The sequence below is a fragment of the Ornithodoros turicata genome, chromosome 4 (assembly GCF_037126465.1).
Source record: "Ornithodoros turicata isolate Travis chromosome 4, ASM3712646v1, whole genome shotgun sequence".
Taxonomy (NCBI): domain Eukaryota; kingdom Metazoa; phylum Arthropoda; class Arachnida; order Ixodida; family Argasidae; genus Ornithodoros; species Ornithodoros turicata.
Window position 1 is genome coordinate 64,598,177 of NC_088204.1, and position 288,358 is coordinate 64,886,534.

The 288,358-nt window shown below is 46.1% G+C and overlaps 2 protein-coding genes across 2 annotated transcripts; one reads left to right on the forward strand and one right to left on the reverse strand.

The window, feature by feature from the left end:
* The first annotated feature begins 9,377 nt into the window (after positions 1-9,377).
* LOC135392522 (putative nuclease HARBI1) lies at positions 9,378-10,183 on the forward strand. The gene is made up of 4 exons (XM_064623230.1): positions 9,378-9,540; positions 9,634-9,746; positions 9,908-9,968; positions 10,032-10,183. Exons 1-4 carry the CDS (start codon positions 9,378-9,380, stop codon positions 10,181-10,183), a joined length of 489 nt encoding a protein of 162 aa, XP_064479300.1.
* A 44,995-nt stretch (positions 10,184-55,178) lies between these two features.
* On the reverse strand, positions 55,179-197,372 carry LOC135393321 (uncharacterized). The gene is made up of 7 exons (XM_064623792.1): positions 197,277-197,372; positions 193,741-193,844; positions 164,985-165,192; positions 131,642-131,800; positions 105,638-105,714; positions 68,484-68,706; positions 55,179-55,342 (listed from the first exon to the last, which is right to left on the reverse strand). The coding sequence occupies exons 1-7, from the start codon at positions 197,367-197,369 to the stop codon at positions 55,298-55,300; spliced, it is 909 nt and encodes a 302-aa protein (XP_064479862.1). The 5' UTR covers positions 197,370-197,372; the 3' UTR covers positions 55,179-55,297.
* Between the last annotated feature and the right edge of the window lie 90,986 nt (positions 197,373-288,358).

The following is a 288,358-nucleotide window of genomic DNA, read 5'->3' on the forward strand; positions in this document are numbered from 1 at the left end:
GTGGACAGACACAGAGAAAAAGAAGCTAAGACCACTTAAAACCTTAAACATCGCAATATTTTTTTGCAGGCTGCATCGATGGGTCGGTCATTGGAATCCTGGCACCATCTGAGAGGAACGGGCAGTACCAAAAGAGTGCTTTCTTCTGCCGCAAACAGTACTTCGCTGTCAATGCCATGATCGTAAGTGAAGGACTGGGTATCCTCCTCCTGAATACGTATCCCAAAAAATCTGGCAGTCTCTAGAATATATGCCGACGTGTTCTAAGTGTGTGACGCGTCGATGCGGATCACGTCGATGAATTGCTCGTTTTCCGGCGGAGCACACGATGCCTACGTGTGGAGGCACAGTGAACTGAAACACGAGCTGTCCCGGAGGCACTCGGACGAACCAGGGTCGCACAGTATAATTGAGAACTACAACGGGTACGTGACATTACACATTTCCCTCAGTTGACAGTGGCTATCCATTGCAACCGTGGCTGCTGACGCCGTTGCTTGGAGACGCTCACCCCAAACACACCGGAGGCCCGATACAACAGACGCCACAAAGCGTCGCGCGGCGTAGTGGATAAATGCATCGGACTGCTGAAGTCAAGGTTTCGCTGTCTGCAGCGATACAGGACTCTCCACTACAATCCGCACAGGGCCTCAAATGTTGTTGTGGCATGTGCCGTGCTCCGCAACATATGCATCCACGCACGGGCACCACCTACCGAGGACGCAGGGGAGGGTGAAGAAGACGGCGGTGAAGATACTCCGGCTACGACGAGCAGCCCTAACGCATCCCTGGATGCTCCCCCGGAGAGGGAGATCTATGGCATCGGGGCAGCCATTCGAGCAAGAGTGATTGAGCAGCTGTCGCGACATTAAGTTACGTCGCCGTTACGCTATTACTCTGGGAATTCTTCCCGAGAACCCGACAGACAGCACAGCCTGTGGCAGGGTTCGAACCCACTGCGCAATGGCGCCGGTTTTTCATGAGGGCATGTGATTTAAGCCTCTATTGTTTCGTTTTTTGTATCGGAATTGCTTGGACGGTCGTCAAATGGACCATGGCAACGAAGCTGCCGTCGTGGCGTACCTACACGTACGTTGTTGGAAGTACGAAATATATGATTCTTGCAAAATTAGGTTTTCTCTGTCCCCTTGTTTCCGGTCTTCGCTATGGCGAGATTATCCCGGCGAAGGTGGTCCTTTAAAGAATGGAGAAATCGTAGCACGATTCGTACATGCACGCACATTTATTTGCAAAACAGGATTTCCTCTGTGCAATACACAATTACCGTGGAAAATTCGTCGGAGTTTGTACACGATATCGAGGTCCCAGGAATAGAGTGAAAGAGGTGGGTACATCTCTCTGGAGACACAGCGAACAGGTCCGTTGTCTCGTCACTGTAGGCGAGCCAGTGTCAATGAACAAAGGCAATAGATATGACAGGTGGAAATAGAGGGATAGGGACGCCTATATTGGCATCCGTAACGGTCGTCATAACTTATCCATCCAACTTATCAACTCCCAATTATTATGCTTCATCGTGAAGGGAGAGTTAAGCAACGCAGAGTTCAATACAAACACCCAACCACTTTCGAAATTAAACACGCATCATTATACGTGACAAATCAATAGAAAGAAAATAATGTAAAAAAAATCAGTCTACTGTATGGCCTTTGTGCCATTAAACACATAATCAATCAATCAATCAATCAATCAATCAATCAATCAATCAATCAATCAATCAATCAATCAATCAATCAATCAATCAATCAATCAATCAATCAATCAATCAATCAATCAATCAATCAATCAATCAATCAATCAATCAATCAATCAATCAATCAATCAATCAATCAATCAATCAATCAATCAATCAATCAATCAATCAATCAATCAATCATCAATCAATCAATCAATCAATCAATCAATCAATCAATCAATCAATCAATCAATCAATCAATCAATCAATCAATCAATCAATCAATCAATCAATCAATCAATCAATCAATCAATCAATCAATCAATCAATCAATCAATCAATCAATCAATCAATCAATCAATCAATCAATCAATCAATCAATCAATCAATCAATCAATCAATCAATCAATCAATCAATCAATCAATCAATCAATCAATCAATCAATCAATCAATCAATCAATCAATCAATCAATCAATCAATCAATCAATCAATCAATCAATCAATCAATCAATCAATCAATCAATCAATCAATCAATCAATCAATCAATCAATCAATCAATCAATCAATCAATCAATCAATCAATCAATCAATCAATCAATCAATCAATCAATCAATCAATCAATCAATCAATCAATCAATCAATCAATCAATCAATCAATCAATCAATCAATCAATCAATCAATCAATCAATCAATCAATCAATCAATCAATCAATCAATCAATCAATCAATCAATCAATCAATCTCAATCAATCAATCAATCAATCAATCAATCAATCAATCAATCAATCAATCAATCAATCAATCAATCAATCAATCAATCAATCAATCAATCAATCAATCAATCAATCAATCAATCAATCAATCAATCAATCAACTGTTCACGCGTGTGTAGACACAAGGAACACGTCTGAGGAAGTTGCACTCAGTACAAGAAAAGAAAAGAGATGAAGTAATAAAACAAAATCCCGAAGAGTCCAGTCACACGCAAGTACACTTCTATGGAAAGAGCACACCAAAGGCAGAAATGCAAACAACGGGCACGAGAAAAGCAAATGACACACACACACACAAAAAAAAAACACTGCCTAAATTAGTATACATTCAAACCCCTCCCACACACAAAAAAACACAAAAATCAAAAGACCACAAAGAAAACACACGAAAACACTCAAAAACAAAAACCAAGAACCACACAAAAATCAAAAGACCACAAAGAAAACCCGAAAACACTCAAAAACAAAAACCAAAAACCACAGAAGAAAATCAAAAGGCCACGAAGAAAGGAGACAAAAAAACAAAAACCATACGAAAACAAAACCAAGCATTACGTAAATTAATACGCACACTATATACAATTTGTACAATATTTACAACCGGATGGCGAGGATCCTCATGGCGCTGGAGCTTGGGCACGAGCTAACATAACGAGGAGGGCCCGCTCCACCATTGCCCGCGTCTAAAAGAAACATAACTCATGTAGCGCACATAACGAAACTTGGGCACGTCATGCGCACCTGTTCCATCACACGTTCGTGTGACTGTTGCTGCCGCACAAGGTCGTTAATGGCGACAGGGCGGTCAAGGGCGTTAATGGCCTGGACACCCTCCACGACGAGGTCCAGGCGGTCGACGGCCGAGCTCATGAGGGCCCTATGTTCGGCCGCTCCCGCCACCAGCTGATCCAGAGTGGCGTCCTCTTGCTCCCGGTGTGTCACGAGCCGTGGCGGAGACGTCGATCTGGGTGGCGTCGCTACAAGGAAGCGACACGTTCAAAACAAAGTGCAACAGACAAAGATTCCCCCGTTCCTCGTTGTGTCTATGTCTGACACATACGGTACGTTGCCGTGAGGCTATTACTCTATGGGAAATAAAATTTGGGCAAAATCAGTGGAATGTAAGAGGTCGTTACCAGTCTGCACGTGACGGGGAGGTGCAGCCGCAGGGCTGAACCAGTCACTGGCTCCTGAGATGCTGTTGTCGTTGCCGGCGTTGCCCGTAGCATCGCCCTCCACATCACTTTCTCCTCCACTCCCTTCGAGCGACTGGTTGCGCGGTGACGTGCGCGGACCCTACAGTTATGGCTTCCGTTGGTGTTACTTCAAATTCACGTAATGCAAGTAATGTACAATGCACAAACAGAAAAAAGTATACTTACAACACCACTCGACAGGAGCTGGTTGTAGGAGAAGTGGTCAACACGACATGCTCCAAGCAGCTGCAGGACCCGGGCGTCAATGTCCGAAAACTCCCCCACGGCGTCTTCGAACGTCCTATTGCCCGTCCTTGTGCAGGACGCCTTGCACTCGTTAAATTTCCTCTTAATGGCACGCCGCTTATTAAGCCACGTGGTGCGCCACTGAGCGGCAGTGCGCTGATACTATTGGTCTCGGTTGAGGACCTCGGCCAGCACCCGCCACTCTGCGTCGCGGCTACCACCTTGTGGATTGACCCTCAGGGCGTCCGCAGGGATGGCTAATTGGCGGTTGGTCTCCATATAGGAAACTCCATATAGGAGACCAGCGCCTCCATGCGTTCGCTAGAGAGCTGAGGGGCGCGAGATCCGCTAGTTGCCGACATCTTCGAAAATGGAATATGAGGCTGAATGGAATAAAGGCACGAGACCACATGTCGCGAGATCTTTTCGTCTATATTGATGTTGAAGCGACCTCTGTGTTTCAATATTCAACACATGCGTTTTTTGAACGCGTTTCGCTTTCGCGGCGCCGCGAAACGCGAGCCGCGGAGCGTTTGCAGACGCTTTTCGAGAACCTCTCCGTGCTGCAGCTTCGGAGGGCAGAAACGCGAACGCTTGTCATCCAGCCAATCGGAGCGCTCGGAGGGGTGGAGGTGACGTCCTTTTGGCGCCGGCGGGCAGTGGCGGGCCTCCCGATACCACGCTGGGATCTTTTGTCATTTGTGCGTGTGTACGTGTTTGGTGCTTCCGCGTGAGTAAATTCCTTGTCGCCAATAGTTGTTTGGTGTCTGAGCTGTCAACGAGGAGCTGGGAATTTGCCCAAACCACGGAATCGACGAAAATAAATACGACTTGTGTGTAACCGTGTGTTGGTCGTCGGTAGGTAAACATGTGTCTCGCTTCTTCTGCCGTTCTTTCTCTGCTGTTGTGTCACGTCTGCCTTTCCAACGATTGATGATTCCAGCAGAAATGCTTCACAAGAATTTTTAAATGGAGAACATGCTTCACAATGTAAATTTTGAGGAAGACAGCTGAATGTGTCGGTGCGATCTTGATGTAGCAACAACAACGAAGCGCGTTTTCAGGATGGCGGCTCGGCTATGTGTGCCAGGCCCCTCTCGGCGGCGCCGCGAACGCTGAGGCGGCGCCGCTTTTTGAAACGCATGTGTGAATGAGCCTTTACTCCATTAGCTGGCCTTTGTGAGCCTCCTGTCTACTTCGTTCCCTCAAGCTCAAAGTGATGCTTCCCACTTCTAGGTAACTTATCTATGGTGAGACCTTTCATCATATTGAGACACCTCCCAATTCCTTCGTCTACTTCTAGGTACTGATTGAAACACAATTAAGCACATTTATTCCATCACTACATTTTTAAAACAGTCTGTAGAAGTACCTTTTGAACCTCTTGCAAGACTCTGTCGTACTGATTCCCGCAGTCAGAGGCCTGAAATGTTTTCTTGTTTTTTAAAGGTGTTAGGAAGGGTGGAGATGGAACTTACCTTCACTGGAGGTCCCGTTTCCCATACATAATTTCTTCTATGTGAAAATCTCTCAGCAACAGCATTGAGCTGGTGAACCCACATGCCTTCACTCCAACTGCTCATTTCCTTCTGGGTTGCAGTCAGGAGCCTATTCTCGGAATAAGTGTCAGAGCCGACGAGCTCCCCCAACTGCTCATGACAAATGAGAGACCCTACACTGGCTGACCCTAACAAAGAGACACAAAGTACAGCTGGTGCCCCAACCAGGAATAAGCACCAAGGAAGAGTACATAAAAAAATTGAGCGGCGGAAAATCAAAAGGACGTAATGCACACACGAACGAATACCACGTTTCAAGGGAGCGTGATAGGACACAACCACAAGCAGGGAAGAAAACGCCTTGGAAAGGACATTGTAAAAGAGTAGAGCTCATGGAAGGGAACAAAGAGGCGTATGAGGTCACATGCATCCAATAGGGAGAGCATGTAGCCTGGAAAATAGCCACCAGATTAAGCTTTTTTTTAGGAGGAGGGGCACTTGAGGGAGGCAGAGTACAGTGAGACAAAAGAATGGAGGGGAATTATCAGTTTTCAAACGTGCAACGTGGAAGATCTAAAGCACAGTAGGGGGAGCTATACGAAAGCTTGGAAAGAAATAGCATGAGTCGGGATCATTAAAACCCATCCGTGTGGGGCACACTATGCATGGGAGGAGTTGTAGTGCTGGTACAAAATGACCTCGAAAGGACACATACATACATACATGCATACATGCATACATGCATACATACATGCATGCATACATACATACATACATACATACTTTTTTATGGTGTCTGCAAACAGCAAAAGCCTAGAATTGCAGTGCACCCTAATTACAAGTTGAGGTTACTGAGAACCTCCCGTCTGAACACAGCAGGAAAAACATATTCAGTTAAAGTCTTTCACGTGATCGAAGTTTATGATGGAGATGGAATACGTGATGGAGTTTAGCGCGTGCGGACACTTCCATTCTGTCCAAGATGGCGGTCTTCAGAACGTCGTATGCCTGATCGAGCTGAACTGCGGCGAAGACATCGTCCAGTTCTGCCGCAACTTCCGGAGGAAGACCAGCCAGAACGTGAAAATACTTTGACTGTTGGGACTGGATATGTCGAAGCTGAAATTGGACCTCGACCTGTCTGAACCAAGACCGCGGGTTCTGGCGCCAAAAAGGGGGCAACCGCAGCGTAGTGGTCGTCGAAATAGGCGGATCATCGGCGCTGGAGGAATGATTGCCTGAGGGTGATGCCATCGACAGGCAAAGGCTGCGTATGCTCGACGCGGGTCACCAAATGAGGCAGGCAACGCGGAGGGAGAAGAAAGGACTACCGCAGCCTGTGAAGGTTTGGAAACAACTGAATGTTTATTGTCGCCCCTCGCGCTCGCCTTAGCTGAGCGCTCGTCGTCATCTTTAGATAGCTGCGCTACAAGTCCTTTTAGTACCGCGTTCAGGTCGTCAATCCTGACGTAAATGACGAGATCCCACGCTCGTTTGGGTGTTATGAACATATATTTTCAAGAGTGTCCCTACAGAAGCGGGATTCGGGAGCACACTTCGCCAAAGAATTCAGTGACTACATGTGCTACACCGCGACGACACCTGTACAGCCATTAACGCTTTGGCGATGCCCATTGGAAGCATTGTGCAGTCCGCCTTCTAGCTTTCCCTATTTTTAATGTAAACGTCATTTTCGATGTCGTGAGTTGGTCAGCGGTTTCAGATCGCAATCTGGAAAAGTATGCTACGATCCATTACAATAAGCTCAGTGGTACCAAACATGTGCCTCACACGAAATGTGTTGGCAGTCTTGCGTCTTTAATATTGAAGTGATAACTGTGTTTGCTGCAGCCAATTCATTTTCTTAGTGTAACTAATTCGCATACGTCGTCGAATCGTAAACTCCGAAAAACTCCGTTTTTTACACTCGGAAAAACATCCACCGGTAACGACCTGAAATAAACACTGAAAACCCAGAACCCTAGAAACAAAAGTGCCTGACGAGACATCAGTTGAAATTATCCAACGGGAACTTATATGGAGTGAGAAATGTGATGCTAGAATGCAAAACACAAAGTGGGCTTCATATACCTCTACCATGTATTAGCATCACATGCTTCTACATGGGCAGTCATCGTTACTGTCGCCACGTGACTAGGCATGATGAAGGCCGGGGGGGTGGGTATATATAAGTTTAATAAACAGGAGGTGGCATCTACGCAAGGAGAGGTCAGCCAGACCTATGTCGGCTTGCTACACATGAAGGCCGGGTTGTACAGTTCGCACAGCGTTTTCGTTTTTAAAGTCAAAAGTCACCACATATGTAGTGAGCACACCTGTCGTCAACCAAATGTATCTGAGACTTGCCATGCACGCAGCAAACATATTGGGTTCCGGTCTCGTTTCTGCAAAGCCATACGCCACTTTGTACCACCTCAACAAGGTCCTACTGCATATGAAACACAGAAAATACAATACATGAACCTTAGACAGACAATTAAACCACCATGGAACTACCTTTAGTATAAGGTAAGGCAAGTAGGCCTCTGTAAGGGCCCCATGCTGGCCCGGCAGGTATTCCAGGGCCTTGAGTACTACGCTTGGATTTCTGTTAGTAGTATTATTCCATTACGACAACGACCAACCTTTTCTAATCCAGTAGATCCAAATTCTAATCCAGTTCTAAGCCAAAACCCAGTTCTAATCCAACACAATCCAGCTGTAATCCAACAGAAGCTAATTTTAAGCCATTTGATTGGTCGCCTTAGCTCCGCCCACTTCACGTTGTTTGGTACATGCTAAGCCTGATGATCGCTGATTGGTGAGCATAGCTCCGCCTCTTTGTGCTAATTAGTCAGCTCCGCTTCACGCTGATTGGTTCATTCTAAGCCTGCTGATGACTCTCCATATTTTACAGACTTCTAAGCCTCCATGGCCTTTGTTGCCTTTGTGCCATTAAACGCATAACCTCTCTCTCTCTCTACACCTCACACAGCCACACGTTTCTCCCCCGCATCGGACTGAACACATCAACAGATCATCCGAAGTTCTTTACGCGAGATTGAGGATTGGACACACATGGCTCACGCATCACCACCTACTCAGAGGTCAGGATCCGCCAGCCTGTGCGCACTGCGGTGACAGCTTGACTGTCTTGCACGTACTGGCATCCTGCCCTCACTTCGAACACCAACGCCAACAGCATTTCGCCGCATTCTACAGATACCATGTCCCACTCCACCCAGCCCTTCTACTGGGTGACGCTCCTCTTGTGACTTTTAATAATGTCATCCAATTTTTGACCATGTGTGTCAGATGTAGATGTTAAGTACTGCTCCGCTTTTATCCAATATCACCGAACTCCTCATGTAAATATCTCATCCTGGATCACCTGATCGCTCACACTTGTAGATAGCTTTAACTGCCATACTCACTTGTTATCGTCATCTTCCTCTCTCTCTTATCCTGGTCCATCTCATCGCTCATACTTGTAGATAGCCTTTTAACTATCTCACACACTCTCTCTCACATCATCATCATCTTTCACATATTCACCGTAGTTTTGGCGCTCTATGGCCTTTGTTGCCATTAAAACCATAATCGCTCTCTCTCTCTCTCTTTGTTTTTCTGTGTGCAGTGAACTTTTCTTTGAGTGTCTATTTCTGTAGAGTTTTTTATTCTTTTGGATTGCGAAATGGAAGTCCCACTCGCAGCGTGGGTGAGTCAACGTCCGCAGAAGATTTCGTCCCTATAGTGACGCCGTCGAGGCAACGGATGAGGAGTTTATGCGGATGTATAAACTGACGAAGCCAGTGGTTCACTGGCTATGCGACCAACTACGGTCCACCCTCCGTCCAAAAAGAAAAACTCGGACGGCGCTATCCGTGGAGGGGCGGGTTCTCATCGCCCTGCGGTTTTACGCCACAGGAAGTTTTCAGGGGGCGGTAGCTAGCGACCGGCACATGGCAGTCACGCAGAGCACCATCGGCAAGGTGCTCTTCAACGTGGCGAATACCATAGTGCTACGGCTGGCACCACTGTGGATACGATTCCCGACCGAACCCGACGAGATCCGCGAGGTCATGCGGGTGTTCAAGACCAAATGGAGATTGCCCGGCGTGATTGGTGAGCGTTTATGTGGACAGAGAGGCGACAGACACAGAGAAAAAGAAGCTAAGACCACTTAAAACCTTAAACATCGCAATATTTTTTTTGCAGGCTGCATCGACGGGTCGGCCATTGGAATCCTGGCACCATCTGAGAGGAGCGGGCAGTACCAAAAGAGTGCTTTCTTCTGCCGCAAAAAGTACTTCGCTATCAATGCCATGATCGTAAGTGAAAGAGGGTATCCTCCTCCTGAATACGTATCCCAAAAAATCTGGCAGTCTCTGGAATATATGCCGACGTGTTCTAAGTGTGTGACGCGTCGATGCGGATCACGTCGATGGATTGCTCGTTTTCCTGCGGAGCACACGATGCCTACGTGTGGAAGCACAGTGAGCTGAAACGCGAGCTGTCCTGGAGGCACTCTGACGAACCCCACTTCCTCCTAGGTAAGGGTCGCACAGTATAATTGAGAACTACAACGGGTACGTGACATTACACATTTCCCTCAGGTGACAGTGGCTATCCATTGCAACCGTGGCTGCTGACGCCGTTGCCTGGAGACCCCAACACACCGGAGGCCCGATACAACAGACGCCACAAAGGGGTGCGCGGCGTAGTGGATAAATACATCGGACTGCTGAAGTCAAGGTTTCGCAAGTGAAGTGAAGTGATCAAGTCAAGTGATCCGTACGGTGCATCGAATGCACCCTACATCTGTAGTTGTAAAGGACGAATGTCGCCTCGGTACAAATACTTTCACCCGCTGGGTCACGTCACGGAAATGTTTCCTTTCAAGGCGGGTAGCGGCAGACGTGCATTGTCATTCGGAGATGCGATAACACACCACCGAACGCTTTTCAAAATGAACCCCCAGGAAAAAGCTCATTTTCGTGTTATTTTGGTTTCGTCACTGATTTTCCTTTCCCACACTTCCCTACCCGCGGAACGCAAAATCTGACATGGGACTTCAAGCAACATCTGTTGTAATTGTCTGTTCTTGTGTTGTTGTAAATTGCCGTGTGACCTATGCACCTGCGACTATACCTACCAGTATGGGTAAACAGTATTGTAAATACACTAAAATAAAATTCACTCAGTGTTCTCTACTTCTTCACCGCCTCGTGTGTCGGTGACCTTCCGTATTCCCACCCCCTGCTGGGATTTGGGAATATACACGCCTTCGGTTCTGAATGTATTTAGTTCTGCACCAAAATCTCTGGTCCAACGAAGTCGCGTTTGACCAAATCATTGCCACTCGCAGACGCCATCACTCGCATCGCCACAGCACTCGCAGACGCCAAATTGTCCATACCTTCCATTTCATTCAGTAATAACTCTGGATATAAAAGTGACATCGAAGATGTCATCATTTAGTTACGCAGTCTGTACATCCATGCTTAATAGCTATGAGTCCGCGGCTGGCCAAATCGAAGGCCAGATTGTGTACCATGATCGGTAATTTTTCTCTCGTGGTGCACGCCACGTTACAGGGGTTGCACAGCGTCGCGATGTAATTTGTCTGGCCAGCAGTACAACGCTTGGAATGGTCGTGATGTCGGACACGGGGAAGGTCTTGCGCGAACTCCCGTTTACAGTACGCACAATGGGTGGCAGGTCTGTGCTCGGCCCGTTGCTCATCACAGCACCATTGGATTGCAGCGGGGTAGGCGTTCGCGGCGATCATCTCGTCCCACATTTCCATCAAAGCTTTCGCACACTGCCTCGCGGAATCACCGTGGTACGTCCTCATGCGCATCACTTCGAGTCGTGGGTGCGCATGAGCACGGCACAGAAGCTACAGGTGAAGTGACGCTGCGTGCCAACACCACTAGGAGCGAGTACGCTAGCCGTGTGCAATGCGACGGCGTAATTGTACTGCTGCATGAACGGTATTTTAGTAAATTCTACAAAGTTTTTGCCCGATTCGCAAAATCCCAATAGGATTTCGGTTACGTCCGCGCACAGGCGACGATGTTTCGCCATGCACTCTTCCTTCACGAAAGAGCGCGTGCAACGTTCGCATACTTAACTGTTACTTCTCCTTGTCAACAAGCATTCGAGGGTCTTGGTTCCGAAAAAATGCTGGTCTACCTCTATTAAGTTAATTTTCCTTTCACACTCGAGTTTTGGGGGTCGCGACACGTGCACTCCCTAATCGACGTACACGTATACCTTGTTTCTGTCTTCGATTTCATCCAGATGAGAGTAGGAAACGGGGAAGCAGCTATGCCGCCAGTACTCCGCTGCGAAGTTTTCATATTGTTTCCATCTATATCTTTCCTGCGCGTGCAGGAGAGCGAGTGAATTGTATTTAAAACATTCACCCTCCTATTGAAAGAAAAGTAGGACCCATCGTAATCCCCTCAAGGCCGTGGCTTTCGGGAGCGACCTTGTTCACCTCTTGCTTCAAGCGCAGTTCAAGTCTACCAAATTTGTGGCGCTGTAGAACACTATGACGTCATTTGTTTACAAACAGGGCGAGGTCTATTGTTGGACGTAAACGAAAACGATCTAAGCGTGTTGCACTCCTCCGCAGGCAACTCAAGGTCTAACTCACCTGCTCACGCGCGCTGCACGTGTACGAAGTAAGTTGAAGTAATTCGTTCTTAAGTAACTCAGTAACTGCGAGTTATATTTCAGGCGGAAGAACTTCGTTATTAACTTAGTTACATTTTTCACATGGTAACTTAACTCGTACCGATTACTTTTTGACGGATAACTTCTCAATCTATGGAAAAGGTATAGATTACTGTAAAGGCTCATGTCCCCGGACAAAATGTCCCCGGACGAAACGTCCCCGGACAAAATGTCCCCCGAAAAGGCCCCGGACAAAATGTCCCCAGCTGCCGTCACTGAAACCAGCAACCGTGGAGCTGCAAGCACGGCTGCGGAACCTTTGCAGCCACTGCCAGTACGTCAACAATGAAAAAACCATTGAAGAATTTCTACGAGGTGTTGCCCGGACGATCCGCTTCTAGATCGCAAGCTGAAGTAATCCGAGACGTTTGGTATTGTAAATAACTGTAAATAATGTAAATAATTACTAAGGTCCTACTTTTGAGAGATGCTCCATGGTATGGTTCCCTAGACCAGCATCCCCACTTTGGAGAGATTCGTTTAGCGATGTAAATAATTGTAAATAAATGCTTTGGTTAGTTCAGTTCCATACTCATTGTCGCAATAACTGGTAAGCTCCTACTTTTGACATATGCTTCATTGCTTAAGTCCCCAGACTGGCTTTAGAGGGAGCTTTAACTACATGGGCCCAACCGCACGTAGAGCAGTACGTCGTAAATAAGTCAAATTGCCCTGACGGCCTATAGGATGCGCAACCTCCACATGATCAGGGTTGTAAAAAATCGTGATTAAAAAATCAAATTATTCAGATTTTTTTCATTTAAATATGATGAATATTGATTAAGTCACTGAGTTGATTTTTGTCTTCTAAGACAGATCTTCACCTCATGGCTTCCGTGTGCCACCTCGTAGTAGCGAAATCACTTTTTGAGCACATGCAAAGAAAAGTGTCTAGACTTCTAACAGTGCGGCTAACAGTTACTAGCTAATGCAAATGGAGATCTATTTGAAAACTATATATTATGAATTACACCGAATAGTAATAGGAAAAAGAAATAACTGGAAAAGTTCTACGCTCGTGGAATGACCACCCGCTATGTGTAACCAAATTGTTTGCCAGTGTGCCGGAGAGCCACAGAAGGGGTCACGTGACGCTGTTTGCACTAAAAGTCACTGAAGTCTAATATATTTCAGGCTGTGGTTCATTTCCAGGCTCAGTCTCATATTCCCCAGCGTCTCCAGTTTTATGTTACTATTCGAATTCAAACATAACATAAGGGAGGTGATTTAAATCTTGATTAATATTCATAACTTAAATCGCTATTAAAATCGGTGATTTAAATCTGGCTGATTTAAATCAATCAACCCTGCACATGATAGCATGAAAAACATTTGTCACTTTTGAGCCCGATTGAAAAAATCACCAGCATTATTCTGGTGTTTCCTGATGTTCCTGGCGTTCACGCTAGACTCTTTTGGTGTTTGTAATGTGCACATCAAAAATTTCTGGCGTGACACCAAGGTGATTCTGGTGCTGTCGAGTTCTCCTGATGTCAACACCAGAGTGGACTACTACGACACCAGAATGATTCTGGTGCCTTCTAGAATGCCTGGTGTGCGCACTAGACAGACGTAGTGTTTTAATGTGACCGTTAGAGCGGTCTGGTGTGGTTCACAGACACCAGACATACAGGCGCCAAAGTACGAGCACTACACGTTGTTACCATGAAAACCGCTATTTACAATGATCATGAGTTCCTTAGCGCAATTTCTTTTACAAAGGAATGATAATTCGCATCGCAAATAATTCCCCCGAGTGTCGAAATTGACACGCTTTGCGGCTTTCATTCGAGTTTGAAAACGAAACTTTACGCTCTCATTGTCACATAAGACAGCGACAGCGCCATCGGCATTAGTGTGTTTTGAACTCAACGGGCTGGTCGAGGTGGTTGAGGCAGGGGCGCGAAGCTGTAGCAGGCCCCCACAGCTCCCCCTCTTCGCGGCTCTAAAAAAATGTTTGCACGTCATAAACACGTGGTATTACTCCGTCAGGCATCATAGTTGATACCCATTGGCCGAAGGACATTGCGCGCTCCGCTATTGGTTGGCAAAGTTTCAAAGGAGCATTCTTTCGCGGGCTGCCTGTCTGGCGGGCAGTTACGAGAAGAGAAGGGAGAGAAGTGGCAGCGGCGTCTCGCGTCTCGACGATGTCAGTTGACACCACACCACGGTATGATGGCATTGTTCAAAGAGAAGTCCCAGATTTGTTCGTGTGTCAAAGTGACTCAGCGCATGTTGTGATGTTTCCCAACACAAGTATCCTACGTACGAACAGTCTTTCGAGTTCAGAACTGGAATGCAGCTCACGCCTGAGGAACACTTGTGAGCGCCGTCGCATTTTCAAATGCAGTCACAACGGAGACAGGATTCGGTGTCCGTGCGACAAGCATTGCCCGCATCGTTGAAACCTTCGCACTGCAGCCAACGAAAGGAGATGCTAACCGTGAAATCGCGTGCACTCCTGTGATCGTCGCTTACTTCTGGGAGTAGTGTGTGTTTTCGTGTTCGAACTTGGTCAACGAACGCAACGATTTGGACTCTGTAGGCACGGTGAATATTTGTGTCAGATTATTGAATCAGTACGATGTTTCAAATAAATGTGTATTTTGTCAAAAATTTGCCTAGTTGTTCTGTAATACGGAATAACAAGCGTCGGGCATGAAAACCAGTAAAAGTAAAAGCCGATGGTAGCCAGTACTGGCCAGTACCGGGCCGAAAGGCGAGCCAAACTGAGAGACTCCTGATTGGCCGAAATGTAGGCATCATAGTTCATTTTCATTGGTTGCATGTCCAGTGTTGCCTGAATTATCTCAAACTATGGGCTCTATGGGGAGCTGTGGGAGCCTGGCTGTAGTAGAAATCTATTGTAGCAGAAAACTCACGTGACCTCCGGAGCTCGACCAATGACTGAGGACTAGCCACCCTATTTTTTTTTCTTTTTTGATTATGTCGCGAATGACGTACATGACGTGTCATCCGTTTCTCTCTTACTACTTTCCTCCTCTGTGCTCTGCTTCCCGTCCTCTTTTGTTGTTCCTTTTTTTCTTCCATGCACTGTTTTTTTTTTTGTTCGCGTTTGTCGGAATGCAGTGGGAGTTACAGGAATACGACTGAGCCTTGGTTGTTTTTGTCACATTAAATATTTTATTGTGCGACATACGGTTATGCAAGCAAGACATACACAGGATGACATTAATATTGCTCCAGAATTTGCTTGAAGAAGCCTGATGTCGGACTGCTACTGGGAACTGGAGCTCAGTGGCTGCAAGATGAAAACAATTGGTATCAGATATACGGTTATGCATGTGAAAGTTGCAATGTAAATAGAAAGAATAAAGGTGCTATTGAACGCGAAAAATAAGAACGGTGGTAGGGTTGCGAGAAGCTCGCAGTCATGGGGTGTGATGAGCGACCTTAGTACGAAAAATACCTTTTATTGCGCTACTTCACAATTATATATTCAGACCGATTAGCCTGACAATCTTGGCTTTGGCGCTACGTACAGAACAGCTACTAAGTCAACGCGTCTGACGAAACTTGTCGAGCGAAATCACCAAGAATCAGACTTACAGTAGCGTCATACCTTTATACAGTACGACGTGAACGGGTATTTAATCATGACACTTAGATGATATTGTTTCACGAAAAGAAATATAGTCTACCATCGTACCTGCAAAGCTACGCTGTCTGTCTCGGTCACCGCGTATTCCGGTAACTGTTAAGCAACTTATTCACAATACACGATGTGAATGCGGTGTTGTAAGGCAACAAGCAACGACAAATGACTTACCTCTCGGCAGTCGTTGACCAGGTATCGGGTACGAGGCGTTCGGACGCTCGAATAGTTTCTACACCAAGAAGCAGAGCACAAATGTTGCGCAGGCATCTTCCCTGGCAGCTGTGACTGTTCGAGGACGCTCACATGATGCAGCTTGCGTTTTTAAACAGGAAAAATCAGAACTCATAGTCCAACACAACGAACAAATTCGAAAACAGCCAATCACCGCTCAGAAAACGAATTCATCCTCATGGGAACCAATCAGTAATCACTAGCCACCGGATGTCCCCATGACGTTCAATTTGTGACGTTTTCTGACGTCCGATGACGTGAAACGCATGAAGCGCCTCACTTTATCCCGCAAGGGAACTGGCGAGTTTCGGGCCCTTGGTTGAGGTAGCGTTTCGTCCTGGTTTTCAATATGAAAACTTCGCACGAATGTGAAGAACTTTGAATATGTGTTTCTGAAGTTCTGCATTATATGTCGTAGTTTGCTTTCCAACCTGTGCACAAGTGGAATTATGAGAAAATACAAGAGATGCATTCGGGGTAGATGTGACGACTGGTCATTGGTGTGACGTCTTTGAATGTGCGTTTTGTCCGGCATCATATGAACTCATTATTCATGGGATATGGACTACAAGAAGAGAGGACGGAAAATGACTGAAGAGTTGATCGAGTATGCTTTTCTAAATTATAACTGTGTCGCATGTGATGTATTCACACTCGTAGAAGGAATAACATTGCTGCTTTTTGTACTTTTGTATTGTGGAGTGCATACTAACTGTGTCTCATCAGTGGTAGCAGTAATACAGACAGTTTTGTTACACGTGCTTGTCTGTTTCTATTTCTGATTCTCAGTATACTATATGCAAATAATTAGTTTAGGCTGCTAACAGCTGGGACACCTTTGCAGTAGAAAGAAACCTGTGATATCTTGTTGTATTGTTGACTGGTTTGATGAGTCGCTAACATTAATGAGTACATCCCAAGCCAGTGGCGTATCTAGAGCTACCTGCGCCCATGGCAACATGGTTAACATGATGTCCTTAGGGATGCGTTTTCGTGTTGTCCGCACTAGGTTTCACACTATAACCTCTCTAATGGCCAGGTGCCAGGTTGAGTACCCGACCTGGCACATTCACATCCGACCACATAATAGCGCCCCTGTTCAACTGGCGCCCATGGCACCTGTCCACACCTGCCACACCCTAGATACGCCACTGTCCCAAGCAGCCTTAGTACCGGAATAACGAGCAGACCGTGTTGGTTGAATGTTGCACATTCATGTATGCATGTCAGGATCCCTTCGTGGTGTTTTATGATGCTCGACTATTGAACATTATGCTGTTTCACGCATTCGATACCGTGAGGTACTTGGCTCCTCAGCGTCCTCACGAGGCTCTGAAAGCTGTGCATAATTTTGAACGCTTAGAGAAAAACAAACAGGACAGCAAACACCGTGTTCGTGCTGTGGTACCGCGCTTGCACTATCCTGCTTTCGCTGTCTCTCTCACACACACACGTCGACAGCTATGCACAGCTTTTAGTCCATTGTGAGGTTCCTAACGGACCAAGTACATCACGGGATTTAACGCATGAGACATCATAATGTTCAACAGTGGAGCATCACAGAACACCAGGGATCCTGGTGTGCAACACCAGAGCGCACACATCAGAGGTCCTGGTGTGGAACATCAGAGAGCAGGCACTAGGAACACCAGGGAATTCTGATGCTAACATCAGAGAAGAAAGCACCAGGAATGTCCCAAATCACAGCCACCAAAAACACCAGAATGATTCTAGTGCTTTTTTCAATAGGGAGGTACCAACGGCTGTGCAACCGGGCGGCATCTGGGGACATTTTCGGGGACGTTTTGTCCGGGGACATTTTGTCCGGATCCCCTGCGCCGCCATCTTGAAAACGCGCTTCGTTCTTGTTGCTACGTCAAGATCGTACCGATACTTCCAGGTCTCTTCCTCAAAATTTACATTGTCAAGCATGTTCTGCATTTTATAATTATTGTGAAGCATTTCTGCTGGAATCCTCAATCGTTGGAACGACAAACGCGACACCATAGCAGAGAAAGAACGGCAGAAGTGAGACACATGTTTACCTACCGACAACCAACACACGGTTACACACAAGTCGTATTTACTTTCGTCGATTCGATGGTTTGCGCAAATTCCCAGCTCATCGTTGACATCTCAGACACCAAACAGCTATTGGTGACACGGAATTTACTCACGCGGTAGCACCAAACACATACACACGCACAAATGACAAAAGATCCCAGCGCGGTATCGCGAGGCCCGCCATTGCCACCTCACCCCTCCGAGCGCTCCGATTGGCTGGATGAAAATTGTTCGCGTGTCTGCTCTCCTAAGCTGCAGCACGGAGCGGTTCTCGAAAAGCGCCTGGAAACGCTCCGCGGCTCGCGTTTCGCGGCGCCGCGAACGCGAAACGCGTTCAAAAAACGCATGTGTGAATCAAGCTTAACGGCGTTACGTAAAACACTGGCTAAACTTCCCCTTCCTCTGTGACCTCCTTACTCCATTAACTGGCCTTTGTGAGCCTCCTGTCTACTTCGTTCCTTCAAACTCACCTTCTAGGTAACTTATCTATGGTGAGACCTTTCATCACATTGAGACACCTCCTAATTCCTTCGTCTACTTCTAGGTACTGATTGAAACACAATTAAGTACCTTTTGAACCTCTTGATTCCCGCAGTCGGAGGCCTGAAATGTTTTATTTCCTTCTGGGTTGCAGTCAGGAGAATACGTGTCAGAGCCGACGAGCTCCCCCAACTGCTCATGACAAATGAGAGACCCTACACTGGCTGACCCTAACAAAGAGACACAAAGTACAGCTGGTGCCCCAACCAGGAATAAGCACCAAGGAAGAGTACATAAAAAAACTGAGCGGCGGAAAATCGAAAGGACGTAATGCACACACGAACGAATACCACGTTTCAAGGGAGCGTGATAGGACACAACCACAAGCAGGGAAGAAAACGCCTTGGAAAGGACATTGTAAAAGAGTAGAGCTCATGGAAGGGAACAAAGAGGAGGAGGGGCACTTGAGGGAGCCAGTGTACAGTGAAACAAAAGAACGGAGGGGGGAATTATCATTTTTCAAACATGCAACGTGGAAGATCTAAAGTACAGTAGGGAGAGCTATACGAAAGCTTGGCTTGGCTTAAAACGCATCCGTGTAGGGCACACTATGTATGGGAGGAGTTGTAGTGCTGGTACAAAATGACCTCGAAAGGACACAGCAGGAAAAACATTCAGTTAAAGTCTGTCACGTGATCGAAACACCAAAGTGGAGCATAGGTCATAGGAAGTTGTCATTTTAAAAGCACATCTAGCAGTTGCGGTGCTGACGACAAGATGGGACGCAAGCGAAAGCTGTGTTGAGGACGATGGTCTTCCTCTACATGAGCCCCGACCGGCGATGATGGTATGCCACGGAGAGGCGATGACGGTGGCCTATCGCCATGGCCGCGCCGGTGGAACTGAGAAGCGGGTGCTCCATGCGCGTGGCCATCGTTGTCGTCGTCCGCTACAGGGGTCCCCCGGCCGTCAGGTGCGTTGCGGACGCATCGCAAGAGCTGGAGTCCAGGTAACGCGTCTGGGAAAAGCTACAGTTGGGGGCGACCGTGGTAGACGTGCAGACGTGGTGACGTGTGGTCGAACAGGGGCACGGCACACGTTGGCGGCATTTCACAGAGGATGAAGACGGGAACAGCGATCCGTGTCTAGGTAGTCATCCTTGTGCTAGGTGAGGACGGGAACAGCGATCCGTCAGGTAGAGACGAGCGAGAGAGAGTGAGGCGCTCGGTGTCGTGGTCCTGGGGTGCCGCGACCGGCACGGGAGCCGAAGCTCGAGAGTCCCAGGTGGAGTGAGTGAGGGGCCGAGACGGGCTGAAGCGTGCCAAGGCGTCGGCTGCCGCGACTGCCGCAACCGGCAGATGAGCGCAAGGCTCGAGTGTCGCGGCCGGCACTGAGAAGCGTGAGAAGAGGAGCGAAGAGTACCGAGATGCGGTAGGAGTGAAGGCGGGCCGTGTGTGCCGGAGGCAGTGCTGCTCGATGGTGTCGTCACAAATTTGGGATGGTGAAGGGCCGAATTGCTCCGGACGTGATGTTCTTCGTCCGGGTCACCAAATGTTCTTCGTTCGGGTCACCAAATGTAGAGGACGATGGTCTTCCTCTACATGAGCCCCGACCGGCGATGATGGTATGGCACGGAGAGGCGATGACGGTGGCCTATCTCCATGGCCGCGCCGGTGGAACTTCTTCTTCTTCTTCTACCAATGGAACTGAGAAGCGGGTGCTCCATGCGCGTGGCCATCGTTGTCGTCGTCCGCAACAAGCTGCCCTCCGACTACTTCAAGGAATACCCCAAGTTCGAGGTGTCCACTTTGGCGAATCCTTTTAGTACCGCGTTCAGGTCGTCAACCCTGACGTAAAGGACGAGATCCCTCGCTCATTTGGGTGTTATGAACATATATTTTCAAGAGTGTCCCGACGGATGCGGGATTCGGGAGCACACTTCGCCAAAGAATTCAGTGACTACATGTGCTACACCGCGACAACACCTGTACAGCCATTAGCGCTTTGGCGATGCCCATTGGACGCATTGTGCAGTCTAGCTTTCCCTATTTTTAGTGTAAACGTCATTTTCGGTGTCGTGAGTTGGTCAGCGGTTTCAGATCGCATTCTGGAAAAGTATGCTACGATCCATTACAATAAGCTCAGTGGTACCAAACATGTGCCTCGCACGAAATGTGTTGTCAGTCTTGCGTCTTTAATTTTGAAGTGATAACTGTGTTGTTGCTGCGGTCAATTCATTTTCTTAGTGTATCACTAATTCGCATACGTCGTCGAATGATAAACTCCGAAAAACGGAGTTTTTCACACTCTGAAAAACATCCACCGGTAACGACCTGAAATAAACACTGAAAACCCAGAACCCTAGAAACAAAAGTGCCTGACGAGACATCAGTTGAAATTATCCAACGGGAACTTATATGGAGTGAAAAATGTGATGCTAGAATGCAAAACACAGTGAGCTTCATATACCTCTACCATGTATTAGCATCACATGCTTCTATATGGGCAGTATAGGTCGACGAATTCATTCATGATGGCCTTCACCGACTTCATTCATCATCACCTCATAGAAAATGATGTGATGTTGAATGAAGGGCATGATGTGATGTGAAGTTGAAGTTGAATGAAGGGCTATGATGTGATGTGAAGTTGAAGTTGAATGAAGGGCTATAATGGGATTTGAAGTTGAAGTCCGCGTGATGGGTTTTGAAGTACAAGTCCGCGTTATGGGTTTTGAAGTTGAAATCCGCGTGATGGGTTTTGAAGTTGAAGTCAGCGTGTGTGGGTTTGGGAGTCGAAGTCCGTGTATTGGGTTTGGAAGTCAGCGCAATGGTTTTGAAGGGGAAGTCAGCGTGATGGGTTTTGAAGATGACGGATATGTTTCGGAGTCCTCATAATAGGTTTTGAAGCCAATAATGTTTAGTCGATGGCTGACGTTCACGTGTCGTGACTGTTACTTGTGCGAACGCGTGCGGAGTGAATGGCAAATGTGTACTGGAGTGCACCGAGCGAACATAAACGCTTCGCGTTTCGTGTCTGGTGTGGGCGTATGCGCCTGACACAGCAGATGCCTGCGGACTCCCCCACTACCCCCCCTCGTCGTTGTGTATCGGCGGACGAAGAGAGGGAAAGTGTTTGGAACGCGTTGCTCTTTCGCGTAATGGGGCGCGGGGGGCAATGTCATGTAGCCGGAGGCAACTGTATGTTGCAAGTGTAAGCGGTAGATTAGACCGAGAGGCGATTTGGCGTTCTGCGGTCGCGCGGTCTGCACGTTGCGGGTGTTCTGTTTGACTTATTTGCTCGCCTACAGCTATGGTGTGCGTATATATGTATATTGGATGGGTTTGGATTTCAGCCTTCGCCTTCGGTCGCGCATGCGCGTGTTACTAGAGGACAGTAGATTGCTGTCGTGCTGACGACGTGTGTTTTACTAGACTTATTTTGTGTTTTCTGAGATTTTTTTTCTTTGTGTGATTGGGATCCAAATAGGACAAGATCGGACTCGCACTGTTTTTGTGGACGTCTTTTATTTTAAATGTAATACACAGAGGTCCCCATAGGTCTTTTATATATCTGAGGTGCATAGGTCATGTTTTGGGGAATTATCTGTTGGGAGTAATCTATCCCCATGCGTGTAGCATCCATCGGACAGAAGTGTTCCATCATATAGGACGCAGCTGCTATTTCTTAGATATTCATCACCAATAAAGTACATTTCAGCAGAGATGGGGAGGTTAATTACCACCCAAAAGTTGCTAGTTACGAGTTACGTCATTTACCTAAATATGTAATGAAGTTACAGCCTTCAAGTTCTGAAAATGAAATTAAGTGAGAAATGAAAGTTCTCGCTACTGTGCCGAAATGAAGTTGGGAGCGGAGGTCCGAATATACCTTGTCAATTGGGCACAAAGTGAGAATTGGAATTCCAAGTTCTGCGACTTCCCATTTTCCGCGCACATTTCATAGAACCTTGCCAAGTCACCTTATCACCTTCCCCGTTAAAAAATGCACTCCACGAACTTCAAACGCTCTGCTGCTACGTAACTCAGAAGCACGTCGGAATTGTGGTAGCATACATCCAGTACATCGCGCTGCAACAAGGCGGAGCAGACAGGGTGCTGGCTCTGCGCACTTGCAAGGGGCGGGGTCACTGTCGTAGGATTTTTCAGCAGCAAAATAAAAAGAAAGGAGCCCGCGTCGTGCGTTCTGTCTGTTTGGACGTGAAGCGGAACAGAAATTTCTAGCTTTGCTCATAATACTTTGGCGAAGTTACCTCAAAAAGTGACTAACACTACAGTCAAGTGATTATCAAGAGAAGTTGTTTCAAACATCAGATAAAAACAGGCAAGAGTGGGAATTGTTGTAAACTGTGTTGACACATATTCATTCACAGATTGTGAGTGAGGAAACTATTTGGAGGTCTTCCGGGCTCCTTGCACTCTTCACTTCAATTGGCGCCTCACATTCTCTATGTATTACATGAGTCCAAATGTCTCGGTCGTTAAGAATTCACTTAGTGTTCGTCCGTTTATACCCTCCTCGGAGGAAAAAGAATACAATGGGTTACACTTTTCCGAGGGCGGATTCTCAGTTTTTGGTGTCAGTGATTTATCCAGACCCTCCTACATCCCTGTGACACCGCCCACCCCAAAGAAAAAAAGGTTTGGCAACTACCCCTGCAAAAAAGGGGGCTTGCTATTTCAGCTGTAATGACATGTCGGTAATTATACCTGTAAAGCTGTTATCACGTAGCTGTAATAATGACCACGCCCCCTGCTTGGAATTCCGGATAAACCACTGTAGTGGTGTATTGCATGAAAGAATGAGAGTAAAAACATATGTCCAGCGAAGGTGATCACAGGTCGCTGAATTCTTCATGACGGCTATTTCCGGTGTCAATATGCATCATGTCGCAAGAACCCATTTAATACTGAGTGACAGGTCACGATGTATTGCGATGTCGAAGCGAATACCCCTGCGTCACGAGTGAAAAATGGCACGGCGGAAAAGTCAGTCGTACGAAGCCACATGAACGTGCAATGTACCGGCAGACACGGCGGTCGTACGAAGTCACATGAACGTGCAATGTGCCGGCAGGCAAGGATGTCGTACGAAGCCGCATGAACCTGCAATGTGCTATGCGCTCACTTAGCTGTCAACAACGGGCGCAACATTCTGCACCAACGCTACCGCGTAAGCAACATACCTCCTACCGCCGTTCACATGCGACAGCGGAGGTCAAACGTTGCATCCCTCCCTTTCTTCCTTTCTTAGTGCACCCTGCTTCCAAGCCCAACCGAGAGCAAGGCGACCGCACCTTCCAAACAGCATACCCCTCCTCCGCTTACGCTTTCGCCGCCATTACCGGGGAATCCACGCTAACAGGGGCGAGGACGACGCCAACGTCGTAATCCTCCAGCAGCGGGCAGCCGGGCACACCAACGTAGGCCTTCGTTGGTATTCAACTTCAAAACCCAATCAGCAGTCTCCTGAAGCCACATGAACGCGCAATGTGCTATGCGCTCACTTATCTGTCAACAACGAGCGCAACATTGTGCAACAACCCTGTACCGCGCAAGCAACACACCTTCCGCCGTTCACATGCGACAGCGGAGGTCAAACGTGGCATCCCTCCCTTTCTTCCTTCATTGATACGCCCTGCTTCCAAGTCCAACCGAGTGCAGACTGACCGCACCCTCCAGACAGAATACCCCCCTTCGCTTACGCTTTTGCCGCCACTACCAGGAAACCCACGCAAACACAGGCGAGCAGGACGCTAGCGTCGTAATCCTGCAGCCGGGCACACCCAACGTAGGCATTTGTTGGAGTTCACCTTCAAAACCACATCACCGACTTCAGAACCCATCATAAGAATTCACCTTCCAAACCCCATCACACCAACTTCAAAATCCATCACCGACTTCAGAACCCATCATAGGAATTCAACTTCAAAGCCCCATCACAAATTTCAACTTCAAAATCCATCACCGACTTCAGGACCCATCATAGGAATTCAACTTCAAAACCGCGATGGGATCTGAAGTTGAATTCTGGTGATGGGCTCTGAAGTCGGTGATGGTTTCTGAAGTTGGAAGTCAATGATGGGTTCTGAAGTTGAATGATGGGTTATGATGTGATGGATTCTGAATTTGAAGTTGAATGAGGTGATGTGATGTGATGGGTTCTGAATTCGAAGTTGAATGATGGGTTATGACGTGATGAATTCTGAAGTTGAAGTTCAGTGATGGGCCCGTGATGTGATGGTTTATGACGGTGATGTGATATGATGGGCTTAGCATAAAAATGATCATGATGTGATGTTGAATGAACTTCTTAGGAAAATGCCGACCTATGCTCTACGCCGGTCATAACCGTAGATGACGTCCTTGGCGGACCACATTTTGACCTGCGCCCAAAACCTGCCAGCAGGAAGACCACTATGACAAACCAACCAGTCATAAAAGGTTAGGGTGCTAGGTCTAACCCAGGATTTTTCGGAGGAGGGGCTTCAGCCATGGACAGAATGCTAGACACGCGGTCTAGGGTCAATTAAACACAATGTGAAGACAGGTATATACAGGGTGTCCCCGCTAAATGCGAACGTATTTTAATTTTTTTTAATTTTAATAATTTTTATTTATTTATTTGCTTCCGCAAGTTAAAGCTCATCTTCGACGCATGAGGCGGCACTGTGCTCCTTCTCCCTCTCCCGTTGCGGATGAAGGAAATACGCGTCTTCTGAGAACCGCAATGAACAAAGTAAAGAAAAAATGGCGTTCCTTCACGAATTTTTTGCGGGCGATCTATCGAACGGATTTTTGTTCTGAAAACGGCTACGATATCAGGTGTCCGAAAGGAACAGATGTTCTCATTGGGACAACTTTGTAGCTTTTATAATTAAAAAGTTAATTAAAAAGTAAATCAATCAATCAATCAAAAAGTTAATTAATGAAAGTTAATTAAGACATTGCCTTTGGATTTTGCTAATGCCCTGCTAGGGAGTGCCCTTCAGCATATGCTGTATTGCAATTGATTTCATCTTGGAAAAAGTGTTATATATATTTTTAAAAAATCTGTTCACACTTAGCGTGGACACCCTGTATATATGTAACATGGGAAAACAGAACAATTTATTGTCGTCGTCGTCGCTCTCGTCACACTCCCCCCCTCCGAGATTGGCGCGGAAGGGTGGATGGTAGAGACGGAGCTTCCTAATGTGGACAATATCCGTAGTGCGGCCAAGAGGTTGTATTGGGCGGTCTATTTCGTAGGTCACAGGTGAAATCTTCCTGGTAACAGTGTAGGGACCCTCCATGACAGCCGCTAGCTTGCGTGTGTTTGCCTGGAAAGGTGTTTCGTAGAGGACAAGGTCACCAGGATTGAGTTCCGTTGGAATAAACCGTTTGTCGCAGATTAACTTGTTCTTCTGGTGGTAAGCGAGTGAGTGATAAACGGCCTTTCGTCGTGCTTCGTCTAAGGATGGTAGGGAGTCAGAAAGAGGAGGCTGATACGGAAGAATCCCAAAGAGAAGAAAGCTAGTTGCGAACTGTGTAACCTCGTGGGGAGTTCGGTTGTACTCGTCGATGACGTCCTTAAGCAGCTGAGGCCATGGTGCGCGAGGTGATTCGTTTATCTTGCATTTGAGTCGAGTGATTATTTATTTATTATTTATTTTGGTACCTCCAGGGCATAAGCTTTACAGAGGGGAATGGGACAAGAAACTAAAGGGGAAGCGACAGCCACATACAAGGCAATTTCAATCATAACATAAGATTTCCAGATTTCCTACACAGCATCAAGTCTTTCGACAGCTGAGAGACAGGTGCAGCTCACGATCAACCGCCTTTCTAAGTGGGCTGATGAAAACGGCTTCAGGTTTTCCGCGCAAAAGACAGCGTGTGTTGTCTTTACTAGGAAGCGAGGCACATTTGCTGAGCCCTCGCTGCTCCTCGGTGGCAACACACTACCAGTTTCTGATGAGCAAAAATTTCTGGGGGTGGTGTTTGACAAGAAGCTGTCTTTTGTGCCACACATAAACTATATAAAACAGAAGTGCCTGAAATCCTCCAACATACTCAAAGTTTTATCCCATCGATCGTGGGGAGCCGACACAGTCACACTGTTGCGGGTCTATGACTCGGTTGTGCGATCAGTAATTGAGTACGGGAGTGTCGTGTATGGCTCGGCGCGGCCTTCGGCATTGAAGGTGTTGGACCCCATCCACCATGAAGGCATCCGACTGGCCACCGGTGCCTTCCGGACGTCCCCTGTGAAGAGTTTGTATGTTGAGGGCAACGAATGGTCGCTCGAGAGACGGAGGCAATTTGAACATGTGAAGGCTGCGCTAAAGTACAGATGCCAGTGCGATGACCCAGTTGTACACTGTAGTGTGAACCCCGCTCTGGAGCGACTCTTCCTTGCAAAGCCCTCTGTTGTACCCTCGTTTCCGCTTCGCGTGCAGGCGGCGAGTTCCCGTCTGGGATTCAGTCCCTTTGGCGTTCCCCTGCAGCAAGCAGTCCTCGATGCTGCGCCTTGGCAGAGACATCTCATACAATCCAATTTAAAAATGACACAGTTTGACAAACAATCCACTGCACACACTGTCATTCTCCAGGAATTCCTGGAGATTCACCGTAACTTCGGGAACCACCATGCAATCTACACTGATGGGACCAAAGTAAGCAATGGTGTGGCGGCCGTTGCCCTTGAAGGTGATTCTATTATGACGGCACGCCTGAACACGAACGCCACAGTTTTCACCGCAGAGCTTTACGCGATTCTCCTGGCTCTGCGGCACATTCAACAAAACGACCTTCAAAATTCAGTAATTTATTCCGATTCGCTAAGCTCTGTGCGTGCGCTGCTTTCATGCTATGACAGCAAGAATCACCTCGTCAAGCGAGTACGAGTGCTTGCGACCCAACTTTGTTCCCGAGGCTTTTCAATCTGTCTCTGCTGGGTCCCCAGCCACACTGGGATCCCGGGGAATGAACGAGCCGACCGTGAGGCTCGGCGAGCGTTGGCACAAGAGGAGTCAGCTCTAGGACTACCCTACCAAGACATCCTGCCAGTGTTAAAGAGAGCTGTCTGCACACAGTGGCAGCAGGAGTGGGACATGGAAGAAAATAACAAGCTACACCTCACACAGCCACACGTTTCCCCCCCCGCATCGGACTGAACACATCAACAGATCATCCGAAGTTCTTTACGCGAGATTGAGGATTGGACATACATGGCTTACGCATCACCACCTACTCAGAGGTCAGGATCCGCCAGCTTGTGCGCACTGCGGTGACAGCTTGACTGTCTTGCACGTACTGGCATCCTGCCCTCACTTCGAACACCAACGCCAACAGTATTTCACCGCATTCTACAGATACCATGTCCCACTCCACCCAGCCCTTCTACTGGGTGACACTCCTCTTGTGCCGTTTGATAACGTCATTAAATTTCTGACCACATGTGGGTTTCTTAGTCAGATGTAGATGATAAGCATTGCTCCGCTTTTATCCAATATCACTGAACTCATGTAAATATCTCATTGTCACACTTTTGTCACACATTGTCACACTAGCTTGCTTGTTGTCGTCATCCTCTTCTCTCTCTTATCCTCGTCAATCTCATCGCTCATACCTGTAGATAGATTTTAACTACCACACACTCTCTCTCACATCATCTTTCCCATAATCATCTCCGACACGCTCACCATGGTTTTGGCGCTCTATGGCCTTTGTTGCCTTTGTGCCGTTAAACACATCAATCAATCAATCAATAACATAAAAATGCAAAAAAAAAACACGCAGACAAGGTGGCCTAACAAAACTAATCGCTGACAGAGTAATGAATTTCTGCTGATTTCTTGAAGAGTGTCAGTCATTGATGATAATGATGATGGCAGTTGGTTCCACTGAAGCGATGTTCTAGGTATGAAGGACTCAGAAAACGTTGTGGTTGCACAGCGATGAATACCCACTTTCTGGCTATTATCGACGCGACGCGATATGTAATGAAGTGGGAGAATGAGCGATTCCTTCAACGAAGGGGTGATAGACTTTATGAAAGAGGTCTATGGTGTATTATGTTATTATGGTATGGTATGAGGTATTATGGTTTCATTTGTTCGCTCATTAAGACCATTGCACTGGAGATGTTGAGATGATGTGAAGAGCTAATGGATACCATGATTCTTGAGAAATCTCTTGAAGTTGTTCGCGGAAAATCCGGTTCCCCGATCCGAGAGGAACTTCTTCGGAGTGCCGGCGGTGAATATTTCTCGTATGGATGAGATGTATGCGTCAGCAGTTTCGTTCGTATGAGGAAATGCTCATGCATACCTTGTTGCATGATCGACTACAAGATGAATATTTTTTTTTTTACCCATAGACGCAAGCCCTTGCTATCAGGTCTATTGCTGTCCATTGCTATCAGGTCGAAAGGCTGTTCTGCAGGTGGTAGAGATTCCTGGCTGCCAAACTTCTTGGTTTTTAACTTTTTATATGGGCCCTTGGGTCTATCAGTAGAATTATCTCGCAGTTCTTGCAGCGTTAGTAGCTGTACAATGGGCAATCGACAAAGCACTGGCTTCCACATTTGCGGATCCTTTCTGATATTTGAAAGTAACATTTTATAACCAGCGGGAAAGTTTTCCAGTTGGGTTCTTGACAGTTTTGATCCATTGTAACGCAGCGTGATCTGTTACAACCGTGAAAGGATATCCACGGAGGTAGCAGTGCCACTTCTGAAGTGGGTCAACAATAGCAATAGCCTTTGTGCCATTAAACACATAATCAATCAATCAATCAACAATAGCAAGGCACTCTAGCTCAGTAACGGCGTAGTTTTTCTCATGTTTCAGTAGTTTCCTAGAATGGTATGCCAAGGTGTGTTCTGCTCCGAGGTCGTGAGTTTGTTTAAGTACTGCGCCAACACCCGTTGAGGAAGCATCGCAATAGAGCGTACACGGTAGGTCCGGGTCGTAGATCCGAAGAACAGGTGCCTCTGTTAGATGATTCTGAAGCGCTGTGAACGCAGCTTGACAAGTTGATGACCATTCCCAAGTGAACGTTCTTTTGTAGAAGTGCCGTAAGGGGGGGGGGCGGAAATGTCGCGGAAGTGCGGAATGTATTGTCGGTAGACATTAACTGTTCCTAAGAAACGTTGCAAGTCTTTAACACAACGGGGAGCAGGAAAATCTTTAATGGCTTGCACGTTGCCCCTCTTATCTTAGGCGACATTTGTCTGTGGGAAATCGTATGTCCGAGGTAGTCAATGCTGATGTAAGCAAATTGACACTTTTTCAGTTTTAGCTTAATGTTTTCCGCACTCAGGGCTGTGAGCAATGCATACAAACTCTCCAGATGTTCCTTAAAGGTTTCAGTATGGACGACAATGTCCTCAAAGTAGTTTACAACGTTCTATACAGACGATGTTTGTCAATAACGGACTTGATTCTTCTTTGAAAGTTGTTGGTGCATTTTTAAGGCCGAACGGCATGACCAACCATTCGTAATGGCTGTTGTGAGTGACAAAAGCAGTCTTCGGGATGTCGTCGGGATTCATTGGCACATGCCAGTATCCAAAAGTAATGTCGAGAGTAGTGAAATACCGAGAAGGTCCCAGTGAATCCAGAACGTCGTCTATACGTGGTATGGGCTGGTAGTCAGGCACGGTAGCAGCATTTGGTTTGCGGTAATCTATGCACATCTGTGTTCTTCCTTCGCCCTATTTCTCAGCGAGAATAACCGGAGACGCATAAGGGGAGAGAGAGGGTCTGATGAAGCCCTGGTTAAGCAGTGAGCCGACTTGCTTCTGAATCTCTTTCCTATCTGCTTGTGACGTCCTGTATGGGCCTCTGTGAATTGGTACGTTATTGGAGAGTGTAATGCCGTGTCGCTCGATGCTTACGGTTCCGATATCCGTTTGCGACATAAGAGAAAATCTGGGAATGGCTCCGGATAAGGTCACCGAGTGCTTCCTGTTCCGTTGCAGACAGGTGGGAATATGTAGGAGAGTCAGCCGGTTCGAGTAGTGCAGCGGGATCAAAGACGGTGGCACTGACATGGGTATGTGCAGAAAGTGACTGCTTATTCAGGCGCAAGGTGCCTTGCGAAAGTGTTGGTGAATGCGAATACTGGAGTTCCGAATCAGCTGGAGTTGAAGTCATTGTAGACGTCTTCGTTGATGCAGGTTATTGTTGCTCCTGTATCAAGAAATGCGAGTACGGGATGATTGTTGATGAATGCTTCCAATCTGATTACCTTGGGTCGCCTTCCTCGTTTCCCTGGTCCTCACTGACGGAAGAGAGACAGTGCGGCCGGTAGGGGCACGCATTCTGCCAGTAAAGCTGTCCAGTGAGACCAATGTTGGCACAGTGCCTGCATTCAGTCTTTGGGAAAACAGGTTGCGAAGCTGGTGTGTGGGGGATATGAGCATGAGAAGTCGCTGGAGTATTGAACGGCCGGGACGACGGCCGCCTTACTGTTGCAGCTAGCGTCTTTGTAAGTGTCGACGCAAGCTTCTGAACAGCGCTTAACCACTCCAGCGGTGTCTTGAATTCCGTCCAGCCAAGCAGACGTTCAAGTTCAGGAAGCAAACCATCGGTTAGTCCGGAGGTCAAGTGGGCAGTTTTCAAATCAGCTTGTTCGCCCAACCGTCGCTTGTGCTCGTATTAATCCCGAACCGATTGTCCCGGATTTTGTCGGCAGTGAATGAATGAGCGGAATGGATCCAGCTCAGAAGAACCAAAGCGTGTAGTCATGGAATCTTTCACTTCCTCCCACCTGGTGCAAAGTTCAAATATTTCGCTGAGATACCAACGGATGCTTCGCCTTCCACATAGTCGCAGAAATTGCCTATTTTGTCGTCATCTGTCCAATCCAGGGCATCTGCTTTCCTTTCAAACAGTCGCAACCACTTGTCGATTGGCACATCATCTGGTTCGCCACTGTACTTAATAATGGCCAGATGAGATTGAGTAGGTTGATGTTGAGGTTGTGGGCTGGTTGGTAGGCCGGTAGGTTGTCGTTGAGTTTTTTTAGGCATGGATTCAGAGCGAGGTTCTATCCTGTCGCCTCTTCTTCTTCCTCCTCCAGCTCAGGCCAGAGCAATGGCCGTTAGCCACTAAGGGCGATTGGCCAGGGCTAGTCGTGACGTAATACGCGGAACGCGCTCAGACCAACACCCTTACGAATCCTACCTAAAACGAACTGATCCTACTGTCTACCCTAGCTCGGAGGGCATGATGGGAAGCTGAGTGCACGGCAGCCAGTGTCACACAAAACTATAAGCGATCAGATAGAGTGAGAAAAGCAGTCACATTAGACGCTACGGCCCAGCTCCACCTCCACAAGTGAGAAACCCAAATGATAGAATGGAGGTCAGGCAAAAGGGGGGCACCTGCTCTGGCCAGAGGGCGAACCAGGTAGTCTTGACGAAGGCGATCGAAGCGGTGGCAGTGAAGAAGTGCTCCACAGTCTCGTCCTGACCACAGTGCGAGCACGCCGGCGAATTGGATACTCCAGCTCGGTGTAGTTAAAAGTCGAGAGGGAGGGCGAGGCACCGGAGGCGTGTAAGGAACACCTCGATGTGACGAGAAGCGCAGCAGTGGGGCTGCCATGAGTGGGAGAGGTGGGCGTATCTGGGGGAAACAAGGCGGAACACAGTGAGCTGCAGGAACCTCCGATACCTGGCTTTAGTAACGACTACCAGAGGGGGGAGAAGTCGGGCCAGAGAGTGACGCCTTGGCTAGGCTGTCTGCCGCCTCGTTGGGCGAGAGACCACGGCGCCCCGGTATCCAGGTGAGCACAATCTCTGAGACGTGAGGCGGAGCAAGAGAGGCCAACAGCTGCTGCAGCGGGCTTGACGGGCTAGAGAGAGAAGAGACAAACAGTCAGACAGGACTAGGACTTTGCAGAAGGGGCCAGGGACCATCCTTACCGCAAGGACAATGGCGAGAAACTCACTTTCGAGGGCTGGGGTGTAGTTAGGCAGGCGGACAGGGAAATTCGCGTCAAGGCGATGGCAGACTATGCCTACGCCAGCCCGCTCCTCCGAAACTGACGCATCGGTTGCAACCGCTAGGTGGTGAGGAAAACGGTGGATATGGCCGGAAAGGAGAGATTCCAACCTGTCCGGATTGGCGGAGGTGACGCCGGGTTGGAAGGCGTCAGCGGACAGCACCAAAGGGCTCGGCCGGGGGGAACCATGTAAGGACATACCAGTCAGCGATACCCCTAACGGCGCCAGTAAGCGCTGGGTGAACACGAGCTGCGGGGTGTTTGACTTGCGCCACCGCCTAGTCAGCCACTGTGGCATGTTCCTGAGGGCGGCGTTGTGTCTCAGAGAGAGAGAGGGCTTTGGCATAGTGAAAGAAAGGTATTTACTGTGAGCAGGCGAAAGCGCGACTTTAGAGGAGGAACTTGAGCTTCGGAGTACAGCGCCAGGTTCGAGGCATACTTAGGGAGACCCAGGCAAATGCGTAGCATCCGCTTCTCGATGGTGAAGAGCCTAGCCAAGCGGTAGTCTGGAAGATGGGAAAAGAGGACGCAGCCAAACTCCAGTATCGGGCGGACGTAACACTGGTACAGGAACAGCAAAGCGTTTCCACGCATCCCGATGCGGGCGCCGGAGCAACGATGAACAATGCTGCCGGCCTTCGCAGCTTTCAGGCTCAGGGCTTCAAGGTGGTGGGTCCAATCAAGCTCGCTGTCGTACCACGCTCTGGAGCGACTCTTCCTTGCAAAGCCCTCTGTTGTACCCTCGTTCCCGCTTCGTGTGGAGGCGGCTAGTTCCCGTGTGGGAATCAGCCCCTCTGGCGTTCCCTTGCAGCAGGCAGTCCTCGATGCTGCGCCTTGGCAGAGACATCTAATACAATCCAATTTAAAAATGACACAGTTTGACAAACAATCCACTGCACACACTGTCATTCTCCAGGAATTCCTGGAGATTCACCGTAACTTCGGGAACCACCATGCAATCTACACTGATGGGACCAAAGTAAGCAATGGTGTGGCGGCCGTTGCCCTTGAAGGTGATTCTATTATGACGGCACGCCTGAACACGAACGCCACAGTTTTCACCGCAGAGCTTTACGCGATTCTCCTGGCTCTGCGGCACATTCAACAAAACGACCTTCAAAATTCAGTGATTTATTCCGATTCGCTAAGCTCTGTGCGTGCGCTGCTTTCATGCTATGACAGCAAGAATCACCTCGTCAAGCGAGTACGAGTGCTTGCGACCCAACTTTGTTCCCGAGGCTTTTCAATCTGTCTCTGCTGGGTCCCCAGCCACACTGGGATCCCGGGGAATGAACGAGCCGACCGTGAGGCTCGGCGAGCGTTGGCACAAGAGGAGTCAGCTGTAGGACTACCCTACCAAGACATCCTGCCAGTGTTAAAGAGAGCTGTCTGCACACAGTGGCAGCAGGAGTGGGACATGGAAGAAAATAACAAGCTACACCTCACACAGCCACACGTTTCTCCCCCGCATCGGACTGAACACATCAACAGATCATCCGAAGTTCTTTACGCGAGATTGAGGATTGGACACACATGGCTCACGCATCACCACCTACTCAGAGGTCAGGATCCGCCAGCTTGTGCGCACTGCGGTGACAGCTTGACTGTCTTGCACGTACTGGCATCCTGCCCTCACTTCGAACACCAACGCCAACAGTATTTCACCGCATTCTACAGATACCATGTCCCACTCCACCCAGCCCTTCTACTGGGTGACACCCCTCTTGTGCCGTTTGATAACGTAATCAAATTTTTGACCACGTGTGGGTTTCTTAGTCAGATGTAGATGATAAGCATTGCTCCGCTTTTATCCATTATCACCGAACTCCTCATGTAAATATCTCATTGTCACACTTGTAGATAGCTTTTAACTGCCATGCTCGCTTGCTATCGTCATCCCCCTCTCTCTTATCCTGGCCAATCAATCATCGCTCATCGCTCATACCTGTAGATAGGTTTTAACTACCACACACTCTCTCACATCATCTTTCCCATAATCGTCTCCGACACACTCAGCATAGTTTTGGCGCTCTATGGCCTTTGTTGCCTTTGTGCCATTAAACACATAATCAATCAATCAATCAATCTTAAACTTTTGTCCCAAGCTGTACTTGAGTCGAGTGTGCTTGCCTGGCGGATGGACTCCGTCGAGATCTTCAGGTCGAGGGTCATGACGCCCGTTGAGCGTCCGGTATGGGGAAGAGGAGCACGGCAGATTTCTGCACGTTCAGCGAGAGGTGAACGGATCGCATCCGGGCAGACAGGGTGACAAGATACGCTTGCAGCTTCTCGTACAACGAGTGCAATGAAGTCGAGGAGGCGAAGAAGGCTATGTCGTCGGCATAGGTGATTGTGATGATGTCCTGGTCCAGGGGCAGAGAGCTCATAAGGATGTTGAAGAGCAGGGGTGACAAGACAGATCCTTGGGGCACTCCCCGAAGCTGCTCGTGCGGCGATGAAGTGAAGCGGCCGTCAGAGCAGTAAAACGATCTTCCAGTGAGGAAATTGTCGACCCACGAGAGGATGTACGGTGGGATATTTTAGGAAGCCATTCTTTGCAGGAGGACACTGTGCTCCACGCTATCGTAGGCCTTGGCGACGTCCAGCGTAACGAGAGCAGAAAGCTTCCCATTTTCACGGGCAAGACGGATCTGGCTTTCGAGATTGACATGAGCCATCCAAATGGAGCAGCGAGGACGAAACCCAATCTGGCTATCATTTAGAGTAGATGCGGCCTCCATGTGAGAAGCAAGGCGACGATGCAGGATGCGCTCGTCCGTCTTGCAGAGGACGGAGGTCGGAGCAATTGGGCGGATGTTATCCATGTCAAGGCCCCTGGAGGCGTTTTTTTTTTATGACCACCACTTTTGCCACCTTCCATTCGTCGGGAATCCATGAGTGCTCTAGGGACACGTTCACGATGTTGAGAAGTTCTTGGGGGTGGGAGGACCAGAGGGACTTTACTATCCTGCCAGTGATGCCGTCCGGGCCAGGAGCTGATTTTGGGAGGGCGTGCACGGCAGAATCCAGTTCCTCTTCAGTAACTTTGAAGAAGCATGACGGTGACACGTGGGGTACGGCGTTGGAGTGGGGAACAGTATTCCTGAAGCGGAGCGAAAGACCTCTGGCAATGTCTTCGAGCTTGGCTTTGGCGACATCGTCGGCAGCAACGAAGAACTCGGAGGAGGCGGCACCCGAGTAACTCACGACGACTCATGTAACGTGGGAAAAGTGAACACTTTATTGTCGTCGTCGTCGCTCTCGTCATATATATATATATACCGTATATCACTTTTTCTGAGATGAGATCAATTACAATATACAGGGTGTTCAAAATTAAGCTTTCACGAGCGCTACGCAAACACAGCGATGACAGGAAACCGGATGATAACTTTACGCTACTTGTGTAAGGAACAGGTGCTGCTAATTATGTAGCACCTGTTTCTTACTCAAGGAACAGAAAAATAGCACCAGTTTTGCTTTTGCTCGCCTATTTATAAAGTGCTAGTGAAAACTTAATTTTGAACACCCTGTAGCATGTGATGAAGGGTACACCTTAGGAGGGCGTTAGCAAACTCCTAAGGCAATGTCTTAATTCACTTTCAATAATTTACTTTTTAATTATAGAAGCTACGAAGTTGTCCCAATGAGAACATCTCGTGTCTTCGGTCACCTGACACCGGAGCCGTTTTCAGAACGAAAATCCGTTCGATAGATCGCCCGCAAAAAATTCGTGAGGGAAGACCATTTTTCTCTTGTATTCATTCCGCGTCTCTAGAGACGCGTCTTTTCTTCACCCCAATGCGAGAGGGTGAAAGAGCATACTATCGCCTCTTGCGTACCGGAAAAAGATTAAAAGAAAACAGAAAATGCAACCCAAGATAAGGGCAGCTCCGATAGAGTCACCCGATACATTTGTTTTTGTGTTGTTTCCGCAAGTTGGAGCTCATCTTCGACGCATGAGGCGGCACTGTGCTCTTCACCATCTCACATTGAGGGTGAAGGAAAGACGCGTCTCCGAAGATGAGCAATGAACGAAATAAAGAAAAAAATGGCGTTCACGAATTTTTTGCAGACGATCTATCGAACGGTGTTTTGTTCTGAAAACGGATCTGGTATCAGGTGACCGAAGGAATCAGATGTTCTCATTGGGACAACTTCGTAGCTTTTATAATTAACAAGTTGATTATTTAAATTTAATTAGGACATTGCCTTAGGAGTTTGCTAACGCCCTCCTAAGGAGTGCCCTTCAGCATATGCAACATTGTAATTGATTTCATCTCGGAAAAAGCGATCTATATATATATAGGGTGTTTGCTGTAACTTATCCAGAAATTTTATATAAAGCGAGCGACAAAAGAGAAACGAGCGCTACTTTTCAGTTACTTGACTAAGAAACAGGTGCTACTAGTGAAGCGGTACCTGTTTCTTACTCAAGTAGCACAGAAGTATCACTTGCTTTTCTTTTATCGCTCGCTTTAAATATAATTTCTGGACACGTTAGAGCAAACGCCCTGTGTATTTTTAAAAGATATGTTCGCATTTAGAAGGGATACCCTGTACAGACAGGTAACGAAACTTCCATAGGCCCCTGCGTCTTCAGAATGACGCCACGATAGAGACCGTCAGCGCTATTTATCCTATACGCGGACTGCTACGACTGTAAATAAATGACGTCAGATATGACGTCAGCAGTATGAATAATAAGCAGGGCATAATTAACTGTGGCGCGTTTGCATTCGCGTACTTCGTTTGCGTTATGTTCCATTCCCTTCTCCTGACCGAACTATATACTAATCACCCAGGGCAGCAATACTAGACGAGAATAAATCATATGAGGTTTAATGACACATATCAGTTGGCGATACATACAGTTGTCACAGGTTTTGGCGAAGAGTACGTGATAACCACAAATAAACAGGAAGGTTCATGTCCATTTCTCACATAGAGCTAAACGTACACGTAGTGATTAGGTGTTTGTTGTTCAATGAGTGATCGCAATGGGTTCGTTCAAAAAAAAAAAAAAAAAAAACATGGCATCGTTGGTGCACAGCTGATTCGCTAACGCTCACGCTATCATGGCCGGCTCCATGACAAAACCTTTTCTTTTTTTTTTCTTTTGCGGGCCTAGCAACAGGGGTTGCATTGCACTCACCTGTCCACACGTGTTAATCTTGGTCTATACACCTTCGAGATGTGAACGTCGCTTCCTTTTTAATCCAAATAGTGTACGAACTCCGCATTGCAATGCACGGACACACCGAACGGATATCAGGATGCACGGACAAACGAGCCTACTGTTAGGGCCAACTCTCACTTCATGACGCGACGTCGTGAGCGGGCGGCGGAAATAGACGCGCATTTCCGGAGTCAGGAGAGGAGAGACGTCGAGCCAAAAAAATTGCCATGCCTAACTTCTTTCACGACGTCGGCGAAAGCTGCCGAGAACGAAATACTGGCGACCAATCAGGTGACACAGAGAGGCCACGCCTCCTAATTTTTCGTCTGCTTTGGACTACGGAATGCCACTGTGGTGGGGACATAAAAATCGCGCGCTCTGACGGGGCGGCGCAAATGCGCATCTACTTCCGCCGCCTGCTCACGACGTCGCGTCGGCCGTCGCCAAGTGAGATTTGGCCCTTACACATGCGCAGTAGAGCAGGATACGGAAACGCACTCGGGTCGAATAGTTCATTTCGTATACAGGGTGTTTCAAAAAACGTGTCATTCGGACTTTATAAAAAAACGGAGCGACGGAAAAACGCGGGGTAAACGGCACTTGTGTGGCAACTGAATTTGCCATCTTGCAAAAATATTTTCATTTGATTTCAATTAAAAGAAATTTAATTTCTTTAATTGAACTTCAAGATACCCCAAGTCAATCTCACGTTTTTTTTCTACAAACTTAGAGAGCCTGTAGCGAACTTAGTCAGATCCACCAAGAAATCCGCTCCATATTGCAAAGGGAACTGCCCAAAAAAAGTCCCGAATTGAGGCTTCAGAGTTTCGGGTATTCAACAGCGCTCCAAATCAGTCGCAAAGATGCGTGGAGGGCAGGACATGCTCCTGCCCCCATGAAGCTTGAACAGCTTATCGCCGGACCGGCGTGCAGCACAAAACGCGCCGATAACAAGGCGGGTAACATTCCACCTTACGTTGATAAGCGGCAAACAAAAATGATTCCGCCTCTTTTTTCCCGCCCTGTTTTTTTTTTCGACCTTCTATCTTTCATGGGGGCAGGAGCATGTCTTCCTCTCCACTAATCTTTGCGTCTGATTTGGTGCGCCGTTAAATACTCGAAACTCTGAAGCCTCAATTTCGGGACTTTTTGGGGCAGTTCCATTTGCAATATCGAGCGTATTTCTTGGTGGATCTGACTAAGTTCGCTACGGGCTCTCTAATTCTGCAAAAAAAAGAAAAAGAAAGAAACGTCAGGTTGACGGGAAATTTTGGACTTCAATTAAATAAATTCAATTTATTTTAATTAAAATCAAATGAAAATATTTTTGCAAAATGACAATTTCAGTTGCCACACAAGTGCTGTTTACTCCGTATTTTTCCGTCGCCCCGTTTTTTTATAAAGCCCGAATGACACGTTTTTTGAAACACCCTGTATATATGATACGACAAAATATATTCCTGTCAGTTGGAGATTTATTTCATGTGCCACTGTTATATGCTGCATATGACCTTGGCCATGCCTTTGGCCATGTGTTTTGGGGTTTCCCACAGATCGCGAGCAGATGAACTCTACTGACTTTACTTTGGTATCCATGTTGTTGTGCTTGTGGAGATTTTGCCCTCCGGGTATCAGCAAGATATGGTAAGTGCAATGTTACACAGCTATATGCATTAATCGGTCCGCTCTTTCGCCTCGGAGATGCCAATGTCCATGCGGTCCGGAGCCCATAGTGTTGACCACAACACGGAGAAGTCATGATGGTCGACGACCTCTTCAAATGAAAACACTGGTCCCTGCGCCGCGTCTTCATGACTATGCATTTGTAACCAAGAAGAAGCACTATATTTCAATCCTAATGTTTGTTCACACTTAGCAGCTTCACTTACCAGTCCCTGGGACATTCGTGCGGCGAAATCGAAGCTGGCGGAGCTTAGGCTCCAACTCCATAAGTTTTGTCAAGAAGAGCAGACGTGTCGCCTGTAGAGAGTTCAGTTCATCACCTGTCCTTTCCACGACGTCCGATGAACAACAACGCTTCCTTCTCGGTCGGCTTGCCGGCGCCGCGACGCCGAATAGATCGCGAAAAATAAAGAAAAAGACGGCGCAACCACATAACGTCAGGGGCTGGCAACCGAGAGAGGGGGCAATTCTGCCGCGAGATTCAAAGATCCCTCGCGCGCCAGGGTTGCGCGCTACGCGCAAGCTTTTTGTGCAGATATGTATCACAGGGCTCGGAATCGTAATTTCTACTTCTCCTGGCATATTTTATTCCGATAGTACATACAAGACCCATGCGCGCATCGTAATATTTTTTTTTTTTTTTTACGATCGTACCTGTGCTACCAACACCCAGGATCGCTCGAGTCACGAAGTCGCCGGGAGTCACGGCGTTGCCGGGTCAGATTTGTTTTTTTTTTCGTCGCTTTCGCTACCTGGCTAAATCTACCTTGCCTCCCCCTCCCCCCTCTAGATCAGCCCCTGGTCTAACCAAGCACGGCAACTTTGGGTGCCAACACGAGTGCGCGTGAACTGAACCTTTCTTTTCCGTTTTTTACTGAATCTCGAGCTAGTCAAGCGGGCGATCCTTGCAGCCATTGTTCCAGAACCAGAGGAAGATGTTGAAAGAGGCCCTGCGACTTCTGACCTCCGGTGGGTACCAGAGTGAGAGGGAAACGCACAGCGTGCCGCAGTACCTGCTCACCATCTCCGCGTCCGTCCTGGTGGGACTCGTCGTTGCCGTCTTCGTCATCAGTTTTCGGTCGGAGTCAAGGGACGACGTGGACTTCCTGGAGGATGAAGGACGCTTGCCCGGTGTTCTCTTCGAAGCGTCCGCGAATCCTGTTCAAAATATAAATTCGACGACGTCGTCCTCGGCGTCGACGTCCATGTCGCCTGTTTCAGAAGACGGCAGGACAGAAACGGTGCCAACAAGCGCGCTATAAGTCATTGACGAATATTTTCAGCTTTCAGTGTAGCACAATTAATATGAAGCCTGATGATTGCTCCATGACTGAACGTTAATTGTTTGACTGATAGAAAGTTGAGCGTTTATAATGGAGGGTGTTTCAACATCGAGTGACCATGAATGAATTCGTTACTGCTGAAATACAGGGTGTATTTTATCCGTTCCAGACTTTATTTTTCATCCTCCAGTACGCCGCGTTAGCCGACCGCTAAATGGCATCTTTGCTACCCTCTATAATATTGTAAGTTTGTTGTTACAGACATCGGCATTGTGCCTGTTGAGTATTTCCTCGCCCTGCGTAAACGAAGACGACGACATTCCAGCCCTTCCACGCGGCCCCGTATTCTCGGTTGATTTCCTTAATTTCTCTTCACCAGTAAACAGTTCATCCCCTCTCACTGTCCTGTCGTGTCTACAACAAATGGTGCCGTGACCAGGATTCATCGAACGGACCGGATCGGAAAAGAAGATTGCAGTACGTTGGGCAACAGACGACCGAAGCTGTTCACTGACATGGAGAGACTTCGACGGCTAATCAAGAGAGAGGTTCTGCGCGCACAAGTATCATCCGTCCTAAATGACGTCGAACGGCGCATGCACGGCGCATGCACGGCGATGAACAGGAGCTGAACGAATTTGAAGAGCGACTAGAACGTCTCAGAAGTCTTAGCGACATGCTAACAGAAGTTGACAAGCAGATCGAGCTCCTACGAAACGAAGAAGAATGTGAAAACGAATACACGCAGCAACTGGAATATCAATGTCGATTTGAAACTACCACGTTCCAAGCAATGATATTCGGGAAGTCAGATGCGGCGACTACAGGAACGAATTAGAGCGTACTCCGCAGCTATGACCGTGTGACGTCAGCGTATTTCCACACCGACTGCCGTGATCGAACATCCAGAGACACAAGTTACTCAGCCTCCAAAACCACCGAATGATGCGACGGTCACATCGATCGACGCTAAAATACTAGTACAACGCCCCTACTCCACCGGGATCAGCATGCACAAAGCCTACTGCGACCACATCGAAGCACTGCATGTAAGTCAAACATCAAAGGATAATGCAAACGACTCGATGGATTATGATGTGAATTTCAACAACACTGACATCTGTACTGAAAAGCAGACCGCGAACACTACCGCACGTCGGATGATGATAGAGGATCGCATAACCTCAAACCCAATAGTCCACCAAGGCTTAAGGAATTCTCGAACCACACGAACACCGATGGCTTCCCAATAGCTTCGGCAGGCCTCAACATACCATGGAACCAAGACACCGACATCCCAACCTCGAACGACAGGGGTCAAGAGAACCTGCATAACCTGGCAACAAAATGTCCATCCTTCCGATCTACTGCACGCTGGACAGCGTCCACGTTCTATAGAGTGATTGGACTTGAACAGAACGTTGGCGTAGGCACAGAATATCTGCGTAACGTATCTACTGACACGTACATCAACCAGCAAATTGGTGTGGCACCAAGGCTTTAAACCACGACCGCCATCGAACGTCTGCTTAGCAGCGATCAATCACGCCACAGGCGAAAGGTTATTGCCAAATCACACTGCGCTGACCGTCATCAACACTGGACGAAGAGAGTTTATCCACATTTGCCTCTTCATGTAGTCGCGCCTCGTGTACTCCGCGGAGAACGCAAGGCGAACGACGAGGCGTGCAGAGCGGCTCTCGGTAAATAATGAGGCAGTGGGGAATTCTTGGACCAGGCATGTCCGAAGCGCTGATCACAAAGAAGGAATCAACCTACCCGCGGGGCGTCTAACTTACAGGGTACTTCTTTCTCTGGAACATATTTTGTTAGACTGAATGCAACATTGAGCACTATGCACCAGTAAACAGCTCATCCCCTACAACAGTCCCAGCATCCTATACGATGTTTATGACTCGTTTTTCAGCGAGATATATGGAGGAATACCGGGGAAAGGGGACACGCAGAAATCAGATAGAGAGCGGGTCCGGGTGAAAGCAACTAATAGGCGGAAGAAGCACCCGGAGGGAGAAGTGGCCGGTCGCCCCTTCAGCGTAACGCCAGGGAGAAAAGCAGAGGGGTCAAGCCATCTGCGGTCGGTAAGAAACTCGGAGTCCAGACAAGTCCACTGCTTATTCCCTCGACGTAGAGGGACGAGGAAGGGTGCCTTTTATAGCCCTATAGCCACGCCGAAGTCGGTCAACCGATGATTCATATAATCCCGCTTTGTGACACGTTCCCTCTCCGGGGCGGCCATTTTCGGAACCCTTTTATTGTTGGTTTCTGTTCCCTCTACAACGGGTATGTGCAACGCCGATTACATTCGCACTGCAACACACGATCTGGATCAGCAGTCGGTCGTGATCGCGGCAACCCGGTTCGACATACCCACGCTGTCCGCACTTGACGTTTCGGATCCAGGTTTTCGCATGATACCATCTGACGGAAGCTGAGTATGCGGTCGCCACTCAAGTTAGCCTGGCAGAAAATTAATTCGACAGGCGCGTCGAGGCGCTTTTGCTAAGTAGGCGCGTGTGCAAATTTTGCTTGCCTACTATCTTTTCAAGCAGGTCGCCATCTTGCAAGTACGGCCCCGCAGGGTGAGGGAGAAAGGAAGTCACTGCGCCGGTCACCACATAGCGCACCAATGCAGCGCTCCAAAGGTTGCTGCCCATAAGACGGCGGAAGCGGTTGTAATGCAAGGTTATGTTTAGCGTTGCACTTTGGAAGCATGAAAGGAAACTGGTAAACTGCTGGGCAACCTGTCACGAAGAAAGCAGGCACGCTTACATACATGCCTCGTTGGCAGACGCGTTTCAGAGATCGGAGGCTGTCTGAGCCTAAGGAAGGAGGATGAAGAGGACATTTAGCTACCTTTGAACATGCTAAATATATTTTTCGTGTCCAGCTCTAACCTGATGTCCTCTTGTAGGCCAGTCGGGTAAATAAACGATCACGCTATTGTAGATGCAAATGTACCGTATTACGAGTCGTAGTAGGCAACCTGAAGCAAAAAGTTATTTTGTTGGAAAAAATATATTTATTTATTTCAACAAACCCCAAGGGTCCGGAGGACATAACATGGGGGTGGGAACATCAGCAAGGCGTGGATCATTGACAAGGAAAATACAAGGAAATAAGGAAACAAAACAACATCATCTTGGAATAACAGGATAAGAAAAATGCAAGTATACAAAGCGATAACTGAGCAACACAACAAGACTAACACTGGTATTGAAGATGAAGAAAGCGAAAGAGGGAGCTACGGAAAACTGTATGGTCGTCAATGGTTGCGATTGATGATGGGACGTTGTTCCACTCAATGGTAGTGATGCAAAAAAAAAAAATCTAATGAAAAATATTTAGAGAAAGCGTTAGTAATACAGTGGAACCGAGTGACCTTATTGGCGAAGCGAGGGAAAATGACACTCGAGTGTATGATGGGTGATTGTTGAGAAGGCAAATTAAAAAAAAATATATATGAAAGAGAGTTAACTTGGCAAACCGACGACGATGTTCGAGTGGCTCGAGGTTGAGACTTAGTTTTAACGCGGAAAACGGAGTTAGCGAATGAGTAGTCGTTGTCAATGAAGCGACAAGAAGCGAAGTTGACAATGTATTGGTTCAGCCATTGGAGTGAAAGAAGAGTCCAGTAGTCCACGCTGCTACAATGACAACGACAAGGAAGGCGATGTGGTGACCAGTGCAGACGTTGTTTGCATGATGACGATCTGTTGATGGTCTGAGTTGTTGGCCGAACTGTTCTTCTGTTGTCACGTGCCTTATTACGTCGCGTCTACCGGAATGGATGGCATCCATAGCTTCGTGGTCCTCTGTTATGCTATCATAGTACGTGTCTGGCGATATCGGACTGATTCCTATGCTGTCTGGGAACTCCTAAGCAATCAGCTAGCCTTTTTATTAGTTACAGAATTTTTATTAAAAACTAGCAGGGCAAAATAGATGCAGTTTTTGTGGTTGAGTTATATTATGTTGAGGTACTTGTGAGCCACAGACCGTATCAAGTTAAAATAGAGATTTTCTAGGGCATTTTGCCCTGGCATGGGGTGCTAACGCACATAACTGAAGGGTTTGGTATGCAGTGTTAGCCTCTGTACGTCCAGGAGCACCCTTTGCAACAGTGTGCTCGATGATAAGCCCTCTTCAAGAAGAGCCCGACCTAATGCTTTTTCTGCTATTCTGCAGATTTGCAGATTCACATCTCTCGATGGATGCAGGAGTTGATGCCTTTCCTGTATCAGAGAGTGGTGGAAGGAACGGCCTTGAATCTCCGAGCTGTGAAACAAGGTCTCACACTTGAAATACTCTTCGAGGTGACCTGTTCTCGCCAAAATGGATGGCTCTGTGGGGTCCGCAAAGTAGTCGTGGTCACAAAGGCCAATCTGTGAATGATCTTCTGGTGATATACGCTTCGTCCTCTGGAAGTCGAGTCCATTACATCTTCCGAGCGAGGCTGCACTGCGCTGGTTACATGCAATCGTTATGTTTTCAAATGGAAGGCTGTTGTCTCGTAGTCATCCCTCTACTTCTGTGTCGATTATCAACCTTTCATATGCTGTTGGAAATTGCCTTGCAGTCTGATTTTTGTTGTGCCCTCGGTGCGAACATATGGCACCGAAGAATATAGCTCTAGGTGGTCCAGACTCACACTGTGTGGGAAAGTAATATGCAAGAAGAAGCCAGGGAAGCCAGTCTTCCGATTTGTTTGCAGGAGTAGCCCAGCGTACTTCTGCGGCACACGAGGAAGCCAAGGAAGTCAGTCTTTCGATTTGTTTGCAGGAGTAGTAGTCCCAGCGCAATTCTGCGGCACACGAGGAAGCCAGGGAAGCCAGTCTTTCGATTTGTTTGCAGGAGGAGTAGTCCCAGCGCACTTCTGTGGCACACGAGGAAGCCAGGGAAGCCAGTCTTTGATTTATTTGCAGGAGTAGGCCCAGTTCACTTCTGCGGCACACGAGGAAGCAAAGGAAGCCAGTCTTCCGATTCGTTTGCAGGAGTAGTAGTCCCAGCGCACTTCTGCGGCACACGAGGAAGCCAAGGAAGCCAGTTTTCGATTTGTTTGCCGAAGTAGTAGTCCCAACGCACTTCTGCGGCACACAAGGAAGGCAAGGAAGCCAGTCTTCGATTTATTTGCAGGAGTAGGTCCCAGCTCACTTCAGTGGCACACGAGGAAGCCAAGGAAGCCAGTCTTCCGATTCGTTTGCAGGAGTAGTAGTCCCAGCGCACTTCTGCGGCACACGAGGAAGGCAAGGAAGCCAGTCTTTGATTTATTTGCAGGAGTAGGCCCAGTTCACTTCTGCGGCACACGAGGAAGCAAAGGAAGCCAGTCTTCCGATTCGTTTGCAGGAGTAGTAGTCCCAGCGCACTTCTGCGGCACACGAGGAAGCCAAGGAAGCCAGTTTTCGATTTGTTTGCCGAAGTAGTAGTCCCAACGCACTTCTGCGGCACACAAGGAAGGCAAGGAAGCCAGTCTTCGATTTATTTGCAGGAGTAGGTCCCAGCTCACTTCAGTGGCACACGAGGAAGCCAAGGAAGCCAGTCTTTCGATTTGTTTGCAGTAGTAGTAGTCCCAGCGCACTTCTGCAGCACACGAGGAAGCCAGGGAAGCCAGTCTTCCGATTTGTTTGCAGGAGTAGCCCAGCGTACTTCTGCGGCACACGAGGAAGCCAGCGAAGCCAGTCTTTCGATTTGTTTGCAGGAGGAGTAGTCCCAGCGCACTTCTGCGGCACACGAGGAAGCCAGGCAAGCTATTCTTCCGATTTATTTGCAGGAGCAGGTCGCAGCTCACTTCTGCGGCACACGAGGAAGCCAAGGAAGCCAGTCTTCTGATTTGTTTGCAGGAGTAGTAGTCCCAGTGCAATTCTGCGGCACGCGAGGAAGCCAGGGAAGCCAGTCTTCCAATTTGTGTGCAGGAGTAGTAGTCCCAGTGCACTTCTGTGGCATACGAGGAAGCCAAGGAAGCCAGTCTTCGGATTTGCTTGCAGGAGTAGTAGACCAGATTTGCTTTTTCATAGGATTGTTATGGTCGCGGTGATGCGAAACATTGCACTCAAGTCGTCAGTCCTTTCTGGGCACAGTGGTTTTCCCATGACGTCTGCTCTATATTTGCAGAGTTAACACCATCAAATTATTGTTGAACAAGATTATTTTATTGACAGACCTGCTTCTTAAATAACCTGAGCCAGCAATGCCCTCTTCTGCAAGGTTACCCTTTTACACCATCAAGCCTGCCTAGTAACTATACAGGGTGTCCACGCTAAGTGTGAACAGATTTTTTAAAATTATACCAATCACTTTTTCCGTGATGAAATCAATTGCAATATAGCATATGCTGAAGGGCACTCCCTAGGGGTCATTAACAGACTCCTAAGGCAATGTCTTAATTAACTTTCAATAATTATCTTTTTAATTATTAAAGCTACGAAGTTGCTCCAATGAGAACATCTGATCTCTTCGGTCACCAGATACCAAAACCGTTTTCAGAACAAAAATCCGTTCGGTAGATCGTCCGCAAAAAATTCGTGAAGGAACGCCATTTTTTTCTTTATTTGGTTCATTGCGCATCTTCAAAGAAGCGGCTTTCCTTTACCCTCAGTGTGAGAGAGTGAAGGAGCACAGTGCCGCCTCATGCGTCGAAGATTAGCTTTAACTTGCCGAAACAAAACAAAAACACAAATCTATCGGGTGACTCTATTGCGACTGCCCTTATCTTGGGCTGCATTTTCTGTTTTCTTTTAATCTTTTTCCAGGACCCAAGAGGCGATAGTGGGCTCTTTCATCCTCTCGTATTGGGGGCGAAGGAAAGACGCGTCTCTAGAGATGCGCAATGAATAAAATAAAGAAAAAAATGGCGTTCCTTCACGAAATTTTTTGCGGACGATCTATCGAACGGATTTTTGTTCTGAAAACGGCTTTGGTATCTGGTGACCGGTGAGATCAGATGTTCTCATTGGAGCAACTTCGTAGCTTTCATAATTAAAAGGTTAATTATTGAAAGTTAATTAAGACATTGCCTTAGAAGTCTGTTAATACCCCCCTAGGGAGTGCCCTTCAGCATATGCTATATTGCAATTGATTTCATCTCGGAAAAAGTGATTGATATATTTTTAAAAAATCTGTTCACACTTAGCGTGGACACCCTGTATGTTTTTGAAAGCGGAGTACTTATCAAGAGGCCCTCCTGTTGGCAACTCTTTAAGTCCTGTACTTTCGAAAAGATAAAGGCACTAGGCAGGCTTGAGGGTGCAAAAGGGTAACCTTGCAGAAGAGGGCGTTGCTGGCTTAGGTTATTTTAGAGGCAGGCCTGTCAATAAAAATCTTGTTCGTCAGTCTGTGCTGTGAGTTGTGTCGTCCTTTCGCTTGTTTCCCGGCACGGGGGTTTTTATCGCTTTTATAGTATGAAATATCGAACAGCCCAATCTTTAACCATTTCCTATAAAAGGCCACATGCCATGCGCGAGTACCATAATTGGCCAGCTCTCACTTGGCGACGGCCGACGCGACGTCGTGAGCTGGCGGCGGAAATGGACGCGCATTTCCGGCGTTGGGAGAGGAGAGACGTCGAACCAAAAAAATTGGCATGCCGGTCTCTTTCACGACATCGGCGAGATGTGGGGAGAACGATACACTGGCGACCAAAAAGGTGACAGAAAAAGGCCACGCCTCTTGAGTGTTCGTCTGCTTTGGACGACGGAATGCCACTGTGGTGGCGACATGAAAATCATGCGCCTTGGCGGGGCACTCTACTTCCGCCGCCCGTTCGCGACGTCGCGTGGGGCGTCGCCAAGTGAGAATTGGCCCTAAGCATCCCTAAAACTATACTGGGAGCTTCATAGGTGGACGTCACTTTTCGTATATCCATCGGAGGTTGCGTGTCGGCAGTTTAAAAATTTTCCTAGTCTTGACAGAATTCTCTGATGGAATGGAGTGTTGCGAGAGAGAAAAAACGCGCTATTGCACTGCAGAAGATCGGCTCTCGAGGGATCTACAGAATATCTAAACCAAAATGAGTAAGAAACACAGACATTGTAGTAGTCTTGAGTTAATACCCCAAGCCATTCCTCACTTCAATGCAGAGTTGGAGGTAACTCATTACTATTAGAAGTCGACATGCTAACCTCGTTGCGTGCGCACCCATTCTGGCGCACCTGCCCCACTTTCGGAATAAACCCGTCCCGTGCACACGCACTGTTGCTGGCTCCTAGGTTTACTGCTTTCTCACAGGTTATGGGCCCAGAACACTAGAACTGTGGATATCGGAGACAGCAGCAAGTTTACGGTTGTAAAGCTTACGGACGGCAATTATCAGGTCTGGAAGTTCAAAATGAAGATGTTGCTGACCCGGGAAGGAACGTGGACGTACGTGGACGGACCTACTCCATAGCACCTTCTGCAGGCTGGAAGGCTGGCGATGAGAAAGCGCAGAGCACGATTTGCCTCAGCGTTGAGGACAATCAGATTATGTGCATCTGTAATTGCGGCTCAGCGAAGGCGATGTGGCAAGAGCTACGCAAGGTTCATGTGTTGCCCTTACTGCTCAGTACTCAGTACTGCTAAGATCAGCTTCACACCAATGGATCCAGACTATCTGAAGTTTACAGGGGAAGATCTACTGCCCAGCAACGATCTGTATCGGAAAGCAGTCGGAGAGCTGCTGTATCTGAGCACGACAACACGGCCTGATATTGTCTGTGCAACTGGCATACTTTGTCGTCGAGTGAGCAATCCGCGTCAGCGAGATTGGGGGGCCGGGAAGAAGCTGTTCAGGTACCTGATGCATACTCGGGACTTTAAGCTGACCCTTACAGGTCGACAAAGCTTGGATTTGACAGGATATGTCGACGCAGGCTGGGCCGGCAACGTCAGTGACCGCAACTCAACAAGTGGCTACATCATCCTGCTTGGAGGCAGCCCGGTCACTTGGTCCAGCAGAAAACAGTCATCTGTGTCTCTGTCAAGCACCGAAGCAGAGTACATTTCCGCGGCTTATGCTTCACAGGAAGTTTTGTGGCTGCGTCCATTGTTGGAAGATTTCGGACTAGTCATTGATCAATCGACACCTATGTTCGAGGATAATCAGGGCTGCATTAAGCTTGCCCTTAGTGAAGGGATCAACGCCAGGACAAAGCACATCGATGTCCGTCACCATCACTTACGTGATCTAGTAGCACGCAACATCATCAGCTTTCAGTACCGCGAGTCCGCTGACAACATCGCGGACGCGTTGACGAAACCTTTATCACGACCGAGACTGGAAGCGTTAAGGCAACGGATGGGGCTCATCAGGGATAACCTGTCGAGGGGGGGTGTTAGAAGAACTCGACATGCTAACCTCGTGTCGTGCGCACCCATTCTGGCGCACCTGCCCCACTTTCGGAATAAACCCGTCCCGTGCACACGCACTGTTGCTGGCTCCCAGGTTTACTGCTTTCTCACAGTTACAAGTAACTCGTTACTGCAACTAAGTTCCTTTTTTTGGTAACTTGTAACTTAACTCGGTACTTTTGCGCCGTGGTAACTTTCAGAGGAACTCGTTCCTTTTTCAGGTAACTTTGCCAAAATAACTTAAGTTAAGTTCCAAGTTACTTTTAACTTGCTTTTCATTCACGTCCACATATTTTCTTGCTTTCTCTCTCACATACTCACCGTAGTTTTGGCGCTCTATGGCCTTTGTTGCCTTTGTGCCATTAAACCCATAATCTCTCTCTCTCTCTCTCGCTTTCTCTCCAGTTCTTTCATGGCATTTTTTGCCATAAAACGTGTTATTCAATCAATTACAGTATTTTATTCAGGAAGTAAGAACCGTTGCCATTGAAATGAAGCTGAACCATTGTGCGCTCACAGGAAGTAAGATGCAAAGCGTTCAAATAGACCTCTACCAGAGAAACGTCATCATGACATTGGTAGACCAACTGAAACCGAAACAAATCGGAAGGAGAGGGCTGGGTTCCACGAACGGGCACTTGTTCGCTGCCTCCCATTGAAAGAAAAGTAGGACTGAGGGTCGCGTCCCTTTAAGGGACCATATTGTAATCCCCTCAAGACAGTGGCATTCGGGCGCTACCTTGTTCACCTCTAGCTTCGAGCGTAGTTCACTTCTACCAAATTTTGGCGCTGTCGGACACTATGACGTCATTTGTTTACAAACAGGGAGGGGTCTATTGTTGAACACGAACGAAAACGATCTAAGCGTGTTGCACTCCTCCGCAGGCAACTCAAGGTCTAACTCAACTGCTCACGCACGCTGCACCTGCGTAATGCTATTTTGTGTCCGAAGTAACTGGGAAATAACTCGTTCTTTTTTTTAAGTAACTCAGTAACTGCGAGTTACATTTCAGGCTGAAGAACTTTATTGAAGAACGTTATTAAGTTAGTTACATTTTGCACAGGGTAACTTAACTTGTAATGAGTTCTTTTTGATGGGTAACTTCTCAATCTATGCTTCAATGTCGCATGTGTGAGTAAATTAAGTAGATTGAGACACCTCACCCCTTCTGTTTAACCGCGGCAGCAAACAGGGCTATCGGATTCGCCAAAGCACAGAAGACGAAATTAAGCTATAAGTATAGTATATGTGCTCTCTGCATCCACTTCCACTTTGAATCCAATGCATAAAAGGAAATAGACATTGAGGTTTTCATCCTTTACAACTGGAGAGCGTTTATATTATTTTATTTTTTTACTTTTTTCTGTTCACTTCTTGAAATGCTACATGCATTGCATATTTTGAAAAGTCTTGGAAACAAAAGAAAGAATTGAAGCAAGAGAAATTAAATTCTGTCATGACAGGAGTCGGAAGAAAGACTCAGAAACAAATTTTATTTCTTTTTTACTTTTTGTGGAGCTTTCATTAGACGCTTACGTCCTAATGGTCCCATCAAACCGCTAAACCCTTAGTCCTATTGGAGATGTCCAACATTACGATAGGCCTATTGGCCTAATGGTTTGATTAGGATTGGCTGTGATGGACTTTTTGATAGGGTTTCGTCAACCAGAAAGTATCCAAGGGAAAGCTTCCACTGTTCGTTCGGGGCAACAAGTAGCATAACAAAGGCCTGCTTGGCCACAGCACAAGCATCATCTGAGCTTGGTCGTACGCTTACGTAGCCGTAGGTTCTCCACCCATCTACACAGAAACCTCTGCGTGTTAAACGACGGCTCGCCTTTCGGAACTTTCAGAACTTTCATCCATGCAACCTAGTTCTCTTCCTGCCACGACTTAACCGTCGCGTCGGCGTTCCTAGCCCACCGTCTCCTCTGGTTTGTCGATGCGGACACTCTTGGCAGCGATCGCTTACCTGTCCTAGTTGATATCCCGTACTCCCGACGCTCGCCTATCTCAAACTTCGTCAGGCGAACCGATTGGCACCATTTCGCAGGGGCACTCGAGTCAACCCTTCCAAGTGATGTACGAGGGGTGTTCAAGTAAAACCGTGACTTTTCATTTTTCGCAAAAGTAAAATGAACATACAGGCGAGAAATTAGTTTTATTTTGCAACGTAATCTCCAGCTGCACTAATGCACTTGTCTACCGCTTGCCTTCTGATAGTTCGGCGTTATGATTTTCGGCCTTTTGATACTTACACTCAATCAGCCTAAATAAATGCATTGCATTTAGCAACAACTATTCAAACAAAAAGAAAAGGAGAAGAAGGAAGCTCCTAAAACTCCTTGAATTTCGTCTTTATGTACGAGGGGTGTTCAAGTCAAACCGGGACTATTCCTTTTTCGCAAAAGTAAAATGAACTTACGGGCGAGAAATTAGTTTTATTTTTCAAAGTAATCTCCAGCTGCACTAATGCACTTGTCCCAGAGTTTCACGAAGGCTTGGATGCCAGCAGCGTAGAAATCCTTACCAGCGCGTAGCAGCCATGGTTGGACCGCATTCTTGAGCTCATCGTCGCAGCTGAAGTGGCGGCCCCCCAAGGAACGCCTTCAGTGGCCCGAAGAGATGGAAATTGCTGGGTGCGAGGTCTCGACTGTAAGGGGGATGTGGCAGCAACTCCCAGCTAAGTTACTGCAAGGTGCGTATCGTAAGATGCGCGGTATGCGGGCGTGCATTGTCCTGTAGGAGGAGGACCTTGGTGATGAGGCCCAGCCGCTTTTGCTTCAGCGCCTTATGCACACCCCTGAGAACCTGGCAGTAATATGCACTATTGATGGTGGAACCACTGGGCAGAAAATCAACATGAACAATGCCAGCCTTGTCCCAGAAAACCGTGGCCATGACCTTACCCGCAGACGGGGTGCTTCGGAACATCTTGGGAGCTAGCGAGCCCGGATGCTTCCACTGTTTTGATGCGCGTTTAGACTCGGGAGTGAAATGGTGCACCCATGTTTCATCGCACGTGATGATCTGATCAAAGAACGGCTATCCTTCGGTGTCGAAACGGTACCTTGGCTCTTGGGAGATTTCCAGTCTTCCTTGCCGGTCAAACACGGAGAGCTGCCTCGGGACCCAACGGGCACTAACTTTCCGAAACTGGAGGTGTTCAGGAATGATAGTGTTCAACGTTCCCACAGAAAGGTCCGTCTTTCGAGCCAGTTCGAGACATGTTATCCGTCGGTTCTTGAGGATCAGGCGCTCCACAAGTTGGATGTTCTGAGGAACTCCGACACTGAGCTCTGAGCCGCTCAGGCCGGGATCGTCCTGCACTGATGTACGGCCGTCTCGTAAGCGTTTGCACCACTCAAACGCTTTGCTGTGGCTAAGTGTATCGTGGCCATACTGAGCCTGAAGTCTTCTGTGAATTACAGATGACTTTACACACGAGAAACTTCATGACAATTCGCTGTTCGATGTGCGTGCTCACCTCGTTGTCGGCTATCTTGTCCAGCACGTGTCTTCTGTTTCGCACAAACTTTGGACCGCCACGTGGTGAACGTGGAGGCCTGTCGCGTGTGAAAATGACGAAAAAGAAGTAGCGCGAGCCATTTGTACACTCAGGAGGCAGTAAGTCCAGGTTTGACTTGAACACCTCTCGTACATGGCAGTGTTCTGGATTTCTGCCACGTTGTGTTCAACGCGACCCGAGAAGCTACCAGGACATACTGTGCCCCACGTCAATTCTCTGTTATTGATGCGGAATATGAAGGTCTAAGTTATGACTCTTGCCACCGTGCATCTGCCCCTTACCGTTTCGTCTGTCTATCCACCGCCGGTGTGCTGCTCGTACCCAAGCGTTCAGAGCAGAGGCTGCCTCCTACAATAGTCACTGCCACCGATCGATCCCTCGGTGGACTTCTTTATTACGTGTCGCTGCACTCGTCATGAGGAATCGCCGCTTCACCACCTCCGCCTGAACGTCGCCCACACACTGCTGCTTCTATTCAAAATGGGTCAATCCAGCAGCCCCCTCTGCACTAGCTGTGAGTGGTGGCTGATATTTCCACTGCATTCTACACTGCCGGCAACACTCTCTACACCGTGACGCCCTCTGTCGTTGTGTATTCCACATTGGCTACAACACTCTGACATTGGCTACCTTACTGGGTTCCATTCCTCAACCAACCCAGTGGACCGTCACCACTGCGCTACTCCACTTTCAACACGTTTCGGACCGCATCAACGCCTTGTGATCGTGTGTGATTTTTCAGTTTGCTTCTCTTCTTTCCTTCCTTGTTTCTATTTTGGAATAGCAAGACGACTTCTGTCTGACTGATGTTTCCTTTTTTCTTTAATAGATCTTCATATCCCCCTGGAGTGTGAGCGGCGGACTAAGAATAGAGAAAGAAGGGGCGTCAGGATGGAGAAAGGGACGGGGGGAGGGGGTTGGTGTGCGTCCTGGGCTGACTTCAAGGGAACTGTGCCGACATTTTCTGAAAAGTGTGCTGCACCAAACACAGGGGAAAACCGGTGGTGGGACTCGCACCCACCACCACCTTGTCTTCTGCACGACCTTGGTTACTAGCAACGTGACGCTTTTACCCACTCAGCCATGCCACTGTCGTTTTATGCTCAGTGTCTGCCCAGCACGTCTCAGGTGATCCCCTCCGCGCCCTCTGGCGACAGGAACGTTGCGGAGGAACAGTACGTAGACTGTGTGCTCCAGAGCATTCGCGCAAGTATAGGGTTCGTAGACGGGAAGGAGATGCACGCAGACGCACGGATACCGAAAGTAGTATATGGTCCATAATGCCAGGAAGCGTGGGCGTTTCACTCAACCCGATGTTCATAAATGCGCAACAAAGAGTACAGTGACTATAACGCGAAGTGAACGCGTTTGCAGCAGCAACCCGTCTGGCTCATGGCCCATGGAAGCGCGTGGTCGGGTTTGTCGTTGCGCCGCACGCAAATCACGTACGGTCACAAAGCAGGCAATGTGTGCTTCGTCTGCTCCAGCGCTGTCGCATTTCGCACGCTGTAGTGCGCCAAAGAATATGTGATTTTCCTTTATCCAATTCCAATCGGTGGCGAACGCATTGCTGATCTACTCTCGCACATTGAATGCGGGGAACACAATTTATTCGCTGTCACTGTCGCGAAAATAGCAAAACAACACGCGCTGTTTTGAAAACCACTGCACTCTGGGTCGGCAAGCAGGCGGAGCTTTCCATCTGGTGAACTTCAACACCATATCCACGGTACTGGGCATGCCATCCCCCCTGCGTCCTGCAACATTACCAGAGTATAATTTATACGAGTTCACATTTTGCAATCGCACACACACACACCAAACATGTACAAGATACTCAAAAATGTATTGAAGATAAGATAATAAATACTGACGTCAGAATGTAATTAAAATAGAGTATAAATACATGAAAATTAAAGTAATTAAGATAGAGTACGAAATACAATTAAGTTAAGATACTATTTATCCTTGAACGCAAAAAGTCACCGTTCACTGGTCACTGTGGCAAGTCGTCGCTATGTGATATGAATCACCTAAACCCCGCGTACTACGCAAGCCCTCCCTGTGTGATTGTGATAGGAGTCATCTAAACACAAGTCCCAAAAAGATGACAAAGGGATACCACATAACTCCACTAAGTATGCGACCCATAATAAAGCAAACGTCTAGCAGGTCCCTGTTCGGCGAGGTCAGAATTCGGCGTTACCGCATCAGGGCACACATAATAGAACCCTCACTCGCCAAGGATTAGTACACGCGGGGCAAGATCTATAAATGGAGACTTCCAAGAAGGGCCAATGTCCGGGTCAAGTCCGAGGAAATCAGGAAATATCCACTGAACAAGCAACACAATGGAAAGACGAGACACAGAAAGTTTGAGAGGGAGATCCAAAATATGTAATTAGAGTATTGAGTAGAAAATACCATAAAATGTATTTTAAATAGAGTACAAATACACAAAACAAAAAGTATTGAGTAGAGTACCAAAATACCGCAAATTGTATTTAAAGTACAGTATTTTAAATACAATACTCCAAATAGTACAAGTCTGACAAACGCACACACACAAATAACACATTAAGAAATGATAATGAGATGAGGCTCATGTCGGGGCCAGCAGGCTGGGCGCTACCACAGTGCCAATTGTAGATAATTAAAGTTGACGGTCGAAATGGCAGTTCAGGTGATCACATCATGGAGGAGAGGCCGGTTGATGACAGAAACTCCCAAAAGTGCACTCGTGTTCGTGTAGTGACGGTAGGATAGCATAAATAGGATATGGTGGGATGAAATCTAATGAATGTATTTTTCTATGGGGGTGTACAAACTTTGAGATAGAAACGACGATGCTTACGTGAAAATGTTGGACGTACTTTTATTTTATTACCCATCAAGAGTTCATTCTTTTTCCTTTTTCAACGTTACAATGACGACTGTTGTTACATGCTAAGAACTTCCTTTTCGTTTGTACAGTAGACATCACAAAGAGAATATGAAGACAGATACGGTTTAGATTATGTAACGGGGGAGGAGGTGAGGCTGCATGGTCCATAGTCTATTCTTTTATGTTTTCCTTCCTGAACAAGCACTTATTGTGACATCTATTTTTAGACAATCAGGGGTGCTCCTGTCTTGACAACGGGGACAGACTGTCTCCGACGCCGCCGATGCCTTCCGGAAGCGCAAAGTGCGTGGAGTCATCGCGCGTTTGTCACAGACGTCAACGAATGTCACGGTACTGCACAAGGTATGAAATCTGCGTATACAACTATAGGACATTGAGAGGCGGCTCCAAAAAAGAACTACAGGTAATTCAAACCGTACCATAGATTAGATGACTCGTAAGTGTTTCCAAGTTCCGCGTAGAGCGCCAAGAGTAGGTTCGCAGTGTTCCCCTCTGGTCCCGAACGGTACCAGGATGTGAAAAACAGGGGATCTCAAATTCCAACGGGAGACAACTCCGAGATGGCCACCGAGATCCAGGCACAACAGATGCATCTCCGCAAGTGGAGAAAACCGAACATTAAGCGTGGGTCATATACCAGGACGGCTCAAGGTCATGAATGAAGGGGGCAAAACCGATCGATACGTTTAGCCAGCGCGAATATTTTGCATGTTAGCTTTAAAAGCTCGCGAATATGCACCAATTACTTCATATCCGACGGGATCTCGCTACATGATCAGCGTACGAGCAACAGTTTCAAGCCCACAAGCACGCCATATGCTGCGACTTGGAGGCGTTGTGCGTCCTCCTAAGCCAATCAAAACGGCTTGAGATTAGCAGGAGTTAACCTCTCACGAAGTGTGGCTGGGAGCGAAATTCCGCACGAGGCTACATTGGAAAACCTACTCGTTTGGCCACAAGGAATATGTGATATAAACACACGACGCACTCAGGGAGCAACCACCGCGGAGAGTGATAAGCTATATGTAGAGGGCGTGGTCTTTCTGACAAAGAAATTTCAAGCTACTCTCATTCCATTCTGTGAGGATGTACACTTTTGTGTCTACACTCTTAGAAATGAACTTCACCACATAGCACGCTCCTAGCCAACCATCACCCCGAACGACAACGTTCTCGCCCCTGATTTGTTGAAAACGTGAGGAGGAGCTTCTTTTGTGCCATTATGCATGGCACAAAATAGGCTCCTCCTCCCGTTTTCGACAAATCAGGGGCGAGAACGTTGTCATTCGGGGTGATGGTTGGCTAGGAGCGTGCTATGTGGTGTAGTTCATTTTTAAGAGTCTACACTCTAAAAACAGAACTTAACGGCATAGCACGCAGTGCGCCAACCATTGCCGAGAGTGATAGGGTTATCGCTTCTGATTCGAAGAGAGAGGTCGGCGTACACCTTTTTGTGGCAATTTGGATATATGAAAATTGCCACAAAAAGGCGTACGCCCCCCTCTCTCTTCGAATCAGAAGCGATAACCCTATCACTCTCGGCAATGGTTGGCCCACAGAGTGCTATGTGGTGAAGATCTGTTTTTAGAGCGTATGTGCAAAAACGGTTTCAACATTCGTTCCGCCATCATTACTTACGCGAAAAGGATATTTTTTTGTGGCTAAGGTTAGACCTTGTAGAGACAGCAATCCGAAGAAAATAACAAGAAAGACGCCACTGGTGCGTAAGATTTTGCATTATATATCATTGACTACTTGTACTTCAAACTACTTGCATTGTATCATTGACTATCCATCTACTTACGTAACGCGACTAAAAGCTCATACCAGCAGCCATCTGTTACAAAGAAGCGATTCTGCCGCTCTCTGCAACCATTTCTGCTAGACATCTGCCATTTCTGCACTTCCGATGGTTCGAAGCGGTTCCGATCCTTACCGACATACATCTCTCAATGCAGATGACATTGATAAAAGCAAGCGCAAAATCCGTCGTTTTGGTCTGTCACCAGTGATATCTGTTTTAATGCAAAACAATCCAGTTTCACCAACGTGGTGGCATCTAGTAAACATGGGCCAGGTATAACTACTGGATGGCCTGTAATAATAGGACACTGGACTTGTGAATGGCTAGATACATGAAAAAGTGGGTGCAGCATCAGGTATATGCAGGTCCCATTAATGGTGAGACTCTCCTTTCATACGCGGCACTGGTGTGAGCGAAGCAACCGCATTGGCTTATTGGCAACAAGTGGCATTCAGCGGCGCAGAGACGTGGACAGATGGATAGAGGACATCGAGGACATCAAGGGAAGAGTGGGGGATATCCAGCGGACGTCCGCCCGTTGGACATCCGTCCAAGACCCGTTGGACGCCGGGTGTTTAGCGGTAGTCCATATTCGTATGGAGCCGAGGACAGCGGCTAGGGCCGCAGAGGGAGAGAACTCGAACTGGCGGCCTCTGTAAGTTGTTATGGTGTAGTGCACGCCAAAATGGGTAGCATAGGTGGACATGAATGTGGCGGCAATGTGGCAGGAACGGTGTGCGCTGTGGTATCGGGCATCGAGGCGGCCTCGGGCCGGCGATAACGGTCGACCACAGTGAGTGAAAGCGGTGCCCTTGAGAGACGAGCAATGAGCCGACGAGGATCAAGGTGAATTTTGTCAAACCGAGCGTACGTACAACAATTTTGTGAACCTCTCGGGGCATATAAAGGCTTCCGGATGACATGAGCGCAAAGGTCAGTGGCTTTGGTCCGTAAAAATCGTGAATCTTCGGCGCTCAAGGAAATGTCGGAAATGTTTCATTGCGAGGAATACCCCAAGAAGCTCGCGTGATAAGGTTGTGTAGCGCTGATTCCTATCTTTGAGCTTGCGGGAAATGAATGAGAGGGGCTGCCAGCCGGTGGAACGCTGCTGCTGTCGCGCTGCTCAGACAGACGTCGACGAAGCGTCGACCATTAAGCTGATACATGCGTCGTGTACGGGGTGATCAAGCATCCACGCAGCGGAAAGTGCGGACTTGGCGTTTTCGAAGGCGTCCACGTCGGACGGTGTCCAGGAGGGAGAGGGTCAGCACGACGTGTACAGGACGTCAACAAGGCCTCCAAGGGAAGGAGTACAGAGGCACAGCCGGGGACGAAACGCCGGTAAAAGTTAATAAGTCCCAAGAACTCGCGTAGCTTCCGGGCGGAAGATGGTCGGGGAAGATCATTGATGGCTTGGACTTTTGAGGGCAGGGGGAGACGCCGCTGCTGGTGATACGAATGCAACGCAATACAATGCAATGTGGCCTGCCTCGGCCAAATCTCGTTGTTTACTGCTGGTGATACTTTGCAACGCCCAGATCACTATTGGCCGCGTTGATGACCACGCCAAAGTCTGAGAGGCGAGTGAAGGGGGCGCGGAGGGCGTGACATGCTCTTCAGGTGTCGCACTGGCAATCAGCATATTAAACTGACATAGCACTGGCAAGCATATTAAAGGCTCGTATTTTGAATTCTGTTTCACCTCATTCTGCTTCCTGAGTGATGGAAAGGGAGGCGTTCGCCTATCCCAGAGTGTTAATCGTGCTTAATGGCGCTACAGTAGCGCCGCTGTCGTACTCTCAGTTTTTCTTTTTATTCTGTAGCGGGACAGCTATTCCACTGCTTTTCCAACTGGCAGCGGAAAACGTATTTCCTTAACAAATAACTGGGTAGTGGCGTACTCCTTCTCCGCTACCGCTACTTTAAGTGAAGCGGAAAATGTGCGACACAGAGGATAAAACGCGATACACCGACAAACCACTTCTAATGCGATAGCATGACAGGCCTCACCCCTCACAAGTTCCTGTGCGTCTTCTTCGTAAACTCAGCTCCGACGACGGGGATAGCGCTACGGGTACGGGAACCATGGGCGCAGCAATGGGCGCAGAAAGGAAAAAGGGAAGGGGCCGAAGGGAACTCTTCCTTCCTCAGTATCCCATGCTCAGCCGCCACTGTTTTATCGTTTACACCAATCAAGTTTAAGGTTGACACCGGAGCAGATGTCACTGCTGTGCCAGAGTCAGCCTTGTACCCAGAGACGCGATGTTCTGTGACACGTCCTACAAAGAGGCTCTATGGCCTGGCAGGTCCCTGATAAACACTCATAGACACTCTGGGTCAAGTACACGTCGACACGAGCTGGAACGGCCACACGATCAAGCAGGAAGTCTTCATCGTCGACGGCCACGCTCTGCTAGGTCGATCAGCCATCAAGGCCTTGGAGGTTCTCCCTTAACTTCTCGAAATCGGAGACGATCACGGACACGACTGCATCGTCAAGGTACTCAGAGCTCTTTGGAGGCCTAGGACAGATGAAGGCAACATACAACATTTACCTTGTCCAGAGACCAAGGCCATACGCAGTAACTTATCCAAGACGTGCAGCACTTCCATTGCTACCAAGTGTACAAACTTGGCGTAATTCAAAAGGTAGAGCATGCCACGGAATGGTGCGCGCCGGTGGTAGTTGTAAGGAAAAAGAACACCAAGCTACGCATCTGTGTTGATTTCCGCGAACTCAACAAGCAAGTCGTCCGTGAGCGCGTGATCATGCCGACGGTAGAAGAGAACATCAGCAAAATCACGGAAGCTAAGGTGTTCAGCAAGCTCGACGCCAATGGTGGGTATTGGCAAGCCCCCCTATCACGAGAAAGTCGCGAACTGACCACCTTCATCACCCCGTTCGGAAGATACCCATTTCTTCGTCTGCCCTTTGGTATAGCGACAGCCCCGAAATTTTTCCAACGACAGATATCACGGATCCTTCAAGACCTCGACGGCACTGTGTGCCACAATAATGATATCTTGATTTGCGGGAAAAATCAAGAACAACATGACAGGCGTCTCCATGCAGCGTTGCGTAGACTCTCAGACGCGGGCATCACCCTTAACGAGGAGAAATGCCAGTTCAGTAGGACCAGGATCCACTTTCTGGGTCACATTCTCGACGGACGGGGAATCTATGTGGACCCTGAAAAGACCGAAGCCATACGCAAGACGCGGGCACCTGAGTCTGCTAGTGGGATGCTTACGCACTTGATGAAGTTCCTGCCGGGGTTGGCCGAAAAGACAAAAGTACTTCGTGAACCCCTTTCTTCGTATGCCGCCTGGTACTGGGGTCCACAGCACGAGCAATCGTTCCAACAGATCAAGAAGGAACTCACAACCACTCCCGTTCTGGCGTACTACTCTCCGTTGCGACCACACACCTTGTCCGTGGACGCGTCGTCCTACGGCCTCGAAGCGGTGCTGCTCCAGGAGGAAACTGACGGTCAACGTCATCCAGTTGCGTATGCGTCGAGGCTCCTGCCTCAGACCGAGCAACGGTATGCACAGGTAGAGAAAGAAGCTCTAGTGGTGACATGGGCATGTGAAAAGTTTCGTATGTATGTCCTGGGCCTTCGCTTTCAAGTGGAGTCTGACCACAAACCCCTCGTGCAAATCTTTAACACCGAGAGGCTCGACGACCTCACTCCGCGTCTACAACGGTTGCGTATGCGGACACTGGAATACGACTTTTCCGTGACGTTCGTACCGGGGAAGCAGCTATACACAGCGGATGTCCTGTCAAGAAATCCACCTTCACGCCCCGACGACGTCGATGGCAGCTTGGAGTCTGTGGTGGCGGACTACGAAATCCTCACCGTCGAGTTTTTACCTGCTTCTCACACCATGCTGTCACGCATAAGGGACGCCCTGAAGAAAGATGCGACCCTTCATCAAGTCATGGAGTACTGTGAGGCACAGTGGCCAGAGGCCAGCACTCTTCCAGAAGACATACGGAAATACGTCAGCGTAGCTGACGAACTTTCGGTGGTACGGGGACTTCTGCTTCGAGGCTCCCGCTTAGTCGTACCAGCGGTCCTCAGAAACGAAGTTCTTGAGGGTTTGCACACGGGTCACCAGGGAATAACCAGATGCAGAGCAAGGGCCCGTGAATCGACGTGGTGGCCTGGCATTAGCAATCACCTGCAGGACTACATCCAGAGGTGTCCAACCTGCCAGTCACACAGGGTACCTGGGACGGAGCCGCTGCTGCAGACCCCTCTCCCAGAGCGTCCGTGCCAAGTGATAGGGATGGACATTTTCTACGCCAACCGTAAAAACTACTTGGTAGTAGTAGACTATTTCTTCTAGACTAGTTTTTTGAGGTTGTCAGGCTGAAGACTACCACGACAGCCGACGTCATCTCTGAATCGGCGCCCATGTTCGCACGCTATGGAATTCCAGATATCGTCCGTTCGGACAACGGCCCGCAGTTTATTTCGGCGGAATTCCTACGGTTCTTGGTCATCCAGGAAGCCAAACTTGTGACGTCAAGTCCACACTTTCCGCAAAGTAACGCACAGGCGGAACGCACAGTACAAGCGGCTAAGGCTCTCCTGTCCAAAGCTCGGCGCATCGGAGTACACCAGGGGCATGTGGCTACTCTCCGGCAGAGCTCCTCATCAGTCGACGTCTCAAGACCAACGTTCCAGTCAATCCAGCGTCACTGGTTCCACCATGGGCCCAGGTTCCAACGCTCCCAGGCGCAGACGTACGACATCCGACATCGCGCAACGGAGCGACCTCAACTAAAACCAGGAACAGCGGTTCGCATCCTAGCCGGCTCTGCTACACATGGCACCGTGATCGGACATGCAGATACACCAAAATCGTACATGGTCAGGACCGAAACTGGTCTCGCAAGACCGACCCGAACACACCTGCAGGAGACAACTCCCACGAGAGATGCCTCCATACATGCCCAACGAACGCTAGGCCAACCGGCAGTGACAAGGGGACAAAACGGCGGACAGTCAGTGACCCAGACCAGATCAGGGCGAGTGGTGAAAAAACCAGAACGTTACGGTTATGGGGACTGTTCGTAAGTTCGTGTAAATATGCTTTGTGGTGTGCTGTTTAAAAAGGGGAGGTGTAATATAAAGACGACGACAAGGTTGGGACATGGCCGTCGCTTGTATATGCGATCTGATCGCGTGGCTTCGATCATTAAACGTTCTTTCGTTCTTGGAGACGGTCGCCTCTCTACCCGCTCGGCTACGACACAAATTCCTGTGCGTCTTCTTCGTAAGCTCAGCTTCCAACGATAGAGATAGCGCTACGGGAACCATGGGCGCAGGAATAGGCGCAGGAAGGAAAGCAAAGGTTATAGCAGCCACAGTGAAACAAAACATGACTCTTGTTGTCGTAAGGGGGGAAAACATTAGACGCATAGCGTTCGTTTATGTCATCCGCAAAGCATGTGTAGGGTTCACTAAAAGGATATGCAGGTGGAAGGTACCCTCAACAAGCTATCTAATCCACTCCCCCCAGTCGACATTCAGGCGAAGAAGACGAACATCTCCTCAGCTAAAAGAAAAAATGGAGCAACGGACGGAAATGGAGCAATTCGGTTTGCTGCAACTGGACCTGTATTCTTGACTGCCGCGTTGTGCGGTCCTCAAACTCAGTGAGGGACCAACCGCGATCCTCAAAATCTGTGTATGGTTCATTAAAAGGATATGCAGGTAGAAGGTAGACAATATGCCGTGTTGTGCGATCCTCAAACTCATTGAGGGACCAACTGCGAGCTCACGGTTGTTTCACTTTCAGATCAGGCAACAACGTTCAAGTTGCGGTTAATGTGTGCTACTTGAGGTACTCATGGTGCAGCCTTTTTTTTAGAAAAATACTACAAAAACAAAAAAGGAAGACACTGAAATGCAACTTTCTGGTTTTCTTCGGTTGCCATTCGGTTGGCGATTTTTCACTCATACTTTCCTCCTCACCCTGTTGTTCCCTTCTTAGTATAAGTTTCAGTGATGATTTGACTCTTGTGTTGTCCTCTTTGTCTTGTGCGTCCCTCAAACTCAAGGAAACGGTACCTGTGTAATATATTTCAGCTTGCATCTCTCCCCATCTATGCTGCATAAAAATCATAAGGAGAGAGGCTAGAAGAAAATCTGGGAGAGAGAGCAACGGGGGAGAGCAAATGAGTTATACGAAAGCGAGACCGTTTCTATGTTCAAGTTCGGCGATGCCATGATCGAGATTCTGGATTCGGACAGATTCGGCCACAACCTTTCCACGCGTGAAAACTGGGCGCGTTCGGCGCCATGGCGTCCACTCCAATGCAAGTCGTGCTTGCTTCCGCTGAGCTCCGTGTACCATGCATGTGCGAAGTCTTTGTTTTGTCTGGTCTCACGTGTGCGCTTGGATTGTGTCTTATCCTGCAGGGAACGAGTATCGAACGGTTTACGCGTTGTGCTGCGATATGATAAAAAAAAAAAGAAGAAGAAAAAAACGGCGCACGGAACTCGTAGGAGACACCGTTCGTGACACGCTAGACATAACGCAGTGATCATGGCGGCTCCCATGTTATGAGAGTTCTATGCTATGCTGAGAAGAGTTGGTTCAACGGTCGCTCTCCGCATGCCACGAAACCTATCTCGTCAAGACGCTTCGTTAACTCATCGAATGCGACTCAATGTGGCTTTTACAGCTCAGTGGCTTTATCGCTTGAGACAAATTGGCCCTCCCAGTTGCTGTCTATGTGGTGCTCTAGAAGACCAAGAGGACATTCTTCTTCGTTACCCACGCTACCAACCTTCCTGAACCGCACTCTCTGGGTCGCTTAACCAGCTGGACTCTCGCCCCCTCTCTCCCTTAAAATTGATTCGTCCCAGCCAAATCCAGCCTGCCTCTGCCCTCAAAGCTGCTTTAACCTTTTTGGACACCATAGGACTTCGCTCCTTATTGTGGTGGGACTTATTGTTTCATTACCCGCATCAACACCAGTAATGGAGTAGAGTATCGCTCCTGGCGAAGAAACTCCCCATTTATCATGTCACAATATAGTTGTTGCTTTCTTTTCAACTTGCATTTTTCGCCGCAGGTAAACAGAATAAGAACTCACAGAAGTACTGGAGACACAATGAGGTCATATTACGAGACAAAGGTTAACTTCGAGTGTGATACCGTTAGGGAATATTCATACGCTGGACGGATCCCCGGGATCGATCAGCGAACTGCGTAAACGTCAGAGGTTACGTCATGGAAATGTGTGCACTGCGGTCCGCGAGGGACCAGATCAGAGAGCGCGGACCGTTCGCCTCCGTCACACAAATTGTTTGCGTGACGTCATCCGCCTCACGAGATTTTCTCCTTGCTCCGTTCCTTCGTGTGAACCCACCCTTAGTGGCATCAGTCTCATAATAAATTCCTGGTCGCGCCAAAAGCTCAGCACGGACGATAGATGATGCCACGCGAACGGTTGTTTTGGCTCTTTCCCCGTATACAGCTAGCTCGTGGCCAGGAGTGTGTAGTAACAGCAACGGACCTGTCTGCCAGGTGAAGTTTCACCAGCGGCGTGACATTGAAATGCTGCGTTATATTATATCTTGCAAGCGGTATTGCCAAGGGGGGACCGCAACGGCATGCTTTGTCGAGGCGTGGGCCTGCCGACATGCACAAACGGTGGCTCGCGGACATCCCATGTTGGTGGCCTTCGTCTACGCCTCGCAGTAGCCTAAAGTGATTTAGGCCTGCCCTTATAAGCACAGATTTCATGGGAATGCTTCAGATCATTAAAATCATTGGCTCTCGATATACGCTGAAAAAAAAAAAAAGTGTTCACCATTCACTAGATGTGCTCGCCACCAGCAGCGCGGGACTTTCGACTTTGAGGTTGATCGTAAACTTAAAGGAGTACAGAAGGCCATCCAAAAAAATTCAGATTAAGATGTCTGATGAAAGTGTGTGTTTCATTTTACCGAGTAGCGCGAAATGTTTTGTTGTGTGCAATTTGTTTCCCAGAAAAAGCTCACATAAACATGGCTCCGCGCGTTCACCCTTAACTCGCCACTCCAGGTATAACGAGGATGAGAAGGTATGTGGCCACGTCACCGATGACGGTATAAGGGTTCTGGTTCGCCGGTCAGTGGGGGTCAGCGCCGTCCCTTTGCCGCCGTAAACCAGTTTTGCCACTTCTCCCGGAGAATTGGGGATAGAAGGAGCGACCGAATCATTACCGAACCAGGTGAAAGGCTTTTTCAGAACCTCGAACAGCCGAGTAGCAGACGACAGCGGAGTAGCAGACAACATATCTCTAGACCAACCAGCGAGCATTCTCCTTATAGCGTCAGCGCGAGGTTCCAGGCAGATCACAGGCTGGTACTGCTCTTCACCACCGTTGCGCACGGTCGCGTTTTGCGGCTACTTCAGTTTCTGAGATAATTATGACTCTGTTGTGTGAATTTCTTCCCATGGTGCATCTTATTGGCCTACTTAACAGTTTTATAGGAAGAACACAGGGTGTTAAAAATGACTTCTGTGCTACTTTAACACGCTCAAGCGTAACGACAATGCAAAGCACATCAGAAATATTATGCAATAGTATTACTCTGGTACGAACAGAGGTCCTCCTGGAAACTAAGGAATAAAAATTTAGTATTCGTATAGCGTCACCGGTGTCACGCGCAGAAAGCTTGTTAACGGCCTCTTAAAGGACATGTAGATGGAAGGTTGCCTAGTTGCCGTGTTGTGCGACCATCAAAGCCTTTGAGGGACATGAAACCCATGTAAAACTTCCTTCCAGGCAAACGGACCATGCTCCATAGGCTACGCTGTGGCTATGCGTTCACCAACTCTCAACTATTCAAGATCGGCTCTAGCGGTGACACCGGCTGTGGCAACTGTCGACAACCTGAAACAATCGAGCACATCCTGCGAGAATGCTGAGCATACCATTCTGCGCGCGAAGTCCTCCTTCCTCACTTCAGCTCTGGCACGCTAGCGGACATCCTCTACCCCGGTTGTTCTTATGCCGAACGTCCCGCTAAAGCAAGAAACCTTGTTCTCTTTCTGAAGGAGGCGCGTCCTGCCCTACGAACACTCTAGCCCGTTGCACTCTCCGACGGACTCACGCACTCTCTACGCATCCATCCGTTTTCTTTTTTTTTTTTTTTTTGCTATGTAACCGTGACGATGCCCATTTCTGCGTGGCCAACAACGGCGAGCCGATTCTGTCGTTACCCCCACCATAGAGGGACAAACTGCGGTTTCTTCACTTTCGCATCGAGTAACTATACGTTGCGAAATTGTTATGTGTGCTACTTAAGGTACGCATGGTGCGGGTCTTTCTTCACGCTAATCCTGACAGCGCGTTATCCTCCCTCCTCCTATATATCCTATATAAGATTAATTTATATAATATATAAATAATAAAATAAATAATTTATATAATATATATATAATAATTAAAGGCTCCTATATAAGATTAATAATAGCGCAAAAAGAAACAGAGGAAAGGAAGACTAGACGAGACAAGCGCTGACTGCCAACTGAATGAACTGCTCATCGGGCGTCCTGCGCCGACTTCACAGGGAACTGTGGCGTTTTCATCGCCACCTGCATCTTTTATAAATGAAGAGAAATGCCTTCGTCACGCTGGTTGACTGCTGCCGACCTCACAAATGACCACGCCTCGCTCGCAATGGGACTTTTCGTACTGGCTGTGCTAAGACCTGAGCCCTAGAGGACAAATGGTGCCTCATGAACGATGCATCACTTGAAATACAACAGATTTTCGCATATTCTTGCGATGCGGGGCCTCGTCACAGGAGCCGCATGCACTGCGGAAGGCACTTGGATCTGTGGGAGTCACCCAAACCCTCATTAGTAGACAAGATCTGTCCCATGGGCAGCTCACACCACTGAAGGATCGTTCATGCGGCTATCTAATGTGAATGTTTTATGCCCTGCTGTAGTGCACTGCTTCGACGGTCGTCTGCGTACTCGCTCTTCTCTGCTACTCCACGTGCTAAAATAAAGACATACCTGATTCTGCGCCTCAGCCTTTCATATATTGAGAAACTGGGACAGTACGGTTATAGACCTATACGTTTTTTAGGGGGGGGGGAGGTGGTGTCGACACGTGAGCCACATCACGCAGTGTCGCTCTACTCTGATCAGTTCTAAAGTCACTTACCAGATTAAAGTTATACACTGTCAGGCCTTGAATTTTGACGGTTCCGCCAGACACGTCCTTTTTATTGTCGTACACCACAGCCTCTGGCTTGAAGCTTGCGAAGATGGTTGCGGTCGTGGTAAAATACTTTATCACAACTGTGATCAAAGTATAGGAGTGAGGTGGATTGGTAAACTCAGCCGCCTTGACGCTCTTCTTGTCGTACATCAAGCAAACCTGCAGCCTGCGCATGTAACCTACATGTTAACTTGCACGTGTCACTTACCATTACCACAAATATTTGAAGATAGGTACGACCAAACATCCGGAGTCAGGTTAGAGACGATGAGGGCTGTTCACAGCATAGGTCAGCACTTTTCCACTAATTCGTTCACCGTCACACTATGGCGGGCACATATATGTTTCACCCCGTCTGTCGGCGTCAGAACGGCAGTATCAACGTCATGCGTAGCCCACTTATTCAGAACAGACAAATGCTGCGCAGCCTCCTTCCAGATTCCTCTTTGCTTCATCACCTACCATTGCCTATTGCAAAATTTCGGACTCTGTATAGTGTTCACAAGTTTTCTTTTTTTTATTTATTTGATATCAGTTTACTTAAACATGCGCAAGTGTGGTACTGAGGAGGGCATTTTCTTGTTGACATCTGAATAAGCTAGGTTGGTTTTAAAGTGACAGTCGCATCCGTTTCTGCGATTTCGAAACTTTAGTGTCATTTTATTCCTTATAAACTGCCGAACACGCCATCGAAAACCCCACACGAAATAGTGGCGTTATTCGGCTGTTATTCGATGGAATACACGACAAGAGCAGACGGCGGATGCTGTGTGTATCCCGCTAAACCCTCTCTCAAAAAGCGTGGAAACGTATTTATCTAAGAACCAATCAGGGCGCGGCCTCCAGGATCTGGACCGAGAAGCTTTTCATCCGCCGCCGTCTGCAATTGCTCTGCAAAGCATCTGGATGTCAACATGTCCGACGCGAGCGGATGTTACCTGTCGTCGCTATCCAGAGATTTCCTCGAGGACAGTGCTGATTAAGTAAGAGAGGACAATGATCCTTAACGGGAAAAAAAGTAGAGAACTCCGACTTAAAATAACAAAGTTATGATAACAAATAACAAGGTTTACTCAGACGTTTCGTCCGTCATGCGACGGACATCATCAGTGCCAAACTGAATGAGAGATTCCACAACCCGTCGCTGTTTCAGGAAATGGGAGTATTGTCCGAGAATGGGGGCACGGTTTTCGTTACAAACCACGCATGTGCCAAGACTCTGGAAGCTTTCTGGGTCCCCATCTTTGTTCTCGAGCCAAGGTCACCGCGTTGTCGAAGTCAGAACAATGTCCCCTGTCCCAACAACGTTCAGTAAGCTCCGTCTTAAACCGTGTGGCGTGCGTCGCGTTGTTTATGTCCCGCTTATGTGCTTTGAAACGAGTGTTCCGTTTCCTGCCTGTATCGCCAATGTATAGCACGTGTCACAGTCTTGGCATTGTAGTTTGTAGACTACTCCAGCCTGCTCTTCCGGGGAGACGGGGTTCTTTGGTTTTGATATGAGACTTCGGAGTTTAACATGTGGTTTGAACGTAGTCCTGATATCCAACGGGAGCAAAGCCCGGCGGATAGATTCAGAAACGCCTTTGACATAGGGGATTACAACCCGTGTCTGGCGGGTGCGGTTCCCGTCCTGCGGTCCCCGTCCTGCGGTCCAGATGCTTGCTTGTGTTTGCGAGTGTCCTCATGCAGGGGGAGTTTGTACTGAGCGAGCATCCTCCAACAGGAAGAAACAGGGACATGAACACGCACAACAAGACAATCTGCTTTACTAGCAAATATATATAAGTACAAGATTACTAGAAGAAGTTGCTCACAGTTTTTCCAGAACAGTGTGCTGATCTTGCGCACGTGTTTTTAAATTTTCCTTCATGTAAAAGAAATGCCTTTGTTGTATTCTGTCATGCAGTTTCTATAGTTGATGATGATTGGATTTTTTTTGGCGCAGCGACAACGAAGGTCATAATGCGCCAAGCTTGGTGATGTAATGTAACTTAAGTTAAAACTGTAATGATGTACTTAAAACCACAAGGTAGCATAGATAAAATAACAGAATTAGAATCAGAACAAACGAGATTAAAAATTTACAACTTGTCGAGAATACCTACGTCTCTAAAAAACTTAAAAACGTTCTCAAATTGAACAAGAGGTTCATCACCCAGTAAAAGAGCTGGGTGAAAAGGAATAAAGTTCTTATAGAAGTGTTGAAAGTACCGTTGGCGATGAATGTTGTACAATGGGCATTCTATGAGAATGTGTATGATGGAAAGTTGTGTGTCGCAGTTCATACAATGTGGTGGCTCCTCTCCCTGAAGTAGGAACCCATGTGTAATATGTGTGTGTCCTATCCTTAGCTGGCAGCGTGTTCTCTCTTGAAGCCGGTTTTCAAGAGGATAAATACACCTCTCAATTTTACCTTTTATGAGACGGAGTTTATTATTGTCTTGAGTTCCCCAAAATTGCTGCCAGTTTGCCTTCATTTTGTATTTTAGCACGCGAACTAAATCCTCAAGCGGCACATCAAAAGGAGTAACATCATCGGACTGCAGGATGGCAGCTGCAGCCTGGTCAGCACATTCATTTCCTGCAATGTCCACATGGCTGGGCACCCAGCAAATGGTTAGCTTGTACCCTTTGCTAGTGATCAATGATGCTAAGTGTCTCGCACGTTGAATAAGGAAGTTTTTTTTTTGTTTTGTGGAAGCTACATGTCGCTTGCAAGGCACTAAGAGAGTCAATGTAGATGACTGATGATGTGATATGGTTCTGCAAGATAAAGTTAAGCGCCAAAATAATAGCATAAACTTCAGCGCTGAATATCGACATCACCAGATTTAGACGATGTGCCCTTGTCGATGTCGTCGTTACCATTGCGCACGATACGCCTGTGCTTGTTTTTGATCCGTCTGTGTAAAGATCCACATGATCACCAAAACTGTTCCTGAGGTGTTGAAGTTCTTGTTGCAGCACAACTGAGGAAGTATCGGTTTTCCTATACTTGGTTAATGAGCAGTTGGACTGTGTTGGTGCTGACCATGGAGGAAGATCTTTGCCAGATTCGGATACCAAGGAATTGTATTCAGTGAAATCATAGCATTGAACCTGGTGTGCAATACGCATGGACAAGGGACATGTAACAGAGGGTCTGTTAAGAAACAGCTGTCTAAGACGTGTACTTTTGACACATGGAAGCGCCGCATGTTGAGGGTAACTTTTCGTCCTCAACGCATAACGGATAGCGAGATAAGTACGTCGCCTCTCGAGGGACATCTCATCACATTCAAGATATAGGCTTTGTACTGGTGATGTCCGGAAGGCCTCTAGGACTAGTCGTAGCCCTTGGTGGTGCATGGGGTTCAATGTGGAGGGCCGTGCCGATCCGTAGATGATGCTTCCATAGTCTAGCCTTGACCGGACAACAGAGGTGAAAATACGGTGAAGAGTGTGTTGATCTGCTCCCCAAGATTGGTGTGAGAGGACTTTAGCCAAAGATTTTGTACATTTCACTTTCAGGCTACTTATATGTGGCAAGAACGTTAGTTTCCTATCAAAAATCAGGACCAAGAATTTGTGTTCTGGCCTGATGGCAAGATATATCCCGTTCATATAAAGAGATGGGTCTGGAAGCACCCCTCTCCGCCTTGAAACAGGCACACACACAGTTTTGTCTGCTGAAAACTTGAAACCGTTCTCAGTGGACCATTTACTCAGTTTGTTAATGGCTAGCTGCAACTGTCTTTCGCATGTGGCCAAGTTCGAGGATGAACATGAAATCTGTAAATCGTCGACATAGAGTGAGTATGTGATAGTCGCGGATATCGCTTTGGCAACAGAGTTCATTTTGAGAAGAAACAGGGTGACACTCAGCACGCATCCCTGCGGAACACCATTTTCTTGCACAAACGGGTGGGAAAGGGCTGTGCCGAGTCGCACCCTAAACATTCTTCCACTGAGGAAGTCTGAAATGCACTGGAAGAGGCGGCCGCGTATTCCGCACGATTTGAGATCAAGCATTATACCGTATCGCCAAGTTGTGTCATATGCCTTTTCTAGGTCAAAAAAGATTGATACACAGAGTTGTCTTTTAACGAAGGCTTCGCGAATAGTGGTTTCCAGGCGAACAAGATGATCAGTGGTAGAACAGCCAGCCCGGAATCCACACTGGTATCTGTCAAGCAGGTTATGTTGTTCTAGGTAATAAACAAGGCGGCTGTTGACCATTCGTTCGAATGTCTTTCCTAAGCAAGTCGTGAGTGCTACAGGCCTGTAGCTTGTCACATTCCTGGTCTTCTGAAGAAAAACTCTCTACCTCCCGTTGTTGCTCACCAACTTACACTGGAGCACCTTAACTCAGCGTACTCTCAACGACTCCCTGTGTACACTGACGGATCAGTGTCTCAAGGCGGATCTACTGCAGCCTTTTATATGCCAAATGAAAACCTTGAAGTGGCGCACAAGCATAGGTGGGCATTTTGGTGAAACCTCACTCGCCCTCACCCTCACCGCCCTCACGAGCACATGCGCTCACTCGCCCTCACCTTCACCGCCCTCACGAGCACATGCGCTCACTCGCCCTCACCCTCACCGCCCTCACGAGCACAGGCCCTCACTCGCCCTCACCCTCACCGCCCTCATGAGCACATGCGCTCACTTGCCCTCACCCTCACCGCCCTCAGAGGCACAGGCCCTCGCCCGCCCTCACCCTCACGGCCCTGACGGGCACATGCCCTCACTCGCCCTCACGGCACTCACAAACGAAAGCCCTCACCCATGAGGTTCTTACCCTCATAAGGACTCCTGTGAGTACACTCATGCGGTTGTGCCGCTCATGAGACCTCCTGTAAGTGCACTCATGAGGTCTGAGGGGCGCCAGGTCTGTGTGAGTGAAGTCACTGGTGAGGCCCGAGGTGTGTGAGGTCAATATGAGGGCATTCAGAAATGAGGTCAAATGACGCGTACCAGACGTGCGCAAATTAAATTATGAAGGCATTGATGATATGGTTCCAGCGACACAACTACCGGCTGTGTGCACTTTAAAGGGCTGGTGTGCCCGTTTTTAGCAATTTCGTCTACGTCGTGCTGAGAACACAGAAAATCGTCCTGAGCTGACTGATTACTCGGCGATATGGTTCCATCGACCCATATACAGGAAGGGTGCACTTTAAAGGTCTGGTGTGCACGTTTTTACATTTAGTCTGTGTCGCGCTGGGAACACAGCAAAGCGTCCTGAGCTTACTGATTAATTGGCGATATGGTTCCAGTGACGCAACTACCGGCAGGGCGCACTTTAAAGGGCTGGTGTGCCCGTTTTTAGTAATTTCGTCTACGTCGCGCTGGGAACACAGCAAAGCCTCCTGAGCTGACTGATTACTTCGTGGTATGGTTCCAGCGACCCAACTACCGGCAGGGTGTACTTTAAAGGGCAGGTGTGCCAGTTTTTAGAATTTTCGTCTATGTCGCACTGGGAACACAGCAAAGCCCAGGACACTTGGCTGTGTTCCCAGCGCGACATAGACGAAATTGCTAAAAACGTGCACATCAGCCCTTTAAAGTGCACCCTACCGGTAGATGGATCACTAGAACCTTATCACCAACTAAGCCGCCAGTTCAGGGCGCTTGGCTGTGTTCCCAGCGCGACGTAGACGAAATTGCTAAAAACGGGCACACCAGCCCTTTAAAGTGCACCCTACCGGTAGATGGATCACTAGAACCATATCACCAACTAAGCCGCCAGTTCAGGACGCTTGGCTGTGTTCCCAGCGCGACGTAGACGAAATTGCTAAAAACGGGCACACCAGCCCTTTAAAGTGCACCCTACCGGTAGATGGATCACTAGAACCATATCACCAACTAAGCCGCCAGTTCAGGACGCTTGGCTGTGTTCCCAGCGCGACGTAGACGAAATTGCTAAAAACGGGCACACCAGCCCTTTAAAGTGCACCCTACCGGTAGATGGATCACTAGAACCATATCACCAACTAAGCCGCCAGTTCAGGACGCTTGGCTGTGTTCCCAGCGCGACGTAGACGAAATTGCTAAAAACGTGCACATCAGCCCTTTAAAGTGCACCCTACCGGTAGATGGATCACTAGAACCTTATCACCAACTAAGCCGCCAGTTCAGGACGCTTGGCTGTGTTCCCAGCGCGACGTAGACGAAATTGCTAAAAACGGGCACACCAGCCCTTTAAAGTGCACCCTACCGGTAGATGGATCACTAGAACCATATCACCAACTAAGCCGCCAGTTCAGGACGCTTGGCTGTGTTCCCAGCGCGACGTAGACGAAATTGCTAAAAACGGGCACACCAGCCCTTTAAAGTGCACCCTACCGGTAGATGGATCACTAGAACCATATCACCAACTAAGCCGCCAGTTCAGGACGCTTGGCTGTGTTCCCAGCGCGACGTAGACGAAATTGCTAAAAACGGGCACACCAGCCCTTTAAAGTGCACACTGCGTGTAGTCGGGCCGCTGGGACCATATCACAAACTAATCCGTCATCTCAGGACGCTTGGCTGTGTTCCCAGCGCGACGTAGACGGAATTGCTAAAAACGGGAACTTCAGCCCTTTAAAGTGCACCCTGCCAGTAGCTGGATCGCTGGAACCATATCACTAGTGTCTTCATAATTTGCCCACGTCTCGTAAGCGTCCTTTGACCTCATTTCTGAATGTACTCATACTGACCTCACACCCCTCAGGCCTCACCACTGACTTCACTCACACAGACCTGGCGCCCCTCAGACCTCATAAGTGCACTCACAGGAGGTCTCATGAGGGGCAAAACCTCATGAGTGCACTCACAGGAGACTTCGTGAGGGTAAGACCTCATGAGTGCACTCAGAGGAGACGTCATTAGGGTTAAGAACCTCACGAGTGCACTCACGGATGGCCTGATCGCGGGCTTGCCCTCACTCACCCTCACCTCAAAGGCGTGAGGTGAGGGTGAGGGGCACTCATGAGGGCCCTCATGAGTGAGTTCGCCCAGCTATGCGCACAAGCTCCCCTACGAAACGTCATCTACAGAGTCCGAGCTCTTCGCCATACTGACCGCGTTCAACCACATAGAGGTATCACCGCCTGGCGCTTGGGTTGTGTTCACGGACAGTAAGGTGGCGCTAGAAGTTTTAGCAAATTATTGTTCCAGAACAATCGGCGGCCTAGACACCATGATAGTCGCAATATACAACCGACTTCTATCCTTTGTTCATAGCTGTGTTTCCAATGGGTACCCAGTCACACCGGCCTGCACGGAAACGCCCGCGCAGACGCCTTAGCACGTCGGGCACATGGGGACGGCACCTCCAATAACTGTCTCCTACCACTTTCAGCCTCATCGTGTCGGTTACAGACACAGCGACTCCGTCATAACGGCACTCGGCAGTTTCAAGAGGACGCTGTCCGACTGAACGACCATCTCCGGTCTATCGACCCGTCGATGGATTTCGTTGCCACACACCACTGCTCGCGTCAAGAAACGTCCATTCTACACCGACTACGCCTTAATGCCGCCAGGACACCTCTACTTCTCTGTAAAATGGTTCTTCTCCAGTGTCCCAAATGCCCCACTTGCGCTGTTGAAGCTGATGTGTCACACCTTCTCCTCGACTGTCACAAATTCGACACCCCTCGAGCCACGCTGAGACGACGCCTACTCAAGCTGCGGTGCACGAACTTTTCTCTGGCCACTCTGCTTGGCCCTGTACGAGATCACACACAGCGGTCTGTGACCAAAGCAGTTCTGACTTTCTTGAGAGATTCAGGTCTGATGAACAGCCTGTGAACTCAGACGTGCAATCTCATTCTTCTGTGCCCCACTCTCACCCTCAACGCATTAACCTCATGCTTTCCTTTTAAAGTCATCTTCTGTGATTCATCTCATCATTCTTTCACCGTTTGTTAGTCATCTTTTTTTGTCATCTTTGTCTTTAAACTACCTCATCCTTCTTTCATCATTTGTTAGTTTTTCGGTATTTCCCCCTAATTCTTTTTCTTTTTCTTTATTTCTTTTTATTTATTTATTATTATTTCTTTCTTTCTTTCTTTCTTTCTTTAATTCTGATCTTTTCTTTTTATTTATTTATTATTATTTCTTTCTTTCTTTAATTCTTACCTTTTCTTTTTATTTATTTATTATTATTTCTTATTTCTGGAATAGCAAGCCGACGTCCCGTTTGGCTGACCTTTCCCCGGTTTTTTTTTTCCTTTTCGTCTAATAAATATATCCCCCCCCCCCTGTAGCTTGTTGGGTTTGAAGCTTCTTTCCCTGGCTTCAAAAGCGGTATGATTGTTGCAATCTTCCAATTGGAAGGAAGGTGCCCTTCTTGCCAAATCGAATTGCAGAAATATAGTAGTGCTTCTTGGGAAGTTTTAGACAAATGCTGGAGCATGGAATATGTTATGCGATCTGGTCCAGGTGATGTTTGCTTTGTTATTGACAGAGCTTTCAAGAGTTCAATCGTTGTGAAAGGCATATTGTAGAGGCACCTATCACCTCCACTGCTTTGAATTGTTACTTTTTCAGCACTTTGCTTAATTTTTATGAAGTCTCTATTGTAATGTGACGAACTGGAGACGTTTTGGAAGTGCTCGCCAAGGACATCGGCCTGTTGACTCATGTTTTTGCCCCGGCGTCGGGAACTTGGCGCCCCCATCGCACGGCAGCAGCCGCAGTAGCCCCCTCCTGCACTCACGGTTGGGTCGCCGCAGGAGGGAGACCCCCACGTATAGCTGTGCGTGGCTTTCCCGTGTCTGGGGAAAGGGGGATCCTGGCGGTTGAGTAGACCAGGAGGTTGTTTAGGACCCTTCGGGGCCCCTCCGGGAAAGCAACACACCGCTTTGGCCCCTGCTTCCCATAGACGGGTGGTCCTGGAAGGCCCGGCCAGGACTATTCAGCTAGTCGCCATCTCCCTTTTCATCACTTTCTTCTTACTTGGTCTCCTTCTTTCTCTCCTTTTCTCTTTTCACCTTCTTTGGCGGCAAGGGTCAACCTTGGGCAGTCTTTCACTCCCCAGAAGCTGCGCTTGGGTATAGTGTAGGCGTACCTGCTACTGCGTCAAACGCGGTCCCCTGGTTGGGCTCCGTGGTGGGCGGCAGGACCCTTGCATCGAATTGTATTGTCACCTTTATGGCATCCTCTTCTTTAAAACCCCGAGATCAGAATCGGAAACGGTTCCGCACCGAGTACCAGCAAATTGATTTAAATACCTCAACACCCGAACCATGGTTTGCAAAGTTTCTCGTTGTCCACTCGAATGATGACACAAGACCACTGTCAGAGGTGTATCCTTTTGTAATAGCGAAAGCACTTGAACAGCTGATAGGTAAAGAATACAATGCCAAGAAACTGGGCTCTGGAGATATCCAGGTCCATGTTGAAAAGCGAGAGCAAAGCAGTGCGCTTCTTTCACTGACAAGCATCAATGGGACATCTGTCACAGTAAGTTCTCACCGGAGTCTCAACATTGTTAAAGGAGTAATTTCTGAGAGCGACCTTCTTGACTGTTCGGAATCGGAACTTCAAGAAGGCCCACAACAGCACGGTGTGGTAGCCGTAAAGCGAATAGTCATGCGTAGGGATGGGAAAGAAATCCCAACAAAGCACATAATCCTTTCTTTCAAGCTCCACAAGCTGCCAGACACAATCAAAGCCGGTTACCTCAGTTGCAATGTGAGGGCTTACATCCCAAATCCGAGTCGCTGTTACAAGTGCCAGCGGTTTGGCCACGGTTCTCAGGTATGCCGTGGGCAGCCCGTCTGTGCTAAGTGCTCCGGCAAAGACCATTCGTCAGAGTCGTGCAGCAATGACTTTCAGTGTGCCAATTGCAAGGGTAACCACCCTGTTTACTCCAGATCATGTCCTTGTTGGAAGGAGGAGAAACAGATCCTCAAGCTGAAAACGGAGCAAAATATCACATACAGTGCAGCAAAGGCACAATTGGCGTTCCAGAAGAAAGGAACCTTCTCTGATGTGGTGCGCAGGGGAGTGGCACCACTCAGAGTATCGGTGGAGACCCAGACCTCTGGGGCTCCCCTCCACACTCCCCAACACAAAGAGAGGGACACTGAGGGTTCTCCTCCAGTGGCCTCTCAGACGAACAGCCAGGGAGATGCAATGTTAACCTCAGAGGAGGTTGTTGCATCCCCTTCCGTTTTGGGACGGGATTGCCATGGGCCTGTCTCAAAACACGAGTCAGAGCATGGATCTCGATGACGACGACTGCTGCTCTCAGAAGTCGTCTTCGAGTCTACCAAGTCTTTCCATGGGCAAGGAACAGAGAGGGAAAAAGCTGGCCGAGGACGAGGAGGACAAGCCAAGGAACAACAACAAAGGGTTCCTCCGCCGAGAATACAAGCTCCTTAATCCCTCCGCATTCATGGACAGTTGTTCCACAAGGTCTTTACGCCTTAGAGTAGTCGTTCAGTCGATATTCTTTTTCCTCTTCTGTGCATTTCTTATGGGGTCCCAGAGCATTATTCAGTAGAACTGCCGGGTTTTCTGAAAAATCTTGATGATGTCCATGATTTGGCAGACAAACATCATGCTGTCTGTTTCTGTCTCCAAGAAACAAATTTGATTCCAGACACCCATTTCCACCTCCGACGGTGGAACGTTTATCGTAAGGACCGAACAGACACGGCACGTGCTTCCGGAGGTGTGGCCATTCTCACGGCCAGAACACTTCCCACGAGAGACGTTCCACTTTCCACAAATCTTGAGGCCATTGCTGTACAGATCTGCACTGACCGTGTAGTGACGGTATGCTCTTTATACCTACCGCCATCAGTCAGGGTCGAACAGAGACAGCTTGAGGATCTTATTAATCAGCTCCCATCGCCTTTTCTACTACTGGGAGATTTCAATGCGCATCATTTGCTCTGGGGTTGTTCCAGAGTTGACACCCGAGGCAAAATGTTTGAGAAATTATTAGCATCCTTTCCAATCTGCCTGCTCAATGCAGGAAACGCTACCCATGTTAATGCTGCTTCGCAGTCCTTTTCAGCCATAGATATTTCGCTGTGCAGTCCATCTGTATTTCAGGACATTTCATGGACAGTGGACGAAAACCCCTATGGTAGCGATCACTTCCCTGTCCTTTTAGAGATCAATCGACCATCAGGTGCTATTAGAACCCGCCCACCTCGTTGGAAGATACAGTTAGCAGACTGGAACCTCTTTAAACAAGAAGCCACACTTTCTATAGAGTCCCTCCTTGGGCTGAACATTAATGACGCAAATAACTATGTAACAGACACTCATGTAAAAGCAGCAACCAAGTCCATTCCACAGTCATCAGGTCAACTGCCCAGGCGTTGCAAGCCTTGGTGGTCAGAGGACTGTGGAAATACACGAAAAGAGCAGAACCGTGCTTGGGGCAAGTTCCGGCGGTATCCAACCCCAGCAAATCTACTGGCGTTTAAGAAAGCTCGAGCAAAAGCTAGGTGGGCACGCCGACAAGCAAAGAGTGAATCGTGGAAGGGTTTTGTCTCCTCCTTGAATAGCAATACCCCAACTAAGGTTGTGTGGGACCGATTAAAGAAAATAAAGGGCAGTTACACAAGTTTCTCTATTCCTCTGTTGGAGAGGAATGGTACGGTGTGCCAAACTTTAGAAGAACAAGCAGATGTGTTGGGAGAACACTTCCAGAGCGTTTCGTCCTCCTCTCACTACACCAGGGATTTCTTAAGAGTCAAAGATGATGCTGAGAAATTCAAAATTACATATGGCACCAATGACAGACATGCTTTTAATACACCATTTTGTTTGATGGAGCTGCTGCGTGCTCTGTCGTCTCCAAAACAAACAGCACCAGGGCCAGATCGAATCACGTACAGCATGTTGCAGCACTTATCAAAAACATCACTAGAAGTTCTTTTGCACTTTTTCAATTCAGTTTGGAATCAGGGTGAACTCCCATCTCGTTGGAAAGTGGCGACAGTCGTTCCACTTTTGAAGCCAGGGAAAGATCCTTCCAACACATGTAGCTATAGGCCTATAGCCCTTACATGCTGTTTAGGCAAAACCTTCGAGCGCATGGTTAACTACCGCCTGATGTACTTCCTCGAAGAAAATGGATGTCTCGACAGGTATCAGTGCGGATTTAGAGCCGCCCACTCAACCACTGATCATCTGCTGCGGCTGGAAACTGTCATCAGGGAAGCGTTTGTCAGAAAATATTTCCATATTTTTCGATCTTCAAAAAGCGTACGATACAGCATGGCGATATGGTATCGTTCGCGACTTGTACAATTTCGGTGTACGCGATCGTATGCTCCGCTGCATCGCAAATTTTCTACAGGACAGAACTTTTAGGGTCCAGTTGGGCACATCACTCTCACGTTCTTTTATTCAGGAGAACGGTGTGCCACAGGGTTCCGTTCTGAGTGTCACACTCTTCATAGTCAAAATGAACTCTATTGTGCACGCTATTCCGCCATCCGTCATGTACTCACTATACGTTGACGATGTTCAAATATTTTGTTCGTCTACAAGCATTTCAAGATGTGAGAGACAACTCCAGCTCTGTGTGAACAAATTAGCAAAATGGTTATCTGAGAATGGGTTTAATTTTTCACCTGAGAAAACGGTTTGCGTACCCTTCTCAAGAGTAAGGGGTATGTTTCCTGAGCCAGAATTTAAATTGAATGGCCAAGATATTACGGTCAAATCTGAGCATAAATTCCTGGGTATACTTCTTGACCTCAAGCTCACTTTCAACCCTCACATAAGGAACCTAAAAAATAAATGTGGGAAATCGCTGAACATTCTCAAAATCTTGTCGCATAGATCCTGGGGTGCAGACCGTGAGGTTCTGCGTCGCATCTACACATCTTGCATCCGTTCCAAGCTTGACTATGGATCTGTCGTGTACGGCTCTGCACGAAAGTCCGTCTTGAAAGCTCTAGACCCTGTCCACCACCAGGGACTGCGACTGGTCTTGGGAGCGTTTTGCACATCGCCGGTCGAGAGCCTCTATGTGGAGTGCAACGAGTGGTCATTAGAAAGGCGGAGATTTTACCTTGCCTCCACATATGCACTAAAAGTACGAAGTTATCCACAGCACCCAGCTTTCGCTTGTGTTACTCAGACACGCTGCAAACAGTTATTTCTTAACAAACCGTCATGTACACCTCCTTTCAACTTGCGAATCCTGCAGGAAATTGAAACACACAGTTTTTCAGAGTACGATTCTACGCCTGTAGGAACTAGTGGGAGGATTGCTCCGTGGCAACCACCGCTGGAACACAATACATCTTTATTGCAGTACAAGAAAATGAAACCCCCACAGCCGTACTCCTGCAAGAGTTTCTGTCTATAAAAGAAGGTTTTGGGGACCATGTCGCATTTTACACAGATGGTTCCAGAACGGACACCGGCGTCTCATGTGCAATGGTTACAGACACATCTTGTAGATCGCATCGATTGCCAAACACAGCTTCCATTTTCACCGCAGAAGTCTATGGCATAATCTTGGCACTTAATCATATACTACGACTTTCCATCAGGTCATCAGTTGTGTATACTGATTCACTTAGTTGCCTGCAGGCTATATGTAGCCTGCAGCCACCAAAAAACCTGCTCGTTCTGCGAGCAAAACACCTGTCTAGCCGCATAATAAACAGAGGTCTTTCCTTGGCACTTTGCTGGGTGCCCAGCCACGTCGGGATACCCGGTAACGAGCTCGCGGACACAGCGGCTATCAACGCACTCTCAGGTGACATAACCCCCTTTGACGTACCAGCACAGGATCTGAGGTCTGCCTTGCGTAGAGCAATTAACTTAAAATGGCAACACGACTGGGACACACAGACAAATAATAAATTACATTTGATCAAGTGCAACGTAGGTAAGCCTGCAGGAGTTTTCAAAGAGAGGCTTTATGAAGTAGTCATGTCTCGTTTGCGTATCGGCCACACATTTCTCACACATGGGTTTTTAATTCTCCAGAGGGACCCACCTCAGTGTGTGCACTGTGCTGAGCAGTTGTCTATTCTTCACATTCTCATCAGCTGCCCTCTCCAGGAACATCATCGCCAAACTCATTTTTCTGAGTTCTACTGGTATAGAATTCCTCTTCACCCAGCCCTTTTGCTGGGCGATGAGCCGCTTGTAAGTTTTAGCAGAGTTTACAAGTTTTTTAGGGACACTGGATACCTAAGATATATCTGAATTCACATAAATTTTTTATGTATATATCAGTTTTAAATTGATCGTTATCTTTTAACTGGTAAAGAGATCATATATCACAGTATTGGCGCATTATAGCCTTAGTTGCTCATGCGCCATAAAAACCCGAATCATCATCATCATCATGTTTTTGCAAGGTACTCTGTTAACTTCTAAGAGTGGTATTGTGAATCCTGTGTAGTCTCCCTTAATTTTTCTATCTCTGTCCCAAACAACTTTAGAAGAAGTGTTGCTGTTTAAAAATGACAAGAAGCTCTTCCACGATGCACGTTTAGCTTCGTTTCTTGTCCACTTAGCTTTCACTCGAGCTCTCTTAAATTGGATCAGGTTGTCTGGAGTCGGGTACCTACGAAAGATACCCGACGCTCGATTTTGATCTTTCCGCGTTTTCCCGCATTCATCTGTCCACCAAGGTTTGGGACGTCTGGGGAGACGGCCAGATGTCTGCGGGATAGATCGCTCAGCATCATTTATAATTATTCCGGTGACAAAACGGTTTGCATCTTCAACAGACCTACCAGCTAAGGATGATGCCACAAGACTGGCTTCCTTTTGAAACAAGTTCCAGTCAGCCTTGGACAGTTTCCATCGTGGTGGTCGTGTAAGAAACGTGTTTGTGGAACCACGAATTGTCAGGACTACGAGGAAGTGGTCACTCCCACAAGGGTTCTGTTCAACGGTCCAGTCAATACAATTATAAATGGAAGGACTACTAAGAGATATGTCTAAGGATGAAAAGCTCTGTGTTGAGGAGTTTATATATGTATGTAATCCTGTGTTTAGTAGACAAACTGGTCATGAAAGGAGTAGCCTTTCTACCGTTTTTCCCCGGCTATCTACCTTTGAACTGCCCCACAGGGGTTGTGGGCATTCAGGTCACCTAGAATTAGGTATGGCTGAGGAAGTTGGTCACAGAGCTGTTCCAAATCTCTCTGTTGTATTACCACTGAAGGGGGCAGGTACAGTGAACATATCGTAAGGACCCTGTCCATGCATACCTGGACAGCTACCGCTTCCAAATGTGTAACCAGTGGGATCTGTTTTGCAGGTGTGGATAATGGAAGGACCACAGCCACACCTCCAGATGTACATGTAGTGTTAATACGATCCTTTCTGAAAACATTGTGTCTGCGAAATGGGTTTACACTTTGTTCATTCAGATATGTCTCTTGTAAGTAGAAACAGACTGCATTGTATTTTTCAAAAATGTCGTGAATGTCATTTATATTTGAAAAGAGGCCTCGACAATTCCACTGGAGGATTACCTGTCCCATAATGAATGTAGTGGTAAATAAAAGCAAAAGGATCAAAGACATTTCGTGTATTTATGGGGGTTGTACCCTAGGTAGGGGATGCTTACGCTTTCCCCTGCCTCGGCCTCCTGTACTTCGTTGTTCCTTCCCCTGGGAAGGAGTGCACGGAAGGCTCGACGATGACTTCTGCGACGCGCAGTCGTCATCGTCGAGATCGATGTCTTGCGTGGCAGGCTGGGATGGGCTTTTTGTGCACACATCCCATATTGAAGGTGTGCCATCAACCTCAGTGGAGGCGGTGGCCATCTCTCCCTGACCAGTTGGCACGTTGGTCAGGGAGGAGGAACGCGACACTTGCGCATCCTCATGTTTTTTGGGGGGAGTGTGGGGTTGAGGCCCCAGAGTCTGGGTCCCCACGGATACACTGAGCGGTGCCACTCCCCTTTGCACCGACTCAGCGAAACTTTTTCCTTTTTTTTCGGAAGTCCAACTGTGCCCTAGCTGCCTTATAACTCACGTTTTGTTCTGTCTTAATTTTCAAGATTTCTTTTTCGTCCTGGAATTTTGGGCAACTTCTTAAGTAGACAGGGTGATTGCCGTGGCAGTTAGAACAACAAAAACTATTTTTGCAAGATTCTGGTGTGTGTTCCTTCCCGTCGCCGGCACACTTTGGGCAGAATAGGCGCCCACAACCAGTGATGGCCAGTAGTTAACTACATGTAGTTAAACTACTAGTTAAATTACCTGATTGTAGTTAAAAAGTAGTTATGAACTACTTTCAGAAATGTACTGTGCAACTACTAGTTAAACTACTATTTCGAGTAGTTAACTACAGTAGTTAGGTTACTGCAAGCGCCAACTACGTCCGACCTTGCCGCAAGCTCTACAGCACGATTGTGCTTCCGACTTTTGCCTTGAGCTACTTGTTTGGTGAGAACGGAGGTGCAGAGCAACTGTGCCATGGATGTGTACTAAATCTTCACTTTCACCACTGCTCGGGATTCATACTGAGGTGTCCAAGGACACTATAGAATGGGATTGGTGTTGATGGACAACGTGTCGTGATGGACAAGTAGTTACAGATGTAGTTAAGATACATTGCAGTAGTTAAAGAAGTAGTTTTAACTGCCTCCCCTGAAAAGTAGTTGAACTAGTAGTTAAACTACTCCATTGCAAAGTAGTTAGTAGTTATAGTTAAACTACTGTAGAAGTAGTTAGTGGCCATCACTGCCCACGACCCACTTGCGAATGGTGCCCAAAACGCTGGCACTTGAAACATCTGCGCGGGTTGGGTATGTAGTGGCGCACAGGACAGTTCACATAGCCTGCTTTCAACTCGGAGGGAAGACTGTGAAGTTGGAATGAAAGAACAAGATGTCTGGTGGGGATCTCTTTGTTGTCCCTTCGAATAACAATCCGCTTTGCGCTCACGACACCCTGATCTCTCAATCCCTCTTCGATCTCTGATTCGGAGCACAAAAGTAGCTCATCACAGGAGATTACAGCCTTTACTGTATTCAAAGTGCGGTGTGCTGTCACTGAGATCGGGATCTCACCAACCAGCCTCATCGACAGCAAACCCGAACTCTGCTGACTGGTCTCAACCTCGATCTGGATCTCTCCACTTCTAAACTTTTTGGCCTTGTATGTTTTTCCAATCACGTGTTCAAGGGATTTAGCGACGATGAACGGGGATACCTTATCAAGTGACTTTGTTTCATCATCAGACTTCGTTATCAGGATTTTTGGATACCATGGTTCTTTCTTTTTCTCAAAGAGATGCATGGATTGAACCTCGTTGCGGCCCCTCTTTCGAGGCCGATCATGTCTTAAGGGGGGGACTGATTAGAATCCATGAAGGTTGTTGTACATTCAGTGCAGATGGTATGCCAGCCACCATCGACCCCAAGAAGGGAACATGCTACGCATGCTAGCACTTGCCACTGCACGATACCCAAGTGCAGTTTCTAGGAGATAGAACTGCCCAAGGTTGACCCTAGCCGCCAAAGAAGGTGAAGCGAGGAAATGGAAAGCCAGAAGGAGAGAAAGGGAAGGTGATGAAAAGAGAGATGGCGACTAGCTGAATAATCCTGGCCGGGCCTTCCAGGACCACCCGACTATGGGAAGCAGGGGCCAAAGCGGTGTGTTGCTTTCCCGGAGGGGCCCCGAAGGGTCCTAAACAACCTCCGGGTCCACTGAACCGCCAGGATCCCCCTTTCCCCAGACACGAGAAAGCCATGCACAGCTATACGTGGGGGTCTCCCTCCTGCGGCGACCCAACCGTGAGTGCAGGAGGGGGCTACTGCGGCTGCTGCCGGGCGATGGGGGCGCCAAGTTCCCGATGCCGGGAGTTTCTATAGTGAAATAGATAGTCTTGTTGTACCTGTTTGTGTCCCTGTCTCTTGCTATAAACTATAATTGCCCTATTACTTGGATCGCTATTAATGAAGCGCTCCAATTTTTTCTCTCTTCCTATTTCAGCCTTGTCATGCAGTGAAGCAGACTCACATCCAAAATAATTAATTTACACTGAGGCTGCCGTGCTTCAGGAATTCCTATCCTGCGCTCAGATGCAAGCATTTCTCCACGGATATCTATAACAGCTTACTTCTTCAACATACCGAGCTACTAACAACATCTAACCAACAAGCAGAGAAACCCACTTCTCAGCTTTACCATGCGACTTTCTGGTGCACAAAAGCAGTGATTTGAGGAAAGAGCAGCAAAAATTGCGCGCACTTGTGCTTGACTTAAAAAAACAAGCATATGCTAATAAACTACGTAAAAGACACTCATGTCTGGTATCAGATAATGCTACATACACAGCCGCATTGTCCCTTCGTAAAGAAAGCACAGGACAAGGGCACACAAATTCCTTTAAGCGAGAAGGGAAAAGGCTTAAGAGGGAGCGCTCAGGAATAATAGCAGAGTCACCGGACATCGCTACGCGGCTAACACAAGATAACAACAAGAAAATAGCGGCGGGTAAAATTGCAACACTGCTAAACAAGCCCCAACATGCCATGATGACGTCGCAAACCAGGAAAAAAAGCACGCGCGCACACACAGCAGCTCAGGAATGCACAAGGAGAGGTGCTTTATTGGAATGTCTCCTCCACGCATACCAGTATTTCTGCACAAATACTTATAACTGCATACAGCTTACTCCATCAACATATCGAGCAAAGTGAATCCTGACACTCAACAACAAATAACAAAAAACAAACAAATTCCATTATCATGAACTCTCCTCTGCCGAGCGGCTTTCTCCTGCTCTACCTGGATGCTGACTTTTCCCCCCTCACCTACATTCTGAGTAAAAGCAGTGAAAGAAGAAAAGAACCGCGAAAAATTACACGCATTTGTGTCACAGGACAGGGATACACAAATTTCCTTAAGTGAGAAGGGAAAAGGCTTAAGTCCGTACCGCTCAGGAATAATCGGAGAATCACCGCTTATCGCTACGCGGCTAGCACAACATGACAGCAACAACCCAAGCAGCACAATGTACCGAAAGTCGAGTGCAATAGGGGTGGACGGTACGTGTCTTATCAATGTTCTTTAGTTTCAACAGTTCGTTCAAGGTCTTCCACCTACCCGTCCACCCCTATTGCACTCGACTTTCAGTACATTGTGCTGCTTGGGAAGATATTAGCGAAGGGTAAAAATTGCAAAAAAAAAAGGTAAAAAAAAAGTGCAGCAAGAGAGACACTACTGAACAAGTCTACACATGTGCCATCGAATGCGAAAACACTGGTGATCGGGGAAAAAGGCTAAGCCTGCGGCGGGTCGTCATAGAGCATACACAAGTTCATTTTTCTATTTCGCGTAAACTAAACTCGGTCTGCTTGGAAAACGGCGCACAAATTTTCTTAGGGAGCAGAGAAATGTAGGAATTTCTACTCCGTGCTCAGATATCAGCATTTCTGCGCAAAAACCTGCAAGATTAAGCACTGCTTACTTCATCAACATGTCGAACACCCAACAAAATTAAACAAACAACCCCGCTTCCACAGATAGAACACTCTTCAGCTTTTACCAGGAGTCTTTCTTCTGCGTAAAAGTAGAGAAAATAAAAAAGAGCAGCGAGAAATTACACGCACTTTTGCTCGCATAGCAATAAGAGACAAGAAATGAAAATAAAATAACGAGGCACACGCTAATAAGCTGTGACAAAGACACCCATTTCTGCTATCAGATAATTATTGCATAATGCTAAATACCCAATTGCATTGTCCCTGCGTGAAGAAAGCGCAGAAAAAGGACACTCAATTTATCTTAAGCGAGCAGGAAAAGTCAATTCTACTCGGACAGCTCAAAACCATAAAGTCTGAATTTTTGCAAAGAAAACAAAGCTTGAACAGCGCTACGAACGTGACAGATACATACTAACAAACAAACAAACAACAGCAGGACCTGCGTCGGGCACTCATAAAATACCCTGCCCAAAAACAAAGACTTCACCAGGTTCGCGAGGCAATTCCATTAAAAACGCTCGTCCTATCCTACAGCTAGCAATGCAAACGCGGCTACCCTTATTTTTTAAACCACTATTTCACGCAATAGTACATAAATGTATCCATGAGTAAAATCTTGCAGCCAAAGAGAGGACGAAGACACAACGGTAGAAACACACAACAGCGGAACTGCAGACTCTCAACTAAAGGATTTATTGACAATACGTCAGTTAAAAGGTGCAAGAAAGTAGGACACAGATAGTGATAAAGGTGAGGATAAACATGTTCCAACAAAAGTTAGTCTCCTGCAAGATAGTCAATCTCGACTGGTAAGAGGGACAAAGAAGTTTGACTAACACACTTATCTCCCAGTGAGGAGATTAGGGAGGCCTCCACAATCTCTCGAACATTCTTTTCTTTGAAGCGAGCACAAATGGTTGTAGCTTCGAACAGTGGTTTACATTTGCAAGTGCGACAGTGCACGGCAAGGTGCCCAGAAGGGGTGGAGGCATCAACCTTGCATCTGTGTTCTAGAAGCCGAGAGCCGGCCACTTTGGCCAACGTACGCTCTCCCGCATGTGAGGGGAATTTTTTATACAACATGCTGCATACATGGGACCAAGTTCTGTCTCTGTTTGATTTTACAACCAGCCTTAGAGGGGTTATTGATTTTTCTGCACAAAGACCTAAGCTTAACGGGTGCAGAGAGGACGACCGGAACGCTATACCTACTTGCTACATGCTTAAGGTTGTGCGATAGGGTATGCAAGTACGGGATATTCACAGGTCTTCCATTAGGTCGCTCTCTGCTATGCTTTTCTATGCTACAACCATTTGTGCTCGCTTCAAAGAAAAGAATGTTCGAGAGATTGTGGAGGCCTCCCTAATCTCCTCACTGGGAGATAAGTGTGTTAGTCAAACTTCTTTGTCCCTCTTACCAGTCGAGATTGACTATCTTGCAGGAGACTAACTTTTGTTGGAACATGTTTATCCTCACCTTTATCACTATCTGTGTCCTACTTTCTTGCACCTTTTAACTGACGTATTGTCAATAAATCCTTTAGTTGAGAGTCTGCAGTTCCGCTGTTGTGTGTTTCTACCGTTGTGTCTTCGTCCTCTCTTTGGCTGCAAGATTTTACTCATGGCTATGTACCAACTACCCCAAAGTTCTACCTTGGTGTATAAATGTATCATTCGTTGTCACACGAAAAGGCAAACACTTACTTGTCAAGTGGGGTCCCTGGTTCAGAAAAACGCGCGTGTGCGCGCGCGCACACACACACGGACACACACACACACACTCACATTTTCACACTCACAAACACAAAGTCTATTTTCACAACCACATAAATCCATATTATTCATCAGGTCAATAATTATCCTACCATCGCCAAAAGACGGCACAGACATGTATGCTTACGCAAAACAATCGGTCCTCGTTCGGGATGTAATAGGATATCGCCACTCGGCCGGCGCGAACCAATAAAGAAAGAAAGGAATGCAGGTTCGCTATACATCCTCGAAGAAAACGGTGCCGTGCTTCTACGCAGCGATCATTATACAGGAGTGAATTCACTTCGTTTCCCTTTTATTTCCTTGCACCCATATATTTTGCAAGAATATTATATAGCAGAACGAGTAAATGTGAACATCATTCGCTTCACTCTGTAGCTCTTATCATTTTTAAACCAAACCACTTAACATGTGTTCATAGGTCTTCACTAAATAGGTGAGCCGATAATGACTCAAAATAAAATAAAATACTGTAAACGTATTTATTTTCGCGGTGTATTAATTTTCGCGAATCGCCTTATCGGTCAATTCCAAAATTATTCGCGTGTACTTAATTTCGCGATTTCAGAGCAGTATTCCTTTCCCTCAACTGGCTCCGAGGTCAGCGCCCGCGTTGCACGTGCTTCGAGCGGTTTTCCCCGGTGACCTCAAATGACTTCTACCAGGCCTCCTTTTCTGGGCATGTGTGGTCTATCTCTATCATTCCTCAAAGGGAAGTCTCCCGGACCTCTCAGAAAGGATAATGGTTAGTCACGTCACTTAAGCCAAGAAACATTCTTCGAGGGATTAGGGAGGTCCGATGAGCTAGAAGCATGGCAATCGCCAAATTTTCTAGAACATTCACGAGGAAGGGTGAGGAGAACGGGTCAGAAAAACTTTGTTTGGTGACGCGAAACTGACCCTGCTTCATTTGATCACGAGCGAGGAACGCGTGTCAGTCACCAGGATTGCTGCACGGATCGCTTCAGTATCGGACTGCAAGGATGTCGTTACTACGTTATTTCAAACCTACGGAACCACGGGCAATCGACACGCATCATACGCCATGGCTGCCGTCTCCACGAGCATCTCGGACATCATGTGAGAAGCGTGCGTTCTCGACTGCAAATGACAACGTCCACGAGGTTGACATGGCGGACTGCAGACGAAAACGAAAGCGGGGCTCCTACAGCTTTTACGACGGTGAACTTCGGTACAACATCGGCAAGTATGCTGCAGAAAACGGCAATCTGGCAGCCGTTCGGAAGTTTTCTGTCGGCCGAGAAAAAGCAATCAGCGAAAGCACCGTGCGGTCCATGAAGGCCGCTTACTACGCAGAATGTCGGGCCGCGGCTGCTGCTAGTAAAGAAGTGCAGTGTTTACCTCACAAGTTGCGTGGCGCGAAAACGCTTCTTGGTGACATTGACAAGGACATTGAAGTGTACATCGAAGGACTACGGAACGCCGGGGGCATCGTCAACAGCCGAATTTTGATCGCCGCTGCTACAGGCATTTTGGAGTCGCTCAAGCCATCCCTTCTACCCGAGTTCGGAGGCTCATTAATATTGGACAAACCCTGGGCACAGTCATTCCTTCGCAGAACTGGCTTCACGAAAAGGAAGGGCACAAGGGCGGCTCGGAAGATCCCGGACAACTTTGAAAGCATCAGAGCAGCTTTCGTCGAAGAAGTTGCGTCGAAGCGCGCGGAACACAACATCCCAGACGATCTCTTGCTGAACTTCGACCAAACGGGTGTTAAGCTGGTTCCTGTGAGCCAGTGGACGATGGCAAGCCAAGGAGCGAAGCAGGTGGACATCGTAGGCATGGACGACAAGAGGGAGATGACGGTTCTCGTGACAACCAGCCTTTCAGGGAGACTCCTGCCCCCCCAACTGATTTATGCGGGGAAAACAGACAAGTGCCACCCGAAGGTGAGCTTTCCGAGCGACTGGGATGTCCACCACAGTGAGAATCACTGGAGCAATGAGCAGACCATGCTGCGTTACGTTGACCAAATCATCATCCCGTATGTGTCAGAACATCGAAATCGCTCTGGAAACCGGGAACAGCGCGCATTATGCATCTTCGACGTATTTGCAGCCCATCGCACCAAAAGCTTTCTTCAGAAACTGACGTCGAATAATATCGAGTACGTGTTTGTTCCTGCAAGTTGTACCGGGTGTAGGACAAAATGTCCCCGGACGAAACGTCCCCGGACAAAATGTCCCCCGAAAAGGCCCCGGACAAAATGTCCCCAGCTGCCGTCACTCAGCCGTCTGCCAGTCCTCAACTGCGTTCTTGTTCGGCGGATTAAAAAATCAAATTATTCAGATTTTTTCATTTAAATATGATGAATATTTATTAAATCACTGAGTTGATTTTTGTTTTCTTAGACAGATCTTCACCTCATGGCTTCCGTGTGCCACCTCGTAGTAGCGAGATCACTTTTTGAGCACATACAAAGAAGGGCGTCTAGAGTTCTAACAGTGCGGCTAACAGTTACTAGCTAATGCAAATGGAGATCTATTTGAAAACTATATATTATGAATTACACCGAATAGTAATAGGAAAAAGAAATAACTGGAAAAGTTCTACGCTCGTGGAATGACCACCCGCCATGTGTAACCAAATTGTTTGCCAGTGTGCCGGAGAGCCACTGAAGGGGTCACGTGACGCTGTTTGCTCTAAAAGTCACTGAAGTATAATATATTTCAGGCTATGGTTCATTTCCAGGCTCAGTCTCATCTTCCCCAGTGTCTCCAGTTTTAATTTACTATTCGAATTCAAACATAACATAAGGGAGGTGATTTAAATCTGGTTTGATTAATATTCATGACTTAAATCGCGATTAAAATCGGTGATTTAAATCTGGCTGATTTAAATCAATCAACCCTGCACATGATAGCATGAAAAACATTTGTCACATTTGAGGTACCAACGGCTGTGCAACCGGACGGCATCTAGGGACATTTTGTCCGGGGACATTTTCGGGGACGTTTTGTCCGGGGACCATTTGTCCGGGGACATTTCGTCCGGGGACGTTTTGTCCGGGGACATTTTGTCCGGATCCCAGTTGTACCGGCGAGCTACAGCCAAACGACCTCGCCGTGAACTCCTTGTTGAAAGGTGCCATCCGTGAGAAGTTCACGAAATGGTATGCAGCTTGTGTTAAAGCCATGCTGGACAAGGGCTCTTCTCCATCTTCAATCAAGGTAGATCTTCGAGCTTGAGTCGTCAAACCCATTCACGCTGCGTGGTTGATTGAGACTTATGAGGAGATTGCTAAGCGTGAGGTGGCCATTCGGTCAGGCTTTGTACAAGCGGGACTTGCTGGAAGAACGTGAGTTGGCTTTGAAATAAATAGATGTGTTGTTACTGAGTTGAATCGTTCTTATTTAGAGCCTTGGCTGAGAAAATTATATATAGTTACAAATCGGGATTTTGCGACTTTATTCGCGAGTACAATTTTTCGCGAATTTTCGGCAATCGCGAATTTCGCGAAAATTAATACACCGCGAAAATAAATACGTTTACAGTAAAACAATCATTCCAGCATCGCTGGCTGCAAGCTTGCGTACCCAGCAGAGCAGTGCGCTCCCATCAACACGCCTTGGGCTGACTTTACACACCCAAAGCCTTCTCTGAATACATTCTGCTGTCGCCGGAATAAAAGATTTGTCGCGATGGTACTACAATGTCAGCTGTGTTGCTGTTTAAGTGATAAAACAGTGCGCCCGAACCGTGCCCCACACGAGCCGCGCATGGGCCCGTTCTCGCGGTTTGGACGCGCGAAGTGCGCAATTCCCCGAGTGAGCGCACTGTTTTATCACTTTAGTGAAGCCCTATGAACACACGTTAAGTTGTTTGGTTTAAAAATGATGAGAGCTACAGTGTGTAGCGAATGATGTTCACATTTACCCGTTCTGCTCTATAATATTCTTGCAAAATATATGGGTGCAAGGAAACAAAAGGAAAATGAAGTGAATTCACTCCTGTATAATGATCGCTGCGCAGAAGCACGGCACCGTTTTCTTCGTGGATGTATAGCGAACATGCATTCCTGCGATGCTGTGTTTCTTTTTTGCTGTGTGACGGTCGACTGGTGATATCCTATTACATCCGGAACGAAGGCCTATTGTTTTGCGTTCGCGCATATGTGCGTTCCCCCCGTTTTGATGCTGGTTGGATAATTATTGACGTGAGGAATAATATGAATTCATGTGGCTGTGAATAGAATTTGTCTTTGTGAGTGTGAAAATGTGAGTGTGTGCGCGCGCGCTGGGACCCCACTTGACAAGTAAGTTGTTTACCTTTTCATGTGACACGAGTGATACATTTATGTACTATTGCGTGAAATAGTGGTTTAAAAAATAAGGGTATTAGTCGCGTTTGCATTGCTATCTGTAGGATAGGGCGAGCGTTTTTAATGGAATTGCCTCGCGAACCTGGTGAAGTCTGTGTTTTGGGCAGGGTATTTTATGAGTGCCCGACGCCGGCCCTGTTGTTGTTTGTTTGTCAGTATGTATCTGTCACGTTCGTAGCGCTGTTCAAGCTTTGGTTTCTTTGCAAAAATTCAGACTTTATGGTGTTAAGCTGTCCGAGTAGAAGTGACTTTCCCTGGTCGCTTAAGATAAATTGTGTGTCCTATTTCTGTGTTTTCTTCACGCAGGGACAATGCAAATGAGTATTTAGCATTATGCAATAATTATCTGATAGCAGAAATGGGTATCTTTGTCACAGTTTATTTGCGTGTGCCTCGTTATTTTATTTTTTTCTCTTATAGCTATGCGAGCAAAAGTGCGTGTAATTTTTCGCTGCTCTTTTTTATTTTCTCTACTTTTACGCAGAAGAAAGACTCCTGGTAAAAGCTCAAGAGTGTTTTATCTGTGGAAGTGGGGTTGTTTGTTTGATTTTGTTGGGTGTTCGATATCTTGATGAAGTAAGCAGTGCTTAATTTTGCAGTCATAGGTTTTGGAGCAGAAATGCTGGGATCTGAGCACGAAGTAGAAATTCCTATATTTCTCTGCTCACTAAGAAACTTTGTACGTCGTTTTCCAAGCAGACAGCGTATAATTTACGCGAAATAGAAAAATGGAGTTGTGTATGCTCTATGATTTTCTGTCGCAGGCTTAGGCCTTTTCCCGCATGAGTAGTATTTTGTATGCGATGTCGCATGTCTGGACTTGTTCAGTAGTGTTGCCATTTTTACCCTTCGCTAATATCTTGTTGCTGTCTTGTTGTTGAAGAAGTAAGCTGTTATAGATATCCGTGGAGAAATGCTTGCATCTGAGCGCAGGATAGGAATTTCTGAAGCACGGCACCCTCAGTGTAAATTAATTATTTTGGATGTGAGTCTGCTTCACTGCATGACAAGGCTGAAATGGGAAGAGAGAAAAAGTTGGAGCGCTTCATTAATAGCGATCCAAGTAATAGGGCAATTATAGTTTCCATAGAAAGTAGAACTTTAATAGACTCCTAAAATTATAGTTTTGTAGTAGTAGTTTTTCTAAACTGCAATGCAAGATAGAAGATCATTAATATGGTGGGAAGGCCATCACGTTCCCGCAAAGGCGTTCTGTCTTGTGCTTTGTCGTGCGCGAATGGAACTTTGCCCCCCGGCTTTCGCGCCTTTTTGCTTGCAGGTGTAGCCTCAGACAATGAGTATAGGAGCATAGAAAGTGTCATGTAATACATAAGCCTGGTGATGATGTTGAGTGGTCTCACTTATTATTTTAAAAGAGCAGTGGTAGTTTACTGGTGTTGTGATTCTAATGACCATGATGAGCCTTTGGGGTGAAAATCGCTAATATGCACGGTGCTTTTTTTGTTGAATTTTATTGTAAAAGTGAACTTCATTAAGAATCGGACAAAGGAAATAATCTTGCGATTCAATAAATAGTAGGAGTCTTTGTCTTTGCCGCTGTCTTCTTCAGACAGGATGTGATGACGTCACGCAGTCTGTAGCAATGCATTGACCGTTACTGGAAAAAAGTGTAGGAATAGAAAAATGGTGTGTATTGTCCTGGACGGATTTATGATGAGCACTGTTTTTGAATAAGAGGAGTGCGTGTGCTTAGAAATAGTTTGATGTTGGTTTTCTGCTTTGTTCAAGTGTTTCTCTTTGCTTTTTTCCCGCTTGTTGTCTGACAAACATGCGCTGACATGTCCTGACCTGTTCTGTCATGTTTTCCTTCTACATGTAGTTTTTTTTCTTTTTGACAAGGAACATTCTTGACGATGTCGATAGTGCTGCCTTGAATGGGAGTAGTGCTATTCTTAATAATTTTGCGATTCATTTAGTTCAGAGAGTAACCGCAAGGGGGACAGGTGCATGGCTTTATCCAGTCGAGGAACAAAGCGACATTATTCAGTTAGCTGCCTGGCCCTCGGAATGGATGGACATGTCTCGATTACCTCGTTGTATGTAAGCATTGAAGGTGTTAGGATATTTTGTTCTTTTGCAAGTCTAATTTAGTAAGACTTTGGGAATGAAATGCTTAATTCCTACAATCACCTCTCATGTATGGTGTTTTTCTGCAATAATTCCCTATGCAATCATTATAGTAGAATAAAGGAAATAACCTTGGGCGGGTGATTCAATAAATAACAGGTCCCCTGTCTAGAGCGTACGTGTCCTTGAGCCACGCAGCTGCATGATGACGTAATACCGCGACACTATTGTTTCAGGTGGACATTGTCCAGAGGAGCATTAGTGGAAAAAAACAGTGTAGCCCTGAGACAATAGGATGACGTCACGACCAATGAGCACGGCCTGTAGGGGGCGCAAGGATTCACTTCTTTCTTGGACACTGGCGGGTGAGGACACGTTAATTCTGCTCCTAGCAATTGCGTTGGCCGTCAGTGGAAGAGCGTAGCTTCGGTGGGGTTCCGTGTGCCTCTGATGGGGTGCGGATGTGTGGTTCGTCACTGGTGAAGGGTGTGTGACGATTGTGGTGGATTTTGTGGCGAGCGGATTTACAATGAGGGAATATAGTGTACGTGTCCGATGATGGTGAGTGCCTTTTCACTCTGTTCAAGTGTTTATTTTCCGCTGTTGCCCAGCAGTCGTGTGATTTGTCCTGACGTGTCCTGACGTGCCTCGACATGCATGCTTTCCTTTGTTGACGCTTTGTATTTTTCTTTTTTGACAAGGAACATTCTTGTCTTGATGATGTCGATAGTGCTGCCCTGAATGGGAATAGTGCTAGAACAATTCTTAATAATTTTGCGATTAAATTAGTTCAGAAAGTAACCGCAAGAGGGACAGATGCATGACTTTATAGAAGAGAAAAAGCATTACGATTCAGTTCCATGCCTGGCTGTTGGATGGAGTAGAGGCATCATTCTGCGCTCCTTGTTACCCGTACTATGTGTTGATTTGTTGAGTGCCTAGTCCTCTTATTAGCCATTGATGGAGTTACGTGTTAGGATATTTTGTTCTTTCGCAAGTCTCATTTAGTAAGACTGGAATTCCTACGATCGGTTTTCATGCATGGTGCACTTCTGCAATAGTTTCCTATGCAATCGTTATAGAAGAATAAAGGAAATAATCTTGGGATAGTGATTCAATAAATAATAGGTACCCTGTCTAGAGCGTATGCGTCCTTGAGCCACGTAGCTGCATGATGACGCTATGCCATGGCTTCGTTGCAGGTGGACATTGTCCAGTTGTATCGACCGTGTTAAAAAAACGGTGTAGCCTTGGGACAATGGGATGACGTCACGACCAATGAGCAACGCAAGAGGAGGGCGCAGGAATGCTCTTCTCTCTTAACCTCTCGCAGGTGGTCGCCGCAGAGGGCGCTAAGAGCACGCGCATGCGTAGCTGCCGCGGCGCGACGCCCCAGTCAGTTGCTCGCTGGCTGTCGCAGAGAGCAGACGTGTGCTCGGTTGCTCCGCAGTCCCTGCGCTCGCTCAGTTTCTGGCTGGCTGTCGGATGGAGCAGTCGCATCGGCCTGCGTTACTGTAGTGGTGAGCTGATTTGTGTTGTAACTAATGCTTTCGTCAACTTTGTCCTCGCTTTGTTTGCGATTTTCATGCCCGTGCACGTCGGGTGCTGGTTGCTGTTGTCCGGGCATCCCCGCCATTTTCTATCTTCTTCTTCTGCCTTGGGAACGGGAGTAGCGCTGGCGTGATTCTTAATAATTTTGTCGTGAGATTAGTTGAGAAAGTAACCGCTAGGGGCTGCAGCTGTGGGGCTTTATACAGGAGAAAAAACCATTACGAGTCAGTTCTCTGCCTGGCTCTCGGATGGTGCAGTCACATCATTCTGCGCTCCTGTTGTTGTGGGATGATTTGTTGTGTAACATTCTTTTTGTTGATTGCTATTGATGGTTATACTCTTGCTTTCCCAGCCTCTGTATTACGAGTGTTTTTCTCTTCGCATGTCCAGAGCGGTTCTAACCTGCCCAGACGTGTCATGATGACGTCACAGGATGTCCGGAACTTGTGGTCATAGCTGCGATGCTTTGCAACGTGCCTCTGTGCTCCGTCGCCCGGCGATGGTCAGCGGCCGTTTTGGACCGCTTTCTTCAAGATGGCGCCGTTGATCTTTAACTAAACTCCTTCTCTCCACTCTATCTCTATCTTGTTTCTTTTTTATGGACTCTCATATTGCACAACGCTCAGCTGGTCTGGACACGAGTTAGATGCTCCCCAATTAGTGTGGTGGCTCCCTGGAGGATGCTGATTAATGTGGGGGGTCCCAATTAGCTCTAATTGCTAATGAAATCGTGTTCAGGCCAGTTGAGCGTTGTACACTATGACAGTCCATCCCCTACTACTCACAACTGGCAGCGGCACCGCAGAAGAGGGTGGCGGCCCAGGTGAAAACGGCGTGGCGCGTACCTCTAAGCTGGAGATCCCACACAGGCGAGAAAAGTAAGCGGAAAGCGCCTATTGGACAGCGGGAAGCACGGTGCTCCTCGCTTCCCAATAGACACGTTCCCACCCCTGTTCTCGACGCATCGAGTTTTTGGACATGGAACGAATATAGCCACCCTGTGGTTGCATTACACTCAGCAAAGGGGGAGGGGGGGGTCGCGTAACGCGAGCGTTTAGCTGACGCTGTCAAATGTCACTCATGTTGATATTTCGAGCGCTCCCGCGCAGGTTACAATTTCAGTGCATGATACAGATATAAAGTTTCTGTCGTCAAGATTGCATTTGTGGACCGCTTAGCAGCCAAGGCTTTGTGGAAGTTACATAAAGCGGCGTGTCCTTCACAAGAAGCGTTAGCACGTCAATGTTGACGATGCAGGTCAGGAGCATTTCCAATCCGCGTACCAAGTTTCATCTGCTTACAGCAAGACGCGACCGAGAAATGGCAGTTAATTGTATTGGGAATACGCTACGACAGTACGTCTCTGCTCATACAAGAAAAAAAAAGGTTGGTGGTGGTGATGGTGAAAGGATTCGCCGTTGTCAGTCTTACGTAGTTTGGCGACGTCACGACTGATGCCCTGGGGAATGTGCGCCCTGGGCCGGATTGTAAGGGAACTGTGACGACATATGTCTGAAAGCGTTTGAGGAAAACCCAAGAAAAACACCAGACAGCACAGCCGGCATCGGGGTTCAAACCCGGGTACCTCCCAGTAAAAGAAATGTTTGAGAAAACATGTGACAAAGTGTATGCAGTGTACTCAGAAAGAATTAATAAGGGGGCATTCGCCGACGGGCCACAACACTATGGTGAAACAGATGAAGCAACGTGAACCTCACGTGGAGTTGTTGTGGCACTTTATTTGAGAGCGATTCAGTGAGACCGTTCTACGACTACGTGTACGTGCACGACGGGAAAGGGAAAAGTTGAGAGGCTGCGCGAAAGGCTGACCTACTTGCATAGAGCATTTCCGCTCTAGTTACCGTGGCTCAGTGGTTAGTGTGCTGGCGATGTCACGTCGAGACTGGGAGGTAACCTTGTTCGAATCCCGGCGCCGGCTGTGCTGTATGGGGTTTTTCCTGGGTTTTCTTCAGACGCTTTCTGACATATGTTAGTCTTTGAAGTCGGCCCAGGACGCACATTCCCCCAGGGCATAAGTCGTGGCGTTGACGACCTCTGTAAGGCCGACAATGGTGAGCCTTTCCATCACCACCGCTATACGGTGCGTCTCGAACGACTGGATTGCACTATGTCACGTGACGAGCGATTTCTGCGGACGGCGAGCACGGGATCTCGGATTAGGGGGGATATATTTATTAGAGAAAAGGAAGAAAGGTCAGTTAAACGTTATGCCGGCTTGTTATTTCGCACATGGACCGCATTCCTCCAGATAACGAACTTATATATAAATGATTTACGTGCTAACGCCAGGAATCGAACCTAGACCCTCCTGCCAGGGATGCTTGTTGATGAATTGCTTTACCCTTGCTGGAAGTTCTGCTGCTGATCGCATGCAGCGTGCAAGGCGCCCTTTGTGACACGCCTTTGTCCCTCTACCTGCCCCGAAGACATAATCTCTTTCTTGCGGGACAATGCCATTGAATTGCCGGTATATGTACTAATCTGCTAACTGGTAGCCCTGCCTATGCTTCCTTTCACATTTCTTGCCAAGATAGTGATTTTGAAAAATTGATGGACGCGAATCTGTGGCTTGAAGTCTGTTTATTCCGCGAATTCACTGGTCCCTTGCGTCCCCATATGATCTTTGCAAGTGATGACGCAGAGCAACGTGTAACCTCCGCACAATAGTTTGTTTGTGTCTTTCAGGTGAAAATGGGCTCACTTCCGCATAACCAGTTTGACATTACTCAGTGTAGCGTTCATTATCAAAATGTACCGGGTCTTAGGACAAAAGATATAGTGTGTTTTAATGAAGTGATTGAATGCTGTTTTGATGTCATATGCTTCACTGAAACATGGTTGTGGCCAGGTATACCCAGTTCCTCTTTTTTTCCTTCGTCTTATACTGTTCATAGGTCCGATCGCTGTCAAACTCAAAATGAGAGGGGTGGTGGTTCACTTATTGCTGTTCGGTCTCATTTCAATGTATCTCGTCGCTCTGATCTGGAACTTGTACCGGAATGTGTTTGGCTTGAATGTTGCTTTCGTGATAACGACAGAATCTTAATAGGTGTGCATTATTTTTCTCGAGGTTCTAATGTAATTGTTATTGAAGACTATTTACTCGCAATAGGGCAGAAGCTTATGAGTGTTAATTCCAAAGTTCTAATTCTTGGTGACTTCAATGCTCCTGGTGTTGACTGCATTAATGACAGAGTGTCACGTAATTGTTCTGCGTTTCATCTGGGAAATGTTCTTCTTGATTTTACGCGCTTTCATCAACTAGCTCAGTTGAACAACATACCTAACAAGGATGGTAATTTTCTAGACTTGTGGTTTTCAAACTTTGATGTTTCTTTGGAGTGTTCAGTTTCGCCCATTGTTCCGGTTGACACTTACTATCCTCCCCTCTCTCTTCTGTTCTTGCGCGCGCGCGTACATTCATTGTCATCTACCCCTCGACTGGATCTCCGTAAGGGAGATTATGTTGGTCTGTACCATTTTGCGGCATACGATTTCTCCTCTGTGTATAACTGTATTGATCCTGATGATGCAGTGTTGAATTTCACCAACATTATTAGAAATGCTATTTCTGAGTTTGTCCCATATACCATACCACATCGGCGCAAATACCCAATTTGGTTTTCTGCTCTCACACGCAGTTATCTTAGCAAAAAGAGATATTTTCATAGAAGATTTAAGAAATTTGGAAGGGCGTTTGACTATGAACGATTTGCTGTTTTTCGGCAGCACTTCAAGAAGTCTGCTGACTGAGACCGTAATGCGTATTTGGAAGGGATTCAAGATGACGTAAAAAGCAATCCTCGTAATTTTTGGACCTGGCATAAACAATGTAAGCGTGAGAATGCATTATGCACTGTTCCTCTATGCACCTGCCTCTGTTTGACGGTAATGTGATGCAATGCAATCCGCCTGTCGTGGCAAATAGCCTTGCGTCACACTTTTCATCTGTGTTTGATGACTCGGCCAGCACAGCTTCTGCCTTTTCTTTTACGCAAATGCACGGTGATCATCTGTCCTCGTTTGTTATTACTGAGAATGATGTCCACAATTCAATTCGTAAACTAAGTCCCACAACCACACCGGGACCAGACGGTATCCCCGCTATTTTCCTTAAAGTTTATCGTGACATCCTTTCGCCTGTGCTCGTATTCATATTTAATCATTCTCTTAAACGTGATACTTTTCCACAACCGTGGAAGTCTTCCCTGGTCATTCCTGTCCATAAATCGGGCAGCCATAACATTGTTACTATAATTATAGACCTATAAGTATTTTATGCGCCTGCTCCAAAGTCTTTGAACACATTATTTATATTAATCTGTCCTCATTCTTTAAGCGCAAAATTGCAGACAGTCAGCATGGCTTTATGCCTGGGAGATCAACAGTCACAAATCTTGTATCATTCATGTCATTCTGTTCCCCAGCGGTTCTTTCTCGTGGTTAAATGGATGTAATCTATTTTGACGTCTCGAAAGCATTTGACTTAACCATGATCTGTTCCTTCGTAAGCTTGGTTTATATGGTGTTTCTGACTCTCTTGTATGTTTCTTTGCCTCGTACTTACGGCATCGCTTATACTCTGTGTGTGTGTCCGGATCCTACTGTGATACCTATGTTTCTACGTCTGGTGTACCCCAAGAGTCAAATCTCGGACCTCTACTGTTTAATATTTTTATTAATGATCTTGTATCTTGTGTAAACATTCCACCATGCTACAGTATGCTGATGACTTCAAAATAATGAAAAGCATAACCTCGTCTTCTGATTGCTTACTGCTTCAGGAGGATGTTTACAGTGTTATTTCTTGGTGTATTTCTAGTTTCCTCAAAATCAACACGTCAAAAACTAAAGTTATCTCATTCACGTGCAAGCCCCAAGTAACCCGATTTCAGTACTTTTCTGATGGCGAAATAGTCCGAGTCGACGGCATTCGTGATGTCGATGTTGTCTTTGATGCGAAGCTTCAATTTCATGAGCATGTGAGAGCAATTCGTTCTGCTGCTCTGCGTATGCTTGGTTTGCTCACCTACAGCTGTAAAATGTTTTCTTCTCACACGGTATTTCTTACTCTCTACAAAATTTGCGTTCTTCCCCGACTTGAATATGCGTCAGTGGTATGGAATGCTTTATGTGCCACCGATATCAAACGTCTTGAAGCTGTGCAAAAGAGGGCACTTCATATTATTCATTCGCGTTTCTTGCGGAATGTCCCCGCATTTTTATCGTATGACTATGACAAGCTTTCAAATTACCTGCACTTGCTTCCTCTTGTTAACCGCCGCCACATTCATGACATGATGTTTCTTTATAAATGTGTGCACTCAATATTTGATTCCCCTTTCCTGTTAGGCCGCCTAAATTTTTGTCTCTAGCGTGCTACTCTGCGGAACCCCCCAACGTTCTATGTCAACAACTGCTGTCCTAATGACCCCCATACACGATGCCAAATCTTGTTTAACTCGCTTCCTTCATCTCTTGATATTTTTTCAGCATCATGTACATTATTTAGGTGTCATATCTGTTCTCATTTTTCGGAGATTTCTTTGCTTTGACTTTTTCAGCTAATTTCCCTTTTGTTGCAGTGCGATTGCATGTGTTTCTCACATTACAATGTGCGTGTGCTCTTTTCTCGTTTTCAATTCAAGTCATGTATTTTTTTTTTCTTCATGTACAGTCTCTTTCGTTTTTGTTTTTGTGTGTGTGACCGCGTAGATCGTGTCTTGTTGTTAGTGCATGTTGTATTACTGTATTTGTATGTATATTGTGTCTATTTGTAGTGCATTGTATTGTACTTGTGTGCGCCAACATTAGGGTCGTCACGACCCTTCTTGGGCACCAATAAAACATTATTATTATTATTATTATTATTACACGTTCGGATCGCCGCTTCCAATACCCATCCAAAGAGGGGGGGAGGATATGTTTATTAAAGATAAAGAAAGGGGGAAAGGTCAGACAGGCCAAGGCCGACTTGCTATTCCCAAAAGAGAAAAAAAAAAGAAAGAAAGAAAGAAACAGAAAAAGAGAAAAAAGAAGCAGAAAAGGAAAAGAGAAAGTGGCAGGGGACGATGGGGTGGCTGATGGGGTGGCTCAAAGGCTCTCAAGAGCCATCAAAGCAAAGGCCATCCAAAGAGCAAATCAATGTAATTACAGAGCTCTGGCGCGTGTGTCACAGGCGTCTACAACCGAATCACGTTTAGCGAAACCGTGCAAGGAAAGGAATATGCGGACGCTTCCTAGGGTTCTTGAGAGGCAGCTAAGGAACGTTCATTATTGACACCAATGCGAAAAGTTAAACACCTCGTAATTGTTCCACAGTCCTGCATAATGAGTTCGCCAACAGTAGGTTTGCAGTATTGCCTTCAAGTCCCGAAACCATATAGGATATATTTTTTGGGAAAATCCTCGGGTTTCAAGGCGCAAGGCAGCCGGAATACGCTAGTCGTGAAGCAGCTGGAAGAGTAAAAAAATAAGAAGAAGAAAAAGGAGGATATCGCGAGTAGTATATACGACTCGGTGGGATACAAAAGTACGAGTGGGGCGCAAAAGCATCAGAAAGCTCCTCAATTGAATGATGTCGGGTAAGAGAAGTTGGAAGTAAAGTTGTGTAGCGGTTGTCGTTCTATATTTAATTGCCCGATTCACTACAGCGTTACAACGAGAAAGATCTTCCCCTCGGTAGCTAGCTTTACTACGTCACGTCACTCGACCAATGGTGAAACCACACGCGCCTTCTTTTTATTTTTATTTATCTCTTCTTGCTGTTGTATTTGGCTAAAAAGCGATAAAAACCGGGCTGTTTGGTGGTACATCCTAAAAGCGATAAAACCCGGGTGCAGGGGACACAGAGAGACAAACCACACGAAGCACTGACTGACAAACAACTTTAATGGCAGAGACACAGCTTAAATACACCAACTGCACACACCCTTCCCCTAGTGGCAGCCAAGGCCTTGGCTGCCACTAGGGGTGTGTGCACTGGGGGTGTGCCACTAGGGGGGGTGCAGTTGGTGTATTTAAGCTGTGTCTCTGCCATTAAAGTTGTTTGTCAGTCAGTGCCTCGTCTGTTTTGCCTCTCTGTGTCCCCTGCACCGGGGTTTTATCGCTTTTAGGTTGTACTTGGCGCCAGACAAGTCCCAAGTCTGACGCAGAGCGGCCGACCTTGCTCCCGCTGTCTAGCGATTCGCGGCAGCCAATAAAAGTGCTCCGATGATCTGACGTCACAACACGCCAGAAGAAACCGAACGTCTTCGCTACCGCCCCGTGCACTCTTGTGAACAACTTTTCTCTGGAACTTCCCGCTTCCCAAAGGAAATATTTTGCGGGACAGTTTCTTAACTTTATATGATCACATCACTTTGTAAAAACAAATGCATGTTCCGGGGCTCTACGTGCCCCATTATCTGTCTCTGCTTTTCTATAGTATGGTTTTCACCAGAGAAATCATAGTTACGAGATTTCGCGTATTTTATGGATAACCATTAGGACCGGTGGCTGTGGATATGGAGACCCGTGGAAAATGTATGCATAGCATTTCATGAATATATGACCCTTGAGGTCTAAGCCCTTACTGTATATTGTTAGTTAGATGATTGTAATAGCACTGCTTTACAAAGCGGTGTTTTTGGAACAACTTAAGGGTGTTATTATTATTATTGTTGTTATTATTATTATTATTATCAAGATCGTCATCGTCAGGGCGCGAACTTTGGAGCCCTTAGTATTCCATCGCTTCTTGGTCCATAAAGCAGCACCTTCCGCTGTCACACTTAACCACCATATCTGACGTACCTAATGTTATTATCATTATTGGATGGTGACGATGATGGTAGTTACACGAAGGCAGTTCATTTCCTCCCGTTCAAATTGCAATGCTCGCCAAGAGACATGAAAGAGGTCACATACGCATTAGCTGTTGTCGTTCCACTGATTTCTACCACTGCTCCGGCAGGGATCTTTACAGCATACAGTGGAAGCTCCATCTGCAGTAATGTAAAAATGTGCAAGTCAGGAGCCATCTTCTGGCAGAAGACTGGACAGTTGACGGGCGCGGTGTGTTTATGGCGAATCCCGGCAACTGCTGTCCTACTAAAGCTCACGTAACCAATAAAACAATACTAAAGTGCACCGGTCATAGAAGAGTGCGTGCAAAATGTATTTTACCCTATGACACGTAGGCAAGTTGGTCGTGAAACACAAAGCAAATTACGGCATAGACAGTGGGAAAAGCATCACCATGTGATACCGGTAACAGCTCATTTCGGCGAATTTATCATCAGACAAATCAATACCTAAGCGCTGTCTAACCACGGTGATTAGTATCTACATCGTGTGATTAAATAAGAACAGCTTCCGTGCCAAGAGTGATACGAAATATCAAAAATTATATGCTAGCAGTCATTTTTTAGATGCACACCACGAAACAAACATGAAATTAAAATATTTTTGTTTTCTCACTCGAGAGAGGCGTATTTCGGATTTCTCATCACAACTTTTTTAACGATTGTCCAAAAATCTGGCAACATAGTGAAAACGCGTGCCAGCTAGGCTGACTGGTTCATGAAATCCATGGTGAAACAAGCCTAAGCATGGGGCACGGTGGCATGGGAGCATACAGTTAACATAACGATCGTTATGTATTCTCGTGTATTCTGTGTAGCCCGTGCTCAGGCATGTTTCGTCACGGAGTCAAAAAATCTGTAGATTTCAGAAATAATCTATAGATCTATAGACGTTGCCGAAAATCTGTAGATCTCCATGCAGATCTGTAAATGTGAGGACACTGGTTTGGCTATTCTATTATCTTTTGCCGCCCGGAGACGGGACCCTTCGTGACGTCAGAGCCGTCATCGCTATGCCCAGATGGCAGGGACGAAAGGCGAGCCGCGGTGGCAGAGGGGGGGGGGGATTTCAAGGCTGTACCTCTGCGCCAAAATGGCAGAATGGGAGATTTCAACGCGCTAGCTCTGGTTCAAAATGGTGCCACTCATCTTGGCGCTGCCCATTGTGTGACGTCACATGGCGCAAGAGGAAGGAACTGGGCAGCAGGTAGTTATTCATATTGATGAGACAATATATTGTTGTTAAAGAAAATTCGATCATAAGCGACGCCACAGTGGTCCGGGGTCTGTGGATTAATTTTGGCCACCTGAGGGATTTTATAACGTGCGCCACAATAATCGCGACACACGGCACTCCACATTTAACGTTCCTAGCGGGCGACGGCGTGTCTAAGCAACGTGTACCCTTCCACCAAATTGCCACTGTCCTCGACCGGGTTTGAATCCGCGATCTTGGGATCAGCAGGCTGATACGCGCAGACTGAGCCACCGAGGGCCGCAAATATATGGGTATTGATTGGCATTGATGGTAGTAGCGCTTTGTCCTGTCCGGTTCTTCAGTTCTTGTTCCTGTGTGCTATACATCAATATGAGTCAAATAGCGCGCTGTGAGACAGGCACCTCCCAATGGCCAAGCTCTTCTAATAAACGGCTGTAAGTACACAAGGGCCCTTCGAGGTTGAAAGATGGAAGTCACCGAAAAGGGTAGCCAGCTGTAGGACTCGGACCCACATCTTCTGGATTACCGGTCCAGGGCTCTACCAATTGAGTTAAACTAACACACCTCCCCAGCGACTTCCAAGGGTGCGGCATCTGAAGGGACAAATCAACCACTCTCTTTCACTCATCCCCCCCTTCACTCTTACATTTTTCACACTCATACACACATCCATACGACGGGATCGACGCAAGCGGCAACTGTTGAACAGGCCAAATACAGACAAAGCCTCAAATTGCTTAAGAAATTAACGATGAAAGATGGAAGTCACTGAACACACCAGTCAACACGCCTCCTCAGCGACTTCCAAGAGTGCGTCAGTTGCAGCGACAAACGAGATCCACTCACTCACTCATTCCACTCTTACATGTTTTCTCACTCACACAGACATTCATACAATGGGGCGACGCAAGCGGCATCTGTTCAGCACGATGGAAATTGATGTTCTGAGGCTGGAGGAGATGCCACTTGCGTCGCCCCGTCCTATGAATGTCTGTGTGGGTGAGAAAACGTGTAAGAGTGCAAGAGGAGTAAGTGAATCTGGTTTGTCCCTTCAAATGATGCACTCTTGGAAGTCACTGGGGAGGGGGTTAGCGCTTAGCTCATTTGGTAGAGCCCTGGACCGGCTATCCAGAGGATACGGGTTCGAGTCCTACAGCTAGCTAACCTTTACAGTCACTTTCATATTTCTTTTACGTTTTTTTTTAATTCCGTGTTAGCGCCGCGAACAGACGTGGATAGAGGACAGCAGGAAGGAGTGGGGGTTAGTGTGCGTCCTGGGTCGACTTCAGGGGGAACTGTGCCGACATTCGCCTGGAAAGTCTTTGGAAAACCCAGGGAGAACCTCAGACAGCACAGCCAGTGACAGGGTTCGAACCCGTGTCACCTCCCAGTCTCGGCGTGGGAAGCGATCATCCTACCCACTATGCCACGGAAGCTGGTATTTCTTTCGTGCAACAATTAGACTGCGAATTTTCATGCAAATGCATAGTTTTTCTCCCTCGGTATAGTATCGAATTTGAACAAAAAGAACGCTTTTGCTCGTGTTTTGGGACCGATTAAAGGTACTATAAAGCAGTCGAAGTGCAACCTCATGTTTTGTGTGCCCTGAATTGTGTATGTCCTCAGGAGTAAAAAGCTGCAAAATTTGCTCACATAGACGTTATAGCTCCCGAAAAAAATGCAAATTTAAATCTACTGGCAACACTGTGGCGAAGCAGACCGACGAAACGTCAACTCCGCTAAGTATGGCGGCGAAAATGTTTCATGCGCACGACTATGGGTTGAACAGAGCGACGTATAATAGCAACGCCACGATGCTGAAACAAGGCTCAGGTATAGACGTTTAGCTACTGAGTGCAAGATTCGGCTCGTGTTTATTTTCCTTCACACAAATTACATTTTCTCAAAAGGTAGTATTTGCAAATCCCAACAGGAAAGTCATCTGTTTATCGGTCTCCTTGTTTACAGGGTTGCTTGACAAATTGAGGACTTCTTCCCACCAGGCGTCGCCCCGACGTTCTTGACTGCGTTTTTATTTACCGATTAAAAATACTTCGAGTAAACTCTTGCGCATATTACCTGTTGTGCTGAACCTTTGAGTCTAGCACTCTCACGTCATGCTGAATGCATAGGTTCGACCTCGATTGCTTTATAGTACCTTTAAGGGGTTTCTATAGTGCATAGAAATGTATCGTTTGTACGTTACGGCATATTCATCAGGAAACTGCGCGCATAGTGCGTACTTTGCGATATTTCGTTTTGCTTCAAATACTCTTTCTCTCTCTCTCTCTCTGTCTGTGCTATATTTCCAGATGGCTTTTGTGAGAGCTTTCTGTTATTTTTCCCATAGGAGGTTTTACTGGCTTCGGGAATTCTTTAGGTCCTCTTGCGTGGGGATTTCGGTCACAGTGTAATATGTTATCGATGTCGGTGGGATATGTGGTGTTCAGCCCTACCCTGGCTTCTCCACTGCGCGAAACATTTGAAGCACATATTCGAGATATATCTTGCTGCTGCGCCCAAGGCTTGCACCTTTGCAGCATGGCGAGCGTGCCCGCCGCACTGCGCTGGCGCTTTCTGTATACCGTTGGGAAGACGAGCGGCATTCACCTTTCAACAACTGTCGCGTCGGTAGTTCAGCCGCTAACGTGTTGACTTGTTGAGCTTGGCTTGTGATCCCGGGCTCAAGCCAGGCCGAGCACGGTAGGCGTGTGGGGGCGATAAACATTGCTTCCAGCATCGTGTCTCAAATATGTTTGTGGTATGCAAAAAGAACCCCAGGTGGTCGAAATTATCCGCGGACCTACCCTGTGGCACGAGCAGCATTTCCCCACACAAACAGGCTGATACACATTACGTGCATACACACACACACACACATAAATGGGATGATGATCTGATGGGTCATTCACTGCCGTTGTGGCGGTACACTGCCCCGTTGCGCTTGTGGAAGGGATGAGAAAGTGATGATGATGGAAAGGTGTCCTATTAGAGTCCGTCCATTAGTCCAGTGCTGGAGAGGAACTCAGCAACAGCTCGTAGGCTTTGCATCAGATGTGAGGGGTCCAATCATGGCCCGAGAATTTTGGCTAAGTCGAACTGGCGTTGATCGACGTGTTGGAGAGCAGTTTTCATGAGGGCTCGCTCGCGTTCGTACTGTCCGCAAACCAGGACTGTCCGCAAACCACTCGGCCGCAGCCCGCGGGCTACGGCCGAGCTCAAAGCCTCGTTGGCTTCTTCCTGCGCGGCGACATCAACTGCTCCAGCAAAGTCTTTAGGGCAGCGGGACAAGACAAATCTGCGAACGGGATCTCTCAAGCCATTTGTGAATTGTGAGCACATCTGATCCTGCAGTAGCTCTTTTCTCATCGACTGCTTTTCTGCACTCATGTCGCCATTAATGTCGCTAAGCGTTGCGTGCGCCAACATCTGCACTCTCGTCGCGTATGATCGCACATCTTCATCAGTGTTTTGTCTAACATTCATGAATTTTTGCATTTTTGAGCTGAACGGCTCAACGTCAAACCGCTTCAGAAGCATTTCCTCAGGTCTCGCATAGGTGTCGGCTGCCTTCGCCGTCTCATCATGCGACACATTCCTGCGTAGCGCCTGCCATTTTAAATTTTGTCATGCACAGTACTTCTGTACCTTTCCAACCACCCATTTTGGAGACCTGTTCTATCATTTCTAGGGTACCGCGGTGGCGCGGTACCCTGCCCCATTGCACGTGGAACATTATATACCAACGAGCTTATAGAATTCCATATTCCCAGCGTGGAAAAATAGACAAACAAGTGAACTATATGTTGAAGAACGGCATCATAGATAATTCAAAGTCGCCATGGGGGTGCGCCTGCTCTTTTAGTTGAAAAGCCTGACGGATCATTTCGATTTGTTGTTGATTACCGTAAGTTAAACAGCGTGACCAAACTAGATCCCTATCCACTGCCGAATATACAGGGAACCTTATCGCAGCTCGGAGCAGCTAAGTGTTTCTCGGTAGTGGATATGGCATCGGGGTTCTGGCAAATCCACTGATCTCTATGTATAAAGGCTGGATCGCGCATGGGAGAGGGGCTCGTGGGAGAGAGGCGTGCATTCGGGCCGCCATGTTGGGAGGCCCTAAAGCGCTGTGTGTGCCCACAGAAAACAATGGGAGGCAACGGAGATTGTGAGTATTTATTGCGCTGCAGGCGTTGATCGTTGTTTGTCATCACACAATTTTGTAAGGTGCCAGTATACTGATGTATCCTAACAGTGTTTCACGGGTGTCCTGCCGTTCGATTCTTAATTATGTTATGTTTTGCGTTCCGAAACTAGACCGTCACTGCAGTGCAGCGCTGGGGATTGTACTACAGCACGTTTCCCAGCCAATATTTCAATAAGAAACGATGTGAGGTTAACAACAACCATGTATATAATATCCCATGCTGCGTTCTGGACAAAAATTGTTCCATAACGAACGGTCCGGGAAAGATATACTCGCAGGCAGAAAGAGATCGTTCTGTAGAATCACAGCCGTTGTTTTAGCAGTGTATGCGTTTCTATGATTTATATGAAGCATCGCCGCAGAAAGAGTCTTTTAGTGAACGACAGCGGTGCCTTGCCTCACAAATATGGACACACCGAAGCAGCCCACATAATTACTTCACGCAATTAGATCACGCCAGGTAGTGATGCAAGCTTAATCAATTAAGTTAATTAGAAAGTGGTAACACCTCCTTGAGACACAGGACTTATCTCTTTTTGAAGTACAGCCCTTCTATGTTTGTTTGTTTCTTCCTTCATTTGTTCTGATTATTTGCAGGCGCGGTTGTGCCAAACTGAATGTCCTTCTCGAGTACTCACATGCTTTTGCTGAATACAACTGCAGCTTGAGCAAAGCTGCTTAGGGACGGGGGCCTGCTATCCAGTGCTGACTTTGCCATGCTTGTTATGTTGAGCACGTTCGAAAAAATGCAGCTGCACATCTGAAACTCCAATCAGTATCATCGTCATCTAAAAAGGAGCGTCGTAGCACCGTTGAGAGACCAGACATGCTTTCTGAAGATCTTCTATGGCACCTTCCGCAGTTTGCACAATTTTGTTCAGCATCGAAGTCTCTCATAGGAAACACTTTGCGTTAACTGTGACTCCCATCTTACATTTTGATGTGCAAGGGCCCTGTTGCACTACACACGTATGGTCTGCAAATTGCAACAGGACGATTTGGAGCTTGAAACAGTTGTGATTTTGTCATTTTGGCCCTCGTGTACCCCGTCTGTGAAACGTAAACAAAAAAGTCTAACACGATATGCTTTTGTAAAGAAGATCACTGATGATGAGTAAAGAGAATATACATTTTTCAAGTTCAACATTTATTTCTTGCACTTATGCGTTTCAGGATACAATGAACGTGCAGGGAGGTCGCAAAAGACTACATTTATTGTTTTGTGACCTTCCTAGAATGACAATATATATTTTAGGTATGTCAATGGACAGGTACACTCTCTAAATTTGTAGCACTCAATTTTAGGTTGGAATGAGCAATGAATAGCAACTTCCCTCCTGATATTTTCTCATATATGCTGAATTTTAAATTTAATGTGATCAAATATGTGATAATATAATAATATATATAAGAATAATAATATATAAGAATATAATATGTGATAAATGAATGTGATCAAGAGTAGATATAAACAACATCAGTAGCCAGAGAAGTGCATTCTCAAGAATTTTCTACTTTAGCATATATGTTCATGCCTATTAACTGAAACAATTATCACAGTTCCCTGACAAGTTTTAATTTCTGAGAGTGTACTGTAGAGGTGGTTCCTTCCTGTAAAGTAGAAACCCGTGGATGAGGAACATGATACTTACATGTACACTCAGTCGCATCACACTGCGCAGACGATCCTCTGAGTAGCCCCACTTTTGCCTTAAAAACTGCTACAAATAGCACGACACGCTACAAATTATTATTATCGCAACAAGCTGACGATATAGCTCAGACACAAAGGCGGTACTCAAGTCGCGCCGCACCATCGTTACGTAGGATTCTTTCTCACAAATCAAACCAAGGCACAAAACAATACCAATACATGAAAAAGGATGACAATCTTGGTCTCATTATGGCGTAATACCGAACTTGTGCGCGAAGGTAATTCAAAGAAATGAATGTGCACTCGCTTCCGTAGAGAACACCGTGTACCATGCTAGCAATGCATGCAGAAAAGCGCTCGAGAGTTCGCACATATATTGATGACAACACTACCAGTGTAGTGTAACACGTTCTCCCAAGCATATTATGCACTCAAACTGCATTTGCCGCCTGGTAAAATGCAAGTGTGTTCGATTGAACCTCGGAAGAGCGATCAAACAACCTGCATCCAGTGCTCGTTTTGGGCAAACAAACACTTCATAATTGTCAACTAAACATACAGAATGGACGCCTATTTATTCCTTGATAAAGAATGACTCACCTGTATAAATTTAGGCCCTGCATCCTTGCCAGTACAATTGGTACGACCGTAATTGCAAGAAGTTGCCGTGATCGCTGCGGCGGTTGTTGTGGGTACAGTAAGATGGCGGCCGGTTTCTTCACGCTCGCGCTCCCTATCCGCGATCCAGCCTTTTACAATCGAGATCAGTGGGCAAATCTAAATGGCCCACGTGATAAAGAAAAGATCGCGTTCAATACAACGAGTGGACACTATCAATGGACTCGCGTGCCTATGGGCCTGGTGAATAACCCATCCGTATGGCAGCGGACAGCCGATGTCGTGTAGGATGGATTAACTGGCCAACTTTGCCACGTGTACATGGACAACATTATTATATACACTCCTACTTTCGAACAGGGCTGGGCAGTAATAGTAATACTTTGTATTATAATACTATTACTGTAATACTTTGAGTATCTGTATTATGTATTATAATACTGATTCTAAAAATGTATTTGTATCTGTATTATAATACACAAAATTGAGGTATTACATGTATTATATTACTTGTGAAGTCCTAATACTTTTTGTGCACCTTTTGGTCCTAACAAAAGCGCCACATGTGCAGATGATCGGTAATCTTCCTTCCAAGAAGCCCATCTCCCATTGGTGACAAACAAAGGCGCCTGGTATGCGGCCACGCGGACCGTAGGTTGACAATAAGACCGCTATCCCCATATCCTCCAAATGCCCATTTCCACCGACGTCCCAAATCAACCAAAAGCTCATTTCATCCGAAAAAATATTCGGAGGTTCTGGGCTTTCGGTTGATCTGGGCACGCGGGTGGCAGTGACCCATATCCCCCAAAAGCTCTTTTCATCCGAGCGCCCAGAACCACCGAAAGCGGGATACTTGAAAGGAAACGATTCCTCTGTTTGTCAGGGAGAGGAGGAAGGCTGAGCGGTTTTTGGGTGTGCGGGAATCCAATCCTGCAACTGAGTCAGAAGTGAAGTTTGCAAAGGAAAGGTATTATTGATGTCGATCGCGTACAAGAAATGATCCGATCCGAACAGAGAGATATTTTCCATGTGAGTGACAGAGCTCCAAGCACTGTGTAGGTCATCATAGTGGAAAGCAAATATAGTAACAAACGCCCACTTCACAGGTCTCGAAGAAGGTTACAAAAAGGACCTCCTCCTTTACTTTTCTTTTATGCGTTCTGTTAATAAAGTTCAGACGTTCAGAAAACACGCTATTAACCGGCTGAAACAACCCCTAGAAAAAGCTTTATATTTATATTAGTCACATATGTTACATCTCTAAGGAGAATTATTAGTAAGCAGGGGAACAAAGGAAGCTGTGCTAATCGACGGACCGCATACCTCATGCTACAGAACATTTCGAGCACCAGATGAGCAGCAGCCAGGAACCACGTGACCCTCTCTTGCTAGTTGAAGGAAGTACAGCTCTAAGCAGAGTTAACTGGAACGCCACTTCGACCGTTGAATCAGGGAGATAATCACCCTAGCGGCGCTTAGGAGAAATAAAGAGAAATAATGTTTCCACTGTCCTACTTATGGCGAATTGTGGTGGTCATTTAATTACAACACTGCCTGGCGCTCGGAAATTGCTAGGTCGGCTCCGGACCTGGATCATGTGACAGTGTCCACCCGAACATGAGTGCCAGGGATCTGGCGATTTTAGGATCAGGATCAGGCTCGCCTCGTCCCTTTTGAATCAGGGCAGCGTTCGTACACTTGGATCACGCTAGGGCCATCGCGGTCGCCCGTCTTCAGGTTCCGTCAGGGTTCCGTCGTCCGCTAAATCACGTGAACTTCGACGTGCGGTCCAATGAGAGCACTCGCCACCGTTGCAGTGCGGATTTGACGACACCGGATATAGTTGGGCAACCCGCTGCTCGATCGTTTCGAGACCGGACGAAGAAAGTAATAGCTGGGAAATTCCGGGCACACGGAAAGTGCCACGCGAACATGCAAGATTGCTTGACTGCTCGGGATCTGTAAAAAAAAAAAAGAAAAAAAAAAGAAAGGAAAAAGAAAAGTTGCCACCAAATGATCACCACTCGCCATGATGCTGCGAGGGTGTCCGCCTTGGTATGAGTTGCTGACTCGGCATTACTCTCAACGGTGGTTATCATCGCGATGTTTGTTTGGGTTTGAGACGATTATGTAAAGGTGTATGCTGGCCGATATCACGCGGGTACGATGCTGTTATCTCATTGATACGCGCAAAGGTGGACAGCAACTCCAATAAATTCCACTAGACCCCGTGCATCCTCATTTGTTTTATCACCAATCTGAAAATGCCCCACTGAGCGAACGCGACCACTTTCGCGTGTATCAATGAGATAAAGGCATCGTATCCGTGCGATATCAGCCGGCATACACCTTCACATAATCGCCGCAAACAAGCAAACATCGCGACGATAACCACAGCTAAGGGCAATGCCGAGTCAATAGCTCATGGCAAGGCTTACACCTCCACAGCAACACAGTCACAGTGGGACAGTCGGAACACTATTTGCCTTTATTTCTCGTAAGAGACGCTAGGGTTGCTCTCTCCCCGAGTTTAGCTCCGCCAGTCGAAGTGGCGTTCCAGTTAACTCTGCCTCGAGATGTACATCGGATTCCCGCATAGTTGGGAACCGCTCACCCTTCCTCCTCTCCCTGTTAAACGGTGGGCGCGTGTCCTTTCAAGTATCCCGCTTTCGGTGGTTCTGGGCGCTTGGATGAAAAGATCATTTGGGGGATATGGGTCACTGCCACTCGCATGCCCAGATCAACCGAAAGCCCAGAACCTCCGAATATTTTATTGGGGGAAATGAGCTTTTGGTTGAATTGGGACGTTGGTGGAAATGGGCGTTTGGAGGATATGATCTGCTACCCCCAGGTTACACGGGACTGGATCAATGAGTTCAGAGTTGAGAACACTCGTTTCCGGGCATTTCTTCGGGACAACGACGACATCCCCTCATGTTTAGTCACCAAAGGTGCAATGTCTTCGTAGAAGGGTGCTTGTAGCCGTGACCCATTAACAGCGTGCCCGGTCAGAACTGCACAATTTTGGCGTCAAATTTGCGTCAGAAATTCACAATTTTGGACGGCCGTTTTTTGTGGTTAAGCACATGAAGTCTTTGCCACACTGAAGGCAAAATGAATATTCTGTTCGAAAGTGATCAGTGCGTCGAAGCAGTCAACCTCCAACTTGAAGGTATCTCAAAGTGAATCTCTATTGTTTTTATTTATGTTGTGTGAAAAAGTGAGGACATAACCAGCATCACCCTAATAATGATGACGCGTAATTCTTCTGCAGGTTAAACTGACCGCGCATGTGAACGGGATCCGTAGAACGTTTTTGCACGATATCCGTTTTTCCTTCTTTCTTTTTCTTTTTTTTTTACATTTCAGAGGGTCAATCCCTCTGCACACCTTGAGTATGAAGAAAGCATGAAGGAGAACCCTTCACTAGGAAAACGGGCTCACAATCAATCCAGTGAATTGTATTACTAGTATTACTCAAGTAATACATAGATGTATTATTATTATGTATTATAATACCTCGGCGCAAGAGTATTATGTATTTGTATTATAATACCCATTGCCGTCATGTATTATGTATTTGTATTATAATACAAAATATCAGTATTACAGCCCAGCCCTGCTTTCGAACAGCACTTAGAAGACGTCGAGCGGGTATCGCACCTGCTATCGGGAGCCGCTCTAAAAGTGAAGCCAAAGAAGTGCCAGTTCCTAGTAAATGCTGAGGTTAAATATGGGGCACATCGTTTCCGCCGACGGCGTACACCCAGATCCCGAGAAAGAGAAAGCAGTAAAGAAGTTTCCGGTGACCCAGAGTATTAGGGAAGTGAGAGAATTTTTGGGCCTTATTGGGTATTACCGCAGGCACATTGAAAACTTTGTTAAAATTGCTAAGCCGCTCACTAAGCTTACATCGAAGAACACAAAATTCGAGTTCAGCAAAGAGGCTCAATCTGCGTTTGAGGATTTAAAGGAACGACTCGTTCTAGCACCATTGCTAAAATATCCATACTTTACAAAGCCGTTCATTCTTGCAACAGATGCTTCTCAGTATGCGGTGGGACCAGTGCTCTCTCAGCGACACGGCAATATGAAACACCCAGCAGCATTCGTGAGTCGCCATCTGAATAAAGCAGAGCAGAACTACAGCGCCACTGAAAAAGAGTGTTTGGCTGTGATTTGGGGAGTGAAACATTTCAGGTGTTATCTGTACGGGAGAAAGTTCAAACTAGTTACAGATTGTCGGCCATTGAACTGGTTAATGAATATTCGAGATCCGAACTCGCGGTTTGCAATGTGGAACCTACAAATGCAGGAGTACGATTTTTAAATAGAACATAAATCAGGAAAATCCCCCTCTAACACTGATATCCTAAGTCGTGCCCATACGGCTAATGTCAATCTAGTGAACGACTATGTACCCGTGATTGAATCATTTAGGGCTAATGAGGAGCAAAGGAGGAGCAAAGGAAGGATACCAGTCTTAAGGACATCATTCGTGAACTTGAGCGCGACCCTTCCGTGTCCGAAAATTACTTGGTTGATGACAGCGGTTTGCTACATAGAAAAGGGAGGCAGAACGGGACGTTCTATCGGAAGAAAGATGAATGCCAGATAGTGGTCCCCAGGTAAATGATGGAGCTAACGGCTAGGGGGAGCGGTGGAGGCATTAGAAACCGCAGGTCCGAATCCACTTTGTGCAGTAGTGACGAAGATGGGACGCATCGACGCCAGTGTTCCCTGCTCAGACACTTCACTGCTGCGTTTATTGTGCTCTTTGCATCCCCTCTTGTGAAGTAGACGGGGTGCGTTCGAACGCCACACGCTAGATTGGGTCGCCTGGCAGCTGCGCCAGCAGCCTCATTTCCGGGAACACCGCAATGGCCAGGGACCCACTGCAATTGGATGTCGTGTCCAAGTGATACAGCAGAGGAGTATACACTTCAAGGACGTCATGCCCATTGGAGACAGAGAGCACGATCCTGCAGAGTACATAATGACTTATAGGTAGGGTTCTGCGTTTTCGGTTTTTATCTTTGGGTGGATTCGGCGTATGTTTTTTTATGTTTATTGATTTTCACGAAATCGGCGTTTTTCGATGTTTTTTCTGGCGTGTTTGCATGGGTTTACCCGACAGTTATCGGCGAATAAAAATCACATGTAATTTCCGCACGACGGCCAATCAACATGGCGTTGTTCGCTGCGGTGGCATTTTATGGCCAACGAAAAAGTAAACGGACATTTCTCACAACCATCGTATTTCTGTATGGTTTTGTGATCTGCATCAACAACTTGCTGGGCACGTGCAGCAATTTATCTCTGTCATGTCCTGGAATGTCCCTCTGTATTCGGTGTTTTTCGATTAAAACTGAATGAGGCAAAATTTACCCGAAGTATGTTTTTTGGTGTCTTTGGATTAAAACCGACATCGCGGAACCCTACTTATACGGCGACTTTGGAGTCGGTGTAGAAGGACCAGTAGGCTGGGGATAGAGAGGAAGCAATGAAGACAAGCGCCATACAAATCGCATGCAGTTTTGTCTCCGCCGCCGACGTGCGGTGTGACAGTCTTGCACATCCTTCAGCCGACATCTGCGGGACCACATAGGCACAAGCAGAGCCGGAACGCGTCGTTCATGCGTCAGTGAAAACTTGAATCCTCCCTCTATCACTGTCAAGAACGGCCAAAATGAGAACAACCGTCGACGCAGATTCCTTCGAGGACACCCCAGGTACGTCGACACGGACAGGGGGTGTGGGCAGGGCCCAGAGTGGGACAGGGTGCCGCGGTAGAGATTTATGCTAGGGGGGCCAGAATGGCGACGAATCAAAGCGTGCACTAAGGGGTGTCGATGGTGGAGTGTTCCCAGCCTCATGTAGTGAGTAAGAGACTGATCAGGCCTCATGATGGGTACATATGGCTCCTTGGCTTCCGCGAAAGCAAGAGCAGTCGATGTGAACTTGTGGACGCCGAGGCACGTCTTGATGCTCTTCGGAAGAATGGTCTCCAACAGTTGCTCAGATGTGGCACAGAGATGATGCAGTACCGGGAGGTGGTAAGTCAACACCTGGCGTAAAGGGACCGGTGAAGGCCGAAAAGAGCCCTAGAAGTGAGCCCCCACCGGGTACCACAGAGGTGGCGCAAAACATTCAGTCGGGACTCAGTTCTGTCTTTCAAGCAGCGAACCTCTGCTCTCCACGATAAGCTGCAGTCGAGGATGAGACCAAGAAACCGGTGGTGCGTAACGCGCCTCACAAGGTGCCTACTTATGTAGAGCTGAGGATTCTTCAGAAGACGGCATGTGAAGGGCAAAAACGTCGTCTTTTCAAGGGACAGGTCCATACTTCTCGCAGCCAGGAAGGAGGCTACAATGTCCAGAGCACTTTGCAGGCGGTGTTATAGTGCTGGCCACTGCTTTCCAGGAGACCAGATAGAAATATCATCAGCGTACAAGCTAACATTGACGCCCCGCGGCAGAAGAAAGGGTAGTGCGGCTATGACAACTTTGAAAAGCAGCTGGCTTAGGACACTTCCCTGCGGGACACCAGCTACTGCTCCGTGACGAAGAGTTTCGTCTTCTGAGGCTCTCACGTACGCGGACCTATCTCGCAGGAAGTCAGAGATCAACCTAAGGGCTCTCCCCGTGACGTCCATAGTAAAAAGCCCATGATCCACGTGCCCGTGACTTGTGGTGTCATAGGCTGTCATTGACATCCAGAAAAACGGCAACCGTGAGGAGGCCATCAGCACTACCTTGTTCCACGTGGGATATCACGTTAATCACACAGTCAATCGTGCTACGTGCCCGTCTAAAGCCTGCGTGCGCTGGATCCAGAAGGCTTCGGGATTCCAGGAACCATTCGAGGCGGTTCAGGATTGGCCTTTCAAAAATTTTGCAGAGACAGCTCGTGATGCTGGTGGGCCGAAATGATGTCAGTCCTCTTAGTGACTTTCCTAGTGAAAGCGTCTGGGTTTTCCTCAGACGCTTTCAGACATATGTCGGCACAGTTTCCTTAGAAGTCAGCCCAGGACGCACATTCCCCCAGGGCGTCAGTCGTGACGTTGCCCACCTATCTGAGGCCGACAACGGCGAGCCCTTTCACCACCACCACCACTTTCCTAGTTTGAGCACCGAAATCTACGGAATTTTTTATACAGAATGTTATGTTGTTTGAAGACGGGTGGCTCCCAGCCACGAGTAATAAACATGAAGCTGCCGTGCAGTTCGTTGAGACTGATGTCAGCCAACCAGGACCTGACATGTTTATTGCACGTAAGTAGAGGGCGCTAGTGATTATACATAACACAGAATATTTTCAAAATCTACAGAGAAATCGTGGAAGCCATACTCAGCGTATAAAATAAACAGAGCGACGAACACGTCGGCATCCGTGCATTAGAATAGGGTAGCATGCCGGTATCAGATGAGTTGTTTGCAGGTACCACTAGGGGCACTGACGACGAAAATCCATTTCGGACATAGTTTCGGTTTCTGCACCGATAGCTCCCCCACCGGTACCTAAATACAGCTTTCCTGAGGCCTCCATGTTGTCCTGTTCTAATGCACGGAAGCTGATGTTTTCGTCGTTCTGTTTATTTTATACGCTGATTATAGCTTCCACAATTGTGCCTCTGTATGTAATAAGGGGATAAGTCGACTTATCCCCCTTTTACTTACCTTATTTTTGATGCAATGACAGCTACATACCAGTATGTACCTGCCAAAGAAAATTTAGGACCCTATTGCAATTTATTGGCCCTCCACAGCAGGGTAAGAAACGGGAAATGCATGCGTGTCAATGGGACGGACAATCAGATCAGGCCCCTTTCCTCGGTTTGGGATTTTTCGACTTATCCCCTTATTGCATACAGAGGTTCAATTTTTCTGTTGATTTCGCACGCATAAATGCGCCATCCTGCACCACCGGAAGTTCGTCAGTTAAGCAGACAACAAACTAAGTGCTCAAATGCCACTTAGGTTTATCTACACTGCCTCTGCACTGTGCACGGTGAACTGTATCTGCACACACCCCGTACATCTACTTTCTCGTATACGCTTGGAGAAGAAGGCGTGCTTCTCTACCGGCGAATATTTGATTATCAAGTGTGCTTCATCGGGTGTCACTGGATCCGCAAGCAACAAAACCGCAGGAGATAATTATTATGTTTACATCGCGAGACAACTATGATTACGAGCTATACGCCACAGTGGGGTTGCTCTGTAGGTTCATTTTGGCCATTTGGGGCCTCTTTAAAGGGACTGTAAAGTAAAACATAACCCCCACATTTTTTACCACCATTCTGCACAACATCGGTGCTTGATAACACCCAAACGTCATTACTTGTCAATTCGGCGTACTTTTACGTATCAATATTTTGAAGACTGCCGGAACCTGGACGGTGCTGCCAACGAACGCGAAAAAAGAGCAACTTGGGTTGCGGGTCCAGGGCGTCCAGGGCAGGTCAAGTGGTACCACGTGAGAGTTCCACAGTATTGTTACAGCTAAACGTTAAAACGACGTTCACTTCCAGCCATTTCCAACAACATTGTTCTACATTAATAAAGCATTCAGCTGCTTCGCCGCCACGATCCGTCGCGATGCACCGTCTGCAAGTCTGCAAGGCCGTCTGTGTCATCGTGTTTGTTGCCATACGCCGTGGGTGGTCATATTGGTCGTGCGAAGCAGAAAGTGAAAGTCTGTGAATGTCTGTCGCTGCTGTGTCGCGGATTCGAAAGACCTCCATGCGTATGTGGGTGCAACAGGTGTGCCCATACTTGTACCGTGTACTTGTAGGTAGTATTCGCCATTGGACTCGAAGTAGTTCAGTTTCAGGACCAAGTCCATTAGAGTGAGTATGGTTTCCGCGTCTTTTTTGGTGTTTGTTGTATAAAGGGTATTGCAGAGGGCTGTGATTCCGTCGTTGTGTGGGATGTTAGTATACAGTGATGTCACATCCAGCGTGGCTAGTATTGTGTCCCTACCAAATGTACGAGTGTTGTTTATATCTCTGATTATTCTGAGGAGGTGGGGTGTGTCTTGTACATGCGACGCCAGTGTTGTCGGAATATGGTTTAAATAGTGGTCCAGGAATTTCGAGAGTCTTTCTGTTGGTGTGTTGTTATTACATACAATTGGCCTGCCGGGGATGTCAGCCGTATATAGCTCGTTGGCGTGTACCTTTTGGATTTTGGGCAGTAAATAGAAACGACCTGCGCCTGTGTTTGATGGGGTGAGATATCTGAGGTCATCACGTGTGATGAGCTTTCGTTATCTGTTATCTGTTACGTTATCTGTTATGTTCTGCATGGCCACTGCTTTCTACTTTCTTTATTGCATGCCACAACTTTGTACTACAAATATTAAAAAAAAGACTTTGCTCGTTCTGGAATTTTCCCCACGTAACCACTAACCTCCTTATCTTTCGCTATGCTTGCCAATTCTTGCCTGTTGTCCCGTTTCGTCCACGTGTTCGTGAACCTTCCATTTTTCTGTAACCGGTCTGTATCCTAGATCACTACGTTCACATAATCCCCTCCACACTCTAACAAAGCAGCCATTCACTCCGGCCGTAGCAACCCGTACGGAACCTTTCTTCCCTCCGGGCTGTTGACCCACAATTCGCATGAACCTTTAAACACGTCACACCTAACCCTTTAAATACCATGCCAATGATGAGGACGGTGCCCAGAAGAACAGTCTCTGTTCGAAATATCGGCGGCTTCTGTCCTGAGGCAACTCCCTTCCTACATCTCTACCGGTTCGCTGGATTTCTACCCATCTAAGTATATGCGACAGTTCGTCTTAGTTGTACTTACTTGTTTGTTGTTTACTCGACCATATGTTGCGGAGAAGACGTATTACTTGAAGAGATACGCGCTCACTTGTTATATTGCCTGCTTTTTTTGCATTGTTACCGGATTATTCCTTTCTCGCTGTTTCTTTTTTTTTTCGACCTCTAGCAAAGCATACGCGCCACATCGTTGGCGAGGAATGTGGTTAACACACTGATGCACGTTTTACCACAGCTTTGCTGCTTACTTTCACATATTGCAAGGGAATGTTATCATGACAGCAAGGCACTTGACCACTCGAAGGCCTATTTATTCAATCTACCATATAGAACAGCTATATATGGAGGAAGGGAGTTGCCTCAGGACAGAAGCCGCCGATATTTCGAACAGAGACTGTTCTTCTTCTGGGCACCGTCCTCATCATTGGCATGGTATTTAAAGGGTTAGGTGTGACGTGTTTAAAGGTTCATGCGAATTGTGGGTCAACAGCCCGGAGGGAAGAAAGGTCCGTAGGGGTTTTTACGGCGGGAGTGAATGGCTGCTTTGTTAGAGTGTGGAGGGGATTATGTGAACGTAGTGATCTAGGCTACAGACCGGTTGCAGAAGAATGGAAGGTTCACGAACACGTGGACGAAACGGGACAACAGGCAAGAATTCGCAAGCATAGCGAAAGATAAGGAGGTTAGTGGTTACGTGGGGAAAATTCCAGAACGAGCAAATCTTTTTTTTTTTTTTAATATATATTTGTAATACAAAGTTGTGGCATGCAATAAAGGGAGCAGAAAGCAGTGGCCATGCAGAACATAACAGATGATAATGGAGTTAGATGGGTATTACAAATATATATTAAAAAAAAAAAAAAAGATTTGCTCGTTCTGGAATTTTCCCCACGTAACCACTAACCTCCTTATCTTTCGCTATGCTTGCGAATTCTTGCCTGTTGTCCCGTTTCGTCCACGTGTTCGTGAACCTTCCATTCTTCTGCAACCGGTCTGTAGCCTAGATCACTACGTTCACATAATCCCCTCCACACTCTAACAAAGCAGCCATTCACTCCCGCCGTAAAAACCCGTACGGACCTTTCTTCCCTCCGGGCTGTTGACCCACAATTCGCATGAACCTTTAAACACGTCACACCTAACCCTTTAAATACCATGCCAATGATGAGGACGGTGCCCAGAAGAAGAACAGTCTCTGTTCGAAATATCGGCGGCTTCTGTCCTGAGGCAACTCCCTTCCTACATCTCTACCGGTTCGCTGGATTTCTACCCATCTAAGCTATATATGGAAGCTCACAAATATTTGGAAACCTACTTTTATGTTAAAGCAGCTAATATATAACATGACAACCGCCCTTTTTATGCAGAACACTGCTGGAATACATACGTCGGTTTGGTTTCATCAAGCGAGGATTGTTTTTCAGGCAAAGTGCACACTATCGCAGTGACAAGAACAAGAATCATCATTATGAAAGGTGAAGTGAGCCCGTCTCAGCAGATTTTGTAATGAGATGTCTTCACATTACACTGCAAGTCTCCGCTGCAATTGAATTTGCCACACAAGCGAAGGCTGAACTGTGGTATGCTCACTGAAGATGCATGACCACAGCATCTGTGATGAAGGATTTATGCAAGAATTTGACCCTGTGGGCTAGTGACCTTTCGAGACTTCCCCCCTTCGGTGTTCCCCCAAAGCGTGTTCGAGTGAGATTGCCACAAGCCAGTCCTCACTGAAGTGCAATGAAACATCTGTCTAAACCATGATGGAGCTTTGACATTGGTTTTATTACGAAGTTCAAGCACACTATCTATTCCTTGATGCGGACCAATGTGGTCTCATGCTGCACGTCACAAAGGATGCTAATTTTCTGAAACCAAACTGACAATATTTTTCTAAGCAAATTTTACCCTGTGTAATACTCAATGGATAAAGAAGGACACAAAGTGTACATTTTAATACCACAACAGCTCGTAGAATGTGCAATCGTGCTGATGACGAGAGACAGCCAATTGTAAACTTGTTCATAGACATTCTAGCTAGTTAATTGAGAACCCTTGATTTTTCACACATGATGCCTGATGTCACTGCTGACCTCACTCTAGTACACATATTAGAGCTGTTGTGAAACCTTGCCCAACACACACTGGAAGGCATTGGTTATTCAAGGGCAGGAAGCTGCCAATGTGTTGGTCTGATTGCACAATGGTAAGCCGCAGCTTCATCAGGAACATGAGCAGCTGGAAGAGAAATGTCCTTCAAGGAGGAGGCAGGACTACAACAACAGTGGTCAGGAGCAGAAGAAGAATTGAATTTGCCACACTTGAGGAGAGTAAATGGGAGGCGAGGGCAACAGAGGAAAATTTTTTCCCTCCACCCGCAGGGAAAAGAAACTACTCTTCCATTCTGCCAATGTCATTACAACCAGACAGTTGGCTTTCCAGGGATGAGTTTTGTTGCAGCTCCTTGAGAAGGGTGTTTTCTGATGCCATATTGCTGGTACAGCTGCAATGATCAGAATACAAGACAGAGTAAAGGATGGAGCTAGAGGCTAAAGTCAGAGTTAGGTGTTACCTGTACCACACTTTTGGCTCAATGCTACACTTGTATAATCCCGTGTTCTTCCTATATCAAAGGCGACGGCGGCCGCAACCTATTGCTCGTACTCTGGGCGGGTGTCCTGTGTAGGTACAACATTCTTCGCTTTTCAGTCTTCATACCGTTGATACCTGCTACAAGTGATTTCCGCAACTAAACTCGAATAAAAGAATGCAAAGGGATTTCATGTCGAAATAGGCGCCGTAACACGAATAGACACACATGTTCGACACTCACCTTGCCAGCTTTGCCCTTAGGTTCGTGATCGTTTAGTGAAACACTTTAGTCAGCGTGAGAAAGTTCATTTAAAGGGGAGCCTGCAAAATGTAACACCATATAGTATATTTCCACAAACGAGCAGTCAGACAATGCGGTGTTACCTGTAACAAAAGTACTCTTCACACATCTTGCAAGACGGGCGGAATCCAAAGCATTCTCGTCAATTCTGTTTGTTGCCACAGCTCACTGTAGCTGTCTGCTTGGTTTCCAAGGTACCAGAGAAACGTGAAACCTCTTTTGTGTGAAATTGTAGCACCGAAACACAGAAAAATCAACCACTGCGGCACACAACGCATGCGTTCGCTTATGTTGGATTCTGCTAAGATCAGAAACGGAACCGCAAAGCATCATGGGGGTTCTCCGCGTCTGACGTCACTACCGTCTCATTTTACCGGTCACCTATAGGTGGGTTGCGATAACGTCACACCGCGATGCATGATGGGGAGGCGCCGCCATACTGGTGAACCACCGACGCGGCGGGACCACTGAGTTCGAGCTAGCCGAGCGTTGTTTACGCTAGCACCAGTAGGCCGGCTATGGTGATTTGTGCAATCGTGCACTGCTTGAGCAGGAGCAGCAGACGACCGAAGGCAGGCACAGTTGAAAGAGTCCGCTTTTTTAGAATACCGAAGATTATCAAAACCCAAGGAAACTCCGAAATGGAGTTAAGTGCAAACAGAGGGAGACTGTGGTTGGCACGAATCAACCGTTCAGATTTGAGTGCAGCAAAGATGGATAACGCTAGAGTGTTTAGTAAACATTTCGTGAAAGGTAAGCAGAACGTTTTATTGCCTAAATAGCGTGTTTTCAAATTCAATGAACATCGCTAGACGCGCTGGATATGTGTCTTCTCACACGAGTCTATCGCAGGCGAGCCGTCGTCACTGCACGACATCACCAACCCTGACTGGAGTCCAATCATTAACCTTGGCTACAAAAAGAGCCACTTGAAGCTGGCATCAGCGACTAGCCGCTACGAAAGGGCAAGGCGACGAACTCCGAAGTCGGTGTGCAACAGACATGACACATCGGTCAACATGACAGAAGGTAAAGCAATTTCTTGTATTTTTTACATTGTCGTGTACCTGTAATGCACTGTGGTCACAATAATATTGATACTGCTCAGGGGACAGTGTGCCTGAAAGTGAGAACAGCAACCCATCTGAAGAAACCGTCGGTAGGTTTACCTGCTTCATTCACTTGCTATTATTTACCAAATCTTTACAAGTTTACTGAAGTTGGTGTACATTCTCATTTAGGGCATTAACTACCAGGCAGCACGGATGGTGCAGTTGTCCCAGCAGAAAGGACTGCTGGTATGCTTTTCTCCTGTGTAGCGTCCTCCACATATTGATGAATTTGCAAACACACCTCGCATAACCCAGTGTATACTGTGTGTAGCTTCCAGACACTTCATCTCAGACAGACATCGACAAGGAGCACATGACTCAACTGAAGCAAGACAACATCGAGCTGAGGTGCGAGGTGCTGAAGCTTCGACGTGAGCTCTCTTGCCTTCAGCTGACCCAAGAACGTTTGAGCCACAGTGACGAGCTTGTCAGATTTTACACGGGACTGCCATCTTACGACATACTAGAAGCTATATATGAGCTTGCTGCGGATACGATAACGCATTCTGAAAAAAGCAGACTTACAAAATTTCGGGAACTGATTGCCTTTTTCATAAAGACTCGATTGAATGTGCCCTTTGAGGATATAGCGCATAGATTTGACATTTCACGTACCGCTGCATCACGAAATTTTCATAAGCGGCTACAGTGTCTGTACAGAGTGCTCCAGCGCTTTATTCAGTGGCCACTCGGTCTCAAACCATGCCCATGGCATTCCGTGAAAGCTTTGGGACAAGAGTTGCTGTAGTGCTGGATCGCTTTGAGATATTTATGGACAGGCCATCTTCATTTGACCCACGAAGCGCAACATGGTCCACATATAAAAGCCACAACACAGTCAAATGCCTTGTTGGAATTGCGCCACAAGGCTGTGTGATATTTCTGTCACGTGGTTACGGGGGTCACACAAGTGATACAGAAATCAGTGAAACATCTGAAGATGTGCAAGTCTAGCTATACCACTGTTTACACGTGGTAAACGGCAGCTCTCCTTTGAAGACGTTGAGAAGTCACGTGAGATTTCCAACGGAAGAATTCATGTTGAGCGAATTACAGGACTTGTGCGAAGAAAGTACAACATTTTGAAGGGCTGCCTTCCCGTAGAACACATGAACAAATGTGGTGAGGAAATAACTGTACTTGACCAAATTGTCACCGTGTGTTGTGCACTATGTAATTTTTGTACTTCTGTAGTTCATTTTGAATAAGCTTGTGTACAGCTCAAATAAAATGTGAACAGTAGGTTTTTATTGTCACAACCTCTCTCTCCTTCACTTGAGACTTTATCATGTCCCAGCTAATCCTGGCCTTCTTTGGCAGTCCTTACAAAACCACTTTTTAACACGAGGAGCATGCTTAAATCCAAGGAATTTAAAGTGGTACGATTGCACTTTACATCTGTCATTGTCACAGCAGATCATACGGCCTTCTTCTGGTTTTTGATACTTGCAGTAGAGCTGCTGCTGTGCTTGTGGCACTGGCTGAAGTATACGAGGTGGTACACTGTCAGACTGCTTAGTGTGGCGACTGAACCACTTTGCTCGAAGTTACGGCATTATCAATTTGGTGTAGAATTCTCTTGCTTTAGAGAGCTCTTTGTTCATAAAGTCAATATCATAGTCTATTCTTTCCACATGAATCCAGTTTGTCGTCCAAATTACCAAGTCGGCATACAACCTTTGTGCGCAGAACATCTGTAGTTGTACTTGGTAGTAGTATCTGTGTTGGTATTTTAGGTGAATACCTCTGTTGTTCCTCTGTAGACAAAAGGAAGGCAGGTTCAGTGCCTCATCGAAAGTTAGGTTTGCTGCAGCAAATGGGCTCTTCAGTTCATAGACAACGGCACCACAACATGAACAGGACACAAGACCATCAGGGGTCGCTCCAACATAAGCATCACTGAGTGAGATTATTAAGCCACTTGTCCTGCCTAGTCACCCTGCCTAGTCTGCACAAAAACCATTTGCGAGATTTTGCTTGGTCACGGGTTTGCTCTTCAATAAGACTCTGAGCCCTATTGCTTAGTTTCAGTGAACTAACTAATGCAGAACACTCTGTTATTAGGTCAGTCCAGTTCTTATCAAGTGCAGCTGGGTCATAAGGACTTGGGCATTGCACCGGGGTACTTGGAGATCTCTGGGATATAAGGTTCACAGTAAGGTCCCAACAATGAAAGTATGGCTGGCTTGCAGCTGCTCCTGCTTAATCTGTTAAGGAATTTCTCGTATGCCTCTTGCGGAGGTACAGGGCAAGCAGCAGCAGGAGGAGGCCTCATCGAGTCTGTGTCAGTGGGGTTGGACTAATGCACTTGGTCAAGCTTTTCTTTCTTATTTTTTGCTGATGAGAAGTCGAACCTTGCTATTGGTCCTTTTGATACGTGCAGTTTCTTCGGTGGTAGCCACTGATTCTCTCTATCAGTTGACGAGAGAGACTCCCTGCTCCGAACAGCAACCTCCATGTAAAACAAAACAGCTGCAACATGTGAACACACCTCACCCACCCCTGCCATGCAGGAGTAGTGGGCAGTTACAATGTCTCCGTCACTCTCCAGTAGGATCCAGACAGCAAGTGGCTTGTCTCGAAAGCTTTGTGAGTGAGAGACCTGAAATACAGCATGGCACAAAGGGGGACGTAAGATAAAGCTTCAAAAATCCTTCGGCTGCCATCGTATCCCAAGAGACCGTTTCACGGTTTCATGTAATACATGAAGGCGACGTTGTCAAATTCCCGAGAAGAAGGTGGGCAACATTTTAAGAACCTGAAGCACCCTGGACAGCTTGTGCAAAACTGAAATAAGATTGAGTGCGGGTGAGTGTACATATAGGAAAGTTCGGGGTGTCGTAAATTATATATATATATATATATTTTTTTTTTCTTTTTGTGAGGGGTGAGTGAGATTCATGTTGTATACGACCTTTGGCTCAAGTTGAAATCATAAATTCAAGACGATGCGACGCTCTGAAGCCCGTTTATTTTCGCCTAGCCTGTCGGGTGTGTGTATGTGCAGGTCTACACGATATGTGGTCGGGTAAGGCCCCCAGGTCAGCCAACGCGCTGGCGCCGGGCGTGTGAAGTGCCTCGTCCCCAGATCACATTCGCGCGCTTACAGTGTTATTTTAAATAAAACACTGGTTCATGCTCAGGTGTGTCGCGCTTCATCAATGCTCAACAATAGAAGTGCAAAGAATATGCTGTAGACATACCTCCGAGATTACCAGGACTCTGTTGCCTTGTACGATCCTCGTTCTCGGTTTCTCAACCCGACCGCTCGTCACGTAATTATGCGCTTCTAAGGATCTGAAAGCCTTCATTTGCTTTTTCGACAGGTAGCTAGTCGAAAGAACAAGGTAGTCGCTGATCTCTACAAGTCCTGCTTTCGGATAGTGTTCTTCACCCGGTGAAAATTGCGAACGGTCCATCGTGTACGGATCCCGGCCGCACAACGCAACCTTCGTACCGTTTTCTGTCCGCGCTATTCAGTGCATCAACAAACTCTGATGCAGTCAACGATTTCCTTGACATCACAGCACTACAATGACAACAGAAGTTTGCAGGTCGGTAGGTGCAACACCATTAAACGTGCGCAGTTGCGGATACACTGACATACGCGTGGGCCGGAGAAACGCGGACGCGGGTTCACCAGAGAGAGGGATGCAGGAAAGGGTAAAGCTATGTGACGTCATGCGCACGGCACCTATAGCTTCGAGCATAGTTCAACTCTACCAAACTGGCGGCGCTGTCAAACACTATGACGTCATTTGTTTACAAACAGGGAGAGGTCTATTAAAGAAAAACTGCAGCGATTTCAGCGGAGTTCTTTGACTTTGAACTTTAGAAGATTCAAGCTTTCCGCTGAACAAAGTTTCGATAGGTTTATATTCGCCTTTAGATCCCTTTAACGCGTGCTGAGATCTCACCACACAACACGTCGTATTGAAAACACGTCGTGTCACGGCAACTTGTACCCTGCCAGCTGTGAGTTGCTGGGGTCTTCGACCGGGTTCGTACCTGTAACTTTGGGATCCGTATAGGCAAACACGCTATGAACTGAACTACCCAGGCCGGTCGCAGGAGAAGAAATAATAAAGGTTTGACCTTCAAGAATGTACTAGACTTCTTTGTTTCTCAGCACGCTGAAATGATCCTACCACCGGCTGTGCTGTCTGAGGTCTTTCCTAGGTTTTTTGAAGACTTTCCAGATAAATGTCCGCACAGTTCCCCCTGAAGTCGGGCCAGGACGCATACTAACCCCCCCCCCCCGTTCCCAGACTCCTTCCTGCTGTCCTCTTTCCATCTGTCCACATCCGTGCACCATTCATAGCCACAGTTGCTTCGCGGCAGTAATACGGAATAAAAAAAAACGTTGAAATGAAGGATCAAATTGGGATATGACGCTGTCTCGTATTGGACTGTCTGATATTTCTGTTTCGGGTCCCAAAATGCGCTAAAATATCCGATGGTTTGCCCATGCTGTAAGCAATTCATTATTAAAACGCGCAATGAATTACTGAGGGGCTCGGCCATTACGAACTGTGACTTGCTTTTTTCCATCCTGAAGAAACTTACGTTTTCAAGTGATTGCCTGAAAGCGATATCCGCTGTATAACCCGTCATTGCGGTCACGTGGAACTCTCTCAAGCTCAGATGAGCTAGGTAGTCGTGTTTGTAGTATCCGAAGAGTCCACCAGCATCGTAGGTCCGTAGCAACGCGTCATTGATGAACATCTGCGAAAAAAGAAAGAAAGATAAGAGACAAAATAGAGGTCAGTACGATAATGATACGGACAGGTCAAAATCAATATGGTAATGTAGTTTATTGGAGCAGAATGACTGCACGTGGTACACCTCTATCTAAAAACGCTAAGACCCTAAGTGCTGGGCTGAAAACCACATCGAACCAAAGCAGGAGGAGACAAACACAACTTCACAGAAACCGCCAAGCAATACATTTTTCTACATTCCCTAGGGCCGGACAGGCAAATTGTTTGTGGGCTAGCGCTTACCTCTGGTAGTAAGCTTTTCTACTCTTCGTAAAAGTGAAACCGACAGTTTACTGAAAGATGGTTCTCCAGAAGCTCAGATTTGAAAAGACTCATGAAAGAAGAGACTGTCCTGCTTTTTTTTAATCGCGATTTTTGTTTTTGGAAGCAAAGGGTCACAACCCTCCCAATAATTTAATTGTTTAAATTAGAGGAGTGTTCTTTCTGCAGGTGTCTACGCAATGCTCTCTGTTCTTTCAACCTTGTGTTTATACACCTCTGCCGTATGTAAACCTTTGCGGAATTCTGTGCCACAGCGTTTCTGACAGTCTCCGAGATATTATAGGATTCGTGAGGTAATTAGAGCTATAACAGTTATAACACAAACTTGGCCAATGTATACTGTAGGGAACAACTGCAAACCAGGACACACATGGACGAGACAAGCACTTTTATAGCCCTTCACTCTTGAGGGAAAGGAGGGCAACAACATTAACAGCAACCACTCTACGCGTTAACGTCATAAACATCAATAAGAACTTGACATCATCAGCAAGTGTTAGTAGACCGTTGGTAACGTCACCGTCAAGTACGGTACCACGGTAGACGTGGTAGCCTACCGAGCTCCTGGTAGCGCTAAAACTCGCACAGGAAGGAAAAAAATAACACCTACTTAACATAACAAAGACAACGATTTAATGAGATATTCATCTCCCATACGGAAGACATCATCACTGCAGCCTCCATTGAGCGAATTTTTTGCAACGAAGTTCGCGCGGCAGACTGCCACGCGCGTTCCGCTGCCAGTTGTTCGCTGTCACCAGCTCCATGGGACGAAAAACCAGCGGACGGCTTCGGAAAGTCATGCTCTGATGTCACTGTTGCCAGAGTACAAGGTGAAAGCTTAGTAGAATCAGTTACTAAAAAAAAACGCATTTAATGTCACAAATTTTGCAACTAAATCCAACAATGGCGTTCTGGCGGTGCAGTAGGCGAAACAGCGAGCAGACGACAGCATCCCATCGCAAGAAGAAGAGGACGCCGACCACGCCGACGATGACTCACGAGAGCAGACGAACACGTGCAGACAACAAGACAGCGTAGCCAGCCTAGCTGGCGTAGATTTGTAGCGGAAGAGCGCTTTGATTGGTTCATCTGCAGTTTTCACTTCCGTAATCGCGGACGCTGAGCGAAAATATCGCTTATGGGGCGCGTCAGGTTCGTGCTCCAGGAACGTTCCCTATTTCAGGGGATCACTTAACACCTCCAAAGTGACTCCCAGTGCACGTTCCCGGGTGCACCCTGCGCACACCTTCTTCGGAGCCGGAGAACGCTGGGGGATAGCGGGACCAGTTCCGGAGCGTGACGCATGTTCCGGTGTACTGCCTTTCGAATTTCATCGGATGTCGGCGGTAAATACTGATAGTATTCCAGAGGACTGTTATGGTTTACTGCTATGTTCACTTAAAGGCAGACGACAGAATAAAGCTCGATAGATGGCGCGCGCTCAGCGGCTCTAGCGCTCGGCTTCCGGATAGCCTCACAAACACCATTAAGTGGAGACACCAAGGGTACGTTCCCCTAAGAACCCGGGATATGGCGCCCAGGATACTGCCTAACGCGCCCATGGGCAGACTGGCGGCGGACGCTCACATTTTTGGCGCCTCGCGGTGTCTGACGCTGAGCGAAGTTCGCAGCTTTTTCGCTGTACATTCGCTCCATGGAAGTTGCCCTTTAACCGAAAACCAGTTAAGTCTTCGGATACGTCGGGAAGTGGGCCACGGTTGGCGTTGCAAGCTGTAGGCTCTCTTTGTGTGCCACGATTGTAGGTATTTTTGCGGCCCCCACCGTTGTTCCTGCGCAAAGGTCACAGCGTTGTCCAGGTGTGCCCCCTTCTTCACCGTTCAACGAGTTCAGTCTAAGGTCCATTCACACATGCGCTTCTAAATGCGCCTAAGCGTTTGTATTCGCGTCTTAGGTAGCCTGTCACACATGTGAGAAACGCATCCGCAAACGCCTTTGCTCACTCACGCGTGTTCTCGAAGAGCACGACACTCATCGTACTTCATAGACATCTTTTCGCAAACATCCAATCCAATCCCGCTTTTCAAAATGGACTCTTGTGCTGGACAGTGAAGAGGAGTTGTTGACAACTATTCTCCTTGCCTGTTCCACCAACTCGGCTGCAAAAAAAAGAAAAAGAAAAAAAAAAGAAGTGAACGTGTTGGGTAGGTCCGTGTTTGCGGGTACGGGACAGCGTTGGGCAAGCCAAACACCTCCTTCCTGGTCTGCGTCGAGCGAATGATGCCACGCGAGTGAGTACTGGTTGCTTGCTCAGTGTAACATGAACGTAACAATGTAACACCTGTAATGTTAAACCGAACTTGTGTTCAGCTTGCCGCGCATATACCGCCAAGAACGTTCGATTCCCTGCCGAGTTTCGCGGTGGACAAGCTACGCAAGACCAGAGGTGGGCACCCTCGCGAGGGCTTGTGAGGGTGAGGGCTCCCCCACCCTCACCTCACCCTCACCTCACGGAATTTGAGGTGAGGTGAGGTGAGGAGCATCTTTTGGAGCAATGGTTGAGGTGAGTTGAGGTGAGGAAAAATCTTCCTAGAAGACGCTGAGGTGAGGTGAGGGACATTTTCCTTGGGAAAGACTGAGGTGACGTGAGGTGAGGAAAATTTTCTGAAATAATTTTGAGGTGAGGTGAGGTGAGGAAAATTTTCAGAAAAACTTTTTGAGGTGAGGTGAGGTGAGGAAATTTTTTCTCCAGAAAGCCTGAGGTGAGGTGGGATGAGATACATTTTCTGAAAAACTTTTGAGGTGAGGTGAGGTGAGGGAAATTTTGTTGAAATTTTCTGAGGTGAGGATTCCTTTTTCATGTGAGGTGAGGACTTTTTTTTCGTGTGTCGAGAGAAGAAAAGGGAAACTTTGTCCGAAAATTTTTAGGTGATATGAGGCAAGTTGGCAAAAGGTAGTTGTTAGGGCTGTCTTCTTTACTTTATTTGTTTTTTCAGTGACTGTTGTAAACCAAACGACGCGAGCCGTTGCACTTCACTATCAATAATCGCTGCTTGTTGGTTGGTCCTGTGTCCTGACGATGGGTCTAGAGACTCTGGCTGCACATCTCACAAAAAGTAGGGGGCACGACATTGGGTGCACTGATGACGTGACACTCATACGATTATGATTCACAAAGCTGCGCTTCGATTCGACCACCACTGTAGCGCTCAACCTATCGGATGCCATGCGAAGGCGGTGAACGAGACAATTAGCAATGCACCTGCCATCCCACTAGCTGATGGCGAGCGGCCATGATATAATGCGTAGGACATGATCCGTAAATAATTTTAGCTATCATCGCCATTCATCAGATACTCACCGCAGTCGTGGCGCTTTCTGGCCTTTGTTGCGCTTGCGCCACAAACACCTACAGTCACAATCTACCGCTGAAGCAGAGAGTCGGGACCTGATGCTTTAGTCTCGATACTTGCTTTATGCTGCGTACTTTCGTCATTTAAAAAAGTGAGAAGCGTCGACCTTGAGCAGGGAGGGGCACCCTCCTAACTGCAAGTGAGGTGAGGGCGCCTTGAACCCCCTCACCTCACGGAATTTGAGGTGAGGTGAGGTGAGGGAAATTTTTTTATGCAAGGCTGAGGTGAGGTGAGGGAAATTCTCTGAAAAGGTTTTGAGGTGAGGTGAGGTGAGGAAAGATTTTTTCAGGAAAGGCTGAGGTGAGGTGAGGTGAGGAAATTTTTCGGATAATGTTTTGAGGTGAGGTGAGGCGAGGAAAATTTTCTGAAAAATTATTTGAGGTGAGGGCAGGCGAGGAAAAATCGCTGAATTTTTTTTGAGGTGAGGTGAGGTGAGGACAAAGCTCCGTCCAGGAAAATTGAGGTGAGGGCAAAGACCGTGAGGAGTTTTGCCCACCTCTGCGCAAGACTGATATCCGGTGGCGACCATCCATCAAGCCGGACGAAAGGCTTGCTGCCACTTTAAGGTATGTCTAAATAATTGTTGTGCGATGCTTCATGGTATCGAATACAGTGATGTGTCATTGCGTTTAGGTTCTTAGCTGCGGGACGAGTACATATGCAGCAGCGCATTCAATTTCCTTATCGGAAGATCAACGTTGTGTGGCATTGTATCAGAAACATGTCAGGCCGTTTGTGATGGGCTTTTCCCTCTTAAAGGAGCAGTCTAGAGGCACACAATTTTGTTTCTGTTTTCGGTCGGAATGGAATGTTAGCGGCCGAAAACAGTTTTCCCACAGTTAGTGCAACCGTAGCGAAATTGTGACGCCTGCAATAGCCCACCGAATCCCCATGGCGCGAAACAGGGGTCGGATTCACAAACACGATCGTAAGTTACGCTAAGACGTCGTAGCCTGCGAAGCGCGTGTACGACGGCGTCCTAAGCGCGATTCACAAAGCTATCGTAGTGGAGAGGGTACACCCTTTGACGAGGAAGAGGAAGTTGCTCGCTTCTTGTTACGTGCATGCACCTCGGAGAGAGACAGCCAAAGGGCGCGAGACCATGTTTTCGCTATGGTAACGATGACGAAAATTTGTAACCGCACCAATAAGAGTCGTCCCATTAGAAGAAGACGAAGTTGTTCGTCCCCAAATGTTTTGTTACTGCACGTGCTCTCGGTCTTTCGGTAGCCATAATGGATACCATGCAATCACAGGCGAAACGCGTTCGATGACACAGCAAATATATTCCCAGTATGTTCGTCTCGGGGAGGGGGTGGGTGAGGGTGTTTTGTAAGCAGTGTGTGGCACCCAGTTTTGCAGCTTTTATGGCTTCTTTTGCGTTTCTTGAAGACAATTTGGAGGGGTGTTGGGGGTGTCGTAGCGGGGTGTAGGGGATTCTTGAAAAATCCCTGCGACCCGATTTTACGGAGCACAAAGTTGAAGATTTGTTGATGGTTACCAAGCAAAAAAGTGCCTCAATGTCACTTCGGGGATGGTCTCGAAGGTTCTGTGGCAAAGTGCAATGCGTTGGCGCGTATTACGGAGTCTTTGTTTGCCGTCTCCAAATCCACCGCTGCCAAATAACGCCGCCATTTTTCTTCGTAAGACTGCTCGGGAGCTCTCGCAGGATTCCGCCGTAAGCTGCGAAGATTTTGCGATGCGCGCCCTTCGTGAATCTACACTTGGTCGTAATTTTCTCGTACGACGGAGATACGACAGATTCCGTCGCACGAGCTCTTTGTGAATCCGACCCTGAAGCGTTCCATCCGCGCCAGAAGGCACCGTACCTCGCGCAGCGCGAGATCGTTGTCTGCTGCTCTATGTGTTTGCTTTCTGAGCAAAAAAATAGAAATAAAGCAGTGTCGTACAAGGACTGTCGTCGGACTGTGGGACCGCTATCCGTTTTTGCTTCTATTTTCATTCATTAGATCCAGCGCGTGACCGTGCGTACGTCATTGTTGAAGCGACACCGTAGCTATATAAGCACCATAGCTGATTACGCGCTATACATTACGAGACGGACGGGAATGGAAAAGCGAAAGCGAACTTCGCGGTCTTGTTTCTTGTCAAGTTGCGAAGGGGCCAGAAAAGGCACGTCCTTGTTCCGCGTATACCACGGGATCGACAACTCCTCGACGTGTGGAGGAGCTTTGTACCACAATCTGATGGCGTGCTAGAGGAGCACAGTGCGTTTTGCAAACGGCATTTTGAGGAGCGGTACGTAGAATTTGTGACTTTGTTTCCGTCGTAGCGCAGTCTGGTGACGTCCACTCATCATCATTGATTTAGTCATTCCTTAGTCACGAATGTCGTAGTTAGCGAAAAAAGTTCTTTTTTCTCTGTCCGCCTGTTCCTGGGGAACAAAATCTACTCGGCATAAAATCGAAACCTTCAAGTCATATGCAAGACAGCGTCCCAGTAATCGTGAAACAGGTTGCGCACCTTGCTAAAGGGCACTGAAAATCACGACAGAACACAGTTTCGGTTTCATTGCCATAGCCTGCCAGGTATAATTTTTTATTCGCCAGGGGAACAAAAAAGACTAGAGATAGGTTTGTGGTCCTTTTTTTACCAAGTAAGTTACATGTCGAGGTAACCGAATCTGCTTGCGCACTTGCAAAAACTCCAACCGTTTTCCGCGAGAACGAGTTTTTTTCCGATCTTAACCATTGCAGTGAAAGCACGTCTACAGGCGGCTTTGGCCGCCAGTTTTGGTCATGGTCATTCGTGTATAATTAAAAATCTACGCAGCGGAAAAATATGCAGTCAACGGCTCGCATGTCTGAAGGACTTTTGCCACGTGTTGCAGGTAGATCGGAGTAATTTTAATTGCAGGAGATCAACTTTCTTGAATTTATTTTAAAAATTTGCCTACTCAACCTCACGTTTTTTCTGCGGAAATGGGATGCCTGTTGCTGACTAACCCCAATGCGCCAGAAAGTACGGTACTCATCCTAATGGAAGTAAGCGAATTAGTTGTGTGAAAGTGAACACTTCGCCCCGCCTGCACCTTTGTCGCTCTTTTTCGAGCGCTAAAATTGCGGTGAAAGGAGGAAAACCCCTCACGCCTTCTCCTGAAGCGGGAAGAGTCGTTAGGCGGCTGCGGCACGACAGTTATCGTTGCTACAAAAGAGATCTATGCTTGTTGTCAAAGAATGGAAGGTCACCAAAAGAATTGCTATCAGGCGGCTCAGTGTACGAGTTTTTTGTCTGTTGCTTTTTTTTTTTTTTTACCCTCTTTGCTCCTAGCATACACTGGTGCTTATCGTCAAATGAGTTGAATACCGGATTACTTCGTGGGACCCCAAGCAGCACAATGTACTGGAAGTCGAGTGCAATAGGGGTGGACGGGTAGGTGGAAGACCTTGAACAGACTCTTGAACCTAAGGAACATTGATAAGACACATACCGTCCACCCCTATTGCACTCGACTTTCAGTACATTGTGCTGCTTGGGACGCCTATGGTTCTGAGGGACGACACAGTGCACGATCTTTATCGTGAGACGAACCTTCGACAGTCTCGCCTTTTCCCGTGATGTGGCCAACTGTTCCTCGCCCCACTACAGCGCTCCTTTGTCCACATTTTCCCTATGCCGTTTCGTCTTGTCGGCCACTGAATAAACTGACAATTAATTAACCAGAAGGCACATGTTGCCATCTTCAATAATAGATTTTATTAATGATTGCACAGTCTCTTGGGGATATCACCGAGCTTTTCAGTGGTCCGTGTCCTACGGGCCGAAAAAAAAAGGAACAAGAAACAAACAAAAAATTAAATAACAATGAAATGATTCATGCAACGACGTCAGTTGGCATATATCACGTTGGCATATTGCTTGAAATAATCGAGAAAATACAACTGTTTAAAATTGAATTGAACTGTTTGTTTGAAAATACAATTATTTATTTATTATTATTATTATTATTTTTTTGCGAACCGAAGGTTGACAAAAGAAACGGTCAAAATTTTCAGACAATGTCGTTGTGCTCTATACCAACATCTTACGGGCCGGGATTTCCTGTTTTCCTTCAAAGCGCAGCCTGCAAAATATTCAGATTTACGGGAGGATCGCTGTCGTTATGGGCATCACTAAGCTTGTTGGCTTGCTTTCGCCTTTTTAGCGCGGCTTGTATGTTCCTTACGTGAAATGGCTACTGGCAAACGTCACGTTGAGATTTTGAGCATGAGTGTGAAGTCTGGCCAACCAGACTGGGAATTACAACCGGAGAAAACAATTTCGTTACGCACTTACGCTTGATTCTTCTCGCTTTGTAAATTCTGCGGGTCCTTGTCGCTTCATTATGCAGGAGGATTGCTCATATAGCTTTCTAATCGAATCAATAATCACGTAAAGACATAATTATGCCCCTTTTTCATTTTCACAATATTTCTCCTAAAAGCCGATAATCAACCAAACAAACAGAAAAAAGCTTTCTGCGATTCAAATTTGCGGGTAGTTTTATGTCTGTACCGCTTTATCTTTTATAACACGGCTCTTTGCTTTAACGGCTGTCTCAGAAAGAGCTGAAGGTCGCCAGATAGGCCCGTATGTTGTGAACAAACAGAAGTTTTCATAACTGTAGGAGTACGATAGCAGACAGTATACTATGCTTATACATCGCTGAGAAAACTTCAAGGCTCAACCCTGCGTGAACTCATTCGGCCTTGAATACCGTTACTGTCACTGTTGTTCCATATGATATGCCTCACATGATATGGTGCTCACCTGCAGGCCAAATTCACGACATACGGAGGCGCTTGACGACGTTCTACAGTATTTAGACGACTGGGAAGCCCACGCTGGACAGCGTGGATTTCTGAGCCGCGCGGCACTGCAGAAGGGCTGCGTGTTACCCTGACAAGCACCAAAGGACTTCTAATGGACTTAACTCAGGACGTAGGCTACGAATACCTTCTTACGTCACGACTCAGTCAAAACTGCGTCGAACGCCTGTTCGGCATCGTACGGCAATCCCTCGGATGCAATCAACACCCTTCGGCTGCAGAGTTCTTAGCAGTAGTGAATTGCTTGAGCTTCTACAATCTCGCAAAGGCTCCAGAAAGCGGCGCCGCTGGCGGAGGAGTTGTTTCTGCTCTGTTGCGTCCTGAGGCTGCATCTCCAACGCCGTCTTCTTTAAGAGAACGTGTCGACGAACTGTTGGACGTCGGAAACCTTGCAGGTGTAGAAGCAGCACTGGACCATTTGCCGTATGTCGTCGCGCAAAGCGGTGCACGCCTGATACACTACATATCAGGCTATGCTGCGCGCAAGTGTCTGTTCAACAGTGGCGTAGCCAGACCTCCAAGGTAGGGGGGGCTCGATATGAAAACTCGCCCCCGCCCCCATATACTTGGGGCACACTGCAAAGTGCAGAAGAAAAAAAAAAGGAACGAAAATAGTTGATTTGGACGTTCACAATACGATTACATGTAAAGGCTGTCATGACCATTGAGGTAGTGTCATGAGATTTGAAAAGCTCATACTTTGAAAACCATTCAAGAGCGCTGCTTAGATAGACGCCATGAACTGCAAGAACCTTCGCGACCGTCACTCTGGTCTCCCCTCACACCCCCATATATTATGTTCTCCTCGGATTTGCACGATTTGCCTGGGTCGGTCCGTGGCAGGTAGGGGGGGCTCGAGCCCCCCCTAGCCCCCCCGTGGCTACGCCACTGCTGTTCAAGCACCAATGCGTAGAGTGCAGAGAACTGTGTTTTGGAAACGGGAAACAGCCGCCATGCGACATGCCCGATGATATCACGAGCAGGGTGTCGAACCGAAACGTTTTTCGTTCCGGTTTTCGTTCCGGTTACATCATAAACGATCCGGTACCGGTTCTGCTCCGGAGCAAAAAAATAACGGTTCATACCGGTTTTCAACCGGTTACGCTTCTGCTGGGAATATTCATCCCCACAAAAAAAAATCAATGCTACAAAATGTAAACCCGTTTATTCCGCATACACGGTATTTAATATCAATAGACAGCTGTGAAATTGGTAGCTCCTGGTTCCTGTAGGTTACCGTCTGTTCAAATGGGCTTTCTCCTTTATTGAAACGCATGCTACAAACGGACTTGTTTGTCGTGATGTCATACGTAAAGTACACTCTAAATCGTTTCACACCTTTAAAGGTGTAAAATAGGTGTATTAACAAAGATCACACCCCTTTCACACCCTACAACTTTGTTTTGGAAGTTCCTGAGGGTGTAACAATGGTGTACTACACCCTCAGGTAAAATATTGTGATAAGTGTGTCGCCTGGGTGTAGGAAGGGGTATGTTTATTTTCGTTCACGTGAACAAAAGTAAATGTATACAGCAACCGGGAACGGGAAGTTACATTACAAAAGTTCATGGCGTCGTCTACCATCTACAGATTTAGAAGATCTGTTGAAATAGTGCCTAAATTCCTTAAAACACGTTGCTCCTCATTGCAAGACAGAACAAATACATCATAGTGCTCATACTCAACTGTAGTTAATGTTTGTATCAGAAAAATGGTATGAGAGTTAATACCATATATGCCTGTAATCTCAACGAACACGGGTAAGTCATCCTCGGAAGATTCTTTGGCAACAACACAGCCAACAGCAAATGTGTTATGATTATCATCTGCACTTTTTACATAGACAATAGATTGTGCGTGAATATCACGGTCATGAATATAACTCTGAATTGCTTCTGGGGCATGTTGAAGTATTATCTCCTTGGAACCATCAGTAGATGTGGCATTTCTCATGAAGGGCTGCGACCACGCATACATTTGATAAAATTGATGTCTTCTTGCTAATGAAAGGGTTACATGTTCTTAAAATGTCGAGTTTTTCTAGCAACATCTTAAAATGCTGGTGTTTCCCTTAGAAACGCATACACAATACAGCTAGGAGAGGACCAAACATCCTGATGAGTCGCGGATAATGAACAATGTAATCATTTTACAGGGGTTAGATATTTGTGGGTACAACACTGCAAAGCCTTGAAGAAACGAATAAATGCAGCGTTCTAAGTAATGAACATGCATATGGGGGAGGTGCCTGCTCATGAGAAGGTCTAGAGTTTCACGAAAAGCTATATACAGCTGCCATGCTTCATTGCCATACACAGCTGCCACGCCATACATGATTTTCTGTATGTCGGCTGTGCATGTTTACACACATATTTAATCACCTTGATATTCATACATCTATGGACCTCAATGTGATTATACGCAATATGCTGGTAATTGTGAATACACGGTTACCAGCATATTGCCACGAACCCAGCAGTTTTGTTCGGCGTTACAACCTTTACACCCCAATTGCCACGAGGGTGTTAAAATACACCTTAAAAGGTGTGCGCCATGAACATTTTGATTTACACCCTTTGAGGTGTAAAACGATTTAGAGTGTACTTTCTTGCTGGGTTGGAGCGATTGCGTCCCATCCGAATGTCTGTTGCTACTGTCTAGCCAGCAAACACCACCGCACGAGTACGACGCAAATCGAGGAACACCTTCATTCACAAACGCGCGACAGCTCCGTTTTATTTTCTTCGTGTCCCGTCCACAAAAGAGCTGCCACTTTGCACGGGCTTGCCCTCGCGTATACATAAATGTATTCAACTTAGCTGCTCTCAAACAAGGGACGCGTTGCGCGACATTACCGATAAAGAAGCCGTTATGCAGCCCCCTTGGGTCGCTATTTAGTTGAGGAGAGTTTGGGGGGATCAAATTAAAACGAACACTACGGCACATTGCTAGAGAGTCACATGTACCTCAAAGTCTGTGTGCGCGCGCCAACTATAAACCATTACAAATGGAGCACAAGGGTCATACTATATCGACATACATTCCACTGTAGCCGTAACCCTCGTATAGTATCCATGACATGACTTCAGAGCACACGACGTCTGTTTCATTCGCCTATCCGTAGTCCAAACCGGCGAAGTTTTTTCTTGGACCGAAAACCGTTAGATATATTTTTCGGTTTCCCTCCTGAGCGAAAAAAACGTATACGGTTTCGATTCCGTTCCGGTTCGCACCAAAATAGCGGTTTTTTTCGGTTTTCGGTTCCGGTTTTCGGTTCGCTCCGACACCCTGATCACGAGGATGTTTGATAGGGGAGGCTTGCTATATCCAACTCCAGCTCTTTACAGGCTTGTGCTTGCGGTCGAGAACGCTGTCTCTCAGTGCTTTAGCGGTATTGAGCTTCACTCGGAGGCGATACTAGACGTGATAGCGTCTGTGAACAGGGCTGGCGTACCACTTGTTGGGTGCCGTGAACACAACATTGCAGTAACAAGAAATGTTGTTAAATTTTATTGCCTGACGCGGGTACATTTTTTTATCAAAGGCCTCAACCGAGAAAAACAAGAACGCGACAAAAGGCGACGCCTCAATAAGCTGGCAAAATGTTGACTGAATTCTGCTGTGATTGGCGGCGGTTACAAGACGCGAACACACGTGGGTCTGCGCTTAAAGTCCCAGACCGGCCTCTCAGTATTTATCTCTGTGTATAGTGTGTATGCTTGTGAGTAGCCTTGTTGGTAGCTGAAGCGTTGTTTTCCCCCTCCCACGCGTATGTACAACGTTTCCATTTGTGTTCGCCCTGTGTTAAACTCACACTCAGGGTTGTTAAGTAACCAAGTAAAAGTAACTGAGTACTGGTAATTAGATACCTTTGTGTATCTGGTGTAAAATGGCGAATGTATTTTACTGCAGGTACTAGTAAGTGTAACGGAGTTACTTTCTACAGGTAACTTTTACTCTTTTTCAAGTATTGTTTCAGTACTTTTGAATCTGAAAATAATTGAAAAAAAATCCAGTTCCACATACCACCTGGTTATGTGTCGTGTAGAAAGTACTTTAAATTGTAGAATTAAATTGTAGAATCATGGTCTTTGTTCACGGGCATCTAGTCGATGTATAATCAATGTTAAATAAAGGCATTTTATGTTTCATATCTGATATGCGCGCAGAATTCACAAAACGAGGCAGAGGACCCGAAGAGAAGCGGTAGTAGCGTAACAAATTATTCAATTCGTAGAACGTAGAAAGTCACTGTAAAAGTACCGAGTATATTTTTGGTGGTATCTGTAATTGTACCGGTCTATTTTCAAAACGGTGTAACTGTAGCTGTAGCCCAGATATATTTTTAAAAATAACTTTAACAACCCTGCTCACACTCCCTTGATATCGCCGCGGTTAAGACAAATAAATGCTGGTCTGAAAAAGTGGTGGTGACTTTCGCGTATTTGTCACATTGTTTCGTGTCTGAAAAAAATAAGTACGAGCACTGCGCAAGCTACCAGCACGCGCACGTTTTCTTCTTCTCGCGGCAGAGCCGTTCCGGTCGTGTGATAGGCAGGGCTCCAGAACACGTTCGGGTGATCTTCGCCAATCTCATCACCTGGTAGTGGAGACGCTTCCAGAGGCAGCGCATCGAGCCCGTGGTAGCCACATGTCGGCAGGCCCGTCGTCCGGCGCAGTCTGCAGCCTCCGTTCGGCACACCATTCATTCTAGCCCGCCATACTGTACGTGCTCTCGGTCTTTCGGTAGCCATAATGGATGCCATGCAATCACTGGCGAAACGCGTTCCATGACACAGCAAATATATTCCCAGTATAGGAAGGAAGTTTCCTCAGGACAGAAGCCGCCGATATTTCGAACAGAGACTGTTCTTCTGGGCACCGTCCTCATCATTGGCATGGTATTTAAAGGGTTAGGTGTGACGTGTTTAAAGGTTCATGCGAATTGTGGGTCAACAGCCCGGAGGGAAGAATGGGTCCCTGCGGGCTTCTACGGCCGGAGTGAATGGCTGCTTTGTTAGGGTGTGGAGGGGATTATGTGATGTTCGTCTCGGGGAGGGGGTGGGTGAGGGTGTTTTGTAAGCGGTGTGTGGCACTCAGTTTTGCAGCTTTTATGGCTTCTTTTGCCTTTCTTGCGGACAATTTGGAAGGGTGTTGGGGGTGTCTTAGCGGGGGATGCTTGAAAAATCCCTGCGACCCGATTTTACGGAGCACAAAGTTGAAGCATTTGTTGAAGGTTACCAAGCAAAAAGTGCCTCAATGTCTCTTCGGGGATGGTCTCGAAGGTTCTGTGGCAAAGTGCAATGCGTTGGCGCGTATTACGGAGTCTTTGTTTGCCGTCTCCAAATAACGCCGCCATCTTTCTTCGTAAGACTGCTCGGGAGCTCTCGCAGGATTCCACCGTAAGCTGCGAAGATTTTGTGACGCGCGCCATTCGTGAATCTACACTTCGTCATAACTTTCATATACGACGGAGTCACGACAGATTCCGTCGCACGAGCTCTTTGTGAATCCGGAGTGGTAGGGACGCTCCTCATTGGACCTAGGATCACATGATCGAGGTGAGCAACACCGCGCAGGCCGGAGCGTCTGCTACCGCTTCGAAGAATGATTTGTGGGAATGCTTTTCACATACTGCTTTACAAGATGACAGCAGTTTTTGGCCATGTTAGATACCAGTTTAATTATCCTTTAATGTGACCTGCAGTCGACGCAACAGTAATAGCAACAGTCGACGAGTGGACGAAGGTTTGTAGGGTTGCTTACACATTCTTGAGGCAGTTTATTTCCTTTTTGTATTACAGTCAAACTTCGCTTTACGAACACCCTTCGTTTCTCAGAAAATCGTTCGTAAATCGAGGTATTCGTAAATCGAGGTCCGAGGGGTGCAGTGCACAAATACCTAAAAAAACACGGGAAATTGATTTGAATAAGTTTTAGTTTTGAAAATACTGCGTAATTGTGCTTTGCACCATACGTTTTGCAGGGTCTATCCTGTTTAGAAGAGATGACAGGAAGTCTGACACTTGACTCATCCACCCGGTCTTCAAAGTACCGTATCGCGCGCGGATGAGACTGTTTCCAACGTCAAATATCACGCTTGTCACCGGCTGTTAGGACTGAACGCCTTCTCTTGGAACGGCAAGATGTTTCCATCTCGGAGACCTTGTCCAAACTCACAACCGTTCGGCTGTAAACGCCCGAATTATTCTTTCAGGAAATGGTGAGCATGATTGGTTGTCCGTACCGCTTGTACTTGAAGCACTCAGTCCTACTGGCATGGTGTAATGGTAGCATCCCTGGCCGGGAATCAGGAAGAGAGTCCTGGTGTCAGCACCTTTTCCTGAGTTGTTTTATATCAAATTGTTTGCTACATATACATCTTATGCAGATATGCTATTCTATAGGTAAAGGCGTACAAGTGCGTTTAACATATTTTTTGCGGTGTGTGTCTATTTCCTCGTTAAGCACAGTTCTCTGTTGCAAGTACTCTGAATTGGATTCCATTCTAGGTCTTTCACATCGCTGCACACGCACTGCACATTCTATGTGAGGGTAGCATCCAACTGCGTCAGTGTTATCTTCAGCTGGCATGCGAATAAAATTTAGCATTGCATGCATTACTATGCTTACAGGTGAATAGTAGTAGCTGTTTGTTCAGAAGAATGCGCACGAGGACATGATTTATTAGAAAACAAGAAGGAAATTCAATATGGCTCGTTCCAGCTCAAACGTCCGAGGTCGGTGGCTCGACCATCTGGGATTTCGATTATTATTATTTTTTATTTTTTTGTCTGGCATTCCACTTGACACGCACAAGGCAAATGCAAAATATTTTGGTCGCAAAGCTGACCGCTTCTCCGCTAGGTGGCTCCAAACTTCCGTAATACGCGAAACCTCGCTCCCTTTGCGCGGCTTTTGGGTGCCAACCCTTTAACGGATCGCGAAAATTTTAACGGGATATGCTTGCAGGAAGGTATGTCTACTTGTGAGCGTGCTTCTAGCGATTTTGAACCTAAAAGAACAGAGAAGAACGACTGCGCAAATTGCACAAAACCTGCAATATTTATGATTTTTTTATGACACGTTACGTATGACATATCAAAATGAGTTTTATTTCGCTTAATCCCCACAATACGGACATTACGTAAAAAAATTTTCAAGTCCCTAGGTGCAGCAATTTTTTAAATAAAAAATCATAAATTTCAGTTTTTTCGCAGAAACGCTTAAGTAGAGACGACAAAAAGCAAACTGCCGGACAGTCTAGAACCTCGTGTATCAAAGTGTAAATCAATGCCTCTAGTTTGCAGGAATAAAATATCTCGAGGGTGTTTTTTCTTGTTAGGAACGTACAATTTTTGGAAGTAGAACGGTTAGAAGCCATGCCGCATGTGAGGTTGCCGGGGTTCGGGCGCTCCTTTTCCCCACAACTCTTAACTGCCGAGTGTTACATACACTTTAATGACAAACGCTTAAAGAAAATAATAAGTGGCAAGACACACACACACACACATAAATGGGATGATGATGAGCTGGGTCATTCTCCGCCGTTATGGCGGTACACTGCCCCATTGCGCTTGTGGAAGGGATGAGAAAGTGATGATGATGGAAAGATGTCCGGTTAGAGTTCGTCCATTAGTCCTGTGCTGGAGAGGAACTTCCCTAAAGATATGAAAAACAAGGAGCTTAAGGGTTTAACACAACACGCACGACAACCAGCGGGTCGCATGTCTCAGTATTGTGTCTCTAGCTTTTGCTGGCAAAGCGGTGTTTGTATCTTGCATTTCCGTGGAAAGTTTCACTACAAGTTTGCATTTTGCAGTGAACAACAACTTAGTTGACACATTACCATAAAACGCGGAAAACATCTCACTTGTTTGACGTTAGTGTTAACAATGGCCGCAGGTGTGTCTGCGACAACGGTTGGATATTGTGGTATGGTTGTAATAATAATAATAATAATAATAATAATGAGACCGTGATGTTACACGTATGGGGGGGGGGGGGTTTGTCTGCGCAGTGTGGCGACAGCTTACCGAAACCGTTCTCCGTGTATCTCTTTTTCTTCGCAAACCTTTGTGTGTTTGTTTGTTTAGAAGAGAGAGAGAGAAAAAAAAGTGCGTTTGGCACCCATATTGGATGTATGTCATGTAGATGTTCTTCAGCCCATGGAAATAGATCCGGTCGACACAGGATCTCATTTCCAAGCAGTCTTTGCAAGCTGGCTTTCGCGGCGAGCCTTTTTACCGTTCCGCCTATCCCACCGCAAGGTCTGTTCTCGTGGGAGGTGGCGAAGCAGTTGCAAGCGACACCGAAGTCCTCTTCATGGTTGCAGAGATTCGCGAAGTCTTTGCGGTCCTTGTACTGAGAAGCTGCCGCACACTCATGCATGACCTGTAACAAGTCGGGCAGAGCTTGACTCCAGGTGCCAGGCCATTTGACGCCAACCTTTGGGCCAAGCTGACGGAAATGCTCTTTGCCCTGAACTCTCGTTTTTCTGATTTGCAAAGGGATCCGCGCAGTTTCTGGACGATATTACAAATGGGTACTTACTAGTGTAGAGGTACACTCTTAAAAATGAACTTCACCGCATAGCACGCTCCTAGCCATCCATTATCTCGAATGATATCGTTATCTGCCCTGATTTGTTGCAAACGGGGGGCGTACGCCATTTCTGTGACACTTATGCTGTTCATATCATCATTATTATCATATTATCATCTTCCAGATCTTCGAGGCGGCTACTGACCCATGCACTTTCCGTCGTGAAGTGAAAAAACCGAACTGCACAGCACCTCAGATTTGGGTGTCCGCATGACTGACCTTGGCATCACCTCAGCTTGTACGATGCCACGAAGTAGGTGTTCGGCACGTTCAAGGGCGACATCTGTCCCTTCACTTTTGTTTTATTCACACGCACCTATATGACATCAGAAGCGTGGAACAGCCAAGTGTTTTGGGGGAAATGAGCGACCAGAACCCGGAAACCTCACGTGCGGCTTCGCTCCTACACCGCTCTACTTAAAAAAAAAAAAATTGTATATTCCTAACAAGAAAAAACACCCTCGAGATATTTTATTCCTACAAATTAGAGACATTAACCTACACGCCTACACTTTGATGCCAAACTTGAGGATCCTGGCCGTCTGGCAGTTTGCTTTTTCGCCGTCTCTACCTGGGCATGTTCGCGAAAAAACTGAAATTTCGGATTTTTTATTTAAAAAATGGCTATACCTAGGGGGGCTTGAAAATTTTTTGAGGTAATGTCCATATTGCGGTGATTAAATAATAAAAAAATCGATTTGTGATACGTAACTGTGATATCCAGTGTCAATTACGTCACCATCGCCGCAACCCAGGCAGCACAAACCCTCGGGAAAAGAATGGGAACCCAAGCAGCACAATGTACTGAAAGTCGAGTGCGATAGGGGTGGACGGTATGTGTCTTATCATTGTACTTTAGTTTCACCAGTCTGTTCAAGGCCTTTTACCTACCCGTCGACCCCTATTGCACTCGACTTTCAGTACATTGTGCTGCTTGGGAACGCAATGGGGGCTTCGGCTCCTGAACTGGCGATAGCGCTAGACTGGTTCCCAGCGGTGTGGGAACGGAGGAGGTAGAACATAAAAGATGATAAGGTAGTCCCCCGATGCTGCTCTGATCATTTCCCGGTCTGGACTGATCTTGGTCATGTGACTAAAATATAGGATCGCTCCCCGATGCTTCCCTTCACGATAATCAGTCACATGACCGGGGTGCGGCAACGGATTTCTCTTCCCAGACTGTCAGGCGCCGAGTGTTGCAATCACGTGAACGACAGTTTCAAATCCGGCCAATGATGTTCCTCGATCATCCAGCCGTGTTTGCACTGTCGGAGTCTCCGTCGCTCTCGCTGCGAGAAACGAATGTATCCGGCCGTGCTCCCGAAACTTTGGAGGAATTCCGACATTTTTAAGCGATTCATCGATGGGTAAGTGCTATTTCTTCTTGTGGTATTCCTCGCATTGATAAACGTTACTCCTAGATGCTTTTCAACATGAGTGACACCGTTCTAGTAGGCTTCTCTCGAAACTTAGCATCGCATAGTTTCAGTTTCAGCGATCCATTGTGGTTTATGCGTTGCTTTTAGGATAATGGACTCCGTTTTGGTGAAAATATGGTTCAGTGAAGTGTGGAATCGTATGTATTGTGTATTTGACATCAAACGAAATATAACCATTTCTCAGGACCACTGCGTGCTGCTGCTGTGCTTTCCATCTCCTGCGTGCCTACAAAACTGAAATGCTGGAGGACTTCAGCTCAAGGTTCGTTTTTGTAGTCATTCTAAATAAAAAGAAAAAAAAAGAACCTCCGAAGTGAATAAATTATTCCGCTTTAATCCGTTTGCGTAATGTGATCGACGCATGATATGTCAATTTGTTTGAAATTGTGAGTGAATAAAAGCTATCCTGATCTTTCATTCAGAATGTCATGCTGGACCACTACCAGAGCGTGCTTAAAGAAATCAATGCCTTGATGAAGCTATCACTGAAGTGCCCACCACCAGATCTCTGCCTCAGAGCCAAGATTTTTCTAGCGGATCTTGTCATGTCGTGCTGAAAACTGTAAGTTTAGCTATTTGGTCTGTATTCAATAACGTGTGCGTCTTGTGGTGTGGTGTACTTTTCTCAGTGTAACCCTGACCTCAAGCTATCTTCCACTTTCAGGATCCACCCTGCACTTCGGTTACAACACTATATTAACCTATCGCGCTGTGATGTTTGCTTGAAAGGAATACAATCTTGTATGCTGTGTTGTTTTTCTTTTAAAAGGACTTCGGGTATCCATAATAAGAGGCCTTCATAGCAAGAAAGCCAATGTATAAGAAAAGGCATCTTCTTGATACATTAATATTTCTCACTGTATCCTAAAGACAAAGGTACGAGTCACACTGTGCCATACTGCACTCTCAGAAAAAAGGGTGGAGCAATTACACCTTTTAGGAGGTAATAGTTGTCGCATATGTTGTGCCTAAAAGGTTGCAAAGTTCTAGCCCCTACGTCACTCTCTGCCACGAATGATAGGGTTACCGCTTCTGATTCGGTGAGCGAGGGGGGCGTACACCTTTTTGTTGTAATTTGGATGGATGATAATTTCTTTTACCACCCTTGTACACCCCTTATCAGACACTATGTTGACCTAGGAGGTAACTAAGGGAGTTACCACCTTTTCACACTTTTTTTCATAGATTGTGGTTCTCAAATTGTGTGTATGTTGCCCTCGTATGAGCAAAGGTGCGCAAATATTTCTTCTATTTTCTTAAAGAGGGTATAGAACGATCATAACACATGTAGTACGGATTCTCAAGTTGTTCACGTGTTCCATGTTGTTGGGGGTAACTCGTTACCAGTAACTCGATACTATAACTAGGCTAGTAGTAAAGAGGGGTTGAGAAACACAGACAAGTCCAAACTAAGGCACCCCTGCCCCTGAGCCCTGAGCGTATTTTCCCTGCGCGGCGCGTCCCTGCGCGTATTTTTCCCCGTGCGGCGCCAGTGCGGAGGGTTGTCCGCGCGCTTATCGGCGGGGGAGGGCTGCGCGTGCGCTCATCGTAGCGTATTTTTCAGCCTGGGCAGACTTCTTTGGCCATACATGGGCCGACTTCACATATTTTCCGATACAACAGGTGAGCGGTTTACATGCAGAGACATGCAAAGAAGGGTCATACACAAAAAGTACAAGTGAAAATATATTTATTAATGCCAATCAAGTTGCCAATTGTAAAGCCAGTGCTGGGAATTGTGATGCCAATCAGGTGAAGGAGAAAAACCCGACCGAAAAACCTTCACAACCTGTAATAGAAGAAACACAACACACATAATAAAGAACATACTTACTCATTACCAATTTCACAGATTCCATATGGATATGACTCAATGGCATTAAAGAGGTATCTCTTATCAAAGTGGGCCAACTTCTTTCCTCATTTTTCAACCTGCGCCGAATTTTTTCGCGACTTTTTCCCGTGCGCGACAGGCGACGCTCGGGTAGAGGGCTGCTGCGGTGGGCGGAGCGTGGCCGGAGGGCTGCGTGAGCGCTTACTTGCTCACATTTTTTCAGCCTGGGCCGACTTCTTTCATCATTTTTCAATCTGTGTCGACTTCAATCGCAATTTTTTTTCCAGCTACAGCAGGTGTGCAGTAGGCGATTTACATGCAAAGGATAGCTATACACAAAAGTACGAGTGAAAATATATTTATTAAAGTCATTAGTGTCAGGAATTATATTATGACTCAGTGTGAAGGAGAAAAACTCAGTCAAAAAATCTGATGCAATAGCATTGAAGGGGTATTTTATTAGTGATAATCACGCAAGTTTTCAATTAAGCAGAAGGAGTAGCACATTTTTAATAAAAGAAGATATTTTTAATCAATATGATTACAACCAAAATTAAAAGTTTTATTATAAAAAGTCTAACATTATTATACGTGACCACCATACTGGAGCTTTAATTACAAGTGCCGATATATGTATGTGAACAGCAGAGAACATGGAAGACCATGGGACACGAGCACAAGAGGAAATAAAATCTATAATACTACATTGGTTAATCAAAACAACAGAGGAGGAGACTATCATTTTAACTATCATAAAATCACCCTCGTGACTTCCCCATACAATTTTCATTCTAGGAGACACTTTGTTTTATGAATTCAACACAGAAAATATATTAAAAAATGAACTTCACCACATAGCACGCTCCTAGCCAACAATCAACTCTAATAATATCTGCCCTGATTTGTTGAAGACGGGAGGCGTACACCTGACAGTTATAAACATTTTCGAGCGCAATAGGGAAGATTATTCAAACATTACACAATTAATCGATTTCTTATTAAGTAAACAGCATAGACATACGGAAATAATGAGAAAAACGATCAACAGCTAATAGAGAACCAAAACAGATCACATAAACAACAGACACATGCAGGAAAATAAATGGAAAAGAATCTATCAAAACGATCAACATGCACGGATGAACAGCAGAGAACCTGGAAGACCATGGGACACGAACACAAGAGGAAATAAAATCTATAACACTACATTGGTTAATCAAAACAACAGAGGAGGAGACTATCATTTTAACTATCATAAAATCATCCTCGTGACTTCCCCATACAATTTTCATTCTAAGAGACACTTTGTTTTATGAATCCGACACAGAAAATATGTTAAAAAATTAACTTCACCACATAGCACGCTCCTAGCCAACAATCAGCTCTAATAATATCTGCCCTGATTTGTTGAAGACGGGAGGCGTACACCTGACAGTTATGAACGTTTTCGAGCGCAATAGAGAAGATTATTCCAACATTACACAATTAATCATTTTCTTATTAAGTAAACAGCATAGACATACGGAAATAATGAAAAACACGATCAACAGCTAATATAGGACCAAAACATATCACATAAACAACAGACACATGCAGGAAAATAAATGAAAAAGAATCTATCAAAACGATAAACATGCACGGATGAATGGCAGAGAAACACTTCGAACGCCACATGATGAATAATTTAATACAGCACAGAGCTAACGCTAAGAAACACTCTAAACGGCGCATCTACCAACGTGTAAACAACAGTCAGGAAAATATTACTGAAACAGCTAATAGAGAGCCAAAATCCAACACGTAAACAAGAGGTACACAAAGGATAAATAGTTGAAGAACAATCTAACAAAACAAGAAACATGCATGAATGAATAGCAGAGAAACACTCTAAACGGTGCATCTACTAACGGTAAACAACAGACACATGCAGGAAAATAATTGAAAAAGAATCAATCAAAACGATAAACATGCACGGATGAATGGCAGAGAAAGGCTTTGAACGATGCATCTGCCAACATGTAAACAACACACAGGAAAATAATAGCGAAACATTACAATTTGAAATAATATATCTTTTGAACTATCATAAAATCAACCTTGCGAGCTAACAATATCCTACTCAGGCACTTACCTTGACAGAGTTATCCAAACACGCACCACAGCTTTACAATAATTACAACTAGACTCGAGACACGGTGGGGTCACTCTCTCCATCTATGCAGACCGGTGGGGTCACTCTCTCCATCTATACAGTCCAAAAAGCGGGGAGCCTGTTGTCAATCTGCGGGTGGGGAAATCCTCTCTCTTTTTCAAATTCTTTCCTCCAAAAAAGGAAATATTCTTAGGACCGGTGTACAGAGGCGAAATTTTTCATTGATCGCAAATAGACATTGGAATTATTCGATTCTAAAGAACACAATAAGAATTATATATAAAAAAAAATCTAAGAATAGACTTTCTAAGCAAATGAGAAATATTATCGGCGCAAACAATACCAAATGAGAAGCGATGAATTTTATTGTATTTCAGATCAGACAAAACTATTAGGCATACATTATTCTCAACTCACAAATATCATTCGATTGAATATCTGAAGCAAAGGGAGAAAGTCAAATTTATTCAATGATAGAAACAATACTCATTCGAAAACGAGAATCAAATTTAATTACATCATTTTATGTTAACTTTGCAATACACGCAGAAGTCGCAAACAACTCATCTGAAATGCAAATTATTGTGTTTGCTATAGCGGAAATCAACGCACACAACATTCCCAAATAATATAATATTTTTATTAATATCAATCGAGTGATCACCTGAAACAAAGTCAAAAGCAGTAATTAATTTAGGCAAACATTTTTCGTAATCACACAGCGCAAATATACATCACAGAAACATGTCTTTTTTCATTCAGGACCCACTAGTGGAAACGAAGTGAGAGAGTTCCCGTACACATTCGTTAAGGTTACGCCCGCAGGGAGTAGGGGAATCCAAACAATGGTCTCGGTATACAAAGCCATAAAATCGCTCCTACAAGTCAAGTTAGGGAAGGAGGGTCTCTTGCGCTGTCTTGTACATAGAATCACTGAAAGCAAACGTTTTTCCTTTACACATCACATCTTTTTTGTAAATTGACTTTCATAATTCTAACGTCAGGTGGAAGATTATGAACCTGATAATAAAATTTTAATAAATAAAATTAGCACCAATATGATTTAATTAAATGTCGAGGCGCACTACAAAACAGAACAGACAATTGCTATACATTGAAGAGATGGACGGATTTTGTACTCGTTACCATACGTCATGGGAGGACCTGATAAAAAGCTGCTTCGAAAAGGAGGAGCCGCGAAACGATTCATTTATCGCTGCATTTCAATACGTCCTAGACATGGTCGTATTCGGAGATATGGCACAAATTATGGAATTCAAGATGCGAGAACTTGTATGCCGAATCTACAATAGTTATAAAAATATTTGCACGTCATCATCGGAAGGACCACTTGGGTTGATGGTGGAGTTTTTGAGGTTTGCTAACGAAGAATTGAAATACACTAGACCAAATGTAATTATAATCATTGCAATGGGTATTGCATTAATCAAGAAAGCAATCAGATCAAATTATCATATACAAGCAGTCTATATCGCACGATTCATTACGGATTTGTTGAAATTACACCTAACGGTTGAAATGGAAAGTACATAAAAAATCTTATCACGTGGTATATCCTACCCTAGAACCTCTACACATTTATTTTATTCTACCAGTCAAGGATGTCGAATGAACAGAAGTTCAATATTGTCGTGCAAGGTCTGATGTATCATCACTTATTGAAACTCAACAAACATATCAATTGTGGTGGGCCACCGGACGATTTTCATCTAATACTCTCTTGTACGCCATTCAAGAATCTTCATACAAAGAAAGGAAGCATCAATAAGAGACTGTGCAAATTCGTCGCAACAAAGTGCAAGTTGTTGAAGCAATACAAACACGGCGACAACATATCACCTGCGTTAATCAACGCTGGATTCAAGCGCCCAATAATCAGAATAAATTACTTGATGTCTTCGGAATTCATCAATCAAGACAACAAACGAAAACTTCGGAGTTTGGAATAGAACTGTAATTTATCGAAATAAACAAGTGTATAATTGAAATAATAATTGTATTCTTTGTCATCATTCTAATGTATTCTACACAGCGCAACGAAAACAGCTTACGACTAGATTGCTAAGGAGACACTACATACAAGGATCTTCGCATGGAATCAGCGCCGGCAATCAAAGAGATTTTTTTACACGACCACACTCTATACAACACCGACACCCGAAGGAAAGAATTGTAGAAGAATCGATAATAGAAATTTAGAGGCATGTTACATCAATCTTTGTTTACAAAGAGGATCACTAATATTTTGCGAAAGCTTATTTTACGAATTAAATTGCACAGTGTATATATTTTCTCAGACTATTGGGTAGTTGACAATACTATATTGAAAGGAATCTATTATCAAATGACGCGATGCAAGTGATGGACATGCATGACGCGCTAGCGGAGTCTACAATTCTAATCATCATAACATGCGGCACACAATTCCAATAAGATTTTGGGAGAATCGAATCACGCAACTGTCATCAGAAATACTTAACCAATGAAGATGTGCACTATCCATAAGATATGTAATTATAATAAGTAAATATTCCTTTTGCAAACTTAACCAAAGCAGCACCCATAAACAGAGCTCCAATTCACAGAATGTACCCAAGGTTTTTAATTAGCCATACTGAAAAACTATGAGTCTGTTCATTATGTCACGACATATGAGGCACTACAAATGGGAATGGCATACTTTAATCTTAGGAGATTTTAGCTCATAATGAAACAAAACGCAAACTGCAACACCGAAGGTTCTTGTTTAAATTTTCAAAGTCAAAACTGTATACTCTTTCTTACAATTTTTTAATATATAGATTAAAAAGCTGTCTATATAGTCACACATTGTATACAATATATTTGTTTGTACATTAATTGCTAAAATTTATCAGATCACATTCAGGAGCAGTGACTATCGGTGCAGTGACTATCGGTAAGTGTTTAATTTGAACTGCTGCCGCAATTTACGAACTGAGTTGTAGAAAGTGTAATTTCACGGCTTTGGCTGGCTCACTTTGATACGCGATGGTTTTAAGAAATCTTTCACGACGACAAAGAATTTAATCGAGCGTATTGATATTTTCTATACACTCTATAATGTAATGTGAATTCTCCATGATGCGGATAGTAAAAGTTACGAATATTTTTTTTCGAACAAAATTTACTTAAAACTCGGAGAAAGGGTCATCCGCGTCGTCGAACCCGTTTCTGGAAGAAAGCAACACGCTAGCGTGCGGTACCGCGTTAACGCGTCGGGCGCAGAATCGCGTTCGGTTTCGGGTACGGCATTCGGGAAAGGCGGCCCGGCGTGTTGCCGAAACGCATTCGACGACGCGGATGACCCTTTCTCCGAGTTTTAAGTAAATTTTGTTCGAAAAAAAATATTCGTAACTTTTACTATCCGCATCATGGAGAATTCACATTACATTATAGAGTGTACAGAAAATATCAATACGCTCGATTAAATTCTTTGTCGTCGTGAAAGATTTCTTAAAACCTTCGCGTATCAAAGTGAGCCAGCCAAAGCCGTGAAATTACACTTTCTACAACTCAGTTCGTAAATTGCGGCAGCAGTTCAAATTAAACACTTACCGATAGTCACCACTGCTCCTGAATGTGATCTGATAAATTTTAGCAATTAATGTACAAACAAATATATTGTATACAATGTGTGACTATATAGACAGCTTTTTAATCTATATATTAAAAAATTGTAAGAAAGAGTATACAGTTTTGACTTTGAAAATTTAAACAAGAACCTTCGGTGTTGCAGTTTGCGTTTTGTTTCATTATGAGCTAAAATCTCCTAAGATTAAAGTATGCCATTCCCATTTGTAGTGCCTCATATGTCGTGACATAATGAACAGACTCATAGTTTTTCAGTATGGCTAATTAAAAACCTTGGGTACATTCTGTGAATTGGAGCTCTGTTTATGGGTGCTGCTTTGGTTAAGTTTGCAAAAGGAATATTTACTTATTATAATTACATATCTTATGGATAGTGCACATCTTCATTGGTTAAGTATTTCTGATGACAGTTGCGTGATTCGATTCTCCCAAAATCTTATTGGAATTGTGTGCCGCATGTTATGATGATTAGAATTGTAGACTCCGCTAGCGCGTCATGCATGTCCATCACTTGCATCGCGTCATTTGATAATAGATTCCTTTCAATATAGTATTGTCAACTACCCAATAGTCTGAGAAAATATATACACTGTGCAATTTAATTCGTAAAATAAGCTTTCGCAAAATATTAGTGATCCTCTTTGTAAACAAAGATTGATGTAACATGCCTCTAAATTTCTATTATCGATTCTTCTACAATTCTTTCCTTCGGGTGTCGGTGTTGTATAGAGTGTGGTCGTGTAAAAAAATCTCTTTGATTGCCGGCGCTGATTCCATGCGAAGATCCTTGTATGTAGTGTCTCCTTAGCAATCTAGTCATAAGCTGTTTTCGTTGCGCTGTGTAGAATACATTAGAATGATGACAAAGAATACAATTATTATTTCAATTATACACTTGTTTATTTCGATAAATTACAGTTCTATTCCAAACTCCGAAGTTTTCGTTTGTTGTCTTGATTGATGAATTCCGAAGACATCAAGTAATTTATTCTGATTATTGGGCGCTTGAATCCAGCGTTGATTAACGCAGGTGATATGTTGTCGCCGTGTTTGTATTGCTTCAACAACTTGCACTTTGTTGCGACGAATTTGCACAGTCTCTTATTGATGCTTCCTTTCTTTGTATGAAGATTCTTGAATGGCGTACAAGAGAGTATTAGATGAAAATCGTCCGGTGGCCCACCACAATTGATATGTTTGTTGAGTTTCAATAAGTGATGATACATCAGACCTTGCACGACAATATTGAACTTCTGTTCATTCGACATCCTTGACTGGTAGAATAAAATAAATGTGTAGAGGTTCTAGGGTAGGATATACCACGTGATAAGATTTTTTATGTACTTTCCATTTCAACCGTTAGGTGTAATTTCAACAAATCCGTAATGAATCGTGCGATATAGACTGCTTGTATATGATAATTTGATCTGATTGCTTTCTTGATTAATGCAATACCCATTGCAATGATTATAATTACATTTGGTCTAGTGTATTTCAATTCTTCGTTAGCAAACCTCAAAAACTCCACCATCAACCCAAGTGGTCCTTCCGATGATGACGTGCAAATATTTTTATAACTATTGTAGATTCGGCATACAAGTTCTCGCATCTTGAATTCCATAATTTGTGCCATATCTCCGAATACGACCATGTCTAGGACGTATTGAAATGCAGCGATAAATGAATCGTTTCGCGGCTCCTCCTTTTCGAAGCAGCTTTTTATCAGGTCCTCCCATGACGTATGGTAACGAGTACAAAATCCGTCCATCTCTTCAATGTATAGCAATTGTCTGTTCTGTTTTGTAGTGCGCCTCGACATTTAATTAAATCATATTGGTGCTAATTTTATTTATTAAAATTTTATTATCAGGTTCATAATCTTCCACCTGACGTTAGAATTATGAAAGTCAATTTACAAAAAAGATGTGATGTGTAAAGGAAAAACGTTTGCTTTCAGTGATTCTATGTACAAGACAGCGCAAGAGACCCTCCTTCCCTAACTTGACTTGTAGGAGCGATTTTATGGCTTTGTATACCGAGACCATTGTTTGGATTCCCCTACTCCCTGCGGGCGTAACCTTAACGAATGTGTACGGGAACTCTCTCACTTCGTTTCCACTAGTGGGTCCTGAATGAAAAAAGACATGTTTCTGTGATGTATATTTGCGCTGTGTGATTACGAAAAATGTTTGCCTAAATTAATTACTGCTTTTGACTTTGTTTCAGGTGATCACTCGATTGATATTAATAAAAATATTATATTATTTGGGAATGTTGTGTGCGTTGATTTCCGCTATAGCAAACACAATAATTTGCATTTCAGATGAGTTGTTTGCGACTTCTGCGTGTATTGCAAAGTTAACATAAAATGATGTAATTAAATTTGATTCTCGTTTTCGAATGAGTATTGTTTCTATCATTGAATAAATTTGACTTTCTCCCTTTGCTTCAGATATTCAATCGAATGATATTTGTGAGTTGAGAATAATGTATGCCTAATAGTTTTGTCTGATCTGAAATACAATAAAATTCATCGCTTCTCATTTGGTATTGTTTGCGCCGATAATATTTCTCATTTGCTTAGAAAGTCTATTCTTAGATTTTTTTTTTATATATAATTCTTATTGTGTTCTTTAGAATCGAATAATTCCAATGTCTATTTGCGATCAATGAAAAATTTCGCCTCTGTACACCGGTCCTAAGAATATTTCCTTTTTTGGAGGAAAGAATTTGAAAAAGAGAGAGGATTTCCCCACCCGCAGATTGACAACAGGCTCCCCGCTTTTTGGACTGTATAGATGGAGAGAGTGACCCCACCGGTCTGCATAGATGGAGAGAGTGACCCCACCGTGTCTCGAGTCTAGTTGTAATTATTGTAAAGCTGTGGTGCGTGTTTGGATAACTCTGTCAAGGTAAGTGCCTGAGTAGGATATTGTTAGCTCGCAAGGTTGATTTTATGATAGTTCAAAAGATATATTATTTCAAATTGTAATGTTTCGCTATTATTTTCCTGTGTGTTGTTTACATGTTGGCAGATGCATCGTTCAAAGCCTTTCTCTGCCATTCATCCGTGCATGTTTATCGTTTTGATTGATTCTTTTTCAATTATTTTCCTGCATGTGTCTGTTGTTTACCGTTAGTAGATGCACCGTTTAGAGTGTTTCTCTGCTATTCATTCATGCATGTTTCTTGTTTTGTTAGATTGTTCTTCAACTATTTATCCTTTGTGTACCTCTTGTTTACGTGTTGGATTTTGGCTCTCTATTAGCTGTTTCAGTAATATTTTCCTGACTGTTGTTTACACGTTGGTAGATGCGCCGTTTAGAGTGTTTCTTAGCGTTAGCTCTGTGCTGTATTAAATTATTCATCATGTGGCGTTCGAAGTGTTTCTCTGCCATTCATCCGTGCATGTTTATCGTTTTGATAGATTCTTTTTCATTTATTTTCCTGCATGTGTCTGTTGTTTATGTGATATGTTTTGGTCCTATATTAGCTGTTGATCGTGTTTTTCATTATTTCCGTATGTCTATGCTGTTTACTTAATAAGAAAATGATTAATTGTGTAATGTTGGAATAATCTTCTCTATTGCGCTCGAAAATGTTCATAACTGTCAGGTGTACGCCTCCCGTCTTCAACAAATCAGGGCAGATATTATTAGAGCTGATTGTTGGCTAGGAGCGTGCTATGTGGTGAAGTTAATTTTTTAACATATTTTCTGTGTCGGATTCATAAAACAAAGTGTCTCTTAGAATGAAAATTGTATGGGGAAGTCACGAGGATGATTTTATGATAGTTAAAATGATAGTCTCCTCCTCTGTTGTTTTGATTAACCAATGTAGTGTTATAGATTTTATTTCCTCTTGTGTTCGTGTCCCATGGTCTTCCAGGTTCTCTGCTGTTCATCCGTGCATGTTGATCGTTTTGATAGATTCTTTTCCATTTATTTTCCTGCATGTGTCTGTTGTTTATGTGATCTGTTTTGGTTCTCTATTAGCTGTTGATCGTTTTTCTCATTATTTCCGTATGTCTATGCTGTTTACTTAATAAGAAATCGATTAATTGTGTAATGTTTGAATAATCTTCCCTATTGCGCTCGAAAATGTTTATAACTGTCAGGTGTACGCCTCCTGTCTTCAACAAATCAGGGCAGATATTATTAGAGTTGATTGTTGGCTAGGAGCGTGCTATGTGGTGAAGTTCATTTTTTAATATATTTTCTGTGTTGAATTCATAAAACAAAGTGTCTCTTAGAATGAAAATTGTATGGGGAAGTCACGAGGGTGATTTTATGATAGTTAAAATGATAGTCTCCTCCTCTGTTGTTTTGATTAACCAATGTAGTATTATAGATTTTATTTCCTCTTGTGCTCGTGTCCCATGGTCTTCCATGTTCTCTGCTGTTCACATACATATATCGGCACTTGTAATTAAAGCTCCAGTATGGTGGTCACGTACAATAATGTTAGACTTTTTATAATAAAACTTTTAATTTTGGTTGTAATCATATTGATTAAAAATATCTTCTTTTATTAAAAATGTGCTACTCCTTCTGCTTAATTGAAAACTTGCGTGATTATCACTAATAAAATACCCCTTCAATGCTATTGCATCAGATTTTTTGACTGAGTTTTTCTCCTTCACACTGAGTCATAATATAATTCCTGACACTAATGACTTTAATAAATATATTTTCACTCGTACTTTTGTGTATAGCTATCCTTTGCATGTAAATCGCCTACTGCACACCTGCTGTAGCTGGAAAAAAAATTGCGATTGAAGTCGACACAGATTGAAAAATGATGAAAGAAGTCGGCCCAGGCTGAAAAAATGTGAGCAAGTAAGCGCTCACGCAGCCCTCCGGCCACGCTCCGCCCACCGCAGCAGCCCTCTACCCGAGCGTCGCCTGTCGCGCACGGGAAAAAGTCGCGAAAAAATTCGGCGCAGGTTGAAAAATGAGGAAAGAAGTTGGCCCACTTTGATAAGAGATACCTCTTTAATGCCATTGAGTCATATCCATATGGAATCTGTGAAATTGGTAATGAGTAAGTATGTTCTTTATTATGTGTGTTGTGTTTCTTCTATTACAGGTTGTGAAGGTTTTTCGGTCGGGTTTTTCTCCTTCACCTGATTGGCATCACAATTCCCAGCACTGGCTTTACAATTGGCAACTTGATTGGCATTAATAAATATATTTTCACTTGTACTTTTTGTGTATGACCCTTCTTTGCATGTCTCTGCATGTAAACCGCTCACCTGTTGTATCGGAAAATATGTGAAGTCGGCCCATGTATGGCCAAAGAAGTCTGCCCAGGCTGAAAAATACGCTACGATGAGCGCACGCGCAGCCCTCCCCCGCCGATAAGCGCGCGGACAACCCTCCGCACTGGCGCCGCACGGGGAAAAATACGCGCAGGGACGCGCCGCGCAGGGAAAATACGCTCAGGGCTCAGGGGCAGGGGTGCCTTAGTTTGGACTTGTCTGTGTTTCTCAACCCCTCTTTACTACTTAGGCTACTCGGCTTAGCTATTTTCAGTAACTTTTTGCATAGCTCTTTGCATTTGAGCTCTAGTAGCTTATTGAGGAGCTCATTCCTTTCCCTTTTTCTTTTGTTTCGGGGGTGGGGGGTTAAGTTTGTCAAGGTAACTTGAAGAAAGTTCCAAGTTCCTTTTGTTCGATTCTGGTCTACAAACATCGCAGGCTGAGTCCTCCCCCCCATGACTTGAGATGAAAGATGGCACGTGCACGGCGCGTCTAACTCCCGTTGCACGGTGAATGTTACAAATTATGTTTTAGCCGAGCATTAGGAAGCTCAGGTATCGCGCATCTTAACGATAAGCACTGTATTGATAATGATAGAGGGCATTGAGTAGCAGGTTAAAACTTGGCACGGTGCAGATAACGATATCATTCGAGATGATGGTTTGCAAGGAGCGTGCTATGAGGTGAAGTTATGTACCTTTGTGTTGATCGCGTTTCACTCTTCTTTTACGAAATAAAGTTCATGCACAGAGAGCACGACGTTGCAGTTGCTACGCCGTGACTCGAAGGCATACAACTCGCTATGTATAGTCTGTGTGCTTCTATACTTACGCCATCCCACGACTATGATAGTAATCTGTCATAAAAAAATCATCGGTATTACAGGTTCTGTGTAACATTGGCAGTCGTTCTTGTTTGCTGTTTTAGGTTCAAAATCGCTAAAAAGCCGCTCGCAAGTAGACATACCTTTCTTCAAGCGCATCCCGTTAAAATTTTCCCGATCCGTTAAAGGGTTGGGCACGCAACAGCTGCGCAAAGGGAGCGAGGTTTCGCGCGTTGCGCGGAAGTTTGCAGCCACCTAGTGGAGAAGCGGTTAGCAGTGGGACCGAAATATTTTGCATTTGGCTTGTGCGCGTGAAGTTGAACGCCTAAAAAAATTTCGTCGAAATTCCAGGTGGTCGAGCCACCGACCTCGGACATTTGAGCTGGAATGAGCCCGATGCGAGTGTGATTGGGAGAGTGAATGGGACGAAAACTGTCTCAAACAAGCAAACAACAGCATACGCTATTGACTGCGCTCATTTTCTGAGATTACGCCTCAACTACCACTGCCTCGTGGCTAAGGGGTTCGTGCGGGCCATGTCACGTCGAGTTAGGGAGGTACCCGGGTTCGAATCCCGGTGCCCGCTGTGCTGTCTGGGGTCTTTCCTGGGTTTTCCTCTGGCGCATTCAGACATAAGTCGGCACAGTTCCCTTAGAAGTGAGCCCAGGACGCACATCCCTCAGGGCGTCAGTCGTGAAGTTGCCTACCTCAATGAGGCTGACAACGGCGAGTCCCTTCACCACGAGCATACGCTATTGACTGTGCTCATTTTATGAGATTACGCCTCAATATGCCTTTACGGTGTTTCAGGGTATGAATCTTGCATTAGTTTGCACCGCTCGCAACACCTGAATGCATTCATCGAATGGGCATATGTATCACGATCTATCTTGGAGTACATATGTGAGAGGTCACCCACCATGGTTTCGGTTTTGCTCTGCATTCGAAACTCCACCAAGACATCATCTCCTTTTTTGACGCTGAGTGAGCCAAGCACTTCAGTTTCAGTACTCCCCTTGCCGTATTTGCCATAGGCGTGAGTAGATCCATTTGCATCGAGACATATGGCAACATGTGTCCAAAAGTACGGTGCGGCATTATACTGAAGAAACAGGCTTGCTTTGATCCTGGAAGAAAACATTGCCTTTACGTAAAATCAGAACAACAATTTGACGAATACATCCAGTTACGATGCCCGAGAAAATTTGTCACCTATTGGGGGCTCATTAACCCTTACACATTGCCGCTCAAGCAAAGCAAGATTGGTTTTGATTCTCGTTTAAGCAGCCATGACGGACGATGTCTTCAGAATCCCACATAATTTACGTCACTCCAACCTACGTGTGTCGCACATCGAACAAAACAACGTTTCTTTGCGTGACCATCGCAGTTCATGAAATTAATGGCTACTTTTGAGCACTATAACGTCACGGTGAGTGGAATATAGCAACATTATTTAAATGATGATGATGAGTGGGGAGTTTCATAGCCAGGGGCGATACCATACACTATTGACATGGAAAGATGCTCCTCAAAGGCCAACTTAGGGGTGTGCTCTGAAGCCACTTTAGTCGGTGACGGCGTTGGACCCATTTTGGCACCGCGGCGACGGCGCCATTCAGCGCAGACCGGCGCGCGTAGAGGTACGTGCCACGCAGGCGCAGAGCCCTTTTTAGACCAATTTTCCCACATGACGTCACACTCTTGCAGTGGCGCTACAGTCAGCAGATCTTCTGCTTGATGTGTGCAGTGATCATTTTCATGAAAAGTGGACGTGCCGCAAAGCCGTGTATATTTCGGGTACACAACCCGATGGGGAAAGGGTTACGAAATCACTTTTCATCAGTACCCGCGCAACGCGGAACGAAGAAAGAGTTTGATCGCTGCAATTGAAAGACTCCCTGACCGGTGGCGTCACTTTGGTATGCGTCAACCGGTGTGGGAGCTTCGTCACCCCCCCCCCCCCGCAAATCATCACCGCCCCCCCCCCTAGCAGTATCATATCGTACGCAGAAAAAAATCACATGCTCGCCGAGGGCTTCTTATATTGTCTTTGGCGTCACCTCGTTACAGAAAAAGAGAGGAGGAGGCGGTACTGGTGCAGCACGTCACCCCCTTCTGTCGCATCACCCGGTGCGGACCCAGACCCTCGGTTTTGGGGGGGGTTCTTTGTTGGAGCGCGTAGTGGGGGAGGGGGAGAAGGAAATTCAATGTATAAACTGACGTTTTGGGGGCGCGATCGCCCAACCGCCCTCCCCCCCCCTTGGATCCACCACTGTCCGGACCGCACCCCCTAGTGACGTCAGTGTCCCTGACATCGCCTTTGTGAGATTCCCTCACGATACCTTTGTACAAATAAGCGATGCTAACATGAATCTGTGCACGATAACAAATATGCGCTGTTTTCAGAAAGGCCCGCATCAAACGGTTTGCCTAAGGTGAAGTAATTGTATGCTTCAAGCAGGGAAGGGTAAAGGTAATTGTAACGGAAACAGAAACGGTACATTACCAAAATTGAAGATGGTAACGACAACAGAAACGGAAATGCATACCACAGTCCTGCATTACCGGAAACAGAAACAGAAACGAAAAGTATCGTCCGGTATTGAATTCGGGTAATGGCTATTCCTGTTGTGCGATGACATTTGAATGACTTTTCATTTTATTTTTGTAATTTGATGGCTCCATTCCCTGTAGTGCTCTAACTACTACACGAGAGCATGGAAGCAAAGTGCAATATTGAATCTCGAGGGTGCATCCCTCGCTTACCTCGTCCCCGTCCTCATAACTCCCTAACGTGAACACATGACTATATTCCACCGTAGCACGAGGGTGACAACCTACAATTTTTAATTATTTATTTTTAACTTTATTCATTTCACCGTGGCTATGGCGGTATTATTTACTAGAGCGTCCGCTTATGAACGCGACATTGGAAGAAGGTTACGCCGATCTTGAATTGCTGGACTCAGAGTGACTGAAGACTGAAGACGTGTTCCAGCATTCTTTTCTAAATCTTGCAAATATATGCGCGTCCCAACGACGTAAAAATACTTGTGTAGTGTGTATGTGTGACACCGAAGCAGCACTTGGGCAAAACAGGGTGCTGTCTTCCAGCACCTCTGTAACAGCTGTTCCATTACCGAAAACAGTAACGGAAACGAAATTGAAAGACTCTTGTGTGATTTATTTAGAGTTCTAAATTATTCGGGTATTGTGGAAGGCGACTGTCGAGACCGGCGTAGCAGTGCAGCACGGCCGATGTCGCACCTGCGGAACGCATTCGCACGTTTACCCACGCCAAACCCGTGTATGCGCAGATGGCGCCTCTTGTTTGTAAACTATGAAATGGTCTATTGCGATGAAAAATGGAAGTAACTGAAACAGGTTAGCCAGCTGTAGGACTCGAACCCACATCTTCTGGATTACCGGTCCAGGGGTGTATCAATTGTGCTAAGCTAACGCGGCTCCCGAGCGACTTCCAAGGGCGCGTCCATCTGAAGGGACAAATCAACCACACTCTCTCACTCATCCACCCCTTTCACTCTTACATTTTTCTCACTCATACACACAATCATACGACGGAATCGACACAAGGGGCAACTGTTGAACATGAAAGAACTGATGTTCTGAGGCTGGAACACATAGAAAGAACAAATACATACAAAGCCTCAAGTGCCCAAGAAATTAATGATGAAAGATGGAAGTCACTGAAGAGGTTAGCCAGCTGTAGGACTTGAACCCACATCTTCTGGATTACCGGTCCAGGGGTGTATCAACCGTGCTAAGCTAACGCACCTCCCGAGCGACTTCCAAGTGCGCGTCATCTGAAGGGACAAATCAACCAGTCTCTCTCACTCATCCGCCCTTTCACTCTTACATTTTTCTCACTCATACACACATTCATACGACGGAATCGACGCAAGGGGCAACTGTTCATGTCGTGGTTGAATATGAGAGAACTGATGTTCTGAGGCTGGAACACATAGAAAGGACAAATACATATACAAAGCCTGAAGTGCCCAAGAAATTGTGGCGGCCCATGGAGGACGATGAAAACGGCCCTCTGCTGCCGCGTGCCACTGCGCCTGGCAGCCAGTTCTACCGGCACCGTCCTAGCGTGAGGCCACGACCATCTGCCCGCTAGGACATTCTACCATCGCCGGTCAAGACTCATGTAAAGGAACACCACCTCCTCTACAAAATTAATGATGAAAGGTGGAAGTCACTGAAAAGGTTTGTGGTGGCCAGTGGACGACGATGAAGACGTGCCTCTGTTGGCGCGCGCCACTGCGCCTGCCAGGGGTCGGATTCACAAACGCGATCGTAAGTTACGCTAATATGCGCTAAGACGTCGTAACCTGCGACGCGCGTACGACGGCGTCGTAAGCGCGATTCACAAAGCTATCGTAGTGGAGAGGGTACCCCCTTTGACAAGGAAGAGGAAGTTGCTCGCTTCCTGTCATGTGCACCTCGGAGACAAACAAAGCGCATTCTTTGCACTTGCACTGGACTGCACTACCTTGGATTCCACGCAAGGCGGGTTTTCGGGAGCTGCACTTTCCAGCTGAAAGGAACTTTATTAGTAATGCCTTTCTTTTCAACAGGAAAGTGCAGCACGCAAATAACCCAGTTCAGATTTGGTGCAGGAGGTGCAAGCGAAAAGAATGCACCTACAGCCAAAGGGTGCGGGACTATGTTTTCGCTATGGTAACGATGACGAAAATTTGTGATCGCACCAATAAGAGTCGTCCCATTAGAAGAAGACGAAGTTGTTCGTCCCCAAATGTTTTGTTACTGCACGTGCTCTCGGTCTTTCGGTAGCCATAATGGATGCCATGCAATCACAGGCGAAACGCGTTCGATGACACAGCAAATATATTCCCAGTATGTTCGTCTCGGGGAGGGGGTGGGTGAGGGTGTTTTGTAAACGGTGTGTGGCACTCAGTTTTGCAGCTTTTATGGCTTCTTTTACCTTTCTTGCAAACAATTTGGAGGGGTTTTGGGGGTGTTTTAGCGGGGTGTAGGGGATGCTTGAAAAATCCCTGCGACCCGATTTTACGAAGCACAAAGTTGAAGCATTTGTTGAAAGTTACCAAGCAAAAAAGTGCCTCAATGTCACTTCGGGGGTCTCGAAGGTTCTGTGGCAAAGTGCAATGCGTTGGTGCGTATTACGGAGTCTTTGTTTCCCGTCTCCAAATCCACCGGTGCCAAATAACGCCGCCATCTTTCTTCGTAAGACTGCTCGGGAGCTCTCGCAGGATTCCGCCGGAAACTGCGAAGATTTTGCGACGCGCGCCCTTCGTGAATCTACACTTCGCCGTAACTTTCCCGTACGACGGAGTTACCACAGATTCCGTCTCACGAGCTCTTTGTGAATCCGGCCCCAGTTCTACCGGCACCGTCCTTTGAGGCCTTGACCATCTGCCCGCCGGGACATTCCATCATCGCCGGTCAGGACTCATGTAGAGGGACACCACCTCCTCTACAACTGGTGACCCGGACGACTGACCCTGCCTGACCTTGCCTTAGCCTTCCTTCGCCATGTGAACCGGTGACCGCAATCTCCCCACTGCCGCCGTCAGCGTCAAACTCCCACCTTTCTGGGACCGGAACCCCGCATGTTATTTCGGCCCATTCACCTTCAGCCGCAGAGGAAGTCTACGACATCATCGCCACTCCTCATGCGGACACACCCTACGGTCATCTCAAGAATGCCCGAAGCACAGAACGAGCTCTGACCGCTCCCGTTTGCGCCAGTTGTTGTCAGCCAAGGAGTTGGGTGACAGACGCCCCTCGCAGTTATTGCGGCGCATGACGCAGCTGCTCAGAGATGGTGCCACTTCATCTGGCGACGGTTTTCTCCGAGAGCTTTTTCTCCAACGACTCCCACAGTGAGTTCTACTCCCGGTCTCCCCGTGCTTCACGATGGTCCTCCCCAGCACTCTCCTTGGCGACACTACGAGCTCACTGCTCACGAACCGGCCGCGGTTTTGTCGCTCCACTCTGTTGATCACTTCGGCCTACCTGCCTGCACTCTGCTTTGGCCCGCCCCTGGAACCCGCCCGATCAGCGCTTGTCCGCAGCATTCATCCGCTACTTCTGGCCATCGAGCACAAGACGCAAGTCCAGCCGTTCCTGTTCCACGTGTCGCCGCTCAACCGTAAGGGACTTTTTTTAACTGTCATTAATCATGCAAAGTCATTTTATTTCGCCAGAAGATCACCAGTATCTCTAAAAAATGCCTATTGATGTTTATATGGCGCTAATAACCAAAAAAATTCTCAAGTACCCCTGTAGGATTTGAACCCACGCCAGGCAGTACGACAGGAACGATATCGCTTGACGCCCTCGAGGGTCACGTGGCAATGCTCCTCACGTTATTGGTTAGACCACCACCAACTCTGAAGTTTTTGCTCGACGACCGATTCCCAGCAACTCGAGTTGGTCATGGTTGGTGATGTCGGCCGACTGCCACCAACTCCAAAGTTGGTCCGAGTTGGTGCAGAAAGATGGCCCGTGTGAACGCCCGCTTAGCACTACACCGCTCTGAGGGGGGAGTGATGTGGCGGCCCGTGGACGACGATGAGGACGTGCCTCTGCTCGTGCGCGCCACTGCGCCTGCCAGTCAGTTCTACGTACCTGCACCGTCCTAGCGTGAGGCCACGACCATCTACCCGCTGGGATATTCCATCATCGCCGGTCAGGACTCATATAGAGGGACACCGCCTCCCCTACATTTAGTCAGCTGTAGGATCCGAACCCACATCTTCTGGATTACCGGTCCAGGGCTCTACCAATTGAGCTAAGGTAACACACCTCCCGAGCGACTTCCAACGGCACGTTATCTAAAGGGACAAATCAACCACTCTCTCACTCATGCCCCCCTTTCACTCTCACATTTTTCTCACTCATACACACATTCATACGACGGGATGATGTGGGTTCGAATGCTACAGCTGGCTAACCTTTTCAGTGACTTCCAACTTTCATCATTAATTTCTTAGGCACTTGAGGCTTTGTATGTATTTGTCCTTTCTATGTGTTCCAGCCTCACAACATGTGTTCTCTCATGTTCAACTGTTGCCGCTTGCGTCGATCCCGTCGTATGGATGTGTGTATGAGCGAGAAAAATGTAAGAGTGAAAGGGGGGGATGAGTGAGAGAGAGAGTGGTTGATTTGTCCCTTCAGATGACGCGCCCTTCCTCAACGCTCTGGAGGTGCGTTAGCTTAGCTCAATTGGTAGAGCCCTGGACCGGAAATCCAGAAGATGTGGGTTCGAGTCCTACAGCTGGCTAGCCTTCTCAGTGACTTCTATCTTTCATCATTAATTTCTTAGGCACTTGAGGCTTTGTATGTATTTGTCCTTTCTATACTCTTCTATGTTCTCTCATGGTCTATAGAGCTTTGCCAGTGGGAGGGGCCCAAAGTGTCATATAACGTCACGGCTGAACGACCTCCCCCGCCGTGCTTTACAAGCCGGCGATTCCTGCAGAATACATCGAGCGCGGCAAAACGTGTCGACCAGCTGGGGCACAATAGCAACAATCCGGGGTGGTTGAAATAGGTTCATGATGGCGAATAGCAGGAGGAAGACAAGGACAAAGAAGTAGACAGGACAACTACATACTCTGAACTGAGGTTTAAAAGAAAACAGCATCTTAAACGCAAACATCGAATTCACTGACTGTCTGCCTCCTACATTGAAAACACTGAAGACGGACCTAACAATGTACAGAGAGGACAGAGGGTTATGCTGTCTGCTGGGAGATTGCACTCAACACCTTGTCCATGTGTTACTGAAGGGGTGCTGACACGTCTGTCTTGACACCTGGCAGTAACAAATGCCTCCATTATCTCCCGCACCAACTGATTGTACTGACTGATTGACGTATGTACTGTTAGCACCTCGGTCTCATAGAAAAAATCAGAACACTTACAATCACGGTAATGCACGCTCAAGTGAATGGATGGGGTTCTTCTAAGTACCATTTGCCACACTGGAGCGGTATGCGATACCGAGCTTACAACCCATGTCGATGTCGATGTTTCACATTACATTATAAAAATCCTTTTGGTGCATTTTTTTATTGCGTGTTAGCGCCGCGAAGCAACTGTGACTATGAGCGGTGTGCAGACGTGGACACATGGGGAAAGGACAGCTGGAAGGAGTGGGGGACAGGGGGGTTAGTATGCGTCCTAGGCCGACTTCAGGGGTAACTGTGCCTACATTGGTCTGGAAAAGTCTTCGGAAAGTAGTAGTAAAAGGGGGTATCGAGGGAGACCGGATGTCAGTTAGCTCTATGGGTGTCTGGTTCGAACCCCACAGCGTCTGGGACACCGTCGCGTGTGAGGAGGGCGCGGCGCCTGTGCGGAGGGTTGTCCACGCGCTTATCGGCGGGGGGAGGGCTGTGTGCGCGCTTACTCGCTCACATTTTTCAGCCTGGGCCAACTTCTTTCGTCATTTTTCAATCTGCGCCGAATTTTTTTGCGACTTTTTCCAGTGCGCGACAGGCGGCGCTCGCGTGGAGGCTCTTACCGGTGGGCGGAGCGTGGCCGGAGGGCTGCGTGCGCGTTTACCATCTTACATTTTTCAGCCTGGGCCAACTTCTTTCGTCATTTTTTCAATCTGTGCCGACTTCAGTCGTAATTTTTTTTCATCTACAATGGGTGTGCAGTAGGCTGTTTACATGCAAAGGATAGCCATACACAAAAGTACAAGTGAAAATATATTTATTAAAGTCATTAATGCCAGAAATTATGTTATGACTCTCTGTGAAGGAGAAAAACTTAGCCAAAAAAACCTGATGCAGAAGAAACACAATACACCAAACAAAGATTATACTTATTACAGGCATGATACAATAGCATTGAATGGTATCACACATCATACACAACATTTTTTTATTATTAATGGAAGTTTTCAATTAAGTAGAAGGGATAGCACATTTAATCAAAGAAGATATTTTTAATAAATACGATTACAATCAAATTACAAGTTTTACTATAAAAAGTTTCACATGAGCACCATAGTGGAGTTTTAATTACAAAGTTGTGATATGTAACTTCAAGAACAATAGCTGAGCCAATTTCTCTAGCGATTTTTTATTTTTATTTTTTTTTTGCGCGCGGTGGGTGGTGCACAGGTGAGGGGCTGTCCGGGGGCTTACCAGCAGGCCAACGGGCTCGGTGCACCCTGGGCCGACTTCTTTGGCGATTTTTCCGTATGGGCCGACTTCTCTAGCGATTTTTTTTCAGCGCGCGGTGGGCGGTGCGTGTGTTTACCAGCTGGCTGAGGAGCTGAGCGTACACTTATGGTTGTACACACTGGGCTGACTTCTTTGGCTATTTTTCAGCCTGGGCCGAATTCGCTCGCATTTTTTTTTCTCATGAGGCGCGCAAGTAGGGACATGCACACTGACAACATCGGGCCATATCTTTGGCGATTTTTTCACCCTGGGACGACTTCGTTCGCAATTTTTTTCAGGTGGTGCGTGTATCAAAATTAAAAGTTTTATTATAAAAGTCTAACATGAGCACTCTAGCGGAGTTTTAATTTCAAAGTTCTGATACGTAACTTCATGCGCAACAGCTAATATTCCATTATGGTACATTTAATCAAAGAATATATTTTTAATCAAAATGATTACAATCAAAATTAAAAGTTTTATTATAAAAAGTCTAACATTATTATACGTGACCACCATAGTGCCGATAGATGTATATGATCAGCAGAGAACTTGGAAGACCATGTGACACGAACACAAGAGGAAATAGAATCTATAACACTACATTTGTTAATCAAAACAACAGAGGAGGAGAATAATCTATCATTTTAAATATCATCAAATCATCATCGTGACTTCCCCATACAATTTTCATTCTAAGAGACACTACAAACCTTACTTTGTTTTATGAATCCAACACAGAAAATACATTAAAAAAATGAACTTCACCGCATAGCGCGCTCCTAGTCAACAACCAGCTCTAATAACATCTGCCCTGATTTGTTGAAGATGGGAGGCGTACACCTGACAGTTATGATCATTTTCGTATGCAATAGGGAAGATTATTCCAACATTACACAATTAATCATTTTTCTTATTAAGTAAACAGCATAGGCATACGGAAATAATGAGAAACACGATCAACAGCTAATAGAGAGCCAAAATCCAACACGTAAACAAGAGGTACACAAAGGATAAATAGTTGAAGAACAATCTAACAAAACAAGAAACATGCACGGATGAATAGTAGAGAAACACTCTAAACGGTGCATCTACCAAGGGTAAACAACAGACACATGCAGGAAAATAATTGAAAAAGAATCAATCAAAACGATAAACATGCAAGGACGAATAGCAGAGAAACGCTTTGAGCGATGCATCTGCCAACATGTAAACAACACACCGGAAAATAATAGCGAAACAAACTATCAAACATTACAATTTGAAATAATATATCTTTTGAACTATCATAAAATCAACCTTGCGAGCTAACAATATAGAATTTTCATCCTACTCAGGCACTATAAACATTACCTTGACAGAGCTATCCAAAACACGCACCACAGCTATGCTTTACACAGTACAACAAGACTCGAGACCCGACGGGGTCACTCTCTCCCTCTATGCAGCCCGGTGGGGTCACTCTCTCCATCTATACAGCCCAAAGCATGGAACCTGCTGTCAATCTGTGGGGGTGGGGAAATCCTCTCTCTTTTTCACATTCTTTTCTCCAAAAGGAAATATTCTTAGGTTCGGTGTACAGAGACGAATTTTTTTGTTGATCGCAAATAGACATTGGAATTATTCGACTCTCAAGAACACAATAAGAATTATATCAAAAAACAATAGAACGCAAAAAAGTCTAAGAATGGACTTTCTAAGCAAACGAGAAAATATTATCGGTGCAAACAATGCTCAACGAGAAACGTTGCATTTAATGTATTTCAGATCAGACACAACTATTAGGCAATCATTATTCTCAACTCACAAAATATCAATTGAGTGAAAGTCAAGTTTATTCAGTGATAGAAACAATACTAATTCGAAAACGAGAAACAAATTTAATTACATAATTTTTAATGATAACTTTGCAACAGTAATTTCTACACGCAGAAGCCACAAACAACTCATATGAAATGCAATATTATTGTGTTTGCTATAGCGGAAATCAACGCACACAACATTCCAATCTAGTAGAATATTTTTATTAATATCAATCGAGTGATCATCTGAAACATAGTCAAAGCAGTAATTAATTTAGGCAAACATTTTCCTAACCAAGTGTGCAAATACATCACAGAAACACGTCTTTTTCATTGAGGACCCAATAGTGGAAACAAAATATCAATCGAGTGAAAGTCAAGTTTATTCAGTGATACAAACAATACTAATTCGAAAACGAGAAACAAATTTAATTACATATTTTTTATTATAACTTTGCAACAGTAATTTCTACATACAGAAGCCACAATCAACTCATCTGAAATGTAAATTATAGTGTTTACTACACCGGAAATCAACGCACACAACATTCCAAACTAATAGAATATTTCTATTAATATCAATCGACTGATCATCTGAAACAAAGTCAAAAGCAGTAATTAATTTAGGCAAACATTTTTCGTAACCACGCAGCGCAAATATACATCACAGAAACACGTCTTTTTCATTCAGGACCCACTAGTGGAAACGAAGTGAGAGAGGGAAGCTGAGTTCCCGTACACTTTCATTAAGGTTACGCCCGCAGGGAGTAGGGGAATCCAGCAATAGTCTTGGTATACAAAGCCATAAACCGACTCCAGCAAGTCAAGCTAGGGAAGGAGGGGCTCTAGCGCTGTCTTGTACATAGAATCATTGAAAGCAAACGTTTTTTTCCTTACACATCACATCTTTTTGTAAATTGAATTTCATAATTCTCACGGCAGGTGGAACATTCTAAACGCGATAATAAATTTTTAATAAATAAAATTACCACCAATATGATTTAATTAAATGTCGAGGCGCACTACAAAACAGAACAGACAATTGCTATACATTGAAGAGATGGACGGATTTTGTACTCGTTACCATACGTCATGGGAGGACCTGATAAAAAGCTGCTTCGAAAAGGAGGAGCCGCGAAACGATTCATTTATCGCTGCATTTCAATACGTCCTAGACATGGTCGTATTCGGAGATATGGCACAAATTATGGAATTCAAGATGCGAGAACTTGTATGCCGAATCTACAATAGTTACAAAAATATTTGCACGTCATCATCGGAAGGACCACTTGGGTTGATGATGGAGTTTTTGAGGTTTGCTAACGAAGAATTGAAATACACTAGACCAAACGTAATTGTAATCATTGCAATGGGTATTGCATTAATCAAGAAAGCAATCAGATCAAATTATCATATACAAGCAGTCTATATCGCACGATTCATTACGGATTTGTTGAAATTACATCTAACGGTTGAAATGGAAAGTACATAAAAAATCTTATCACGTGATATATTCCACTAGAGCCTCTACACATTTATTTTATTCTACCAGTCAAGGATGTCGAATGAACAGAAGTTCAATATTGTCGTGCAAGGTCTGATGTATCATCACTAATTGAAACTCAACAAACATATCAATTGTGGTGGGCCACCGGATGATTTTCATCTAATACTCTCTTGTACGCCATTCAAGAATCTTCATACAAAGAAAGGAAGCATCAATAAGAGACTGTGCAAGTTCGTCGCAACAAAGTGCAAGTTGTTGAAGCAATACAAACACGGCGACAACATATCACCTGCGTTAATCAACGCTGGATTCAAGCGCCCAATAATCAGAATAAATTACTTGATGTCTTCGGAATTCATCAATCAAGACAACAAACGAAAACTTCTTCGGAGTTTGGAATAGAACTGTAATTTATCAAAATAAACAAGTGTATAATTGAAATAATAATTGTATTCTTTGTCATCATTGTAATGTATTCTACACAGCGCAATGAAAACAGCTTATGACTAGATTGAAGATTGCTAAGGAGACACTACATACAAGGATCTTCGCACGGAATCAGCGCTGGCAATCAAAGAGATTTTTACACGACCACACTCTATACAACACCGACACCCGAAGGAAAGAATTGTAGAAGAATCGATAATAGAAATTGCGTGTATAGATAATAGATAATAGAGGCGTGTTACATCAATCTTTGTTTACAAAGAGGATCACTAATATTTTGCGATAGCTTATTTTACGAATTAAATTGCATAGTGTATATATTTTCTCAGACTATTGGACAGTTGACAATACTATATTGAAAGGAATCTATTATCAAATGACGCGATGCAAGTGATGGACATGCATGATGCGCTAGCGGAGTCTACAATTCTAATCATCATAACATGCGGCACACAATTCCAATAAGATTTTGGGAGAATCGAATCACGCAACTGTCATCAGAAATGTTTAACCAATGAAGATGTGCACTATCCATAAGATATGTAATTATAATAAGTAAATATTCCTTTTGCAAACTTAACCAAAGCAGCACACATAAACGTAGCTCCAATTCACAGGACGCACCCGAGTTTTTTCATTAGCCATACTGAAAAACTATGAGTCTACTCACTATGTCACGGCATATGAGGCACTACAAATGGGAAAGACATATATTAATTTTAGAAGATTTTAGATCCAGGGTGTCGAACCGAACCCGAACCCGAACCGAAAACCGTACCCGAACCGTTATTTTTGCCGGAACCGAACCCGAACCCGAACCGAAATTTTCATGACACTGTTGAACCCGAACCGGAGCAGAACCGTAAAAAATAATAGCGGTAACCGGTTCGCAACAAAACGGTTCGGACATAAAAGAAGTCAGCATAAGAGTTCCTCTCTATCCCAGAACGAAGACACATTGGTATCATCATCACGCGCCTATATCATAAATTTCAGAAATGTTCACCTAGCAGTCAGACGACGACGTATAGTAAGTATACTTTCAGCGTCTTTTTAACATGTTGAAGCGCAGTTGTCCTTGTGAGTGCCGCGGCTAGCGCCCCACGCACGCGGTGCGGCGTCTACTCTTCAGAGACCAGGTGCCACGCGGACGAATGAAACACGAATGGAGTAGGCCAGTTACATAGCTCTACAGGACGAATATGTGATCAAATAAGCGCCCAAGATTTCCCTTTACACGTGAGCAGCACAAATTAAACAAGTCAGAAACATGAGAAGTGGAGAAGGAGCGTACGCAGAACGGTGCCTGTTTGATTGGTCGTGCTTTGAAAAGTAAATGTGGTTCTGCTTATTGGTAGCGCAGTTGTGTCGTCGTGACACATTGCCGTTGTGTTGTGGATTAGCAAGTACACTGCTGTGAGCTCGGACAGAGTAAGGCTTGCAGGCTCATTTTCGACATGCTTCAGTACGGTTTCAGATCGATTCACGCTGCGAAGGCAGTGTGCCGGCAAGTACTGTCGTCTATGTTACGCTGTCCATCTTATTAGGCTTCCTTTAAGTGTATCTTTCTGGCACTGTGCGTGTGAAAAAAAAAGATATTTTGGGAACAGAAAGTAGCAGGACTACACCGCTTCAACAGCATGAACTCTAGTTGCAATAAGTGTTCATCAATTTCTCATTTCTCTCACTAAAGGGCTACCTCACCGCTAGAGACGTCAATGCAGACAACAGCAGTAAGCTATTAGCCACGCATTTCCTGATAAAAGCAGTTTTATGGAACATATATAACGGAAGCGTTGAACCGGTTCGCGAACCGGTTCGGGGCTGCGAACCGGTTTGCGAACCGGTTCGATTTCTGGCCTGGCCGAACCGGAACTGAACCGGAACGAAATCAAAACAACGCGAACCCGAACCCGAACCGAACCCGTATTTTTTGCGGTTCGACACCCTGTTTAGATCATAATGAAACAAAACGCAAACTCCAACACCAAAGGTTCTTGTTTAAATTTTCAAAGTCAAAACTGTATACTCTATCTTACAATTTTTTAATATATAGATTAAAAAGCTGTCTATATAGTCACACATTGTATACAATATATTTGTTTGTACATTAATTGCTAAAATTTATCAGATCACATTCCGGAGCAGTGGTGACTATCGGTAAGTGTTTAATTAAAATTTGAACTGCTGGCGCAATTTACGAACTGAGTTGTAGAAAGTGTAATATCGCAGCTTTAGCTGGCTCACTTTGATACGCGAAGGTTTTAAGAATTCTTTCACGATGTCAAGGAATTTAATCGGGTGTATTGATATTTTCTATATACTCTATAACGTAATGTGAATTCTAGATGACGCGGATAGTAAAAGTTACGAATATTTTTCGAACGAAATGGTCATCCGCGTCGTCGAACCCGTTTCTGGAAGAAAGCAACACGCTCGTGTGCGGTACCGCGTTAACGCGTCGGGCGCAGAATCGCGTTCGGTTTCGGGTACGGCATTGGGGAAATGCGGCCCGGTGTGTTGCCGAAACGCATTCGACGACGCGGATGACCATGCTGTGTAGAATACATTACACGACGAACTTGCACAGTCTCTTATTGATGCTTCCTTTCTTTGTATGAAGATTCTTGAATGGCGTACAAGAGAGTATTAGATGAAAATCATCCGGTGGCCCACCACAATTGATATGTTTGTTGAGTTTCAATTAGTGATGATACATCAGACCTTGCACGACAATATTGAACTTCTGTTCATTCGACATCCTTGACTGGTAGAATAAAATAAATGTGTAGAGGCTCTAGTGGAATATATCACGTGATAAGATTTTTTATGTACTTTCCATTTCAACCGTTAGATGTAATTTCAACAAATCCGTAATAAATCGTGCGATATAGACTGCTTGTATATGATAATTTGATCTGATTGCTTTCTTGATTAATGCAATACCCATTGCAATGATTACAATTACGTTTGGTCTAGTGTATTTCAATTCTTCGTTGGCAAACCTCAAAAACTCCATCATCAACCCAAGTGGTCCTTCCGATGATGACGTGCAAATATTTTTGTAACTATTGTAGATTCGGCATACAAGTTCTCGCATCTTGAATTCCATAATTTGTGCCATATCTCCGAATACGACCATGTCTAGGGCGTATTGAAATGCAGCGATAAATGAATCGTTTCGCGGCTCCTCCTTTTCGAAGCAGCTTTTTATCAGGTCCTCCCATGACGTATGGTAACGAGTACAAAATCCGTCCATCTCTTCAATGTATAGCAATTGTCTGTTCTGTTTTGTAGTGCGCCTCGACATTTAATTAAATCATATTGGTGGTAATTTTATTTATTAAAAATTTATTATCGCGTTTAGAATGTTCCACCTGCCGTGAGAATTATGAAATTCAATTTACAAAAAGATGTGATGTGTAAGGAAAAAAACGTTTGCTTTCAATGATTCTATGTACAAGACAGCGCTAGAGCCCCTCCTTCCCTAGCTTGACTTGCTGGAGTCGGTTTATGGCTTTGTATACCAAGACTATTGCTGGATTCCCCTACTCCCTGCGGGCGTAACCTTAATGAAAGTGTACGGGAACTCAGCTTCCCTCTCTCACTTCGTTTCCACTAGTGGGTCCTGAATGAAAAAGACGTGTTTCTGTGATGTATATTTGCGCTGCGTGGTTACGAAAAATGTTTGCCTAAATTAATTACTGCTTTTGACTTTGTTTCAGATGATCAGTCGATTGATATTAATAGAAATATTCTATTAGTTTGGAATGTTGTGTGCGTTGATTTCCGGTGTAGCAAACACTATAATTTACATTTCAGATGAGTTGATTGTGGCTTCTGCATGTAGAAATTACTGTTGCAAAGTTATAATAAAAAATATGTAATTAAATTTGTTTCTCGTTTTCGAATTAGTATTGTTTGTATCACTGAATAAACTTGACTTTCACTCGATTGATATTTTGTTTCCACTATTGGGTCCTCAATGAAAAAGACGTGTTTCTGTGATGTATTTGCACACTTGGTTAGGAAAATGTTTGCCTAAATTAATTACTGCTTTGACTATGTTTCAGATGATCACTCGATTGATATTAATAAAAATATTCTACTAGATTGGAATGTTGTGTGCGTTGATTTCCGCTATAGCAAACACAATAATATTGCATTTCATATGAGTTGTTTGTGGCTTCTGCGTGTAGAAATTACTGTTGCAAAGTTATCATTAAAAATTATGTAATTAAATTTGTTTCTCGTTTTCGAATTAGTATTGTTTCTATCACTGAATAAACTTGACTTTCACTCAATTGATATTTTGTGAGTTGAGAATAATGATTGCCTAATAGTTGTGTCTGATCTGAAATACATTAAATGCAACGTTTCTCGTTGAGCATTGTTTGCACCGATAATATTTTCTCGTTTGCTTAGAAAGTCCATTCTTAGACTTTTTTGCGTTCTATTGTTTTTTGATATAATTCTTATTGTGTTCTTGAGAGTCGAATAATTCCAATGTCTATTTGCGATCAACAAAAAAATTCGTCTCTGTACACCGAACCTAAGAATATTTCCTTTTGGAGAAAAGAATGTGAAAAAGAGAGAGGATTTCCCCACCCCCACAGATTGACAGCAGGTTCCATGCTTTAGGCTGTATAGATGGAGAGAGTGACCCCACCGGGCTGCATAGAGGGAGAGAGTGACCCCGTCGGGTCTCGAGTCTTGTTGTACTGTGTAAAGCATAGCTGTGGTGCGTGTTTTGGATAGCTCTGTCAAGGTAATGTTTATAGTGCCTGAGTAGGATGAAAATTCTATATTGTTAGCTCGCAAGGTTGATTTTATGATAGTTCAAAAGATATATTATTTCAAATTGTAATGTTTGATAGTTTGTTTCGCTATCATTTTCCGGTGTGTTGTTTACATGTTGGCAGATGCATCGCTCAAAGCGTTTCTCTGCTATTCGTCCTTGCATGTTTATCGTTTTGATTGATTCTTTTTCAATTATTTTCCTGCATGTGTCTGTTGTTTACCCTTGGTAGATGCACCGTTTAGAGTGTTTCTCTACTATTCATCCGTGCATGTTTCTTGTTTTGTTAGATTGTTCTTCAACTATTTATCCTTTGTGTACCTCTTGTTTACGTGTTGGATTTTGGCTCTCTATTAGCTGTTGATCGTGTTTCTCATTATTTCCGTATGCCTATGCTGTTTACTTAATAAGAAAAATGATTAATTGTGTAATGTTGGAATAATCTTCCCTATTGCATACGAAAATGATCATAACTGTCAGGTGTACGCCTCCCATCTTCAACAAATCAGGGCAGATGTTATTAGAGCTGGTTGTTGACTAGGAGCGCGCTATGCGGTGAAGTTCATTTTTTTAATGTATTTTCTGTGTTGGATTCATAAAACAAAGTAAGGTTTGTAGTGTCTCTTAGAATGAAAATTGTATGGGGAAGTCACGATGATGATTTGATGATATTTAAAATGATAGATTATTCTCCTCCTCTGTTGTTTTGATTAACAAATGTAGTGTTATAGATTCTATTTCCTCTTGTGTTCGTGTCACATGGTCTTCCAAGTTCTCTGCTGATCATATACATCTATCGGCACTATGGTGGTCACGTATAATAATGTTAGACTTTTTATAATAAAACTTTTAATTTTGATTGTAATCATTTTGATTAAAAATATATTCTTTGATTAAATGTACCATAATGGAATATTAGCTGTTGCGCATGAAGTTACGTATCAGAACTTTGAAATTAAAACTCCGCTAGAGTGCTCATGTTAGACTTTTATAATAAAACTTTTAATTTTGGCCCGATGTTGTCAGTGTGCATGTCCCTACTTGCGCGCCTCATGAAAAAAAAAATGCGAGCGAATTAGGCCCAGGCTGAAAAATAGCCAAAGAAGTCAGCCCAGTGTGTACAACCATAAGTGTACGCTCAGCTCTTCAGCCAGCTGGTAAACACACGCACCGCCCACCGCGCGCTGAAAAAAAAATCGCTAGAGAAGTCGGCCCATACGGAAAAATCGCCAAAGAAGTCGGCCCAGGGTGCACCGAGCCCGTTGGCCTGCTGGTAAGCCCCCGGACAGCCCCTCACCTGTGCACCACCCACCGCGCGCAAAAATAAAATAAAAATAAAAAATCGCTAGAGAAATTGGCTCAGCTATTGTTCTTGAAGTTACATATCACAACTTTGTAATTAAAACTCCACTATGGTGCTCATGTGAAACTTTTTATAGTAAAACTTGTAATTTGATTGTAATCATATTTATTAAAAATATCTTCTTTGATTAAATGTGCTATCCTTTCTACTTAATTGAAAACTTCCATTAATAATAAAAAAATGTTGTGTATGATGTGTGATACCATTCAATGCTATTGTATCATGCCTGTAATAAGTATAATCTTTGTTTGGTGTATTGTGTTTCTTCTGCATCAGGTTTTTTTGGTTAAGTTTTTCTCCTTCACAGAGAGTCATAACATAATTTCTGACATTAATGACTTTAATAAATATATTTTCACTTGTACTTTTGTGTATGGCTATCCTTTGCATGTAAACAGCCTACTGCACACCCATTGTAGATGAAAAAAATTACGACCGAAGTCGGCACAGATTGAAAAAATGACGAAAGAAGTTGGCCCAGGCTGAAAAATGTAAGATGGTAAACGCGCACGCAGCCCTCCGGCCACGCTCCGCCCACCGGTAAGAGCCTCCACGCGAGCGCCGCCTGTCGCGCACTAGAAAAAGTCGCAAAAAAATTCGGCGCAGATTGAAAAATGACGAAAGAAGTTGGCCCAGGCTGAAAAATGTGATCGAGTAAGCGCGCACACAGCCCTCCCCCCGCCGATAAGCGCGTGGACAACCCTCCGCACAGGCGCCGCGCCCTCCCAGACGCTGTGGGGTTCGAACCAGACACCCATAGAGCTAACTGACATCCGGTCTCCCTCGATACCCCCTTTTACTACTTCAGAAAACCCAGGGAAAACCTCAGACAGTACAGCGGGCGGTAGGATTCGAACCCACCACCTCCCAGTCTTCAGCACGACCTTGTCTACCACTAACGAGCGGACGCCTTAGCCCACTCGGCCATGAAGATGTGTAGCAAAGAAGTTACGCAGCGCTCGCGCGCCAACGTAGACGCCTTTGAATTGCCTTTTAGATTCGTCGAGCTTCAGCTTGATGAGATGGAAGTTGGGTGCGACGAGCTCTGCACCCGGTGCAACAACGAATGGCACGGAGCCTCTCGTATTAGACGTCTACCGCAGAAAGATGAACGGGGACGCAGACAACGCTTGTAGCAATTTTCGCTTCATCAGTGATAGCCCGAGAAAAACCACCTTCACTGTCGTGCGTATTGGACGCGAAAGAGGATTGGAGAGCAGTCTCCCGAATTCTCGAGAACTCTCCCAGTTGGTCTGCTTGATGCAGTGACTAACGTGGGGCCGGCGGGCGCCACGGATGTTAAGCAGTATTGGCAGGTGGTCACTCCCGAGCGTGTCTACGTCAACGCACCAGGTGAAACGATGCGCTACCGATGCGGACATGGCTGTAAAATCCAGGCACGATGAAAGCAGTGCGCCTTGGATAAATGTAGGTGAGCCATCATTGAGAAGCCTATCCCGTTCTTGAAAGAGGGCAGCAAACCTCTCTCCTCTGGCATCAAAGCGTGTGATGCCTCAGACGACGCTATGGGCATTGATGTCCCCACAGACGACATACGGAGAGGGAATGCTGTCCAGTAGGACGCCCAAATCATCCATATTATAGTTAGTTGCCAGAGGGATGTATATGGAGACGACCGTGAAGTCAAGGGAAGCCAAACGAGCGGTACAGCATACGTATTCGGCAGCCCATGTCATCCGCACGCGGTTTTGTATTGCAGGTATATCAGAGCGCACGAAAAGCGCTGCTTTGCTTCTTCTTCTAAGGGGCTCGGAAACGAAGATGATTCCGAGAAACGAAAATCCTCAGTAATGCCTCATTCCGATATGCACATGAGGGGTAATTTGTGTGGCCACACAAACTGACGGAAATCGGACAACTTCGACTGCAGAGCCCGCGAGTTACATTCAAAAACTGTTGCTTCTTGATACCGAAACGCTGACAGGGTCGTTGTCCTATTTGTCTTTCCGGGTTACCAAAGTGGAGGCACAATTGTTCAGTAGTGGTTCGAGAGCAAGCACTGCTCTGACCTCCGGTAGATCGGATGCTAAGGGAATCCGATGAATGATGGCACGTAGTGCTGCAAACAGCATTGTGAGGACGGAACCGAACACATTGTCGTGACTTGGGAGAGCTGACTGACAACAAGTTTGACAATGAGACCCAGTCACAGATCGTATCGGCTCACGTTCCTTTGAAGGCGTTTGGGATGAGGAAATACACGTGGCCGTCTGAGCCTTCCTTGCGACGGAGGTGAATGTTTTCTTGAGTTTCTTGTTGTCAGCATGGGGTGTTGACTGGTACTTGGAAAGCTTGGAAAGAGAAGTAGGCTTCAAGATGGTGCACAAAATCAGACTGCGGCCGATTATTGACTAGAGGGGGTGAGATTATCCTTTCGCACAAGACTCTCCGTCGATGATTGGGCATTGCTGCCTTAGCAACTCTACAGGCTCGATAGGGGGCAGTATGAGGTCCGGTGCAATTTGCGCATTTGGGCTCGTGCTTCGCTGTACAGCCTGAAGTCGTGCGACCGGAACACACATTGCACCGCAGGGTTTCACTGCAATCTCGGGCATAATTGCCGTACCTTTGACATTTGAAGCGTTGAACTGGTGGCTCAACGTACTCCTACACCGGGTAGCAGGAGAATCCAGGCAGACTTCCGAGGGGAGCGCGAGCCCGGGCTGGAAGGTTTGGAGGATACTGGATTTGACGATTTTGTTGGCGGAACCACCGCTCTCGCGGGTATATGCCACTTCTCTCTTTACACAAGGGATTCCGCTGGGCTTCAGGTATTCCATTAGCTGTTCTTCACGTATCAGCGTGGAACTTTAAATATGCGGCCCATAGCACGCAGATAGGATTCTGAGGTATAGGGATGAACAGTGATTCCAGCAAGTAACCGTAGTTCGACCAGGCTGCGGGCAGAGTGTTCAGAGGACACGTGGCCAATTAGAGAACCGTGCTTGTTGATACGGCGATGCAACACTTTCTCTTGAGTAGTCTTCAAGATATCTCGTGCTATGAGGTTGGGGTCAACCTGCCAAAACGAATCCGACTGTGTCACGTGACGACTTGGAATGGCTTCTCACCCTTGTCTTCAGCGACTTGCATATCTTCCACGCGACCTTTATGTTGAAGGATACTGGTTCAGTAGCCGAGCTCGACGTTCAGAATCTTCGTTTGGGAGGTTTGTGTTATGGGCACCACGGCTGGTGAACGGTCGCCACCCCCCAGGCCGGAGGCCGATCTCCTATTCATTAGGGACCGACTTCTGTCAGGCAAGTGCAAGCGTGTGGAACAGCTGCCGCTGCGCCCTCCGCCTGCATCCATGAAAAGAGGTAGAAATATCTACTTTCAGGCGAAAAGTGCTTTACAAACTGAAATCAGAGGAGCAGCAAAGGAACACGTCCGTACAGTACGAGCTTCTTCCAAGACGGAGGAGAAGACATTGGAGCAGGCCAGTATCGCTTCTGATGATGAGACACTTCAATCATCGTGCAAATGAAGTTCTTTTCGGATAATAGAGTTGGAGTTAACGCTAAACAAATGTTATGTGGTCTGGAGTACATTCGTTATTTCTGGGTGAAGATGAAGCAATGCCTATTACACAGTATTACACAGTCAGCTGTTCTGTAGCCACCAGGTTTTCAGTCATTGTTCTTATTCTAACGAGGCGGGCGTGTGTGTAGAAGCAACAAGGATTGGCCAAATTGTAACCTCGACATATGTGTAGCGGGTAGGACAGAGTAACCTCTTGGTGGTCCACCAGCCTGATAGAAATTCATAGTATATGACGTAGGCAATGGAGACACACGCGGTCAAGGGATTTTTTTTCTGCCAGGAACATTTCCTACATATTGGTACAGTTTTTATTTAAATTTAATTTCAATTGATGGAAATTTAATTCTTGAATTTAACTTCAACTCCAATTTCCCAACTCATCCTAACGTTTTCCTTTGTATTTTAGTATTATTTTGCCAGTTGCTCTCTTTCATTGTCACTTTTTAGGTATCATACATCTACCTTCGATCCTTATTGGGGTTCATTATTCCATTCCCCACATCTCCACCAGCAATGGGGTAGAACAACGGCCCCTGCAGTGAAACTCTCCATTCATCATCTCAAAATAAAGTCGTTATTGTTGCTCTTTGTTGTTGTTGTCGTTATTGTTGTTTGTTGTTGCTCCTCGTGGCCATTTTACTCAATATAACACCTGTAACGCACTGTAAGGCAACGACAATAGACCTCTCAATATAGCCGAAAATGAATAAGTCATAAGGAAGCCACATTTAGATAGAGACGAGCAGAAATCCAGCGAACCGGTAAGGAAGTACGAAGGGAGTTGCCTCAAGACGAGAGCCGCCGATATTTCGAACAGAGACTGTTCTTCTGGTCTCTGTTCGAAATATCGGTGGCTCTCGTATTGAAGCAACTCCCTTTATACATTTAAATGTAGTTTTTCGTACTGTAAGGTTTTTATGTAATTCCTTACATATTACTAGTTGTATGGCATTGTTCTGCTCCACTCTATCGGTAGCCCTATTTTTTCTGTGGCCCTTTCTAAAGATGGCTACTGGGCTCTTCCATCTTCAGGAGCCTGAAGGGCACGAGTTTCTATCGGAGTTAGGGTTGCCACCAGGCCGGTATTATACCGGCACGGCCGGTTATTTGCTCGCTCTGCCGGTTGCCGGTAGGAAGGTGATACCGGCAGCCTTTTGCCGGTATTTGTGACTCAAGACCTTTCATATGGGTTTTTGCGGGGTTTTCCCTTCAACATTCCACTACAGCTTGAATAAATCTGGAGCATAGCCCCAACTCCGCAGTCACCAGTTCTTTCCTTAGTTATTCATTATTATTATTACACACAGGAACATATGTTTCCTCGTATTATCTTGAGCTATCTCTCTGTTTTCTGTGTGTGCTCTTCCACCCCTCACCCACTTCCCTTTCTCGCGAGCCTTTCCCCTTTCCCTCTATTCCACCTCCTCTCCCTCAGCCGGTATTTTTCACTACGAAAGGTGGCAACCCTAATCGGAGTGCACGCGGTGTCTCTATACGAAGCAAGTGCGAACTAAGTCGTAATAACAATCCACATTCTGTGTGACGACATTGGCTTTCAAGACGATCAAAGGAGCCCTTGGGTGGAGCCTTCTTTTCTTTCCGCCGTGGACCGGGAACCCGAATGAAGGCACCAAAGTGACTAAAAACGTGACCTTATTCGCGCGTACCACTAATACAAAGAAGCCACCCGTGACCTTCGTGAAGGAATACGGCTTTGTGAAACGGCGGTGTTCTCTGTCCGCGCTGTTCCGGTTTCGCTATGTCTACCGACGTCATGAATACGTCACGGCGGCGTTCCTGCGGTAGAGGTCTATTGCTGAAATAAGTTCACACATATCCACAGAAATAAGTCCTTAACTCCACCTCTTTTATGTCGGCTCTAGTTTGAGCGACAAAGTGCGACGAAAGGAGTTTACATTGACACGCGATACCAGGGGAGAGGGTTAGAATCCCAACCCAGAGAACAAACATGCGCGGTGAGTGCAGGAGTCAGAGCTAACTTATCAAAAACGAGGTCACCCTACGTTTTGACAGCCAGGGAAGGAAATCAATTTCTTCGTCGCACGTTGGCGGTCACACTAGAGCCAACAAAAAAGAGGCGGAGCCAAGAACTCAGTTCCGTGAATTTTCGTATAATTTATTTCAGCAATCGTTGTTGCATTACAGAGCGTTACAGGTGCTATACTAAGTAAAATGACCACGAGGAATCCATTTCCGGAAAGAAAACGTTAGGTTGACTTGAGAAATTTAGGAGTTCAATTCGAGAAATAAATTTTCCATCAATTGAAATGATATAAAAATGGTACCAATATGTGGCGAATGTTCCTGCACTCCTAAAAATAAGGTGGTGGTGGTGATGGTGATGGTGATGGTGAAAGGGCTTGCCGTTGTCGGCCTCACGTGTGTGGGCAACGTCACGACTGACGCCCTGGGGAACTGTGCGTCCTGGGCCGACTTCTAGGGGAACTGTGCCGACATATGTCTGAAAGCGTCTGAGGAAAACCCAGGAAAAACCCCAGACAGCACAGCCGGCACCGGGATTCGATCCCGGGTACCTCCCAGTCTCGAGAGGTCGAGGCGGTCGAGAGTCTTCATCTTGTCCTGACACATTTCTTGACGTGCTTGCAGCCATTTCAAGACTATAGACTTGAAAGGCTTCCTCCATGATGCAGCGAATAAATTCGTGAAGTTCTTCATTTTTGTCTTTTCCCGTCGACGAGAAACACAGGAGAATAAATCACAGATGACATTTTTCAAGTATTGGTCAGAATGATAACGCACAGATAGCGTGTGCTCCCACTATACAGTGCCCAGATACGCTGACGCCCCTTGCGGGGAATGCGTGCTTGCCATTGTTCAAGTTGTTTACCTGATGATGAAATAATGGATGCTATGACTAGAGATGTCGCGGACTTTTTCGAACCGTGAAGTTCGACGTCGAACCTTGGGGGTTCGAGCGGTGTGATGAACCTTCCCACTTTTCAACAGGTTTGCGGAGGCTCGCAAAGTTGGACTTCTTTTCCTATCTTCTTTTTAAAATGAAACATTTAGTATTTTTTATTTCTTTTGCTTCCTGCTGTTGTTGGAAAACTGAAATACCTCTAAGGCTTCAGAGCAGTTGGATCTCAAGTGCAGACGGTTCACCATTCCATACCTATCAGTACATCTCTAGGGAGATGAGCAGTTTGTACAAACTCTAGGGAGTATAAGAAAAGGGCACTATGAAGTCACAAAATGGAATATGCAGATGAGATAATGCAAAAGGCAACACTTCTTGTACTAAATTTATGTGAGCTAGGAGCAAGAAAGGGGATCCGTAAAAGTGGCAACAAAGGAGTAAGACACGTCATTCTGCAGAAGAAAAATTCAAATCGCAGTTCTTCTCGCTAATCAGGCCATGTCTTCTGTTTTGTCACACTTTCACCAAATGGTAGATTTACTACTTGGATTTCTGTACAGCGCTAACAGCTGGAGCAGTCTCGCGGAGAAAATGAACTGGTGGATCGCAGCAAAAATTCTCAAAGCAAAATGAGAGACATTGATGCCAACGAACTCATAAATCATCAGATTTGTGTCATCAAGAAACAGAGAGGCATTGTCATGGCAAACAATTTTTAATGTACATATACTAGAACAGCCCTCGGGAGATATATGCGCATCAGAATTCTTCTGACCACTCCAGTTACTGTCACTGGTGCTGAAAAGAACTTCACCAGAATGAAACTGACCAAAATATCCTGCCCTCAACCATGGTGGGCTTTCTGAGCTAGCAGTTATCTGAATTCAAAAGAAGATTACCAGGTCCCTACGACGCATTGATTAACCGAAGCGAAGAACAACACACTTTGCGTAGATACGGAACACGTGCTGGATCGGCAACTATGGTCAGCCTCGGCCAGCATGGTTGACACACGATCTAGGTGAATTAAACACTACGTGAAGACAGAAATTGAGGAGGGGATCAGGACATCCTCCCCACCCCCTCTGGATCCGCCCCTGAATACCTGTACACTGTAGTCCTATGTTCATATACAAGGTGTTTCACCTAAAGTGATAAAAGATTCTAACTGGCGACGTACTCGCTTGAGCATTGTGGGACTTTCGGCAATTAAATTCTATAAACTTTTCCCGCCATTTAGGAAGGCTTTCGATAATTTTTGATTGAGGGAAATTATTTTTTTAAATGGAACTTTGAAAATTTCCAAGCAAACCTCACTTTTTTTACAGAAATATGAAGTCCTCCATCGATAACCACAGACTCAACAAAAACTAGATGCACATGTAGTAGTAGTAGAAGTAGCACATGTAGTGTAGTAGTAGTAAAACAAGATGCACATGTCGCGCGCGCTTCTTTGCGAAAATCGAGCAGGCGGGGCTAATTTCCACTATTTTTTATCGACTATTTCCGTTGCGGCACTGTGCATAGTTTTTGTTGTGCCCGTGGTTATCCGTGGAGGATTTCATATTTCTGTAAAAAAAAAGTGAGATTTGCTTGGCAATTTTCAAAGCTCGATTGAAAAAAATAAATTTCCCGCAATTGAAAAGTGTCCAAAGCCTTCCTCAATGGTGGCAGAAGTTTCCTGAAGGTAATTGTCGAAAGTCCCACAATCTTCCGGCGAGAACGTCGCCAGTTAGAATTTTTTTATCACGTTAGGTGAAACACACTGCATAATATCAACCCTGCATATTGTATAAAGTAAATACCGCATTCCAGTTTCCGCACTGTATAAGGGGCCTGGTACATATGTTTCCTGGTATACACTCTAAATAATTTTACACCATAAAGGGTGTAAAAGAACATGTGCATGGCGCACACCTTTTAAGGTGTAACGGAACACCATCAAGAAATCAAGGGTATAATTGTATGGAAGGGTGTAATGTAACCTGCAGACCATATAGGCAGCTGGAAATTACTACAGCTTCACTGCGAAAATATAGTGTTTCTAGTTTTTACAGAAGGCACATGCTTGGTAGTTTGGAGTGTCATTGTGGCTATCTTGCCATCACTCTTCGATCACAGCCATACAAAATATTCTTTAAAAAGTCAAGAATATACTTTTCTCACACTGAACTTGTAATACTTTCCAGGTATACTACTCAGCTGTACCCTGTGTGAAGCAAAAATAGGACATTGCAGACACATGTTGCACAGCACACACATGTTATAGGTGATTGATGTGGGTATATTCGGGCATCATACATATCAGACACAATCACAAGAACTGAATAGTTATGCTTTTATTAGGTTGACATTATGCCATGCAGCATACATATCCTACATTACGTAGGCATGAAGGTATTCAAACGTATCACTTAATACAGTTTTATCACATAGTAGTAATTTTATATTTTCCAGTCATCTAACCTTGAGGGGTTAGATGACAGTGTACCAAATGTTGAGTAACTGTGCATTTGGTCTTTATATCACAACCTGTATCACAAGCTTAAGTTTTGAGTACCACAAGCACTCCAACACTGCACAGGAACAGGAATACATTTAGCCTGTGTAATGGAGCCTATCCCACCTCCAAATACACCCTCTGTTACACCCTCATCACACCCTCCTGACAATGTCTCATAAAAGGGTGTAATTCACCATAGTTACACCCTCGAAAATTTTCAGGCCAAGATTCTAGGGTGTAAAATAGGTGTAATACACGAGAATACACCAATTTTACACCTTTAAAGGTGTGAAAATACTTAGAGTGTACTGTATGTATGTTTCGGTAGGGCCACGTTCTTTGTTGGTACAGCCCTGATGACACGCACAAGCCACTGAACAAACACAAACCACAGTGCGATGGTATTGTAAACATCATGCTAATATTATAGGAAGGGAGTTGCCTCAGGACAGAAGCCGCCGATATTTCGAACAGAGACTGTTCTTCTTCTGGGCAGTCAGTCTCTATTCAGTCAGAACAGTTCAGTCAGTTCTTCAGAACAGTCTCTGTTCGAAATATCGGCGGCTTCTGTCCTGAGGCAACTCCCTTCCTACATTCTACCGGTTCGCTGGATTTCTACCCATCTACGTATGCTAATATTATGGTGCATGTAAACTAGCTGTACACTACAAAGCAGACAACAGGGTACGCTTCAGGACTCGGTTGAGGTCAATAATTGCAAACGGTGTGCTTTGTTATGTTATGTTTATGTATGCATAGGGCTCTTCCTTTTCGGGTTAAACCCGATTTTTCACGATAGTTCCCCCCCGAACAAGTTTTGCAGAATTCGGGGCAAACGCGATATCTACCCGAAATCCTTGCGGTATCTCAACTTGTTGTTCTAGGTAAATCGTCGAAAAAGTGGATCATAATAACAGCAAAGAGAGCTATTTATTGTGACAACCTATCTGTCCTCCTTTTATAATTCCCTCCTGGAGGGGTCAAAGGCGAGCTTTTGTGGAGCTCGGGCAAGTGCTTGAATACCACTTTCATGAACTGCCCCAGTTCCGAGCGGAAATATAAAGATTCTTGTTTCTCGTCCCAGTGTCACAGCAGTGGCTTGTTTCATATGCCCTTCGTTTCATCCGAAAATTCCCCGATGACATATCAAACAGAAATCGTAGCGCCCGATTTCTCCCCGAATTCTGGTGTGTAAATAGCACCCGATCCCCCCCCCCCCGAATTCGAAAAATCATAAAATCCGAAAACGAAGAACCCTATCAATATGCAGTATTGTTCCTGAGACCGAAAACGTTTTTCTCACATTCCTAGAGTAACAATAATTGAAAAAGCCGTTATTTAGAACGAGATTTCTTGAGGCATCAAAAATTCTCATTCGGAAGTCGCGCATGTGCAAACCTGTCAAAATTCGTCCGAACTGTTCGACGAACTTTTCAAAAAAGTTCCGTATTTTTCGAATCTGTGAGAACTCGAACCGCGGCCTGTTCGGGACGTCCCTATAGTTACATGACGTCAAATCGACAGTGTATGTCTGCAGGGGAGTAGGCGCGGGTGAGCAGGCGAAAGGTAACTCCAGCTTCAATGAATAGATGAGAATTACTTACACTGGGCTGTCGGCTGTTGCAGTATAGTATGCAGTGATGTCGGATCCTCTTGTTGTATTGCCGCCAAGACAGAACATGAGGCCTTGCGGGACAGGAGGAGGGCACTGCAAATGAAGTGGCACATCACAAAATTATGGGTCTAGTATGACGGAAGTCATGTTAGAGGAGCAATGGGGTGACATTTAACACGGCTTGGAGCCATCTCTTAGTCCCCAAGCTGTCCATCAGGAGTCAGCGTGCACAAACGTTTTGCAAAACACTTTCTCTGTGCGCCAGGGGCGGCGGAAGGTGGGGGCAGACGGGCATTTGCCACCTTAGTTTTCACTTCAGAGGCCCGTCACGCCACTTTTCATACGTAGGCTTCGACCGAGACAGACTCGCGCTTTCAGCCCTGGTGCCGCGCCGAGTGAAAACGCACACCCGTTTAAAAAGTAGAAGACTAAATTCACCCGATTAGGTACCACTTTCTTTCTACCACTTAGGCTCTTGTGCTTGTCTTCGTATCCCGTGTCTCTCGGTCATTCGTTCCTTCATCATAGGTACCACTTCGTTCGCTGTTGCAGTGTGTGCGACTTCTACCCCTATGAATACAGGGATTATCTCATTGAACTGGATGGTTGAAAGGCGATGTCCCCCAAGGTCAGAAGTCTTCGGCCGAAATTCGGGGTGCATTTCGGTAGCATGTGGTGATGCACAGAAACAAAAGTTCGGTCCCGATTTCGGCTCGGACAGTTTTCGGACAGTTTTTCGTGTCATGCGGCGTGGCAAAACGGTTGACTGCTGCGGTGTTTGCGATTTCTCCTCCCGTGAATAGACTCGTTCGGCTGCCCAGTGGGCGCTCCTGTCTTCTGCCATCAGCGCCACTTGTAGCGGTAGCGATAAGCTTTCTAGAGTAGTGTATCCCCTTATCGCCTATGATTGCCAGTGGTGTGTGTTCGTGTGCGTTGCTGTGAAGATGATTAAACTTTACTGCGCCTTCAAGAAGGTCAATGAAATCGAGGATTTTTTTCCCGGTTTCATGTTTGACAAAAGGAAATCGTCTACGACCGTATGTTTTCGCCGTAGAACAACATGTTTTCTCCGACAGGTTGGTCGTACAAGGCAAATGTGTCTCCCAGGTGCGGGACAACGTGGTGTACGACGTAAACATTCTTGTAAGTGGTTACTGTTCTCTATGTATTTCGCGAATTAATCGAAGGGCATTGAGATTCGTTAGTTAACGTCAAATGTTCCTTTTTGCGCACTTTTCAGGTTGACAAGACCACAACGGTGGGGAAAACCCAGTGGGAAGCCAGAGAGACCACAGAACGGACGCATCGCGGATCTTTTCCCAGGTTGTAGTACTGTGTTTCTTCGATCAAGTGTCACGATTCTCAGATTTTTTGAACACGCTAGCATCCCTAGTGGAAATGGTCTGCAATCCCCCAAGTGGTTTATGAAACCATTTCCACTTTACACCGCTTACGTACAAAGTGGTATAAAAAAGAAAGTATAACGTAAACCACTTGGTATTAAAGACCTTTTTCACTTGCGATGGACGCCGTAGAATTGTTGCAGAGTCGAAACTGTGCCTGATGCAGGAGATACGTCAGCTAAAATTTGGGTGAACTGGATATAAGCGCACAGTACTGCGAGCCTAGTTTCACAACATTACTTTCCTTGCCATTGCAGCTAATCTCCTGTCATGCAACAGCAGCAACATTCCGCCTGCACGAAAAGACACCATCATGAAAGGTTATGGAGAACTAAACTGCTCAATGATGAAGGTTTTGAAGTCTATGCAAAAGACTGAAGTTGAGTGGGAATGTGAGATGCTCTTGGAAGACATAGTCAAGCAAGTCGCAGATAACCATGAAGAGGAGATTCTGAATGACATCCTTGGCAGAATGCAGTGCAGACCTATTTGGAGGTGTCTAGAGTATAAGCAGACTAATGGGGCACTGCAGGTGTCCTTGCACACAAGGACTTTTTTGTTCACCTGGAAGCAGAGCTACTGGAAATTTACAATGAAGCCGTGGAACTAAAGGGATCTCCATGCCAACTGGCACTTGAGACCCGCGGACAAGCACAGAACAAACGGTAATTAGTGAAGCTATGTCATGCCATTATACAGAGTTCCCTTGACTACAGTTTCCTTAAGTTGCATCACTGTACATATTCATAAAATACAGTTCAATTTATTACATTCTACATACAATCATTGCAGTTGGACAGGCCACGTTATGTAATAAAATGGAAACTGCATTGTCCGCTTCTCCTGTTACGTTGACTTATTTCACTAATTTGGATTTCCTGTGACTACAGATGGCATGCAGAACGTAAAGTAAGGATCTCCAGCACAAAAGCTCATCAGATAAAAACAAGACGTGACAACTTCCAGGCACTTTCTCTAAGAATGGCACAAAGTAAGCCATTTAGTAATGAGGCAACGCGTTATGGTAAGTCGATACATAGCCATTATCGCGGACAGGTTGTTTGCACTTTGTTTTGTGTGCAGAGCATTTCAAATATGAAGCATTGTATATGAAAATTATATTAAATTGTTTGCATCTTAAGGAAAAGTGGGTCAAGCTGACCGAATCTTCGACAAACCTTAACAAACATTGGAGTCTTTGTGTTTGTTGGCTGACACCACCGACCACGACCAACTCAGGTTGCTCCGAATCGGTCGCCGACCCAAAACCCCAGAAAGTTGGGTGGTGTTCTAGCCAATCACAACCTGGTGCACTGGCACGTGATCTACAGGGTGTCTCACGAAAAATGAACTAAAGTGATAAAAAAAGGGTCTATCGCACAATAAAAAGACGAACTGCATAGGGTTACTGGTGGTGTGAGGATGCTCAAACTATTTTTGTTTTGTAATTAATTAATTAAGTGGAATTAATTCACTTAATCGGGCAGGATCTGCCCGAGAAAGCGGTAATCTTTTGAGCAGACAGACTGCAAGAATACCAGTTGGCAAGCGATCGACGTAATGTTCCTGCGAAGCAGCTCCTATTTCGAATGGCATTTAAAAATATTTTATGCTGTCCAATCTACGTTGGGGGTTGTCGCTCAACAACGATGTCACAAGTCTCACAGCAGCATAATGAGACATCGGATGCGTGCTGTACCGCAATCACTGTTTACAAAACAATTCCTTGATTAAGAATTGTCGATTAGTGCAAGCAGGGATGCGTATAACAGCTGTGTAACAGTGCTCGCAGTCGTAAGTTCAACTGACTTGACACGCCTAAAGTCGACCAAGTTCACCCGCGAGGAATTACATACATTATATTTCACGCCAGTTTCGTTGTGTCACTTCTCTGTTAGATCAACTACCACCCATCTTTTTCACAATGTCCAAGGTTTGTGAAGACCACATTCCCGGGCGACAAGCTCTGAAGCGGCATTTCCTGATTTATGAGTTCGCATGATTTGGTGGGAACGCAAAGTAACTCCCTCTGGGCGTTTCTGTAGGCGAGAGCTGGTACGCGCGGGACCTACCTGCATACATAGGTTCCCCTTTTGATGACCACATATACACACGTACTCACTGGAAAGATGATGTGATGACCTTGCTCATTTCGAACCCTGCGTAAGGTTGCTAACAGACTGGAGTTCTTTGGTGTTTGGTATCTTCCTTCCATGATGACGTCTGTGCTATGTGCAAAGGGACTCAATGCTTCAGATCCTTTAATACTTGCAGAACACCTGTTGCCGGATGGTAAGCCGATAACTTGATGGATAGACTCTTTGTCTGGCCAGATATACGTACAACAGCTGGACCTCGCCGCTAGGATATCAACCTTTCAAAATGGTAATAATAACATTCACGTGTCGAATATGCTGCTTCTTGACACTGATGATGAATTATTCGATTAAAGAGTTCTGCTAGCGAGTAGGATGTGTCGCCGCTTTATGCGGGTACTTACAGTACTACTTACATGCGGGTACTTACATGCGGGTATGAACAGTTTGCTTAAACAGTATAGATTAGAAGTACTTTTCACTTCCACGTGGTCCTCTCGCATCTTTCCTCAATTTAGCCAATGAACTGCTAGAAGACGGCGAAGTACTCCTGAAGAGACGTGCGTTCTTCTGCTCCGTTAAGCCTTAAGATTCCCCGCGGGGTTGACTGGCCAAGGTGCGGTCTGCCCTATGAGCTCTGAAACACGTCGGCCGCACCGTCTACATCGCTTCTCACTGTAAGACCGCGACCGTGCCGGGAACACGGACTCGTTAGCGAAATTTACATGTATCGAGGAGAAGCACTTGTGTAAGACGAAACAAATGCTATGTCTTTTCGTCGTGCAGGTATTCATACGGGAAATGCAAACCAATGGATACTGCGGACCAGTGTTTGTGCCGTCGGGAGGGAGAGAATGCGTGTAAAAAGCAGGCAGACAATTGCATCACGAACAACCAGAATACTGTGCCTTGACACCGAACTCATGCAAGTGTCGTTCACATATATCCGAGAAACCGAGGAGTGTAACATATACGTGGCAGCGCAATGAACGCGCGCGCCGTCTTTACGCGCTACTTGAAGAAGCAAGCTGAACGGACAACAACGTCAACTTTATTATGAGATGATGAGTGGGGTGTTTCATCGCCACCGGCAATACTCTACCCCATTGCTGGTGGTGATGCGGGGAATGAAATAATGAGCCCCTTCACAATAAGGATCGAAGTCCTATGGTATCCAGGAAGGTGGCCGGTGAAAGGTGGTATCCAGGCCGGTGCAATACGGACTTGCGGCGGAATGGCGGACTTGCCATTTCGAGAGGCGCCACCGGTATACGTTGGGGCAGCATTAGAAAATTTCGCGTCTACCAGAGCATAAAAATGGACTCGAATGACTTCAGGGGGAACCTGATCTCTTCGCTTCTGGCGGTCCGGAAGACGTACGAAGGTGAGTGGCACAGGCAGAGACCAGGGGGCGTCCGGCGGTATGACGTCCTTAGTTATGAAGCCTGGCGTGTCCTCTGAGCTACGCGATGGAAATCACTTTCAGGACGAGTAACGAATTTGCCTGAGAAATGGGTGACGGGTAATGTGCGCACGCAAACGTAGGAAGTGTCTAGCCGTTTAACGGTCACGGAGAACCTCCACCGGGAGTTCACCAGCTTCAGCCAGGACTTGCCGTGTTTCAGCCATTCTTGGAACTCCAAGGCAGCGACGAAAGCTCCGGGTAAAGGGGGTTCGACGGGTATTTAATGACGTGGTGGAAATCCTGTGCAAGATTGGAAGGCTGTGAACACGTCCTCACCAAAGCCGTGTGAACGGCTAGAATGGAGCGCTGATCACAGCCCCATACTAAGCCAGAAAGATGTTGAATTGCAGGGGGTTCGAACTATTTCGTGACTTTCACAGAGCACTATTCAAGATAAACCGTCGTGTACCCTATGAAGACCAAATACGAACTGCTCCAAAGATTCCACGAGTATAGACGAATGGTGAAAACTCTACACAATACAATAGTTAAGACTTTGCGCAGTGACAACGGAGGAGAGTACACCAACGAGGAATTCAACGAATACCTAGCTAAGCATGACAAGGCGCCAGCTGGCCATTCCGGCACTCCTGAGCAGAATGGAATTTCAGAGAGAATGAATCAGACATTGCTGGACATGACGAGGTGTCTCCTTATTGAGTCAGGGATCACCAAAGAACTTTGGGCTGATGCAGTTGTCACCGCAAGTCACATCAGAAATAAGTGTCCATCTAAGGCAATCGAAGGAAAATCGCCAGAAGCTCTGTGGACAGGAGAAGCGAGAATAGACCACTTATGAGTATTTGGATGTCGAGCATGGAACGTGCGAAGCAGACGATGCAAAGGAAAGAAATTCGACCCGAAAGCTGAAGAATGCATCCTTGTTGGGTATCCAGAAGTCGTTAAGGGCTATAAATTGTGGAACTGGAAGGACGATCGTTTCTTTGTGAGTCGGGACGTCGTGTTTGATCCCTACCCCTTAACAAACAAACAAACAAAACTGTTTCCCCTACAGGGGCGGATCTGGACCCCCGATTGGGGGGGGGGGGTTCTTTGTCGGAGCGCGTAGTGGGGGAGGGGGAGAGGGAAACCCAATGTATAAACTGACGTTTTGGGGGGAGGGCGATCGCCCAACCGCTCCCCCCCCCTTGGATCCGCCACTGTTTCCCTATAAGCTTTATCAGGCTGCAAACACAAGTGTTGAGACATGTGACAATGGTCATGTCACTATCGCATTTCATGTCGATCACAGCTTAAAGGGTCTCTGACCAGAAGCTGGAGAGCCTTTTCCGCAGTGGCTACCGATAGAATACACAAAAGCAACTTCATATACGAAAATTCATGCCTCAACACCTCGTAGTTTTCGTAAACTCGAATTTTGAACATCGCGGTTCACGCCGACGCTGGCACACCTAGCGTCAAACCAAGAAAACGTACGCATATATAGAAAACTCATCTGGTCATCCCAACGGGATGACGTCAATCGCCCATGCAATCAGCGCGCAGAATGCCGTCACGTGATCGAGCACTACAACAACAACTTTCAGCAAGAACCAACATTTTTACGCCGATATACTGTTGTCACAATCTCTGGAAATAAAAAGTATGTGTATACTTCGAAATCTACGACCTGTTTTATAACTGCGATAATCCAATTAGCGACTTCCGTGGAAAGAGGAGCTACGAGGCTACGAGCTACGACGACTTTCGGGATCCAGCGCGCTATTTCACTGCGTTAGCGTAGTGTGTGTATTTCCAAGTTTTCTTTAGTTATGTCTTTTGGAACAACGACCAATTTATCGAGGTACAGCCCTTACTTCATTTGACGTGCCTCGGTTGTGTCGTCAAAGCGAGATTATTCGGCGGGCATTCAGTTCCGTACGATACTGCGCGTTCAACCGCAGCGGCAGGTATGGTTGGCAGCGGATTTTGCCAATCGTATTTGAAGAATGCAGACTATGAGACGGACCCCTCAGTTTGAGTACAAAGAACCTCCGCCTACAGCAGTCCGCAGTGCTTTCCTTGAATCTATCTTCCAAGACTGTTGCACCTGGACGTGACGAGGTTAGTGTCTTCTGTATAATTTATACAGTGATTACTCTCCTTGTGAGAATTACGTTGTGGCATGCAGATGTTAGGAGACCATTTACGCAACAAAGCAAAATACGGATTAAAGAAAATTGAAGTTTACGCACTAAATCAAAAGATTACTGTACAATTCCGAGTGTTGTTGAATGCAGCCATGCCAATTGCAACATTCATGCAGTATAACAGTATGCAGCCATGCAGTAAGCAACATTCACAGTACGTAAAATGAAGCTGTGTATTCCGCATCTAGACGTAACATTATAATTGTCACAGCAGTGTGCACCAATGTAGTTCATGACTTCCTTGGACAAGGTGTGGAACCAAATGTTGGAAATACAGGGCAGGGATCAGGTACAAGTCTTCTTCTATTTGTTTTCCTTATAATATGCAGCATACTGCACATAGTAAAGAAGGGTTCTGGATTCTAAACCAACGCAGTTGAAATCCTTAGTTTACCCCAAGCTGTACTATTGTTGTCTAATCTGGGGAAACACCACAGAGGGCAACTACGATAAAATTGCAGTGCACAACAAAACAAAGAAAGAAAGCCTGGTATACGACAACCATGTCTACAGGTTGTCTACAGGTGCAATGTGCTGGACCCACGTTGCAAAGAGGCCCACCAGGGGTGCCACTACAATCCATCCATCCAGCCCCTCAGCTCCTTCAACACGTGCAAAATACAGTAGACAAAGCGTTCACTTGGAAATCAGACATTTACACAAAATTGCCTTGAAAATTCAGGATCTTTTAGCGCCATCCTAAACACTTGCCATTATGGTATGAAATCTATCACTGTACCACCTTACAAGGTTCCACACAAGGCACTTGATGCTTTGTATGTATTTGCCTTTTTCTATGTGTTCCAGTCTCAGAACATCAACGGCCATGTTCAAAAGAACTGGAATATGCCTCTGCAATCTGGAACCCATCCCAACATCTCTTAATCGACAAAGTAGAATTTGTACAGAACCGCACGGTTTGTTGCTCGTGATTATCATCTTTTTTCCAGCGTCTCAGCCATTAAAGCCAAACTCTTTCTTACTCCTTTGATTACCAGATGAAACGTATCAGGCCTGGCATTCTTTCGTAAGTCATATTACAGTCACACTCCTCCCCTCCCCACTTACTGTCAATCCCCTCACAAGTTACTTCCAAGACTTGATGACTCGCACAAAAGTACTTGCTCCACCTACACAAACAAAAAAATTCCTCTACTCTCTGCACCAGCTGATGGTGTCAAACTGGAATGACCTACCTGCCCACATAGCATCAGAACAAAATGTATCGTCATTTATTTCCAAGTGCTATGATCGTTTTCAGATCGAATGAATTTCTTTGTGGTGAGTGAACGAATTTTGTGTACATCATTTTGGTATTTGTCTTTTTTGGATAAAAAACCTCCCGCATTTATGTAAATCTCTTCACAAGGGTCTTTAAGTAAACAAATGAAATGAAGAACTTCGTGATACTTTCATAATTGGAGCATTTTTAATGCATATTTTAAAACAATGGCTGCTAAAAATGTGTCAGACACCGTTACAAAGGCTGCCGTCTATCAGGTGAATCATGATTTTTCCCGGAAGCCCAATAATGTAGAACGCTGCATCGCATATGCTATTTTGGAGCAGTCTCTGCAGACATATTATGAAGATATTATCTGAGTGCCACAATAAACTATATGAACCACATTTCATGTTACATCATCTTTGACTAAAACATGCCTATTTGAGTATTCGAGCAGCCCAAGATACAAAGCTTGGTTCCTCAAGGTCTACATCCTACTCAAACTGAGTGTGCACTTTGCACACAAAAGGAAGATTGAGAATGAAAAAATGGCTAGGAAGCAAGCGAACTCGGGTTTTACATCATGCATGGAAGATTGAGGTTTTCGATAGTCAACTTGTGTAGTGAGCACTTCTGGAGGACTGAGAGCAGGAACCGAGGTCACACTCAGGGTAACCTGCATAACAGTCTGATTTACTTCCACATAACGATCATTAAAATACTTGAGGTGCCTAAACAATACTATTTGGGTGCTATGAGACAGTAAGAGTTCGAACAACACTTACGACATTGACTGAATGGGTGGACAAAAGGATGCATCAGAACAGGATTGGATTTGTGTCTGGTGGAATTGAGAGCCCAATGTAATTCTTACCAGGCGGAGCAGGCTGATGAGATGGTGCTTTGTGTCAGGGGTCAGCACAGTGGTTTATCCAGAATCCCAAGTATGGAGGAGTGTTGAAAAAAGTTTGGGGGGAGGGGGATCATTATTATAGTTGCATCATTAGTCTACAGCTGAAATTGCAAGGGCACCCCCTGTAGCGGGTACTTCCACCTAGTGTCTTGGGTATTTAAAGCATGTATAGTAGTTACTATGGGAAAGGCTTTGCGTATCCTGTTCAACGCGCAGACTGGTATAACGATTCTCTTGTTTTTTTCAAGTTTGTGCAACATCCATCTCACGAACTGTTGGTATGTAGTGTACGTATCTATTTCCTGTATGAGACACGCAAGCTTTGAACAAAGCTAAAGCTAGGAGGTCGCCGAGTATTAATTCAGCTGCACTCTTTCTGAATAAGCGACGAGCAATAACGAAAAGTTCAGAAAAACTATTTCGTATTGAAACCAACCAGCATGGTTGTGCGCATGAGACACGTACGCTTCTTACTTGTGAATATGAGCGCTAGGTTCGTGCTGCCCTCGAAGTTCGAAATATGTTACTTTAAGAGCAGCTCCTTGCAACATAAGCATTCGACTTCTTTCGGCATTATTATGCAATGAACCACTCCGGCCCCTTTACATGGCGCCGTCAAACATGAAATTTACACAAACTGTTCATGTGCTTCATCGTGATGGATGCTGAAAGCTCATCTAACAGTCTGTCGTTGGAACTTCCTCTTCATGCTGAAGTCGATTCGCGGCTCAACATTTCAAAAGCAAGGCCTCCAAACTCTGCTGCACGTAGCAGGTGCCTTTCAGCTGCTGAAAGGTAGCTGAAAAGCTGACTTATCGACTCCGCTGTGCTTCCGCGTCCATATTGAAAAAGCAATACGGAAGTTGCGGAAACCGCCCGAACTTCCGGTGTGGACTTTCCACCAATAAACGTCGCGGGCGTTTGACGTCATACACATGGGAAAACCACTGCATAATAGCTAGAGTTTTGCGCTGATCGCACGAGTTGAGGGCGGAAATCGAAACCGCTTTTCGGCTTCTTGTTTGGAATAGTTGGCGGCTCCGCAGAGACGAAACGTTTCAGTTGTAACTTGGAGGCACCATGTAGGTTCGTTATCCATACAAACAAAGACATTGACCAGGTTCTGGTCAGAGACCCTTTAAGTGGTGCTCACAATACCGGTCAGCAAGACCGCTATTCTATTGACGAGCAGGATGGCACAGAAGAAAACGGTCCGCCATCAGTGGCAGAAGACGAAGCAAGCAGTAGCAGTAGGTAGACCTGTGCGCCGCCGCGCCGCGCCGCCGCCGGCGCCACCCCAGCGCGCCGATATATCCCGCGCGTGTTCCGTGTTCCGATAGGTTCCGCTGCGGAGCGAGAAGCTCAGAGTGGTTTCGCGCACTTCTGCCGGTCTTGGCCTCGCGAGTATTGAACTCTCATGGCATCAGAGACTGAATCTCAGTTTTTGAAGCGCGTCTCGTTGTTCTCTGTTGATAACAACTCAAGTGCATTTAAAACGAGCGCGGTGTGGCGTTACTTTGGCACCTTAGTTTCGCAAGACGGTGACAAGAAGCGGAAGATTGACTCTGATTTCTTCTGCGATGAGTGCCTGACAAACGCAAAAGAGAAGGATTGAGATAAGCCCTTCGATAAGTGAGTATGTTGGTACATGAAAATCTCCTCACCGTTGCTGAACGAATGCAAAACATTGGTAAAAGGAGACGTGTAGAAAACGCTCGAGCTTTCTGGTTCTTATACTGTCATTATTATTGTTGTTGTTTTCATTCATTCGTGATAGTATTAGGTTGATCCCATGGGCACCGCGGAGGGGGGCAAGAGGGCCGTTGCCCCTCCTCCCCCCGCTGGCCGGGTTGATTTTTGTGCATGACAACTATGTCCTCTGTAAAAATTCCCTCTGAGGGTACGGCGCGTGTGCAACCATGTTACTCTGCACAGATTACGGGCTTTGACGGCTTGTTCTAGCCAAAATGTGGTCGAAGTTACTCTATTGTTTGTGGTAAATTTGTTACGGTTAGACCTTTTTTTGTTTTCAAATAAGAAGTAGAACCTTTTTAGGATGTGGTGTCGACTGTAGTCTAGACAGTATACACCTCGCAAGTCACCGCCAGTGGCAAAACCGGCTCTACGCCGCCGCCGGTCAAAGTGGCATCGGCGCACAGGTCTAAGCAGTACCCAGCTGCCGCCTAGCAAATGATGGTGCTAACAGTAGTATATGGGCATGCCGAGGGAGATCGGTGGCGAGTTCGTTCCATGCCAGTGCCCCCCTGAGCCGACTTCACTCGCGAATTTTTTCCCGCGCGCGGTTGGTGGCGCTCGGGTGGAGCGCTACGCATGCGCTTACCCTCGCACATTTTTCAGCCTGGGCCGACTTCACTCGCGAATATTTTCCCGCGCACGGTGGGTGGCGCTCGGGTGGAGGGCTGCACGTGCCCTTATCGTCGCGCATTGTTCAGCCTCGGCCGACTTCTTTGGTCATTTTTTCTGGTGGTGCGTGGGCGGTTTACATGCAAGTATAGACATGCAAAGGGTAGCCATACACAAAAGTCCAAGTGAAAATATATTTAGTAATGCCAACAGTGCTGGGAATTATGTTGTGACTCTGTGTGGAGGAGAAAAACCCAGCCAAAAAACCTGAGGCAGAAGAAACACAATGCAATACACGTAACAGATATTGTACTTATTACAGGTATGATGCAACAGCATCGAAAAGGTATTACACATCAAACACAATATTTTTTGTTAACGATAATTATACACACAAGTTTTCAATGAATCAGAATTAAAATGGAATAGCACATTTAATCAAAGAAGATATTCTTAATCAATATGATTACAATCAAAATTACAAGTTGTGTTATAAAAGTCTAATATTCTTACACGTGAGAACCATCATTGCAACAGTGGAGTTTCAATTACAAGCTCTGATAGATGTAAGTAATTTCGAGCACAATAGGGAACCAGTTCTTGCAACGATGTCGAATGAGTAGAAGTTCAATATTGTACAAGGTCTGATGTATCATCACTTATTGAAACTCAACGAACATATCAACTGCGGTGGACCACCGGACGATTTTCATCTCATACTGTCTTGTACGCCATTCAAGAATATTCATACAAAGAAAGGAAACATCAATAAGAGATTGTGCAAGTTTGTCACAACAAAGTGCAAGTTGCTGAAGCGATACAAATACGGCGACAACATATCGATTGCATTAATCAACGCTGGATTCAAGCGGCCAATAATAAGACATCACTATATAATCCATTCTTAATTCATCAATCAAGACAACAAACGAAAACTTCCAGAATAGGACAATTGTAATCTATCGAAATAAACAAATATATAACTGAAATAATAAATGTAATCTTTGTCATCAATATAATGAATTCTACGCATCGCAATGAAAACAGTTTGTATTTAGCATGGTTAGATTGAGAACAATGGTTGTTAAGGAAACGAATATTCCACACTATATGCAAGAATTCTCATATGGAATCAGAGCTGACCACCAAATAGGTTTTACGCGACTACACTCTGTACAATTTCAACACCCGAAGGGTAGAATTGCCGTGGAGAAGGATCGGTCATTGAAATTTAGAGACATGATACATCAGTCTTTGTTTACAAAAGAGGATCACTAATCTTTTGTGAAAACTTATCGTATTTCGTGAATTAAATTGCACAGGGCATGTATATTTCTCAAACAGCTGCACTAGCTCTCTTATTCATGAGCAAACGACAACTGTATAATTGAAAGTATGTTGCCGGAGAAGGACCAGTCATTGATATTTAGAGGCATGATACATCAATCTTTGTTTACAAAGAGGATCACTAATCTTGTGTGAAAACTTATCATATTTCGTGAATTAAATTGTACGGTGTGTGTATATTTCTTCAAACAGATGGACTAGCTCTCTTATTCATGAGCAAACGACAAATGTATAATTGAAAGTATGTCCATAACATCTTTTGACAATATATGTTGAAAGGAATCTATTATCAAATGCCACAATGCAAATGGAGCACTTTACAAGCATGACGTGCAGGCGGAGTCTACATTTCTAATTACATAATCGTCATAACACACGGCTCACAAATGCAAAACGGAAACGCAACAAAACACAAATGCAATTTGCGGAAACGTCTTCGGCGACAGGGATGACCCTTTCTTTGAGTTTTAAGTAAATTTTATTTGAAAAATATTCGCAATTATTAATCCCCATGGCATAGTCAATCCACATTCCATTGTAGTGTATATAGAAAATATCAAACTCTTCGACGGAAATTCTCTGTCAACGCGAAAGAGTGCTTGTCAAAGTGAGCGAGATAAAGCTTGCATGTTGTGAAATTGCACATTCTACAACTCTGATCGTAACCTGCAACACCCATTCACATTTTAATTAAACACTTACTGATGTGTAGTAGTCTCCACTTCTCCTGGAAGTGAATCGATAAATTTTAGCATTTAAGCCACAATCAAATATCTTGTATAGGATGTGTGACTATATGCACAACTTTGTAATCTACATCTTTAAAAAAATGTAAGAAAGAGTGTACACTTTTGACTTTGAAAATTTAAACAAGAAAATGATCTTTAGTGTGGCGTTTGCATTTTACCTCATAATGAGCTAAAAATTTATAAAGTTAAAGTATGCCCTTCCATTTGTAGTGCCCGTATGCTATGACACTATGAATAGGTGATAGTTTTTCAGTACACTTACAGGGAAACCTCGGGCACACTTTGTGAATTGGATCAACGTTTACGTGTGACCTGTGCTGCTTATAATGATTAAGTATACAAAATAATATCTGCTTATTATAATTAAGATTGCATATCTTCCATTGTGTTTGTGCATAGTGTTCATCCTCATTGTATATTGATTAAACATTTCTGATGACAGTTGTGTGGTTCGCTTCTCCCAAAATCTGATTGCCACTTAGAATTTATCTCATATGCATTTTTATGCCGTGTGTTATGAGGATTATGTAATTAGAAATGTAGACTCCGCCTGCACGTCATGCTTGTAAAGTCCTCCATTTGCATCGTGGCATTTGATAATAGATTCCTTTCAACATATATTGTCAAAAGATGTTATAGACATATACTTTCAATTATGGATTTGTCGTTTGCTCATGAATAAGAGAGCTAGTCCAACTGTTTGAAGAAATATACACACACTGTACAATTTAATTCACAAAATATGATAAGTTTTCGCACAAGATTAGTGATCCTCTTTGTAAACAAAGACTGATGTATCATGCCTCTAAATTTCATTGACCGATCCTTCTCCGCGGTAATTCTATCCTTCGGGTGTTGAAATTGTAGAGTGTAGTCGGGTAAAACCTATTTGATGGTCAGCTCTGATTCCATATGAGACAACAACAACAACAATATGAGAATTCTTGAACATAGTGTGGAATATTCGTTTCCTTAACAATGATTGTTCTCAATCTAACCATGCTAAATACAAACTGTTTTCATTGCGATGCGTAGAACTCACTATATTGATGACAAAGATTACATTTATTATTTCAGTTATATACTTGTTTATTTCGATAAATTACAATTGTCCTATTCCAAACTCTGAAGTTTTCATTTGTTGTCTTGATTGATGAATTGAGAATAGATTATATGGTGATGTCTTATTATTGGTCGCTTGAATCCAGCATTGATTAATGCAATTGATATGTTGTCGCCGTATTTGTATCGCTTCAGCAACTTGCACTTTGTTGCGACGAACTTGCACAATCTCTTATTGATGTTTCCTGTCTTTGTATGAAGATGCTTGAATGCCGTACAAGACAGTATTAGATGAAGATCGTCCGGTGGTCCACCGCAGTTGATATGTTCGTTGAGTTTCAATAAGTGATGATATATCAGACCTTGTACAACAATATTGAACTTCTGCTCATTAGACATCGTTGCAAGAACTAGTAGAAGAAAATAATTGCATAGCCATGGTAGTGGAACATATCATGTGATAAGATTTTTTATGTACTTTCCATGTCAATAGTTAGGTGTAATTTCAACAAATCCGCAATGAATCGTGCGATATAGACCGCTTGTATATGATAATTTGATCTCACTGCTTTCTTGATGAACGCAATGCCGATTGCAATGATTACAATTACATGTGGTTCTAGTGTATTTCAATTCTTCGTTAGCAAACCTCAAAAACTCCGCCATCAATCCATGTGGCCCTTCCGATGTTGATGTGCAGATATTTTTATAACTATTGTAGATTCGATATACAAATTCTTGCACTTTCAATTCTGTAATTTCTACCATATCTCCGAACACGACCATGTCTACGACATATTGAAATGCAGTGATAATAGAATCATTTCGCGGCTCTTCTTTTTCGAAGCAGTTTTTTATCATGTCCTCCCATGACTTATGCTAACGAGTACAAAATCCGTCCATCTCTTCAATGTTGAGCAATTGTCTGATCTGTGGTGTATTCATGGTGCTTGCTTAGAAATTATTTGTCTGAATTAATTATTGTTTTGACTTTGTTTCAGGTATTCACTCGATTGATATTTTATGAGTTGGAAAGTTACTGCCTGAAATAATTATTGTCTTCTATTTGTTTCAATTGTTCACTCGATTGACATTAGTAAAAATAATCTCTGAGTTGGGAATGCCTCATATTTCTGAGTTGCATTTCACATATGATATCTCTGTGTGGTTCATCTATATGGAACTTTCTGTTGCAAGCTATTACAAAAAATCGATGTAATTAAATTTGTTTCTCGTTTTTGATGGAGTATTGTTTCTATCATTGAAAATTTGGACTTTCTCTACATGTTCAATAAAAATATCACCTCTGTACAAACTTAGCCGACTCGTCATCCACTTTGATGAAAAACTTCCGTTTCAAGGAAAGGATGTGAAAAGATAGTGATCCCCGCGAATAATGCCGACATCTATTTGCGATAATTGTACAGGGTGTTACCCTAAAAAAGTCTACCAGCGCCGGCATGCCATGCTTTGCAAATACACAATGCAGATGCAACATTATTTTGTCTACATGTAAAGCTCTTAGGGACAATCAACCATGCTAAATTTCCACGCGACTGAGCCCCGCGATGCGAAGTTATTACGCGAAACGTGCGATTCCCGTAGTCAAAAAAACATGGAGTGCCGGCGCGAGTAGCCTTTTATAGGGTAACACCCAGTACAATAAGATATATCGCCTTTGTATTATCTGACCTTGAGAGCGTCGTGTTTGCTGAAAGAAGGCATAGTGCTTTACCCCACAAACCTTGGAGTGATAAAGCATGCCCAATTGCTTCGCTTTGGTCATATAGATAGAGGGATAATGTCTCCGGACTTTGAAGAAAAACCGAGATCCTTTCACATTGTACCATGCCTGTCTGTTGGATGCCTCCAGAATGTAAGGTCTGTAGCGTTCGTTAGAATGAAAATTGTATAGTGTTCGATTAGATTAAGTCACGAAGAGGATTTTCTGATGGTTCAATGATAGATTATTTTCCTCTGTTGTTGTTTACGTGGCGCCACTTAGAGTGTTCCTCTGTTTTTCAGCGTTAAGTCTGTGCTAGTCACAGTACTAAATTTGTAAAATTGCTCATTTTGATAGATTGTTTCGCTATTATATTCCTGCATGTATCTATTGTATACGTGTTGGGTGATATGCAGGTTTGGCTGTCTCTTAATGCTAGCTGTTGATTGTGTTTTCCTTACGTCTATGCTATTCACTTAATAAGAAATTGATTAATTAAAAGTTGTTTAATGTTGGAACAAAACATCTGAAGCTTAGATTCCCTATTGCACTTGCAATGTTTATAACTGTCACAAAACAGGCGTACGCCTCCCGTCTTCAACAAATCAGGGCAGATAATGATATTATTCGAGATGGTTGTTGGCTAGGAGCGTGCTATGCGGTGAAGTTCATTTTTAAGATATCTATTTTCTGTGTTGGATTCATAAAACAAAGTAAGGTTTGTTGTGTCTGCCAGAATGAAAATTGTATAGTGTTCGATTTGATTAAGTCACGAGGATGATTTTATGATAGTTAAAATGATAGATTATTCTCCTCTGTTGTTTACGTGTTGGAGAACGTGACTATTGACTTAATAAGAAATTGAATAATTAAAAGCTGTGCCATGTTGAAACAAAACATATGCAACTTAGATTCCATGTTGTGCTCGAAATTCGTTAAAACACTTAATAAGAAACACGATAATGAGGAAATTATTAGTGTTGCAATAATAGTGATCACGACTCAGACTTGTTATAATAAAACTTGTAATTTGATCGTAATTGTATTGAATAAGATTGTCCTCTTTCACTAAGTGTGGTGTCCTTTGTTATAGATTTTATTTCTCCTTGTATTTGTGTCGTCCCTCTATGTGTCCCATGGTCTTCCAGGGTCTCTCTCTTATGCACAATTAATTACTTACATCTATCGGCACTTGTAATTGAAATTAAAACCCTTTCTCGTTTTGATATAGTATTGTTTCGCTATTATTTCCCGACATGTTGGGGGATACGTCGGTTCGGTTCTCTATTAGTGCTAGCTATCGATCGTGTTGTGTTGATTCAAATTATTTCCTTATGTTAGTGCTATTCACTTCATAGGAAACTGATTAAATAAATTTGTGTCATATTGGAATATTAAACTTAACTTCCCTATTGTGCTCGAAATTACTTACATCTATCAGAACTTGGAATTGAAACTGCACTGTTGGCAATGATGGTTCTCACGTATAAGAATATTAGACTTTTATAACAAATTTTGATTGTAATCGTATTGACTAAGAATGTCTTCTTTGATTAAATGTGCTATTCCATTTTAATTTTGACTCATTGAAAACTTGTGTGTATGATTACCGTTCACAAAAAATATTGGGTTTGATGTGTGATACCTCTTCGATGCTGTTGCATCGTACCTGTAATAAGTATAATATTTGTTATGTGTATCGTATTGTGTTTCTTCTGCTTCAGGTTTTTTGGTTGGGTTTTTCTCCTCCATGCAGAGTCACAACATAATTCTCAATACTATTGGCATTAATAAAATATATTTTCACACGTACTTTTGTGTATAGCGAGGAGGAGGAGGAGGAGGAGTGTCGTTGGGAGGAACCCGAGAGGTCTGCCTGCCTGTTTAGGCGGCATGTTTCTCGGGAAGGGAAAGGTGGTGGAGAGGAGGAGAGGAAAGGGTGAAGTGGAAGACCGAGCAGAATCCGCTCGGGGGGAGGATAGCTGCGTCCATGGGCCGACTTCAGGGGAACTGTGCCGGCATACGCCTATTACACATCTGAGGGAAACCCAGGAAACACCCCAGACGGCACAGCCGGCCCGCGGATTCGAACCGCTGACCTCCCAGTCTCCAAGCGCACGCGTTACCGCTGCGCCACCGGAGCTGGTGTGTGTATAGCTACCCTTTGCATGTCTATACTTGCATGTAAACCGCCCAAGCACCGCCAGAAAAAAATTTGCGAGTGAAGTCGGGCCAGGCGAAAAAATGACGAAAGAAGTCGGCCCAGGCTGAACAGTGCGCGACGATAAGTGCAGACGCAGAACCTCCACCCGAGCGCCACCCACCGCGCGCGGGAAAATATTTGCGAGAGAAGTCGGCCCAGGCTGAAAAATGTGCGAGGGCAAGCACACGCGCAGCCCTCGACCCTCGAACGAACTCGCCACCGGTCTCCCTCGGCATGCCCATATACTACTGCTAACGCATTAAGACGTTCATAGAGGCGGGCGAGCAAGAAACTGCATTCAAATGTTGGCCACGGCTGTCACTTAGTGAAGCAAGTCACCTCCAGAGATCCAAAAACTCTGGATGAATCTCTCTCAGCTCCGGATAAAGAAGAATGGAAAGCAGCTATACAATGCGAGTTAGATAATCTTAAACTTTTAAAACGTGGGAGCTCGTGTCACGGCTAAAAGACAGTCAAGTGGTGAAATGCAAGTGGGTGTTTCGTAAGAAGTATAACGCAGATGGAAAATTGGAGCGCTACAAGGCACGTTTAGTGGCATGCGGATATTCCCAAGTGGAAGGGATATATTTCAAGGAAACGTTTTCACCTGTCGTGAAGCTCAAGCCTATATTACAACGTTGTTGCCCATAGCAGTAGAAAGGGACTGGAAGGTTCACCAGGTCGATATCACAGCAGCGTACCTGAATGGGACACTAAAGGAGACTGTATACATGAAGCAACCCGAACCTTTTACGGAAGGAGGTAAGGACAAAGTCTGCCTTCTACAGAAAAGTATGTACGGATTGCGTCAATCAGGACGGGAATGGAATTTCACCTTGAATAAATTTCTGAAGTCAGAGGGGATGAAGAGGTCCAAAGCAGATCCGTGCGTTTTGGTCAGCCAAGATAAAAATCTCGTCGTAGGAGTTTACGTTGATGATGAATATGGTGTCAGTTCATTAAGGGGGAGTGTTGGTATTAATGTTACTATAATATAATTATAATATACACGGTGTCTTTTTTTAGGCGATACAGACTTTTCATAAAAAACTATAAGGGCTATAGTAGATGGGTAGAAATCCAGCGAACCGGTAGAGATGTAGGAAGGGAGTTGCCTCAGGACAGAAGCCGCCGATATTTCGAACAGAGACTGTTCTTCTTCTGGGCACCGTCCTCATCATTGGCATGGTATTTAAAGGGTTAGGTGTGACGTGTTTAAAGGTTCATGCGAATTGTGGGTCAACAGCCCGGAGGGAAGAAAGGTCCGTACGGGTTTTTACGGCGGGAGTGAATGGCTGCTTTGTTAGAGTGTGGAGGGGATTATGTGAACGTAGTGATCTAGGCTACAGACCGGTTGCAGAAGAATGGAAGGTTCACGAACACGTGGACGAAACGGGACAACAGGCAAGAATTCGCAAGCATAGCGAAAGATAAGGAGGTTAGTGGTTACATGGGGAAAAATTCCAGAACGAGCAAATCTTTTTTTTTTTTTTTTTTAATATATATTTGTAATACAAAGTTGTGGCATGCAATGGTGAAGCATGCCACAACTTTGTATTACAAATATATATTAAAAAAAAAAAAAGATTTGCTCGTTCTGGAATTTTTCCCCATGTAACCACTAACCTCCTTATCTTTCGCTATGCTTGCGAATTCTTGCCTGTTGTCCCGTTTCGTCCACGTGTTCGTGAACCTTCCATTCTTCTGCAACCGGTCTGTAGCCTAGATCACTACGTTCACATAATCCCCTCCACACTCTAACAAAGCAGCCATTCACTCCCGCCGTAAAAACCCGTACGGACCTTTCTTCCCTCCGGGCTGTTGACCCACAATTCGCATGAACCTTTAAACACGTCACACCTAACCCTTTAAATACCATGCCAATGATGAGGACGGTGCCCAGAAGAAGAACAGTCTCTGTTCGAAATATCGGCGGCTTCTGTCCTGAGGCAACTCCCTTCCTATAAGGGCTATAGACATGCTGTTTTCACTTCTATCATCTCTGGGCCGGCGGACGTTCTTGGCCATATGTTGCTCAACCGTCAAATCACTAATTACCTAAAAATTGTTAATTAACTTTTTAATTATAAAAGCTACGAAGTTGTCCCAATGAGAACATCTACTCCTTTCGGTGACCTGATATCGTAGCCGTTTTCAGAACAAAAATCCGTGAAGGAAATCTGCAAAAAATTCGTGAAGGAACACCTTTTTTCTTTATTTTGTTTATTGCGCATCTTCGGAGACTCGTCTTTCCTTCACCTCCAATGTGAGAGGGGGAAAGAGCACACTGTCGCCTCTTGCGTCCTCGAAAAAGATTAACAGAAAATGCAGCCCAAGATAAGGGCAGTTCTGATAGCGTCGCCCGATACATGTGTTTTTGTTTTGTTTCCCGAAGTTAAAGCTCATCTTCGACGCATGGGGCTCCTTCAACATCTCACATTGGGGGTGAAGGAAAGACACGCCTCGGAAGATGCGCAATGAAGAAGATAAAGAAAAAAATGATGTTCCTTCACGAATTTTTTGCGGACGATCTACCGAACGGATTTTTGTTCTGAAAACGGCTACGATATGAGGCCACCGAAAGGAACAGACGTTCTCATTGGGACAACTTCGTAGCTTTTATAATTAAAAAGTTAAGTAATGATTTTTAGGTAATTAGTGATTTGACGGTTGAGCAACATATGGTCAAGAACGTCCGCCGGCCCAGAGATGATAGAAGTGAAAACGGCATGTCTATAGCCCTTATAGTTTTTTTTAATGAAAATTCTGTATCGCCTAAAAAAAGACACCCTGTATATATTATTATGTTATAATATAATATTATTAATGTTATTGCTATAATGGTATTAATGTGCCAACCAGTGAGAGTGTGGATATCTTTTTCTGTGTTACGCGTATCAGTGTCATAACGGCTCGAGCACGACGAGCACACGCATTAAATGTTTGAAGCTTGAGAGCCTCTAGTCCTGGCCAATCGCCCTTAGTGGATAACGGCCACTGCTCCCAGGACGAAGATGAAGGAGAGCCTCGTTCATTCTGTTGTTCCAGCGCCATTCCATACTAGGACCGGGCCGCCCTGCATACACATTTAACAGAAGGTTCACGCAGCTGGCAGTATTAAGGTCGCGAATGAAAGTGTAGAAATCGTCCCCGTGGGTCCCAGAGTTGTCAACGTCATCTGTCGTTATCATCCGGTTTTCATTCTAAATGAGTGCCTTCGTAGTGCCCTTCATCCACACGGCAACGTCCTGGACATTTCTTATTGTTGGTACAAGGGTAGGCCAACAGTGAGGAATTGGGACAGAGTGGTGAACATCGAGATGTCTGTGAACAACCGGGTTCCGAATTTTCTTCGTGTACTTGGTGATCGCGTAACCTTCGATTACGTTAGCATGAAGAGAGTCTGCATGAAGAGAGTCGTTGCAAAAAAGAGGGGCATTTTAATGCTGCTTGCCGCGAAGAATTCTGCGACCGGTGTAGCACTCTCGGTCATCCAACGTTATCCTTCCAACGGCCCTGTCAAAGGTGTGGCGCCAATCATGCTACCGCTGACTGCACGCATAGGCGCCCGTATTCTGAAGTACTGGTTTCGCCAGCGGCTGCGTTCCACCTCTATACGACATCCCCACCGACCCGCGGAAGCCGGAGGCTGAAGATCTGCCCGGTGAAGTACCCGGAATGCTGAAAGAAACTCAAGTAGCTTATCTGCCTTCCAGCGAACCCACAGTGGCGTAGCCACGGGGGGGCTAGGGGGGGCTCGAGCCCCCCTTACCTGCCACGGACCGACCCACGGAATTCGTGCAAATCCGAGGAGAAAATAATATATATATATATATATGGGGGGGGGGGGTGACAGTGTGACGATCGCGAAAGTTCTTACAGTTCATGGCGTCTAAGCAGCACTCTTGAATGGCTTTCAAAGTATGAGCTTTTCAAATTCCTTCCAATCTCGTGACACCACCTCATTGGACATGACAGCCTATATATGTAATCGTATTGTGCACGTCCAAATCAATTATTTTCGTTCTGTTTTTTTTAACCGCATTTTGCGGCGTGCACGAGTATGTGTATGTTGTCGCGCTTAGGATCAGCGGTGGGGGGGGGGGGGGAGAGCAGGGCGAGTTTTCGTATCGAGCCCCCCCTACGTTGGAGGTCTGGCTACGCCACTGAGTACAGAAGGTGTCGCCATGTGCAGAGAGGAATGATTCAATTGAAGTTTCATCTGATGAATCCAACACGATTTGCTACGAATCCCAGGATGCATCACTGGATCACAAAGTGGATTCCGAGGCCTCTAGTCCTCCAGGTGACAACGTACCTGTCGGAGAGACCTTCGTGTCTCCTCCGCCATGCTCTGGTCCACCAACAGCTAAAGCCTCAGCGAATGGGTCACCTGTGAATACTGTTCATGTGGACTGTAGTCAGCCAGATTGCAAGAGAATAATGCGCTCAACTACTAGACCCAAGGAACTGAAAGTGACAGCTACCACGTAATTGAGCTTAGTATACAAACTTCGGATCTTCCCAGGAATTATGAGCCTTTTACTCATCATGCGACTGAGCCCTCAAGGCGATCTTACATCGCCCCCGGCGATGAAACTCCCCATCCATCATCCCGTAATAAAGTTGTTGTTGTTGCGACTAAGCCTTCTCACTCTGAATGCCCAGGGATTCAAATGCCCGGATAAGTAGCGTGAGATACTGCACCTCGCTCATGTGTCCTGATGTGACCTATTGCTCCTTCAGGAAACGAACCCTTGTTCGCCCAAACACGTATGTGATTTTTGCCGGCGGTTTTCTGTGAACTGTTTCTTTTCGTTGCGGTCTGCGCGGTCGGAGGGAGTCTGTGTAGTTGTCTTCCGACCGCCGCTGCTTCGTGATTGCATTTGTTGCTATGACGCTGAGGGCCGCGCAGTGTGTCTTCATATTTACATTGGAAACTGTAAAATTCGTGTTCTTAATGTGTACGGGCCCGCTCGTCCTGGCTTATCAAACGCTTTTTTTTTTCTTTAAAACTTGCATTCGTTCGTGCTTGAACCGCACCCAATTATACGTACTAATAGGAGACTTCAACCGTGTCAACTGTGACTGATTCTCGCAGGGACGTATCTGGTCCAGGTTTCGGTCGGCCTACGTCGAACGCGCGTGAGCTGAGGCGAATAGTGCAGCAGTACTCCTTGACTGATGCCTGGGACCATTTGTATGGCAACCAGTTCAACTATACTTTGTCCCGTGGGAATTCGTTTAGTCATCTGTGCAGAGCATACGTGCCTAGTGAGTACGCTGACTGCATCGTTCAATGCCGAACGTCACCGTTCCCTGCCTCGGTGGGGTATATCTCAGACCACGTACCTTTCTTCGTCGCGCTGGATCTCTCGACTTTTGAAACTCGAGGGCCCGGCTGGTGGAGGCTAGACAGTGCGATATTACACGATCCCCAAGTTACTTCAGACGTAGAGGTTGCAATCCGTGACTCTTTGCGTGAGATATATAGATTTCGATAGGGTCGTCTGGGACAACCTTAAGCGGTACTGGTCAGAGCTTTTGATCCTAGCTGGTAGACGTAGGAAGGTTGCTCTCACTGAACATTTAAATGAGCTTCGTCGTCGAATGCTCATAGTGAAACGTGGAGGGCCCCTTACGTTGCTCATGCAAGACTATCTGAGCGTCCTGAAAGAGCGTTATTACCGAGCTTTGCGCTTTTCGTCCCAGACTGCGGCAGTTATGTTCAACCGCAACCGTTCTATTTTGGACTCCGACGTGTTGTGCTACATGCGTAACTCCGACATCAGGCAGCCTCGACCGAATCATGTCGAATAAGTACGCTTGGCGGATGGGTCTGTCTCCTCTGCTCCATCAAACATCGCTCGAGTGTTTCGCACCTTTTTTGCACAATTGTTCTCTTCTGAGAGCCAGGAAAGCGACGTTGGTGAAGAGATGTTACGTTTCCTGGCTGCGTTGCCCGAACTGCTAGATGGTTTGGGATCGATGGTTGTTCTGTGACCTTATCGGAAGTTAAAGCCGTCCTTGCTGAACAAAAAGTCTCTTCTGCTCCGGGCCCAGACGGGCTGCCTGTACCGTTCTACAAATGCTTTTGGCAGCCCTGGGTCCGTCTATGGTCGCGTTGTTCACTAGATTTCTGCAAGAGCACCAGCTTCCGACTTCTTTCAAGGACGGTCGTATTGTCCTTATTCCGAACGGTGGCGATAGCAACTCGCCACAGTCCTGGCATCGTATTACGTTGCTGAACAGTGATTATACAAGACCCTTGCTTCACTTATCGCAACACGTTTGATGAATGCACTTCCCTACCTCGTCTCTCCATTCCAAACCTGCTCAGTTTTCGGCAGAACTATCTTCTCGTCCTTGCTATTGGCACGAGATGCCATTGAATATGCCCACAGCTTTCACCAGCCTCATTCAGTCGTCTCGTTTGATCAGGCCAAAGCCTTTGATCGCGTGGAACATTACTATCTTTTTCGTGTTCTGCGTTTGTTTGGCTTTCCCGTAGCCTTCATCACTCTCCTTCGGTCGTTGTACCCAGACTTGACAAGTGACATCGTCGTTAATGGCATCATCAAGCAGCCGTTTTCAATAACACGTGGGGTTCGTCAGGGGTGCCCGTTATCCCCTATGCTGTCCGTGTTGTGCATAGAAACGCTGTTACGTAGGCTTGCCGCTTGCCCTCGTATTCGTAGTTTTCCGCTCCCGTGTGGCGGTTCGGTGGTGGTATCTGCGTATGCAGATGAAATTACACTCTTTCTGAGGGACAGTGATAGCCTGTGCGAAGCGCTTCCGATTTTTGACGAGTATTCGCGTGTTTCTAGTGCCCGGCTCAACACTTCAAAAAATAAGGCATTGCCTATAGCTGGTTTTAGTGGCGACTTCTTGGGCGATATAGAGCAGTGCTCATCCCTTCGAATTTTGGGAGTAGTGTTTGACCAACAGGGTGCGGCACGAGAAAACTCGGGTTCACTGCTCCAGGACGTTGAAAGCAAGGTGTCGATAGCCAGAACGTTTGACCTACCTTTTCAAGAGCGTGCATACCTAATCAAGAATGTGCTATGCAGTAAAAGCTGTGGTTTATTTCCCGGGTTACTATATACCGCCTCTAGCTGTATGCACTAGGGTTTCTTCGGTGATTTTCTCCTTCTTTTTGGGGTGGAAGAACAACTCTTGTTAGACGTGCGGTCCTACAACAGCTGCGATCCCAAGAGGGCTGGAGCCTCCCGTGCATTTCTACTTTTTGTACACTGCTTGCCCTTCCGGCTGTCCTCCGTGACGATACTGAGCATTCAGCGCGTGCGCTTGCATTGTACCCGCTTGGCCACTTCCGCAAAGCATTAGTTCCTCGCGGACTAGGGAATAGGTACCCTGAAGCCAGTTCTCCGTCCCTGTTTTATTGACGTATCGCAGAGAGATTTTGCGACATACAGGCTTAGGCCTCTCAAGTTCATCCTCGGTCGGTCCCTGCATCACGTATCTGCGAATTGCTATGTCCCTTGGATGAACCCCGATCGGATAACTTGGGAAACCTAGGTTTCCCAAGTTATCCGATCGGGGTTCATAGGTCTATCGTGGGATGATATCCGGCCTGATAATTTCCCACGCGAAGTCTGTGACTTTTTGTGGGAGCTGGCCTGGGGTGTTCTGCCTACGCGGGATCGCTTATTTCGGTGGGGCGTTACCAGTACCATCTTTTGTCGGAATTGTCCCAACATCAAATCCGTGTCTCACGTATTAGACGACTGCGTTGTAGCAAGAACGTTTTGGACTGTCGTCGTTTGTCGGGTTTTCCCGTTTCGCTATCGTTTAGGGTACCGAATCAGGGACAGGTTTGTTATTATGCTTGTTGCAGTGGCAAGGTATGTCTTGTGGAAGAATAGATGCAGAGCGGTAGCTCAAGGCAGGCGCCTTCGCGTTCAGTACCCTCCACTCATGTCGCTTTACATGCAGTTAGTCATTCTCTTGGAGACCCAGCTTGTTACACTTGCACAGATAGAGAGTTCCTCCAAAGGTGTTCGACGCTGTACATTAGTATCCGCCGCGGCCGTGTCTCTGAATTGCCACTGGTTTCTCTAAGTGCATGGCGTTCCTTTGTGGGTTTCTTTGAGAATATTACGCGTGTTTTAGTTTGTTTGGCTAGTAGAGTGTGACTTGTGTAGTGTAAGCATTTTGTGTATTTAGCTTGTGCTACATTATATTGAAGCTGTATTGAAATTGTATCGAACTTGTACTACACAAGTTTACTTGGTCTCTGATCACAGAACGGCAGCTTGCTTCAGACGTTTTCGCTATTCGCCTACTGCGACATCTTCGTATTCATCGGCAACAAAATGAGCAGAGCATACACGACGTGGCTGCTGTATCTCATAGTCGAGTGCTCCGAACCATTTTCGTTTTCGCGCACTGTCCTGAGGAATCTTGTGGTAGAAAACGCACGTCGAAGATGAACGATTTCTGCATCCCCGAACAACAAAACGTACACCAGGTCTTTCGAATCCGCATCGAAATGCCTGCAGGTGAACATCATTTTTAAAATAACGTTTAGGTGTAACAATACTGTGCATCAACTTTGTTCTCTACAGAATTAACTGTCACGTGGTACCAGTTGACCAATCTCTGGACCCGCAACCCAAGATGCGTTTGTTTGCCGTTCGTTGTCAGCGCCGTCCAGGCTCCGTCAGTCTTCAAAATATTTTTTCGTAAAAAATACGCCGAATTGAGAAGTAATGCTCTCTGTGTGTTATCAAACAAGGATGTTGTGCAGAATGGTGGGTAAAAATATGAGGGTTATTTTTCACTTTACAGTTCCCTTAACAGTTCCTTGTTCGCTGAATTATCTACCCTTCTAACCAGTGCCTATGAGTGCCTATTTCTCAATTTTTTTTTTCTTTTCTTATCAACTCAACTCAACTTTACCCTTCCAACTTCAAACTTGCAGGTCAAGTCATACATGGTTTTTGAAAAGTGTCTGCCGTAGTACGTGTTCTGAAAACTTGTATGCGGTCTACCAGCCGCAAAATGCAGTCGCTGACTGCACTGTCGGCCAGAAGATAGTGCACTGGCTCCGCTGCGGTGGCACCGCGCTGACTAAGCAGCTCATTTCTGAGCTCTGGAAGAGACGCTCTGGCAAAGTGAAGTATTCGTTTTCTCTACCGCTCTTTGTATTTACGTACAACTTGGTGTGATATTTTTATCTTTGCGAGTCATTCGTTGATACGTGTGCGGCACTAGAGAGAAGCTTTCAATCCCAGAGAACATCCATAGTGTCAGTATATAGTAGTATTATATAGTAGTATAGTATAGTAGTAGTTAGTTATAGTATTACTAAGATTAATATTAAGATAGTATCGTGGTAACAGAGTTGGTCCGGAAACTCGGTCGAGACATGGGACCTCCGTTCCGTTCTTCTTGAGTAGGGAAACAATTAAAAGAAAGCGTGGGGCAGTTTCAACAGGCTGAGAATAAATTAGTAGTGCAACATTCCTCTTTCCGATGTCGATACATTCTTTGCTGCCGGCATTCTGTCCATAAGCAAGGGAAACGTGTATCGCCGTACCGCTTCCCTGTCCGGACCCGCTGCCGAACCTCCACTCGCAGCTTTCCGAAATCGTCGCCAGGTGGCCACGGCTTCGCTGGAATCGCGAATACCTGTGTTTCGCTGAAATAGCGGCTTGTGAGTGCGGGACAGGAGCAGATTCCAACCTCACGAATGATGGACGGCGTCAGGCACAGGGCCTGAGCACTAAAGGCAGCCCGACTCCTGATATGTTGAAAAACGAATGCAATAACGACGTGATGATCAGTGAAACGTAGTAAAACAAATTCACTGCCATCCCACTCCCTCAGAGTAATTTACACTCCCTTAAAGTGTTAAGCTACGCTCCTGGACGCACTGTAACATACGGGTGTTGTAGCACTGCGTACGCAATCGATTTGTGTACGCAATTAAATGGCGTGCGCACACTCGGTATGCTCAGAACGTCACTTTCCGTACACCGCGCGCGTAGCGTGATGTGAACACGCTATACTGTCTTGCGTTCGAAAAGTGATTGCGTACCGTCAGTATATACTCAGTGGCGGTGCGCATAGTTATACGTAGTATGTTACAGTGCGTAACCTGTTTATTGGGTACGCTACAAATAAAACTCTTTATATTGTGTATGCTTTCGAGGAGATTGAGCAAACGTTACTCTACGTGAGAGTGATCTCATTTGTGAGTTTTAGTACATCGTACGCTATCGCCTTTGCGTACGTAAGGGGTAGCGTTGGTGGTTCTACCACACGCAAAACATAAATACAGCTTCACGCATTACGCCACCACGCTATCCGTTACGTACGCAAAGGCGATAGCGTACGACGCACCAAAACTATCTATTGACATAGGTTTGACATTGGTAAAACAGTTGGGCACGTTCTATTTGCGCAGCGACGCCCGAAACTACGCGAGCGCGACCGGCTGGTGGTGTGTTATTTTCGAGCGGTCTCCTTGTCGATGGGGCGACATGTTGCTCGCCGGGAATAATGCGTTTTGGGCCGACTTTTCAAGGAACTATGGCTTAAAACGTCGGAGGAACACCTAAGAAAAACACACAGACATACACAGTAAATCATTTTACACCTTTATTTGCTCTTAAAAGGTGTATTCTTATAAAAACACCCTTTTCTATTCCACAAAGGGTGCAAGAAGAGCATTACTAAAGGTGTAATATTGATATACACCACGTTTTATCTAATGTCGATCATTAAGGGTGTAAAGTGGGGTGTTGAAACAGGTGTTTACCGTCTAATACACCTTTTTTACACCCCATTTAGATTGGGAATATGGTGTTAAAAACGGTGTTTTATTTCGTTAAAGAAAAATTATGCTGGTTTCACAGCTCCGCTCAGCAAGTATAACCTGAGTTAAAAACACAGTATTTGACAGGGAGGTATGTTAGAAACTTACCCTATATCTTTGACTCGTTGCAAGCGTGGGTGTTAGTTGCAAAAACGCATTCCCGTCACCGTTACGAACGTTTCCCGCCCCACCACATGTAACGAACGTGCCTCAACAAATTGCATTTCAGTATATGATCCATCCGACATGCCAATATAGGCTACTGAGGGTGCCCGAGGTTTCTTCAAGCCTCTGCACTCACGTTGGTCCCACAGTGTTACCAAGCTAACGAGGCGTGCCTGCGACGCATTGCGCTCCGGTTTAGGTTCTACGGTGGAACCACGGCTGGAAGTCTGCCGTGTTCACGGTGCTGCTTGTCGTAGAAGCAAGAGCTTCGAACTGTATGTCTCGGCCACTGGTCTCGGCATGCTGCCGCGGAAGCTTCTATTACACTATTTGCGAGGGAATATTTGCTAGCCAATAATTCCATCATAAAAGGTGTTTTCAATAGAATACTCCCCTTTTAAGGGTGTTTTTGTTTTTAAACGCCCATTATAACAGTGTTTTATTAGGAATACACTTAACTAAAGGGTGTATTAGAAAACACCCATCATTTGAGTGTAAAGACAACACCAAAAAGGTGTGCGCCATGGGACAAGCCATTTACACCAAAAAAGTGTAAAAAAGTTTACTGTGTACAGTCGATATAAACGTAACTGTGCTTTACGTGTGTGCTGAATTCCGCCCAGCGGAGCGTGTTTAGTCTATGGGATAGACGAGAAATATGAGCGACACATCCACATCCGGTTTCACGCTGATTCATTCATTCAACACGACATGTGCATCATAACCTATTATCATCACGACCCGTCATTCGAGATCAACTCACGGTTCCCACAAACATCATACTTCAACCTCAGAACGCATCATTCGCAACTCCATAAGGATTTCAACTGCAAAACTCGTTGCTCCCCACCATTCAACTTCAAATCAACATCCTACCACACCACAACTATGCCATCACCCAAAGCACATTATTCACCGTGACGTGTTTGTGAATGATGTCCGTTGAAGGCATTTTCAATGAATTCTCCGAACTATGGCTACCACATCTCTGCGGACGTCATAAAACTATCCGACTGAGATGATCGTGCTTTTCGAGACTCTTTCATGCTAAACGTAATCAGCAAGTGTTGTCTAGAATCGGTGGCTTGATTACTTGGAAGAACAGAAACATGACAGGAGTTTCAGAAGTGATCGAGAATGATGACACCGCAGCGAAGGCGCTGACAATAAAATTCACAAACAAATGAATGGATGTACCACGTTTTCCCACATTTCCGTGTCCTTCTGACCTTTGAAAGATTCTGAAGATGGAAGAAAACTCTGCTTAAAAAAAAAGCAGGAAGTCTGCTGGCTGTTTTATTTCCACGTCGACGTGTCCCTCAATAAATAACTGGTGGCATTTGTACCATTGGAAGATTCTCGGAAGCTATATGAAAGAGCTTTACATCACAGCCGTTGCATTGAAGCGTACACGTCTGCTCGGGCCTCTAAACTTACGACGTTTTGCTCCATTCTTTATAGAGAGCAAAATAGTACAGTACAGGCTTGGTTCGTAACCTACACTTCCCAAGAGAATACCCGCATGATTCAGCTATTTTGAAAGGCCTGGCCATATATATCTCGGGAGTGCAGCACTCACATCAATATGTATTGTCTGGCTCATCATATCGTAGAAGAGTATGGAGATGGATTTTAATGGGACTCCCCGTACACTTTTAGATTTGTGTAGCATCGCGAGGAATCGTTCCATTTCCATGCATGAAATATATTTTAGCTCGTTGGAAGTTTCACTTTAAATAGAACAAGCTGCGGTGGGCGTTTCTTTGAACTTGAAGGGAAAAAAATATCATGAAAAGTAACGGTTCCGATGCTGAAACGCACAACGAAACAACACAACAACGTAAGCCCCAGGGTGCCAAAGAATATGAACACTTGAAACATGGCAGTCGTCGACAAGCCCAAACAGACACGACTGGTACTCGAGAGGTGCGTGGTTCGACTCTCGGCGCTCTCTGGCATTCTCGGCGTCTGCTATACTAGTTCGATTTAAAAAAAAATGTTGGAGTGTACCTCGGACAATGTAAAAAGCGCCCTATATACAGAGCGATCTTTTTTTAGACGATACAGATTTTTCATTTAAAAAAAAACTATAAGGGCTATAGACATGCTGTATTCACTCGTTGTGAAGTGGAACAGCCTTTAGCCTTTAGGCTTTTTCAGAGCCTTTGAAAAAGGAAATCTAACCATCACGGACCTCCCGCCGTAATCTGGACGGGAGGTCCAACGTCTCTATGACACTTACCACAGGTCAACAGGTCCCCGTCAGCCCTGCCAAACGACAACGGGTAGGGAGCCCTTCCTCTGGTGATCCCAACAACCCACAGATCGTGAATGCTTCCGATAACACCATGGACACTTCGGCACCGCCAGCTCCTCAGCAGACAGATGCGATGAACAATGGCAACATTGCCACTTAACTTCATGACCCGTTCACCACTGTCACCTACAAGAAGAACCGAGCCGGCGGTATTCCCATACTGTTTCGACCAGCAACTACTGACTACTCCTTCTGGAAGGTGAATCATAATGCGGTCGCTAGTGAGATACGCCTGCTAACCCAACAACAGGTTATGCACCACCGTTTCCACCGAGATGGTTCTCTCTTCGTCTCCGTACGGTCCGAAGCAGCCGCCCGCAACCTTTTGTCTGCTAAGTGCTTAGCTGGGATTCAGGTGATACCATCAATACCCCAATCATGCGCCAGAAATATGGGCAAGATATATGATGTTCCAAGAGAGTATTCGAACGACGACCTCGTGCTCTACCTTAAAGACGCAGGGGTTTTATCTGCACGGCGACAGGTTCGGCATTCCATAGCAGAAGATGGCAGTGATGTGTTTACCCCGTTACGGAGCGTTATCCTGACTTTTGAACCTACAATCCGTCTTCCTCCCCGAATTGCCCTTGGGTTTCAGACCTTCACAGTCCAAGAGTACATAGAAGGCCCCATACAGTGTTATAACTGCCAACGATTTGGCTATATTGCACGAAATTGCCGAGGTTCTACACGGTGTGGCATCTGCGCCGGACCTCACCGGAGAACAGACTGCAACAATAAAAGAAAGCCAAAGTGTGCTAACTGCAAATCCAGCCATCCCGCATCATTTTCTTTATGTCCTGTCAAGACCGCCGCCACCAAAAGGCACAAGACCGGAACCTACGACTTCCGTCTGACGCTCCTAGGGATGCTAGTGCCACAGTCCCGTCTCGTACAAATGCACAAGAATTTCCTGCACTACCCCCTCGATCTGCACCAGGTGAACGAGGGTCACTGAACACAGTCGCGGCTACGCCTATCACAAGCCCACCGCCTCCTCGTCCATCAAGACAGATTACAAACACTTACGCCAGTGTGACGGAACCAGCACGCTCGAGGAGACAGTTACCCTCATCAGCCTCTCAATATATGCCTTCTCCGGGACTCTTCTCAGCGGTACTCGCTGCCCTTAAGGCCATTGTCTCTGCTTTTCCTGGTGCGTCGCAACTGCCCGAGGTTCATGCGCTTCTGGCACTGGAGGCATTATCTTCGCATCAGCATGACGGAATTGTATAAAAAGGCCCTGGCTATGCAGTGGAATCGTCGAAGCCTGCGTAACAAGCTCCCAGATTTTAAATTACATCTACAACAGTACGAGTTCCCTTTCATAGCTATATGCGAACACGGCATGGATTGTACACATCGTGTTAATGGATACACAATCTATCGCTCTCATCATTCCCCTGAGAGCAGAACAGCGCTATACATTCGCAATGACCTCGTTGCTGCACCCATCGGGTCAGTTTGTCATCGCTCTTATGATTACGTCACTTGCAGGATCCGCCTTGGCCCCATGCTGTTAACGGTCGTCAGTATCTATATCCGTCCCGCGGTACAGGTCCCGTGGAGTGACCTCGAACGCTTACTTGGTTCTCTGGAAGCCCCGGCGCTTGTGCTCGGGGACTTCAATGCACATCACTCGGCCTGGGGAAGCCGAAGGACGGACGGTAAGGGAAGGAGGTTGTTGGAGGCATTGGAGAATAATAACATGTGCCTGCTGAACAACCGCGAGCCCACTTACATGCGATCCCCAACGTCACTTGATGTATTGGACCGCTCGTGGTGTTCAACCGACATAATTCGCCACTTGTCGTGCGCTACGGACGTCGACACTAGAGGTAGCGATCATTTTCCTCTATATATTTCGCACGACAGACTGCCCCTCTCAGCCACTGCTGGACTGATTTCTTTCACAAACTGGAGACGTTTTCGTGCGGGCCTCAGAACATCTGTGCACACCGGTATGTCCCCAGAGGCTCTCTCTCAAGCAATTACCCGCGGTATTCAGGACGCGGTGGTCATGTCTAAAAGGGTAACAGGCCATGTCGGCCATTCCCCAGCAATTAATCACCTTAGAGCATTACGTCGCCGAGCAGAAAGAACGGCTCGTCGGACAGGGCAACTTACGGACATTGTGCAATACCGCCGGATGAAAGCTAAAGTAACACGAGAACTTAAGAACGAGGACAGGAAGCGTTGGCGTAAGTTTTGCCACCACCTTTCACCGTTTGATCCGGCCACGAAGATCTGGCGGGCAATCCGATCTCTGAAGGAGGCGCCCCCTCAAAAGAATCCTCTCGCGGCCTTGGCTATCGTTCAGCGTGTAGACGAAAACACGCTTGCGACGGACTTCTGTGTGGTACTAACGACTCCGCCGGCTGCCTCGACCACGCCCCTACACCGCAGTTTTGTCCACAGTTTGACGGCTGAACTTCACCAAGACTGGCCCCGTCCCCCGGAAGTTATGGACCGCGACTTCACACTAATCGAGCTAAAGGCAGCGTTGAAGCTTGTGAACGCCGCCTCGTCCCCTGGGCCCGATAAAATCACCTATGCTGCCCTACGAAACCTTGACGGGCGGTCACTCCAAGCACTCCTTCATGTCTATAATACGTCCTGGCAACAAGGATCTTTACCACATACATGGAAGGAGGCATTGGTTGTTCCCATCCTGAAACCAGGCAAGCCTCCAAATGCCCTATCCTCCTTTCGCCCGGTGAGACTGACAAGCTGTATGGGGAAACTGATGGAGAGAATGGTTTTGCATCGCCTCGACTGGTGGCTTGAAAAACAACGTGCGTTCCCTCACGAAATGGATGGATTTCGTCGCCACCGAAGCTCCATGGATCCAGTTCTCGACCGAGTCTCTACAGTTCAACATGCTCGAGCCCATCGACGGATCGTCCGACCGGTCTTCCTCGACATCAAGCGCGCATATGATACCGTCTCGCACATTTGTGTGCTGCACGCCTTGCGCTCGTTTGGAGTATCCGGTCGGCTCTTCATCTGGCTCCAAGACTTCCTTACGGACCGAACTGTCGCTGTCCGTACGTCCCAAGGCCAAAGCCCTCAGCATCCTGTTCCTCAAGGAGTCCCCCAAGGAAGCATTCTCAGCCCGACACTCTTTAACGTGGTGATGGCCGGCCTACAATCAGTAATTCCTCGCAAAGTGTCGTTCTCCGTGTATGCAGATGACGTCGCCCTTTAGACAGTAGGAAAACACGCCCGGCTCTCCATCGCCGCCTGCAGCTTGCTTTAAACAATATCCATACGTACCTCACGCACCTCGGGATGGACCTTTCACCCGAAAAGTGTGTCGAGCTCCCTTTCACGCGTAAAGCTATGGCCAGTTTCCCTCTTTGGCTTGGTTTAAAGAAGCTTGAACCGGTACGCTTTCACCGCTTCCTTGGCGTGGTAATCGACTCGGACTTGCGCTGGGCTCGGCACATTAAACACCTTGAAACTAAAGTGCAGCGATGGCTCCCCGCAATTCAACATCTTTCTGGCTCAGGATGAGGCTGTGATCAGCGTTCCCTGCTCGCGGTTCACGCGGCATTGGTGAGGGCAACTGTGCTTTACAGCCTTCCTATTCTGAACAGGATATCAACAACTTCATTAAATACACTTCGGTCCCTGTTTGCTCGAAGCCTTCGTCGATGCCTCGGAGTTCCAAGAATGGCTGAAACACGGCAAGTACTGGCTGAAGCTGGTGAGCTCCCGATTGAAGTTCTCCGTGAACGGGAAACGGCTCGGCACTACCTCCGTTTGCGTGCTCACATTCCCCGCCACCCGCTACTCAGAAAAATTCGATACCGCCCTGAAAGCGACTTCTATCGAGTAGCGCAGAGGACACGCCAGACTCTCACTGGCTTCATAACTAAGGACACTATACTGCCGGAAGCCCCGTGGTCTCTACCGGTACCGCCCACTTTTGTACGCCTTCCTAACCTTCTGGAAAGAAGAGATCAGGTCCCCCCTCAAGTCCTCCGAGCCCATTTTCATGCTCTGGTAGACGAGAAGTTTTCTACGTTTACGGCAGCATATACTGACGGCGCATTCCGAAACAACAAGTCCGCCTCAGCATTCGTCATTCCATCCGAAGGCGTCGTGCACGGAAGACGCCTTTCACATCCAACCTCCTTCACAGCTGCGGAACTCTATGCCATCCTTTTCTTTCTACAACACATCGCTGATTTTACACCCCGGGAATGGGCAGTCTTTACAGACTCCAAATCTGCACTTCAAGCAATTGAAAATTCCGGCATACGAGGCCCATCCGCACCCCTAGTCACAGACGTGTTAATGGCTTACCACACTATCTACGCCGCAGGCCACAGGCTAGTTCTCCAGTGGGTTCCAGCCCATTGTGATGTCGTGGGGAACGAGCAGGCCGACAGCGCCGCAGAAGCAGCACTCTCGTATCGGAAACGGACCCGTATTGTTCTGCTGAGAGGAGACCGCCGTTCAATTCTGCGACGCCTAGTGACACCCCTGGCTTCCCGCCAACGGACAACCGACATTCTTCCCCCCTCTATGTTGAACAGAATTGATCCCACGCTCGCTTTCCGCATGCCACGAAACACCTCTCGTCAAGATGCTGCATTAATCCACCGAATGCGCCTCGATGTGGCCTTTACAGCTCAGTGGCGTTACCGCTTGAGACAAGTTGACTCTCCCACCTGCTGCCACTGTGGTGCTCTTGAGGATCTGGAGCATATTCTTCTTCATTGCCCTCACTACGAACCTTCCCGAACCACACTCTCCGAGTCTCTTCGTCAGCTGGACTCTCGCCCTTTCTCCCTATCGAAATTGCTTGGTCCCTGGCCCAATCCAGCCCAGCAACGCTCTGCGCTCAAAGCTCTTCTGACATTTCTGGACACCATCGGACTTCGATCGTTATTGTGAAAAGGGGCTCGTTATTTTATTCCCCCCATTCCATCCAGCAATGGGGTAGAGTAATGAAACTCCCCATTCTTCAAGGTCGCAAATAAAGTTGTTTTACTGTATTCGCTTCTATCATCCCTGCGCCGGCGGACGTTCTTGGTTGCTCGACCGTCAAATGACTAATTACCTAAAAATCGTTAATTAACTTTTTAATTATAAAAGCTACGAAGGTGTCCCAATTTCTGTTCCTCTCCTCATCTGTTCCATTCGGAGACCTGATATCGTAGCCGTTCTGAGAACAAAAACCCGTTCGGTAGATCGTCCGCAAAAAATTCGTTAAGGAACACCCTTTCTTTTTAATTGCGCACCTTCGGAGACGTGTCTTTCCTTCACCCCCAATGTGAGATGAGATGGCGAAGGAGCCCATGGGGGAGCGTCGAAGATGCTGCTACAGTGCCGCCTCATGCGTCGAAGTTGAGCTTTAATTTGCGGAACTAAAACAACAACACATGTATCGTGTGACGCTATCGGAACTGCCCTTATCTTGTGTTGCATTTTCTGGAAATCTTTTCCCAGGACGCAAGAGGCGATAGTGTGCTCTTTCACCCTCTCACATTGGGGGCAAAGGAAAGACGGGTCTCCGAAGATGCGCAATGAACAAAATAATGAAAAAAAGTGGTCTTCCGTCACGAATTTTTTGCGGACGATCTACCGAACAGATTTTTGTTCTGAAAATGGCTATATCAAGTCACCGAAAGGAACAGATGTTCTCATTGGGACAACTTCGTACCTTTTATAATTAAAAAGTTAAGGTTGTTAGTGAGGTAATTAGTCATTTGACGGTCGAGCAACATATGGCCGACAACGTCCGCCGGCCAAGAGATAATAGAAGTGAAAGCAGCATGCCTATAGCCCTTATAGCTCTTTTAATGAAAAATCTGTATGGCCTAAAAAAATACATCCTGTATACTGGGCCCGTGCACGCGATAGTTTGCGAAGTCGGAAGGGCAAAACTCCGAAGCCTTTTGTTTATAAAAGACAATTCTGGAACATGCACCACGTTGGCGATCGCAAAGTTTCGGACACCAACGCGTCGGGATTGACGCGCGTCGTTGAACAGGGTGCGGCCCCGTGGTGCATATACCTCGAAGTCGCTTTCGTCATCGGACAGTTGACGGCTTCGCGTACACACAGCACTTAAAGGGACTCTGACCAGAAGTTGGACAAATCTTTCACTTGCATCCATTACGAATGTATAATATGTCTCCAAGCCACACGCGAAATATTTTCGCTATGCGCGGCAGCGAAGTTTGAGAAACGGGGTACTGAAAACCGGCTTGGCTTTTCCCCCTCAACTGGCGCAATCGGCGCTGAAATCTATGCGCTTTGTAGTGGATTTCCGCCAATTTCCGTGTGTGTGACGCGGAGATGAGTCTTACGTTCATTGGGCGCCAGGACCGGAAGTTCTGTTGTTAGTGAGTAGTGAGAGCGGCATCCGGAAAGCGATCTTCAAAATCACACAGGGGTGACGCAAACCCGCCACTGTTGTAACTACCCTCAAAGGGGTGCTTTTGGCAAACCTGCCATCTTGTCCTGGTCGCGCGTTATAGAAAACATCATTTTGAGGTCATGCTCCTTTGTTTACATGTCGTTTCGCTGTATACCGACATATCTCCGGCGCCATAACGCCAACAGACGAACGTATTTTGCCAGCGTAACCTATGCGGTGCTTCTTCCGCAACATCGAACCCCATTTCTCATTAGTTTAAGTACATCGCATTGGCTCAGTGGGTCTTAACGCGCGGTCGTCATCACATCTTTGGAAGTCGTTATCAGTACGAGGCCTTATGTGCAAAACTGCTTGTTTTACTGCGTGATTATCGGATACAAATAATTACCGTGATCGAAAGACATCCAAAACGTTGCTCAGAAACAACAACCACATTGTTTACAAACGGTTTGGATCACGGGTGCCGCCATCCGTAAGGTCACGTGGGCATCGACGTTTGTTGTGACGTCCGACCAGGACCTGTGCAGGATGCATTGCGTTCGCCCAGCACACTTTCGTCTACGGAGCAATACATTGGATGCCACCCCTGTGTTCAAAATGGACGTTGAAGCAAGCAATGCGGAGACTTCGAGCCGGGAGCTTTCCTCTGACCTTTCCGCGATCGTGAAGAACATTCTGCGTGCTGAACAGTTCGAGATCCTTGCTTCCAAAACATCGCTGATGCCGCTAACGCAAGCCGAAGTCAAAGCTCCACGAACATCGGTCACACATGAAACAAAACAAACACCATCAATAACCTGCCTTCGACAGACTGGTAAGTGGTGAGCTTTTCAGCGCACATTATGATCGAACATGTAAGCGTTCTCTCTAAATTTCGTGCTCTCATATTTAATGCGCACTTGTTGTTTAAGGTGCTGGTGCAGCTCGTCTGTGATAATGCCCAAGGAGATCGAATATGCTTGTCCTGCAAGGAGCTCGAAAGCATTCCCGAAGAACTGCAGTACGAGTGCGTTACAACCCACGAATATTTCCAACTTCTATGCCTCAATACGACTGTCCTCCGTGTCCTTTTGAACTCCGTGCAGCGCGAACCTATGAGCGAAATCCTTGTAAGTTCTGTGTTTTTCTAAGTGACCCATGTTGATGTCCCCCGTCATGTAATGCAGCAAGGGCCTTTGTGGTATATTCATCAATAAATAAATATCAAAACCAGAAAGAGATGTAACATGTATTTAATTATGTTACAAGCTCTCACACAGAGTCGAGCCGAAGAAGCCGAGACTCTGGGCGAATGCTTGCAACCTACGTGATAAATATATGTTTCATGTCCTGCTTTTCAGACTTCTGGAACAATTAAAACAATTACATATGAGAGCAAACTGGGCCTTCCACATAAGTAGCCATTAAAGTAGCACGTTGTCACATAGCAGGAGCTACACCAGGAAATGCTACTGTTGCCTGAAGTTAATATGCCCTTGTTGCATGAATAGTTTTGTATTCATATGTTCACCATGCATCTGTATGTGAAGAAGATATGTGCAATCTTTTATGTAGCTGGCAATAGTAAACATACGAGCACGTGTGATAAGGTATAATAGCATGTATTACTCATAGATTTGTAGGTACACCTTGTAAGCATCCTTCACTACTAAGAGCGTGGGAAATGTACCATTATTCATTGCACCGTGGATGTTGAACATGCATGAAGTTGGAAGTCTCCCTTCTGTGCCTGTTTCAACGTTAACCACTGAAAGCCTCTTTTTCTTGGGGGGGGGGGGAGGACATTACGACATGCCAAAATTAAATGTTACTGTCGGTGAAGCCTCACCACTATAGGGAGAGTCGAAGGACAGTAGTAGTGTGAGGGGAGGGAGGTAAGCATATTGCTTCCATCACAGTGTGTTAGAAATTTACGGCAGCCAAAAAAGAACGTGTAAACATTAAGGATTGCCCTCACGAGAACGTCCTGTAGTGACCAATGCGGAGCCAGGCATTGTTAAACAGAAATCGTGCTGAACCTTGAAATGTGTATTGTTTAGTCATATCTGTTATGTGTGTCTGTAGATACTTTCTAGCACAAGTGTATTTATTGGTAATGTAGCACACAGACAAATCTCAGAAGATGAAGGGCAGAAATACAACGTTAGTGCAGCAGCAGCATAGCTTTGATAAGTGTGGCATTAGCACTTACCTGCTAAGTATGTTCAGTAATTACTGGCAAGTAGCAGTGCAACGAGCACGAAACATGGAAGTTGGCGGAGCGCAAGGTGGGGCCTTGAACATGGAACATCACATCAACTTTACGTAAAGTGGTCTATGTCCATTAGTTTTGATGAGAATACAGCTCCATGTGGTCGAATTACTTGCAGTCCTATCCTTCGGCATGTAGATCATGTTGCCCTACAAATAGGCTGAATCACCTTATATATAATTTATGAGCGACAAAGAGAAGGCAGGATGCGCGAGCTCATTAGTCCTAGCCAATCTCCCTTGCGGGTAAGCGCCATCCCGCTCGAGGAGCAACAACAAAAGTAGTACTATTATGTTGGGCGTGAGCGGGGATGAGAAACTACAACATTGCCACCAGGGCAGCGCCACCGTCGCGTCTGTTCGTTCGCGTATTTTTCCCGCGCGGCGCGTGTGCGGAGGGTTGTCCGCGCGCTTATAACATGCAGAGACATGCAAAGAAGGGTCATACACAAAAAGTACAAGTGAAAATATATTTATTAATGCCAATTGTAATGCCAATCCAGTTGAGATATATTTATTAACGCCAGTTGTGCTGTGAATTGTGCCAATTGTGATGCCAATCAGGGGCGGATCCAGGGAAGATCCTCGGGGGGGAGGGGGGGGGTCGCCATGTAAGACGGCGAGCTGCTGTGCTTTCATTTCACACCAGAACTTTATTTATGATCTACATGTTGCGAAGCTTAGCAAGCTGTAGAGGAACGCCACCTTAGTCCCTTACAAAAACATGCTCTTAGTCCGTTCAAAACAACGCATAACTGAAGGTGCTTGGTAACTGGTGCTACGCCAGTATCTATTTGTCTTCCTCTATACGTATGTCTAAACAGCAGAAAAATATGTCCTACCATTTTCGTAACGTGCTGTCTCTTTGTGAAGCTGAGTGAGGACGCCTTAGCGTTGTAGACTCCAGGCACCCACTGACCCTCCCAAACGTCAAATCGCTGTCTTTATCCACTGTGCAGTGTCCGGCGCGTTCTGCGCGCTGAGAGGAGGCGAATGTGATTCCTCCTCGCACCACCTGCGTCTTCGCTCCTTTTTAGGCAATGAAGTGTTTGTCAGCGAGTATATGTCATGCCCTTCGCGCAATCTTGGGGCGAAAGGCGCACGCGGGATTGGCGGGAAAACGGAGCGTGCGGCAGGAAAATCTGCCGGAATGGGGGGTAGAGGTACGTCTCGGGGGGGGGGGGGGGGCCTGGATCCGCCCCTGATGCCAATCAGGTGAAAAAGAAAAACCCAGCCGGAACACCTTCACCACCTGTAACAGAAGAAGCACAAGACAGTACATGTAAAGGAAACATACATTTATTCATTTGTTAATATTTCTCTTATTGTCTCCACAATAACACTTTTTATAAAGGCCTTCATTTCAGACCCTGAAAGAAAACATAAAATTAACGTCGTCACATTGCTTACCACACGATAACTCACGTTAGACACAGCACTGACCTGAAAAAAGCGGTTATTGTTATTATATGAAACTACACTTGTATTTCAATAATACATACAATGTAGTGGTGGCGGACCCCATTAATCTGTAAGTGAATCTAAATTAATATCAACTTATACATTTCAATAATACATACATTGTGGTGGCAGACTGCAGTAATCTGTAAGTGAATCTAAATTAATATCGACTTATTCATTTCAATAATACATACAGTTCACTGGATCCAGTGTTGGATAATCGGAAAGGTAGCCACATTATCAACATCCATACTCATTTTATAATAATACATACATTGCGGTGGCGGACTCCTATGATCTGAAAGAGAATCTCGTTTATTCTTATTGTAATCGTGTCCTATAACTTTTACTCACATTCGGGGGTTGGCCGTGGTACAGGCGTGTAAGCTGAAAAAGATATTATCAATTAATAACATACACACTCAACTACACAACAACTATATACACAACACAACTATACACGTCTATGTTCCAATAATACATACATAATGAGGGTGGCGACTCTGGAGCTGAAACAAGAAATCAAACTTAAACACCTTTTTCATATCCATTACAATTCCTTACCATTTTCAAAAAATGTTGGACTTGAGCTAAATACTGAAAAAGACAATAGTCACGAGAAAAAAGAACTACATTGCAAATCAAAAACTTACTGCTCTCGTCGGACACCGGCGTGTAAGCTGAAAAGATATTATCAAATAATAATAACTAAACCTGCACAACTGTATTCCAATAATACACACAGTTTGGTGGCGGCAACTCTGTAGCTGAAACAAGAAATAAAATTTAAACACCTTTTTCATATTCATTATAATTCCTTACCATTTTCAAAATATATCGGACTTGAGCTAAATACTGAAAAAGACAACAGTCATGAGAAAAAAGAACTACGTTGCGAATAAAAAACTTACCGCTTTCGTTTGACTTTTTTTTTTTGAACAGGTGTCAGTCAAGTGAGGAAGAAACTTTTAAACGTGCGCATCCTCATTATCATACAACCTCCTCTCCACTCTTTCCCATTTATTACCTTTCGAGCGAGCCCACCTCCTCATTTTCGCATTCGTTCCCCAGACCAGGAGCTCACACCCAAAATAATTATGCGGAAGCTCTTTTGTCGCTGTTTCAGAAAGAAATGTGAAGAGGAGGAGGAGGTTGAGTCTCCCGAAGACAGGAAATGGCGTCTGAAACAAGAAATTCATGAAGCAAAAGCTGAAGCTATCAGACGCGTTTTGTCTCACGAATGTCTCCTCAGGGCCAAACGAGAGTCTGCGAAAAGTCAATTTGATCAAATCGACGGCTGGGGAAGCACTGGATGGTAATAAATCTAGTTTTCAATACATCTTATTATCAGTTTCAGTTCTACCTCTGCGACACAATGTCCGACGTAAGTCCGTTTTCTTTCATCCACCCTGCACGAATTATTATATGTGGACCTTCCATATCAGGAAAAACTTACCTAGTTCGTAACATCCTTAGAAATCTATCAGTATTCAGTGTAGTCCCAGAACAAATATTTTATGTTAGTAAATATGATGCTAGCTCGCAGAATGAATTCACTAAAATTACATTTAATAAAGAATTACCAACCACATGGGATGAGAACATACCAACACTGATTATAGTTGCTGATCTTATGACTGAAAAGAATGTTATGCAAGATATGGTTCATCTCTATAGAAGAGCGTCCCATCACAAAAATGCATCAATTATTTTTCTTTGTCAATACTTATTCCATAACGATGTAAACTACCGCACTCTATCCCACAACAGCACATATATAATATTATTCAATAATTGAAGATCTCATTCGCAACTCGAACTTCTAGGACGACAAATCTACGGGAAATCACGGTTACCATACTTTTTGAATGCATTCGAACAAGCAACAGAGAAACCATTTGGTTATCTAGTGATTGACCTACACCCACTTACTCAGTCTGATAAAAGATTGCGAACAGGTAAAACCAAGGTCGAGTCGCAATTTGTTTTCATACCAAAATGAAAAGTCTACGTCACCATTTAACTTTCCTTAAAGTGCTTGCAACCTGCACTCCAAAAGAACGGGAAAACATATTGCAGGAGGCTCCTCCATACAGCATTGAAGTTCTTTCCGAAGTTTGCAAGAATATATTGAATGGTAATGTTAAACTGTCACCAACACTATAGAAAGATTTAAAGAAATATAGAGCTACAATTCGATACATCGCATATAAAACATTACACAAATCACCAAAGAAGCTACAAAAGTTGTTATATCGACAACGAGGAGGTTTGATCCTATTACTCCCTCTATTACTGACAGGCTTGACTAGTATATCAAGTGGTGTAGCAGGGCGGGCTATAGCTAAGGTAGCCGGTGTTTGAAAATGGCAACAAAAATCGAGGTATTAAATCCAGTGGACACTATTTTGGAATCTAATGTAAGCGAAGACGTAAAGGTAAAACGTATGCTAACAGCTATGTACTACACCATAAAAAATCAATTGAAACCGACAATAGAATCAGATCCACCAATAATAAAACCATTACAAATGGAGGAAAGTATTAGCAGAAAATTCGATTATGATTTTCTACCAGATAATATAAATATTTAAAAAGTTAGACGTATAGTGTCAGTGACACCAAGGAGTTTGTCATGGAATGAAAAATAGAAATCATTCATAACAACAAAACCATTCACGGCTCTAGTATAATGGAATTGGTCTTGTACCTACCCGGTCATAAATGAGAGAGGCCCGCTTGGTTTCTAAAGGTGTCAAAACTTCTACCATCACACAAAATCAGACAGAAAAGAAAATCAAAGAAGAAAATATTGTGGGAGACCTACAGGTCACCGCAAAGAACAAAGTTGATTTCATCTTCGGACGAAGAATATTTCTCAGAAGAATGAGCTATAGGTCACCTGCCGGTGGGCTTGGAGGGGTCAAACGCTATCAAAAGGCACGGAAAATCACAAGGAAAGAAGCACTACAAGAATTACAACGCGACGACATCTATACTCTATACAAAGATGCAAGACGAAGATTTAAGAGAAGGAAAGTCATCTCACTCCATCTGAACGACCTCCACCAAGCAGACCTCATTTCATTCATTCAATACAAGAAATACAATAAAGGATTCTCCTACATACTGCTTGTGATAGACTGTTTGTCGAGGCAAATCATGGCCACACCTCTCAAAACCAAGCGAGGTGAAGGCGTGAAGAAAGGATTTATGAAGCTATATCGAAATAGAGAAAAAAAAAACCGGCTAATCCATGTAGATCAAGGGCGTGAGTTCTTCAACAAAGTTGTGCAGGCTTGGTGTAAGCGTCATGGCATCCATATGTATGTGACTAGAACTGGCCAAAAAGCGTTTTTAGCTGAACGCGCAATTAGGACAATTAAAGGTCGCCTGTTCTGATATTTCCGTAGTCAAGGACATCACAAATACCTTAAAATTCTTCCAAAGATTATAGAGGATTATAACAATTCTTACCATAGAACTATTAAAATGGCACCGAATGAAGTGAATGAAAGGTTGAACTCTTCAATAGACTCAATAGTAAAAAAGATGATGACATCACAATACCATTCGAAATTGGCGAGCAAGTTCGTATTCTATTGAATCAATCAATCTTTGACAAGGGGTACACAGGACACTGGTCTCACGTTCTCTATACAATTGCGAGGTATAAGAAAACAGATCCCCCTGTCTTTTACATTGCAGAGGGCACATATTATGCAAATGAATTGCAACGTGCTATCAAAGAGGCTGATGACCCATATCCAATTGAAAAAATTATATCCAGTAAGAAAATTGATGGAATCACTCATTATAAAGTGAAGTGGGCTGGTTATGACGATTCATTTAATTCGTGGGTTCCAGTGCAAGATGTTGCCAGGCTCTGAGTTTTATATGTACCTCCTATCCAATGAGTGTACCGAATTATATCGAACAAATACACTGGACAACTTTACAGTTGCTTTGAATGCACCCCTACAACTGAGTGGAAAGTATGAAGTTGGATTACAAGAACTATCCATCTGTAATCTATTCTACAATATACCGCGGAGTGATGACGGTGTCATGCAGGTTGATTACAAAGACTTTGCAGAGGTTCGCAAGACTATCGTCGTTAAAAGAACCCTAGAAATGGCCCTTCTAGAGCTTTTTGAAGATTTGAACAGTTCTTTCAATTATATTGACGGGAGATATGTATTCCGTTTCTCACATTCTATTCTGTCAATTAAATGTATAGATGAAAACTCACAAGACGCTATTGGAGTGTCATCCATTCAAGGCAATACTATAATAGGTTCTAAGGTGCCTCATCAGGACACATTTACTTCGAGAGGAATTCGCTTCGCACCTATGCATACTAGAAGAAATTGCTATTCTTACTTCAACTGGCTTGATCGCATTCATTACAGGTTGTTCTATCAAGACCACATTAAATCGTTTTTTTTTTAACACACAAAACTGAAGCAAGTGTAACATTCCGAGAGAATAGTTATAGATTGTCACAGTCATTACACAGTCTCTTTGCTATTCCAGAACAGCTCAAGAATCTCCTGAGATTAAATAATTTTAATATAAAAGATGATACAGCCTACTACTATGGAGATTCATTTGAACACACTTATGACTTGATTATAGCGAAAGAAGTACAGGTTACAAAAAGAATAACTATTCCACCAGATCATTATGAAACTCTGAAATTACTGCTACATACAATCAACAATCAATTAGAGGGCAAAGCTCTACTCACATATAGTAATTACACAAAGCTCTGCACTATCAACCATTACCATACCATATACCATTCATATACCAGAACACCTCCCTAATATGTTGGGTTTTGCACCACTTACAACTTTTGCAAGCAGTACAAGTGGAAATATGCACCCCAGACTTACACCATTATTCCATCATTTTATAGTTTATTGCGACATTATCGAATCATCATACTTGGGTGCAAAGAAGTTTCCAATATTAAAATTAGTCCCATACTCTGTTCCAAAACATGCAATATTTTAAGCTATTGCATAATGAAATAAATTTCATTTCAATTAAGTTATGTGACGATTCTGGTCGACCTCTCCAATTCAAAGGACCAGGCAAAACAGCTCTAGCTCTACATTTTAGACATGTATCTTAAAGAAATCCCGGAAATCCACTACGGTCATGGACTTGGCAACCTTACACCATACTCGGGACCAATGTTTCAGAGGGGCAGTGGATTCTTTAAATCATTGTGCAAGTTTGCATTCCCACTCCTGCGACGAGCACAACCATACGTTACTAAGACCGCAATGTATGCAGTAAAAAACCTGGCACGAAAACTATCAGATGGTCAACATTTGAAAGAAGCCATTAGAAGCAGTGCATCCGAGCTTAAGGCACAAGTCTTAAAAGATTTTGCTGGCGGCGGCGGCGGCAGACGGAGGAAAAGAAGAAGAAAAGACGTCTTTGACAAGCAACCCAATTGGAGCGAGGAATAAATATTTTCGTCAACGCTAGCGTCCGTTTGTCTGACTGGATAGTAAAAATAAGCAGACCAAGATAGGGCAAAACGGGAAATAAGGTAAGATACCTGATTGCAGCGGGGATAAGTCAAAGCGTTCGCGACACAGGACCGTCCACTTAAAAAAGTCCTTAGAAGCGGTGCATCGACGCCGGTGGTCGCGACACGGGGTTGTTCATTTAAAAAAAAAGTCATTAGAATCGGCGCACCGCCCCGGGAGGTCGCGACACAGAGTTGTCCAATTTGAAAGAAAACTATTAGAAGCTGTGCATTGGTGCCGGAGGTCGCGACACTGGGTCGGATTTTGTACTCGTTACCATAGGTCATGGGAAGATGCAATAAAAAACTCCTTCGAAAAGGAAGAGCCGCGAAACGATTCCATTTCTCCTTAGACCAGTGCATCGATGCCGGAGGTCGCGACACACTGCCTTCCACCCTCAAAGAAGTGCCGGGGGGAGAAAAGCGGAAATAAGTGGCGACAGGTAAATGACCTGTCAAGTCCTAAAAATAAAACAAGGGAGAGGGTGATACTTGTATTCAGTCGCAAACATGTCACTGGTCAACGTAGTCCACGCCCAGTCCGAATTGGTTTTGAAGGGGGAGTGTGAGCTTTTTCAAATTCCGTCCACTCAAATTTCTATAGAATCATGCGAGAATCAATTGTTCTACCCTGTATCGACAATTACAGGCGGCGAATCTACGATTGAATGGAATATAAGCAACTTATCTGATCTCTATCTTGATGTTTCTAGTATGTACATTAAACTAACTATGCAGATATTGAGAAGCGATGGGAGTGATCCGTATACAAGAATGGCGGATGGTGTAGTCGACGATATTGTATTCCCTGTGAATAACTTGGTAGCTGCAATGTTTAAGTATATTAATGTGTATATCAATCATCGATTATTATCGTCAAATTGTCTGAATTCCTACCGATGTATGCTTGATACTTTGCTCTACACCAACACACATCTTCAGAAAACAGTAGATGATTGTTGTATGTATATCTATGATTCAGGTGAACATGCCGCAAACGATCCAAATTCGAATGTTGCTAAAGCACTCATTTCTAGAACAAGGGGTGGCAAACTATTTGAAGTTGTCATGCGTGTTAATACGGATTTGACAGATCAAATTAATCTATTATTACTGGGATTGGATGTTAGGGTGTCTGCTGTGCACGCCAGTGACATGCATCGCTTATTGACTGGTCCAGGAGAAACGCATCAACATCAAATCAAGATACCAACTTAAACGAGATTTCCGACCACTGACCTGCTGCAATCGGGTTACCATGGCACACGGCCAGAAGAGGACAGATGACCGAGACAAATAATGGGAAAGCGCGCCCGTTCACATTCCTTCGGTTGTTGTACCACCTGTCTAATTGTAAAAGAAAATCGTGGGGGAACGCATAAGGCTGTTATTTGAAACGTGTCTCTTTTGTGCTTCCTTGTTTGTCTTTCTCGCATTCTCGCAATGTGTCCTCGGGCTAACATATTAGCCTTGGCTCATAATCGTTGTTGTGAACGAACAAAAAATCGTAGAATCCTATGTTTGCGCCTAGAGTGCAATACGTGCGTGTAAGTAGTAGGTACTGGACTCTCACAGTGCACAACGCTCAACTGTCCTGAACACGATTTAATTAGCAATTAGAGCTAATTGGGACCCCCCACATTAATCAGCACCCTCCAGGGAGCCACCACACTAATTGGGGAAAGTCTAACTCGTGTCCAGACCAGCTGAGCGTTGTGCACTATGAGAGTCCATAAAAAAGAAAAAAATAGGCAGAAAATAAAATAAAAAGATAGAAATAGAGTGAGTGGAGAGAAACAATTTATTCGAAAATCAACGATGCCGAGGCGAATAAGCCGCTCCGCAACACCCGAGTGACCAGCGCCCGCCATGTTGGTAGTTGGCACCCAGCAGTTGCAGAGATCGACGACAGGTGGCCACTTAGTTGCAAGGCATCACACCAGATGGCGCCACCATCATAGCTCTAGACGAGAAAGACAGACAACACTAGCGCCAGGTAAAAAATGGCAACACTGCAAAACAAGTCTAGGCATGCGAGAGAAAAGGTCTAACCGCTACTGCTAAAACAGAAAACAGTACACATCGGGGGAAAAGGCTTACGGGGGCGATTGCTTAGGCCTAACCACAGCGTCACAACACTATGCAGCTAACACCAGGCGGGAACCACTAGGCACACATCGCTAAACATGCGTCAACACGAACAAAAGGCTTGCTCACCGCAAAACAAGCCTAAACATGCGAGAAAAGGCTTAACACGAGCGCGGTCAAATCACTCGTTGGTCACCGCTAAACACGGCAAACATACGAGAAAAGGAGCGCGTCAAATCACTCACCTTTTCCCCCGCGGCAACTTCCAGGCAGAAACTGAGCGAGCACGGGGAGCGCACATCTGCTTTCCACGGCAGCCAGAGAGAAACTGACTGAGGTGACGCGCAGCGGCAGCTATGGATGCGCGCGCGCCCTCTGCTCCACCCGTCCGCGCATGCGCGCGCGCGCTGCTAGCTCCCTCTGCGCCGCCCGCGGGTGTTTTCGGTTTCGGCTCTCCGCTGCGCGCGCGCACGCTCCTAGCGGCGACAGGTCGCTTTTGAGTTTCGGTTTCACTCTCCATTCTTTGCGCGCGCGCGTTTATCTGTATAAAGGCAGCGCGCACAGCGCTCGCGTCATCGCTACGTGAAGATGTTCAGCTACCACTCTTTACAAAATTGTTCCCGCACCCACGCTTCTTGGGAAGAAGTGGAGAATGAATGTTTCAGCAGCGAAAGTCCCCGCAACGAGCTCGTCATCACTGCTTTTTGCTACGTGATAGACATGGTAGGCTTTGGCAATATAGGAGAGATCTCGCCGGGGCCGCTGCAGGAGATGGTGCGTCGGATCTACGCCCGTTACAAGAACGTCTGCATAACGGTCCCCGACGGACCCCTGGGACTGATGAGCGAATTTGTGAGTCTGGCCAACTCAGAATTCAACTACATCGCTGCAGACATCGTGGACCTTCTCGCTCGTGCCATCGCTCATATTAAGCACGCCCTGCGGAAGCAGCGACATTTGCAAGCAGTCTATATCGCCAACTTTGTCATTGATTTATTGAAATACCGATTGGTTATTGACATGCAACGCATTAAACAGTCCGAATAACTTTGACGAGACTCTGTGTGTTCTTTCACTGAAACATCTTTATTGAATACAAACAAAAGAGTTGGTCAATAGATGCCTGCACCCTCCCTCCCTTGTCTGATCTCACGAACGCAGCATTACGAGATGATCAGACGTGCCAGAAAAGGGGAATCTTAATCGCAGCGCCGTCATTGCGCGGGTCACTGCACCAGCATGATGACAGAATGGTAATTCTTTTCGTACACCCATTCCGCTACCAGACTGCCACGATAACCCGTGCTTCTCCTGTCTGCGAGAGAGAGAGAGGAGCATGTCTCCGACTAGAACTTTTATTCTCGATTACATGCGCGTGCAGCTCTTTGTTCCACGGTTACTCGATGCCTGACGTCGACGGTCTCGGGCTCTCTTCCGGGTTTTCTGGTGCTGCACAAAGAGGGAGTACTATCGTAATGCGATACGCGTCAAAACACCCGTAAAGCTTACCGTATTCGCAGCTCCCATAAGGGAAGGAGTGTACGGCATCCACGAGATAGCGTTTGTCGTCGTAGGGGACCAAGCTCTTCTTGAGTCTCGAAATGGTGTACATCGTTTGCTTTATACTCTGGATGGTGCACTGCTTCTGAGAGACCATCTTTTCATTGAACAGAGAATCTCGGTACACTTCGTGCAATAAGTGTTTCCTCACCACGTCTTTCTTAACTCCTTTCGCTCTCGCGATCTGTTTGTGTGACCCAGCCAAGAGAATGCTGTACATTTTCGCTCGGATGGCTACGACTTCCTGAATAACACCACCTCCCGTCTCGTCTTTGAAGTACCCCATCTGGTTCGCGTGCTCGTCGTTGAAAAGCGGGTGGTCCGGTGGATAGGAAGACAGATCTAACTCATTCTCAATCTTCATCAGCTGTTCTTCCAGACTTGCACACGTGAGAGAGAAAATTATGCTGTCCGTATCGCTATAGATCAATTGCACTGGACACGACAAGCGAGAAAAGAGCGACTCGTAGACGAAGCTGTACATTCGGACTTTGGATATTTTTAGAATGGCAAAGCCCACGTAAAGGGGGTGCGTGCATTTGATGCGGCGCTGTTTCATCTCGTACAAGATGCACTTGTCACTCAGAATGAGAAAATGCTGACTGTCGACGGAGCTAGCCTTTCGTAGTGCACTTTCTGTGTCGTAGGCTATTGCGTACCTTTTCATGCGTCTCACATTTTGTATCGACTTACCGAACGTGCTGTTCGACATGGTTTTGTACAGAAGTCTCTCGAATTTCGTGCTCGCGGCATTCCTCAACGCGACGTTTCTCTGCACGAAGGTTTGCAAAAAGTCGTCTTGGCGGAACGAGAGGATGCTGTGAACACGTTTTATTTTCATGCCCAACCTCACGTACAGAGCGAGCAATGCATAATGGACGACGTAGCGTTCTTTGTCATAGCACGTCAGCAAGAGTTTCTTTGTGGGAGGGGCGTTCAGCGCCAACGCATCTTTCAGGTGTCGCTGGTAGGGGGACAGTTCGTTCTCGTCCACGCACCTGTGTTCGGGTGCCAGGGGAAAATCCCTGGTGAGCGCGTGCAGTTCTTCGGGATACAACAAGTCTACCACATACACGTAACCCACTTCCGAATCGTGAGGAATGTTGAGAAAATCAATCTCGCTCCACCTCGAAGGATCGACCCACTCAAAACCAACTGTCGGGAGATCGAAAGTCATCGCGTACGGGTACAAACTATTCACGTCGAGGTACTGGATAAAAGTCTTTTCTTGCTGGGGATCGTAATCGTCGCACCCCTCGTGATTAGCCCGACAGTATCTGTGGAAGCTGTTACAAATGCCTCCCCTGATTCCCTTCTCGATCGTTTCGTACATCTCGCGATCGCTCATGAGCTCGAGTTTGACTTTGGTGAGCTTCAGAGCGCTGCCCCACGCGTAGCTGGCGAGGGACACGGTGCGTAGGATATCCATCCCATCCGTCTCTAGCGCGATCTTCCTGAAATACAGCACGACGTCGCAGAGCTGACAGGCGTCGAGCGTGACGTAGAGACGCGTGTAACCACCGAGGTTCTTACATTCGAACAATTCGAAAATCTCTAGGGCGTACTGATAGTCCTCGTCCGTGATCTCTTGGTCGTTCAGGTCACTTTTGAAAGCTTCCTTTGGTGGTAGTGCGGGCAAATTGTACGCTTCGAAACTGTCGACGAAGGTGTACGGGTAAATGCCCTTCCTGAGGAGGCGCCGGAAACGGTCACCATACATTTGGCGGGTACAATGAAACGCGCTCTCGCCACAGCTCGCGAGCAGGGTTTCCACCAGGTTCGACAAGGACAGGTTGAAAAACTGCGTGGTATCGCGGAAATGGAGATCGCCAATGTTGAACCCTCTTATCTTTTCCGTACTCGAAGCTAAGATCCACGGCTCGCCCAGATTTAGAACGTGCATGTGGCGGAGAAGGGAGCTCAAATCGTATTGCAGGTTGTGCACGCACACGACGAGTTCTTTGGTATTACGACACGTAAGGGGGTATTACGACACGTATTACGACACGTATCACACAGCGTCGCGACAAAATTCGAAGAACCGGGCTCTACGAAGCGGGTGTGGTCGTGATGCGACACCTTTCGCGTTTGTCGGTTAAATTCGATTCCACAAAATTCGCAGTGCGTAGTGCTCGCGTGCCGAAAGTGGTCTTCCATACTCATGACCAACGGTGAGGGACAACGGTTCAACCTATCGATTTGATCGCTAAATCGCTTGAGCGAGAGCAAGCATTTCTCTGCCGCGTTGGGTCCCAAATAGCCATCTAGGCCTAGTATTTTTCCGTCCCAACTTCTCACTACAACGATGCAGTACGAGCTCATCCTGTGCACAGTCACAGCGTCCTTAACGAGTGCGTCCTTTTCCAAGACGCTCTCCGTGTCCAACACCGCGAAATAGGGATAGGGATGCATGTACTGTATCTTGTTGAAGGAGACACACTCCCCCGCTTTTGGCATTTCGAGAATCACTTCGTTTACGTCGCGACACAGACGTTCGTGTTGCTGCAATGCCTCTCTCGTCCCGTAACTGGACGTGCATCTCTCGCAATAAAAGTAGTCACTTCGTCCCATGAAAGTGCTAAATTTTCTGATTCCATAGAAATGCTCTCTAAGCTCGAGCAAGTGGACTTTATCTTTATACAGCGTGCAGGGAACCCATCCTGTTGTTATCGAACTCGTCTGCTCGTCGAACACGTAGATGTACACTCTAAATCGTTTTACACCTTAAAGGGTGTAAATCAAAATGTTCATGGCGCACACCTTTTAAGGTGTATTTTAACACCCTCATGGCAATTGGGGTGTAAAGGGTGTAACGCTGAATAAAACTGCTGGGTTCGTGGCACATCTGGTGACTGTTCTGGTAATATTCTGGTAACTGTGTATTCACAATTACCAACATATTGCATATAATCACATTGAGGTCCATATATGTATGCACATCAAGGTGATTAAATGTGTGTAAACACGCACAGGCGACAAACAGACAATCATGTATGGCACGGCAGCTGTGCATGGCAATGAAGCATCGAGCTGTGAGGCAACAGCATGAAGCTGTATAAAGCCTTTCGTGAAATTGTAGACCTTCTCATGAGCAGGCACCTCCCCCATGTGCATGTTAATTACTTAGAACGTAGCATTTATTCGTTTCTTCAAGGATTTGCAGTGTGGTATGCACAGATATCTAACCCCTGTAAAATGCATTACATTGTTCATTAACCGCGACTCATCAGGATGTTTGGCCCTCTCCTCCCTCTATGGTGTATGCGTTTCGAAGGGAAACACTAGCATTTTAAAGATGTTGCTAGAAAAACTCGAAATTTTAAGAACGTATCCCTTTCATTAGCAAGAAGACATCAATTTTATCAAATGTATGTGTGGTCGCAACCCTTCATCAGAAATGCCACATCTACTGATGGTTCCAAGGAGATACTACTTCAGCATGGCCCAGGAGCAATTCAGAGTTACATTCATGACCGTGATATTCACGCAGAACCTATAGACTATGAGAAAAGTGCAGTTGGTAATGATAACACATTTGCTGTTGGCTGTGTTGTTGCAAAAGAACCTTCCGAGGAGGACTTACCCGTGTTCGTTGAGATTGCAGGCATATATGTTATTAACTCTGATACCATTTTTCTCATACAAACATTAACTGCTGTTGATTATGATGAGCACTGTCATGTATTTGTTCTGTCTTGCAATGAGGAGCAACGTGTTTTAAGAAATTCGAGCACTATCTCAGCAGATCTTCTAAATATGCATATATTATCTGATGGTAGACGTGTTGTAAATCCACGCCATGCACTTTTGTAATGTGATTTTTCGTTCCCTGTTGTTGTATATATTTACTTTTGTTCATGTGAACGAAAATAAACATACTCCCTTTATACACCTAGGCGACACACTTATGACCATATTTCACCTGAGGGTGTAGTACACCATTCTTACACCCTCAGTAACTTCTAAAACAAAGTTGTAGGGTGTGAAAGGGGTGTGATCTTTGTTAATACACCTACAGTCGACCCCCGTTTATCCGGACTTCATTTATCCGGATCCCGCGGTATCCGGACAAAAGGCGCGGGAACGGATTTTCCTCCATGTATTTTGTTCTCGTTTATCCGGACTTCAGCTTCCGGAGTCGGACAAGAATTCCAGGGAACGAAAGTCGAAAATTCTTGTAATCCAGCTTCAGATATCCGGACTACCGTGAGTAAGAGGAGACGCTGACCCCGCTTCGTCACCCTTTTCGCTGTGTTGGGGTTATTCCCGGCACACTTCAGGGACCTACATTCCTCCGTAGGGGAGACAACCGTGCACGATGACCCCCTTTTCTATTTGTGTGCGTTGGGTTACGTTGACCAGTCGAGTCATTTGGAAATGTCTCGAGCAACTTTCCGGTTCTAGATGGGAAAACTCCAACCCGAGGGCCTGCTGCTTACAGCCCGTTGGGCGACGAAGACATTCCCCTAGCTGAGCTGCGATCCCTGATGCAGAGGCTCACTGCGACTGCCGTAGATGATGCTGCGGTTTCTGACTACGTTGACGTTGATAAGGATGATGACGCGTGTGCAGCTATGTCTGATGACGGTATGATTGCTGCAGTTGCCTCCGATGATGTGCAGCAAGACGGTGCCGATGACGCCGGTGAGAAACAAGGCTACGACATTGACACTTTGCGTCCGCACTGACATTCTTTGAGCAGCGCAACAGCGTGGCTCAACTCTATGCAATTAGCAAAAGTTTGCAGGAATCGAGTGCCTACACTACTATGTAACAGCTGTCATTGACGAGATTTCTGTGTTTTAATTAAACCTTGCTCTGTAGGACGTTTCTATTCGGTCGTTTCATTTATCCGGATGCCCCGGTATCCGGACGATTTCGCCGGGAACGGCACCGTCCGGATAAACGGGGGTGGACTGTATTTTACACCTTTAAAGGTGTGAAACGATTTAGAGTGTACACGGAGATTTTGTTTTTTCTCTCCCACAGGGAAATGTCTTCGTAAGTGACTGGGAAGCAGGGCGGCCAGTACGTTACTCGCGTCTCCGGATTCGAAGGATTCATGTATTTGCGGTATCTAGAATAATCGTTTGGGTTATTCCTCAACGGATGCAAGAGTGCCAGCACGCTATACTTGAAACACTCGTTTTCGTGATTCGGCGGAAGTTTGACGTTTGTGAGAGTCTTTCGTTTTCTTTTTAGCAGCTCGGGAAGCTCGATCGTGCACCCAATCCGCTTCGGTTTTAAGCGCGTTAGTTTTAAGTCGACACATTGGACGTCGTTCGAGGTGAAACCAGACCCTTCTCTCGCATAGTTTTCTACGCGTTGTGAGGATTCTGCGATAGCAGCATTTATCGCGCCTTCGATTTCTTGACGGTTATGAACCACTCTCATGTGAAGGTTCACGTGAAGGAGATGAGAAGTCAACCCGTCGGCTCCGTCCTTAACCATGAGCGCTTTCGAGCACAGACAAAATTTGAAAGGCATGGGATATGCTTCGAGGACGCGCGTGATTACTGGAGCTATGCTCGGTAGATAGAGTCGCAAATCGTCGACGTTGTCGTCGTGCGGGGAACAGAGAAGCGTGTACCTAGTAGCCGTTCCGTCAAATGCCTCATCTGTGACAAAGAAAGGAAGGAATCGTCTCTCCGTGACGGAGGGATGATGCTCTACGACGTGTTCTCTCAATTCAACGATTCTACGACCCTGGACAGGCTCAGCTTCGTTTCGAAATTCTGGGCTTGCATCTGGTGATTCATCTCGAACCCTACCAGACAGAGGAATGAAATCTGCATACGACTGATCCCCATCCCACATGAGCAATTCGTCTGCATTGTCATGTCCATCTAGGGGTTCGTCGTCGTCCGTTTCAGGTATTACGAAAGGCGGACTACTGACTCTGTCGTCGTCGTCGTCGTCGTCATCTGAAAGGACGACTGGGCTATTACCGAGATTCTCTATTCTAGCTTCGTGCTCTCTTTCTACGGCCACGAGCATGGCATCGATGGGGTCGTACTGACATACGAGACAGCGTGGCACTGCGGTCAAACAAAATCAGCACGAGATTTCCTCTCACGAAACAATGCTCACTTTTCCCTTCAGTTGAGGAACGCTTGAGATTGATGATGATGACAGAGGATGGGGTGAGTCCCTGTGTGTGTTCAGTGTCATGCGGTGACAGCGGCTATTGGTTCCTGAAAAAACAATGCTATACATAGAATACACTCTCACAGCAGAGACGGTCGACTTACATTTTGGTCCACGAAACGCCTCGTGTCGTGGATGGGTGCCCCTCGTGGGCTTTCGATCAATCGTCGTAGAACCAGCGCACCTTTTATAGTCGCTACACCGCTCTCCTCCTCCTCGCATTGCGACGGTGTCGTCTGTACTTTGACCACCCCGCCTTCCGTCTTTCGCGCCTTTTTGCGATGTCGCATATGACAATGATAATACCATCGACGTTGAATAAAACATTACACTATTTTCTAGCTAACACTCTGGGCCGACTTGTATATGACGACGAGAAGACCCAGAGTGGGATTCGAACCCAGGATCCTTCTACACTGGGCGCGACACACTAGCCACTAGTCTAATTCGTACTGCGTGACGTTTTTCGTATTGCGGGGTTCGTGTATACACACGTCACAACATGTTCAAACACGTCCAAACATGTTCAGACATGTTCAGTGACGTCACAACATGTTCAAACACGTCCAAACATGTTCAGACACGTTCAATGACGTCATAGAGAGGGTGAGAGGAACGAGTGTGTCCAGGGGCGACTTCGACGGTTCGCCGCCCGTGTCTGAACACGTCTTAACATGTCCAAACACGTTCAATGACGTCATAGGGAGTGAGAGGCAAAGCTTTACTATAAATGTCGAAGCGAACGTTCGATCGTCATTCTCGTGCCATCATGATCAGCTTGGTAGATCCTCGTAAGTAATACCCATGACGTCATCATCGTCGAAATGTTTGAAGAGTTTCCCAGTGTACAACACTTTTGCTGCGCGTGAAGTCGGTTTTTTCCCGCCTCACATATTTCGGGAGATTGGCAGCGCCCGCTTCTTCTGCACCAATTGCGGTGGATTGTGGTCCAAAGGTACGCTTCCTGGTTATTTTTTAATACGTTCTATAACCAGTCACATTTTTTTTCAGAGCAAAAGCATTAGACGGACCGATGGGATGACGCCGAAATAAATCATGTAAAAATAAAACGTTCAAAAATAAATCTCTTAAATATCAAATTTGCAAAATAAACTCTTCAATATAAATCATGAGAAAATCCACGCTGTCGAAATAAACTCCGAAAAATAAACTTTGAAGAATAAACGCTTCGAAATAAATCTTTTAACATCCATCGTCCCTGATTCGTGGACAGCCGACGACTCTACGTCCGCCGCGGAAAATAGTACCCTCCTCGCGCTTGGGGCTAGCCAGGGCTATAACTGTGAACGAGGATTTCGGTACACTGGAAGTAGGTTGTCTGTCTGTGTGTGATCCGTGATCAGTTTTGCCAACTTAGTGGGGGGGGCTGATATCATTCGGAATGACGGATATTCGGTGACGTTCTGTTTTAGCAGTTCAAGTAAAGCGCGACATCGGTGTAATATAGTCTAATATAGAGCCGACTATCAGGAGAGTTTGGCCATTCTTTGGTATGTTTTCTGATTTTGCGTTTCTCTTTTTCGTGTGCGTGCGCGCTTTGTTGGCCTTTCTTTTACCAGTGCGAATGACCGTCGCCGCGCAATCCGTCCACAGCGCTCAGCTGGCTCAAGGATCAAGAGCACACCTGGGTAAATTACTTCTAAAATGTAATTAAATTACATTACTCCAGTTAGAATTTAATTAAATGACACTACTCATTACTGCAATTGAAACGTAATAAAATTACATTACAATTACTACGAAAAAGCAATGACATTACAATGTCATTACTTTACCATTATTGGCATACATGTTCCCGAGTTTGTGGAAGGCACAAGGGACACACAAGTTGACGAAACTTGCCTTCCCAGAAATTCGAGGAAAAAAATGTATGCTTACAATGCATCAACAGTTAGCTTGTACTCTTCTATTTGTCTCTTCTACATGTCATGCTAGTGTGCCGCGTATGACGTATCGTTCCACAATGTAGAGACGAAGGAGACACAATGTATCACGACAACAGGAAAATGGGGCTACTTGTCAGGAGGATGGGGCCCGCAAATAATGGTACTCCAGGGCTACAAACCGTTGACCTAACAACGTTTGTTTGTAGGCGCCCTGCCTAAGGAAAGTGGCTCGTCGAAGGGAATTGACGTTCCACGTGCCGATTGAGTGTGTCACCGTTCATAGTGCCGTTGGAATTCTTTTCACTCGCGAGTCCCCCAACTCTCTTTCTGCCAAGTGCCAATACAGAACACACACTCGATTCTTTTGTAAAAAGTAAGGAGTAATGTCATTAAAATTACAGCCCAAATGTAATTAAATTACATTACAAATTACCTAATATCAAAAGTGATGCATTACATTACAAATTACCTAATATCTAAGTAATGCATTACATTACAAATTACCAGAAAAAGTAATTCATTACTGTAATTTGATTACTATAATTTCTGTAATTACTGTAATTTCATTACAGTAATGCTATTACTACCCAGGTATGATCAAGTGTGCGTGTCCTGTATTCATACGCGCATCGTCGTCGTCACTTTTAAGCTGGATATTTCGAAATCCTAAGTTGTTATGTAGTTGATAACAATACAAACATGAGTAAGAAACATCATAATAGCATGTTTCGCCGAAAAGAACATCGTGTCGCCCATACGGCTATCACTACTATGATACGGAGCGTTACCTTCCTAAGCCTAACCATGATTTATTTTAACAGCGTTTATTTTGAGGACGTGTATTTTTAAACGGTTTATTTCAGAAAATGAATTTCGAAGGGTGGAATTTTAAGCGTGGATTTTTTAATGTTTTATTTTAAAAGATTTATTTCGGCGTAAGCCAGACCGATTGATTCGCCCGTTTCTCGGCTGTCGGACGGTACCGTTCGACGTACGTTGCGAAGGACTTCGACTATTGAAGGAAGATGGAGAAGATGGACCATCAGTGTCACTCTGTGACTGAAGAAGATTGTACGTGTGTGTGTGTTTGAGATATAAAAACACGCGTTTCTGACACTCCTTTCGTCGCAGATTACGAATGGCTACTGACGGGAGATCTACCTCTGGTCCTAACCTTCAAGCCTCCTCCGAAGACCTTCTTTTTGCGGATCGGCGATCAACTGACCACTTGTCGCTGCGGTGGGCTCTGGTCGAGAAACCCCAGCCATTGGTTAGACTCGAGCCTTCGTCCGTATTTGGGCTGTCTTCCCGGCTACGAAACCAAAGCTGGAGCTTAATTCATGTGTAACGAGAAATAAAAAAAAGGTTGTCTACTCTCATTCCGTCTCAGTCATGACGCCCGAGCAGAGGTTTGCCACCTTTGTGCAAACGCGAATGTATCGGGACTTGCTGCGATTACGTGATTATATTCACGGCGATAGCTGCGAGGGAGACTTTCGCTCGATTCTCAAGACGATACCCTTACGTCTGTTCACTGTCAGTGGGAAGATTGCAAAGAAAATGAAGCGTTTCATAGATTACAAGCTCGAGCTGTTGGAAAAGTATAGACGAGGAGAGACAGTCGACCCGTGTCTCATCAACGCGGGTTTCAACCGATCTATCGTCCGTCGCTACTGGCTTCTCCACACATCCCTCGACGTCACGGTGCAGACCGGCGACGACGAGCGTCGGGTCAGCACGTTGGAAGATCGTCTCGCAGGCGTCTTGTGTATGTCGTGAAAAAATAAATAGACTATTTTTACGAAAGGAGTTCGCTCACGAGGAAACGTTTTATTGTTTCGTCATTCTCTTCGAGGTTACAGGAAAACATGGATACACAATTTTTCAAGCTGTAGCGTTTCGACATGCGCGTGGCTACGTAGATACAAAAAAGCCCGCAGTAAGGCGAAAAGGGTGATTGAATACACTTGTCGTTATACTCGTCCACTGCAGGTAAAGTCCTTCGAAGGCTTGCTTCGATGGGGGGAAGTCCGTAGCTGTCGAAAAACACGGCAGACCCGTCGTAGTTTTTCAGATGGAGCACCCAGTGCTGCCCGCGAGTTCCACGTTCCAACACACGTTCCGACACGAGTTCCAAGATGTCGCTCTCGTACATCTTTTCTTATGAGAAGGTGACCGTACGGTCCTTGTCGACGCACATGAGCTTGGGACACTCGGAAATCAAGAGGACGGTGACCGCGTGTGGAAGGGCTTTAGCGAAGCGTAATTGCAGGCGAACGTTTCCTTTTCGCCACTCGTTCAAATGCGAAGGAGAAGAACACTTGTCCATGTCCAAGTTGAAGTAGAGGAGGAACCCGTTCGTTTTAAATCGCTCGTAGCTATACTTGAAATGTTTCTCACCCAGTTCTTGCAAGAAGTTAAAGTAGGGAATTTTGACGAGGTCGTTCTGAAAGTCGTACTCGGCTCGCACTTGCTGGCCGTCCACGGAGAGCATCGAATGAGACAGGTCGTAATGGCGGAATTTGTAGGGGTTCGATTGGATGTCGCCGAGAAAGTCGGACGTGGCGAGCAGGGCGACGCATAATTTGGAAGGCACCCTTTCGGGGTAAACGTTTTCAAAGTGAGCGTCCAAGCTCCCGGCACTCAAGCTCCGCACCTTGGTTTCCAATCCGCGTAACACGTAGATGGCTGGCGTGGTCTGAAGCCGCCGCTCGTATTCCAAAAACAGTGAAGGTGCCAGCGTCACCTTTTTCAAGTGTAACGCCATTTCTTTAATGTCCACCTCGTAATTGTACGTTTTCTTGTCGTTAGGGACCGATATGAGTTTAAATTCGTCGTTGTTTAACAGGAAAACGACGCGAATTTCGACGGCAGGTACCACCAGGCGCGGCTGTTGAAACAGGTCGGTATTGATCTGACCGACCAGGTTAAAGTATTTTCCACCCTTCGTCGCTTCGTAACGTTGTTTCGGACCGCGAGACGAGACGTCGTAATCGTTCTTTAAATGTTCGTCGTCCTCGACATAGAGTCCAGCCGCGTGCACTGTTTCTTGAGCCATGGGCGTGGAATGAAGCACAACGTCCAAAATACTCCTGTAGGCGTATAACTCATTGGATCTGACGAGCTTGTTGTTCGCATAAACGGTGACCGTCTTAAACATGCCGCTCAACAGGTGGTTTATTGGGAAAACGACATCTTTCTCGTCCATTTCTTCCCCGTCGTCACGAACAATGCGCACGGTCAAAGACACGAAACTGCCGTAGAGATCCAAGTGTGCCCTTTGCAAATTTTGAATAGAAAATTCGATCACGGAATTATTTACCCCGTTGACCGGATAAAAGAGTTGGTACGAAGTATCTTCCACGCCATATTGAATGGAAGGGGGTTCGAATATCATCACGTCACTCGTAAGACAATGCGGTGACCGTTGCGTCTGTATTTTTGCTTTCGTTGACGTCATGATGGACGGAGCGCGCACAGCGGATGTGTGACCTTCACGGCGTACCAAAGATATCTGCAGGTGCGTCGTGTGTCGGCGCCTTTTGTTGTCTTTTGCGGCGTTTCTTTCCATTGTTGTTGTTTCCAGAGCCCTCCATGGAATCCAGCACGTCTCTCCCCGTTGCTAGTCTTTTTTACTGCGCGCGATATTCCTTCGCCATCGGCCAAATTCCGCGCCAAGCGCTTCAACGTTCTCTTGGCGATCGGTTTTATTTGCTGCCAGATGGGAACGATAAACTTGGATATGTTGCTCAACACACCACCCCCTCGTTAGAAAAGGGGTCCCGTGTACACGGGAATTATTTTGGGGGAATTACGGTACATATTTGAAATGGAACGTTAGATTGGTTCTGCCTTTGGACCGCAACGGCAAACGTCTTCCCGTTTCGTCCGCGAGAACGATCGTCACTGAGGGAATTTCGAATTGAGACAGGTTAAAATACTGGATGTTATCTAACGTGTAGGTGACGACGTGCTTGTCTTTCTCGTAATAAAAGGGTAGTATTTTTAATATCGGTTTTTTCCCACTCCCCACGTACGTGGGTTCCACGATATCTGTGTAGACGATTATGTTGTGAAACGGGGGTTCGAGGAGTACCTCGACTGAGCTCGTGGCATCCTCCCCCGTAAACACGGTACGCGATTCGAAGCCCAAAAGCACGGCCAGGTACTCGGAAAGTCTTAGGGTGGAGGTGCCCTCGGAAAGCCGAATTTTACATTTCTGTTCGGTTCCGTCGAAGCTGAAGCGCGCGCGTTCGCCTACGCGCTGGTTAATCGCATCCAGAAGTGCTTGCGGCGTGGCATAATAGCCGGGAGGCAGATGTACTTGCAAAGATCGAGGAATTTTCGTCTTGATCGCAAAAGAAAATAGGCGCGCTACGGGGAGAGAGACGCGTAGCGTTTCTCCGTGTCCCTCGACAGCTGTGAGATGTAGCAGCTTGACAAAGGGTTCCGGTACGTGCAATCCTTTCGGCGTTTTCAGAGAGTAGACGTTATCCGCGAATTCTAGCGAGGCGTCCAGCTTGTGCGTCTGGAAATACTTGTTGAGTGTGTTCCGTAGGGACGTGGTTTCCGAATTCAGAGTGACGTCGCCGAAAGCGACGGGTGCGGCGTGCTCCAATCAGATGGAGGTGGCTTCGCGTTCGCTCAATTTGGGAGGTTTCACCGCACGACTTGCTTCGCGGGACGCTAGCGAGGCGTCGAGCGCCTGTGCGAGCCGAGGGTCCAATTCCACGGCTCTCACGTCCATGGGTAAGACGAAGTCGTATCGCGATTTATTGTACGCGAAAGAAAGGTTGAATTCCGAAAGGGCTTTTCCCAAATCCCTCTCGAGATCCGAGGTGACTCGAAAAGTTCTGCCGGCTTCGACCGTGTTCTCGAAGGAAACCTCGATTTTCGCATCTTGCCTTTCGTACCCGATATTTAAAAACCGTTACTTATGCTGAGATCCATCAGACCGACTTTATACCGATTCGAGAGCTGAAGCGGACTATCGAAAGCTACCGTGAAGGCGTTGAGTTTATTCGAGGGAAACTTATCCATGCTGGCGTTCGAGAGCAGGTGGACGTAGATGTCTGACATCATTTCCCAATCTTGACCACTTCGCTGCTCGGAACCCAACTGTCGTGTTCTTTGTCGTAACCGAACCAGCGAACCAAGGAGAAGCTCTGACCGTTCACTTGCTTCTTTCTCAGCACTTTCGTTACTGGCCAAGGCTGATTGGCGTCTCGGGTTACGACGAGTACCTCCTCCGGGTAGAAAGATCCGTCCACTTCCTTACCCCGGTAATCTTCCAGGTGTACGACGGGAGGAGAGGTGTCTCTCAGGCGGGAGACAGTGAAAATCTGAGGCGACCAACTCCCTTCCGAGCTCTTATGAAAACCTTTTCTGTGTAGTAGGACCCTCACTTTATCCCCCAGTTTGAGCTTCTTTTTCACGGAGGGTACGACGGGCTTCCCATTTATCTTATTGAACAGCTCCAATTCGTTTTCGGGCGTGACTTCGGACGGGCTGATGCCCAAAGTCCTGTGTTTGGTGGTGTTGTAGTCGCGCACGATCTTGGGAAGCGCGGAAACGAAGTGGTATTTTCCCGTTACTCTAAAATAACGGAATATTCTGTCGCGTAAAGTGCGTATGACGCGTTCTGCCTGCGATGCTTTGATTACTGGAGAGAAGGTCGAATACATGTGTACCTTCTTTCGTGAGAGATACTCCTTGACGGTCTTGTTGTAGAATTCCCCGCCTCTGTCGCAAAAGATGCGTGTAGGTACGTTACCTCCCCGAAAAAGCCTTATCATGGCCCTTTTCATTTCGGCGGGGCGCTTCGTCTTTAGCGGGAGGGTGCGCAGAAAGCGGGACAGGGAATCGATTGCCACGAGAATGTAGCGGTAGCCACCGTTGAACCACTTGTATTTTGAAAAATCGGCGAGATCCATTTGCCACACGTCATTGATCTTGAGCGCGATGATGCGTCTCCTATTAAACTTTCTTCTGACCGGATCGTGGAGCGTGTAGGCATCCAGCTTTCTGAGAATGGCGAGAGCCTTCTTTTTGCTCAAGTGATGCGCTTTTCTATAGCGTTCCACACCCCCCAAACCACCCTCTGGTTTCTCATATCCCTCCATAAGTCGTCCACGCAATGGAGGCCTGCTGCTGCTGCTGCTGCTGTTGAGGCTCGCGAGATTTGGGTAGAGAAATCAGACGCAATAGTTTCGAGACTTTGGGGAACCAGGAAGGTTTCTTTCCCGTCTTACGTTGCAACAAATAATTGACGAGTTCGTAAACGGAGGAGTGTCTGATGGGCTTGCCCGACACGGAGACACAACCCTCGCGATCCCAGGAAAGAACCTTCTTTAATTCCGAGACGACCCTTTCCGCTTCCTCTTCGTCCACCTCTGGAGAGAGGAGCGAATAGTCAAAGTCATTTGTAGCGTCGGACGCCTTGTTTTTATTGTCGTAAAGGTCAAATCCGTATTGCTTGAGTTTGCGATACAGTGCTTGCAGTATGAGTTTCACTTTGACGTCGTCACTCTCCTTCGAGGAAAGAATGTTTCCGATGGAGGAGGTGGTCACTTCAATTCTCTTGGCCATTGGCGAAAAGGTTCAACACGGCGGAAAGCAGGAGAGGAACCACCGACGAAAGAACGCCCTGTCCTCGCTGCTGAGACAGATAGCGCTTCAAACGTTGCGGATTCTTGTGGATCTTTTTGTAGGCGAGCCGTCGTAAAAAGCGTTTGTGCTTCTTCAAACGCGCAAACGTATCTGGAGCTAGAGCCACCTTTTCGTTCAATACATTGAGGCAAATTTCGGAGAGGTGTTTCATGTCGGACGACGACGAACGTCTCAAGACGTCGCGACGGCGTGGAGGGGGTAGAGTGGAGAGTACTTTGAGTAAAGTGAGGTGAGGGCGGAGATTCATTTCGGAGCGTAGATATATTGACGTTCTCCCGGAAAGATATTGCTACGCAACCTGTGATCCTCGTGCGTATAGTTGTGAAGATCCACGAGTAAATATGCGTGGGGCGACTTAACTGGCGTTGTAGGATATTGTTCTAAAATGGCTACTGTCGAAAAAGATGTTTTGAACGAGTAAGAAGATCGACGCGTTGGCGTGGTGAGAACCCCGAATGAAAAGATCGGTCACCTCCTTCAAGGAACCGGCGTCGGTCATGTGATCGTCGACGACGATCAGCGTAGCGCGCGACGTGTCCCACTCTCGCGGTAGCTCCTTGGTAAATTTTACGGAGTCCCCGAATTCGTCCTGCATGCTCGGCGACGCATATTTCTGCACGTAGAATATTTGTGACGGAGGCTTGTCCACCACGTCGTTCAGGTTCCTCAGCACGTTAGCAACGAACGCAGATTTGCCGCACATGGAGGGACCGCTTAAGATACAGCGAAAAGGATGACGGAAACGAAAAGGTTCGGGGGAAGACATGTTGCGTGTGTACACGTTTCACGAAGGGAAAGAAGAGACTGAGACTCGAAGAGAAATGCAACCCTTTTATTTACACGTCGTCGTCGTCGTCGTCCTCTACATCGGAACTGCGTTCCCAATACAGATTATCCAGGCTAAAGTTGGACTTCTTTTTCGCCAGTCTGTCCGCCGCTAAGATGCGGTCGGGCGTCTTCATCTTGTCCTGACACATTTCTTGGCGCGCTTGCAACCATTCCAGGCGGTGGACTTGAATGGCTTCCTCCACGATGCCGCGAATAAATTCGCGAAGTTCTTCGTTTTTTGTCTTTTCCTTGCGACGACGACGAGAAACGCAGGAGAATAAACCACACATGGCGTTTTCCACGTATCGGTCAGAATGATGACGCGAGCGCGGTGCGCGCTGCCTTTATACAGATAAACGCGCGCGCGCAAAGAACGGAGAGTGAAACTGAAACTCAAAAGCCACCTGTCGCCGCTAGGAGCGCGCGCGCGCGCAGCGGAGAGCCGAAACCGAAAACACCCGCGGGCGGCGCAGAGGGAGCTGGCAGCGTGCGCGCGCATGCGCGGACGGGTGGAGCAGAGGGCGCGCGCGCATCCATAGCTGCCGCTGCGCGTCGCCTCAGTCAGTTTCTCTCTGGCTGCCGTGGAAAGCAGACGTGCGCTCCCCGCGCTCGCTCAGTTTCTGGCTGGCTGCCGTACAGAGCAGACGTGTGTTCCCCGTGCTCGCTCAGTTTCTGCCTGGCAGTTGCCGCGGGGGAAAAGGTGAGTGATTTGACGCACTCCTTTTCTCGTATGTTTGCCGTGTTTAGCGGTGACCAACGAGTGATTTGACCGCGCTCGTGTTAAGCCTTTTCTCGCATGTTTAGACTTGTTTTGCGGTGAGCAAGCCTTCTGTTCGTGTTGACGCATGTTTAGCGATGTCTGCCCAGTGATTCCCGCCTGGTGTTAGCTGCATAGTGTTGTGCCGCTGTGGTTATTCCTAAGCAATCGCCCCCGTAAGCCTTTTCCCCCGATGTGTACTGTTTTCTCTTTTAGCAGTAGCGGTTAGACCTTTTCTCTCGCATGCCTAGACTTGTTTAGCAGTGTTGCCATTTTTTACCTGGCGCTAGTGTTGTCTGTCTTTCTCGTTTAGAGCTATGATGGTGGCGCCATCTGGTATGATGCCTTGCAACTAAGTGGCCACCTGTCGTCGATCTCTGCAACTGCTGGGTGCCAACGCTGGGTGGCATCGTTGATTTTCGAATAAATTGTTTCTCTCCACTCTATTTCTATCTTTTTATTTTATTTTCTGCCTATTTTTTTCTTTTTTATGGGCTCTCATAGTGCACAACGCTCGGGTGGTCTGGACACGAGTTAGACGTTCCCCAATTAGTGTGGTGGCTCCCTGGAGGTTGCTGATTAATGTGGGGGTCCCAATTAGCTCTAATTGCTAATTAATGGCGTCCAGAAGCCTTGTAGCGTTGTGCACTGTGAGAGTCCAGTACCTACTACTCGTGTAGTGTGCCTGCGGACCAAATCTAGCGGTACAATGAACGACTGTAGCATTTCGTGCAGCACTATCTTCGGTGCGCAAGCAGCCATGGTCTCAAGGGAATGTAAAATTGTAATCGGTATCATCAACATAATTATCGTAATGAACCTATTATCGCAATACGTTTGAACAGTTGCACACCTCGCCGTGCATGCTGAATCATATTCGGTTACTGCAAGTGTCACTGACATCCTGCATGTTAGATAAAGCTGTTAGGGGCAACAAGCAGGCTCCTACAAAAGAATTGTCACTGCTAGGCAATGAATGTGAACACAGAAAATTCTACGAGCTAATTCTCTTCCGTCTCCCAAACACACGCTTCTTCGTGTTGTTCCTTTATTTATTTTTTTATTTTTTGCTTCATTGTTTCTAGTCGAACGGAAGGAACCGGGTTATGCACCAGCTTACCTGCGTCCTGTTCCTTCGGTCGGCAGTTAGGTAGCGGAGTACCGCTATTCGCTACTCCTCTGAAACGCCGCTACTCATTCCGAAACGTAGCGCGGTACCGCTACCGGAAGGAAATATGTACCGGCGCTACTGCCAAGCTGCCTCGTAAGATATTTTTTTTATGACGAACATCTAACCATGATGAGTAGAGCCCACACAACGCTTAGGCAATAAAACATTGTTTTATGCAGGAACAACAAGCACGAGAACTGTCGAAACCAGCTCTGAAAACTTTATTAAACTTTATTCTAGGCAGGATAAGTTGGCACAGAAATTAGAAAATGTCACTTTGATCATGTCGGATTCTGAGACTTCAGACACGGATACCGCCTTGTCGAAGTGAAATGGCGTGGAATACGAGTTACGTCTTTTGTTTTGCCCACTAAAGTAGCTTGTACTAACATACCTGAAATTTGACCCGTACACTCCTTTAGTCTCACTATATGTTCTTGTCTTTTTTACCTTCTCCAACATCCTGCGTTCTCATGAAAAGTTAGCGGATAGATTCTTCTCCCACAAAAGTCTTCTAACACTTGGAATACGTTATGCAAGAGCAGGAAATAGACCAACTTGCACGAGATTTCCGACCACTGACGCTGCAATCGGGTTAGCATGGCACACGGCCAGAGGAGGACAGATGACCGAGACAAATAATGGGAAAGCGCGCCCGTTCACATTCCTTCGGTTGTTGTACCACCTGTCTAATTGTAAAAGAAAATCGTGGGGGAATGCATATAAGGCTGTTATTCGAAACGTGTCTCTTGTGTGCTTCCTTGTTTGTCTTTCTCGCATTCTCGCAACGTGTCCTCGGCCTAACATATTGGCCTTGGCTCATAATCGTTGTTGTGAACGAACTAAACATCGTAGAACCCTATGTTTGCGACAGCAATTCCTGCGTGTAGTCTGCCTGTGGACCAAATCTAGCGGTACAATGAACGACTGTAGCATTTCGTGCAGCACTATCTTCGGTACGCAAGCAGCAGCCATAGTCTCAAGGGAATATAAAGCTGTAATCGGTATCATCAACATAATTATCGTAATGAACCTAATTATCGCAATACGTTCGAATAATAGTAATTGCGCACCTCGCCGCTGAGTCATATTCGGTTGCTGAAAGTGTCACTGACATCCTGCGTGTTAGATAAAGCTGCTAGGGGCAACAAGCAGGCTCCTACAAAAGAATTGTCATTGGTAGGCAATGAATGTGAACACAGAAAAGGCTACGAGCTAATTCTCTTCCGTCTCTCAAACACATCTTTTTCCTTTATTTTTTCTATTTTTTGCTTCATTGTTTGTAATCGAACGAAGGAACCGGGTTATGCACCAGCTTGTCTGCGTCCTGTCCCTTCGGTCGGCAGTTAGGTAGCGGAGTATTCGCTACCCTTCTGAAACGCCGCTACTCATTCCGGAACCTAGCGCCCAGACAACGCTTAGGCAATAAAATCTTGTTTTATGCAGGAACTGTTGTTCAGAGCTTGGCTCTTGAGTGTCTCTTCGCTTGTATTTCTGACATTCTTGCAAGGTTTCCACAGAGTAACATATTGGCTTTGGATCGAAACAACTGTTGTGTACAGAACTAAAAATCGTAGCATCCTATTTTTGCCCCTAGTAAGCAATGTGTGCGTGTACAATGAACGCTTGCGGCATTTCGCACAACAGTTGTCTCGTTGCAATCTTTTCGCTACGCGACGGACAAGCAGCCCTGCTGTCAAATGTCATAGAACTGTATTCGTTATTATTATAATGCTTATCACAATGAAACTGCAATTATCACAACAGGCTCGAATCATAACAATTGCGCCCTTCGCTGCGCATGACGAATCAACTTCGGTCTCCCAGTGCCACTGACAACTTCTATGACAGGGAAGCCTGTTAGGGGCGGAAAGCAGGCTGTTACAAAACAATTGTCAGTGCTAGGCTTGAATACTATTGCTCAGAGAGAAAAGAATATAAGCCAATCCCCTTCCCCAGAGCACGGGTCCAGGAAGAAATGTCCCCGGAAGAAATGCCCCCGGAAAAATTGTCTCCGGAAGAAATGTTCCCTGGAAGAAACGTCCCCGGAAAAAATGTCCCCTGAGGAAAATTCACTTTTGGTACGCGTGGACTGGTTGACTTCGGACGTTGACTTTTTACTATATAGGACGGTGTGAATGTTTGGATTTTTGAGCACCGAAGCGAGTAATCGTGCATCCTATTCCATTTCCTAATCAAAAATGGAATTCAATGTTCGAATTCCAAATCGAATTGATGCTTCTACTGAACTGAATATATTTGAAGAGACCCGGCACATGGAGAACAAAAAAAAAGAGTAAGCGCTATACTTACGCATACATATACGTACCGTACATGTTTGTATTCCAATATACGTATGTTGTATATGTATCCAATTACGGTTATTCAATGAGTAGCTTAATTTATTCGTATTCAATTCCATTTTAAAATGACTCTTCACACATAGCATTTCTTTGCCTAGGTAGTCGCTGTGGGTCAGTTTTGGTGAATTTACTTCCTTGTGACTTGCAACAATGCGGCCTGTACAGTCATGGGGCTCCCGAGATATGATACCGCTAGACATATTGAAATATATTTTTTTCTGTCAGTTTTGTTGCTTTTCCCCCGCATTTTATTTCCCTCTTTACACATCACCGTGCACGTCGATCTGCACACTTCTAAAAAAGAACTTGACATGCTCCTGGTCATTCCGAATGACGTCTTCTCTCCTGATTTGTTAAAACTGGACGTCGTACTACTTTCTGTGACACTTCACATTTGTGCTAATCAGCAGAGAAAATTTTTTTCCGCGTTAGCGCTGCGAAGGAACTATTGCTGTACGCGGTGTACAGGCGTGGACAGAGGACAGCAGGAGGGAGGGTCACAGGGGGCTAGTATGCGTCCTGGGTTGACTTCAGGGCTAAGTGAGCCGACATTCGTCAGGAAAGTCCGACGGAAAACCCAAGGAAAACCTCAGAGAGCACACCTGGTGACAGGATTCGAACCCGTGTCACGTTGTATCAACGAACGTGAAATTGATTGCAGTGTATTCCCTACGAGAAATCGCGAGTGAAAGTAGGTCGAGCTAGAGCACTGCACGGGGCCGGGCTTACCCAAAAGCCCGAGCCCGGCCCGGTCCGTGGGCCGTGCCGGGCTTGGCATTTTTTAGGCGGGCCTGGGCCGGGCTAGGGCTTCAGCCAACGGGCCGGGTACGGGCTTGACAACGCCAGACATGGTCGGGCATGTACGCCGAACATATTCCACTTCACGAGACGGGACAGCTAAATTTTCACGTTACTTTTTTTCCCCATTGGGTATGGGACATCAGTTATTCTCATCTGAGAACTATCACTTTTTTACATGTGATCATGCTTACGTATTTTGTGAATGGGTCTGGATTTCACGCGTGCACTCACACACATTTGGGGACGATTGGTGTGGGGTCCTGCACGAGCGTCAGTTAGGTTAGGTGTTGACATATTTCGTTCTCGTAAGGGTCTGGCACGAAGGTCAGTGAGGTTAAGTGTTCTGAGATATTTCGTTTTTATGAGAGTCCGGCAAGAGGGTCGGTTAGGTTAGGTGTACTGACACATATTTCGTTCGCGTGAGAGTTCAAGCAAGAGGAACTAACACCGGAGCATGTACAATAGAGCGGCGATGAGTCTCTCTTGAACCGCAATGTACTATAGGGGACACGGTTGTCTAAAATCGGCACTGCATGGTTTATCGCATCTCAAATATCCAGGTGTTGCAAGACTATTTCTTTCGTGTAATAAACACGCGCTGCACGTGGTCCACCAACAATCCAATATTAGCACAACACCTTCAAGCGCAACTGAGGTAATATAGGATGCCAAAGTACTGACATGCGATTTTAGCTAACCGTGTCCCCAACAGTACAATATGCCCACGCGCCGCTGCGCTCTGCGTTCCCAAGCAAGCAACCACCAAGCACAGAGCGGCTTGCCGGCAGAGAAACACAGCCGCTGCTGCGTTCGAGTGTACCTCCTGGCTCTCCACCAATTAGCTGCGTCCTTTTCCTTGCTGCGTTGTGCTCTTTAGTAAATCTAAATACGCCCCCGAACCTCAAAAACAAATAGAGCAGGGGCGGGCTTGGACCGGGCCTGAGCATGGAAACAGTCGGGTACGGGCTGGACCCGGGCTGGTGGAGTCGGGCTCGGGCCGGGCCCGGGGTGGAAATATATGGAAGACGTCGGGCCCGTTCCGGGTACGGGCCGTAGCAGCCGGGCCTGAAAATTAGGGCCGTGCAGTGCTCTAGGTCGAGCTTTCAAAGTAAAAACCCTTAGTAAGTGGTTAGGAATTTTAGTATTTATTTTGAGCCAGAGGACTTCAAGACCTGCAATATCGCAACCGGGGATTTCGCAAAAATTCCACGCGTACCAAAAGTGGATGTCTCTCGAGGGCACATTTTTCCCGGGGGATATATTTTCCAGGGGACATTTCTTCCGGGAACATTTTTTCCGGTTCCCCCAGAGCACGCGCGTCTTTGTCTCGTTTCTTTTTCTTTCCAACTAGTTTCTTTGTTTTCTACATGTGGGGGAACTGAACGAAGAACCGGAGCATGGAAGGAGGGGGCACCACGGTAAATGTTTATTATGTAGGCAAGGGGAAGGAGTGCTGTCGCATCCATTTTGCTACGAGGAATTTTTGTCGCACGATAACTATCTTGCAATGCAAATGCAATTTCTTGGATTGAACTCTGAAATCTGTAGACGGATCCACCGTTTACTCGCAAATACAACGATCGTCTCACGGCAAACTGTGGGCATTCAGCGCCGCGTAATGCGATGGAGACGACTGAAATAAACTAGTGAAATGACCACATTTCGTGGCGAAAGATCACACCTCTCGTCATCTCACAAAGCGATAACACGAATCGCAGCCAAATAGAAAAAGAAAGTTATCTTCGCCTACTAGTCACGGCTGCTACTATGCGGAATACGGACAGGTTACATAGCGTATAATTGTCGACTTCCCTATTTTACTTCGGTTATGCCATTCCTTTGATTCTTATCATTTTGTGTGCGTACTGTGAGTTGAACTTCTAGTTTCAACAGAAGTGGTAATTTCATACTTCATTTCAAGAAATGCTGTTTCTGTAAGCTGTATTGAGATAAAACTGCTACCGATCGACACGTGAACAGACTCTTCACAGCTGACTGCAATTATTTAGTATTTGCGTCCATTTTTTATGACGGTTGTTTGACCATTTTGCATTTGAGATATATATTTTTATATATCTCAAATATATTCAATTTTGCACAGTCTTCGTCACACGCTACGCGCGCGGCAGCTACCCCCGTGCTACTCAAACCACGAAAGCACGAAAATCAACTCGCCGTCTTGCACGACAGTTTCAGAAGACTTTTACGAGACAATCCTCCCTTCTACACACGTATAAACACCGGGTACAATGGCATACAGAAGAGACTTAAGGTCAAAGGGTCCAGTCGGGAGAATCGCGCGTGGGACAGCTGTCCCACGCGCGATTCTCCCTAACGGTGTCATCCACGGAAACCGCGACGGTGGCGCCCCACCGTAGGAAGTCCGTAAGTAAATTCAAGATGGCTACCGCGCGACCGTAGCCTTAAATATGACACTCAGAAGGTTAATGTGTCATCCACACACTCGTCATCCTTTTTCTTGTCCCACGTTTTTTAGGAATTTGACTTCATTATCAAACAGAGTGATAGAAGCCTGACTCACACACTGTTGCTCATTTTTCCTTATTTCAAATGCCTCTATTATTTCTCTGGTACGCTGATCACAAGAACGACCTTTTATCCTCGTCTCCGGGAATCTTGGAAAACAGCCACACGTGTTACAATGCACCGACAAGTGACAGGACGGGGTACCCCTCAGGGTTGCAGCCTGCTCCCTTAGCCTAATGTTTAAACATCGCCCCGTCTGGCCAATGTATGATTTACCGCAGGTGAGCGGTATCTCATAGACCACATTTGCCTTACATTGAACAAACTTCTTTTGGTGTTTTATGTCACAATGACCGACATTCCTTCTATGGCAAGTCATATTACACAGTTTCCCTAATTTTTCTGGAGCAGAGAGTGCCACAGGAATAGAATGCCTATTTGCCTATTTGCTTTCTATTCCTGTGGCACTATCTGCTCCAGAAAAATTAGGGAAATTGTGTAATATGGCTTCCCATAGAAGGAATGTCGGTCATTGTGACATAAAACACCAAAAGAAGTTTGTTCCATGTAAGGCAAATGTGGTCTATGAGATACCGCTCACCTGCGCTAAAAAATACATTGGCCAGACGGGGCGATGTTTAAACATTAGGCTAAGGGAGCATGCTGCAACCCTGAGGGGTGCCCCGCCCGGTCACTTGTCGGTGCATTGTAACACGTGTAGCTGTTTTCCAAGATTCCCGGAGACGAGGATAAAAGGTCGTTCTTGTGATCAGCGTACCAGAGAAATAATAGAGGCATTTGAAATAAGGAAAAATGAGCAACAGTGTGGTGAGTCAGGCTTCTATCACTCTGTTTGATAATGAAGTCAAATTCCTAAAAACGTGGGACAAGAAAAATGATGACGAGTGTGTGGATGACACACTAACCTTCTGATTGTCATATTTAAAGAAGGTACTATGTTGCCAATAAATTCTTTTGTTGGAAGTCTAGCGCCTGTCCTGTCGTCTCCTCTCTCTGTCCCGTTCCCAGTGCTAGCTCGTCATGCAAGATCAACACCAACACGCCCGGTTTTTCACCTTGTTGAATCACTTATTCGTTCAAGCGCTTCCGATATTCTTGCCCTTACCGAAACCTGGTTGTCTGACTAAGTCTCCAATGAAGAACTATCAAAGTTTCTTCCTGGCTTCACCATTTTTAGGAAAGATCGACTGGATAGAAAGGGTGGTGACGTCCTTCTTGCTACCAAAGATTATTTTTATCCTTCACTTCTACCAGTGATGGACAAAGTACCTCAAAATTATACTTAAAGTAAAGTATCAAGTACCTGGGGTCATTAGTACGTCAAGTACAGTACAAGTAGTAATGACTGGACATAGACTGCCGCCAACGCACATCTTGGTCTAAACACGATTTAATTAGCAATTAGAGCTAATTGGGACCCCCCACATTAATCAGCACCCTCCAGGGTGTCACCACCCTAATTGGGAAGCATCTAACTCGTGTCCAGAACCAAGCTGTGCGTTGGTGGCAACCTGTGTCTATAAAAAAGAAAAAAAATAGATACAGATAGAGTGGAAAGAAACAATTTATTCGAAAATCAATGATGTCGTGGCGAAGAAGCCGCTCCGGAATGCCCAAGTGACCAGAGCCCGCCATGTTGCTTGTTGGCGTCGAGCAGTTGCAGAGATCGACGACAGGTGGCCACCTAGTTGCAAGACATCACACCAGATGGAGCCATCATCATAGCTCAATGCAAGAAAGACAGAGAACAACAAGATACTAGTGGCAGGTAAAAATGGCAACATTGGGGCAACATTGGGGCAACACTGGCAACAGTCTAGGCATGCAAGAGAAAAGGTCTAACCGCTACTGCTAAACAGCACGGAGAAAACAGTATACATCGAGGAAAAGGCTTATGGGCGACCGGTTAGGCCTATCCACAGTGTCACAACACTACGGAGCTAACACAAGGCGGGAACCGCAAAACGCTAGGCACACAACGCTAAACATGTGGCAACACGCACAAAAGGCTTGGTCACTGCTAAACAAGTGTAAACATGCGCGTATGGAGAATATCCGTTACGGCAAACATGTGAGAAAAGGCTTAACACGAGCGTGGTCAGACAACGCGCAAACATCGGCGAATCACTCACCTTTTCCCCCGCAGCGACGGTGCGACAAAAAGAAGACGGTGCGACCGCTTTCGACAGGAGCCAGTCACAAACTGCGTTGGTGCGGGGACTGCGGAGCGACCGAGCACACGTCTGCACTCCTCGAGATCCAACGAGCGAGTGACTGGGGCGCCGCGACCGCTTCGCATGCGCGCGCGCGTGCTCTCCTAGCGCCCTCTGCGCCCGCCCGGCCGTCATGGAGGGGGTCATCTCCTCGCGGGCGGTTTCGGTTTTGCTCTCAGCTCCTTCCACTGCGCGCGCGCGCTCCTAGCGGCGATTGGTGGCTTCTCCATTTCGATTTCGGTCTCGTTTCTTTGCACGTGTTTATTTATAAAGTTTTTATATTTTATTTATAAAGTTATATATTTGTATGTTTATTTGTATAAAGGCAGCACGCACTGTGCTCGCATCATCAATAGGTGAAAATGTTCAGCTACCACTCGTTACAAAATTGTTCCCGTACCCACGCTTCTTGGGAAGAAGTGGAGAATAAATGTTTCAACGATGAAAGTCCCCACAACAAGCTCGTCATCACTGCTTTTCGCTACGTGATAGACATGGTAGGCCTTGGCAATATAGGAGAGATCTCGCTGGGGCCGCTGCAGGAGATGGTGTGTCGGATCTATGCCCGTTACTAGAATGTCTGTATAACGGTTCCGGACGGACCCCTGGGACTGATGAGCGAATTTGTTAGCTTGGTGAATGCAGAATTCAACTACGTTGCTGCAGACATCGTTTCCCTCAGATGTGTAATAGGCGTATGCCGGCACAGTTCCCCTGAAGTCGGCCCATGGACGCAGCTATCCTCCCCCCGAGCGGATTCCGCTCGGTCTTCCACTTCACCCTTTCCTCTCCTCCTCTCCACCACCTTTCCTTTCCCGAGAAACATGCCGCCTAATCAGGCAGGCAGACCTCTCGGGTTCCTCCCAACGACACTCCTCCTCCTCCCTCCTCCTCCTCCTCGCTGCAGACATCGTGGACCTTCTCGCTCGTGCCATTGCTCATATTAAGTACGCCCTGCGGAAGAAGCTCATTTGCAAGCAGTCTACATCGTGAACTTTGTTACCGATTTATTGAAATACCGTTTGGGTATCGAAATGCAACGCATTAAACAGTCTGAATAACTTTGACGAGACTCTGTGTTTTTTCACGGGCACATCTTTATTGAATACATACAAAGGAGTTGATTGATAGATGCCTGCACCTTCCCTGTTTTGCATGAACAGAAACGGTGTGGGGAATCTTCATCACAGCGCCGTCATTGCACGGGTTACGGCGCCAGCACGATGGCGGAATGGTCATTCTTTTCACCCATTCCACTACCACACTGCCACGATGACCCATGCTTCTCCAGTCCGAGAGAGAGAGCATGTCTCGACTAGAACTTTTATTCCTGATTATAGGAAGGACTTGCAGGATTGCACTTATCCTCGTGCAGGAAGGACTTGCTCTTTGTTCCACGGTCACTCGATCCCTGACGACGACGCTCTTGGGCTCTCTTCCGGGTTTTCCGATGCTGCACAAAGAGGGAGTACTCGTCAAAACACCAGCAAAGCTTACTGTATTCGCAGCTTCCATAAGGGAAGGAGTGTACGGCATCCACGAGATAGCGTTTGTCGTCGTAGGGGACCAAGCTCTTCTTGAGTACATTGTTTGCTTTATACTCTGGATTGTGCACTGCTTCTCAGAGACTGTCTTTTCATTGAACAGAGAATCTCGGTACACTTTGTGCAATAAATGTATCCTCACCACGTCTTTCTTAACTCCTTTCGCTCTCGCGATCTGTTTGTGTGCCCCAGCCAAGAGAATGCTGTACATTTTAGCTCGGATGGCTACGACTTCCTGAATAACTCCGCCTCCTCTCTCATCTTTGAAGTACCCCATCTGATTCGCGTGCTCGTCGTTGAAAAGTGGGTGGTCCGCTGGATAAGAGGACAGATCTAAGTCGTCCTCAATTTTCGTCAGCTGCTCTTTCAGACTTTCACACGTGAGGGAAAAAAATTATGCTGTCCGTATCGCTATATAGATCAATTGCACTGGACAAGTCAAGCGAGAAAAGAGCGACTCGTAGATGAAGCTGTACATTCGGACTTTGGATATCTCTAGAATGGCAAAGCCCACGTAAAGGGGGTGCGTGCATTTGATGCGGCGTTGTTTCATCTCATACAAGATGCGCTTGTCACCCAGAATGTGAAAATGCTGGCTGTCGACAGAGCTAGCTTTTCGGAGCGCGCTTTCTTTGTCGTAGGCTATACCTTTTCATGCGTCTCACATTTTGTATCGACTTACCGAACGTGCTGTTCGACATGGTTTTGTACAGAAGTCGCTTTAATTTCGTGGTCGCGGCATTCCTCAACACGACGTTTCTCTGCACGAAGGTTCGCAAAAAATTGTCTTGGCGGAATGAGAGGATGCTGTGAACGCGTTTTATTTTCATCTCCAACATCACGTACAGAGCGAGCAATGCATAATGAACGACGTGTGTTCCTTGTCACAGCACGTCAGCAAGAGTTTCTTTGTGGGAGGGGCATTTTGCGCCAACGCCTGTTTCAAGTGCTGCTGGTAGGGGGACAGCTCGTTCTCATCCACGCACCTGTGTTTGGGTGCTAGGGGAACATCCCTGGTGAGCGCGTGCAGTTCTTCGTGATATGACAATTAAGCCTACCACGTAGACGTACCCCACTTACGAATCCTGAGGAAGGTTGAGAAAATCGATTTCGCTCCACCTCGAAGGATCGACCCACTCAAAACCACCTGTCGGGAGATGGAAAGTCATCGTGTACAGGTACAAACTGTTCACGTCGAGGTACTGGATAAAAGTCTTTTCTTGCTGGGGATCGTAATCGTCACACCTCTCCTGATTAGCCCGACAGTATCTGTGAAAGCTGTTACAAATGCCTCCCCTGGTTCCCTTCTCGATCGTTTCGTACATCTTGCGATAGCTCATGAGCTCGAGTTTGACTTTGATGAGCTTCAGAGCGCTACTCCACGCGTAACTGGCGAGGGACATGGCACGTAGGACATCCATCCCATCCGTTTCTAGCGCAATCTTCCTGAAATATAGTACGACGTCGCAGAACTGACAGGCGTCGAGCGTGACGTAGAGACTCGTGTAACCGCCGAGGTTCTTACATTCGTCCGTGATCTCTTGGTCGTTCAGGTCACTTTTGAAAGCTTCCTTTGGCGGTAGTGCGGGCAAATTGTACGCTTCGAAACTGTCGACGAAGGTGTACGGGTAAATCTCCTTCCTGAGGAGGCGCCGGAAACGGTCACCATACATTTGACGGGTACAATGAAACTCGCTCTCGCCGCCGCTGCCGAGGAGGGTTTCCACCAGGTTCGACAAGGACAGGTTAAAAAACTGCGTGCTATCGCGGAAATGAAAATCGCCAATGTTGAACCCTCCTATCTTTTCCGAGCTCGAAGCTAAGTTCCACGGTTCACCCAGATTTAGAACGTGCATGTGGCGGAGAAGGGAGCTCAAATCGTACTGCAGGTTGTGCACGCACACGACGAGTTCTTTGGTGTTCCGACACGTAAGGTTACACGTATCGCACAGCGTCGCGACAAAATTCGAAGAACCGGGCTCTACAAAGCGGGTGGGGTCGTGATGCGACACCTTTCACGTATGTCAGTTAAATTCGATTCCACAAACTTCGCAGTGCGTTGCGCTCGCGTGTCGAAAGTGGTCTTCCATACTCATGACCAACGGCGAGGGGCAGTGGTTCAATCTATCGATTTGATCGCTAAATGCCTTGAGCGAGAGCAAGCATTTCTCTGCCCCGTTGAGTCCCAAATAGCCATCCAGGCCTAGTATTTTTCCGTCCCAACTTCTCACTAGAACGATGCTGCACGAGCTCCTCGTGTGCACACTCACGGCGTCCTTAACGAGTGCATCCTTCTCTAAGACGCTCTCCGTGTCTAATACCGCGAAATAGGGGTAGGGATGCATGTACTGTATCTTGTTGAAGGAGACGCTCTACCCCGCTTTTGGCATTTCGAGAATCACTTCGTTTACGTCTCGACACAGACGTTCGTGCTGCTGCAACGCATCTCTCGTCCCGTAAGCGTACGTGCATTTCTCGCAATAAAAATAGTCACTTCGTCCCATGAAAGTGCTAAATTTTTTAATGCCATAGAAATGCTGCATAAACTCGAGCAGATGGACTTTATGGAGCGTGTAGGGAGCCCGTCCGGTAGATATCGAACTCGTTTGCTCGTCGAACACGTAGATGTACACGGAGATTTTGTTTTTTCTCTCCCACAGGGTAATGTCTGTTGGGTAGGATGCCAGGAGAAGAGAAAGGCAGCCAGTACTGTTCGATAGAGAACTACGGTTTTAATGAACGAGCCAGCGCGGTCCGCTCAAGGCGCGCGGCGGCAGGCCAAACAGACAAAAGGAGGAAGAAAACCAAAACTAACTGTCCAACAAACTTCTGTCGGACACGTTGTCCGAATATACTTGACACCCCCCCTCAACGTGTCGTCAAAGTGCCCGTGATGTCACGAAGGCCTAGAGACCCTCGGTGCTGTCGGGTTTTCTTGCCGTCCAGCGCCTTTGTCAGTATGTCAGCGTGGTTGTGCGACGTCTTGACATACTCGAGCCTTAGTTTGCCCTCTTCCATCTTTTCTCGCAGAAAAAAGTGTCGGAGCTCGATATGTGTTTGCTGCGCTCCGATGTCACTTGGTTCGTCCCCAGTGCGATCGCGCCTTGGTTATCGACATGCATTGTGTGTGGTGCGTCGATGAACTCGCTCGCTCCCAACTCTTGCATGAAATGTTGCATCCACAAGACCTCCTTCGTTGCATGGCACATGGCAAGATATTCTGCCTCCACGGTCGACAAAGCGGTTGACCTCTGTTTCTTGCTACTCCAAGAGATAGCTGCGCCAGCTAAGGTGAAAACGTAGCCACTGAACGACCGCCTGTCCACCTTATCGCTCGCCCAGTCAGCGTCGCAAAAGGTCTTCACTTTCCTGCCTAGCTTCTCGAACGTCAACGCATGATGCTTAGTTTGCTTGACATAGCGTAAAATATGTTTGATGCCGCTCCAGTGCTGCTCCGTAGGGTTCTGGTTGAATTGGCTCATGTAAGCCGCTGTGAATGCCAAGTCTGGCCTTGTGCCGCTGGCGAGATAAAGTAGGCCTCCGACTGCTTGGCGATAGTTGTGAGAGAGCACATTCGAGGCTTGATGTCCCTCGGAGGCTGGTAGGAACTTCGTTCCAGGATCAAGTGGCGAAGAGGCTCCTCTCGTATCGTTCATGCCGAACAGGTCCACAATTCCTTCGGCATACATCGTCTGGTCCAGGGTGAGCTTTCCGTCCTTCTGGCGTTGAATCCTTAACGATAAGATGTGGCTTGCCTCCCCAAGGTCCTTCACTTCGAAAACGTGTCCCATGTTTTTCTTGAAACTCTCAGCCTTCTTTTCAGTCTGAGCCAGGATCAGAATGTCGTCTACGTACACTCCAACTATGATACCTTCTGCAAGGTTGAAATACACACAAGGATCCGCCGTAGACCTTGTTAGTCCCTCGCTTTTCAGAAAATCGTCCAGCCGTATGTTCCATTGCCTTCCGGACTGACGAAGCCCGTACAGACTTTTCTTCAAGAGGCAAACGTCCTCCTTGCTCTTTTCGTGGAATGGAGTCGGTTGTTCCATGTATATAGTCTCGTTCAGGGTTCCGTTCAAATAGGCTGCGGTTATGTCAGCTTGGTGGATAATCCATCCTCTCTCGACTGCGATCGCAAGTAGTATGCGAATGGATTTCAGCTTAATCACAGGGGAGTAGGTCTCATTGTAGTCCACTCCTTGAACTTGAGAATAACCGCAAGCGACCAAGCGGGCTTTATACCTTTCCAGCTGACCAACCTCGTTATACTTCTTCCGGAATACCCATTTGCATTTCACGACTTGACGGCCTTTGGGCCTTGGGACAATTTCCCACGTGCCGTTTCTCCTCAGATTTCCCAACTCTTCCTCTATGGCGTTCCGCCAGTCTTCTGCGTCAGGCATGAGCAATGCCTCCTCCACAGTTGCGGGGTCCGGGACGGCACCACTTCCTTTGGCTATACAGCAGTAATTCGGCCGGGGCTTGGCTGCCAGCCGCTCGGACCGTCTTAGCGCCCCTAGTGGTGGTGACGCTTCCAACATTTGCTCAGCTGCCGGCGGTGACGACGCAGCCGGTGCAGCTTCTGGCGGTGACGCCTCCAGACTTTGTCCCCCTTCTTCGATGACCGGCCTTAAGACAACTTCTTCCAACGCTGGTGGCTCCATGGATGTCTCACAGTCCTCGGCGTTACTGCTTACGATCACTACGTCATTGTCACCACTGACGGGCTGCGTCCCCGCTTCCACTTTACACGGGAACGTGCTCTCATCAAAAACGACGTCTCGTCCCAAAAAGAATTCATCGTTTCTCCAATCCCACAGTTTGTAGCCCTTAACTCCTTCGGGGTAACCCACGAGCACGCACTCCACTGCCTTTGGGTCCAGCTTCGTTCTCCTACTGCGTGGTTTGCTTTGTACGGCCCAAGCTCTGCAGCCGTATACTGTGAGATGGTCGATGCTGGCTTTCCTTCCGAACCATAGAGTCTCTGGCACGAGAGAGCCGATTGCTTTTGATGGGCACTTGTTACGAACGTTGGCAGCTGTGACGATCGCCTACACCAGAGCGCTGTGCATCAGCTACGTCCGGAGGGAACTGACATTGAGGAGGAGAGGTGCTCAACGTGCATGCAAGGCAAGCTCAAGAGGAAGAGCTTTCCAGCTGCTGATGCCTCGACGCAGTCCACAGGACCGTTGGAGCTGGTCCATTCAGATGTCGGGAGCATCACACCCCCATCGAAAGGAGGATCACACTATTTCGTCACATTCATCGACGACTACTCGAGGTACACCATTGTGTATCCGATGAAAACAAAGGGGGAGGTGCTTAAGAAGTTTGATGAATACAGGCGAATGGTTGAAAATCTCCACAACGCAACCATTCAGGTCCTTAGAAGTGACAATGGAGGAGAGTACACAGGAAAGGAATTCCAGCAGTACTTGGTCCAGTACGGGATTCGACGACAGCTAACGGTACCTGGTACGCCACAACAAAACGGAGTAGCGGAACGGATGAACCAAACACTACTCGACATGACGCGATGTTTCCTGATCGAGTCGGGACTCCCCAAAGCACTCTGGGCGGACGCGATCGTCACAGCTGCCTACGTTCGTAACAAGTGCCCATCAAAAGCAATCGGCTCTCTCGTGCCAGAGACTCTATGGTTCGGAAGGAAAGCCAGCATCGACCATCTCAGAGTATACGGCTGCAGAGCTTGGGCCGTACAAAGCAAACCACGCAGTAGGAGAACGAAGCTGGACCCAAAGGCAGTGGAGTGCGTGCTCGTGGGTTACCCCGAAGGAATTAAGGGCTACCAACTGTGGGATTGGAGAAACGATGAATTCTTTTTGGGACGAGACGTCGTTTTTGATGAGAGCACGTTCCCGTGTAAAGTGGAAGCGGGGACGCAGCCCGTCAGTGGTGACAATGACGTAGTGATCGTAAGTAGTAACGCCGAGGACTGTGAGACATCCATGGAGTCACCAGCGTTGGAAGAAGTTGTCTTAAGGCCGGTCATCGAAGAAGGGGGACAAAGTCTGGAGGCGTCACCGCCAGAAGCTGCACCGGCTGCGTCGTCACCGCCGGCAGCTGAGCAAATGTTGGAAGCGTCACCACCACTAGGGGCGCTAAGACGGTCCGAGCGGCTGGCAGCCAAGCCCCGGCCGAATTACTGCTGTATAGCCAAAGGAAGTGGTGCCGTCCCGGACCCCGCAACTGTGGAGGAGGCATTGCTCATGCCTGACGCAGAAGACTGGCGGAACGCCATAGAGGAAGAGTTGGGAAATCTGAGGAGAAACGGCACGTGGGAAATTGTCCCAAGGCCCAAAGGCCGTCAAGTCGTGAAATGCAAATGGGTATTCCGGAAGAAGTATAACGAGGTTGGTCAGCTGGAAAGGTATAAAGCCCGCTTGGTCGCTTGCGGTTATTCTCAAGTTCAAGGAGTGCACTACAATGAGACCTACTCCCCTGTGATTAAGCTGAAATCCATTCGCATACTACTTGCGATCGCAGTCGAGAGAGGATGGATTATCCACCAAGCTGACATAACCGCAGCCTATTTGAACGGAACCCTGAACGAGACTATATACATGGAACAACCGACTCCATTCCACGAAAAGAGCAAGGAGGACGTTTGCCTCTTGAAGAAAAGTCTGTACGGGCTTCGTCAGTCCGGAAGGCAATGGAACATACGGCTGGACGATTTTCTGAAAAGCGAGGGACTAACAAGGTCTACGGCGGATCCTTGTGTGTATTTCAACCTTGCAGAAGGTATCATAGTTGGAGTGTACGTAGACGACATTCTGATCCTGGCTCAGACTGAAAAGAAGGCTGAGAGTTTCAAGAAAAACATGGGACACGTTTTCGAAGTGAAGGACCTTGGGGAGGCAAGCCACATCTTATCGTTAAGGATTCAACGCCAGAAGGACGGAAAGCTCACCCTGGACCAAACGATGTATGCCGAAGGAATTGTGGACCTGTTCGGCATGAACGATACGAGAGGAGCCGCTTCGCCACTTGATCCTGGAACGAAGTTCCTACCAGCCTCCGAGGGACATCAAGCCTCGAATGTGCTCTCTCACAACTATCGCCAAGCAGTCGGAGGCCTACTTTATCTCGCCAGCAGCACAAGGCCAGACTTGGCATTCACAGCGGCTTACATGAGCCAATTCAACCAGAACCCTACGGAGCAGCACTGGAGCGGCATCAAACATATTTTACGCTATGTCAAGCAAACTAAGCATCATGCGTTGACGTTCGAGAAGCTAGGCAGGAAAGTGAAGACCTTTTGCGACGCTGACTGGGCGAGCGATAAGGTGGACAGGCGGTCGTTCAGTGGCTACGTTTTCACCTTAGCTGGCGCAGCTATCTCTTGGAGTAGCAAGAAACAGAGGTCAACCGCTTTGTCGACCGTGGAGGCAGAATATCTTGCCATGTGCCATGCAACGAAGGAGGTCTTGTGGATGCAACATTTCATGCAAGAGTTGGGAGCGAGCGAGTTCATCGACGCACCACACACAATGCATGTCGATAACCAAGGCGCGATCGCACTGGGGACGAACCAAGTGACATCGGAGCGCAGCAAACACATCGAGCTCCGACACTTTTTTCTGCGAGAAAAGATGGAAGAGGGCAAACTAAGGCTCGAGTATGTCAAGACGTCGCACAACCACGCTGACATACTGACAAAGGCGCTGGACGGCAAGAAAACCCGACAGCACCGAGGGTCTCTAGGCCTTCGTGACATCACGGGCACTTTGACGACACGTTGAGGGGGGGTGTCAAGTATATTCGGACAACGTGTCCGACAGAAGTTTGTTGGACAGTTAGTTTTGGTTTTCTTCCTCCTTTTGTCTGTTTGGCCTGCCGCCGCGCGCCTTGAGCGGACAGCGCTGGCTCGTTCATTAAAACCGTAGTTCTCTATCGAACAGTACTGGCTGCCTTTCTCTTCTCCTGGCATCCTACCCAACAGGTTATGTCAATGTTTTGCAATGGCACTTGACAATGTCTTCGTAAGTGACTGGGGACAGGGTGGCCAGTATGTTACGCGCGTCTCCGGATTCGAAGGATTCATGTATTTGCGGTATCTGGCATATTCGTTTGGTTTGTTCCTCAACGGATACAAGAGTGCATGCCAGCACGCTATACTTCAGAACAATCGTTTTCGTGATTCGGTGGGAGTTTGACGTTTGTGAGAGTCCTTGTTTTTCTTTTCAACATTTCGAGAAGCTCGATCGTGCACCCAATCCGCTTCGGTTTTAAGCGCGTTAGTTTTAAGTCGACACATTTGACGTCGTTCAAGGTGAAACCAGACACTTCTCTCGAATAGTTTTCTACGCGTTGGGAGGGTTCTGCGATAGCAGCATTTATCGCGGCTTCGATTTCTTGGTGGTTATGAACCACTCTCATGTGAAGGTTCACGTGAAGGAGATGAGAAGTCAACCCATCATGCTCCATCCGTAACCATGAGCGCCTTCGAGCACAGACAAAATTTGCAAGGGGATAAGCTTCGAGGACGCGCGTGATTACTGGAGCTATGCTCGGTAGGTACAGTCGCAAATCGTCGACGTTGTCGTCGTGTTTGTATTGCTTCAACAACTTGCACTTTGTTGCGATGAACTTGCACAGTCTCTTATTGATGTTTCCTTTCTTTGTATGAAGATTCTTGAATGGCGTACAAGAAAGTATTACATGAAAATCGTCCGGTGGTCCACCACAGTTGATATGTTTGTTGACTTTCAATAAGTGATGATACATCAGACCTTGCATGACAATATTGAACTTCTGTTCATTTGACATCATTGCAAGAACTGGTAGAAGAAAAATTGTGTAGACGCTCTAGTGGAACATATCAAGTGATAATATTTTTTATGTACTTTCCATTTCAACCATTAGGTGTAATTTCAACAAATCCGTAATGAATCGTGCGATATAGACTGCTTGTATATGATAATTTGATCTGATTGCTTTCTTGATTAAAGCAATGCCCATTGCAATGATTACAATTACATCTGGTCTAGTGTATTTCAATTCTTCGTTAGCAAACCTCAAAACCTCCACCATCAATCCCAGCGGCCCTTCCGATGTTGACGTACAAATATTTTTATAACTATTGTAGATTCGGCATACAAGTTCCTGCACCTTCAATTCCATAATTTGTACCATATCTCCGAATACGACCATATCTGAGACATATTCAAATGCTGCGATAATAGAATCATTTCGTTGCTCTTCTTTTTCGAAGCAGCTTTTTATCATGTCCTCCCATGACCTATGGTAATGAGTACAAAATCCATCCATCTCTTCGTTGAAAGTTCCTTGTTCTGATTTGTAGTGTGCTTCTACAGTTAATTAAATCATATCCGTGCTCATTTTATTGTTTCAAAAATTATTATCAGGCTTAGAATGTTATTAATATCCGGCTGCGAGAATTACGGAAATTTATTTACAAAACGATGCGATGTGTAAGGAAAAAACGTGTGCTTTCAATGATTCACGTAAAAGATCACGCTATAGAGTCCTCCCTAACTTGACTTGCAGGAGTCACTTTATGGCTTTCAACTTGCATTGTGTACCGAGACCATGGTTGGATTCCCCTACTCCATGCGGGCGTAACCTTAACGAAAGTGTATGGGAACTTTTATGGCTTCTCTCTCTCACTTCGATTCCACTAGTGGGTCCTGTATTTGCACTGCGTGGTCATGAAAAATGTTTGACTAAATTCATTACTGCTTTTGACTTTGTTTCAGATGATCACTCGATTGATATTAATAAAAATATTCTACTAGTTGGGAATGTACTTTTGAGCTGTGTGTGTTGATTTCCGCTGTAGAAAGCTTTTACAATAATTTGCATTTCAGCTGAGTGGTTTGTTTGTGGCGTCTGTGTGTAGAAATTACTGTTGCAAAGTTATCATAAAAATTATGTAATTAAATTTGTTTCTCGTTTTCGAATTAGTATTGTTTATATCACACAATAAACTTGACTTTCACTCGATTGATATTTTGTGCGTTGAGAATAATGTATGCATGATAGTTGCGTCCGATCTGAAATACATTAAATGCAATGTTTCTCGTTTTGATTGAGTATTGTTTCCGTCGATAATATTTATCGTTTGCTTAGATAATGTTTCTCTAACCAGTTTGCACTGACATGGAAGTCTGTTCTTAGATTTTTTGGCGTGCTACTGTCTGTTTTGATAGAATTCTTATTGTGTTCTTGAGAATCGAATAATTCTAACGTCTACTTGCGATAGTTGGTCAATAAAAAATTTCCCCTCTGTACACCGGTCCAAAGAATATTTCCATTTTGATTAAAGAATGTGAAAGAGAGAGAATCCCCACCCCATACACACACACACACAAATAGAGATACGATGATGAGATGGGGCTGATGCCGGCCAGCAGGCTGGGCGCTGCCCCAGTGCCACTTGTACGTGATGAGAGATGATGATGGATATGATAAGGGGTCCGGTAATCAAAGCAGGGTGGAGAGGCCTGTTAATGACAAGAAGTCCCAGAGGTGACGCAGACCTTGGCGTGTATGAGCTGGACTGGACCATGGGCCCAGCACCTTGCCTATGGTAAAGGGGCGACGATCGATCGCATGCAGTTCGTGCTGCAATATCGCACGCTCCCGCTGGTAGTCCGGGCAGTCCATAAGTAGGTGGTGCAGGTCTGCACGCACACTGCATGCTGCACAAAGCACTTAGGCACAAAGCACAAAGCACTTAGGCACACTGCATGCTGCACGAGGGCGCACGGCCAAGACGCTGCCTCATAACTGGTGTAAATGCAACATTCAGCCGCATGCGGTGAAGCAGGGATGCGTAGTGTCGCGGAAGGCGATGAGGAAGCGACAGTGAAAGAGAAGGATCCACTGCGTGGAGCAGAGAGTAGGGTGTAATGTCATGCAGCCACTGTGATCTTGTCTTGTCTGCAGAGAGAGCACGGACGAGGGCCTGACGATCACCTTTGGGCAAGATGATAGAGTGGGCTGAAGCTATATGATGACCCCGCAGGGCCGCCCGGTCGGCCTCTTCATTGCCGGGTACGCCGACATGACCAGGTACCCACTGTAATACTACGCAGTGGCCTAGGTCTAGCAGCTCCTTGTAAGTTTCAAGCACGTCAGCAACAATGGACACGAGAGGACCTCGAATGCCCATTGTTGCGAGGCATTGGATAGCAGCTTTCGAGTCTGTGTAGAAGACCCATGGCCGAGCTGAACACTGCAGGATCTTGCGCATGGCAAAGAGCAAAGCATGTAGATCAAAGGGAGGAAGAGGGGGAGTTGGTGATAGTTCATGTCGCTACAATGCAGCACTGAGACGGGACGAAGGGCTGTTAAAACAAGGAGACAAACGTATCTGCAAACTCTCAACTGACAGGAATTTATTTGCGCAGACAAATTTAAACAATCAAGAAGGAAAATAGGTGGCGCACTAGCTACACAAAATTCTATGCCCCTAGTGTGGTCCACGTGGGCCCGCAAGGTCAACCCCACACTCCACGTTTAGAAACTCTTTTTCTAGCCTGACATGCCCTTTCGGACAATTATCACTGAGCGTAAGTCATGGCAAAGAAGTGTTTCGCGGTTTCTGCAACGTCACCTACAAGGGCTCTACATACCTGATCCCTATCTCGTCAAGAACTCCGAGGAGGTTATTCAGTTTCTGCAACAACAGCAAACTCCGGACTTGTGTTTTGTTTCTTTAGACGTGGTTGACCTTTTTTATTCTATACCTTTATCTGGGCTTCTTCTGGCTGTCCAGGATCTCATCGAAGGGACCTCGCCAGTTTCGTTCCAAAATAGTGTTGGAATCAGTGTTGCATCGTTCATGGAACTTCTAGCCAGCTACCTAAAGGCCACGGTGATCAACAGTGGAAGCAGTATTATATCCAAAAATCAGGGACACCCATAGGTTCATGTGTTTCTCCACTTCTCTGTGAAATTTTCCTGGGCAAGTGTGACAAGTTAATGGAGGAGACACTAAAAGGTATGCCTCGCCACCATGTGTGTAGATATGTAGATGACTTTCTACTGTTCTATGAAAAAGATCTGGTCGCTTTCATTGAGATATTCAGGGAGTGCATGGGGGGTTTGGAACTCACCTTAGAACAACCCGAGAACGACACGTTACAGTTTTTGGACCTTCTTATCCACAAGACCCAACAGCATATCTGCTATAAGTACAACCCTAGGTTCAAAAAAGGCCTCCTGCCATATGCTTCGGCTCACTCCAAGTTAGTAAAGAGGGGTTTGGCCAAATCAGTAATGCGTGCAGCTCTGGTAAAATCGTGCCAGCACATGTTGAACAGTAGCTTCGAGACCCAAATAACCAGACTGAGATGTGCAGGATTTCCTGAGAATGTGCTACTAGATGTGGCTGAGGTTTTACTGAAGCAGCTTAGGGGATCTACTCCGAAAAGGACATTTATCATGCCCCTTGCCAGGCCAGTCGTCATACCCTATGTACATAGGGTATCTCACAATATAAAAAGGATTGCGGGCAGGTTTGATATTCCTCTTATATTCTCTGCTCCGCGCAAGTTGCAAAGTCTTTGCTCACACATTAATAAGGAGCGTAATGTTCGGGGGTGTGGCATTCGCCACAAGAAGCCTTTTGTTGCCTGCGACTTAGGCACCATATATTCTATTCCTCTAGATTGTGGTGCGTGTTATATTGGTCAGTCGGGGCGGTGCTTGAACGTCCGACTTATGGAACATGCATCGACTATACGCCGCACCCCATCAGGCCACCTTGGCCTGCACTGTAGGGACTGCGAGTGCATACCATGCTTCGATAAAACACCTGTTTTGTGCAAGAACTCTGATAAGACTGTACGCGAGATAATTGAAGCCTTCTGTATTCACAGAAAAGGGACACATTGTATCAGTGCCCCGTCTCTTGCGCTGACTGACCTAGAAAAAGAGTTTCTAAACGTGGAGTGTGGGGTTGACCTTGCGGGCCCACGTGGACCACACTAGGGGCATAGAATTTTGTGTAGCTAGTGCGCCACCTATTTTCCTTCTTGATTGTTTAAATTTGTCTGCGCAAATAAATTCCTGTCAGTTGAGAGTTTGCAGATACGTTTGTCTCCTTGTTTTAACAGCCGTCCCGTCTCAGTGCTGCATTGTAGCGACACAAAGCATGTAGCTCAGCACATGTTGACTACGTCAGATGCGAGAGACGGAAGTTACCAGTTATGTCTTCGGACGGAATAGTATAGGCGCATGCAGAGCTGGATTTTGTGGACGAGCCATCCGTAAAAACCGGAGTAAAGCCTGCATACAGCTCGCTCATCATATCCAGTGTGAGCGCCTTGGACACATCTGCAGCGACATCATCCTTTCTCTGCAGCCCGGGAACGGATAGTGAAGCAGATGGCAGAGGGAGGGTCCAAGGTGGAGTTGAACGCGCCTGGGGTTCAACTTGAAAACGTGGCAGGTGAGGCTTTAGCTGTTGAATGCAGGACCTGAACTTGTTATTCCTGCGACGGGAAAGCTTCAGCAGTAAAGGGTGGTGCCGGTGATGAGCCAACAAACGGAGATAGTGACGGCTCGTCTCATTAAAGCGCTGGATAGCAAGCGGAGTCTCTCTCGCTTCTGCCATGACTAAACAAGTATCCGTTGTTCTTGGCACGCCCAGGCACACACGAAGGCTACGTGCCAAAAGACACTGAAGCTTGGACTCGGAGGATGGCGAAATCCCGTGTAATACTGGAAGGCTGTATAGGAGCGGACCACGCACCAAGGCTCGATGAATGGCCAAAAGAGATCGCGCATCGCAGCCCCACATGAGGTGGAGTACTGGAGCCCCACCCCATAGAATGACAAAGGACGTGCGGATTCTTCGCTTTGGGCTGTATAGAGGAAGAGAGTGACCCCACCAGGCTCAAGTAACAAAATTTGCAGCACACTACAGCACACTACAAAATTACACACTACAGCATTGGCTGTAGTGTGTAAAGCTTGGCTGTACTGTGTGTGGTGGATATCTCCGTCATGGTAATGTTTATAGTGCCTGAGTGGGATGAAAATTGTATATTGTTCGATTAGATTAGGTCGCAAGGATGATTTTATGATAATTCAAAGATAGATTATTTCCATTTCAATTTATTAAATTTGTAATGATTGATAGTTTGTTTCGATAATATTTTCCTGTGTTGTTTACACGTTGGCAGATGCGCCGTTTAGAGTGTTTCTCTGCTATTCATCCGTGCATGTTTATCGTTTTGATAGATTCTTTTTCAATTATTTTCCTGTGCGTATCTCTTGTTTGGATGATGCATTGGTTTGGCTCTCTATTAGCTGTTGATCGTGTTTCTCGTTATTTCCTTGCGTGTGTGCTATTCACGTCATAAAAAATTGATTAATGGTGTCGTGTTGGAATATTCAACTTAGCTTCCCTTAGTTCTTATTATGTGTATTGCGTTTCTTCTGCTTTTTTAATAGTTTTTCTCCTTCACGCAGAGTCACAACATAATTCCTGCCACTATTTGGCTTTAATAAATTTCATCTTGTACTTTTGTGTATGGCTATCCTTTGCATAACTATACTTGCATGTGAACGGCCCACCGTGCAGCTATTGTAGCGGAAAAAGTCGGCCCAGGGTGAAAAAATGTGAATGAATTCGGTCCACATGATGTCAGCGTGCATGCCCCTACTTGCTTGTAAATTGCTTACCGCACCGCTGTTGTAGCGAAAAAATTATGAAAGAAGTCATCCCAGGAGGAAAAATTGCCAAAGAAGTCGGCCCAGGTGTGACGGTATCATCGCCTGGCTGGGATGACAGTGTACATGTCCCTACTTAAACCACTCACGCGCCGCCTGAAAAAATTGCGAACGAAGTCGGCCCAGACGGAAAAATTGCCAAAGAAGTCGGCCCAGGTGAAAAACTACTGTATGATAAAGGCACGCGCGGCTCTCCGGCTCGCTGTTAGGCACTCGGACAGCCCCTCACCCGCCTACTTGCATGTAAACCACTCACGCACCACCTGAAAAAAATTGTGAATGAAGTCGGCCCAGGGTGAAAAATCGCCAAAGAAGTCGGCCCGGGTGTTGTCAGTGTGCATGCCTCTACTTGCATGTAAAGTGCCCACGCGCCACCTGAAACAAATGCGAACGAAGTCGGCCCCAGCTGAAAAATCGCCAAAGACGTCGGCCCAGGGTGCACAACGATAAGGGCACGCCCAGCCCTCCGGACTGCTGGTAAGCTCCTGGACAGCCCATCACCCGCGCACCACCCACCGCGTGCTGGAAAAAAAAATCGTGAGAGAAATCGGCCGAGGTTGAAATATGCCCAACGGTAAACGAAGGCCCTCCGCCAACTCCACCGATCACTTCATAAGAATCTGATTAATTGTGCCATAATGGAATATTAGCTGTTATGCATGAAGTTACGTACATCCTGTCAGAACTTTGTAATTAAAACTCCGCTATGGTGCTCACGTATAATAATGTTAGACAACAACAACAACAATAACTTTATTTTCGGCCTTGGAGAGTGGGGAGTTTCATCGCAACAGGCGATACTCTACCCCAGTGCTTGGTGGAATGGGGGGAATAAAATAACGTGCCCCTTTACAATAATGTTAGACTTTTTATAATAAAACTTTTAATTCTGATTGTAATCGTATTGATTAAAAATATCTTCTTTGATTAAAATGTGCTACCCCTTCTGCATAATTGAAAACTTGCGTGATTATCACTAATAAAAAAATATTGTGTATGATGAGTGATGTCCCTTCAATGCTATTGCATCATGCCTGTAATAAGTATAACTTTTGTTACGTGTATTGTGTTTCTTCTGCATCAGATTTTTGGCTAGGTTTTTCTCCTTCACACAGAGTCATAACATAATTCCCGACACTAATGACTTTAATAAATATATTTTCACTTGTACTTTTCTGTATGGCTATCCTTTGCATGTAAACCGCCTACTGCACACCTGTTGTAGCGGGGGAAAATTTGCGATTCAAGTCGGTCCAGGCTGAAAAATGTGAGAGGGTAAGCGCGCACACAGCCCTCCCCCGCCGGTAAGCGCGCGGACAACTCTCCGCCCACGTGCCGCGCGGGGAAAAATACGCTCAGGACTCAGGGCAGAGCCCAGGGGTCCATGTCTCTAACTCTCATTGTTTGTCTCTCCCAACCTCTACATACTACTCACTCTGCCCACTTACCTGGTTGACTGCTTCAAACTTGCCTTTGCAACTGGAATTGTGATACTTAGGTGTTGGAGCTTTCACCACAAGACATTGCTACTTAGCCTTTTCATGACATATTCACTCTACCCCTATAGTCATTTTGAATTGTCTTTGCCGTCACTTACCTTCCTAGTGCACATTTTTCTAGTCGATACCGTCATACAGCCTTTG

Bases quoted from the DNA above. Each gene is read 5' to 3' on its own strand.
- LOC135392522 (XM_064623230.1), top strand. From the start codon at position 9,378: ATGGCAGTCACGCAGAGCACCATCGGCAAGGTGCTCTTCAACGTGGCG. The intron at 9,541-9,633 runs GTGAGCGTTTAT...TTTTTTTTGCAG, and splicing joins GAGATTGCCCGGCGTGATTG to GCTGCATCGACGGGTCGGCC. The intron at 9,969-10,031 runs GTAAGGGTCGCA...CATTTCCCTCAG, and splicing joins CGAACCCCACTTCCTCCTAG to GTGACAGTGGCTATCCATTG.
- LOC135393321 (XM_064623792.1), bottom strand. From the start codon at position 197,369: ATGGAAGGAAGATACCAAACACCAAAGAACTCCAGTCTGTTAGCAACC. The intron at 193,845-197,276 runs GTGAGTACGTGT...CTTCATTTGCAG, and splicing joins GTCATCACATCATCTTTCCA to TGCCCTCCTCCTGTCCCGCA. The intron at 131,801-164,984 runs GTGGGTGACCTC...CTTTTTTCGCAG, and splicing joins AGAGCAAAACCGAAACCATG to ATGTTCATCAATGACGCGTT.